This window comes from Camelus ferus, chromosome 23 (genome assembly GCF_009834535.1).
Source record: "Camelus ferus isolate YT-003-E chromosome 23, BCGSAC_Cfer_1.0, whole genome shotgun sequence".
In the NCBI taxonomy this organism is placed as follows: Eukaryota; Metazoa; Chordata; class Mammalia; order Artiodactyla; family Camelidae; genus Camelus; species Camelus ferus.
In genome coordinates, this window is record NC_045718.1 from 13,279,560 (window position 1) to 13,528,714 (window position 249,155).

At 49.2% G+C, this 249,155-nt stretch overlaps 7 protein-coding genes and 2 long non-coding RNA genes across 17 annotated transcripts; 3 read left to right on the forward strand and 6 right to left on the reverse strand.

Moving 5' to 3' along the window:
- Positions 1-71,904: 71,904 nt before the first annotated feature.
- Positions 71,905-140,582, reverse strand: KDM5B (lysine demethylase 5B). The gene is made up of 27 exons (XM_032466666.1): positions 140,297-140,582; positions 118,758-118,835; positions 117,286-117,408; positions 116,364-116,534; positions 110,888-111,022; positions 108,867-108,963; positions 107,216-107,325; positions 105,366-105,524; positions 104,790-104,909; positions 103,061-103,219; positions 100,007-100,188; positions 98,525-98,687; positions 96,187-96,306; positions 94,703-94,897; positions 91,919-92,100; positions 91,508-91,632; positions 90,459-90,609; positions 90,213-90,327; positions 89,441-89,796; positions 88,354-88,492; positions 82,572-82,751; positions 81,789-81,947; positions 77,810-78,295; positions 76,358-76,469; positions 75,473-75,627; positions 74,072-74,392; positions 71,905-73,621 (listed from the first exon to the last, which is right to left on the reverse strand). The coding sequence occupies exons 1-27, from the start codon at positions 140,483-140,485 to the stop codon at positions 73,484-73,486; spliced, it is 4,620 nt and encodes a 1,539-aa protein (XP_032322557.1). The 5' UTR covers positions 140,486-140,582; the 3' UTR covers positions 71,905-73,483.
- LOC116659300 lies at positions 110,413-123,336 on the forward strand. Its single transcript, XR_004314622.1, has 3 exons — positions 110,413-110,493; positions 119,467-119,471; positions 123,326-123,336. It is a non-coding gene; the product is annotated as an uncharacterized LOC116659300 (long non-coding RNA).
- Positions 140,583-140,892: 310 nt separating the features above from the next.
- Positions 140,893-146,472, forward strand: LOC116659289. Of its 3 annotated transcripts, none has more exons than XR_004314602.1 (4): positions 141,000-141,120; positions 143,979-144,151; positions 144,654-145,849; positions 146,153-146,472. It is a non-coding gene; the product is annotated as an uncharacterized LOC116659289 (long non-coding RNA). The 3 variants fall into 3 exon arrangements; XR_004314601.1 differs by having other exon boundaries at positions 144,654-145,517; positions 145,727-146,472; XR_004314600.1 differs by lacking the exon at positions 146,153-146,472 and having other exon boundaries at positions 140,893-141,029; positions 144,654-144,878.
- A 5,136-nt stretch (positions 146,473-151,608) lies between these two features.
- LOC102506417 (alpha-1,3-mannosyl-glycoprotein 4-beta-N-acetylglucosaminyltransferase-like protein MGAT4E) lies at positions 151,609-152,526 on the forward strand. The gene is given in 4 exon segments (XM_032466458.1): positions 151,609-151,663; positions 151,666-152,127; positions 152,130-152,168; positions 152,171-152,526. Coding segments are annotated over 4 exon segments (912 nt in total).
- Positions 152,527-166,724: 14,198 nt separating this feature from the next.
- RABIF (RAB interacting factor) lies at positions 166,725-173,613 on the reverse strand. Its single transcript, XM_032466735.1, has 2 exons — positions 173,447-173,613; positions 166,725-169,161 (listed from the first exon to the last, which is right to left on the reverse strand). Exons 1-2 carry the CDS (start codon positions 173,570-173,572, stop codon positions 168,916-168,918), a joined length of 372 nt encoding a protein of 123 aa, XP_032322626.1. The 5' UTR covers positions 173,573-173,613; the 3' UTR covers positions 166,725-168,915.
- A 2,233-nt stretch (positions 173,614-175,846) lies between these two features.
- Positions 175,847-201,461, reverse strand: KLHL12 (kelch like family member 12). Of its 4 annotated transcripts, none has more exons than XM_006173448.3 (12): positions 201,393-201,461; positions 199,128-199,367; positions 194,182-194,335; positions 192,942-193,159; positions 188,924-189,073; positions 187,418-187,532; positions 180,331-180,437; positions 179,329-179,524; positions 178,744-178,902; positions 178,337-178,435; positions 177,468-177,654; positions 175,847-177,286 (listed from the first exon to the last, which is right to left on the reverse strand). In XM_006173448.3, the coding sequence occupies exons 1-12, from the start codon at positions 201,459-201,461 to the stop codon at positions 177,160-177,162; spliced, it is 1,821 nt and encodes a 606-aa protein (XP_006173510.3). In that variant the 3' UTR covers positions 175,847-177,159. The 4 variants fall into 4 exon arrangements, with proteins under 4 accessions (XP_006173510.3, XP_032322580.1, XP_032322579.1 ...); XM_032466689.1 differs by lacking the exon at positions 201,393-201,461 and adding an exon at positions 201,025-201,166; XM_032466688.1 differs by lacking the exon at positions 201,393-201,461 and adding an exon at positions 201,025-201,166 and having other exon boundaries at positions 178,744-178,905.
- Positions 201,462-205,694: 4,233 nt separating this feature from the next.
- On the reverse strand, positions 205,695-223,057 carry ADIPOR1 (adiponectin receptor 1). 3 transcript variants are annotated; one of them, XM_032466722.1, is made up of 8 exons: positions 222,416-222,871; positions 213,351-213,585; positions 212,040-212,156; positions 211,033-211,204; positions 210,412-210,598; positions 209,253-209,440; positions 206,906-207,099; positions 205,695-206,550 (listed from the first exon to the last, which is right to left on the reverse strand). In XM_032466722.1, the coding sequence occupies exons 2-8, from the start codon at positions 213,489-213,491 to the stop codon at positions 206,422-206,424; spliced, it is 1,128 nt and encodes a 375-aa protein (XP_032322613.1). In that variant the 5' UTR covers positions 213,492-213,585; positions 222,416-222,871; the 3' UTR covers positions 205,695-206,421. The 3 variants fall into 3 exon arrangements, with proteins under 3 accessions (XP_032322613.1, XP_032322611.1, XP_032322614.1); XM_032466720.1 differs by lacking the exon at positions 222,416-222,871 and adding an exon at positions 222,902-223,057 and having other exon boundaries at positions 205,700-206,550; XM_032466723.1 differs by lacking the exon at positions 222,416-222,871 and adding an exon at positions 222,902-223,057 and having other exon boundaries at positions 206,516-206,647.
- Positions 223,058-225,601: 2,544 nt separating this feature from the next.
- LOC102504116 (NADH-cytochrome b5 reductase 1) lies at positions 225,602-230,737 on the reverse strand. Of its 2 annotated transcripts, none has more exons than XM_032466727.1 (9): positions 230,577-230,737; positions 230,128-230,277; positions 229,917-229,989; positions 229,290-229,396; positions 228,953-229,082; positions 228,186-228,269; positions 227,281-227,366; positions 226,725-226,824; positions 225,602-226,418 (listed from the first exon to the last, which is right to left on the reverse strand). In XM_032466727.1, exons 1-9 carry the CDS (start codon positions 230,589-230,591, stop codon positions 226,246-226,248), a joined length of 918 nt encoding a protein of 305 aa, XP_032322618.1. In that variant the 5' UTR covers positions 230,592-230,737; the 3' UTR covers positions 225,602-226,245. The 2 variants fall into 2 exon arrangements, with proteins under 2 accessions (XP_032322618.1, XP_032322617.1); XM_032466726.1 differs by having other exon boundaries at positions 227,281-227,381.
- Positions 230,738-240,913: 10,176 nt separating this feature from the next.
- On the reverse strand, positions 240,914-244,196 carry LOC116659228 (alpha-1,6-mannosyl-glycoprotein 4-beta-N-acetylglucosaminyltransferase-like). Its single transcript, XM_032466459.1, is given in 6 exon segments — positions 240,914-240,941; positions 241,200-241,568; positions 241,570-241,665; positions 241,667-242,342; positions 242,991-243,147; positions 244,089-244,196. Coding segments are annotated over 6 exon segments (1,434 nt in total).
- Positions 244,197-249,155: the final 4,959 nt, after the last annotated feature.

The window sequence follows — 249,155 nt, forward strand, 5'->3', positions numbered from 1 at the left end:
CTGGGACTGAGGCGATGCCCGTCCCAACCACCGGGGCGAGCTCCCCATCTGCGAGGCTGACTCTCCCTCCAACGTGGCTCAACCCCCGTCACCCAGCCTGTGTCTCTTCTGGAGCTGAAGTTAAGACCGTGAGAAGAGAGGTGCAGCCCAAGGCCTCTCTGCCTCCAGGCACCTCCAAGGCCAGCCCTCCGTGGGGCTAAATGGTCAGACCTTGCCCAGTGGTGGCTGCCGTGAGCTCACAGAACCTTCCTACAGCACATGTGCCCTGGCAAAAAGCCAAACCTCAGAGTCCCTCTCTGGAGAGGCCACCTCTCCCACTAGAAGCTAAGGAAACAGATGCCAAAGATGCAACACCAGGTCTCAAGACTCCTGCAGGAAGAGGGGGCCCAGAGAGGTGGAGCAACCTGTCCATGGCCGCACAGCACATGCTGCCTCCTGTCTCCAGGGTTCCTTCCCACACCAGGGGCGGAGTTCCTGCGTCTGAGCAGAGACAGAGGCCAGAACGGCCAGAGGAGAAGCCCAGTCCTCAAGGGCTGAGAGCTGCCCAGCCTCCCCGGGGGCGCAGGTTGCAGTCTGGGGCAGCTGCCGACTGGCAGGGCCAAGGATGAGGAAGAAACCAGGGCTCCCAGGGCAGTGTTCTCCTCACTATGGTCACAGTCATCCAAGCAGGAAATTGTGGACGGCACCGGGAGGCAGCGGGGTTGCAGGCAGGGGTGAGGGAGGGCCTGGGGAGCAAATACAAGGTGGGGCCAAGAGCTGAGGGGGTGCTTGTTAAGACAACAGCACGGCTGCCTGTCCACCCTCAAAGCCCGCCAGAGTCTGGGAAGGGGACCTGCCCATCCTGGTGCAGGTGGTCAGGGCCGCACTTTGCAACACGAGGCTCCAAGAAAGACTGGCCAGAGGAAGGAGAGTCCAAGGCCAGTTGCTGGAAATAAAATGAGCCTCGAGGCCCCACGGGCCTGGACTACGCCCTCCACCTCGCCCTCACCAAGGGCCGCAGGAGGGGACGGCCAGCCCGCAGGTCTAACCATGGAACCTGTCCTCACCGAGTCCTGCTGGATGGAGGTCCGGCACTGCCCCTGCGGAGAGGAGGCCGGTTTCCCTCAGACAGTGACAAGCCAGTCTCCACAGCTCAGCAGGAAGACTCAGCCTATGTCTGCAGGGTCTCAGCCTCCAGCCCCCGCCCCCTGCCCCCCGCCAGAAGCCAGGTGCCCACACAGCCCTCCACGCGCCCACCGACTGCCCCCCAACCAGGGAGCCACGGTCTGGGTACTGGGGGCCTCTGCAGATCGCCCCGCCCGGCCTTGGCTACACAGACAATGGAGCCCTAACTGGATGCTGGATCTTCACCGAAATTACGAGAAGCAAACAGGGTAGCCAGCACGATGCCTCCCGCAGGAGCAGGTGGCTAACAGAGATCAACCCGTAAAGATAAATTGTGTCTTTATTTTTTGGGTGCCCAGTCCAGCATCTGGTCCTGGAAGGCAGAGGGTAAAGTTTAATGAATTAATTTCCTAGCTCGTTTTGAAAATAAATGGCTCATTTCTGTAAGTTCCTTGTGGGCACCTGTCCCAGGAGTGAGGCCATCTCCCCACACCACGTAGCAGCAAAGGGACTAGCCCTGGAGGCCACCCGCCCCTGACCCCTGGGAAGTCCATCCCAGTGTCTCACTTTGGTCTCTCCTGCTGCAATGACATGTGTGCACCTTCCCTGCATCCAGAGTAAGGTCCCCAAACCCCAGGCCTCCGTCCTGCAGCCCCTCTATCCCCCAACCGCCATGTGACTAAGGCCAGTGTGGTGGCCTCCTCAAGCCCCCGCCCCCATATCCCGTCCTGTCCACCAGAGCAAGGAGGGTCAGAGGACAGCGCTCCAGGCGAGGCTGGGGCCTCTGCAGCCCCAAGCACCTGTTCTCCTCGGACCCAGACCCTGGGCATGGGATTCTTAAATCACAGTCAGATAAAACCCTGGGGACAAGAGTTGAGGGAACCCACAGACAACGTGGTCCAAAGCTCTTGTTTGGAAAGTGAAAAGCGACACACCAGTAACTGAGCTGCCCCTCTGACCCCTCCATCCCTAGCAAGCCTGCCGCATCACAGCAGGGCCAGCCCTGACCCAGGACGGCGGAGCCCACCCCCTTCTCCCAGTTCACCTCGAACACCTGCCCGGCACCCCACAACATCTCCCAGTCCACAGGCACCCCCGGGACCCAGGATCGGGGAGCAGGGTGGGCAGGTAGAGACCCAAATGGATGGCCAAGGGGGTGAGGGACGCTGGGGACCACAGCCGCAGGCTACCTAGAGCAGGTTATGGGAGGAACGGGCTGTACAGCTGGGCCTGGGGCTCAGTCCCTGATGTGCCGGGGGGGCCCAGGGCCTGAGTTTGTGCTGTGAGTGTTGGCGCAACTGGTCTGCCAGGTCCGCTCGAGACCTGCTCCACGGCCGGGAGGCTCTGCTGGGACGGGACCTGAGGCGGAGCAGTGACTCCCAGTGCGGACTCTGCTCTGAACGTGAGAGACCACCAGCCCTGCCACCCTTCCCCCCAGACGCACAGCTGCATTTTTGGGCAAAACCATTAGAAACTGAGGCATCTTTTTCCTGACTAAGCATTACAGCTGTGAACACATGAGCTCTGCTGAGCATAACCCCAGAGAGGGAGTGGCCAGGGGCAGGGGTCTGGGCAGAGAGCAAAGGCTTTTAATGTGAACGTGAGAGCGTGTGTGGTGTGTATGGTGTGTGTGCGGTGCGTCTATGTGGAGGCAGGAGGGGGCTTCAGGGTGACAGGTATCCTGGGGTCTCTGAGCAGACGGCTGGAGGCACAGATCCCTGGTTCCAGCCCCAGGGCCCCGAATGGAGACTAGTGGCAGCAGGGGGCCCCTCTGTGTCAGGACCCCCTTACACACTCCACACACAGCAGGACCTCAGCCCAGCTGGTGGCCCTGCGGGGTCAGCGCTCACAGGGACAAGAGGGACAGGAGGTGGCCACACAGAGGTGGAGGCCCAGGGAGGCCCATCAGTACAGGGCCTGGGGGTCAGCGGCAGGAGGGAAGGGCCAGCCCCGCATCTCAGGCCCAGCTGCGCCAGGCAAGGGCCACCCTGAGGAACCCAGGGAGGGGCACCAGAAAGGCAAGTGTGTGACACCACCCCTGAGTGTGCAACACATCTGCGGTGCCTGCCACACGTGGGAATGTGAGATGCCCTGGGGACGGAGTCTGGGACCTCACCTCTTGTCCTGGGGGATCCGGGGGTCACCTCACAATCACAATGCCTGGAGCTGGGCCAGCCTTGGGCCGCCAGCTGCCCCGGGCATCACTGTTACCTCTGGTCAGTCCCTTGGACAAGGGGGACTCTGCCACCCCAGGCGGCCTGAGACTGGACCCTTTCCCGACCCTCCACAAAGCAGCTCTGCCCCTTGGCTCCAAAACCGTGACCCCTGTGAGCAGCCTGGGTTGTAGGGGGCAGTGATGGAAATGCCCGAATCTGACCTGTCCCGAGTCAGCCTCTGAGCACCAGCAGGGCAAGTGCCTGTCCCCCAGGGCAGGCTGGGGACCAGCCACACGTGCATGGGCTGTAGAGGACCCCAGTGCAAGCACATCTCCTGTCCTTGGTTCTCCTGAGTCACACAGACTGCATGCAGTCAGACCTCATGACCCAGAGCCAGGCCGGCAGATGCCGACCACGGCTCAGCCCAGCCCATCCAGGCCCCGGCTCCCCACCCAACTCTGCCCACTCCTCTCAGAGACCAGTCACCTCTGCCTGGGTCACAGCTGCCGGTGAGCGGCTCAGCTCAGTGGCCCCGAAGCCCCCCAGGAGCAGTCCAGCTGCTGGTCTGGGCAGCAGGTCACTAAGAAGGTGGGGTCCACTGGGCACTGCCCCCTCCCCTCTGGCAACCATGATCCTGCCCACCAAGCGCCCCTTCAGGGGGCAGGAGGGAGACCCCAAAGCAGGAGGCACACCCATCGAGGCCATGTTCATGCACCCCAGCGCCCGAGCAGTCATGGTCTGGACGGGAGGCCTGGGGTCCGGGGCAACTCAGACCGCCTGAGGTCAGGAAGGGCGTGCAGACCACCTCCCTGATTACTGAGGGCAGCAGGCGTCCGCCCATCCAACCTCGAGAGTAACCCCTGGACATCTGACTGTTTAAAACCCCCTCACCTGTTCCTCACCCTCACTTCCCTCCAGGTCCTGTGCAAGCCCCCTGCTGTGGCAGGGCCACAGATGAAGGACACTCAGCCCAGCTTCCAGCAGCTCCCAGCGGACGAACAGACTCAGGCCCTGGTGGATGCACAGTACACGGATTCTTCCAGTGCACAGAGGAGGAGCCATGGCCGCCCTGTGAGCTCGGACCCTGACCTCTGGCCCCCAGCCCGGGCTTCCCCAGCCAGCGGGTTTATTGTGGGGGACATCCTGGGGACCCTGGGCTGAGGAAGGGCGTGGGTACAGGGGAGGGTCCCACGAAGGCGTCTCCCTCCACACTCAGCCCCATGAGGAAGGTGCTGTTGTGCCCACTTTACAGACGAGGAAACTGAGGCTGAGCAGGTGTGGAAGTCACTCGCTCACATCGCATGCAGCTCCCCTTCCCCGTGGGATGGACAGAGCGGCAACTTCCAGGGGCAAAGTGTCACTGGGGCCGAGTCCAGAGCTGGGACCAGTCCGCCCTCAGTGAGGGGGGTGGTCAGCGAGGAGGAAGCAGTCTGTGCCTCTGTTTCCACGCGCCCTCCTTCCTCCCAGTGCCAGGCGGGCCCTGGGGAGAAGACGTGCCGCTCGCCCTTCAGAGATGCCCACTACCGCCAACACCTCTGGCAGCGCGTGGTCTTTGGAAACTGAAGTGGGTCGTGTGAGTCCTGGGGACACAAGCATCTTCCCTGAAGAAGCCGGCTTTCTCCTGCCTGACCTGAGGACCAGAGCAGACGTGGGCAGTCAGACCAGGAGGGGCAGACGCGTCCTCAGAGCGCCAACGGGCTGGAGGAGGGGAGGGTGCGGGGAAATTCCAAGTTGGAAAGTCCCTACTTGGAGCCCCGTGTGGCTCCAAGCCCAGGAGGCAGCACCACTGAGCTCGGGAGCCAGGTGCCGTGGGGAGCGCCCCCTGTCCCCGGCTCAGGTGGTCCAGCCGAGCAGGAGAGGCTCTCCTGCTAAGGGACCATGGGGCACAGGCACAAAGACCTCACCGGGAGCACCACCTGGGGGCAGCTTCCTGGAGGAGGCAACTAGCCGGTGTTGGGGGAGACCTTGGAAGGGGCGAATCAGCTCCAGGCAGGAGACAGACCCGGCAGGGCAGCCCGGTGACAAGCAGAGAACAAGCCTGGACCGCTCACAGCCCACACCGTGGGAGGCGCAGCGGGCACAGCAGGACGCCGCCCCTGGCTCCAGATGCCCCACCTGCTGGGGTGCGCAGGGAGAAGAGGCTGCCAGGTTAGGCACGCGGAGCTGAGGCATGGCTGCACAGCCACCACTGCCCAGCACAAGAAGGGCCCTGGCCTGGCGGGGAGTAGAGACCATGGGGCTACAGCCTCTCTGCCCAGCCAGAGGAGGGGGCAGGGGGTGGGCAGAGGACCATCCCCTCCGTGTTACTGCTGGTGACTCTGACCACAGAGCACAGCCAGGGGTGGGGCACCCACCCCACACGGCTGTCCCCCTGCAGAGCTTAGCCCCCAGGTCACCTGCAAGCGTCCACACACAGCACACCGGCAGTAGCCGGGGACACGAGGGCCCTGAGAGGTCACAGAGTAGGGGAGTGGGGCCAGCTCCCTGTCCAGGGCTCTTCCAAGCCAGCAGGACCCCAGGATGGGGCCACCAGGGTGGGCTGAACCACACTGTCACCAGATTCCTGGGGAGGCGCCCGTCAGACCTCTCCCTGGAACTGGTAACTGGGAAGCGGCGTTTACCATGGCCACGCGCGGAGCATGGCTGCTTCCATATCTCCAACTTTCTGTCACGCGCACTCCGGGCACCTAACTTGGTCTCTCCTAACAGCACCTCCCTCTGCTCTTCGAGTCAAGTCACAGGGAAGGAGGGTCCCACCACACTCCCCAGACCCTGGACTGGTCCCAGCTCTGGACTCGACCCAGACACAGGTGCGGCTCCTCACGGGGCAGCCTGGCCACCTCTGCTTCTCCCCAGCAGAGCAGCGAGGGCTGGAGACAGATGCCTGATCTCACAGACTCAGGGCAAAGATCCTGGCAGGATGGCGGTTTTGTGCAGTAACAAGTGCCCCGTCGTCGGGGTTACTCGAGCCGAGGCCAGACCACCACTGGCAGGGGTGTCGCAGACAGGACTTGGAGAGGGACACACGCTGGCCTAGGTGAACTTCAGGCCCCCGTACGGCCCTGCAAGTCTCTGAATCCCCGGTATCTCCATCCAGCCCCCAGGGCAGCCTGTCCACCGGACCCGTTTGTGGGGGCACAACAATTTTCTTTGTAACATCACTATTCCTGCAGGAACGGCCTGGGGGTGTTCAAATTAAATACAAAATAGAGACCGGACTTGAGAATTCCCCGAGCAGACAAAACCGTTTAAGCCACATAAATATTAAATCTAGCTCATTTCACGAACAAAAGCAAAACTTAGGTTACTTTTTGTAAATGCTTCTGAGGATCACAAAGGGAGCTTAAGTCATCTTCGCAGACGCAGCAGGAGACAGGCAGAGCTCGCCCTACCGCGCTTCGCAGGCGCCGTGTGTTCTACAGACGCAAGGTTGGCGGCAACCGTGTCGAGCGAGTCTCTCGGCGACCTTTTTCCAGCAGCATCTCCTCGCTTCGAGTCTCTGGGCCACGTTTTGGTAATTCTCACAGTATTTCAGCTTTCATCATCGCATTGTGTTACACATGCACTGCACACACATGCAGTGCATAATGCGCACGTACACACGCGTGACACACTGCATTACATGCTTCGCTGTATTTGCTGTGGCGATCTGTGATCAGCGATCTCTGATGTTACTGCAACTGTTGCGGCATTTTTGAGCAAATAGTATTTTTAAATTAAGGTATGTTTCTTCAGAGATAAAGCACTGCACACTGAACAGGCTGCAGCCTGGTGTCAGCATAATTTACTCACACCAGGGAACCAAAAACTTCACATGACCCTCATGGCGACAATCAGCCCTCACGAAGGGTGAACCGCTCCCCTCGGCTCTCGATAACCCATCCTGGGGCGGCGCCCTGCGAGCTCCCAGTTCACAGACTGCCCTCAGCCGCCCAATAAACTCTTACGAAACACTATTTATTGATTTGGTGCTTTAAACTTTCTTACGTCTGGATTTCTGGCACAGGTCAGGGTAGGATGAGGTGATGTGAGGAGGGGGCAGTCCCTGAGGGCTGGAGTCCAGAGGGGCCCACGTCCAGTGAGTGGGGGCGCGCTGCTGGCTGGGGGTCAGTGAGCTGAGTCTGGGTCCAGGTGGGACCCCAAGAGGCCCAGCAGAGGGACAGCGGGCGGTGCTGGCAGGTGGGAAGGAGGCCACCAGAGACAAGGCGGGCGCTGGGGACGTGGCAGGGCAGTGGGCAGCTCGTTGAGCCCAGAGCTTAAAAACAGTGTGATGCGCAGGAGAAGGGGCAGCTGGGGACTGAAACTCCAGCTCTTCATACACGGGCGGGAACGGGGCGACTGAACCCCCAGGGGAGGAAGGCTGCACGGCCGTCACATCGCCCGTCTTGCTGGGGAAGCGTGGAGCTGTTTTCTGACGACCAGACTGAGGGTGGCTACAGGCAGGGGACGGGGAGGTGAGACAGAGGGACACGACCCCACCTGGAAGAACAGCCAGTGACACTCCCTGAGTTCCCCTGGGCCCTCCAGAATCCCCTCCTATCCATCCAGGGCAGGTGTCCCTACCCTGGACTTCCTCCTCTGGAAAGTGCATGAGCCACTGGCCCACCCACGAGCGAGGCGCTCTGTCCTGTGGGTGACATGCTTAGTGCAGCAAGCGTGCAGGGGTAGCACTGACTGGCGGATCCCAGGAAGGAGGACCTGGGAGAGGCACAGGACGCAGACATGCTGCCTGCAGACGAAGGTGCACAGTGGCTGCAGCGGCCACGCTCCGCATCGCCAGACAGGCCTGCAGGGCACCGACTGCGTGCTCCCCGCTTTCCCACCAGCACATGGGGCCACGTGTCAGAAGCCAGCAGGTGGCTGGCTGAGGGAGCAGGACTGCAGGGAGCAGGGCTAGGAGCAGGGAGACCAAGGAAGGGTGCAGAGCAGAGCGACCTGGCTCTTTCCTGGCTTCTACGAAGGAAGTCTCAGCCCACGGCCAGGGCTCTGAGTTGGGGGGGGGGGTCTGTGTGGTGCTTCCGCCTCCCACCCCACCCCACTCAGCCCCCTCCCTCGTTGGTCGGCACAGCGAGCAGGGGCAGCACTGCTGGGGCCCTGGGTGTCCCCTCCAAACTCAGGCTGCTGGGGAGACGGCACAGAACCTCCAGGGAGTACGAGCCAGAAGGAGGTCCCTCCTGAGCAACGGGAAGCCAGGCCCAGAGAAGGGCTGGGATCCCTGGGGCTCCCCATGTCCTGACTGGGTCGAGGGTCCTCTCTGCCTCTCAAGCGCCACACGGGAGGCCTTCAATTCTGGGGGACACAGAGGCTCCTAAAATCACACATGGGGACACAAAATGCAGGGGTCTCTCACGTCCTCAGGAGGCAACAGACGTTTCCCGAGGACCTATGGTGGGCTGGGAACACCCCACTCGGCACTGCACTCAGGCCAGCACGTTGGGGTTCAAGTCCTGGCTCTCCAGGCCAGCTCCTGGGCAAGTGATTTGATGCCTCTGAGCCTCAGCTTACTTGTTCTATAAAATGGGAATAACAGTACCTACCTCACAGGCACTGTGGTTATCAACAGCAAACCCACCTAAAGTACTCAGAACAGGTCGAGTAAAAGCCAGCTTAAAAATGGTACAGTTGTCCATAGTGTCCGTGGAGCCCTGGTTCCAGGACCCCTCAGATACCAAAACCTGAGGACGCTCACGTCCCTTCCAGAAACTGTGCAGTGTCTGCATATGACCACGGCCATCCTCCCGTAAACTCGAAGTCAGTCTAGATCACACAACAGATCACTATGTAAATAGCTGCAAACGCAAGGTGAGCGCTAGGTAATAGTTGCCAGCATGTGGCAAATTCAAGTTTCGCTTTGCAGAACTTTCTGGAATTTTTTCAGACATTTTCAGTCTACAGGCAGTTGAATCCTCAGATGCAGGGGAGAGCCCGTGGACACAGAGGACCACCTGAGCCAGCAATCCCACTCCTAGGTATGTAGCCAAGAGAAACAAACACACAGGTCCTCTCAAAAGCGCACACGTGAATGCTCACAGCACCGCATTCACAAGTCGACCGGTTAACCGCCGGATGGATCAGCGAGCTGTGGACTGTCACTCAGCCCCGGAAAGGAATGAAGTGCAGACACACGACCCACAGAGGGTGGACCTTGAAAATACTACGTAAGTGGAAGAAGCCAATCACAGAAGACCACATACTGTCTGGGTCTACTTACAGGAAATGCCTAGAAGAGACAGACTGACGGCTCGGAAGGCAGGTTATCAGCTGGTTAGAGCTTGCGGAAAGGAAGGACAGGGAGCGACCGCCGCTTCATTTTTCTTTTTGGGGGTCAAAAAAATGCTCTCATCGAGAGAAGGCAGTGGCTGTACTCTGAGCACACTAAGACCCCTGATCCTCTTGACGCGCCTGAACTGCACGGCATGTAGATTATCGCTCAGGAAAGCTGCTTAAGTAACAGATCTATATACCATACACCCCTGTAAAGCAAGGAGCTTCGGCCACAGTCTTGAGAGCAGGGCGATGGTCCCAAGACCCAGCCGCGGCCCTCAGGTCGGCCAGGAGGCTGCGGGGTCTAACTCTGGACTCTGTGCCATTAACTCCAAGTCCGAGGCTATTTCCTGAAGCTTCTCCAGAGACTGGATCCAGCCAAATTCCCAAATATCTTGGGAGAAGCCTGTTTCATCTCCCACTGAGCCACTCAGGAAGTTCTCCCAGTGTCTCACCTCAGTCCTCCAACCTCCTGAGGGATCTGAGGTCAGGGCCAAGGTCACAGGAGACAGGCACCAGGCCGAGAACCCCAGCACTGTCCTCAGGAAACTGGCGGGGGGTGGGCAGATGAAACGCAGCAGACTCGGCATGAGCTCACCTCGGAGTGACCTTGGGGTCGACCTTGACAAAGCAGCTCATCTCCGAGGCTCTTGGTAAAATGATATTTGGGAAGGGACTTTGAGGAAGGCTCAGAGGCCCTGAGTAACTGAAGTAAAGCGGCCTCCCCCTCCAGATCTGCCACTCACCCCACACGACCGACCAGAGGGCCCCGGGGCAGCAGGCACCCCTCGTCGGGTGGCTGGGGCATCTGCAGGCTGGTCGCTCCCGTCCCCCAACAGGGGCCCTCGACCTAATCATCAGACCCATGCCACCAGCAGGCCCGGCGGGTGCCGCCTCCCGCCAGGAAGGCGGAGGCGAGGGAGGGGACATGAGTTCGTCAGTCAGGTCTGGTCTCCCCCCCCCCTCGCCCCCGCAAGGAAAGGTGGTGTGTGTGTGAGCGGCGCCCCCTCCCGCCTCAGGGCCCTGCAGACAGCCCAGCTGCGGGGTAGGAGGAAGGGCGCCTGTCCCATCCCAGGGCCACCAGCCGGGTGTCTCAGATTTAAGGAGATGGGCCCCACCCTCCCACTGTCTGCCTGTGTGACCATGGGCCACGTCCGGACACACTCCTGCCCCCTGTAGGGCGTGCTCGGAGACACAGGACTGCCTGCCATCTCACCTCCAGTTTCCAGGTCAAGTGAGAAAGAGGAGACACTGGGGGAGGGCAGACTCAGCCCAGAGCCACCCGGAACCCAGCTGTGCTTGTTAGGGGAGCGGCCCACTGGGTTTGGTGCTGTTTGCAGAAAGCTCAACAGGCCAGAGCCTCGGCCCAGAAGCCTCCGCACCAGAGCCGAGGCGGGAGGAGGCCGGCATTGCAGACCGTCAGGCAGGTGAGACGCCTCCATCCAGACACAGTTTGCGGGGACAGCTGGGCGGGGGAGCATGGGCTTTACACTGAAATCACTGGGTTCCAGTTGTTCTGATCAAACCCAGTCACACCCTTGCCATCCCCCCTCCCGGCTCCTGTGCTGTTTCTTTACCTACGAAGCGTCTCTTTCAGGGTTATGAAACTCCCTACCAACAGCTCAATCTTTACAGCACTTTGTATTTTTAAAGCTTCCTAAAAATATCACTACAGTAAACCCTCGTATCAACCCCATGGCATACAAACTATTTTACTTCCATTTTAAAGGTGAGGAAACCGAGGTGCCAAGTGTTTCTTATCCAAAACCCTGCAGGCACCTGGCCCTGGCGTTGCGCTCCTAACCCCTGGGCTGCAGTGCTGAGCTCTGATGAGGTGCAAGGAGCACACACCCAGGTCCCACCAGGGATGGGCCAGGGCCAGGTGCGTCCAGTTCAGGGAGTCCACTCACGACGGGGCAGGGAGCTGGGCTGTGCTCTCCCCCAGGGGCATGTGTGGGGGCCATGGGGCACAGGCTTCAGGCTGCCCTCAAGTCCCAGCCTGGCCAAGCAGTGGGAAGCAGGCTGAAAGGAGGCCCAGAGCCGGCAGCCCCAACCACCCCTGAGAGCAGCAGCTCTGAGACACCCTCCTGCCAGGTGGCTGATCATTGCCACAGGGCTGGCTGGGCGGGGCCCAGGCCAGGACCCCCCCCTCAGTCAATGGCCCAGCTGCCCCAGGTCCACGGTGGCTGTCCACCGTGGCTGTCTGGTCTCCATGAAGGGCCAGCCCTGTGAGTAGTTGGGGGCCAGGGGACCAGGGTTTGTCTGTGGCAGCGGCCCTGACCTCCAAGAATTACACTGGGGCCTCTCTAGGGCAGGTAACATTGAACGTGCTCCCTGGAGGCCGGGCTTGGTGGACCCACCCACAGTCTCCCACCTGGCGGACTCACCCAGAGGTGTGATGCCCGCGCCAAGAAATCCTTCCTCTGCCTCCCGCCAGCCCTGCCACCCCAATGCCGAAGAGGCCCCTGCTTCCAAAGCTCCCTTTGTCAAATCGTGAGGACACTGCTACCACAGAAGCCATTAAAGCAGCCAGCAGCTGCCTCAGGTTCGAGCTGCATTTCAGCTGAGAGGCTGTGGGCTCTCACCACGCCCACCCCCCAAGTCCAGGATGCAGAGAAGGAAAATGGAAAGATAACAGAAAAAAGGCAGGAAAAAATCATTCACAGCCTCTCTTGACCTGGCAAGGACTTTTCCACGTCCTCCCCGGGCTCGGGGTAGATAAGGAGGTGAGTCTGCTCCGAGGTCTCCCCACAGAAGTCCCCCTTCTCCAGTGAGCTGGGAGCTGGGGCGATGCCAGCCCCAGACAGTGGGGAAATGTACCAGGGGTTAGGCTGGGGGGCCGGGGGAGTTCTCCCATACACAATGGGGTGCCCTCCCTCCTCAGAATCACTCCCCTCATTCTCATCCCAAATCAGACTATTTCCCTTCCTTTGCCACTGGGCAAGTATCAGCTTTCTTCCACTCAGCGTCCCTGTCACCGATGGGACTGAGGCCAGAGGGCTGGCTATGGTCTCCTCTCTCGCTGAGCGAGGCAGGCTGACACAGAACAGCTCCAGGCATGGGCCAGCAGAGACAGGCCAAATGACAGAGCCAGAGAGAAAATCTGGGTCTTGGAAGCAACGCCTCTGCCCTTCTGTCCGTTCTCCCATCGGGTCCGCATACCTGCATTTTGGCAGTGCTGCTGCTGTGTGGCTGGTCCGGCCCGAGAAGCAGGGCGGCAGCCGGAACCTCAGGCACAGCCCTGGCCTGGCGTGCAAGGCTCTGGCTCTGGGCAACCTTATGCCAACCCTTCCATCCTCTTGGGCCTCAGTGTCCTCATCTGCAACCTCAGCATGTCAGATCTGATGACCTCACGTCCTCTCGCTGCAATCAAGGCCCTTCACTTTGTGCTCTGATTTTAGGAGAGATGAAAAATAACCACTTGGTGCTACTGGGGAGAGTGGGGAGGGCGCTGGGCTGAGGGTCCACAGGGCAGATGCAGCCTCATCTCTGATGCCCACATGCTGTGTGACACTGGGCAAGGCACTCTCCCTCTCTGAGCCCAACTTCCCCATCACCAGAATCAGAGACAGGATGAGATGATGCCAAAGGCCCCTTCTGGTGCCCCATGCGGTAGTTCCACTCACTCAACAAACCTGTGGGCAGTGATGCCTTTTCTCCAAGACCTTATTTTCCAGCCCTTTTCTCAAGACTAACCTTGAATGCAGGCTGTCAGGCTCCACCTTGTACCCTCGTCACTAGGGGCCTGCTGTCAGCTCCATGATTCTCTCTGCAGACTCACCCCCAAGGCCTGTGACAAGGCCCAGTGCGTCCAGCTCCAGAGGCCACAGGCAGCAGAGCACAATGAGAAGAGGACGAGGCAGGCAGGGCTTTCTCAGAAGCCTGTGGTGGTGACACTGCAGGACGGTGGGCTCTGTGCCTGCACTTCCTCTATGCTGAGCCCCTGTTCACACAGAACCTCAGAAAGCCCGTTTCTCATGCAGCACTCAGTTCAAACAAAGAATTCCCCACATCCCAGGGTTTTATATAAATCGTTCCCACGTAATCTTCAGAAGAACCCTAAGAAGTAGGTAACATTGTTCCCATTTTACAGGTGACATAACTGAGGCTCAGAGAGGTTAAGTAATTCGCCCAAATTCACACAGCTAATAAGGAAAGACTCAAGATGGGACTCTGGATGTGTCTTTCCACAAAGCCTTTGCTCTTAACCATCAGCACTCTGAGGAGATGTACTCCCCTCTCCCCAGGATGTCACAGGACTGTGACCAAGGGGCGGCGACTGTGTGACTCTCAGAACCTCCCACCCACTGCACACCCTCCCAGCCTCAGCAAAAGCAGAGCTAGCAGGGCCATTTCTTTGCCACTCCGGCACGAAGGGTCAGGAGGCCCTGAGAATCATCCAAACCAACCTTTTCCTTTGCAGTTGGGAAAACAGGGGCCCAGGGGGTGTGACTTGCCTAAGGTTGCACAGCAAGTCTAGGGTAAGCCAATCCTGGCCCCACCACCCCACAACCCAGCCCCCCAGGGCACCTGTATGGCCCACACTGGCGTCCTGGGGTCCTGGGTGCAGAGGTGCTCTACCTGTTCCCTCCCGGGGTCCAGCCTCACCCGCTCTTGGCTGCAGTTGGCTTATTCCTGGAAGGCTCGGGGAGTGGATGGAATGCAGCCCCACCCTGTAACCACAGAAGGGACCAGACGTATGGCAGAAAGTGGGACAAGGGAACCAGAGGAAAACAGATGCGAGATGAGAGGAAAGTCCAGCAGTTTCTTCCCCATGAAGTTTCTGCTGCAGAATGACTCTGATGGTCCAAGAGAGAATGAGACAGAGACAGAGACAGACAGAGAGGCAGCGAGGGGGCGGGGGTTGCAGTGCTGCCGTGCCCTTCTGCAGGAGCCCTGGAAACTGCAGGGAGAGCACCTTGAAGTGTCCCCCCCTCCCCAGCCCACTCCTGCCCCCCTGCTGGCAGAGAGGCAAAGGCCTCCCTTCTCCTTGTCAGCAGTAGCTGCCTCATGCTAGCTAGGGGCTGGGAGGCTCCACCCTGTACTAAGCATGCTTCTCATTCACTTCTCACAGCCATCCTAAAACACCACAGCTATTATCATTTTGTTCTGACAACTAACTGAAGCTCAAAGACGTAAAGTGACTTGCTCAAGGTCACACAGCCAATAACTAGTAACACCAGGGGCTCCTGCGGATGCACCACCCACTCACAGAGTCCTGTCTCAGGTCATCCCCACTCTGGGGAATTCCCGAGGCCCCCTGCCCCACTGGGCCCACGTCTCACTATCAGACACCAGCCCAGAACTGCAGCCGCAGGACTTCAGGCTGGGGGGCTCCTGGGCAGTCACCTAGTTCAATCCCTCCCACGTACAGGCGAGGAAGCAAGAAAGGGGCTTGCCCAAGGTCACACGAATGGGAGGTAAGGCCTAAAATTAAACCTGGGGCTCCTATCCTAAACCAGGACTTTGCCACAGCACCCTGAGGCCCAATGAGATGGTACCGTTCATCTCTGCTGGAATGGAGCCAGGGTCACCCCAATAAGGAGTCAAGTTAATTCTCCTATGGGAAGGGCCCCCCCCCAGTGCCCAGCGGGGTGCCAGGGGCCACAATGTGCAGACCTTCAGAGCGTCCTCATCAGTCCAGAGACAAGCATGACCTTGGGGGGGGGGGGGCTTGACATCTTCCTTTTACCACAGGCCTCCTGTCCAGCACTGGGAACCTTTCTCCAGGGAAGGCTCTGTCCCTGCACAGGTGTGTGGTGTGGAGATTCTGAGAGTGGAAAGAGTGCCTCTGTGGGGGGAGGGAGCCAGCTCCCCCAGATGCTGGGTCACAGATGGGATGGACTGATGGAGCTGCACCCCCTTCCCTCCAGGGCACTTCACCTGCAGGTGGGGGGGGGTGGCAGCAGATACCCCCGTTTTCCAGGTGAAAATACTGAGGCCCAGAGGGATAAGTGAGTTGTCCAAGGTCATAGGTGGGGTCAGAATGGAAGCTTCCTGACTTCTGGCACGCTGGGAAACCAGCTCCACGCTGCCACCCGCCTCCCCAGGAAGTGAGCCCCCAGCTCCCGCAGAGAGGCGGGCAAACTAGGGCGGCGCATCCTCAGTGCCCAGGCCCGGGCAGGTGCTCACCCACCACCCTGCCCCAGCTGGGGCACTACGCACCCTATCACCCTGAGGTTCAGAGATGTGCAGCAGCTCGTACAAGGTCACACAGCAAAACGAGCGGAGCATGCGCACCCACTGCCCTGCTGCCCCTTCCCCACCCCAACCCCGGTCTTTCCAAGCTCCATCCCTCGCCAGGATTCTTGGGACCTTGTGTCCACGAACCGAGACGCGGCGCTTGCTGAGTATGAAAAAGTTTCGGGGAGAGGAAGGGGCGGAAGATGCCGCCGCCCGTCCCAGACCCGGACGGCGCGGCAGGGCCGGGGGCGCGGAAAGGAACTGGGCTCCGCGCACTGCCCGGTCCCCGGCGCGCCCGGCTCTGCGCCAGGGGTCTCCCGAGCCTGCCCGCGTCCTCACTGCGGCGGGCGCGGCTGGGGTCCCGCGCCCGCAGCCACTCTTCACTGCACACCCGCCCCATCCACCTTCCGCGGCGCCCCTTCCCACGGCTCTCAGCGAGGACGAGGGGATCATTCGGGACACCGCCCCCGGGACCCTCAGGGACTTCCGGAGCCCAGTTCCCCGCCGCGGGCTCCGTCCTACACTTGGTTTACCGCGGTGAGCGCCGAGCCGAGTCCGAGCGTCCCAGGTGGGCGCCCGCATCCGCCCGCGCCCCCGACCCTCGGCCGCGCTCTCAGGTGCCCCGCCGGGCTCCTCTTACCCGGGGACGCTCCGGGAGCGGTGGGCCTGAGCTCGTGGCGATGGCGGCGCGCGGGGCGGCCGCGGTCCGGGAGTCCAGGCCCCTCTCCGCCCTTCCCCGCCACCCGGCCGCTGCGGCTCTGCTCCGCCCGCCGGCTCCCTCTCGCGCTGCAGTAGTAACACCTGCCCCGCTCCCCCGCCCGCCAATTGAGATGCTCCTCACATCCGCCTGCACGCGGCGCGGGCCGGCCCTCGGAGGGCGACCCCCGCCGGCCCGACGCAAGCCCCCGCCCCCGCGAGCCAGCCGCCGGAGGCCGCCCGTGCACCGCCCCCTCTGCGGCCGCGGCCGCGACCGGGCGGGGAGGCGGGTGCCAGAGACGTGGGCAGGGAAGGGGTCCGACCCGCGCGCCCCCGGATAAGTTTGGGGTGGGCGGGGCCGGCCGCCCGCCCCCGGAGGCTGCGGAGGCGCCCCCGCCCGCTGTGCGCCCCCCTGCGACACTCCCACCGCACACGCCGCCCACGGGCTTTCCGATCCTCTCGGGCGCCGGGATTGGCTGGGAAGGACGGCGGGGCGGGGGCCTCCCCGAGGTCGGGAACCCGCTCGCGGGTGGGAGGGAGCCGATTCGCTTCAGGGGATAGGGATGAAGGTTTCCCTGAGTCGAGGAGGAAAAGAAAAGGGAGGGCGAAGAAGAGGACCGAGACAAAATGGGTGGGGGAGGCGGGGGGCGTCGGCCCGAGAGCCCCGACTGCAGCCGCCCTGCACCCGTCGGGGGCTGGTGCCCCGGGCCCTCCTCCCGCGTCTCGGGCAAGAGACAAAGCCGGCAGAGGGCCCTGCGGGGGAGGAGCAAGTGTCTAGGGCACCGGACCGGACCCATCTGGGAGCCCGCCGCGGGGCTTCTGCCGTGGGGCTTCTGCCGTGGGGACCGCTCCGCCTCTCCCTCTCGGGGAGGGCCAGGCCTGGGCCGCCGCCCGCCCTCCACCCCCCACCCCCCAGCCCCGGCGCAGGTACTCCCTACACTCTCCGGGCGGGAGGGGCGGGGAGGACTTGAACCCCATTCTCGATCCTCGGCACCCACCGCCCAGACCTCAGGACCCCAGTTCAGCCCCGTGGAACTTCTGCTGGTGTCAGGCCGGCCCCCTATCCTGACCTTGCCCCTCGCATGCCTGGCCTCACCCGCTCGCCTCCCCGCCTCCCCCGGCAGCTGCTCCCTGCTTTCCCCTGCTCTGCAAACTCAGAATCATGAATCAGGTTGGGGGTTCGACCCGAGAAATGCCACTCCTCAAATTCTGTGTGCTGAGCTCACTCAGGCTTCCCAGGGCTCCTCATCTCCTGGAGTCGAGGAACCCCGGGGATTCCGGGTACCTGCAAACCCCTCTCCTCTGCCTCCTCCCTGTGACCCCAGCCGCCACTGCGTGTCTCCAGAGCTGGGTCCCCGCAGCGCTGCGGCACCGCCGCCCCCGCGGGGCCGGCCGGAGCCTGTCTGGAGAAGGCAGCCATCAGGACCCGGCGCAGGAAAGGCTGATGCGGGCATTTCCAGTCTGCCACCCGCGGGTCTGGCAGGGCTGCACACGGGTAGGAGAGGGTCGGGGGGACAGGACTGACGCCCAAGACCCTCTGGTCAGTCCTGCTGATGCTCAGCATTCCTCAGACGGAAAGGGGCACTGGAGGGTCAAGGGCGCAAGGTCAGCTGTTCAGCAGAGGTTCCCTCCCACACCTCCACAGTGGCACCCTCAGTGAGGGGGCCCTGTCACCTGGCTGTCCCTCTTCTGTTTCTCCCTGGAGAAGGGAATCCCACAAAAGCGTCCCTTGCCAGGAGGAAGAAGGAAGGGGCTGAAAGTTCAGCAGGCTGGACTCAGGTCAGACTTTGAATTTCCTGATGCTCAAGGTCCCGGGACACCATCCTGCATGCCGGAGAGGCTAGTGGCTGAATGGTTGGAATACGAGGTGGCTTCGAGGCAGAGGGGTGGTCGAAATGGCCCTCCTGACTGCTGTTAAGACGATCAAAGCTCCCCACGCCTTACTCAGAGCTGCCTCCAGTACAGCGGTCTAATTACAGAAAACAAAGCCCTTGTGCAGGGCTGTCTGCTCCTTCTGAGAATCCCTGTGTGTGAGGTTTCTGCTCCCCCCAGCGTGCCCCTCCCCTCCTGAGGGGTGGGATTCTGAAGGGTCAGCTCACCTGGGCCCTGGCAGGGCCTGGGTCAAGATGGGGAGGTGGGAGCCTTGTGGTGCCTTGAGAAGAGGCAGCTGAGAGCCGCTCAGGCACCAGAGGACACCCTGGGGTGGGGGGCAAGTAACAACAGCTTACAGCCTTGATTTCACTTGAGCCTTTTAAAAGTCCCAAGAGGCAGGAAGTCAAGGAAGGGACAGTTTTTCACTCCATGTGGCACCGAAAGCCCCCAAAGCTTCCCAGGTTCTCCTGTTGATGCCAGTTAGGCGTGGCACTGGGTCTCGTGACCCCAGAGGCTGACCCTCCCCTCGCCCACATGCACGGGTGCGTAACTGTAGCTGCGCCTTCCTTCCCAGGGGCTGCTTGCCGCCCACCCCTACCCCGTTGCCCTCCCACCCTGCCTCCCTGCAGGTTCCTCTGTCACCAGATGTGGCCCCCACCCAGCCTCCAGCTTCACCTGGCTCTGCCTCACTCACCTCCTGTGCTCTAACTGCACTGATCGCCTCGCAGGTGCTGAAAGGGCTGTGCTGGTTCCTGCACAAAACGTCTGCACACGCTGTCCCCTCACTGGAGGACTCTGTCCTCTCGCCCACACCACCACCCCGCCAGCCCCTCATCCTGCCAGTCTTGTCCCCCGATACCTCCTGCCTGTGCACCGTGCTTCTCCTCTGCAGCACTGTCACCTCTGTCATTTCTTGCTCTCAACTCCCCCCTCCCCGGACCATGTGCTCCAGGTGGGATGGACCCTCTGCCCTCTGGCCACCGACACCAAGCAGGCTCGCAGTAAATCTTGGTGGTTCTGAGACTCAGAGTCCTCGTGTCCTGGCACTGCCACCTGCACGCTGTGTGACCTCTGTAAGCCCAGGTTTCTCACCCACAGCACAGGGATTTTAATTTTAAGGCAGAGTTCCTGTGAGGCTGATGGAGGTGCAGAGACTGGTGAGGTGCCTCTCCTGGAGCTCGGTGTCAGCTCCTTTCGGTAAGGAAGGAACAAACAGATGGACACATCCCTCTACTCGGCCTTCTCTCGGGTACGAAGTACATCTCCTCTCCTTGCCCTCAGCCCCACCGCACTTAGCAAACCCCAACTTCCCTCTCCGCCTCTGGGATGAATGGACTCCCCCCTCCTTCCCTCCCCCTGCCCCAGGCCTGGCCTCTGGTGCCAGCCCAGCACAGGTTCTCTGCTTTGTCCCTCTTTGCCGCTGGGTGCCAGCACCAGCATCTCCCCAAAAGTCGCCTCCAGTTAAGTTCATGTCCACTCCTCTCCCTCCAATGAAAGCGACTCTTGGACTCTCGGGTGTCTCCTCCACAGAGACCCCCTGCTGCCCCAGACCTCTGGTTCAAAGCCCACCCTGCAGGTCAGGTGGGAGGCCCTGTTGGGAGGGGAACTTCTCGGTCCCTCTAGGTTGGCTTCCGCTGTGTTCGATGTCTTCCCTTCTGACTGATCTGGGCCTTCATGAAGGCCGCCACCTCCTCCCCAGCCCAGGGCCTGACACCCCCATGGCTGGCCCCCTGGATAAGTGGCCCAGGCAGCCTTGTCAGAGACCCTGCCCCAGTCCAGCCTCAGCCAAGTGAGGGGAGAGGGAGGAGTCACCTTTCTGTGACTCCCCTGTAAAATGGGAACAAAAATGGTTTCCACCTCCTACGATCATTGTGGAGACTGCATGAGTGAAAAAAACGCGTGAAAAGCTGGGAGCAGCGTCCGGGTCCTGCGTGTCGGTTTTTTGGGGTTGGCATCTTTATCTCTGTTTTGCAGAGGAGACACAAAGCAGCTGTTGTTCACTGAGTGCCCTGCTCCGTGCTGGGCAGTTTGTGTGCAGTGGGGCATGGAGTGCAGGGCGGCGTACACAAGACTGAAGGGCCTGCTGACCCCTCAGAAGAGGGGTTAACGTGGGGGCTGAAGAGTGGTCCTGCAGGAAACCTGAACTGCATCTACACCTGCGCTCCAGACGCATCTGGCCATCTTTAAACGGGGGTTTTGGATAAAGAAATTGTCAAAAGGAAAGAATGCAGCAGACAAGTGAGCCAGACCCGCAACAGGGCTTGAGGGGCAGAGGGAGGGGCCCTCAGGTTGGGGAATATGCTGGCTCCCTCCTCTTCTGGCTCCCCCAGAAGAGACAGGGCTGCCAGCAAGCCCCAGGGGCCGCCTCCACTGAGCCACCAAGTGGAGCTGGCAGGACCACCCGCGTGGTGGGGAGGTCTGCTCCAGCTGAGCATCTCACCCAAGGGGCCGTCTCAGTTTCTCCTGGAAAGAGTCAGGGCACCAAGACAGCTCTGCTACGAGGCCCCTGGCTGGTCAGCTGGCCCAGGTCCTCGGACACACGCTGGGTGAGGCCAGTGCTTGGAGCTCAGGAGGTTCTGGTACCGAGATGTGGGTGACAGTGGTGACGATGACAACAGGAGACACACACTGAGTGCTTTCCCCATGCCAGGCACTACTCTAAGTGTTTGTGTGAATTCAGTTACTTACAAAACCCCAGGGAGAGGATCAGCCTTATTCCCATTTCACAGACAAGAAATCTGAGGCAGAGAGAGGTAAAGTAATCTGCCCAGGGTCACACAGCTCGGGGGTAGAAGACACGGGATTTGAGTTCTGAGGCTGCACCCTACACCCCTCTGCCATAGCCTTGCTGGTCAACACTGGGTCCCTCGTTCCCAACCATAAGCTGGACAGGGTGTGGCCCCTGGGTCCTACCTCATCCTTACAGCTACCTTACGAAATGCATGGTTGTGTCATCTCACAGCTGAGAAAACTGAGGCTCAAACCTGCAAATGATTTACCCAAGCTCACCCAGCAGACTAGTGCCGGAGCCAGGATTCAGGTCCCGGCCTGTAGGACACTAAGTCGTGTGAGCAGGGACCAGCCTGAGTCCAACAGTCTGGGACCAGAGTCAGTCACTGCCTCCCACGCCCCTCCCTCAACCTCAGGTCTGCGAAGCTGTGAAATGCCTGAACCATCTCTGTGCTCTTCCTCAAAGGCTTCAGGTGTCAGTTTCTAGTCACATATTCTACCCATTTTACAGAAGTGGAAAATCAGGGTGAAGTGGTGCCCATCACAGCCGATGCGTTAGCAGGGAGACTGGTTCCCTCAGCTGAGTAGGGGCAGCGGATGTCAGAGGGGGTGCGTCTGGGGAGATGGCTCCTGCCCCTCGCCCTGCAGCCCTGCAGTGGGGGCGCCCCTGCAGCAGGGGCGCCTCAGCTCATGGTTCAGAAGCCAGGCTTGCTGGGGAGAAGGGCCTGTGTCTTGGTGTGGTGGTGGCTCAGGAGGAACCCTGGGGCCGTGCACTCATGGGGGCCCACCCTCCACCTGCACTGCTCTCCCGGGACCCCTACACAGCCACCCATAGCCCCCCTCCCTCTTCTCCTTCAGTGGCTGCTGTCTGGTTTCAGCGGGACACTGTCCCAGATGAACCGCCTCCCCGCTTTCTGTGACCTTGATGACAGTGGACTGAGTGCAAGGTGACAGGAGCCCACCTGCGATGGGACAGCAGGAACCCGGGGAAACCAGGAGGCAGCTGGCTGCAGCCGTGGGGCAGGGGGTCCTCAGGCTCTCTGTCTGTCAGCCTGGTGGGGGTCAGCACCCGCCATTCTTTGCGTTGCCCAGGGTGAGAACCACCCCTTCCGTGGCAAAACTACGGCTCCAGAGTGAGACCTGGAATCTCGGTGCTGGGTTAATGGTGTGCCGTGGACTAACTAAATGCTTGACTTCCCAGTTCTTCCTCTGAAGGAACATTCATAGCTGGTTCCCTTCAGAAACCCAAGGACACATGGTGCCTACAACCCCGGCTGCCTGGTGATGCGCACCCCGCCACCTCCCAGTACCCGCCCCAGCCTTTGGAGTTCCTCCTAAGCCAGCCCTGCAGGTAAGTCCCCGGCTCAGCCCATGGACGATGGGCACCTCCCCGATGGCGTGGGTCTCCCTGTCTCTTTGCAGGCACTGCCTGACGTCTCCGTGTCGTCACCGTGAGACCTTGGGTGTCACCCTACCCAGCTGCACTCAAACAAAATGCCACCCTCTGGCCATCAAGGCCCTTCCCAGACTGGCCCCGTCTGCTCCCCACCACAGCTTCCCTGCCCCTTCCCCAGCGCCAGCTGTCCTGAACTGTCCAGCCATCCACGCCCCCAGCCCACTGCGCACTCCCACTGTCACTGTCCTGGTCCCCTCGCAGCCCGACGCCCCCTCTGCCCCTGTGGACACGAGTTCAGCACTGCACCAGCCCACTCCCTTCAGCATAAGCTCCACAAGGTGGGGTCTGCACCGTGGTGTCTAGCCCAGTTCTGGGCTCTCGGTGGTGCCTCACCTCACATGGGGTCACAAAGAGACCAGGACCTGTGCAGAGACGCCAAGCCCACCAAACACTGGCCTTAGCTTCCGGATGGGGAGCAGAGATGGCACTGGAGGCCGGGCGGGGGCGGAGCTGCTCCAGGTGCACAACGTCACGTGACCCGGTCGCCACTCCCCCAGGGCCTTTCCAGGCCTCCTCTGTGGGCCCCTTCCTCTGGTCCTGGCCTGGAAGGCCTGGCAGCTGGGTTATAGGTGCCCTCGTGGGGTGTGCAGTCCACTCAAGGACCCGACGCTGATCATACAACCCAAACACACACACATCAGGTCTGCTGCAATCAGAACTGTGAAGGAGGGCTGGTTGGCGTGGATGAGCACCAGCCGGGCTTCTCAGCAAGATGAAGGATGGCTTTCTGGAGGAAGGGGCACCTGAACTGAGACTTGAAGGCTGCACAGAAATTAACCAGGCCGAGTGAATGGCTTCTGCACAATCCGGGAGAGAGGTGACAACAGCTGGACCAGGGAACTGGGGATGTGAGGGGTGACAGCTCGTATCAGATGGGACATGGAGGGAGCGGGGGAGGGGGCGCCAACAGTCACTTGTGAGCTGCTGGCCAGGTGGGACCTCACTTCCCGGGACAGAAAACCCTGGAGTCTGTCCTGGGGTGGGTCACCTCTGAGCATTGGAGTGGAGCTGCTGGATGTGCAGGTGGGTAAAAGCGGGCCTCAGAGGAGGCGTCCGGGTTGAAGACACACGTGTGAGCCAGCCAATGAGAGGAGGGGGTTGAGGCCGAGGGGCCTGGTTGTCCGGGCGAGGACAGCCCGAGACAAGCCTGGAGGAGAGCCCCTGGACAGTGGCCCTGCTAGACGAGACGCACCCCGTTTCACAAGGCGTCTGTTCTGTTTTCCATCGTGGGATCATTCCTTTCATCTGCCGCTAAACCTACAGCTGATCAAGTGCCCAGGAGCCATCAGTGACGCGGGAGCCCTGCTGCAGGTCCACACTGTCTTCCCGTGTCCCTCTCAGCCCTCGTGACAGAGGACAGTCCTGCCCTTGTTCCCAGAGCAGGACCTGGGGCTCCAAGAAGCGAAGCCGCGGTCCTGGGATGGGTGCTAGACTTGCTCTCGCGTCTGGCACCGTCTCTCCAGAAGAAAGGGGCACGTGCTCAGAGGGCAAGGACCAGAAGATGGGTCTCTGGTTTCCTCCTACTGGTCTGGCTGCAGGTGTGCTGGAAGGACAACACAGGGAAGGATGGTGCCGGCGGGGTGACCCTGGGGCCTCCGTCGGACCAGACCAGGAGAGGATAGGGCACATTTTCCCAATCCGAGCAGCAGGGGTGACTAAGGGCCAGGAAGGGACGAGGGAGTGTGGCTTGTTGTGTGCTGGTGAGGAGGGGGCTCTGGGTGACAGGGCGGGAGGTGACTACGAGGGGCGGGGGAGTACTGAGGAAAGGGCTGCTTGGACCGTTCTGAGGCCCTGAGGGCAGCTCCCACCGTGTCCTGCCCACCCTGGCTCCCCACCGTGGCCTGCTGGGGCTTGGCTGGCAGTTTGAGCCTGGGGTAGGGTCCAGTCTTCCTAGGACTATAGACGGCCTGGGAGAGGGCTTGGCAGAAGAGAGGCTGGGGAGCCCTCTCCCTGCACCCCAAAAGTGCTCCCTGCAAGTGGGCCTGGGCACTCAGCCTGAGTCATCCACAACACTGAAATGAGGGGCTGGGAGCACCGATGGGAGAGGCGGGCCCGGGGAATGCACATGTGCATGCACAAATACCCCAGTCGGAATGGGCAGCCATGACGCTAGCTCGGCCAGGGGTAACTGAGACCGAGGCTGGGCTGACCACTGCTGTACGACTCCAGGCAAATGAAACCCTCCCTGTCCTCCAGACCTTCAGGTCCCAAGGGCTCCTGTCCCCCCCGCTCCACCGTCTTGCTCTTTATTCTAGACCCGGAGCAGGAGCTGTGCAGTCCTGTCCGGTCACTTGGCCCTGCAACCTGCCCCAGGACCCTGAGAGCCTGAGGCTTACAGTCCAGAGTGGGTGAGAAGACCAAGGCAGCTGGAGCCAGACAGGCCTGGCTTCAGGTCCTGCTGCGGCTTTAAGTGTTCAGTCCTGGGGAAAGGCCTTCAACCTCCCTGAGGCTCCTGTGCCATCTATAAAAGCAGGAAATAAAGACTCCTTCAGCAAGGTTGGGGTGAAGCTTTAACAAGCACGCAGCACATTAAATCTCAGACACACCTTGTAGAGGGCCCAACACAGCGCCACAGCCATCAGCGTGAGTTCCCTTTGCTTTTCTGCGCGGCTGCCCCAGCCCAGCCGCCTCGCCCACTCGACAGTCCCGACTCGCATCCCGTGGGCCAGCCTCTGCTCACACACCACAGTCGTCACAGTCCGCTTTTCACCGTCTGCACCTCCTTAAGAGTTAGAGTGGGCTTCCTTATCTTGAACTAAAATCTGTCTCCTGCGGCTTCCTCCTCTGGTGACAGGCCAGCTGCCGGGGCCTCCCTGCAGCCTGGGTCTGGTCCATCCACTCCTGTTCCAGAGTGTTCCACTGCCTCTCACACCGTGGCTGAGTCCGGGACAAGGCCCAGTCTGTCTGTGTCCGTCTTCAAATGTCCGGAGAGGTACAACACACCCTAAACAGAGCCAGTCAGTGCCAACTCCAAGGTCAGACGGACGCAGGACCAGGCTCCTTACGGTCAGCGGCACATCAGGCCCAGCCTGGCACAGAGCCAGCCCTGACGCAGCCACAAGGAGGCAGGGTCTGGAGCAACCACGCGAGGAGGTCCAGGAGCGGGGCCTCTCTCTGCACCCAGGGTTCTCCCCTCAGGCAGGCCTGGAGCCCATGTCCTGGGCTGCGCCTCCCTCTGGGTGGCACTTGGAGGGGAGACAGGCGGTTCCTGCAGGTCCCGGGGAGACATCGGGGCTGGAGCCCTGCTGGCCATGACCCTCCCTCCCCCCACCAGGCACACCAGTGTCCTGTGCTGGCTCCTGGGTTGGGTCTGGCAGGCCTCCCTCTTCCCTGGTGCTACACAAGGTCTAGAAGTGGGGCTGGGCCAGCAGCTGGGGGAGGGCTTCACTTCTGGAGGGTGGGGGCCAAGGGATCTGGGGCCGGCCCACAGAGGAAGCTGGGACGGAGGTCTCGCTGCTTACCCCTGACTGCCTCCATCTGGCCAAGTTTTGACTTTGTTAATCAACCGATGGGAAGCCACAGACCCGCCAGGATCACTGGGCTGGTCCCAGCCCGTCCTGTACCGGCTCAGGGCCTCTGCTCAGGACCCGTTCCACCCAGCTCGCTGACCCACCCCAGGTGGGTCAGGTCCCCTGGGTTCCTAGTGATCAAATAAGAGGGTGGGCCTGAATGACCTCTGGACCCCACAGCTCTGAGGTTTCTATGGGGTCAGTGGGCGGTGGAGGGAGTGGGTGAATGGCTGAGGTTGCCCAGCCCCTTTTGGGGAAGAAGGAGGAGGAATGAGGATGGTGATTTAGCTAAATGCACAGGTTTTAGCTAAACGTGCCCTCGATGACGGGGACACTGATGGAGGTGGCAGAGGCCAGCGTCCAGAGAGCTGACCCCCAGACCCCTGCTCTCCCCTGCCTGGGTCCTGGAGCCAGGGTGAGGGGTGGTGGGCCAGGTGCAGGCTGGCAGGGGACACATGGAGCCTGTGCGCCTCAGACAACAGCCTGGCAGCCTGCACCCGTCTCAGGGGCGCTGCAATGCAGTGCTCAGATTTCTTCTGTCAGCTTTTTTTCCTGAAAGTCCTCATTTCCCAGGGAAGTGGGTAGCCAGACGCTTCCAGAGAGGGGTGGCCAGGTGGCCTGAGGATGTGTCAGGCCTCCTGATTCAGAGGCCTGGCAGCCACCTCTCACCCCGCCAGTGGGCAGCCCTGCCCCTGCTCCTGGGGGAAGGAGCGGGAAGAGGCCGGTCCTCCCGCCCCGAGGCCTGGGACACAGCCAAGGTCTGGCACCCTTCTCTGCTTCTGACCCCAGGCCTCTGACTTGGGCTCCATTGCAGAGGCAGAGATGAGGATCAACCTCCTTCCTGTCCCCTCCCACCCCACCTCTCTCTCTCTGTCTCTCTCTGAATGAGCTTTTTGGGGTGGAGAGGGGCTGGGGGGAGGGAGGCCCATGCCCCTCTTTGTCGTGTCAAATTCTAAATCTCTGCAGGATTCTCAGAAACGCCATGAACTTGGCCTGGGAAAGGACCTCCTTGCCCATTGCGTGACACACTAATTTTGCACACACTCTGTCTCTGTCTTCTGCTCTTGGGTTTCACTTCAAGGGAACTTTTCAAGCCAGCTCTGCTTTCTCAATTAAAAAGGTGGTAAGTTCAATCAGCTAAGAAAATAAACCCGGACGTAAGCCCTTGGAGTGGGGCACCCTCTCCCTGCCAGTGCCCACCCCTCTTCTCCAACTGCCACCGGGACACGCGGGTGGGGGCCCCTTTGCTGAGAGAACGAGACAGCCGAGGTGAAGAACAGCGTGTGCCTGTGGCCAGGTGAGCGGCACCCCAACCCTGGGGCAGATGGAGATGGCCCTGCCGCCGGGAGGGGCTGGGAGGTCCGTCCGCCCTCCCACTCCGATGGCCGGGCTCTCCTGGGCACAGATGGCTCCAGCTCAGGGGCGGCCAGGACGCAGCTGAGCCAATCTGGGTAGAGCCCAGGGACAGGCGCTGCCAGTATGCCATCTGCCACACAGGTGACAGCCACGGACGTGGAGGTCAGGGGTGAGGGACGCGAGCTCAGGGCCAGGAGGTCGGAGCCTCTCCGGCTGCCACTAGACTCCTGGGCCCCAGCAGGAGGTACTCCCGGGGGCCCAGGGGCAGTAGGCCTTTAAATGAAAACAGGCCAGCCCTTTGCCTGGGAGACACTGCCCTCTGCCATCCTACTTCCGCCAGGGCACAGGCTGTGTGTGCAAGTGACAGCTCTCTGCTCCACAGAGCTGGGCTCCAAGGACAGAAGGGGTGGGGTCAGCCATCGGGGGACAGCCCATCAGGAGGAGGGGGCCCCAGGGGCACAGTAATGCTGACAAGACCAGACGTGTCAAACTCCACGACTTTCTGGCTGTGTGTCCCAGGGCAAGTGTGCTAACCTCTCTGAGCCTCGGTGTTCTCACCTGTCACCGGGATAGAAACAGCAGCACAGGGTGTTTGGAGGGTTACGTGACACAGTGCACGTCTGCCCTCAGGGCGACGTCTCCTGCTTGTTTTGCTACAGCTCCTCCAGGACAGTGGGTGAGAAAGGCGTCGCCACCCAGAAGCCTCGGCCAAGTGGCTGCCAGAATCCCCTGTGCAGTGAAACCTCCTGGAAGCGTCCACAAAGTGCAGATCCCGGGCCCGACCCCAGATTCTGATCCAGTAGGCTCAGTTCAGGCACCCGTGTGACCGTGACAGCTTGAGAAGCGGAGGACTGGAGACGGTCCCAGTCCCACGGTTCTAGGAGCCTGTGGGTGCGGACGCAGGTGCCCGTGTTGCACAAGCCCCACCCTGCCCCGCCCTGACCGTGCCAGCAGCTTTCCTCTGGGCTCCTGGCTGCCCCAGGGCCTGCTCTTCCCCACGGCTCATCCCTTCACACCCACGTCCCTCAGGTCAGCTACTCGATTCCAGACACTTTCTAGGTGCTGGCCGTCCAGCAACGAGCCAAACAGAAACCCTGGCCCTTGTGGACCATGTGATTCTTTACTCATCGACTCATAGACTCTGTCTCTCGTTCCTTCATTCTCTCACTCACTCACTCACGCAATACTTCTGCGCACCTCCTCTCTGCCAGGCAGGGCACTTGGTGCCAAGGTTGACACCTGCAAAGCCCTCCTTGTCAGAAAAAGGCCAAGGAAGCGATGGCCCTTAGGGACCACGTGCCCGTGGGACCCTCAGTGCCAAACCTCAAAGGCAGGCTCAGGCTGCCTCCCCCTCCCCACACCAGGCGGGAGGTAGCAGGAAGGGGCCACCTGCGGCTCTGCTGACTCACCAGGAGGAGAGATGGATGGCGTGGCGTGGCGTGGCGTGGCTGTCCTCCCCAGCTCACTCATCATCACTGCCAGGTACAAAGCGTTTCCTTTTCCTCTGGTCCAGCCCTGTCCCTTCACATGATCCTGTGCCTCATAATTACTTGTGAGGAGAGGGCACTTCCCCTAAACACAGTGTCAGGCCATCGATGATGCTCCTGGAGCTGCCTGGCCGGGGAGCTGGCCTCCATCACTGGGCTGAGCTCTGGTCTCGGCTGCAAGGGGCAGGTGTGCAGAGAACACGCTGAGGCGCAGGCCCACTCCGGCCAACCCCGCTGCCAAGCGGATACAGCACCAAGGCCCCTGGAATTCTTGGGACCTGACCCCTTGTTTTGCATTTGGCAGATGGGGTCACAGGCTCAGAGAGGGGCCGATGTGCTCAGGGACCTCCTGAAGCAGTACATGTCCTTCAGCCAGTCACCCACCCCTTCACTCGTTCAATTGTCAAACACCTTGAGAGTCTGTGAGCCCCCGAGGCCATGCTAACTACCGGCAGGGCCGGTACAACGGCCACAGGGCCGTGCAGTGAGGACACCGAGAACAGAGAGGGCCTCGGGTCTGGGCCAAGTTTTAGGGCAAACTGGAGGCGCCCAAGCCCATGGTGTGGGGGGCACCGCCTGTAGATGGTGCAGCAGAGCTGGGACCCAGCCCGGATCTTCAGACCCCGGCATTTCCCTCCTGCCCCTGCAGCCTCGCTGCCTCCTCAGGATGCAGGGTTTACACCTCCTGGGCCCCATATGGGGCCAGGCTGGCCTGGGGAGAGCTGTGCCCTGGCCCCAGGGTTGCCCCAGAGGTGAGGTGGCTGTAGGTCAGGAGGGGGGCTGAGCTCTGTCCCTTGGTCCCATGAAGGGCCCTCCCAGGAAGGGCTAGGACTTGGGCCCCACCCTCACCCCACACCCCACAGTCTCAGGCTAGTGGAGTGGAGGGAAACTTCAGGACCCAGGACCGTGGTGATGCCGAGGGCGGAGCGGGGGGCCTCGTTCTGCAGGAGGAAGAGGGGAGCTTCACTGCACTCGCCACACCAGGCGCCCCACCTGCTGGGTATGGTGGGATTTAATCTTCACCGTAGCCCTGGGAAGGGTTGCCATTTCCATTACAGCAAAGCCAGAAACAACAGCAGACTGAAGCCGAGAGAGGATTCAGTAACGAGCTCGCGTTCACACAGCAGCTCCCAAGGGCAGGCTCCCCAAGGCCTCCGCGTCTCCCGCTGCCTCTCTGCCCTGGGAAGGAAGGAGCGCGGTCCCCTCAGCCCCGCGTCCGGCTCCTGGTTACCTGCGACAGCTGGGCCCGCCCGGCGCCTGTGCTGACCACCTGCGACACACGTTCCGTCCTCAGCAGCGTCACTAAGAGGATGCTGCGGCCCTTGTCCACAGGTGGTGGCCTGAGGCGCAGCAGGGTCACTCCTGCCCGAGTAACTCTCCTCAAACCTGTCCCCTCACGGAGGGCCTGGCTGGAGGAGGGCGTGGAGCGAAGACCCTCGTGCAGGAGGAGGAGGGGTCCCAGGCTGCGCTTCCTAACGTGAGTCCAAGGGGCCCCACACCCTGGCCCAGGCTCAGCCGAGAGGAAGGCGGCTGAGCTCTGGGCGACTTGGGGCCCGGAGTGCACACAACAGCACCAGGACCCCCATTTCCCAAACTGCCCCATCTTTGTTTCCTAATTCACTTATATTGAGGCACAAATACAGTTGATGAATTCTTTTGCATGTGCACCTACCTCACCGCCACCCAAATGGTGGTGCAGCGCAGTCCCACCTCCCCAGTCTCCCCGCCTGCCCCACCGGCCCGGCCCCAGGGACCTGCTCGTTTGCTTTCCCACCGTGGATCAGCATCACGTCTTTGAAAAGCTCATCCAGGCGGAAAGACACAGCCCACGCCCTTCGGGGCTGGCTTCTTTTGCTCAGCATGATTGTTCTGAGACTCTTCCACGTGGGTGCCAGTAACAGCTCTTCACTCTTTTCGTTGCTGAACGTAGTACAGCCTTATGGAGTGCCTGCGTAACACTTTAATTTCAATTTAGAACAACCTACAGGTTGTTTATGTCCTCTGTACCTGTCCTCCCCCAAGTCTCCTCCTCAGAGGATAATGACTTTGTCCCTGGGATGAATGTGGTAAAGTAAGAAGGGAAACTGCAAGAAGGAGAAGACAGGAGCCCCCTTGTCGCCGCCTCTCCCACGTGACACGGTTAGGCTGTGCCTTGTCCGAGGATGTCCTCAACCCGGGCTGAGGACGGGTGACAGCGTCCTGACCGCAGGCTCCTGTCAGGGAAGCTGGCAGGGGAGCACGTGATGACTTGTGTTTCTATGCTGGACTGAGGCTCCCAAGAGGACGGCGTGTTTGGAGATCCACCCACAGCTGGAAAGTTAAACTAGGCTGACAGTCTAGACGGGGTGTCCTGAAAGGTCACAGGAGGGCCTGACCTTGTGAACGACACATCTCTGCATTTCTTTCCCAGTCTGCGCTTAGCGCCGCTGAGCTCGTCTCTCCCGTTTGCTCTGTCCCCCGACACATTCGCCATCAGCCCGTCCCTCTGTTTTCCACGTTAATTGGTCCTCAGTCCAAAATTTACATTTTTATTACTTGTTGTGCTTATTCAATAGACTTTCGTGACCACAATTCCTAAGTTAGGAAGCAGATAAATGGGACACACACTTACTTCCTTGAAGAGCTAACTAAAATAAGTTAGTTTTGTCAGGTGCTCTTGGTAGGAGGAAGGAACTACCTGGCCCCTCGTCCTCAGGGTGCCAGACGACTAATTTAACTTAAATTTCCCCAGTGATCTGACAGCTTGACTGGCTGTCTCAGCAGAATCTAGATCCAATCTGCTTGTGGAAATGGTAACACTCTTCACGCAGAGAAAGTTCCTGTCCAGGAAACTGGGGCAGACTGGCGCCCGCGGAGCACCCTGGGTGGCTTAGGACCCTGGGCGTCGACCTCCGTCTCAAACGTGCTATGAAGAGAAGGCAGCACACGCAGGGCGGAGGCCAAACAGGAGCATCTCCGCCCGGAGGAGGCGCCAGCAGGAAGCCCCGAACTCTGCAGCTGGTGGAGGGCGTCATGAGGACCCCGAGTGCGGGCCACCCGTCAGACCTGAGCCACAGAGGACACACATGGGCGCCAGAGAGGCCTCGCAAGGCAGAGGGAGAGGTGCCTCCTCCTGCCCTCTGATACGCCAGTCTCAGCCTGCAGCCTCACTGGTGCCCGCCTTTGGGCCAAGCCTGCCCAGATCCCAGCTGGCAAGGGAGCTGGGGAGCTGTAGTTCCCTGACTTCGGAGCTGAGTGGAGGGCAGGTGGGGAGTGGGTCTGAGGGTAGGCAGGTGATCAGCACGGTGTCTGTGTGCACGTGTGTGCATGTCTGGGCCTGGTCAGAAAGAAGCACGGACACTCTAGTTCATGCTGGTTTCTCAGGAAGCCCCCAGGGTAGTTAACTGAGCCCGCGGCAGGCTCCCCAGGTGTCCCGGGCACACGCGGACAGAGGTGGACCACCTGGCACAAACAGAACAGCTGCGGGGCTCTGGGGTCCACGTGTAAACAAACCCCTGCTCACGCGCCTCCTGACTCGCTCGTGCACTGCACACTCAGGCAGGCACACGAGCCATGGCTGAGACTCAGAACATGGCCTTTAAATCTTTCCTTCAGTGTGGTCTAAGACTCTCAGGTGTGGTGTGGAGGTGAAGTGGAAGGTGTTTATAGAGTTCGTTGCTCACATAAGTGCAAAAAGCTGGTAACTGCATCTCCACCTCGTCTGTACTCAGCGGCTAGAGATGCTCCCTGCAGAGTGACTGTCAGGTTCCCGAGGTTTATAGGGAAGGCCACAAGGCCACAAGGACAGCACCCCTGCCACGTACACCCGCCTGCAGGGCCAGGTGCCCCAGGTTCCCCAGGTGCGGGACGCTGCCCCCCACCCCCGGGGCCTCTGGGAGAGTCCCAAGCGGCAACTCTCCCATTTTCCAGAGGGAATGGGGTTAAAGGACTCGCGGAGGAGCTGAGGGCAGCGCGGGGCCAGGCGTGGTCTGGGTTCCGCGCGCAGGGAGGAGGAGGGCACCTCGAGGGCACCTGTGCCCATGTCTCCTGGAACAAGAAGAGGCAGGTGGGAAGGGATGGGGCATAGCTGTGCCTGCCTCGCTTTGTCAAGGCCACAGGAATCTGGAACCTGTCGCTGTTTCTCGAGGTCTGTTCATAAACTGAGCGCACTGATTCCTCACAAGCCACGAAAACACCAGCTAACATGAGACCAGATATTGTGAGTCACACAGCTAGCCAAGACTCTTATCTCTGTAGGTGTTCCCTAAAAGACCAATAAGAAACACCAGATAATGTTCCATTCGTACCCTGAACAGACTTAAGGCCAAGGCTGAGTAGAAAGACAGGAACGTGGTCCCTGGCCGGAACCCTGGCCTTCAGACCAGGCAAAGCGAGGCCCTGCACCTTGGGTGACAGCTTGTCCCAGGTGCTGTGTCAGAAGGTCTGGTGGACATGCAGCTTGCAGGCTCCGCCCCACACACTGAGTGAGGGCCCCAAAGTGCCTGGGTGGGAGGCCCAGAAACCGCCTGGCGCTGTGAGCCGGGCGCAGAGAGGTGCTTTCAGGGCTGAGACTGCGGCCCCGCAGCTTGTGAGGTCCCACGAGCGACCCCACCATACAGGAGCTCTGGGGCAGGCAGAGAGGGACTGAGATGCATGGTGCCCTGGACAGAGAGCGGGTGGGGAGCAGGGGACAGAGAGCAGGAGAACCAGGTGCCCACATGGCCAGATTCCTGACACCAGGAGCTTCTGGCTGAAACTAGGGTGGGGCTCCTGAGGCCCCCATTACCCAGCTGGCCACCGCCAGCAATGGCAGCCTTCCTGAGTCACCTCGTGTGCAGAGAAGGAGGGAAGGGGGGGCACGACACTGGCCACTAAATTAAGATGAATGAAGTTCCTGCCAGGATTAATGACTGCATGCCCAGGAGCTGGTGGCTGTTCTGACTCCAAATGGCCACGTCTGGTTGGAACAGCATGAGTGGGACGTGCTGGGTGCCTCGGCCCCTCACGTCTCCTGTCTGGAGGTGGCTGTCAAGGAGGTGAGTGAAGGGAAGGCAACGCTGATGGCCCCAGGTCGCTGCGCTGTATTAAAATTCATCCTTTGTTTGTCCCAGTTCTGAGCAAGTCACACAGCCACAGCCATAAGACAAAAGACATGCGGGCAGAGGGGAGGCCCAGGGGCAGGGAGGCTGTCCAAACAAGCTCTGATCCAAGCCCACCCCACTGAGGCCTCCCCACCATCACCCACACGGGTAGTGCTGATCTGATCTGGGCGAGTCAAAGACTGAGTGACCGGTCATGACCACGGGGCACCACTGGTATGGAGGAGCCGTCGGACAGAACAACACGAGGGCCCCACTCACTCCCCACAGCCTCCCCATGGCCGTCCTGGTCCTCGGCCAGTGAGGTTGCATGGTCGTCCTCTGACTCTTGAAAAAAATCTGAAGGAGGTTTAGGGAAGAATAAGGACCAGAACCTCGGAGTTGGACCTGGGCAGACGTGTCCCTGCTCTGGAAGACGGTCCTGGCGGTGCCCCGAGTGTGCACCAACCACAACAGAGAGACCTCCCCTTGGCGAAGAGAAGCCAGGCAGGTAAGATGAACCCGCCTCTGCAGACAGCCAGCAAAGGCTTGAGAGAACGCAACGATCATCACCAAAGACCCAGCAAGATAATGAGGAGAACCTGGGCTGAGGCTGCAAGATAAGGGAACCCTGGAGACAGAGCCACGTCTGTCCTGAGGGCATCTGTCCAGCAGGACGACCTGCTGAGGGACAGCAGAGCAGCCGCCCTGGGTGCCCCCTGCACCCCACCCACCATGGGGACGTCGTTTGAAACCCTGGTCTCATCATCCTCAGCATCTCAGGATGAGACCCGATGGACCTCTGGGCTCGTTGTTCTTTCTGGTTATGGAAGCCAAAGCATTGACCTTGGATCAGGAAAACCGCCAGCACCCGCAGAAGCAAACAGAAGTCCTCTCTGGGATAGACAACAACCATCTGCCAGGCTCAGCACATACCTGGAGATCAGGTACAAGCAGGTGTGACGCCTCGGGCACGAGCTGTCAGGGAGGAGAGGCGATGGGAGACCACGGGGCACCAGGCCAGACTACAAACACGGTAACTGAGGAAGAATCCAGCCAACAGACCTCACTGCAGGTTTGACGCAGCTGAGGAGGAAATGGGTGAACTGGAAGACAGACCAGAAGTCAGGGCACAAGGGCGAAGAGAAGGCGTGAAAGACTGAGGAAAACCTAGACCCAGGGGACTTACAGACGGAGAGGAGCGGCGCAGGCAGAGAGACCGGAGAGGACGCTCGCGGCCGATGAAAGATACCAACCCACAGGTCCGAGGGCCCCAGCAGACCCCAAGCAGAAGAAAACAGGAAGAAACATGGTCCAGACGCATCAGAGAAAAACTGCAGGAAGCCCAGAAGGAAGTCTTAAACACAGAGACTGAGCCAGCCCAGCGGTGGAGAGGCAGGGGCCTCCCAGCGCTCGGTGTTGCTGGGACGGAGACGCTCCCTCCGGCCTGGGCACTGGGCCTGCGGGCGAGGTGGGCAGAGGTGACGAAGCCTGGGCGCCAGAGACAAAGGGAGAGGCAAGCGAGGGTCCTCGCGGCGCAGGCCGTGGGCTGGGGCCTCTCGGGAGGGAGAGGTGCTGAGCCGTGGCTGTGGCTAAGTGGTGCCGACACGGGACCGCAGGCCACGTGGAGCAGACAGCGGGACGGCCTCACAGCACGGCCTGTGTGTCACGCCAGCTTCAGGGCTGGAAACTGTGAGCTAAGAAGCAGGTGAAGGTGGCCCGAACGATATTGCCAAACCACGGGCCTAAAACCCCAGCTACATTCCAGGAAAGAACAAGCAACCCGTGTGTCAGTGAGGCCCAAACAGACCAAAGGCAGATGGTGGTGTCTACACACTCCAAAACAGTCTGGAGTGAGTTCTGCCTTGACCAGTATCAGCCGAGACGCTTCGGTGTCATGGAGACCTACCCTCACCCCTGGGGCACGTCAGCTCCAGGGAAGGCACCGTGCCACACTGCGGGGACCCCAGGGAGCAGCCTTGCCAACACCCACCCCAACTCTTGGGCCCGTTGCTGGCCCACCCCTCGCGGGAGGTGTGCTGCTCCGTTCCCACGCCTGCTCCCATGCGTCTGCCGCTGCCTCTGGTTCCTCAGCCTTTAATGCATCTCCTACATCTGCACAAAGCTCACTCGTGGCAGGGAGACTCACTGGGCGCGTTCGTGCTCAACGGAGAGGACAGCTCCTCACAGAGTTCTGAGCTCATTTGCCCTCAGACGCCTGGACGAGGGGGCTGCGTTTACAGACATGATGCTGGTGTGGGGTCCTGGGAGGGTGGGTGGGCAGGTGGGGGCACAGGTGTCCGCACACCTGCTGAGCACGTGCACATCCACGTGGCCGGATGCAGAGCCTGTGTGGGACGTCACCCATGCCCCATGTACACATGGGCCCTGAGCTTTCACGGTGCACGTACCACGGTCATGCACCTCTGCTCGCCTACCTCATCTGTGCCACCGTGGGCGGACAGTCACGGTCAGCCAGAGATTTCTTTCCAGACAGTGAACCACATCACCCCACCTCGGTTCAAATTCCCCAGGCTCCCGTATAAACCCCGACTCCAACTCCCGACCTCCGAGGCCCCAAGTGCCTGCCTGGTCCACCCACTGCCCCCAGCCCCTCCGCTGGCTCCCCGCCACACGCTGCTCTGGGCGCATGGGCTCTTGGTGTCTCCCTATAAAGGTGCTGATCCCACCGCAAGGGCCCCCGCCCTCACGACCTCATCACCGCTTCCTGTCACGGGGCAGGGAGGGTTGCAGCACAAGGATCTGGGGGCCCAGACATTCCTCCCAGCACCCGGGTCCCACCCAGGCTCCTTCCCTTCAGAGCACTTCCTGCCGCGTTAGGCTGCTCCCGCCTCCTGCGGGAGAGCCAGCCGCACAGAGAGGCCCTGCCTGTTCACATTGCCCTCTGGACAGCGTGTGCCCCCGAGACTGTGCACCCACGTGACAGGTGCTGAGGAAAAGGCAGATGCCGTGAACGCCGGGGACGTAGGCGCATGCGTCAGCGTGGGCCCGTGCTGCCACACAGTTAAGTCCAGGCGCTCACCCAACCAGCCCTCCCGAGTGCCTGCCGGACCCCGAACGCCGAGGGGCCCGCAGGCGGCCCAGCTCCTGCTGAGCTCACCGACGCCTAAATTACAACCAAACGTAAAAGTAAGCCATGACTGTAGCCGTGGGACCAGGGACGTGGCTGCCGTGGCCACTGGGTGCTGAAGGACGTGGCAAAGCCCGCGCCTGGCACTTCCTACCCTCACATGTGCCGTCCACTCCCTGTCCCTGGAGTCTGAGCACCGAGCAGGAAGCACGGGTTCCGGACAAAACACACCCTCACACCCAGGACTCCTCTCGGGCCTCCTGGCCGGGCCCCCTCCAGCTTCCCCATTCAGCCAGCCAGGCTGGCACACTGACTGGCACCTGCAGGGCCAGGTGAGAGCGCCTGGCTGAGGTTCAGGCCGCCTGTCACCTGGCCTGGCTACAGCAGGACTCAAGCTCACCCCTGTGCTCCTCCGCGCACTAGGGGCGCGGCTCTGTCTGGATGCTCTGGCCATGGGGCTGGGTCGGACAGTGCAAGCCGGGCTCTTTTACAGATGGGAAACCGGAGACATCTTGCCTGTCACCCCACTAGTGACTGGCAGAACCAGGTTCCCCCAGCTGGACTCACTCCAAAGGCCAGCCCTCAGGGTCCACTGCTCCTCCCATCCTTGCAGACAGACAGCAACGCACGCTGTCCTAGCCAAGGCCCAGCTGTGGCAAGCCCCCTCCCCTGCCCCTGCCCCTGCAGCTGCAAATCAAGTCCCATTTGCTGCATTACACACACACACACACACACACACACACACACGGATGGACCCGGCAGCCCATGGAGGCGTGGGAAACAGCAGACTGGACGAGAACCCCAGGGCCCAAGGGACCCAGAACACCTGTCCCAGAGCCCGGCTGGCCCCACCGCTCTGACTGCCACTCAGCCCCCTCACTTGCACTGTCCCATGGAGCTTCTGTGTCCCCTCGAGCACCGGGAGTACTGGTTCCTCCAGGGCGGGAACCCTGCCTGGTATTTCCCTGCCCACCTTCCAGCCCTGCACACAGACCCGCTCTCAGTTTCTCCCGCTGATTACACTTCTGTTGGCTTTTCTCGCTGAGACTGGTGCTTCAAGCAGGTGGCGGGAACCCTGGGTTTCGTACCAGCCAACCAGGCCCGGCTCTTTAGAAACAACAGCTCTCACCAAACAGAAGCTTTCCACCTGGCTAGCGTTTGGACTTGACAGTAAAAAGGGCTGAGCTGAAGTCAAAGCCATGATGCTGCCAATCGCTCTTCCTTGCTGCCTGAACCTGAACCAGCCACGACCCGCGTGAAGAGTGAGCGCGGCTCCAAAGCCACCTCGTGGTCCTGAGCGGGGGACGCAAGGAAAGAGGAGCACAAGCTATGAACCGCAGTCTGGTGAGTTTCAAGCGTGCGCCTGGCAGACCACCTCCCACCCGCGTCTCACGTCGTGTCCTCCCCTCGAGTCCCAGTGGGTTTTGTGGCCAAGAGACTACAGAAGTGATGCTACGTGGCTGAGGTGAGGCACGAGGATGCGACGCGTGTCCATCTGGCCCCCGGGACACCTGTCCGTGGACCCCGCCAGCATCCCTCACAGAGGAACAGATCAGCCCCCAGCCAGCCAGCACAGCTCCAGCTGACCCTCCGGGCTGCCCTGCTCTGGGTTCAGTCTGAGCAAGGTAGTGACTGTCGTCATCTGAGCCACTGAACTGGCTGGCCTGTCACCGGCGTCTTATCAAGTATCACCAGGCACTGTGTTGTGACTGATCAAAGCACCAAGCTCCAGGCTGCTCACTGGGGAAGGAATGGAAGGGACACTCCGGGGACTGTGGCCTTACCTGCGGTGTTTCCATCCACACGCGTATTTGTATAAAGGAGAGGCTGTGCGGATGTGACTTGTGCTGTTTTAAAATTTAGAATAAAAACTGACAAAACATAACAAACTGTTAATGCTGTGAAAATGGATGTTTGTTATATTTTTCTGCTGTTTTAATTTTATAAAAAAATCTTTTTAACATGGGGGCCTGTCTCTATGAGCATGCCAGTCCGGACTTAGAGTTAGGGGTGTTGGGTTAGAGTGCTGGCGGGCCGGCGGCGGGGGAAGGGGAGGCTGAGGGCAGGTGGCGGGCAACAGCAGCGCCTGTGTGCGTGCGTGCATGCGAGCGTGCGTGCGTGTGAATTCACAGGTGAGACACTTGTGCCCACCTCAGAGGGAGGAGGCAGGGCGGGCAGGGGACGGACTGGGGACTGGGACAGGTGGGGAGCAGGATGGGGGTGTGGGGTGGGGCCAGGGGCGGCCGGCCTCACGCCGGAGCAGGACAGGCCCCCCTCGCACAGCCAGGCTGGGGCAGGGAGGGTGCCTGGAGGAAGAGGGAGGCTTCAGTGACGAGGCAGGGGTGGGCACTAGCCTCAAAGTGGAGAGAAGAGGAGAGCTGGAGGCAGTTTGGGAGGAACAGTCTCAGGCCCCAAACCCCAGACGCTGGATCTACCTCCCAGCCACCTTCCTTGTCCCCCACATCACTCCCCTTCCAGCCAGGAACCACATCTCTGCCAGAGAGGACTTCCCAACGTCCCCAGTGGATAGAACGCCAGCCCCAGACCCCTCACGTCGCTCGCCCCATTGGCCAGGTGCTGCTCACGCCTCCTGCTTCTGTCTGCCTGGTCCTCTGCCCATGACGCCCCTGCTCCTCAGGGGGCCTTTGCTCCTCCTTCAAAACGCTTATTAAGTACCAGCTCCGGATGGGGTCCTCAGCACAACCAGTGTCTCCACCTCCTAAACTTGTCTCCTGGTGCTGAAGTGATGCTGGGCCAGGACAGGGCTCCCTGAGGGCAGGGCCATGGCCCTCAGCTTGAGTCTCGGCGCCCAGCACAAATGGCTCAACAGAAATCTTCTGAGATCAAACACGGAAAGTCAGAGGATTCTGACTGACATGGGCCATTGCGCGGCTGTTGCTGAAGCCGGAGAGCAGACATGCCGGCCTCCGCCCCCTGGAGACACAGCCCTGGGACCTGCCCATGTAAGCGATGCACCCTCGGACACACAGGGCCAGTGGGGGTGAAATGTCACGCGGTAACTGAGGGGGCGAGAGGCGGGGGACGTGCCCGAGGGGTATTTACCCAAACCCCGAACCTCCGTCTCAGCTGGGCCCACATCAGACACGTGGTGTCGTCCACCCAGTGACATCCTGGAAACATACAGCCAAGGGGGCAGGTGGACAGAGGTGGCGCAGAGAGGGGCATCGTCCACAGCTCTGTGCCCGCTGGGGGCCCAGGTATGCAGGGTGGTCTGAGGAGCGAGAGGAGGTCTCTTCCCAAACGTGGCCGTCTCGCGGTGCTCCTGGGCCCAAAGTCCACAGCCATGCCTCCTACACAGAGCTCTGCCAAGTCCTCACTGGGTGCCAGTGGCACCAGCACAGCCATGCCGTCAAGACAGTGCCTCGGCCACGAGTGTCCCACTGACTCCCAGCCCCACTCACACACATGCACACACAGGCACACAAGTGCACACACAGGGCCACCGGTACACACACGCACACACAGGGCCCCCAGCCACGGCCAAGCATCGGGGCCCACCTTCCCTTGCCGCCCCTGACTCTCTGAGCCTCCCCAAGGCCCACCTGCCACCAGCCTGACTCCAAGGCCAGGGACTCCCCTCAGGCCCAGTGGCCCTAGGGGTGAGAAGGGGTTCAGAGGGAAGGGCCCTGTGTGTGCGTGTGGGATGGGAGCCAGACACTCGCCTGCCTCCCTGCTGGTGGCCCCGTGTTTAGCAGGAGGAATCCCAGAGCAGGGTCCACTTAGGACATTAGGTAGACTCTCCAGAGGCCCCACTGAACGTCCTTCAGCCGCCAGGGCTGCAGACCAGAGGGCAGAGCCGGGGTGCGATGGGCCATCCTGGGAGTTCTGCAGGCAGTGATGCTGACCTGACCCCCAATGTGCCCTGGTGGCCGTCCCAGCAGGAAAGCGTGAGGCACTGAGCTGCCCACGCCCCAGCATCGCCTCCCTGTGAGGTGGGAAGTGGGGTCCGTGGTGTAGAGCTTTCCCGAGAGCAGCTGTGAGCCTTGGGCAGGGTCACATCTGAGATGCAACCTCGTCAACCACCTGTCAACGAGCCAACTGTGGAGCCTGCGGTCACAGCACCTCCTGATGAGGCTGGGCTGCAGCCCCAGTCAGGTCTCCCCAGCCCACCCTCCCTCCAGCACCACCTCCTGGCTCCTTGGGCCCCATTCGCGTCCCCACTGAGCCCAGCCTCTTGCAGGGCCAAAGCCTCTCACTGTGGCACCCCTCCAGCCAGCACAGAGCCGGCCCGCAGTGGGCACACAGGAGGGCATCTGGCTGACTGAGGGTGGACAGAGGGGGCTGCCCTGTGACCCGACCTCTGGCTGCCCCCCCATTCCTGGCTCAAGCAGGTGCCCACAGTGTGCCAGGTGCGGGGGGACACAGAGGCCCCACCACCTCAGGGAGACTGGGCACCAGCACAGAAAGTCAAACAGCAAGACACACAGCAGTGGTGTTACAACAGAACAGAATTAATCGCGCAAGGAAGTAGACAGACAAGAAGGGCCACGGGTCCCAGAGGTGAGACGCTGGATCTCGTCTGGAGCCAGAGCGGGTAGATCTGAAAACCCCAAAGGCTCCTGAGAGTGGAGTTCCGGGAGTCGGGGAGCCGTGGGGGGAGGGGGGGCTGGCTGTGGGCGCGTCCCCCTCCACTTGTCCCCTCAGTTACTACGTGACATTTCAACCCAGGGTCAGACCAGCCTACACTCCGGACGAGTAGGGACCTGATACAACCAGGGAGGGTGGGAACCAGGAAAAAGTCAATTAACCAGCAGATCCCGGGCCCAAGCCTTCCCGGCCTCCTGTTTTAGGAGGAAAACCACATGTGCAGCAGCACAGGCCCAGCCTTCAAAGGACGTGGGGGTGGTGCCCACAGATCGACAAGGAGAAGACAGGTGTAACCCGTGGGAAGTGAGCAGGAGCCGAAAACAGTAACTCCCAGAAGGGCCAACAAGTACATGGAAAGGGGCTCAACGTCTCAGTCATCAGGGAAATGCATGTTGAAACCAAAGGAGAGATGCACTCACTCACCAGAATGGCTAAAACAAAAGGACAGAAAATACTAAGTGTTGGCAAGAACACGGAGCACAGGGACGCAATGTCACTGCCAGCGGGAGCAGGAACCGGCAAGAGCATTCTGGAAAGCACGCAATGTAACCTTGACGACAAAACACCACACACACACCCCGTCCCAGCAGGAACAGGACTAACAACAGCCCCAGACCAGAGCCTGCCCAGAGCTCAGCGACAGGAGAAACGGACCAGTAAGCGGAGGGTCGTCGTCTCAGCAGAGTGTGACACGGCGACGCAAAGAAATAAACGGAGCCACGCACAGCGACACGGCGAGCATCGCAAACACGGCTCTGGGTGAACGAAGGCTGTCACAGAGGAGGGCCCTGGGGCCGCACTAGTCCAGCTCAGAATGGGAGAGGCTGACGGCTGGTGCGAGAAGGGTGGCTGGGGGGGTGGAGGCATCCCGGCTGCCCCAGTCGCCCCTCCCTCGGGGCTGGGGATCTCTGCCTCGGTCTGGCCACAGGCTACGTGGGCGAGCTCCGTCTGTGAATATTCACCCGACTGTACTCTTGTGATCTGTGCACTTCTCTGTGTTGACATGGCATGTCAGCCAAACATCATTAAGAAGAGCTGGGCATGTGCTCAAGCTTGTCCGCAGGGAATGGTCCCCGGTGTGCCACTGCACCTGGCCGCTTGTCCCGGGACAGCCCCGGGCTCAGGCGAGGGCAGTGACCTCCGCTGGCCCCTCCTGAACCTCGCACGTTTCTCAGGCCTCCAGCCTACTCCCGGGCTCGCGGCATCTCAACTGAACCCCTCCCTCCGGCCCGGCCCCCAGACACCCTCCAGGAAACAGCATTTGGGTGGGTGGAGGTGGGGACCTGCTCAGAAGGTGGGCAGCAGGGGGCTGCGTCAGGGGAGTGGCTAGGAGCCCAGCCTGGACCAGGAGGGACGAGGGCAGCAGCGTGAAGAGAAGGCACCAGGGGTGGGGGGCGCTCCTGGGCCCCCCCACAACTTGCGAGAGAGGCAGAGCTCCCTCTGGGCTCTGGGAACTCGGGCCCTCTCCACCGAGGAAGCAACTGTTGGGACAAACAGCACTTTTTCCTCCTAAGAAGCAAAGTGAACTAGAACATTTCCCACCCACCTGGCAGGTGAGACTCGCTCTCTGGTCATGAGAAGCAAAGGGGGTGTGAAGTGAGGTACACTGATCCCACCCACCGAGACCCCCATCCTAGGCCCCGCTGCTCACACGCTCACCCACAGGAGCTCAGGTGCAGCAGAGAACCACTGGAGGTCCAGGCATTAATCGTCCACACGCTTTCTTCCACATCCCTACGTCACCACCATCCTGGCATTGCAGGGCTCAGGTCTCCGCTGCCTCTGCCTGAAGCGTACTTTGGAGCCAGCCTTTCTCCTCCACCCATAGCCCTTCCCACGTGCTTCACCCAACACCTCGTCATCCCCCCCACCCACAGGAAGGAATGTGCTGTGGGAGAGAGGAAAGTTCAGGAAACATGCCTTAAAAGCCGGTGTGTCTGGGTGAGGTGCCTGCACCTCTCCTTTCAAATGCTCTGTTGCAAAATACACCCAGTGTTTTGTTTCAATCCACACCGAAGCATTTTCCGGGGCAAATTTCCTCCCGCCTGTCACAGCTCAGGGGAAAAATGAACACACAATTCCCCAGGTCCATTACCCACGGAAACAGGCTCACAGTGTGGGAAGTGTGTCCCTGCCAGTGAGGCGAGGGGACAAGGGCATCAGCAAGCAGTCTCTGAGGGTCCGAGTCGTCGGGGTCTCACCCGCTGCCGTGCTCCCCGGGGGAATGAGGGCACCCCCGGGACCCGGCCAGGCACAGCCATGCAGAGAGGGCCAGCCCAGGGGGATGTGGCCCTGGGCCCCATTACACTGTGGCCCCCAGTCCTCCCTGTCACCTTCCCGCCTTATCACCTCTACCTCCTGTCCTGTCCCTGGACAGATGGAGTCTCAAGGAAAACAGATGATTTCTCTCCCTTCTCGAAGGTGGAGTCCTTGGGCTGTGTCTCCAAAGGCCCAAGAAAGAGGGGCCATGGTCTAAGCTCCCCACTCCCAGATGCCTCAAGGGGCCAGGCGACAAGTCATCTGGAAAGCCACCCCTCCACTCTGCGGGGCGTGGACAGGCAGAGGCCCAGCCCACCCATCACCTCCAGGGCCACCGGCCATGACCGCCTGACCCCAGCTCTCTGCCGGGGTGAGGATCCCCGCACGAAATGCCCCCCTCACCCCCGTCCACCTGCACGCACGTGCACACGCGTGCACACACACGCACACGCATGGCCTTCCTGGCGAGGCCCCGCCTGCCCCTCTCCAGCCACTTCTCATGGCCCCATCCTACCCCCACTCTCCTCTGAAGCCCTTCAACCCCCAAGTCTTCGCTCTGTGACTCCCTCTGCCCGGTTGTGCCCCATGAATCTGTCTCAACACACCCTTCTGCTGAGGTGCTCGGGCCCGCGGGCCCGTTGAGGCAGCGGCTGTGCCGGAAGCATCTCCTGCCCCAGCACCTGCTGAGTAAGGCTCGTAAGGCCCCGGCCAACTGTGTGCTCCAGCAGGTTCCCCGGCTTCCTCAGCTCCTCAGACTCCCACCACCGGGGAGCTGAGACCCGCTGTGTGCCAGATTTGAGTGGTGGCCCCGTCACCTCCTCCATCTCCACGGGGCTCCCGCCTGGGGCAGAGAGGAGACCGACGCCTGGCCCGCTGGGTGTGGTGTGGGCCTTCAGCTGGGCTGGCAGCTGAGGAACTGCCAGAGACAGAGAAGAGCCCCTGAGAGGGGGTCTCCCCGGCCAGACGCTGGAGAGACAGCGCCCGTGGGAGGTGACAGCCAGGTGTGCGTGTGACAAGGAGGGAACAGCCTCGTCTGTTTTCTTTTTGGAGAACAGAGCCTCCTCCCGACTATTCCCTTTTCCCTTTGGGAACCTGAGACAAAGGCTAACCCACCCCCACGACTTCCTATCTGCTGAGTCCTTTGCACTGAACACTGAACTAAAGCTGAAATAAGGAGAAAGATTGTCTTTCCAGCCAATGTGACCCCGAGGGCACGTTCACGAAAGGGGCAGGACAGCCCCTGTCAGCCAGCGCCCCTCCTGCAGCAGAGCTGGGAGGACAGAGGCACCACTGTGGGCGAGAGCTCAGGACCAGAGCACCATCACTCCCTAGACCCAGGCCTGGACTTGCGGGCGGGACACTAACGTGCGTCCACAGTCCCACCGGCCAAGTGAACTCTGCCCATGGTGCTGTCCGTCTTGGTCCCTCGTCTGTAAGGTGGCGCATTCACTGCCCGCGCCCTTCTCTGCCACCCCTGGCATCAGAGGGTGAAGTGCACGAGGGCTTTTGCTCACTCCCAGCATTGCCACACTCTGCCCAGACCTGGGAGGACAGTCGCAGGCCTGCAGGAGCAGGGGCCATCCTGCCAGACGTCCTCTGTGGCCTCCTGGCCAGGGCCCAAGTAGCGAGCGCAGATGTGTCACACTGGAGATGAGATACAGCCACAGAGGGATTCAGCTCTGTGCCCAAATCCCGAATTGTGTTTTCCTCTGTTAAGCCAGCATTACTCACTGTCTCCCCTGCCCGCGATGTTACATGAGACCTTGGAGGGGAGACATGCAGACCCAGTGCCTGCAGCTCGGGGAGAACTTCATCACTATGGAAGGAGCTTAGGGACATGGAAATGGCCAGTCAGAGGCACCGGCCCATCTCTCGGGCCTTTCGGAACTGATGCCTGTGGGGTGAGTTCAGCTGCTCATGCCCGAAGCAGCGTCCTCTGGTGGTGATGGGAGATGGGGGTCAGTGCGGCAGAGGGAAAGTCACAGGGGGTCAGGACAGGCGGACTCTGGCTGTGGCCTGGAACTCTGTGCACGGTTAAATGTTCACAGAGCAGCTCCAAGGGGGCCAAGCCCACACTGACAGAGTGAGCGGGGCTCCGTGAGGGAACCCCTCCAGCCCCACCATGGAGCCAGGGCCCCGATGTGAAACCCGGCCTCTCCTCCTCCCTAAACATGGGCCCCAACTCCCTCCACCCTGCAGAGCTGGTCAGGAGGGGCAGGGACAGTCAGTGAAGGGAGCGGGATTCGTGCAGGCCCCTATCCTCTCATCCTTTCAGGAACCAGCCAGGCTTCTCAGCACATGGCTGCCTGTGGCAGTAATTCTACCCTGGGGTCCCAGTGACATCATCTACAACCCACCGGCTGTATGACCTCAGGCAAATCATTTAACCCCTCTGAGTGTCCTTCCTCATCTGCAAAATAAGGCCATTCTACAGGGCTGTTTTGAGTGCCCAGGGGGCATTGTAGGGTGTGCCCCCATCCTCTGTCCACCACCAGCATCCCACCAGTCCCTCACAGACACCCCCCGGGCTGCCTCCTGCCAGCCCTGCAGGTGTTTCACCAGCAGCGCAATGCTGGGCAGTACAGACACCCTGCAAAGCAGACAAGTCCAGTCCCCAGAATTGAGGACTATGGGCCCTGCCCTCTCCCCATAAAGTTCACTCTAAGAAGGCTGCCCCACCAGCCCCCTTGCACAAAGCACGCTCTCTCTGAGGAAGTGCCCGCCACTCCCACGGTTCTGAGAGTTAGGGAAACCCAGGAGTCCCACACATATCACCAGGGCAGCATGAAACATTTGATTACACAAACCTGCACGGTCCTTGCTGAATACTTCATACGAGAGCAACAATCCATTAGTCACCATCAATTATTCATCTGCGTCAGGGCCAGAGCCAGGGACGCAGCACAGGAACAGCTGAAGCTGGAACCCACACCCCCTCTACCTCCACTCCCCACGAGGCAACCAACCAATCATCCCTCCTACCCCGGGTCCCGCGAGCACCCCCTTCTGGAAGGTGTCTGCGATAGTCAGATGGGTATCACCCCACTGAACAGATGGTCAGCGAGGCCCAGGCCAGGCTGAGGCCAGGGCGCATTAAGGGTTTCCAGGAGCCAAGAAACAGACCCATTGCCTTTGTCAAGGTCGACAGGCACACTTGGCGGCAGAGGTGGCTGGGTGAAAGGTATCAGGTTCTGTGTCCCCGAGAAAGATGCCCGCTGCCAGTCCAGCCCCATCCTGAAGGTCCCCTCAAGAGAGGTCACAGAATCATGGATTCTCAGAGCCAGAGGGGAAAGGCCCTCAGGACCCCACCAGCAGGGCTGCAGGAGTCCCTCTAGCAACACAACCGCGACATCCACCCACGGACGAGGCCCACTGCGTGTGTGCACCGTCCCCTCCGTCAGCATTTGCCCAGTAAACATCTACTGAGTATCTTCCAGGGGCTGGTTCCCAATGGGACACTGGTTCACACCCAACACAGCCCAAGTCCTTGTTGACCGCCTTCCTTAGAGTGGGTCACAATTAGTCCTCATGGATCCATGTTCACTGGGCCCAGTAGGAAATGAGGCGGAGGGTCAGTTCTTTTTAGGACCAGAGTCTGGAGCTCACTGCAGTGAGACTGGGGCCCAGCTTGTTCCCCTAAACTGGCCTTGTGCCCCAGAACCACCCCCGTTTGGCAGTGGTTTTCAGGACTGGATCTGGGCAATGGGTACTCCCAGGGCTGGAGGTTTAAGCCCCCAGGTCTCCTCCCCCGCCCACAAGAACCCTGTACCCACACGTGCACAGTAGTCCTCTGCCAAGGGTCTGCCTCACCTCTCCCCACCCGGATGCTACTCCCAGGACCTGGCTCTGCCTACTGGTGAGGAAGGCAGCGAACCTCCTGGTGTTATGAACGGTGCGGAGAAGCACTGTCCAAAATACGTTCCCCCGCAGCCCGGGCGGATGCTGGGGGAAGGAGGGGAAGGGAGCAGACCTGGGGGAGGGGGACCCTGGGCAGCAGGGACATCAAGGAGGCACGTGGCACCCCCAGGCGGAGCCTGAGGGGAGAAACCCCCAAGAGAAGGCAGCAGGTAACCTGAATGTTACTTGGGTTTCCCCTTTAGTGTCAAGTCCTGGAGGGTCCTAGTGATCCCATGAGGAGGTGGCAGCTGGGATGACTCAGGGATGACACTTACACCTTCTGCCCGGCCAAGTGCCCTGAAGGTCATGGATTATCAGTTTTTGAAGATACATGGTGGTCAAGGAGGAGCTGTAACTGGGGGAAGGATGGGAAGAGAAGGAAAGGAGACACGAAAGGAGATTTCTAGGGTGTCCTGAGCTCTAGAAGGAGAGTAGTGACGCTGTTCAGATGAATCAAGAGGCCAAAAAGGCAGTGCCACCGTACTACAGGGCACACAGAGCTCTGGAGAGCGGCCAGTCTCTGCCACTTTCCCAGCGTCTGGTCACACCCCAACCTACCCTGCCATGCCACTGCTCCCACTGCTGATGAGTGAGGGGCTCAGCTCTAACACATGCTCCAACCTACAACCTTGAATCTCCATGCACCCCCCTCCCCTCCAGGGAAGCCTACTCCAGCCTCACTTAATGCTGACAACACCCCACCCACCGCAAAAGCCCACCCCTCCCCAGACGCAGGCTAGCCTCTGCTTGAGTGGAGAGGGCAATGAGGTACAGGAATAATGACGTTCAAAGAGCTGGTGAGAGGTACGGTCACTGACTTTGGGAGACCAGAGCCATATTCCAGGCCCCAAGGTCACGCAATCCTATCACTTACAAGCTAACTGCCCCCCAACCGAGGCCATGCATGTCAAACTGCTTTTAACAACCTGGCCTGACACTCCAGCTCACCGTAGAGGCGCTTGGAGTCCATTCCTACGTTTTATTGTAAAAAGTGGGACCCAGGGAGAGAAGACGGCTTGAACAAGGTCTTACAGCCCGTACAGGGAAGAAACCACGGTCGCAACGCGGGTTTTCCCCTCACCCCTGCCTGCCGCTCTGGAACGGGCCATCAGGACTCGGCCCGGACGCGCGGTCCGCGGAGGAGCGCGGGGCTCTGTCCGTGGTGCTGAATACCCGCCCCACCGCAGGGTTTGCATTTCTCAGCACTGCGGGGCCTCAGCACTTTCACACGGAGACGGACAAACAGCAGACATCCAAGAGCATCATCCGACTCCGTCACCGCTGCTCAACACCTTAGCTGGGTGTGGCCACCTGATCTAAGATGCTGAGAGACCGTCCTTTCAGAAAGCTGGAAGTGAGAACACAACAGGACTCAGATGGTCATCCCCACGGTTTCCAAGGGGGAACTTTCCAAGAAGGAAGTCACTAGGATGGAACGCCACGGGACATCTGGAGGCTCTGTGGACAACAGGAGAACCTTTAGAAGATGCAGGGGGATTTTGAAGGGTCCTGCCAAGAGGCTAGGGGGTGGGTATCCGGGTCTTTCAAGGTCACACCTCCAAGGTCCAGAGTCATGACTTGTAACCTTTCTGTGGGTCCTTAGAGTCTAGAGCTGGTGGTGGGGAGGGGTTCAAAACATTAACGCGTTGTCCATCCCTCCTCTGTCGGTGGCAAAGCAACCTCAGATTAGGTTTATGCATTTCGAGCATAAATCCTGAGATTCCCTGAGAACACTTGGAATAACATCAGGGTTGTGTTTAAAAGAAAGAGCTGAGTGTATCCGGAGCCCCAGGCTATAGTCCCAGCTGAAAAAACTAAGAAGCCATACTCTTCAGGGACCTGGCTCTTTCCTGCCCCTTCAATATTGAGGCTGACTGATGGTTGCTCATTGCAGGGCAAACATTCAGCATGTGTGAATGGATCACAGACAAAAGAGCTGTTTTAGCAGGAGATGTACAGTATCCTGGAAATAAATGGGCAGTCCAGGTGGTGGGGGTACCTGCATGTCCTCCTGCAGGTTTGACTCTCATAACTGAAGTCTCCTGGGGCTGAGTCCACACACACACACCCCATCACAGCACTGATGGGGGGTGCTTTCACCCTGCTCTGCCCCTCACACCCACAGCATTCTCCCCTGCCCCTCCTCTCCTCTCCCTACACTGTGATGCACTCAGTGAACACAGTGAAGCATGACACCTGCACGCAGCTCTCCCCGCATGTCTATACCCACACAGACCCTAGGACAGAGGCAGTCATGGTGGTCAGCCTGCCCTCTCCTAAACCTAGCCTGGCCCCAACTCTCCTTGTCTTGGAAGGAGGTCTCACCACCTGCTTGGTCGTCTGTCACAATGTCTAACCACATGTACTGTTTGGAAACTCCTCTTGCATCTGCCTGAAATCTTTCGTGTTTTAGGTTAAGACTATTGCCTTTCTGACACTGTGAATCATTTTTAAAGATGTGGCGTGTCTCTTGTAGTGGAAGTGGGCTGTGGGGTTTCAGCAGACACCCCACACATACACACACACACACACAGAGAACCCGTCGCCAAGGTAACAACAAAAAAGTCCAAGGACATGAAGGCCCCTCAAGAGGGCATCTGATCCCCACTCATTTCCAGAGACAGCACTGCCCCAGGGTCCCCTGAGGAAAAGCCCGTCTCCTGCCCTTGTTTCTGGGTCTGAAACATGAAACACTCTGGCCTCCCTTAGCCGCCAAGCCCAGCCTCCCCAGCAATCACATCACCAGCAACTAATACACTTCTCAGAGGCCGTACTTCTATTACAGCAGGACAAGAGAGCAAAGGGGTAATTGGGCTCGATTTGACTGAGTGTGACAGCGGCACAGTTAGCCACACGTGTCATCAAGAGATGTGAACTGGGGATAGTTTATGCTCAGAAACTCATTTCCAAGAGGACCTAACAGCTCCCTCTCACAGACGTCCAGACGGCGCTGACATCAGTGGCACGGCAAGGAGGAGAGATGCATGGACTTGTCTGAGGGGGGACCTTGGAAGGTCACCACCACCCCTGCCTCCACACAAACACTCCCTCTGAAAAGCTCTTTCTCTGCTTTTCTGGAACGAACATGACACCCTCTCTTCACCCCGCTGATCACCTGCCAGATGTCTCGGTGCCACAAGCAAGAAAGTGCTGCCTAATGTCTACCCTAAGCCCTGCGTGCTTCTGTTCTAACCGTTGCTCTGCTCCCGCCCTTGGGGTGAGGCCAGCTGCCATCTCCTCTCACATCTCCATCCCTGATGCCTGCCTTGCTGGGGCACATCTGCATACCCACTCCCCAGCATGAGACACCCTTGGCTCTGGGCCTGTTCTCCAGGCACCTGCTCACTGGACTCAGGGCCCAGGAGCCTTCTTAGCCTTGGTCCTGACTTTCTGTCTCAGCCTCCAGAAGATCTACAGTTTGGCCTTTGAAAAACTCCAATGCTATTCTGGGACCCTGAGAAGGGATGGCAGGATTTTCTAGTTCAATCTCCTCGTTTTACAGGGGAAGGAGCAGCTACAAAGAGGGGAATGACCAGCTCAAGGCCACATGGGGAACTGGAGGCAGAGAAAACACTGCACTGCCTCTAAGCCCAGAACCCACCCCCAACTCAGAGCCCTTCCTGGAGCCCCGCCCCCAGGGTTGGGCTACACAGATGCACCCACACCCCAGAAGTGCCGGGAGCAACCCCACCGTCCCCACCCGCTGGAGGCCCGCATCATAAGCCCTTGGCACTGGGTGCTTTTTACTACAAACCAACTGTCGTAATTGTAATTAAATGATCCTCTTTTGTTGACTGTTTTGCTTCCTCAGCCTTTAAGTGCCCTGAGGGCAGGGACTGGTCAGCTCTGTCCTAGCAGAATGCCCATTCATGTATGCTTCTGCAGGAGTGAATGAGTAAGTGAGTGAGTGAGTGAGTGGGGAGGAGGGTGTGGCCCGGGCCTGGCCAGCGACACACAGCTGAGAGACTGTGAGGCCAGAGGTCCCTGCTTCTCCATCATCTCCACTACTGAGGACAGAGAAGAGGCAACGGCATGACTTTTGTCCCTGGAGAGCTCGGGACACAGACAGGGCTCCAGACTCTGTAGGTCATGTCTGACGAGGCCCCTGCTTTGGACGAGCCCCTCGAGTTGCTGAGGATTTCATGAGCCTAGAGGCTATACTCCCCACCCCCAGCCCTCCCCAACACGTGTCTCCCGCACAGTCCTGGTGCCCCAGGTCCTGACCAGACACCTTGTCTCATCCATGTCCCACCAAGCCCCTGCTTCTGAGCACCAACCCCCACACCCCAGCAACCCCCTCCTAGAAGAGCTACGACCTGCAGACAAGGCCTCAGGTTCCATTTTGTTCTCAATTTCCAAGGAACATGAGAGGAACCAGTGCCCGTGGGCAGGCCGCCAGCAGTGTGTGGGTGGCGGTGGGCCTCTCGTGTTTATGTGAAATTGTGACTTTTCCCTACTCTGATCCTGTGCCTGGAGGTGCTGCAAACCGCAAACTAGAAAGAAATGGTCTCTGGAAGTAGGGCGACAGCAGGTGGGCCCTGGGACGGGCCCCTGTGGGACCTGTCTAGTTTATTAAGGGCCAGAGCCCTGTGCCCCAGAACTGAGAGGCCTGGGGGTTCCAGCCTGCCCTAGGCAGGCTACCCACATCCTCTGAGCAGCTCCCAATCAATGTTGAGTTCACCCCCACCCACTGGTGCCCAGCCCAGGGTCTACCTTCAATCATCTCCTGGGTACAAAAAGGAAGAGCCAGACGCTCAGGGACACTAGGAGAGCAGAGATCAGGGGCCTGACTCCTGCTGTAGCTGGGAGACCCCACAGGACAGTGCCCAGGGCCTCAATGTCCACCCCCAGGAAAGGACGGACTGCTCCAGCGACCCCTCATCCAGGTGGCCCCGTCTTCTCCTGTCTCGGTCCCTCACATTCCTGGTGAGCAGTGGGCAGCCCAGATGGCTGAGCCAGGAATCAGCCATGTGCCAGGACGGTCACTTACCCCGTGTGGCCGTGAAGAGTGGGCTGTGGGCTCCCTGTGGGGCCAGGCGTGCATGTGCAGACATCCGCCTTCATCTGAAGGTGGCTCTTGCACAGTCCTCCAGACCGCCCCGCCCTGCCCTCCCTGAGCACCCCCAGGATGAACCGACCACAGTCTCTCAGAGCCAGAGCCACGGAAGCCACGGGAGAGACAGCAAGACCTCTGTTCTTCCTGGGGGAGGAAGTTACCTCCTAGCTGGGGGGTCAGGGTGCTAAATCTCCATCACGTGGGTGGCTGTCCAGGCACACAGGGTCCAGCACCGCCTCCGGCTCTCAGCTCCTCTGCAGCTGCTGGACTGTGTGCACGGACCCGCCAGTCCCCAACTCGCAGGCTGGACCAGGGATGGCACAGAGTGAGAGTAAATGGCCCAGCACAGCAGGAGGGACTGTGTGGACTCCTCACTGTCGGGGGTCAAGGGCTGACTCTACTTCTCAGGCCCTTGAGAGGCCTGCTTAGCAGGGGCCCCAGGTCCCATTGGTGACAGGCAGACAGAAGCAGCAGGCCCCCTTGGCAAGGTTTCACTCCCGAGGGGCTGGCGCCTGGGTTCCCTGCACCCCAGGGCTGCGTGGGCAGGGCCGGTGCACTCACGCCAGCAGCACGGCCGCGTAGACAGAGCCCTGAGGATCCGGCCTGTGCCGGGCCTTGTCCGCAGTCCCCGGACAGCGGTCCCCTCCCCAACAAGCCACACGGGGTGCTGATTCTGCTGCCCACCTGCGACATGGCCCTGGGGGACACTGACTCCACCTGTAAACGGGGGTGAAACATCAAATGCTCTCAGACCGAAGTGCTGTATGTGAACTTCCTGTTTTATCACAGAGAATATTAGCAAGGTGTGCACTCAAGTGTCAAGGTTTAATAAAATATCTAATTAAAGAAATATTTAAAGAAACTAGCATTAATTTATTCATCAGGCATGTGGTGGGGACAGCACAGGGGCTGGAATGGTCTGATGTCCTGCCCTGACGCCTGCGATGGTGTGCAGTGGTCTTGGCCACCATGGCTGCCATACCGTCACTGCGCATAGCAGAAACAGCAAGGAGCCTGGGCTCTTTGAGGCCAGTTCGACCTTGCGGACCTCCTGGAAGACTCTGGGGGCCATGGGCCCGTACACCACTCTAAGGACTGCCGTCCCAGGACCTCACGTGCTCTCCACCAGGACCGTGTCCTTATCTTCAGATGAGTCTCTGGGCTTAGCGTGAGGAACTCCCACAGGGAAATGGGAGCAGTGCAGGCCTGGTCTGCACGTGCATTCTCGGAGGTGCCCCGGAGAGCATGCAGCTGTGGGTCCTGGACACCTTCTCGTCGTCCCGTCACCTCCTCTCCCCATGCTCACTGTCTACACCCCAGGGAAGCCTCTGCTGTGGTGAGGACCTGGCGTCTGTCACTTTCTGTGATCCCTGGAGACCCATCAGGAGACCTGCCTAGCTGGGGACGGGGTCCGGGTCCCCGGGAAGACTCAGACCTCTGGGGCCGGCCCCTCCTGCACAGCCCAGCAGCAGCAAGGTTCCCAGCATCAAAGAGCTAATCCAATTTCTCGGCTGTGCCTCCCCCTTTGCCTTCTGCGAAGCCAGCATTGATTTGGAACCAGGGCAGCCTTATTAAAGTGATGCCTTTCCTCCTCATGGGAGAATCAAACTGAGAGAGGGAGCCCTGTCCCCTCGCGTCAGTTAACTCTGTGCTTCCTTGGCCCCAAGAGAGGGAGGCTGGATTTCAGCCCTAGGTCTTCATCCCAGGACCCTGATCCCTCAGCCACCAGGTCTGTTTACCCTCCCTGCACTCCTCAGCCCTCCGAGGCGAACTGGGAATCCAGGGGTCTGCACCTGATGTGTGACCCCGTCACCGGCCTGCAACTTTGGCCCCATCAGTTGGCTCAGTCAGGGATCATGATGGACAGTGAAGTGGGCAGCCAGGTGGCCCCACGGAGGACAGAGACAGAGGACTGTGTGTTCGCTTTTCTCCAAACACACGAGAGAGGTGAGGCCCTCAGAGGCCCCTTTGCCCTGCCGGGTCCCCCTGGGCTCCTGCGAGGTCCTGTCCACACGGGAAGGGGTCGGGGACACAAGGTCGAGGTGCAGCAGGGGAAGAAGGTGAGATCAGACATCACAAAGGGCCTCCTGTCCGCAAACAGGAGAAAAGCTGCTCTCTCAGTGTCCTTCCAAAGCAAGAAGGACGGCCCCAAATGCAGGGCGGTGAGTCCAGACCAGAGTCAACGCCAGGGGGAGAGGCGTTCTCAGGAAGGGTCCCTGGAGCCCAGAGCACAGGTGGGCCTTGGGGAAGTCACTTCTGCTGTGGAAGGAGACGGACAGTGGCCCTAGGCCACAGTGGGCCCCAGGCCAAGCACGCTGCCCACCCTGTCAGCGCTAACACAGGGCCTGCCTCATGTGCGACAGAGGACACTGACCCCAGGAGTGGGCGTGAGGAAGGGGGTGAAGAGAGAAAGGAAGGGAAGAAAGGGGGTCAAAGACAGGCCCCAGGCAGCTCCCTAACCCTAACCCTAACCCTAACCCTTCGGTCAGTTATAACCCCGTCCTCTCCAGAGCAGAGCAGGAGGCTGGGAGAAGAGCCCCCCACCCCCGGCCTCTGTCCTCACTCCCCCAGCCCCTGCCAAGCACCCGGCTCTAATCCCCCCTGAGTTGAGAAACAGAGGCCTGGGTGGGACCCGGCCTCCCACCAGCTCACTCCCTCTGCCTACTTGGGGGTGGGAAGGGTTAGTTCCTCCTGGCCCACCCCTCCTCAGGCTCAGAGCCCACCTCTCATTCCTCCGTTCATTTCTGCTTTCCCACCTCCCTAGTGCCAGGCCCACAGTCTACACTACACCTGCTATTAGATGCCTGGAATGGGTGAATAATTGGAATATTCCTTAACTGCTGAACTCCAGGGCCACTGCATCAGCCCAACTACAGGGAGTCCTGCTAGGGCTCTTGGCGGCCTGAGGACTCCCCGTCCCACGAAGAGGCACCTGGTCCCCACAAATGCCTCAGGGGAGCTCCCTGACCCCACCCCCTGCTGGGCCACCATCCCACCCTGGCCCCAGACTGCCGGCGAGGGGGCCTCAGGCTTCCCGGCTTGTTTGCAGAGGGCCCCGGGGCCCAGCCTGAGAAGAACCAGCTCCTGGTTCTGGCGGGATGCTGTCCTAGGCTGGGGAGCACCTGGGGGCCCAGCCCCACCGAGCCCAGGCACAGGGGAGCCCTCGCTGCAGAGACCTAAGCCGGGGCTAGGGGCCCACAGAAGGGCCTGCCCTGTGGGTGCTCCTAGGCTGATGGGAGGAGGCGCCGCTATTCTGAGCTTCCCTTTCATCTCTGGGGCCTTTTGGAAGGTCTCAGTTCATCTGCACTGGGAGGGGCGGGGAGGGCCCAGCTGGGTGCAGGGCCGTGAGTCCCACGCGAATCCCAGCTTCTCAAGCCTGGACACAAAGCAGAAGCAGTTAGACACCACCCGGTTTCTACATTTCCGGGAGCCCTTCTCTATTGGGTCCCACGGCCCCACACGTGTATACACATATGTACACACGCATGTACACACACATACACAGGCCCATGTCCTGCTGCTGCGGGCATCAGAGGAAGCCTGGAATCACTAAACGAGGACACTGCAGAGGCTCCTGTGGTGATGACATCAGCGTCTGCTCAGACAAGGCTGCTGAGGCCAGGGCCCCTCACCTGGTCTGGTGCACACACCATGCTGCCCTGCTTCTGAGCAGGTGCCTCTGAGGCTGCCAAAGCCCTGTGGCAAGTCCACGGAAACCCAGCACTACGGAGGGAGGCGAACTCAACTTCGCCAGGGGATCACTGCCTGATCTGTCACCAGTGTCCTGTTTATACTCAAGGAATGAATGGCCTTGTCCCTGAGCACCGGTGACCATGTTCATTTGCCGTCCACAGGCAGAGCTAGTGAGAAAGGGCAAGGGAGGGGAGGCTGGCTGGGAAGGAAAGTTCTGACCTGTCAGCCACGGTGGCCTGCAAAGCCCCCAGCGTGCCTGCCCTCGGTGGGGTGAGATTTTGAACAAGTCACATAACTACTCTGGGCCTTTGCCTCTTCACTATAAAATGGGACGGTGATGGCTGTACTGAGGATGGCAGCGATGAGCGATGTAAAAGCTTCATGGGGCGGTGTGGGGGTTGGGGGTGAGGGAGGGGAGGAGTTGGCGCCTGCTCCACAGTCCCCCTGCCGCACTGGGCCTGCCTTTCCTCACGCCCACTGGTGAGTGCTTCCTGCAGTAAGAGCTGGGGTCCTGAGGTCCCAGACAAAGCAGCAAAGAAGAGTCTCTGCTGAGTTCACAGCAGCAGGGTGACTCCCCTTCATCTCTTGCTTGACCCCCAACTTGGGGGCTGCTTGGTGGCACCAAACCCTCTGGGGCTCAGTGGCCACGATCATGGTCCCAGACATCTGTCCCACTTTCCTGAGCAGCAAGGTCTGGAAGGGGACTAGCTTCCCACCTCCCGACCCTGGCGTTCAGTCAGATGGCCAGACAGGTTAGGGGAACTCTGGTGGAAATGATCCAGAGGAAGCTTTCAGGACATCGCTGCAGCCCATGCATTTGGGGAGTCTTTCTTGGTGCGTAACTTTGGGCCCCTTGCTGAAGTTCAGATGTCTTTGGGGGAGGGGCTGGTAGCCAGGTGCTTCCCAAAGTCCAGACTCATGATCCAAACTTACTCATCATTCTGGCTACTACTCTGAACTACCAGTTCCAAGGATAAAAATGAAGGATTGCTGGGACAAATCCTTCCCAGAAGTTAAACTTGGGCAAGATATGGCTTGGCAGGCACAAAGAGCTACCTGACAGTCAGAGGCATGAAGCACTGGAACAGCCCTGGAGGCGGTTAAGGCAGCTTCTTCCCCTGAGTTTTTAAGAACAGGGAGGAGACGTGGTCTCTCCAGCTGAGAACCCAGGAGAGAATCCAGTCTGTGCTTATACAGCACTCACCATGCTCTGTGTGCCCATCCAAATAGGTTTCAGGAATTAATTCATTCAATCCTCACCGAAAACCTAGATGTGAATCTTATCTTCATCCTACAGATGAGGAGACTGAGAAACACAGTTTGACTAAATTGCCCACAGTCAGAGTGAGTGGCAGAGCCCCACGGAACCCAGGCGACCTGGCCAAAGGCACCACCTTGCCCCTGAGACAGACTTCTGTGACCTGACATTCCTCCAAGGAAATCACATCGGTCACCATGTGGGGCTGGGGGCTTCCTGGACCCCAGCTCCTCTGATCGAGTGTTGGAGGAATGTCATCTTGTTGTCTGTGTGATGATGGCTCACGTGGAAAATTTAGAATTGTATCTGTCCAGCAGGCCACAGCAGCAGTTCCCATTTATTGAGTGCTTACTACCCTATGGGTAAGTATTATCACCTCTGTTTTATAGACAAAACTCACCAGACCTAGTCAGGTCACCTCATCACATGCTTTCAAAAAGCATCCTGCACGCTTTCCTAAACCTTGTCACGATTGTGATTAACTAGTCGTGTGATTATTTGCTCAGTCGTGTTACTTACAAGATCATACGTGCCATGAAGGCAGGAACCAGGGCTGTTCTGTTCCCACTGAGTCTCTGCTGCCAAGCACAGCTCCTGGCACACAGCGGACTCTCAAAAAGTAGTGGCTGAACAACGTAGAAACTGATGCTCAGGGCGCCCAAGTGACCTGCCTCAGCCCCCTGGGATGCAAAATTCAGAATGGCCGGGATCTTGTCTGCTGTGTTCACCGTGGCACCCACAGTGACTAGAACACGGCCTGCACCAAGCAGGTGCTCACCATAAGCACTTGCTGAATTAATAAAGTCACACACTCTGTAATTAGTGGCCCAGAGATTTGAACCCAGGCCTGTGGGGCTCCCAGCCTCCACGGCTTGCTGCTTCCTGCTTAACCCACAGCCCCAACAGAGTCAGCACCCACCGTCACTCCCCTGGCGGCCGGTCCAGCTCTGGAAGAGCGTCCCCGTCACCCGGGACCTTCCGCGTCGTCTGGCTCAAGAAAAGCAAACCCAGCTTCAGCCAGAACCTAGGTCAGGAAAGGCCAACTACCCATTCCAGTGTCACAGCCTCTGACTGCCCACGAGGGGACAGGGAGGGGACAACGGGCCACTCTCCCAGCCCAGTGAGCCCCGGCCTCCTCCCCTGCATCCTCACTGTCCCCACACCCAGCTCCTAGCCCACCTGCTGCCCCTCTGCTCTCTGAGGGGAGGACAGGAGACCCAGGAGACAGGAGACAGGACAAAGTCCAGGAAGTGACTGAGGGGCCACTAGGGCCACTGGGTCTGGGTGATACTGGCCTGGAGAGGGCAGCCAAGAGGCCCCTGCAGTCACCTCCAAAGGCCACCCCTCCCCAGGTCTCTGCAGCGTGTGTATGTGGGGGCCCTTTGGCATTTGCCTGGAAGCTGCCTGAGGGTGAAAGGTCAGGAGAGCCTGGACTCAGCTCCTGAAAGGGTTTCCCTGCCCCTGCCAGGTCTGAACTAGCACATGCTCTGCCCAGGGACAAAACCAACAGTGGTCCTGAGACGGAGCCAGTTGCAAGCTCTTCTATGGGGAAAGGGCAACGTTCACAAATGCCAACACTTTTCTCCTCCCCTGGTCCTGCTCTGTAGCTATCAGGCCCCAAAGCTGAAAATATGAAAACTGTATTTGAATAATCCACCCCGCCCCCCCGCAAAATGTTGCCTGTCCAAGAGCTAGGCATCTGTCCCCCAGGAGCATCCGTCCAAGAGGTGGGCAGGGCAGAGGAAGGTCCCCTGCGAAGAGCAGCCCGGAGTGAGGCTCCAGCTAGCACTTGTCATTCCCCAGGGGCATGGACAGGAGAAGGGCTGGGCTCTCTGGGCCAGGCCACAGTGTGCCCAGCCAGGACCCCTGGCGCTGACTCAGCCCCAGAGCCCTGACACAGGCCACTGCTCACCAGGACGCCAGGCACGTCCCAATGCATCAGAGCTGCTTTGCCCCTCCCGCCAGCCCCTCTGGCAGGGCTTTAGGGGCATTGGGCTTGGCTCTTCTCTTTGGCTTCTCTGGTGGCCACAGAGATGCTTCCAGCAGCCTGGAGCCTGGACTTGGACCTAAGCAGGGGGAGATGACCTAGAGGGATTAAGGGCTGCCTTGCTCCCCACGGTCACACCCTCTGATGAGGTGCCCTGGTTACCAGGAGCTGAATGGATGGGTTGAGGACAATCTATCACACCAGGGAGCCTCCCCTCCAGGCAGCAGCAGGACGGGGGCAGGGGAGGGAGAGCTCCAGCTCTCCAGGTCTAGCCCACCCCCACTCCCATCCAGGCAGCCCTCTCTCCCCACTGCAGTGCCCCACTCCTGGGCCACCACCTCCTCTGTCCTTGCACTCCTTTATCTCGGCCGCTACAGGAGAAAGCAGTGGCACGTGCTTACTTCTCTAGCCAACAGCGAATGGGGGAGGACACTGCAGAGGGGAGGGGGGCTTTGTAAGCCCCACACACTCCATGGGCTAGGGGTGTCCTGGAGGCACCTGTGGAATGTGGGAATGAAAAGGGGGAAGGAGAAAGGATAAACCATCTATCTTTTTAGTTAAGAAATAAAAACCCTGTGCCCTGAGATGGGGAGGAAATAGAGGAAGGGGAAGGGGGACCCCAAATGGGAGAGGTAAATGAGAGTCCAGAGAGCGGGTGGGGCTGTCTTCACTTTCTGGGTCTGGGGCCCAGAGCTGGGGGAGGGCTGCCGCAGGAACGGGACGTCCTAGGTGTGCTGAGTCATGAGATTTGGAGAGAGGCGAGGGTGCCTTCAACTCCCTGGCGTCTCTGTCCCAGGTCCTCCCGACCCTCACTTTCAGATAACCCCGGTAGTTCGTCTCCTCTCCGGCTTCCTGATCCAGGGTCTCTGCCTCCTGGAGCTCCAGGACCCTTCCTCCCCCGACGACGGCGGGGCGGGGGCCCCCAAAGCTTGAGGCAGGGGCAAAAGAACCTCGGCTGGAGACCCCTCGGGGGGGCAGGGGTGGGCAAGACGCGAGTGGGGGGCGTCCAGGAGACGCGGGAAGAGGGGTAGGGGCGCAGAGCCTGAGGGCTCAGGGGACGTCGGCCCGCCCCTCTGCTCTGCAGCTCGTCCCAGGGGACCCAGGGCGGAAATCGGCTCCCTCCCCCCGCCCCAAACCGACAGAGCAGCCGGCTCCTCGACGCTTTGATCCAACTCCCCAAAACAAAGCTTCACCTGGACGCGTCCAAACTCCCCCCAAAGGACGATGAGGGCGCCCGGTCCCCTTGGCCTCAAAGTTCTCCGATCCCACCCACCCCCGGGAGCCAGACCCCACCGCGAGGCCCGAGGTTAAGCAGCAGAAACTTTGGAGGAGGAGGTTGGTGCCCCCCACGGCGGGGACAGACTTACCGGGGCAGCCAGCCAGGAGAGACCCAGGCCCCCGAAGTGAGGGGCGGCGGGCTGCAGGCGACGGCCGAGGGGCGGACCGTGCTCCCAGCCCGGAGTCCTCTGCGTCCCGACCGCAACTCGGCGCGAGTGTCTTTGCCGCAAGACTTGCTGAGCTTGCAGCCTGCGTCGCGGAGAGGGAGGCGCGCGACCCGGGGCGCGCGCTGCAGTGCGGGGAGGAGGCTGGGGGCGGGACTGGAGGAAGGCGGTGACCGACAGGAGGGGCAGGGGACCGGGAGAAGGGGGTGGAAACAGGGAGGAGGGAGAGGGGATCGGGAGGAGGAGGAGGAGATGGGGTGGGGGGTGGAGACCCGGGAGGAGGGGAGGGGACCGGGAAGAAGGGGAGGGGACCAGGGAGAAGGGGGTGGGCTGCAAGAGGTGCAGGGGGCGGGCCTACCCTGCGGAGACCCTGGTCCTGTTCGCATGGCCCCTCTGGGCTCTCTGCGCCCCCATCTCCTGCTCAAGGTCACGGCTGCTGCTCAGGATCAGGAAGAGCCGGACCGGGAACCGGGCCTCGTGGTCCCCGCGTGAGGTGGACTGTCTCTCTTGGGCCAGGTCCTTCTCCCCAACCTCCCAAATCTACTGCAGCTAAGGCTACATTATTGACCTCAGGTGCCCCCGTAGCCATTTGGGATTTCTAAACCCACCCAAGAGAGGTAAGGCCATCTCTACTGTAGTTGTCATCCGGAGGGAGGGGTTTCTGATTCTAAAGGGTTAGGTGAGGAAGGGGAGAATCATTGGGAGAAGTTAAAGGCCGGTGAGAGAACAGGGCGGATAGGGGGAGAGGAAGGACTAGGAGACGGCAGGGAAGGAGGAGGAGGAACTGGAGGGAGTGGAGAGAACCATTTATTACAGGATAAGGGTTTTCACACACACTAGTTTCTTAATGCTTAGGACAGCCCTTTAAGGTGGGTACTAGGGCTGTTTGCAGGGAGACAACAGCCCCTGAATGGCACTTTAGCCAAGGAGCCGCAGACAGTGGTGGCATCAAAGGGTCCTAGGTGGAGCTCCTCCGTCCTAACCTGCCAAGGCAGCCAGAGGAGGGGCACTACACCAGGAATTCATGGCAGCACAATCTGAATATTCACGAGTCCTTTTGGAGTCAACTTTGTAAGAGGCTGCGGCACCTGCCCCTCTCCCATGGGTGCTGGGAAGGTTCCCAGCAGGATGCATCTGACGTTAGTCCTCAACACATACGCACTCACTGAAGAGGGAGTGAGGTAGAATAATGCAAAATGAGAGGAAGCAAAGAGAAAGTGAGACCCGGTAGCTGGGGGGGGGGGGGGGGAGAAGCAGTGCTTTTTCAGACCACTTTGCCGAGACACCAGGTAGAACATGGAGACCATCCCAGCCAGCTTGTCTCAAAGTGATAGAAGGCCAGGGGGTCCTATTGGGACTGAAGCTGTGCCTGCCCAAGGCCTGAGGTCATCCCGACTCACTGACTGAGCAGCCTGGGCAAGGGGCAGAGGACCAAGAGAGGCGCTGAGTCTGAATCTGTGATGGGGGGAACCCTACCGCTCTGCGAAGCTCAGCCCCACCTCCGCCAGAGCATCCCAGGACCTGCTGCTTCACCAGGGGCTCAGTCTGCTCCTTCCTGCTCCCCGCACTGACGATGAATCTGCAGGACATGGGCCAGAGAAAGGGCTGCAGTCTCCTGGCACAGAACCCAGCCAGGCTAACTGGGCCGCCTTGCCACCCACCACTCCAATCAAACCTGTGTCGCCAGCTGGCCCCACTTCTAAGTGAGCCCGGGAACCCAGGGGCAGAGAACGGCAGCCTGCCTCCCAGGCTAGTTAGAGTCAAGGCTGCAGTCAATCGTTAAACGAAAATGGTGGGTGTCCCTGGCTACAGCCCCGTGTTCCTTTAATTCTCCAGGACCAGTGGTGTGGGCTACACACCGGGCTACACACCTGATCAGGAGCTCAGCAGACCTACACCCGCTCCTCCAGGCTCAGGAGCTGGGAAAGGAGAGGCTGGAGGGAGGGATGCCCACCCCCCCCCCACCTGCCAGCTACCAGGTACTTCAATTTTCAACTGTTTGTCCTTTGAAAGATGAGCCCGCAATTTCTTAGACCACCGCGTCTGAACCGCTGGTTGGCCAGGCCACCCAGGCAATCCCTCTGCCTCCATGTGGTGTCATTCGAACCCAGGAAGGTGTCAGAGGGCTGCCTAACTCAGAGCTCTCCAGGGAGAAAGAGCCTGTAACCCCTTGTAATGCAGCTTTGCCACTTTCTACTGAGAGTGCTTCCCGCTGTTTCACAGCTGGTTGTTCCCAGAACAGGCGGCAGGGAGAATGGAGGGGCGTCTTCCCCAACCCAGCTCTCCTGGGGACCCCAGCTCCAGCGCCCTTGCCCGCCCTGACCAGCTTAACCCCATTTTGGCCATCTTCTCTCACAGGTCCACTGGCATTTGTACCTCCTCACACTTGGAGTGTCTCCCCTCTGCTCTGGGGACAACTTTGTCCCCACAAAGCTTCCAAAGCCCTGAAGAGTGGTCACAGAGCAAATACAGCAGGGCCAGAGAAGCCAGCGGCCGTCACACTAGCTCCCGGGTCCTGCTGTCCCTCCCCCTCCCAGCACACACACGGTTCCTGATGCTTCGGTACCCCCCAACACACACACCCCATCACTCTCCGGAGTGGTCTGCCTCAATGCGGAGAAAGGAGGTGAAGCTCTCCACTGAGGCACACCTGCTTTACTGCGTGTGAGTGAAGGGTTTTAAAACTCCCCCCCACTTAGGTCTTGGTGACCTTCTAATCTGATTTCGTACATACCAAGCTTACATGTATTTTGAATTTACTTACGTTCATATATTTCATACTAAAGTCCACTTAACTTTTAAATACCATAAAAATGCTTTTAATACAGAAGATATTAACTCATTAGATGGGGCCAAAAAAATGAAGCACGGATAAAGTTAAATATCACGCAACTCATATAGTATCTTAGGTTTTAATTAAAAATTAAAAAAAAAAAACAACCCTGGTCTCCCAACAGCCAGTGAAGGCCAACTCCTCCAGGAAGCTGATTAAGTGAACTATAATTATTTATTCCCAGACAATGAAGAAAACAATAGCAACGATGTTAAAACCTGAGTCCAGTAAAACTACATACAGAACAGGGAGGGTGGGGAGGACTCCTTACCTGCAATTTCACGTTGCTGGAGAGGAGGCATCTACGGTTTTTGGGACCATACCTGGCATGTAGAAGAAATTAAGGCACAAGGATGATAACCTCAGACTTTTTTTAAATGGAGGTACTGGGAATTGAAACCAGGACCTTGTGCCTGCCCAGCGTGCCCGAGCTATGCCCACCCCCAACAACCTCAGACTTCTTTCAGACCCCAGGATCTAGTGAGTATCGCGGACCTTCCTCTTTTCACTTTCTTCTATCCCCTACCTTGCCTGAGAGTGAAAATGATTTTTCTCTGTTCTCAGAGTCAAAGGGAAGAATTTTAAACACCGGATTTTATAATCTTCTTCCTCCTTCCTCAACAAAGCACCAGTCACACAGGCTTGTGTCCCAGGAAATCCCTCTGGGCCTGGGATCTCAGTTCTCCTGGATTATCCTGCCCCTTCCCCAGACACTCCACTGACCCTCTGGTGAATCTAAAAATGAGCAGGAGATGCTGTGTGCAGGGTGTGATGGGCAGCCCTCAGAGCTGCAAGTCGCATTGCAGACACCCTTCCTTTCCAGCCATCTCCCATCGAGGTGGTGAAAAACGAGTCAGTCGAGACACTTTCTGCATAGGTAACCTCCATACATCGAGGTCGTGTCTCAGAGCTGCCCTGGCTGTGCCCTGTGAGGTGAGCACCAGAAGCCAGAGCGGAGGACACCTAAGGAAGAGGCCTTGACTGATACGTTGCTGGTTTGTGTGTCCCAGGGCCAGCTGCCATCCTCCTCTGGGCCTGGGGCGCAAATCCAGAGCAAAATCTCCTAGACTTTAGACTCATTCACGTACCTGCATCTTATCCAGTCGGAACTTTCCCACCGCCAAGGATGCTGTCTGTCTGGCTCCCTGCTAGAGGCTGGCAGTGTGGAGGCCAATACTACACACCCCAAGGGGATCGTGGCCTCCTTAGAGAGTCACATGGAAACTGCGTACTTCAACTGGAACCTGGCAGGGACCCCTGACTCAACCGGGTCACCCCTGACAAATGGACTTCCAGTGCCTCCAAGGAAGACAGTAGCAGCAGGTCACGGTGGACAGGCTCACTGAGGGTCCGGAGGGAGGGAGGGAGACTTCAGCACCCGCCTGGGGGCGCTGTTGTGAAGGCTGAGTAAGTTCATAAGCCCCGAGCAGAGTCTCAGCAAAAGGCAGCTACTATTCTTAAGCTTTAGGGAAAGGAAAACAGCCCTGCAGGCCACATGTGGTGGGCTGGGGGGCAGTGCAGGGTCAGAGGCCAGGACAAGGCCAAGGACAAGGCCATGGCAGATGGGCTCAGCCAACCAGGCTGTTTGGATATTCTTCAGAAGCAAATGAGGACCACTGAGGGTATCTACACAGAGGAGCTGGTCAGGTTTATTTTTAGAAAAATCACCCGCATCCGGTGGGTTGGAGGCCCAGAATGGTCACTTCCCTGCTGGCTTCTCAAAGGGGCCCCTTGAGTGGGGTGCTGGCTAGTTTGGGTTCTGGAGCCCAGCTGCCTGGGTTCAAACCTGTTTACCTCCCCCAGCCCTGGACACCTAACAAGTGAGTTCACTTCATGGGAAAGCGGGGAGGCCCAGGTACCCCACCCGTTTGGACACCCAGGAAGTTACATTGGCATTGTTTCTGGCTCCGGGAGGCCAGCAAGTCTGATGATGGTTGTCTTGTCTGCCCCAGAGAGGTGGAGTGACGTCCCCAAGACTCCCCACGTGCAGCCTAGTCCTGACCAGAGTGGGTAAGGTTCAGAAAGGACTGAATTCCCCAAGCCTGACCCTGGCCCCTCGGGGACTGCCTTGCATGTGGCCTCCTGCCTGGACAGAAGACAGCGGTATGTGCAGCGAAGCCCACAAGTGACACGGCTTGTTGGGCCTTTTGTCTGGGTGGTGGGTGTTGGGGGGTCTTCTGCTACCAGAGCCCTGACTTCAGAGGCCTGCCGGTGCTGTGGCCCTGCTACCGTCAGGCCAGTCACCTGGACACACCGCCACTCCCATCACTATAGTTCTGTTGCAGGAACTCAGTGACTGTGCCCAGCCTCAGTCCCAAGTGATGTGGCTTTGCCAGTGGTAGGTGGAGGTGTGGGGTGAGCTGCCACTCACCCCAGGGAGCCCCCCAAGAGCAGGGTCCCTGCACACGGGCCTATACCCTGAGGCAGTAGATACCTGGACCTTTAAAAATCAGGCAGCTAAAATGCATTTCCAACTTGACTGAATTAACCAAACCAGCTTAGGAAAAGAACACATTCACTCAGTTCTCTAAATATAAGGTGTCTGTAAGCCACACCCTACTGGTGGTGGGAGGGAGAAAACCCACAGCCTTCAAGGGCATCAGAAACTTTGTTGGGAAGTTTTTACTAATTTTTTATTGCTTTAGGGAGCCACGTATCACAAAGACGAGGCTTAAGGGTACTCGGAGGCCTTCCACCTTGCTTTTATGGGTCCAGACTCTGGAACCAGGCTGGGTGTCTCCTCTGTACCAGCTGGATGGCCTTTGGTCTTAACCCTCTGGAACTCAGGTGCTCCTCTGCAAAGTGGTGTGACAGCACTGCCCTCACTGGGAGGTTGTGCAGATCAGGTAAGTTAACGTACACCGAGCTCTCGGAGCGCCGGCACAGACTAAGGGCTTTTACTGTTTCTCATCGTTATCCACCTACCCGTCCGTCTTGTTCTGGCCACAACGGGGGTCCTTCAAGGTGTCTTCTCCACTTACGTGAGCAGAGTTTGTACCCAAAGGTCCCACTCAGAGGAGCCCCTTCCCCTGCAGACAGTCGGCCAATGGTCTCTGATTTGCCTTAGGTGGGAATCTGGGTGGTGGCTGGAGGGAGAGACAAGCGGGCCAGGCCTTTGTGATCAGCAGGCCACACGGCTGGTCTGTGGTGACACGATCCAAGGGGCAGCTCCTCTCTGGCCTCATCACAGCTGTGATACCCAGAAGAGCAAGAAACTGGAAAGGTCTTTTTCCATAGGTCCCATCCCCAATGAACTTGGAGCTCCTCAGGGCCAGCGGCCGTGTTCTGTTCACCTGGAACCTATAAAACCGCATGCAGAGCACAGAACTGGGAGCCAGCAGCTGAGGAGTTCGCTCTGCTGTCAAACTTAAGTCCATGACCAATCTCCCCTAATTAGAACAGAACTTCGTAAGGGGCTCCAAGCTGCCGGCACCTGACCCCTGGGGGCAGGCTGGAGAGAGACACAGGCATGGAGTGAGTGCAGACCCAGCTCTGGGAACCGGCAGGGGAACAGCCAGATGCCGGCTGCTGCTGCTACCCAGGAGACACCGCTGCTGGCCTGTCTCGCGTGTCAGTGTATTTGGGAACTAGCATCAGAAACCAGAAGAACTGTAGTTGCCAAGCTCAGACTACAAAAGAGGCCACCATCTGCAGGGACAAAAGAAGCTAGGCCTGAGTCACAGCCTCCTCCTAAGGGAACTTGGAGGGCCCTCCCTCAAGTGTCTGGCAGAGGTGGAGCGAGATAAACACCCACCTGCTCCTTAGTTCACATTCTAAAGTTAAGGATTAAGGGCACAATTTTGCCTCGAAACTCCAGCCACTGCCCCCCCCGCCCCGCCCCTGGGAAACGTTAGCCTCTGAGGGCCAGGATGACACCTGGCATTTTGGAGAACTTGGTGCTGTGCAGAGGTCAGCACCATGGGAAAGTGCAACTGTTTATAGGACACTGGTTCTGGGTCTGGCCTCAGGAATCTCCCCAACAGCCCCGTTCCAGCCACAACCCCACGCTGCTTCCCTGCGGCTCAGTCTAGAAGCATCTGGAGAAGCAAAGGAGCAGCTCCTGTGTCTCTCCACCACCACCCCAGGCCGGGGTGGGCAGCACCCCAGACCTCCGCCAGGGGAGCCTTCCTCTGGGGTCATCCCTTAAACCACAATCCCTGCACCGAGGGCCTCTGTCCCCAGTCTCTCCCTTCCCGTTTTCCAAAGACTGATGTCGGGGAAAGGGGTGTGCAGGGAGGGCTGGAGCCTCAGTGACCCCTAGAAATGCTTAAGACTGTCCAACCCACTATCTGTCTCCTCCTGCCCAAGGCACCCAGGGCGAGCCTCCGCCAGCACTGGGGGGCAGGCTGACCGAGAGCCGGGACCCAGGTGCACAGCCTCAACCTCCTCAGTGGCCTCTGCCTTGCTTTCTGGGCACTGCTCGCCCTTACAAAGCCCCCTCTGGTTGCTCACTCTTGCTCCTTGAAGAGTTTCTGGGAGCGTGGGGGATGGAAACGAAAAGGGCAGGAAGCATGCCAGGGACCCACGTCCTCACGACCTCAGCGAGACCCTAGGCTTGTGGGGGGCACGCAGAGACATGCAGTGAGGCCGGCTGTCAGACACTTGTCACTGACCACTGCTCTAGAAACCCATGGGGAAAAGGGAACTTAGTGAGGAACTTGGGGGTGGCCACTTCAAGGCTAAGATGGCTGCTCAATTTCAAGGCATGTCCTAGAGAGAACATAAATGCCCCTCACAACCAGGGCTGCAAATGCACAAATGGCTCAGATCATCACACTCTTCCCTACTGTCTGGGAACAAGAGGAAGTGGGGGGCAGAGACAGAGGGATGAAGCGGGCTCACTGACCCCAGGTAACACGCTCAGTGCTTTGAGAACCTCGGAGCCCTAGGCCAGGAATCAGCAAAGCGACCCAGAAACTGGCTCTCCCTCTGAACAAGGTGAAGGCCCAGACCAGGCGCATCCGACTCCCAAGTCCACTCTCCACGGACTGGCCACCTCCTGGGCTCTCACAGCCGTGAAACAAGGATGCCTGCTCCCTGCACTGAAGAACAGAAGTCCAGGTGGGCCACAGCCAGCCGCTGGGTCAGGACAGCTCTGAGCAGAGGGCACAGAGCCACTTCCTGGGAGCTTACAAAGTCCCGTAAGAGCTGGGCCAGCTGGCTTCAAACACAGCAGATACCACATTAGCCACGGTAGGGTCACCTGAGCCCTGTCTGTCTTGGCCTGCTGAGCGCATGTAGTCAGCCCTCTTCTGGTCTCAACTGCCCGGTGGCCTTCATCTCTAATTGTATGAATCAGTCTGCTGCAATGACTGTGTTTTGATTATCACATAACCCACGAGTGTGAAAAGTTGATTTTACAAAAGCTAGACTGCACTGCCTATAAAAGTTGCCGTTAAGTTAGGTATAGGCGAAACTCTGGGTTTTTCTCAATTTCAGTTTCTTAAGTGAATGTACATACAATTCAGGTGACAGGAAACATGTCTGTTTCATCTGTCAGCTGACTGTTTGAGAAGCTGTCACACCACTGGTCCCCACCACACGCAGAAGGGCTTCCCTCTGTGCTTGTCCCCGCCACGGTCATGGCAGACGGGAGTCAGTGCTTGAAACCAACTCCCCTCAACTCCTAGCGAGGTGAGCTTGCCAGGAGCCACCTTTCCTTGTGGGGAGAGGGTGTCTTGGGCATTTATTTTCAACCCAGGAAACAACTTTGTTCCCTGAGAAAGGCCATTTTTAATTTCTCTATGTCCCCAATTCAAGGGAAACCCAGACCAGTCCTTTGGCCTCCACTCACCTGCACCGGCTCCAACAACCTCGTGATCCCGTCCCTCCATCACCACGCATCAGCTCACCCTGAAAATACTGCCACATTGCCCCCTTCTTCCTTGTACAATCAGCCCCGAACAGGACCGGGAGCTGGGTCACCAACTATGTTCCATCCTAACTGATGAGGGAAGATGCACCCTACGTAAGCGATCCTGAAATATGAAAATGTTCACATCAATTTGGAAGAAGTGAAATGAGTACTTTACATGCTGATTCAGTACACTCTGAAAATGGATTTACACCGGCACTACTTTATACAAGCTCTTGTATGTCAAGTTACACGTGCAACCTCTCAGAGAAGTTGAGGGGCTTAAAGGAGCCACACGCAAGGGACTGGAGAGAGGGCAGACAGTGGAGGCCGTCGCCCTAGCACTCGAATTAAGGCACCGACTGGGCTCTTTATCCTTCTCCTCAGCTCTTCCTCCCAACAGGCAGCGTCCAGCAGAAGGGAATTGTGTTCTCTGCATCTTCACGCCGAGGAAAGGCCATTCTGGCACAGGCCGACTGATGTCCAGCACGGACTAGCACAGTTAGTACCGCATGACAATGCGCAATGACTTAAATTACCTGCCATCCAATTCCGTCTCTTGTTTCAGGTGCACAGCACCTATAAGCCACACCAGTCTGTGTTACGCAGCAGGAAGCCCAGGCAGGACCGAGCCCAGAAAACAGCCAGGAGCACTAAACACCAACCAGGCCTGATCCAAACCAGAAGTGGGTCTTAGTGGAATATCCACCGAAAGCATAGTGAGACCGAGGAGAGGCAGAAGCCTGTGGCAAAAGAACCTTCCAAGTTCAACCAGAGGTAGAGAAGCCAGGTTTCACCCTCTGCAGGGAGGCACCCTCTCTGTTCACAGGCTTATCCCTGCCCAGTTCCCCAAAGGTCGTGTTCCTTTCTATGGTGGGTGTGATGACAAAGTAAGTGCATTGCACATACTTCTGCCGAAAGAAACCCCACATTTCATCAACACTTCTACTTCTTTTTGCTAAAACCCTGCACGGCAGAACGAAGCAGCTTCCGCTGACCGCCACCACCCCAGGGGGCATCTCTGGCATGAAGCCTCTGAGAGGAGGAGGAGTCCCTGCTCCATGCTGCTGAAATGAAGTAGTGACAAAGCCAACCTACCCTATAGCTTGTCCAGACCCCACACTTCCTCCAAGACAGAGATTACAAGCAGGCAAGCCCCTCACACTAGACGGGAAAGCCCCCAGCCTTATTTGGGAGGAAAAACAAAACCTTGGGCGCTGAGGTGAGGCGGGGCACTCGATGCCTCCAACCCTGACCCTTCTGGCTCAGGTACTGACCTAACACAGACTTTCTTCCCTCCACCTCACTCAAGGAGCTGAAGGACCCCCGAGATGGAGAAGTCTGTTTGCGTGCTTTACCTTCTTTCCCCAACTTTTGCAGTCTCTCTAGGATACAGGCCAGCTTCACAGCCAGCACACGGTAAGCATGGTTTCTGGGTAGTACTCCCACTCTGCAGTCATTCGGGGTCCGTAACAGAAGGCGTCACCCGGGCAGCGTGTGTGCTCATGTCGTGTTGGCGGGCAGGCAGGAGCGAGGCTACTGGAGATCTGGAGGCGCCACGCAGGCTTTGTCACTGACTATTAGGACAGCTGTTGGCAACTGACACTCTTAACTCCAGTATCATGGTGTGTGAAAAGATCAGTGGTTCTCACCTGGGGAGGGCGTGGTTTAAATGCACACACTCCTGCCTCCCCCTCCCCCAGACAGGGAGAGAATCTATGGCACCAGCGACGCTACTGGCAGGGACTGTACCACCTACAGGTGAGGAGGAGAAGCTGGTGGGGTCGGGGGTGCGCCCAGATGGGCGGGAGCTCTCTACAGGCAAAGGCTTTCATCCAGAAGCAGTGTCTCCTGTAAGCGCATCTTCTCCGTGGAATTGGGACAGTCAGCATCCTGCCCCAGGTACGGGCACTAAGACTCCAGACACTTAGAAAAGGCTGAACAGCTGTTACTCCAGAGCACGTTCTGGACAGTCTTCTTCTCTGCCGGCCCCAGAAGCCCCTCAGACAAGGAGAAACAGCACAACAACTGTGGGAAAACTGCAGACAATTTGGAGTTGTTCTTAAAGAGGTTTAATTATTTGAATTGCATAAAAGGGGCTAGTACATTTAAATCTCCGCCACATCACAAACTGCTGTTTTTGCTGTTTTATTAAAGACCCACTTTCTACCGTCATCTTCGGGTTTATGGCTATAGAATGTAGGGAAAACAGGTGTTAGCAACAGGATAGGAGCAGGCAAGCAAGAGTCTGTTCTCCAGAACGTCTTCTCCACTGCAGAACAGAGGCTCGTAAAGGAAAAGGAGGGAGAGGCCAAGGGCTGCATGCCCAGTCACAGCAGCAACGGTCAGGGAGGCAGGACCTGGGGGTTCACAAGTGCTCCCTCAACCACACTCTCCCAGCCCTCTCTCCTCTGCGAGGGTGTGTTTCCCTTGCATTTCCTTCTGACGTCTTAACCCTAAACCAGGCTTCCCTGTCAATTCAAATATAATAAAGACATCACTTCCACATGGAGAACTGATCTGAGGATTGGAATGATTTGCCAACATTCTGAGAAAGCTTATTTAAATACAGCATGGCTTTAAAGACAGGTTCTACTCCTTGAAGACAGGAGGAAAGGGGGCCTTTGTTAGTGGGGACTGGAGGCTTATGGCCCGCCGAACAGAGCAGGATACAAAAGAACCCCCTAATGTCTGCAGGCTACCATCCGGTGCTACTGTAGCCTGGTGGGGCAGAGGCAGAAGCAAGCAACCCCCTCCAGCTCTGCAAAGCCCACAAGGGGGAGAGGCAGAAGCAGCTGTAGGTAATGGCTCTAAGTAACCAGCATTTAGTGTTCTCTTAGGACCAAGGATTTATTCCACAATATAAATTGCAACATCTGATACAAGCTACCAAAAAAATAGTAGAGGAGAGGAGGGGCAGGGAGAAAGCAAAACACAGCTGTGGCAGGTACTTACAGAGCAGTCTCTTTTCTACATCACCAGTTCACCAGTGACACTAGAAACCAGACGTTTGCATTCTGCACATCGGCCAAATGCTAAAGCACCAACACACTGTTCGGAAGTTTGTTTTGTTTTGTTTTAATTCCAGCCACTGAAACCAACATGGAAGTTATTGCTTAGATAAATAAACCTAGTCTACCAGGAAAAAGAAAGGTGGCTAAAGAAACAAACAAAAACCCCAAAAGTGAAAAACTTAAGCTCCCCAATATGGTAACAGAGTAAACAAGAGAGAAACTCCTCAAATGAGGATTTACTGGAATTTCTGGTGCCCTTCTGGGCACTGAAACTGAGTTGGACTCTTAAGCCGGTAAATCCCAGAAAGAGGTAAGATTTTAATGCTGTACATGAAAAGGTGCAAGCTCCAATCCTTCCAAATGGGTGGAAACCCCTGCAAAAAACAGTCAGCGTTTCAAACCTCAATAACCACAAACAGCTCTTAAGGAAAAAAATACAAAAAGTGTCAAAAATTTTTTTAGTCGTTTTTTTCTTTTTTTCAAAGAGTTCTGGAAAAATGATCCCGTAAGGAATAGAAATAGCACCGTGTGCAGGCTGGTTAGAAGGCCAGTCCTGCAGCTCTGCTGAGAGGCTGGAGATCCTCTGGCTGGAGTCCTGAATTACACTAAGTGGTTTGTGTTTTATCTCCGGCCTGGTGCGTCCGTCGCAGCACAGCGCGCGCACACGTAGTCCTCCTTCTCGGCCGTCTCGGGAGAGACACCAACACAGACCTGATGGAACCACCGATTGCAGCTGCCATCACACTGGACCCAGTCCACCTGGTTACAGAGAGCAGGGAGACGGGGTTTTCAGGGGAAGAACAGGCCCAACACTGGGCAGGCCACTGCCCCACCGCAGGGACCTCTGGCACAGCAGCCAGAACAAGTGAGTCAAAGCCGTTCTTCAAGCGGCGACTGCTCTGGGCTAAGGCCGCGCCGCCCTGTGACCAGTAAGCAAAGGGTGCGACAGCAGCGTCCCTCCCACCTTCTTAGCGCCGGGCGGTGAAAGCTGGAGGAGCAGGAAAAGGAGAAAGGGAAGAGTGAGAGTTTCTTCAAGAAAAGGGAGGAGACCAGGAGCGACGTGAGAGCAGAGACACCAGTAGGGGAGGGGAGCAATCCACTCAGATCGGCTCGAGGCGTAAGCAGGAGAGACCCGGCCGGGCGAGCTGTAGCTTACAGGGTTTCTGAGTTAAGGGAACGCACGTCCTCTATGGCCCAAACCTCACTGACCTCATCTCCTTCCGGCTGCAGGCAGCTCACGGCCGGGCAGAGGGCGTCTTCATCCTCAGAGTCCTCCTGCTCGGAGCAGGACGTGTCCGAGGGCAGGGAGTGAGTGTCGCCGGAAGGGACTAACTCACAGCTACGCTCTCTTTCTAACTTGAAATTGTTCGTGTCCTTGGGGTGGCTCAGTTTGACTTTCTTCTTTTTGGGGGCCCTCATTTTGGTGACTCGCTCCCACCGCTCACTGGAGAGGCCTTCTCTTTCCAGGCGTCTCTTCAGTTTTCTCTCGAGACCGCTGACTCCGTCTCGCTTCCCGCGGCAGCTGTCACTCTGGGTGGAAGACAGCAAAGTGCATTTAGCCTAATCCGCCTCCTGCTGCAACCAGTGAAGCTAAGAACCAGCTGCATGAGAAGCCAGGTGCTCCCACACCGACTCTGACACGTGCCACACCCCAATCACACCTCCCTCCGCGTCCCACAGGACAGCATGTATCAGAGTAACGCTGAGCAACAGAAACGTCCCTGAAGTGCTGAGTTTCAAATCAGCCAAGCAGCCCCGGGAGACGGTGAGATGCCTGTAGTCGTCTTCTCGCTAAACCCCGAGTAAGTGATCTCTGCGCTCAGTCTAGGTGTTCACATCTGTCCTTTGACCCGAAGGCTGCTAAGGAACCAGGCCAACACTTCCTTCCCTAAGGAATTGCCTGCCCCCTAGAGGAAGGAGCACTAACTGAACACAACTGATAATGGCGCTACACTCCTTGGGGTCACAGCAAACAGTGAATCCTCAAGGGCAGGGCCTGCCCTTACGCTCCGCAGTGGGGCTCTCCCTACCTGGCTGACCATCCTCTCAGGGGCCTGAAATGCCACAGGCCAGTTAGTTCACTAAGGGGAAGACCCTTACACTGCTGAAAAAAAAAAAAAAAAAACAACTGGACATTATAGAGGCACCCCTTCAAGTCCGTCAGCACTCAACACAGGCACCCTTGGCCTAGACACCTGTCCTCACAGCCACTGTCTTGTCAGGAGAGTAAAGTGCTTGTTAAGCACTGACTCCAGTGATGAAGGCTTTACCCCAAAGGCCTTCCAGCTGTAATTACATTTTCATCTCTACCATATGTTCTTATAGAAGAAAAATAATCCTGCATCTAGCTGTTAGCACACGGAAACGATCAGAAGCACCTGCTACAAAGAAAAACATTTTTTTCACACAATGACTTAAAAAAAGGGGACCAAAATCCAGGCTATGAGCCCAAAGTGCTTGCTTGCAGCGTGGGAACAGGGTTGTGAGGTGGAAGGACTTTACCTTTTCCTGGATCAAAGACATCATTTCGTTCCCGAGCTATGTCAATGGAAGCACAATTAGAAGCACCCCCACCCGGACCCCGCCCCCAGCAGCAGCTCCAACGCCCACCTTCTCACTGCCAGGTCCAACTGGAGAGCTTCGGTCAGCTCGCTGAGCAGGGCTCGGCTTTGCAAGTAATGTCTGGTAAAGTTCCTGAATTTCAGGAAGGGATACCTGGAGCAACTGGGCTTCCATCAACAGTTCATTCACCTCTGGACCAACACCTGTTGAGGACCAGACCAAACACAGTGACAAGGACAAACAGTGTTCCACTCGGATGCCTACCTGTGACATGAGCAGGGGGACTGCCTCTCCGTTTAAACTGTATTCAGTTCAAGTTAGGGTCACTCCACACGCCCAAAGCCACAGCTTAACAGAGCCCAGATGAGATTTTCTGTCTCTGATGACCAGGGAAGGACTACTTCTCACTTCCTTATTCTAACCTCTGCCATGACAGCTGTAATACGAGCACAGAAAAGCCAAGGGCCTGGGCACTCTGCGTGGACCACATGGCTCCAACCCCATTACTACATACCCTACGATGGTGCGACTAAGGACCAGAACTGCAGACAGAACTTGTGGGGCAGTCATCTACAGGTAAGCAGGAGAAAGGGGGCAGGTCTTTGAAGACCCTCCTCAAGTCTTCTAAGTAATGAAGTAACAAAGGAACCCATGACTTAGCATCTGACCAAAATGCTTGGTGTTTAATTATCGGTTGGCATGGGATTAACCTTCTCATCCCTGAAAGTAACGGATATAAAGCCTTCCTTTGTATTTCTGTTGCATTTATAAGCCTTTGAATATACCCCTCTCCTACCCTGCAGATACACAGACAGTAACCCACATCCTACATTATGGTACCTGGTTATCTACAACAGAAGCCTACTGCAAGGTCACTTACGACTGTTCAGCCCTCCAACTAACAACAATGATCAGGATGATGATAGTACAGACCATGGAGGGGGATGCAGCTCCGTCCAGTAGAGAAGGGAGAGTGTAAATAGGAGGTTCTGTTGTCCCAGTCACCGGGTAAGGAGAAGGACGTGGCGCCAGGAGGCTGAGACACCTAGCGGAAGGAAACATTCTACGTAAGGCATCTTCAGGACTGAAAATACTCCCACCAGCCCCGTGAAAGCAGCTGGGGTTCTCATCGGGCAGCAGCTAGCAAAAAGGCTTGATTTCCCCAAACTGAAAGAAGTCTGTCTCCTGGCCTCTCAGATCTGCCCAAATCCACTCATATCCACCAAGCCTTTCGTGTTCCTGGTTTCACCTGGACTGACTTCAGGGGTGAAGAGCACACTGGGAAGTAAGGCATCTCTGCACGAAAACAGATCATACGGACTTTTAATCCCTACGTGACTCCTTACGAAGATTACAGTCCGATCAACAACATGTATCATGTTGGGTAAATGCTGGGTAAGCCAACTGAGGACCTGCCAGATGGTGTTCCCATCCACGCCCCCAGCTTCCTCCGAGTTTATCAGAGGAGCCAGGAAACATACTCCGCTGACCACAGACAGCAGTAACTAGCAGCTGTGCCCTCCCTTCACGACACAGGGCAAGTCCTAGCACCCGGAGTGTGAGCAGCACAAGCGTCTCCGGTGTGGGCCGCCCAGACAATCACAGCCCGACTGAGTGACGCCGCGGGCCCAGCATTCGCTGAGCACTGGGCTCTGTGCTCCAGACGCTGGAAAGAAACAAAACAAGGAAAAAATATGACGGGGACCAATTTTTTGTCTTTATTTCTAACCTGCTGAAGGTTCAACTCCTACAATTCACATGTCTGTGCTGGTGCAGCACCAGGGAGGTGTAGCAATCTCTGCTAGAGGCCCTCTCGGACCTGGAGGTTGTCAGGTTACCCTGCAGAAAAGACTGAGCATTGCCTGCCTGGTTGCACCTCTCCTGCCTGCCTTCACATGCCTTTCCTGCAGCCTCCCAGTGATGCTAAGAGCATTATGACTTTTGGCAGAAAAATCACAAAAGGTATGAAACTGACTGCCTCTCCTCTGAAGCAGCATATACTCAAGACACTTCCAAACCTTTTCTTTGTCAAAAGGCAACAGGAGACAGAAGGAGGCACTATCCCTCTCCACTCAGTGATGTACATGAGATGAAGCAGGAAAAAAATAGCCAAGAAAAAAAAAATCAAAATACATATAGATGTCTTTAGATTCATAAACATAAATGGTAAAACCTTACGCATATATGAAAAGGTGAAATGTGCGCTACAGAAAGAATGCCTGACTAGAGGGAGCAGAGGAAACTGAAGCAGCACTGCAGATACACCCGGACCTTGAAGGTGGAGTGGGTACCAGTGATGGCACTGCCAGCAGGGCCGCAGGCTCAGGGGGAGGCATGCAGCCAAGCGGAGTCCCGAGACAGTGATGGAGGGGAGCTCAGACTCACCTTGCCTGTCTCTGGCACCTGCCCCGCAGTGGACTGCCACCTGCCACACAGCAGTCCTGAGCCTGCACCGTCCTGCACAGATTTGAGGTTCCCTGACGAGAGCAGTTGGCGGGCTCTGTGCTGCCAGCTCACGGTTCTTTCAATCATGTACCGAAGTGCATCTCCCTCTGGAAGGCGAACTCGGATGCGCTGGAGGGAGGCCAGTAGGGGCAGGATTTTCTCTAACGGAGGTTTCTCTGACCTCCGACAATGGGGACAAAGCCAGATGCGGGGGCCCTGTGAAATACTGGGTACGGCCACACAGCTGGTGTGAAAAGCATCCCTGCAGAGTTCACACTGGATCATGGGGGCAGCTGGGGCCTTCTGACACAGGCAGACCTTCAGCTCCACGTCCTGCACAGGTGACAGCAACTTCCCTTCATTGACGAATCTCAGAGACTGCAGGGCTTCCATTTCTCGTATGCGAGCTTCTCCGAGCGCTGCCATCTAGAAAGGTGACAATAGAGGACAATGTCACAGAGAACTCAGCCTTCTCCTAAAACTCGAGGGTCCTGGTGGCTGAGAACATGCAGACTCTCTGCATCCAGTTCCCAGCTCTGCCTCCCAAGGCTGTGTGGGTGACCTTGGGCAAGGCACTCCACTGTGGCTGAATTTGTGAGCACACGTGTGAAACAGAGTCAGTACCCACCTCACAGGGCTGCACTGACAGCTACAGCAGACACGTGACAAAACTTGGACTGGCACACCGCAAACACCTAATGTGAGCAACCTGACACACTCCACTTCTTCAAAGTCCAATGTCCTTGCACACGTTATCTCCTAGAAAACCCACCTCTCCTGAGAGGTGCAGGCTCTTCCCATTCTACAAGTACTCACGTCTGAGGTTTTCTATCTGTTCTCAGTCCACTAGCTTTTGTGTTCTTCTAGAAAGGTACTTTATTTAGATGAGACAGTCGCAAGCAGCCACAGGAATCTATTTCTCTTCCCGCCTTTAACATTAAGGCCTGTGCAGGACACAGGCATTGTAGAGGATGAAACTGGATCCATTGTGAAAAAATTAAGTAGCAACCACTTCACCTGGCTTCTCTTACACACACACACACGTGCATGCACGCATACACACATGCTGTAAGACTAGGGCAGAGACAAACGTAAGTTGCTCTTCTGCAGAAAGCGGCAAGTATACTCATTGTAAAGTCTTTCCTCTCTATTAAAACTAGAACCCTGTCCCAGGAAAGGTCTGAGTTCAGTTAATCTGTATAAATGACTTGAAAATACACATAAACAAATCAACTTCACAGTAAAAAGCTGAAGTGATGCTGAACATATTTCTGAACAATATTTACAAGCTGTCCGTAAGTGGGACTTCTACCTGAACAGATCAAGTGCTCGCTGCATAAAACAGTCTAGGCATTACAGATTTATTCATTTCATATCATGGAGTAAACGCAGAGTCTAAGGGTGACAAATTCTAATCACTAGCTAGGCAAAGTGAGCGGCTACTCCTCGAACAATCCATCTTCCCCAACAAAAGGCTGGACCACCAGAGTCCCAGTACTTCACTGAGGGAGAAATACAGAGAAATAGGGGGAAAGCACACGTTTTAAAAACTGAGCATTCTCCTCTAGAAACAAAAGCTACATGGAACAGCAACTATTCCTTTGCCAAGGAATATTCTATTTCCTTAAAACGTTAATGTGTCAGTTACACCACTCTGCACGGTCACATCCACCCGCCATCAGGACTCAACAGATGAGGAACCTGAGTCATAGTGCCAGGTCAATGTTCCACTGTCTCTCTGGGCTGGAGAAGAACATGTATGAATGAGGGATCGAGGAAGAAACAAAAAGATCTGTAAGTAAAACAGCTAACAAACCTTTGGTACATTTTAAAAATCCACTTATTTTTATAGACAAAACAACACAACACATAGGCAGTATTTATGGGCTATGTGACAACAAAGTGCCTCCCTGCAGCTTAGAAACGGGCAGCACGCGACCGTCCCTTTAGAGTTCCACTAGGAAACCGACAGGCTGTGTAAAGGAGTTCTTAAACCAGGGATTCACAGGCGAGACATGCAAAGCTCAAGACAATGCCTTTACAAAAATGAACCACGTAACAGTGGAAAGGAGCACCTTGAAAACACCAGAACGATGCTCATAAGCCGCCCTTGATTAGAACCTGAAGGGATGGACAAATATGCCCAAAGAAAACCTATGTCAAAACAAACACACAAACAAACCACAGCAACCCCACATCAATCACAAAAGAGATCAGGCAGCTATGAAGGGACAGACTGGGAAAGAGGGTGCCTGGACCAAGGATGAATGCCTTTAGTTCGGTCCAAGGAGCAAGCATATCCCTGCTCTGGAACAGACAAAGCTTTATGTCATTAGAAGCATCCCAATGGGATTTTATCAAAATAAAAAGCTTCTGCACAGGGAGCAACCATCAACAAAATAAAAAGACAATCTGTGGAATGGGAGATAATATTGGCACAATCATGATTTGACAGGGGGTTAAGACACCACATAGATGAAAAACTCATACAACTAAACAGCAAAAACAAAAATACAATTAAAAATGGGCAGAGGATCTAGACAAACATCTTCCCAAAGAAGACATACAGACAAACAGCAGGTACACAAAAAGGTGCCCAACATCACTCATCATCAGGGAAATGCAAATCAAAACCACAGTGAGATGTCACCTCATACCGGTTAAAATGACTGTCATCAAAAAGACAAGAAATGACAAGTGCTGGTGAGGACGTGGAGAAAAGGGCACCCCTGAATTGTGGGGACATCAACTGGTGCAGCCACTGTGGAAAACAGTATGGAGGTTCCCCCCAAAACTAAAGACAGAACTACCACAGGTTCTAGCAGTTCCACTTCTGCATATTTATTCCGAAGGAAATGAAAACACTGACTTGAAAAGATATCTGTGCCCCCATATTCAGTGCAGCATTATGCACAACAGCCAACATATGGAAACAACCTAAGTGCCCACCGACGGATGATATGTGGTGTGAATATGCAACTGAGTATTATTAGAAAAGAAGAAAATTCCTACCATCTGCAAGATCGTGGATGGACTCTGGACTCCGCTGAGTGAAATAAGTCAGACAGAGAAAGAAAAATACTGTATGATCTCACTTACATGTGGAATCCAAAAGACAAAACAGAAGACCAACCCCAAAGGTACAGAGAACAGATTGGTAGTTGCCTGGTGAGATGGGTGAAGGGAGTCAAAAGGTACAACTTCCAGTTATAAAATTAAGTCTGTCCTGGGGAAGTGACACACAGCACGGTGACGCCAGTCATTAATAGTATATTGTACGCTGGAAGTTCTACTAAGAAAGTGGATGTTAAAAGTTCTCATCACAAGAAAAAAATTAAAACCATGTGTGATGATGGATGTTAACCAGACTCGTGGTGATCATTCTGCGGTGTATGCTATATAAAGTCATGTGTTATACAGCTGAAACTAGTATTATAGGTCAATTATAATCCACTTTAACAAAAAGATTTTAAAAAAAAATCCAGATCATATAGCAATCTTCGTTTGTGTGGATACTGTGCTCATAAAACATCCTGAAGACAGGATCTTTGAATCAACAGTGCTTACACTAAATGCAGGTCAGACTCAAAACTATCCAGGACACTTTTAGGTTTATCTTACCGTAAACTAGTAAGTTGGCATTGCAGTTCACTCATCTGTTAGCCTTGATATCCTGGATCAACCCACAGGCGTGGAGACTGTTTCTGAGTCTTGGAGGCCTTCCCTGAATCTTCCACACCTCTACGCACCACCCATTCAAAACGTTTACAAATGACAATTTTCCCAAAGTCACCTTAGTAAAACTGAGTGCTTTTATTCCTCTACTTCTACTGGCCGTGCCAATATCCCCAGTTAACACGAAAGGGTTAGAAACTGTCCTTCCCATCAGAGAAAAGAGGAAGAAAGGGCCTGCACGCACCGCTGACGCAGTCTCTCTGCTCTCGGTCAGGGCTCTCTCCAGGTCGCTCAGGCTCTCCACTCTGGGGCTTCTCTTCTTCCCACTCGGCAAGGGCTCCTTTAACTTGCGCTGCTTTTTCCTCAATCCCAAGAGGCCAACATCACATCGAGGACACAGAACCTAACGTGGAACAAAGCATAACCACTGGTGAAACAGATTTCAGAGGAAGCATTAGGAAGTCCCAAAATAAAAGCCTAAGCAGTGGGAAAGATGTGAGTTTCTTAGCATTTTCTGTGCAACACCCTGCCCTGAAGCCAGAAACTCCCCTCCACACAGGAAAGAAAGGAGGGAGGGAGAAAAGGAGGAAATCTCACAAAAGACAGACTTTGATTCCCGACTCAAACAGGGACTAAAACAGTGGCAGAGAACGACTCCAGTCATAATGTGTGACCAGCGTCAGCTTACAGAGAGTGCAACCACAGCACTTAGAGGGGTGGACAGAATCATTTATCAAGCCTGCTAACAGCAAGTACTGAAGAGTGGCCACGGTTAAACGTCCAATTGCAACACGGACTAAGGAACCTCAATGAGGAAAATAGCTTCCTTAGACAGTGAATGCTATCCCTAAACACACCCAGAAAACACCTAAAGGTTATTTCACTAGAAACTCAGAAGAATCTCCCTGCTCTTCTGGAAAAAGTAACTAGCATGTAGCTCAGCTGGCAACGCCACGTGTTCGTGAGGGACTTCGTGTCTCACTGAGCGAGGGGCTGAAGACCACGTCAGGACTGACTGTAGACTTACCTCCAGGAGAGAAAACTTCGAGTCTTCAGTTAGGAAGGTGCTGGCAGCACATTCTTTCCAAACGTGGACCTCAGCCACAAGGGACTCCAGTCTCGGTAAGGAACTCAGATGCACCGGGATGGAGCGGCCTCGGGTTACAAGCTCCACCAGCGTGTCTAACACAGGCACCCGTCCTCCAACCTGACAGATTGGGGGAAAGGAGCACTTCTGTCTAAGTGGGAAAAGCACCATGTGGACTGGGCCTGCCCCAGGTTAAACGTATTAAATTCACAGACAGATGCTGACAAAACCCACTGGCCAACAAGTGGTTGTAGAGGTGGGGTGATGCGCTATTCCATGTAACAAGTAAGAACCTCGTTTGTGCTGGGCCTCAAAGGTTCAACCTCGGACCTGACATACACTGTGGTCCCTTCATTCTGATTATGTATGTCCTTCTCAGTTAACTTATCATTTTGCTCTCTACGGAAAAAACTCAACAGAAATGTAAATTTATAGTAACTCAAAGGACTTCCATACTGATAAATAAAAGTGCCAAAACAGTATCTGACTCCAATTCACTCACCAATGAATTGTGGGAATTCAGTATAAATTATTCAGGAAACTAAAATGAGCTGAGAAAGCCCAGAGGTTCTTGAACTTCATTATTCATTAAGAATCACCTGGGAAGCTTGTTTAAACAACTTCCTGGGCCCCACCCCCAGACTTCCAGCTCAGTTCACCACAGAAGGGTCCATGAATGTGCTCTTCTAACAAGTGTCCAGGTAATGCCGAGGCTGCTGGTGTTGGGACCACACGCTGAGAGCGAGACCTGAACTGGGAGAATGAAAGCACGGCAGGGGCGGGGGTGTTATGTGGAGAAGCACTGGTGCTGCTCTAACACAGCAGTAATGTCAGCACCACTGAGCAGGCCGCCCAGACGTGTCTCCTCACGTGAAGCATACAAAGTCTCACCCGGGACCCGATACTCTGATGTATTCCAACTCAGAAACGTTTAACCTAAATCCACCAAGGCTTCGAAATTAACGTCCAGTTTACAGGACATGAGGAAGACAGAAAACACCCCACAGAAATCACCAGGCAGAAGGCAGAACCAACCACAGGACGACAGTTCTCAACAGAGATGTGACAACAGCAGAGCAGGAAGAGAGGTGACGCCACATGGCCACTCAGACGAACGTGTGGTCCTGGAATGGACAACCAACCCTCAGGGACATTTCTGGGGACACGGGAAAACTCAACATAGGTAGATTGATGTTTCACTGCTTCTATTTACTTTAAGGGCACAGGTGTTCCGCTGGATGCCTAGAAAGGTGACTCAGATTACAGGCCATGTCTGTGATACTTCCACCTAGAGACATGCAGAGTACTCGATACGTGAAAGGCAGAATACTGGACGACAGTTAGAAGAAACAATCCACTGAACATGATGAGGTTCCCTCTTGTTGGTCTCATCTCTCAATTAGCCCTTGAACACATGATGCAAGGAGAGGCCCCACTATCCCGTCAAGGAAGGGAGCAGACTCTGCCTTTCGTGCTCTGGACACTGTTGCCAACACAGCACTAAGTAGCACACACAGGCTCAACACGTGAAGGGAGCAATGTGTCCTCGCTTCCAACCTCACACACTCACCTCTCCTGACTGCAGAGCACCTCGCCTGGCTGCCACCAAGCATGACTGAAGGCAGGAGACCACGACTACAGCCACTACAGTTCCAACAACCACTGCCAAGAGTCTGCATGGAAAACCCACTGCACAAGTTTACGTACACAGGAGACACTTTCCTCAGTTTTTTCTCTGGCTGGCTGGGGTCACCCCTTAATTACGCAATACTTATAAAACAATGTATCTTCTCTTCCCTATTAACTAGAATAGATATACAGATGTTTTGTTGCAAAAATCTGGCTAAAACTGTCCTGTTTGGCATTTCTCATTAGCAACTGGTCAAACAGCACCACTTAAAATTACACAGATACTCAGAAAACCAGGTGGTATTTTACTCCTGGAATCCAATGGCCTCAACAGAACAGAACTTGAGACTCCAGAACAATATAAATTAAAATTTTAAAAACTTTGCCCAGAAAAAACACACCGGTGAAGCTGGCAGAGTAATAGGACCACAAGCTCACCTCTTCTCACAACTACAACAAAACCACAACTGAATGCTAGCTAAACAACCACCGAAAAGATAGGAACCTAGCAAAAAAAAGATCTTCTGCAACTGGAAACATAAAGAGGGAATCACAGTGGGACGGTAGGAGGGGTGTGCCTGGGATATAATCGGGCCCCATATCCCCGGGGTGGGCAACCACAAGCCGAAGAATAATTAAGCCACAAAGGCCCTCCCACAGGAGTAAGACTTCTGAGGCTCATGTCAGGCTCCCCAGCCCAGGGTTCTGGCGTCGGGAGGAGGAGAAGAGCCCAAGGACATCTGGCTTTGAAGGCCAGTGCGGCTTAGCTCCCCAGGAGCCCCACGGGACTGGGGAAACAGAGACTTCATTCTCTTGGGAAGCAGACACAGAACCTCCTGTGCATCAGGTCCAAATGCAGAGGCAGTGATTTCATAGCAACCTGGGCCAGATCTGCCTGCTGGTTTTGGAGGGTCTCCTGGGGAGGTAGGGGACAGCTGCGGCTCACCCAGGGGACATAAAAGCTGGTGGCAGACACTTCGGGAGTGTTCATCTACATGAGCTCTTCTGGAGGCTGGTATCTTGAATCATTAACACCAAGATACAGCCCCACCCATAAGCAGACCTCCTGAGCCACAAATGCCTCTGGATACAGCCCTACCCACTAGAGCTCCAGGACCAAGCTTCACCCAGCAGTGGGCAGGCACTCCTCATGCCAGGAAGCCTGCATAAGCCTCTAGTCCAGCTTTATCCACCAGGGGCACATACCAGAAATAAGAAAACAACAATCAACAACAACAACAAAAAAACAATCCACAAACACAGGCCAGACTCTACACTGGGATCAGCTAGACCCTGGCCCTTGGGTGACGAGAGAGGAGTGTACTGCTGGGACACATAGGATGTCTCCCACAGAGAGCCACCTCTCCAAGGTTGAGAGACTTAACTAACCTACCTAAAATACAAAAAGAAAGATAGACAATATAAGGCAGCAGAGGAGTATCTCCCAGGACAAGGCACAAGATAAAATCCTAGAAGAGGAAATAAGTGATGAGGAGATAGGCAATTTATCTGAGAAAGGGTTTAAAGCAATGGTGGTGAAGATGTTCAGAGAACTCAAGAGGAGAACAGATGCACAGAGCGAAGTTTTTAGCAAAGAGTTGGAAAATATAAAGAATACAAACAGTTGAGCAATAAAATCACTGAAATGAGTAACACACTAGAAGGAACCAAGAATAGACTAAATGAGGCAGAAGAATGGATCAATGAGCTAGAAGACAAATTAGTGGAAATCACTACTGTAGAACAGAAAAAAGAAAAAAGAATGAAAAGAAATGAGGATAATTTAAGAGAACTCTGGGACAACATGAAGAACACTAAGATTCGCATCGTAGGGGTCCCAGAAAGAGAAGAGAGAAAAAGGACCGAGAAAATTTTTGAAAAGATGGTAACTGAAAACTTCCCCAACTTGGGAGAGGAAACAGTCACCGAAGTCCAGGAAGCGCAGGGAGTACCACACAGGATCAACACAAAGAGGAACACACTGAGGCACATAGTCATCAAATTGACAACAACTAAGGGTAAGGAGAAAATATTAAAAGCAACAGGGGAAAAACAACAAATAACATATAAAGGAACTCCCATAAGGTTATCAGATGATTTTTCAGCAGAAACTCTACAGGCCAGAAGGGAGTGGCACAACATATTTAAAGTGATGCAAGGGGAAAACTTACAACCAAGAACAGTCAATCCAGCAAAGCTCTCGTTCAGATTGGAGGGAGAAATCAAAAGCTTCACAGATAAACAAAAGCTAAAAGATTTCAGCACCACTAAACCAGCTTTACAACAAATGTTAAAGGACCTTCTTTAGTCATCAAACCATAAGAAAAGAGAACAAAAAGAAGAAAGGGGGAAAAAAAGACCTGCAAAAGACTGTTTTGACAACCCAGGGTCTTTTATGGTTCCATATAAATTTTAGAATTACTTGTTTGAGTTCTGTGAAAAAAGTCACGAGTACTTTGACAGAGGTTACAATGGATCTGAAGATTGCTTTGGGTAGTACGGCCATTCTAATAATGTTGATTCTTCCAATCCAAGAACACAAGATCTTTCCATTTCTTTGTATCATCTTCAATTTCCTTCATCAATGGTTTACAGTTTTCAGGGTAAAGGTAACCTCGTTTAAGTTTATTTCTAGGTATTTTGTTGTCTCTGATGCAATGGAAATGTTTATGCCAGTAATAAAACTCCGGTTTTTGAAGTGAAAAAAAAAAAAAAGTGAATGAAGGGCCGCAAATGGCAAAATATCCTTTTTTATAGGTGAGTTGTACTCCATTGCACATGTATGCTGCATCTTTTTTACCCATTCATCTATTGATGTGCACTCAGGATGCTCCCACGTCTTGGCGATTGTAAATAGTGCTGCTATTAATAGCACAGTGGATGTATCTTTTTGAATTAATGCTTTTGTTTTTCTTTGATATATGCCCAGGAGTGGAACTGCTGGGTCACATGGTGCTTCTATTTTTAGGCTTTTGAGAAACCTCCATATTGTTTTCCATGGTGGCTGCACCAATTTGCATTCCCACCCAAGGGTTCCCTTTTCTCCACATCCTTGCCAACATTTGTTATTTGTGTTCTTTTTGATGCTGGCCATTCTGACAGGTGTGAGACAGTGTCTCATTATGATTTTGATTTGCATTTTCCTGGTATTAGTGATGTTGAGCAACTTTTCATGTTCCTGTTGGCCATCTGCATTCCCTCTTTTGGAAAAATATCTGTTCAGTTCTTTTGCCCGTATTTTAAATGGGTTGTTTGTTTGCTTTTTAATTGAAGTACAGTTGATTAAAAAAATAGTAATACCTACTTTTGGGAGTTGCTGTGAGGAGTAAATGAGATAATATATAAACAAACAACCACAAAAACCTAGCCCATTAAAAAATTCAAAGATCTTTTTTCTCAATAGGCCCTTAAGACCTGTTGGTTTATGATGATTAGAGAGAAAAAGGAAGACACCTCCATTAACCACTTTTCAAATGAAGTTATCCAACTAAAAATTGGGGAAAACACAGAATATATTCTGCCTGTATCTTAATAATGCTACAAGTGAATTTAATTTTCTACTTTAACTTATAGTAAGTCAGTAAGCAGAATATCTGACACAGGGCCACAGATACTTACTGCTGATTACTTTGGATAATTACTTTAGAACTTCCTGAGTTTCCCTTCTTTTGTAGAACGGGGAAGCACTTTTAAGTCCCCACTTAGTAACATCCCAGGCCTTGGGGCTAAGTTTGGCCCTGTAATTATACATTGAGACTCAATGGATCTGAGACTCTCCAAACTCCAAGCAGTTGACAAGCCAACAAGAGACAGCCCTCTTATCAAAGAGTAGAAACTACGTTTCTCCCACAACTTCATTTTTAATTCTTTTTCTTCAATCCTCAAGTTTGTGATGGGAGGCTCCCAAGCTCCCAGAAAAAGCTGGCTGAATTATCTAAGCTTTAAATATTTGAGCTGACAGGTCAGGACAACAGGTGGTGTGGGTAAGGGCAGCTACATAAGCCTGAAGAGAATGAGTCGTCCAGCTAACCCTCAGCCTGCTCCCCTCACCAGGGTTTACATGGCTGCTCTGAGCCACACTCTGTGAACCGACCTGCAGGGCCTCTACCTCCTGAAGCCAGTCTCTGGCTCTCTGCACCGAGTCTCTCAGAGCCACGCCGCTGGGCAGGTATGCCGGGATCTCCTCAATCTCCTTAACCACTGCAGCAAGGCTGCTCAATGAATGCCGAGGCCTGTAGCAACAAAACAGTATGTTCAGCATTTTACATGATGGTTCTTTTTTCTTACAGTTTACCAGAGAAACTAGAAAAATCACTTCAAAGGAAAGTCAAAAGAGTAAATAAATTTTTCCAAATGGCAAATAACTACTAGGTATCAAATTATCTAGTTCAAATGGCCGCGTAAGACTTAAGCAAATGACTCAGTGAAGCATTTAAGTTCTACTTATTCCTGATTTGACACTGGAATAACCATAAACTTCCATTTGCAGAAAGTAACTAAAGTAAGAGATAAACTATTACACTGTCAAGATTCGTACAGTTTCACTTAGAAAATTAAAAATCTCTAGAATATCAGTATACCTAAGCACAAACCCAAAAAATGTACTCTCTGCTCAATGACCACTTTTTCAGGATCACAAAATAATGTCTACAACCTAGATATTTCTCATACTTTATCTTGTCAATTGAACCAATAAAGATCTGCCAGACAGAAAGCAGAATTAGGAAGGAATCCTCCTCTCCCCTCAGAGGTCAGCCCAAGGCCAACATATCTCTCAAAACCAGACAGTCACCAACACACACCGATGCTGGGAATGATCGACACCGTATCTGTTCTATAGCATAGTGCATGCTGGCTCACAGATGTTCTCTTGAAGACTCCCTGGGATCTTATTTACTAGGTTTGGGTTTAAACTGTGGACAGTATTTCTCAAAAATACTATCAGTGAAATCTAGGGAAATTTCATTAAACCAACTCTATAAAAGCCATGTCCAACCGTTCACTTCATTGTCAGTAAAGCAAGAAAAAAATTAGTATTCTTTTGCCCAAGTTCCAAAACAGCTACAAATATCTCAGCTATTTTGACATGCACAACTCAGCTTCCACATGTGTCAGAGGCCAATCCCCACGCTCTGTGCCCAGTCATCCCCCAGGGGAGAGGCACAGCTGTGCTTGTTTACCTGGCCTTCAGGAGACTCCTGGCCTTATCATCCCAGTGCTCTGACACCGTAAGCAGTTCCTGAAGCCGTGCCATAGCCTTCTCCACGGCTGAGTATGGGGCCAGACCCACCCCCAGGTCTATGAGACGTCTCATATCATCCAAGGTGAGGGAGCTGGGGTCGAGGCAAGCTCGCTGCACCTCCTCTAGCCAATGGGCCTGCTCCAGCCGGACACGCATCTCCGCCAGCTGTGGGAGCTCAACATCAAACTCAAAGCTGACGTCCAGCAAGTCCTGCAACTCAGCAGCACTGGGCATCTCCTCAGAGAGCAGTTTCTGGCTATGCTGCTGGAAATCTTCTACACGATTCAGGAGATCCTAAAAAAAACACAGCTTGCTGCATCAAAACAGTAATTTCAGTAATTGGCTTCTTGCATACTTAGAATCTTCAGTGCATATTCAATGTGACCCTCTTCCATCTCACTTGATTTTATCAACAATGTAGGTAAACGAGGTATGTAATACATAAGCCAAATGACACTAAAACAAGTGACATTTAACTGAGACCTTGTATTAACTGAGAAGTAGCTGGTGGTGGTCACTTACACGGTAAAAGTGTCCAACCTTTTCTCTCCTTTGCAGGCTTGTTATAATCTCTTTATACACACAGATCACTCAACGTGTTAGTAAAACATTTGCAAATAAATGTACAAATTAACCACCCAAGACGACGATTTCATCATGTCAACTGACTTTATTCACAAAATACAGGATGACCAGAGCACCCCAGTCACCTTCAGCAGTGGCGTCTGACTGAGAACACACGGGAGGGCGTACAGCTGTGACACGAACTGTCGGAGCTCATTCACTGTCAACTGATTGTGGGACTTGCCTCCACCAGATCGGTATCTACAGAGACAAAGACCCAAAGAGGCCACGTAAGCACACACACACCCACCATTCCCAGACTCCATCGTCATGGAAAAACCAGCTGCAACAGGCCTCCAAAGAGTCCAAACCCCAAGTATGCGAATGCCCACCTCGTCTGCCTTTTGCCATTAAGCAGCTGCTGTGCGACGGAGGCACACTTCTCTGCGTCTTGCGTGACTAATCGGAGGTGACGCAAAAGATCATTGTCCGGGAATTTCTTCATCTCAGATTCTTCAATCAAAGCCTTAAAGCTGACAAGGCCTAGGAAACAGAAAAAGTCATCTTTCTGTGATCATTATATATTAAATCTGTGTATTAGATACAGAGGGGCAGTTCACTTTTATCAGTTCTTATCTGTAGATATTTGCAATGTTTCACCTCTTTAATAGATTTGTTCCTTTGATTTGGGGGGGGGGGGGAGCCTGAGAGTGGAGTGATTTAAAAAGTGCCTAGAGTTGCCCTTAGACATGGGACTGTTTAAGAGACAAAGAATACTCAACTTGTCAAAACAGACCAAATGCAGATCTTGCTGTGGCTGGAACCACTTCTTCCTCCTGTACTGTGCTCTACAGTTGGCAGGGAGCTAGTGGGCTTGGGGACGGTGACACTGCACCCTCCCCTAAACAAGAGAGGGGAGTCACCTATTGGGCTATAGAAAGGAAAGCAAATGAAAGCATTCTGAAAGAGGTGGGAAGGGAAGAAGTGACTTTCTAACTATGGTTAGAACTAAAAAGTAAAAAAGCAGCATTTCATACTCTTAATTAAATGACATGCTGCCTTTGTCATGAGATATAATTCAAAAAACCCACACAAACAAAAGACCAAAACCAAAACAAAAACTCTTCTAAAGTTCCATACAAAATGTGAAATACTTTCGTTTCTGAGACAGAGGTGTAAAGCTGCCTCTGTCTTGTCACAGCGTGATCTCTGGCAGCACTCAAACATCAAGACTTCACGTTGATGTGAGGGCGTCTTCCTCACCCACTCTTGGCTTTACAGCCTCTGCTAACGTTCTAAGCCTGGCTGGACAGATGCGCTAACACCTAGGACAAAGTCAGGTTGTTTCAAGTAATACACTTGCTGATAACTTTAAGTTGGCTGCATTACAATTAGTCCCAAAGTGCCAATCACCAAGTCACACTTTCTATATACCACATACTTTTCTTCTTATTGATCTTTGCCTCCAAAGCTTCATTCACATTCAAGGCCCATTCATTGTAAGATTCTGCTCGAAGCTTCAATGCATTCATCATAGGGTAAAGGTCATCCAGCGTGTATCTGTACCTGGAAACAGAACAGCAAACTTAGCTTTGAGGTATGTGGGTTTGGAGGAAATTAAGATGTTTTGTTCTGGGGAGGAGGGAATCAATTAGGTTTATTTATTTATTTTTAACAGAGGTACCGGGGAGGTACCAGGGATTGAACCCAAGACCTCATGCATGCTAAGCATGCGCTCTACCACTGAGCTATACCCTCCCCTTGAGGAAATCAGATGTTTTATCAATGTTGCTGAGCTTACGTGAAAGGATTTAGTGTTTACCATAGGAAAAAAATCATTCTTCCTACTCACCGCAATTTATATTTATAAGGAGGACAGGAACATAATTCTTTTACATGATGCAGGCAAACAAGCAGGCCAGGTTTACAAGAACAGGAGATGGCAGACATGAAGCACGTGGTTTTGCATTTCACACACTGACGCTCATCATCTGGCAACAGCTCAAAATCCATTCTTTCTGAATCAATTACTCCCTAGAACAAAGTGTACTTCAGAGGTCTCCAAAGGATAACATAATCCACCAACCCCCAAGACGACACAATAGTTGAGTTTAATTTTAAAAAAGCCTTACCAAAACAGAGAGTGAGTGATTAACAACGTGTGGACCTGGCAAATGTAGCCAAGTTAATCTACTCACTTGTCTAGGGAGAACCCCTTCTGGACAAGGCAGGTGTTTATGTTTGGCCATTTTGGTCTGAGTATGAAAACAGTTATTAATAGGCCTATAAAAAACTACTGAGATTAGCTGTTTATTCTACTCCAAAATTGGCCCTGTCCATATTCTGGGTATAGAAAAAAAGCAAGGAAAACGCATATACTTTCTACTTGAGAGGAAATACTATGTGGGGCTTCAGAGTAATGTTGTTGGAGAAGTCATAAAAAGAACAAAAATAAATAAAAAGAACAAAAATAAATAAAAAGAAGGTTGGGCAAGTGGAAAAGACTATCCTGCAAGAACTGCTGCGGGTGAGGGATGCTGAGTAGTCTGCTAGCCTCGTACATGGAAAGTTACCTAAAGGGATACTGTTACCTGAAAGGGTGAGACAATCTGTGCAACAGAGACTGAAATTCTAATAAGGCATTTCTTAACTGAAAGGGTGTCAAGAGAAATGAGGTCTTGAACCAGCAGATTCCAACCGAAGTTTGTACCACCTGACATCTGGCCCTTCTAGGATACACCTTTGTTACAGAAAGATCAAACTTGTACCACCTTCTCTCCTCATCTGGAACTGGATCCAAATCTAATCTTGAGAATGCCAGAACCTGATTAAGTCAGTTTATAGACCATCGAGCTCCTTTGTTTTACTCTTTTATTCTGCATATCAACATTTTGACCATTTCACTTCCTGCTAATTATAATGGACCAGCAAACACACAGGCAAGTAAGGAATGCTAATGAATAAATTTTGGCTTTAATCTGGAACTGATTATTAAAAAGGACTTCATGATGGAGATGGCTAAAATTTTGTTTAAAATAAAATTATGGATCAACTCCATGGATTTTAGTTGAGAATGAATCATATATTTAATCCAATTTTAATTTGTAAATTTCTACAGCTGGAAAAAAAAAAACTATGAGTTCTCAAAATTCCAAAACAAAGCTACTATTATTGATGGAAGACTTTGGTAAGACACTCAAATCCTCTGGGCATTGTTTCCCCAATTGTAAAATGTCAGGGGAGGTGAGTACACTGTTGCTGGGCCACAGTGGGCTCAGGAGCCCACATTCTAAAGCAGCACATCAAAAAAAAGTGACTCTATTCGTGGATATGACTGTCCCAAAAGAATCTACAAAAAAAGCTACTAGAACTACTGAGTTTAGCAAGGTTGCAGGATACAAAGTCAGTAACTGAAAATCAATTGTTTTTAAATACTAGCAATAAACAAATGGAAATTGAAAAAAATTTAAATTACCATTTATAATAGTACCAAAAATATACGAAATACATCATCATAAATATGTATAAAATAAATATGTATAAAATCTATATGCTGCAATCTACAAAATACTGAATGAAAGAAATCAAGAAGACCTAAATGAATCAGGGGATATACTACATCCATGGATTGGAATACTCAGTATCATTAAGATATCAATCCTCCCCTAAACTATCCATAGGTTTAAAGCAGTTCCAATCAAAATCCCAACAGGTTTTTTAGTAGAAATCATTAAGCTCAACTGTATATGGGAAAGCAAAGGAATTAAAATAGGCAAAACAATTTTTAAAAGGAACAAAGTTGGAGAACTCACATTACTTCAAGACTTATTAGAAAGTTACAGTAATCAAGATCATATGGTATTAGCAAGAGGATAAATGCACAGACTAACAGACTAGGACAGAGTCCAGAAACAGCTCCACATGTGTGATTAATTTTCAACAAAGGTGCCAGGGCAATTCAATGGAAAAAGGAGAGTCTTTTCAAGAAATGGTGCTAGAACAATTAGCCCTATGCAAAAACAGTCATCTCAACCCACACCTTACCATTAAAAAAAAAAAATTACTTGAAAGCATTAAAGACTTAAATGTAAAACCTAAAACTAGAAATTCTAGATGACTACACACGAGAAAACCTTTGTGATCTTGGTTAGGCAAAGATTTCTTAAGAAAGACACACCAAAAAGATTCATGAAAGAAAAAACTGATAAACTGAACTTCATCAAAATGAGAAACTTCTGCTATTTAAAAGACATTGCTAAGAGAATGAAAAGACAAGCCACCAAATGGAAGAAAATATCTGCAGAACACTTATCTGATAAAGGACCGGTGTCTAGAATAAACAGAAATCTCACAACAATCCAATAAAAGAAGGGCAGGGCAAAACATCTGAACAGACACTTCACCAAAGAGAAACATACACAGGTAGCAAATAAATACATGATAAGAAGATCAATACATCATTAGCCATTATAGAGAAATGGAAATTAAAAGCACAATGAGACATCAATATACATCCATCAGAATGATCTTAAAGGAAATCAGACGAAGAAAAGCCTCCTTAAAATGGTATCAAGGTGTGTAAGAACTTTGCTAAGTAATACCCAATGACACACAGCTGGGGTTCCGAAAACCTTACCAATTTACGGACAGTTTCTCTTAAAGCCTTCTCATCCTCAATCATAATTGCCATGTCCTTCTGAACAGTTGAAGCCACCACGACATCCAGCACGTCCGCCTTGGAAGCCATCTTGCAGATCATCTCGTCGTGGGAGAACACACAGTAGCGGTGCAGCAGGCGGTAGTGCTCCACGCACTGTCGGCCCAAGGGCAGCTGCACCAGAGGATGGGAGGACACATGACATTCACCTCTCCCCTTCCTGCTTCCAGACATTCTGACCTTTATTACCAGCTCACCAAGTAGCACATAGACCAATCTTAAAACTAGACCCTAAAAGACCTCAGACCTTTTAAAATCTTTACATCTCAAAGATCTGGTGTATCAGGTGTCTAAATTAAGAAATGGTTTAACAACCCAATACATTAACAATGTATTAATGTCTACAACAATGTGGAATCTAATTAGAAATACAAATTTACCTATTTCCTCAAACAACTGTATTGAACTGGTGTTGTACCTACTTCAGGGAACAATGATGCTCTAAAAACTATACAACTGAAAATAACTATACAGGAAGTGCTATTAAGAACAGCACTTAGCTCACAGCAAAAAAAAAATGTGACAATGAATATATGTATGTTCATGTATAACTGAAAAATTGTGCTCTACACTGGAATTTGACACAACATTGTAAAATGACTATAACTCAATAAAAAAAAGTTAAAATAAAAAAGAACCAGCCCAACAAATGACTCTATCACAAATTGTTATTTTTCAAAAATAATTAAGCATAATCGGTCACATTGCTCTCATTTGAATATTATAATTCGTTTTGTAAGGGCAAAAATATTTTTATATTTCTAATAATTAAAAAACAGTATTTAAAATATTTTATCCCATATTTTTGGATTTCTGTTTTTGTAAATACTTTATAATGTGTATAATGTATTGGTACAGTGAAATATCTATATACTTTATAAATAAATAAACACACACTTTAAATTATTATATTTAAAAAAAAGCACTGAAACAAGATTATCATTTTATCATTCATTAGGTTTAACATCACACCCACTTAAAACTACATAGTTCTTTTTTGGTAAATGAATATTATTAATACTAATTAAAAAACTCCACTTTACAACTACCTGAAATCAAATATTATTAAAAATTATTGTGTTGTATCAAAAAGAAAACTGCTGTGTTGTGGATAATTTAAGCAAGTGCTGCATAAAGTATATATAGTCTTAAGACTGAAACTGTTTATCAGTCTGCAATGAGATACAAAATATAAATCAACAGCCTCTTCTCCGTGGGTCCTGGTTCACGATGTGGGGGTCAGTGCCTTCTCTTGTTGTAGAAGGCACACAACTGGCAGACCTGCCATTTGAGCAGCAATTGGTTTAAACAACTAGACACATGACAGTTTATAAAGCATTATATACCATTTCTGCAGGAAAAACAATAAACGTGAAAAGGCTCACTAAGTCATAATTACGTACCCAGTCAACAGTGCAGAAGTTAACGGCCTCAGCAAAATTAAAACCTTGATTGAAACCGCTGTGGTAGGCTCTTGGAAACGTAATCACAAACTCCCCAGCACACTGATTAGTTCGGTAAACCTGAGACAGAAATTGGCGATTTTTAGTGAGATTCTCACAAAGGACAATCTGGACATAGACTATCAGATGATTCTCCAGAAAAAAGGGAGCTTTCTGCCAATTCAGTGTGAGCCAGGAAAAAAAAGTATGGCTGAATACCACCCAGAGATACTCCCTTCTGCCACAAGGTGGAGTGGTGCCCCCTACTTCCAAGGTTAATCAGCATCTCGGCAGAAAACACAGCTTATGCTACAGAAATCTGGCTTACACCCAGGATTTCTAAATACAGTTACAACCAAGAATATACTAATATTATTACATCACAACAGGATCACTTACCACCAGTTAAAGAAATTCCAGTCTATTCCAAGGATCTCATTTCATACATAACTCTTCTTGATTTGGACCTCAAACTTACCTCCCACTTTTTTTTTTTACTCCCCTTTACCCACTCCCCTCACACCCGAAACACATCAATGCTGCTCCATGGACAAAATCCTCAGACTGAACTAATTACTACATAATAGTAATATTAGACATCTTTTCAACATGTATCTCTCCATCAGTGGTTCTCCAAAATGCAGTTCCCAGACCAACAGGAACAATAACAACCTGGAACTCACTGGAAATGCAAATTCTCAAGCACCATCCAGGCCAAAAGGACGTGAAACTCCACGGTGAGTTTCTGTCATGCCCTTCCAGGTGAGCAGACCACTAGCCACGTGAGCATAGTCCCTCCTATCAGGATGGCCTGCTCCTTCCCCAGCTCTTGGCCACACGTGCTCTGTCAGAGCTCCAAGTCCTGGTCCAAATGCCATTATGAGCCCTTTCTGATTCTCTGCAGTTAATGGGTCAGCCTGTAAGTTGACACCACCCTTCCATTATCTGTGTAAGTGTTGTCTTCCCCCTTAAACTTGAGTCCCTGAATGCATGGGCTCACCCATCTACCTCTACAGGTCCAGCATCTAGCCCCACGTGGTTTCCTCAATTACTGAAGAACAGGGCAGAGTCTCATGTAAAGCCAGCTACTCCTAACAAGTCAGAAAGGCTCCTCAGCGTGAGAGGGGACATCAATACGGTGAACACCAAGGAGGTGGTGGTGGTACTTGGTGTTTTGGTTACTGGTCCTTATTTTCTAAACTTTGGTCTGTGAAAAATTTATGATCCCTCAAAGAAAGTCCTCTCCATCTGCCCCTGATTTATTATCCTGTGAACCCAAAAGCATAAAATGCAGGTCACAAGATCAAGAATTTCCTTTAACACTGTGAATGTATCCTCTACATTTGGTTTAGCTAACATGGACTCTTCAACTTCATACATCTCCAACTGGCCTCCCAAAATGTCTTCAGATTATCCTCCAAAAAGAAGTCAGTATGCAAAAATGTCACTTTGTAGAGAAACCTCAGAGGAAAAAGTTCTAGTCTGGGAACCCTGAAATCCAAGCTCAAGACCTTGAAATAAATTTTCTTTTTTAGGGGGTGGAGTATGTATGTATGTATGTATGTATGTATGTATGTATGTATGTATGTTTGTGTATGTATGCAGAGGTACTGGGAATTGAACCCAGGACCTTGTGCATACTAAGCACACACTCTATCACTGAGCTATACCCTCCCCACAAACTTCCTCTTAAAATAAGCTTAATTAGAGATGGGGGAAAGGGTGATGTGACTAAGATCCACCAAACATGTCATGTCAGCTCACCATTCAAAAATCAAGATAAAGTAGATTCAATAAATTATTTCTAAAGTAGGGACAGAATACAAAGGATTCTGACACTTAAGAGTTTAATTAAAACAGAACCTACCCATTTTCACGGTAAACAAATTTATACTAACACTTATTTTTTAAAGTTTTTGTTTTGTTGCACGGAAGGAATGACATTATAAATAAAAACTATAGTTTAGAAATAGTTATTAACAGTGATGACTGCACAACCTGTGACAAACTCACAATAACTGAACCGGACACCAGGGGGGGAAAGAAGAGAAAGCACTGCTCTCACTATTGCGAAGCACGGCTGCTCGGGAATCCAGTCGTTAGCTGCAACAAATCAGCTTTTACGGCATCTGAGGATCCGGTCCCCCGGCTCAATGTAGTATTGTACCAAATGGCACCAAACAGCCATTTCTACGCATAACCACACATCAGCTTCATAAAAGAGTGAGCAACAGAGAAGAAGGGAAGTGGGGAGCTAAGCTAAGCTAAGCCTGGGTGGCAGGATTGACCCAAAACATACTGGCACTTGATGAGTCATCAGGGTATTGGGGTTCATGATCGTGACGAGCTGGTGGAGGAGGTCGGGCTGGGAGATGAAGAGCTCCGGGGCCAGCCTCTTCATCACTGTCTCCAGCTGCTCGGCGGCATACCCTGGGACTCCATACCAGGTCTTCGGCTCACCCCTAAGATAGATGGTAAAAGTACGTCAACCTCAAAAAGCACGTAAGCATGAAACTTCAGTAGCCTCTTCAACTCATACACAAAATCAATCAGCAAATAGTAAAGTAAACAAGATAGCTGACCAGTTCCTGTTTTTCAGACCCTGCTTTGTAAGACAACATTCAAACTGAGTAAGTATCACCAGAAATGTGACCTGAACATATGCAACACATTTTCCCTCTTCAAGTACAAAGTTTACATGAGACTCCCCATCTATCCTCCCTCCCACTATAGTGAACCTTCAGGAAATGCAGATGGTTACAATTTCTGAGAATGTAAGGGTTTCCTATAGCAACTGACAAGGGGTGGCAGCTCTCCTCTTCCCTTCCCAGGTCCACTCCCAAAGACGAGATTAAATCAGACTCTGGTAAGGCCATTAGCATCTGTACAGAGCTCTTATTCTTCAAAGTACTTTAAACTGTTAACCAATTAATCTGTGACACATCCCTATGAGGTGTGGTAAACACAACCTTCACTTCACAGCTGGGAGCAACTAACTGCCTAGGGAAGTAGAACCAACGCTCTACATAGACACTACAACGCCAACTCCCTCTTTCCTGTGGTACCTCGTCAGAATCCTTGTGTGGGGACTTAAACGAGTTACAGATCTTCAAATACTTCTGTACTTAGAAAAGCGGGGTGGGGGTGGGGATAGGTGTGTGCGCGCGTGTGTGTGCAGGAAACAGACGTGAAAGAAGAAATGGCTTTGGTTGAAGAGTTTAAAAAGTAAAAAGTCCAAATATGTCTCCCTCCCTCCCCCGCCACACACATACGGGCGAGGCCCACTCTACTACGCACGGTGATGCCAGCATCAGTCACAATGTTAGGAGCCGCAGGCCCAAGGACCAGGAGGAACTGCAGGGCCCACGCTCCATCCTCACCCAAAGGGCTATCGGAGCTGCCACTGCCATCAAACAGGAACGGGGTTTCCACAGTGGAAGCAACGCTCTTAATATTCCTGTGATTAAATAAAGACTCGACACCTGGAGAAAAGCTGTCTTCTCCCCAGCAGCATGCATGTTACACTTGAAAAATTGTGAGCAACTTTAGGGTTTCATGGGTTTCCTAAGGATTTTTAAGAATCTTTGTCTTAACTTGTTAGGAGGCTTATTCTAACAGTAGTAAAAAGAGAAAACAACAACAACAACAACAAAAAAAAACCTAAGAAAAAAAATAGCTCCTTACTCTTCACACACAGTTAAGAGTTAAGACACATCTGAGATGGAAAGGTAAGTTTTCCGACCCAGCTTGCAGTGTTTGCAGGTTGTGTGGAAGTTCTCACCAGTGCAGGTAGTTGATGGAATAGCTCCAGTGGTCTTCAATGTGCCAGCAGAAGGAAGAAAAGCACATTCCCACGTACAGCCAAGGGAGTTTCATGCCGCATATGTCAGCAGTAATGTGAGCAAGGACAGACTGCTCCATCACTGGCATGTTGTTCAAATTCCAGCCACTATCAAGATATTCCTGAAAATACAGAGATAAAGTATAAACGTTTATTAGCTCTATTATGCTAACATTTTGGAATTCAGATTGTTTCAAAAAGCTGACTGAAAACAGTCTCCTTCAAAATTTAAAAAAAAAAAAAAAATGGGGAGGGAGGAGAAGCCACTACACGTACTTCTTGGATGTCCACAAATTACTTCTGTCCAGCTTTGAGCTTTATATAAATGGACTCAGGCATTGTCTGCCTCTTTGGTGGGGGGCTGGGGGGGGTGCTACAGAAGAGTACACACAGCATGACTCCATTTCTCAAGTTCAAAAATAGGCAAACTGAACAATGAAATATCAGAAAGGGACAGTTAAAAAAAAATCCCTTCTAAAATCACACCCCCAAAAAATAAAATTTAGGAATAAACCTGACCAAACAGGTGAAAGACTTATATGCTGAGAACTATACAACAGTGATAAAGAAAACATCAGACAAATGGAAAGCTATCCCATGATCCTGGACTGAAAGAATTTAATATTGTTAAAGTGGACTTTTACTTCCATTTCCATACTTCCTAAAGCAATCTACAGATTTAATGCAATCCCCATCAAATTACGCATGACATTTTTCAAAGACCTGGAACAAATAATACTAAAATCTACATGGAATCACAAAAGACCCAGAATTGCCAAAGCAATCCTGAGGAAAAAGAATAAAGCTTGAGTCATAACCCTCCCAGATTTCAGACAATACTACAGAACTACAGTACTCAAAACAGCATGGTATTGGTACAAAAACAGACATATGGATCAATGGAACAGAATAGAGAGCCCAGAAATAAACCTACACACCTACAGTCAATTAATCTTTGTCAAAGGAGGCAAGAATATACAATGCCAAAAAAACCACAAAACCCTACAGTCTCTTTGGCAAGCGGTACTGGGAAAGCTGTACAGCTGCATGTAAATCAGTGAAGCTGAAACACTCCTTCACACCACACACAGACGCAACATGGTTTAAAGACTTTAATATAAAACTCTTATAAGAAAAACATTCTCTGACATAAATCACAGCAATGATTCTTAGGTCTCCCAAGACAAAAGAAATAAAAGCAAAAATAAACAAATGGAACCTAATCAAACTTGTAAGCTTTTCACAGCAAAGGAAATGATAAACAAAACAAGACAGCCTATGGACTGGGAGAAAATAGTTGTAAACAATATGAGTGACAAGGGCTTAATTTCCAAAATATACGGACAGCTTATATAGCTAAATAACAAAAACAGCAACAACAACAACAAAAAAACCCAATCAAAAAATGGGCAGAAGATCTAAATAACCATTTCTCCAATGAAGACATAAGAATGGCCAATAAGCACATGAAAAGATGCGCAATATCGCTACGTATCAGAGAAATGCAAACCAAAAACTATGATGAGGTTATCACCTCACGCCAGTCAGAATGGCCATCATTAAAAAGTCCATAAACAATAAATGCTGGAGAAGGTGTGAAGAAAAGAGAACCTTCCTACTCTATGGGTGGGAACATAAATTTGTGCAGCCTCTATGGAAAACAGTCTAGAGATTCCTTAAAAAAAAAAAAAACCTAAAAAAGAGTTGCCATGTGATCCAGCAATCCCACTCCTGGGCATATATCTGGAGAAAACAATTTGGAAAGACACAAGAACCACAGTGTTCACAGCAGCACTATATACAACATAGCCAAGACATGGAAGCAGCCTAAATGTCCATCAACAGATGACTGGATAAAGAAGCTGTGGTATATACGTATGATGGAGTACTACTCAGCCATAAAGAAGAATGAAATAATGCCATTTACAGCGACATGGATGGACCTAGAGATTGTCATACTAAGCTAAGTCAGACAGAGAAAGACAAGTATCACATGATATCACCTATACATGGAATCTAAAAAATGTTACAAATGAACCTACTTACAAAACAGAAACAGACTCAGAGACACAGAAAACAAACTCATGGTTAGGAGTGGGGGAGGAATAAATTAGGAGTTTGGGATTAGCAGATATAAGCCTTCATGGAAAATAATACGAAAAAGAATATACAGATATATATGTATAATGAATCACTATGTTGTACACCAGATACTAATACAACATTGTATATCAATTGTATTTCAATTAAAAAAAAAGAATTAAAAAAATAGGCTAACAGGGCAATGGAGTTCCAAGTCAGGACAGCTGGTCATCCTGAGACAGGGGGACAGCGGCTGCCCTGAGACAGGAATGAAGGAGACAGGACAAAAGGGGGGCCCTTCTGGGGTCCTGGTCACACCCTCATCCTATTTCTTGTTCTAGGACTGGTTACATGGTTGTTTTCATTTTGTGGAAATTCATCAAGCTGCATACATATGATTGTGTACTGACTATGTACTCCTCTGTGTGTATGCTAGATTTCAAAAAAGTTTACCCAAAAAATCCCACTTCCTACCAGGATAGGAATAGAAACCTCCCTGGGAGTTTGCTAGTATGAAAAATAACAGACTCATAAACACTGAAGTTCAAAGATAAATACGTATGGCCCCAATCTCTAAGACTTTCTTCAGAAGGAGAAACCAAAATTACAGAATCTGAAGGCAAAGGGACGTTAAGTAATTCTCCCATGTCATATAGCTGGGACTAGAATTCTTCTGTGGGTTCTTTCTACTTTTCTTGAAATCATCAAAAATCTCGTAATTAAGGATTTGCTGAAAGTCATAAATTTACTTCAAGTCAACCAAACAGAATTTCACTTAATAGTCAAGTCCCAAGCTGCATGTATTTTTTTGTAGTAAGGCTGCTATTAATGCAGTATTTATGCCCTCTGGGTCAACAGTAGGCTGAACCATCAGCTTTAAAAGCCTCTCTCCCTCTAAGTGTAAGTGCCTACCTCTTCCTCAGGTGAAAGCTTGACTTTCCCATCTCGGACGGGGAAGCCACTGCCGAACTCCTTTGAAGCGATATCAGCTCCATATTCCACTGTGACATCCTCCTCAATGGTGCTCACCAGTCGCCAAAATTCTTTCTCAACCAGTTCTGTGGGAACCATCTGGAAACAAAACAATGAGGAAGAGAAAAAAATGAATTTTCTCAGACACAAGCTGCTAAGTGACAGGAATCACAGGATAGAAGCCTGAGGAAAACTGTGTCCACGATGTCCCACAATTGGCCCCCAGTGGCTCAGACATGAACGTTACCTTCTAAAAGGAATTCTACAAAAGATTAAGAACTGACGAAGAATTCACGTTCCTCTGTCAACAACCTGGCCACTACTGTAAACTCAAAGAAAGTGAAATGCTGGGATTTAAGAACTGCAGTGGGGGAGGATATAGCTTAAGTGGTACAGAGCACATGCCTAGCATGCACGAGGCCCTGTGTTCAATCCCCAGTACCTCCATTAAAAAAAAAATAATTAAGAAACAAAACAAAACTGCAGATGTTTTTCTGTTTGGAGAAATCTAATACACAACTTGTTGACTGCTGCATAGTAACAATAGCTAGCTGTGCCTGAATGATGCTTTATCCTCTGAGGTGCACTCGAACACATCACCTGAGTCTATCCTTTCACTCTCTGCACCAGACCTGGCTGAGGGTGCTGTGGGGCAGGCACCCATGATGGAAAGCTGGGGTACGGTGACTCTGCAGGGGCAGCTCTAGAGTAAAGATACCAGGCTGAGTGCTGGGGACCTGGTATTAACCTGATGTGAGGCCAGAGGCCTGTCCCTCCAAGTCCTCATCCTTTAAGTAAAATAAAAAAACCAACCACAGACAGAAGAGGCACCAGGACTGGTTAAGTGAACATATGGGGAAATAAGATGTTAACACATGAGGGGTCAAAAGAACTGAAAATTCAAATGGAATGTAACTTGAATTTATAAGACTGCTAAATAATAACTTAATAGTTAATGTTAGCGATGTTAGGGGAAAGCAGGTTCACTCATACACTGCTGGACTCCCATAAATGATACAGCTATCAGATGAGGAAAAAAATGGATGAATACTCTCATCTGACCTCAGTAGTCATCCCAAGAAAATAATACAATTAAAGAGATGCCGACAACATTTCCTGTAGCACTTTGTTAGTAGTGAGAAAAAACACAGCTTAAGTATCCAGAACTATGGAAGGAAGTATTTAATTTTGGTATATTCAATTGATGGACTATTAAATACTGAATAAAGCATGCTTATGCTTCTAAGTGAAAAAAAAATTTTAAATGGACTCATCCTGAAGTTTACAGGGCTAATTTTTGATAACATAACAATACATAAATGTGACCCCAATGCACAGCACATTAATTGGCACGTAGGAGTCATTCAATAAATTTCGTGACATATTCATTACATTTGTTGAGCTGAAAGGATTGCTGGTGATTTCCTTTACTGGTATTCTGTTACTGTTGCTGTATGATTTGTGTCAGAAAGCCTTTCTTTAGAGAAGTAAACAAAAAATTGGAATTCATTTTAAAGTATTGTGGAATTTTAATACTATGAAACAAATTAAATGTTTCATTGTGCATGATAATGACTACCGGAGATAGGCACCAACTCAAATATCTTCAGATATACCTTTCCCTCAAAGTTACTAAAATCCTAAATCAAAGCTGTATGTGTGTACATACATGGACTGGCATGTTGAAGTAATCAGATTTGAACGCATCTGCCATTTCCCCAAATGTACGGAGGGTATAGTCCCTGGCTGCCTGCTCAAAGCCGAATGCCTCTTGTGGCTTACTGCACTCCTGTCAAAAAACAAAGAAAGAAAGAAAAAAATATTTACATCTATATACACACACACTTATTTACATTTCATATACATATATATGAAAAAAGCAGATTACTAAAATTACTAATGCACTGTGTTTCCATTTGCACCAATATATATCAAAATATTACGGGCAGTTATCTATGGATTGTGAAATTGTATCTCTACAAATTGTTCAGTTATTACTTTGCAAAGAGCATGCAATGTTTTTTTAAATGAAATTTTAAAAATTGTAGTTATTAAAAATGCTTTTTGCCTCTTAGCTCACCACACAGCCGTGCAGCTCACTTCCAAGACTGCTTCCTATTCAGGCCCAGTCCGGTCTTTGTCAAGAGCCTCATTATCATCAATTGCTAAATCTATATAACCCAAAGGCAGAGAAAAAAATACTCTGAAGGAAATTTCCTAATGCACCTCTGCTATTACTTCTTACCTGAGCCAGACATTTAGGACACCTCCAGTCTCCCTTGGGAACATCGTGGAGAGGCGGGACCAGGCAGAAGGTGTGGTAACTGTCATCGCACCCATCACACAAGAGGAGCCGGTCCTCATCGCTGCCACTGCCACACAAGAGGCAGACGTACAGGTCCACCTGGAGCACGAAAACCAGCACAGACCAAAAGGACATCAGCTACCGTCTGATTTTGTGAAATTCTAAAAAGGAAATGGATCTGAGACATAATTTACTGTCTCCAACCTGCTTCAAATGCAAATACATTATCCTCTATAAGGGACATTTTAAATACAAATGCTTCACTGTCTAAGAGATTTCGTAAGAGAGCTATCTCATGTATTCCCAACTCTAAAGAGTAATCTTCAAGAGTAGAGAGGATTTCTCAATTGCGTGTTTTAATTAAAGTGTGTTACTTCAATATCCCACTTTAGTGGCTTTTAGAAAATACTCTTCTAGAAGAATATCATGTTAGGCAATAAATTATCTGCCTACCCAAAAAACAGAACTTATAAAGGAGAAATTCAACTTTGCTATGTTAAAAAGGAAAGGAAACTGTTTAAGTTAACTAACCACACTGAATTACCACTTTAGGGGGAGGGAAATAGCTCAGTGGTACAGCACATGCTTAGCATGCAAGAGGTCTTGGATTCAATCTCCAGTACTCCACTAATTTAAAATAAAAACTACCACTTTACATTCTAAATAAAGAGTCATAGTTAAGATCCCCAAATACAGTGATAAAAAATACTGTCATTATCTGTCATGGGTTGAACTATATTTCCCTCAAATTCATATGTTGAAGTCCTAACCCCCAGTACCATGGAATGTGACTATATTTGGAGACAGGGTCTTAAGAAAGAGATAGCTAAGGTAAAAAGAAGTCATATGGGTGGGCCCAATATGACTGGTGTTCTTACAAGAGGAGACCAGGACATACACACACACAGGAAAACCATATGGAGACCCCAGAAGATGACAACCATCTACAAGCCAAGGACAGAGGCCTCAGGGAAAAGCAACACCTTGATCTTATTTGTTGCATCTCATTGCAACATTTTGACCTCAAACTTGTATCTTTCAGAACTGTGGAAAAATTAATTTCTGTTGTTTGAGCCACTCAGTCTGTGGCACCTCATCCTGGCACCCTGAGCAGACTAACCCATTATCCAGTGACAGAAAGGATGAATGCAACTGAATAGGGAATCCCACTTTTTCAGCCTTTTTCTTGCAGCAAATGAAAACCTGGGCCCTGCTAGTTTTCTGGCTGCTTTGTTTGTCTGTGTGTTTTTTTTTGCGGGGGTCGGGGGGGCAGGCAGAGATATTTAGGAAGAGAACATTTAAATTCCAAGTTCAAAAGCACTGTTGTCAAACCACTGCCAGGTGCTCAGAAGGGGGACTGAGAAAGAGAACCCCACTTTAAGTTTCCATCTGCATTAACAGTCCCTCCCAGGCCTCCAACTCTGCTAAATCCTCACCTCCTATCCCCCACTCCTTTCCTTTTCCTTCCTGGCTGGAAAGTTGGAAAACATCAACTTGATTTCCAATCTACTTTCAGCTCACTTGGAAGGGAGCTAGTGTTGTATGAACAATTCTACCCGGGATCAAGTTCACCAGTATTTGGTGCTGAACTGAATGTCCTCCAGAAAAATGGCTGTCAACGCCCCCAGTTGCTACTGCCATCTTCATGATGCATCATGTGTTTCCCAGTATGTATCAGTACTACAAACAAACCACCCTGAAAGGTCTTTCCAGGGTCTCTCAATCAGCAGCCCTAAGTAAGGCACAAAGTATCAACTGGGCAGTAAAAGTGTTTAAGGAAGTCAGCTCACAGCATTGGTGGTTTTCTTAGCTCGACTCTTGGGTTTTTCCTTCTCACTTTCTATAACATACTCTTTCTTCTCAATGGGTTCTTGCTTGACGCTGCTTTTCATGTCTTTCTCTGTAAGAGGCAGTCCAGATTAGTGTCTTCTCTACTATGCTTTCTTCAGCTTCACCCCCCCACCTCCCTCCCAACACACACTGGACACAATTTCCTGCTGTTTCTCATTGCAGCAGCAGCAGCACCCAGCACTACTACCTTCAAGGGCTCAGTGCTGATTACTTTGTGAAAAAGTGCAAACTATCACAGCATTCAAATCTGAAGATGCGAGCAGTTCTGGAGATGTTGCTCAGATCTGTATGCTTTTAAAATAGGAGCTGAAGATACGGTCTTAAGACCTAACTATTAAACAATAAGGTCCTACTGTATAGCACAGGGAACTATATTCGATACCTTGTAATGGCCTATAATGAATATACATAAGTGAATCACTACGCTGTACACCAGAAATCAATACAACATTGTAAATCGACTACACTTCAATTTAAAAAAAAAAAAAAAAGGACAGGGTTGAAGGTACAGCTCGGTAGCAGAGCACGTGCTTAGCATGCATGAGGTCCTGGGTTCAATTCCCAGTACTTCCATTAAAAAAAAAGTAAGTAAATAAATAAATAAGCCTAATTACCTCCCCTCTTCAAAACATAAATAAAAATTTAAAAAATAAAGTGAATAAATCTTTAGAAAAAAAAAAAAAAGAATACAACCTATATTGATGAGAACAAATCCTTCCTGGCCCTGACCATGAGACTGACAGTTCTCCAACAGCGCCTCCTCCACAGTATGGGCCGTGCGCCTCCATGATCTAAGATTACCAACCTCTCTAACTTCCTGGTTCCAAAGGCTGAGAATCTGGGCTACAACACTAGCTATCAACTGACAAGCTATCCTGTGGTAGGTAGGTACTGTGCTAAATGCTTTCCATCAATTATTTTTTAATCCTCTGCAACAAATCTGCTGCAAAGACAAGAAAATTGACATTAAAAGAAGTCAAGAAATACCTCTAAGGTCACACAACTAGTTAGTGGTTGAGCCAGGGTTCAGATCTGCATTTTTAAAAATCCATCTATCTACTTTCCACTATATTGTACTGCCTTTCCACTAACTCACCAATCACTAAGAAAAGCCAATTTTAGTAACTTCTTCATTACTATGTGCCTGCTTATACAGAATTTCTCTCAAGAGTGTGCCAAACCTACCTCTCAGTGACTGACATCAAGCAGTGTCCAGACAAGTATCTTGTCAACTAAAACTCAGATGTGGAAAGCATGTCTGCCCTCCAAGCCTGAAACAAACCTATCCGATTGTACAAAGGCACCTCACAAATCACTTCTTTACAATTAATGCTATGGAACAAAATTTCTAAATAGTAACTGAGAAATTCAATCGTATATCCAAAATGCATATATTCATCTGTTTCTCTCTCCTACCAGTCACTTACTTATGAGAACAGGATATTAATATATTAAGATTTTATTTCTCAAGGCCCAATCCAGTAACTAGTATGTAAGAGTTGCTCCAATGTTTTCTTAATTACCAGATACATGACTGTTTTTATTCATTTACTCTTTACTGCCTTCCTATTCGTAGATGAACTTTCTTACCATTTTCACACTTTGGAGCCGGACACCCCATTCGACGTCTCAGGTTATGAGTTCTGGCTTCTGTTGTCTCTTCTGGTTCTATTTTAATATTCATGGCCTTAAAAAAATTGTCATATACATGATTATTTCCTTTAAAAAGAAAGAAATCTTCTAAAATCCAACTGGAACCTCAGGGTGACTATAATCTTACAAAAAATCTCTGATCAATAGGACATTGAAAAAACATACTTCCCTTTCCCCTTAGAGGAGGGATCCCACCCTTAATATTACTACTTAAGGAAGGGACGAAGAATCTTAGCAGTTACGAGTATTTTCCACTTCAACAGGTCAAAAAATAGGGAACCGTCAAAGGACAAGGAATGACTCAGGGGAAGTGTCACCACCTGGATTAGGAACAGCCCTTACTTCCTCCCAGCAGCAGCTCCTCAGTTTCTCATCAACTCACCCCTTACACTTTATTCAGGCATCATCGAACCAAATCCTAAACAGTTCTAGAAATATTATAATTTAATCAGCCTGTAAGAGTTTGCTGGCTTATTCCAAAGTTTGACAGTATTCAAAGGAAACTCTGCTTAATTATCTTAGCAAACTGTTACTGCAAACTACTCTTCTGACATTGCTGGGTTAAGGCTCCCTTCCCGCTGAGGGTGCACGACCAGTCTCACGTCCCGCTCTCCACTGAAGTGCTGACACTGACTGGCAAAGCAAAGCCCTGTCTGCTCTGTGACCTGGAGGTGAAGCTATGGAACAGCACTCATCCCTCTGCCCAAGCTCATCCTCACACATTCAGGACACCCACTGCTGGCACAGCTTCTTCCAGGCCAACACTGTCACCATGATGTGCCATCAAGGCAGACCGAGGTATCCACAGCACTACACATGTCTTACACTTTAAATTTAAAGTTCAAGATGTGCTCAAATAAGAACTGATTTTTAAAACTACGAAACGAACATATATATGTATATGCATGACTGGGATATCATTGTGCTGTACACTAGAAATTGACACACTGTAACTGATGGTACTTTCAATTTAAAAAAAAAAGAACTGATTTTTAGACGAATAAACTTTAAGCCTGCTTGTGGGCTTTAAATAATCATATTTTCCTATTCTGAGGCAGTCTCAATTCAGAAAAATGGAGTCACTAAATTTTTCACATCTCCAACTTATCTAAGTGAAAAACAATTCCCTTGTTAACCCATTTCCCCAGAAACCAAAACCGCCGATTTTTTTCATCCTCACCAATAATTACTAAATAACCAAAGATTGTTTAGATGCCAAACTAATGCCACAAGGCTTCCCAGCTCTAAATGGTTCCTAATACATTAATCACCGACTGACTGCTATCAAGCCAGGCAGGAACCCCAAACCTTCACACCTCTGTGTGGGAACAAAGTAACTGGGAAAATACTCTCCTCCCTTAGCAGGAGAAACCTCTTAGTGCAGAAAGATCTTAAAGCAAGTTGTCTTTCTTACTAGTCTCTCACTCCTCCTATCTCACACATTTTCTGTATATTAAATCCCCTGCCCCCTTGCTGCCTAATTATTTTCTGTCTTAACATAAATGTTTGCCATAGATGCCACACTCCTCTTCAGGAAGTCTAAGAAAAACAGCTTCACTAGCTTGTTTCTAACCTCTCTGTTAAAAAAATATATATATATATTTCTTTTCAGCAAAAATCTCCCAACATCACACCTCCCAGCCATACTCCCCAGTGAACACTGCCCAGCTTCGTGAGGCCAACCAAATACTATCCCAATGAACATCTAGTCTTCCGAAGGCCTGACCATTAAATCAGCAGCTGACTGTCCAGGAAGCATAAACCTGGCAAAGTTTGATTCCTCGCCCCTCTGACAGTACAGTCCCCCCAAGTGTAAAAGCCAGAATACACACAGCACCCCTCTGTGGGGTTACTAAAGTTCATGCTATAAAGAGCACGTGCATGAGAGAAATCCAGTGTCAGACAGACATTAGCTCTGGGGCTCGAGAACTCTCTGATCCACCTCCCGAGGCTCTCACCTCCGCTCTCATGCGTTTTGCTCGTCGGGCTGGGGGACACATTTCCGAGGGCTGCACAGACTGCCTCTGGGGAATATCATGGGGTTTGTACTCCTTGTCCTTGGTGTCTGTGGTCAGATTTGGCTTCTGCAGACACTGGAAATAAAACACAATTGTACTGATGAATTTCCCTCCTTTCTGACCTTAAGAGAACTGTACCAGATTTTTTCGGAGTGTATTTTATAATTATTTATGGAAATACTTAAAAGGCCTGCAATCTTTAAAATCTAAATAAACACAAAGAAAGTCCATAGCTACCAATCACTCACACACACACACACACACACACACACACACACAGGTGCAATGGCTTGAATTTTTCTCAGCAGGTGAACAGTGCTGCTTTGACTCATTTAACTGTCAATGTCACCAGGTCACAACAGACCACAGCAGGCTTGGGCACTCCCTAGGAGCCAGCTGCAATTATCCCTGCTTGTAAATGTCAATTAATTGAAGGCCCAAATTGTTAGAAAGGCCCCCTTATATGTTCCCAAAACAGCTTTCCATAATCCTGTAGGTTTGAGCATAACAAGCAACCATCTGTTATTAAAAAGGTATCATTTGAATTGAGAAAACAGGTCATTTAACTATTCTCTCTAATTAGGGCTTTCCTTCACTTTAATATATTCCTAAGAAGTCTAACTCACAAAGCACAGGTTAATGGGCCCACAGCAGTAACTTGGCAGTTCTGATCATACAAGAGTCTCTTTTTTTCTTTGATTTCTCTTTAGTTTGATTCTAAGCTCACTGAAAAAGGATATTTAATGCCATTACAACAAAATAATACCAGTGAATCAAATATGAATTTCAAGTAAATACTACTCCTTTATAAAAAGACCTACAAACATCACAAGAAGCATTTTTGAAAGCAAGTTTCAAATCATAACCACACAGTCTCTTTTATCATCTACACTTGGATGAGACACACTGGAATAATAACCTTCTAGAACCCTCAGCTCTGTGTTACCATTACTACCACACAGTCTCACCAACAAGACTGGCTCCTTCCTCTGCAGAAAGAATCCAGAGAATGGGGGAAAGGACAAAAGAAAACACAGAGAAACCACCTAATGAAATCTATTACTAACATTTAAGAAATACTACGTACTATTAAAAATACTATTACAGGGGAGGGTACAGCTCAAGTGGTAGAGCACATGCTTAGCATGCATGAGGTCCTGGGTTCAATCCCCAGTACCTCCATCAAAAAAAACTAACTAAATAAATAAACCTAATTACCTCCCCTCGCAAAAAAAAAATTGGAAAAAAAAAATACCATTACAGATTGCTTGATACGCTATACAAGAAATGAATCTACTACTGGGAGCACAACCTGTAAATATTAAATATTCTGCTCACTCTGATTAAACCTATACATTAATTTGATCTGGAAATGTTAACTAAATTAGTATGGAATATCACCCTGCATTCAGTAACAAGTCCTCAATTGAACATTTAGAGTATGTTTAATGAAAGCATGCAGATGGGAATAAAACCTGTCCATCATCTAAATTAAACTCTTTTATGTATCATAAACTTTCCATTGAGACCTAAAATTATGTGTGATTGTGGAGATATGAACTGAGTTCAATCACAGGCATTTTATTAAGCAGATGGTCAGAAATTCAGATATTCTATATGTGGTTCCATAATCCATGGCCTGCTTGGTTCTATAAGGACTTTGGACAACTAAGGTGAAATCAAGCTCAGAAGCTTTTTAGAATGTATCTGAAGAGACTGCTTCAAATCACAATTCAAAACACACACCTGATGTGTATGTTTTATATTTAATGCTGTCACATGCCAACTCTTAAACCTTTATTTGAGAAATTGGGATTTAGAGGTGATTAACATCCTTGTGCCATACAAATATCATCCTACAGAGGCAGAGCAATCCCTTAAGACATTTTAAAAACATGGGAAGCAAGACTGAGGCCTCTCTCCTATTACACCAGCACACTGCCACTCAACTTTTCTCAAGTTTCCCAAAACTTACTTTGGGCTAACCCTTTTGCAATAGTTCCTTCATTGTGCACCTTTTCCCTTCCTTTACTGAGAATTTATTTTACAAGAGCAGTTTTATATTGACAGCATAGTTGAAAGGAAGGTACCTAGATTTCACATATACACCCCACCCCACACACGCATAGCCTCTCCCATTACCAAGAGCCCCACCAGAGTAGAAGAACATTTGTTACAGCTGACGAACCTCCACTGACACAAAACCCAGAGTGCACAGTTTACATGAGGGTTCCTGCTTGGTGCTGTACACTCTGTGGGTTTGGACAAGTGCAGGGCATCCACCCAGAGTACTACTGCCATAACGATCCTCTGTGCTCTGCCTACTCATCCTGCACTCCTGCCCCAACCACTCATCTTTTACTGTCTCCACAGCTGTGCGCCTCTTCCAGAATGTCATATACTTGGAATTATACAGTATATACAGTGTTTTCAGATTGGCTTCTTTCACTTAAAAATAAGCATTTAAGGTTCATCCGTGTCTTTTCATGCCTTGACAGCTCATTGTTTTTCAGTGCTGAATAACACTCCATCATCTGGATGTACCAGTTTGTTCATCCATTCACCTACTAAAGGACATTTTGGCTCCTTCCAAAAGTTTTGGCAATTATGAATAATAAAGCTGCTATAAATATCCATGTGCAGGTTTTTGTGTAGATATAAGTTTTCAACTCCTCTGGGTAAATACCAAGGAATGTGATGGCTGGAGTGTATGATAAAAGCATGTTTAGTTTTCTCAGAAGTTTGCCAAACTGTCTTCCAAAGTGGCAGTTCCATTTTGTATTTCCACCAACAGGAAAAGAGTTCCTGTTGCTCCACATCCTCACCGGCATTTGGTGGTGTCAGTGTTCTAGATTCTGGTCACTCTAACAGGTGTGAATTAAAAAATACATTCCAATTCTCCTTTCCTTCAAGAATTATTTAAAAAAATCAGAAATGGGCATGAAAATTTATGCACAAAGAATTCAACAACAGGAGAAATCAAATCAATGTCCGGCTATAAAAATCGAATGCCAGAGTCATTAAAAACTATTATCTTCAAAAACATACAATGACATATTTTCTCCACATTCTTGCCAACATTTGTTATTTATGTTCTTTTTGATGCTGGTCATTCTGACAGATGTCTCATTGTGGTTTTGATTTGCATTTCCCTGATATTAGTAATGTTGAGCAACTTTTCCTGTTCCTCTTGAACCAATCTGCATTCCCTCTTTTGGAAAAACGTCTGTTCAGTTCTCCTGCCCATGTTTTAAATGGGTTGGTTGGTCATTTGCTTTTTAATTGAAATACAGTTGATTTAAAATGTTGTATTAGTTTCTAGCGTACAGCATGGATGGACTTGGAGGGCATTATGCTGAGTGAAATAAGTCAGACAGGAAAAGACAAACACTGTGAGGTATCACTAACATGTGGGATCTAAAATAATACAAGAAACTAGTGAATATAGCAGAAAAGAAAGACTCACAGATGTAGAGAAGAACTAGTGGTTACCAGTGGGGAGAGGGAAGGAAGAGGGTCAAGATGGAGGTGGAGGATTAAGAGGTACAAACTATCAGGTATAAAATAAGCCATAAGGATGTATTGTACCACTTGAGGAAGATGGCCAATATTTTATAATAACTATAACTGGAGTATATCCTTTAAAAATTAGAACCACTATATTGTGTATCTATACTATATAACATTAGGCGGTAGAATGTAGACTATAGCTCAAGTGGTAGAGCACATGCTTAGCATTCACAAAGTTCTGGGTTCAATCCCCAGTACTCCCTCTAAAAACAAATAAATAAATAAATAAACCTAATTACCTCCCCCCACCCAAAAAAAAGAAAAGAAAAAATATTGCACATCAACTATACTTTAATTTTTAAAATGATACTGTAAAATAAATAAATAAAAATTGAAAAGAAACAAAAAAAATACAATGACATGTTAAGCAGGAGAAAAGTAGGATGCAACACTGTGTATAAGGAATACAGTCCCAATTTGTATGCATGTGTGCCCAAAAATAGCCTTGAAAGAAGAAACAGGTGAGAGGATTAGGAGTGATTTTATTTTCATCATAATTTTGTTTTCAGACTTCCTATGATGCACATGTGTCAGTACCTAGAACACACCTGTACACAGCAGACCCCTCACCAGGCGTCTGTGTTGTAGGCGCAATGTTTGTCAAGAGTATCTTTAAATACCTAACCCTTTCAGACTATGACATGTAAAAATGCTCAGATGCTTTTCAACTATGAAATCACAGGCCTCTCTAAGTACATGGGTGAGATGTTCCTAAAATGCTGCAACCCGTAAAGCAGACAGACTCCTTCCCTCATTCGTCTGAGACAGGAAAGTTAAAAGGAGAAAATCTATTGTGGGCGACTGTATCTACATCTGACTACAAAACAGAGGCCTAGAGGTTCCACATGCAACGTTCTAAACAATTTCATCCATGGGTTCAGTAAATATTCACACAATGTACTTTTTTTTAAAAACCTAACAACCTTCTGAATATTAGATTGGTCACATTCTTCTAGGCTGAAAAGAAAGTCCACCTGGAATCAAGAAGGGAGAAAGGAAAAAAAAAACATACAATGCTATGAAAATCTATAGGACTTAAGTGCTACAGATGACATTTGTACATCAAGACAGAGGTGTATTTAGCAGTTTACACTCTAAAACTATGTTACTATCGTCCTACCTTTCTACAGCACAGCAACAATTCTTAAAATTATAGGGCTCATTGCTCTAGTGCAGAGTAACTCAAAGGGTGTAAACAATTATGACATTCTTTTTTCTACCAGGGCCTAGAATAAGTAGAAAGTTTTTATAATACTGTTTTGCATTTAATTAAAACAAAAGTTTTATCTGAATAATTTTGCAAATACCATCTCTGTAAGGAAACAAACATGGTTACACCGGAACTATTACAAGAGGGATCCGTTTAGCTATCCAGCATTACCAAGGCCCCTCCTCTCTACCAATACCAACATTCTCTCTGAAAATCAAGTTGGAGATCTCAGCTGGCAAAAGAGCGGGCAGGCAAGTTGTTTCACTTGTTGTACTTTCATGTGACAACCAGGAATATATTTTAAATAGTAAGTGAATTCAAAAGTAGATAATGACTAATAACAAGTAGATAATGACTAACTGCTCGTTGTGAGAAAGGACCATCTGTACTGAAGCAGATTTTAGCTTCTGACAACAAGAGTATTTCCTCTACAACCTTATTCATTCCAAAGACAAGCTTCTTGGTATGGGTGCTCTCAAAACAGAACAGAAATGTTGGAGGAAAAAATCCACAAAACAAAAGTCTTCTAAACAATGTTTTCCATACATACATAATCAAGGCCTTTTCACTCCCCCAAGAGACCATGAACTCATAAACAGGAAAATAAAGCAGGTTAAGGCCAGCCCCGACACTCACCCTCAGACTGTCTCCAGACAAGAATAAGTTGTAGGGGTTGAGAATTCGCTCATAGTGCCCTCTGATGTGTGAGCCCACAGCTTTGCCCGGAGCAAACCCCATCTTGGTAGCAATTTTGGTCCATTTTCTATCCTTGCAAACAACTGCAAATCCACCTTCCTCTGCAACTAACTGTTAAATAAAACAGCAAAAGAAATTAGAAACACCTACATGGAAGTCACTTCTAATACCCTATGCCTAGGTATGACTCCAAGAACAAAATGTTCTTGGCTGTGGTCATCTTTTAAAAATACACTTTCCAAATCAAAAGAAAATACAGATGCACAATTAATTTTAAACTATAAATTTAAAACATTGATTTTGACAGCATAGTCCATGAACATTTCATACCGCTCCAAAAGCTACATCTCAGTTCCCTAAAGGAAAGTTCCCCTCAGTAAAGATTTTCCATGAGAACGAACTAAACTAACAATGAAATCTCTAATAAAGAAAGGGTCCGAACACTTGGTTCAACACAATGACCTTTAAAAATCTCCACAAACTAAGAAGTAGGAAGAATGGCAGCATGTCTAGTAGAAAGAACACAGGCTTTAAATGAACTTTCAAGTATAGAATTAAGCTCAGTCTTTTCAGCTTGGTCAATTTGGACACTGGAAGCCTCTGTTGTCTTATCTGTAATAAAATAGAAAGGCATAATCTAATAGGACTGTTAACCAAGTTTTCAAATGACCAAAAAAACCGGTGGCAGCAAAGTATTTCACAAGACAAGGCTATCAGACCTCACAAGCAGCCACCAATTATGCACTAAACTGAAAGAAGAATTTCATTTTACATATTTCAAACAGCAAGTTTCTTTTTAAAGCAAAGATGAAATTCATGCCGTCAGAAAATTACTGAGAACACTGGTCATTGGGCTTTTTACCTTATTAAGCTGGAACAAGTCCAAGATCTTCCTCTCCACATGTGGAATTTTCAGGGTACTTCCCTGTAATTCCCAGTACTTTGCAATCTGGTCCAAGAAATTTAATTTTACACGAGTTTGAGCCTAAATGACAAAGAATTGAGTTTTAATCTCACCTAGCTTATTATAAAGCTCCCATCTATAACCTGTGAATGCAGTATTTTCATTCTTAGAATATTTAACTGCAATACCATTTATGAATTCAAACAGAGAAACTGCCCCCAAAATATACAGATTTGTTAAATAATTATATGTTAACCCAAGAGAAATTTAATTCAGCCCTTACCATGTACCAGGCAAGTAGTAGTTAAACCCTCAGTTAGCCCCCCTCCCCGGACTCCGTAAGCAGGCAGTCTGAAAGGTGCATCATCTAAAGAGTATTATATGTAAGAGCCCCTGTGGTCTTTTTACAATTTGGGTATTTTAAAGGCCTGTTCTCTCCAAGTACAAATTTTCTTATTTGCTCAAACACAAATCTAAAAACAGATTTATAACAGTAATTCTGCATCAATTTTAATAAGTCCTGATAACCTAAAGATAACAGAAAACCAGAAACTTTCTCAAATGTTATTCCTTTAACAGATTACTGTCACCTACAAGTTATTTTTTTTTAATTTTGTCTTTTTTCTTTCCCTTCCTTGTAAAATGTAAGTCAGTTTTAAGAGTTTCACGTTGCACAAGACCAAAATTGAGATAAATATTCAGATATTCCCAACCACATCAAAGTTAATACCCATCTCCCTATCTTTCAAGCTCTTTCAAGCTCAAAACACAGTGAAATACTTGAAAACACATGTACTAGGATGCTACTAGTGCCAACTTCCACAGAATTCTAGTGGCTATATGTTCCATTTAAGTTAAGAATGTTTGCTTTAGCACAGAAAAACAAAACACGGCTCAATACAAAAACGAGATGAGCAAAACACTCATGTAAACACTGTACCTTCATACCACCAACATCCAAGCCTTACTCACCCTGCATGCAGTTTAGGACTTAAGTCACCCAGGGACTAAAGAAGAAACACTACCTCTTCCCTAGGGAATCCCCTGTACTCCTCATTCCTCCTTGGGAAAGTAAAGTGTATTATTAAATCCAACTGAAAACATGCATTTTGGAAATACAAGAGCTGGGGAGTTTTTTCCACTAAATGGTTCTGAAAGTACGTGCTTTTCAAAACTTAAATTCAATTGGTTGTCACCTAGGTTTAGAAGGATTTAAATGCATTTATTAATTAATAGGCTGACAATTATTGACAAAAATCGGTGTTTTTATTGAAATTGGTTTTGCTGCAAAGGCTTACTGCCATTTGTTTCACTGTGATGATCAGTTACCAGCCACATTTCAGCTTCACTAAAACCACTAGATCTGTGACAGTCACTTCAAAGAAGGCCCTCTGGAATACAGGCAACCATAACAGTAGTTAACACATTACCTCCAATTCATTCAGCCTCTGGATACGTGGGGTAAAATGAAGTTTGTCAACATCACATGCAAATGGTGGCTGCCAATCCTAGTGGAGAAGCAAAGGCTTTTATTAGAAAAATATATAATTCTGACACTTAAAAAATGGTTTTACAGTGAAAACCCTAGTTAAGTAAAGCACATGTTATCTCTAACCAGTCAGAATAGAACATAAGGTAGTAGTTTCTTAACCTTTTTCCCACCAGAACAGCAGAACATGTATGATTAACTTTCTCCAAATAAATGGCACATCCTGCACACACCCCTCCTCGCATCCTTTCAACCAGCGATGTCACTGAGCCTCAACCTCCACTGAAAAATAACCAATTTATGCAAGAGACTTTGAATCCTCAATTCCATGAGTACCTCTCATTTTACAAAACAGCTATATTAATCTCAAATTATCTACGAACTGTATTTTAACATATGTAACCTAGTAACATTAAACTTTATTATAAAGTTGAGGATAAGTTCTTTGGCGGGGGGGGGGGATGACATCCAAAATCAATTTTAAGAATCATCCTTAACATATCTACTGATATAGGATCTTGGAAGAACTGCTAATATAAAGAAACAGACAAGAAGGAGTATGTGTATGAACTGTTGTAAGTAGGGGAAACTGGAAACAAATGTCCACAATAAAAGTAGTTGAAGGTATAAAAATTATGCTGTGTTAACAGGTAGAGTTTCAGTTTGGAATAATGAAAAGGTTCCAGAGACAGACAGTGATGATGTTTGTACAACATTATAAATGTTACTTAATGTACCCTTAATGTTACTCAGTTGCACCCTTAAATTGGTTACAATGGTATACTTTGTATTATGTATTAGTTTAATATTTCAACACAATGTTTAAAACGACAAAAAAAAAGTATGCTGTTGTATAGCTCTATTTATTGACACTGCAAATTTTCCTCATATATGTTATAGAGGACAGAAAATCAGGCTATGCGATAAAAAAAGAAAACTTTGGAAGAAAAAAAAACATTGGAAGGAGACAGCAAAAAAGATTAACAGTGGTTTGTCTTTGGGAGGATTATAGGTAACTTTTCTTTTGCTTCCTTATCCATTTTAAATACAATCTGAAATATATTAAATATACTAAATAATGCCTATTAAATAATAAATTATTTTAGACTAAGAGAACAAGTTAATACAAATGTTGGTACATCTGTAAATAGTAACCACATACTCAGCAGCTAGAATAAAGAATATCTAGATGCTCTAAATATGGAAACACAGCCAATACTGGATGAGTAAGAAACTAAAATATGTAAATTTGTGTTAACAGTATTTAACAAAATATGTAGCTTAACAAAAAGATTTTGGTTTTGTGACAGTCTTGAGTGAAAATGCCCACCCTCCAGCAATGCCTGATTAAATATATGCTAAAGAGTTGATTAAATTTTACCACAATTTTTTTTAAAAATGGAAAAAATGACATTACAAATCAGTACAAAGCTATTTACTACCATCCCCCAAAGAGGAAGAAAAAAAAAAAGGAAAAAGAAAAAATGGCAGTACTGTTTTAAGAAGTCAATTACAGATAAGCCTTCAAGTGTTCAATGCTGTTACACCATCTCTTCAACAAAGACTATGGCTCATGTTTAAATGTCAGTTAGAGATCTACTATATTGCCAATAAACTTAAAAAACACTACCTACTTCATCCTGGGTCAGAAAGATTAAAGTGATTTTTGTTTACCTTGATAACTAAAGATAAAGAAATCAATGTGTTTAATTATACAGAATCCAACTCAGCAGAAGGAAATCATACTGCTTAGTATCCTACAGCAGGCTAATAGGAAGACTATTGCTCAGAGTTTTGCTGTCTAACACTTTATAAATGCTGCAGGCTTTCTGAAATGAAGTGATCTGGGTTGAAGGTTAGACCAAAAATACATCAAAGATAACGTGTCAGAATATACAAGTAAATGATTAACATACTGTCCAAGTAATCTGAAATTTTTATAGATTAAGATTTATAGGTAATGTAAAATATCCTCCAATGAATCAAAATATGCCTTCTAGCCCCAAAACACAATGATACAGAAGTGGACTCTGAAGACTGTATATTAAAGTTTTACAAACTAAGGTGAGTTGTGCCTTTGTATGTATGTATGTATGTATGCATGTGTCTGTCTATGTGCGTTGTATAATTTACACTTGTTTTAGCCTGAAGCTTTTTTCAAATAAAATGAATCCTAAAGGAAAACAGTACACATCTGTCACTAAGAAAGTTCACAGATTAGGTATAATACGTCTAAAACTAAAACTATTTCAGAAGATCATTCCTTCCTGAAACAGATCACTGCAAACTTTGTTTCCCCTTCTGGTTACAAAGAATGAGAGAAAATGGGATAAATGTCATTCAGTTTGAGACTTTCATTGTCAGCTACAAAGCTCTACTTTAATAAAAGAATTACATATTACTGGCAATGCTCACTGTCATATTACAACAAAGATGTCCTTGGCAAAGTCTGGCCTCATTGGGCCATGACTTTTACATGTGGAAAAAGCCATCAGAGAAGGAAAGAGCCTCTAAGAAGTGAAAATTTCCAAACAAGAGTAGAATTCTCAAATTAAGGAGTCAAACAATGAAAATCTCCATTTGGAAACATGGTTGTAATTTCTAGTTTGACACTTAAGTCTCTAAAAGGAGTATCGTGTAATCTAACCAAAATTTTTAGCCTCTACTGACACAATGGCTCATAAAATCATTTTTTTCTAACATAAAAACAGCATTTCCAAACCACCTGGGTATGGACTGCAGAAGTTCCATATAATCTCCCTCCTGAAATTCATTTTAATTTCCTTTAAAAACTTTAAAATGGTTTTATTTCAACCCTTTCAAAATAAAAGTACAGCTGTTATTATTTAAAAGCACAATTATTTTCCTGAGCATTAAAAATATATTCCTTGGGAAGGCAGTTAAGGAGGACATCAAAGTTTCAAAATCCTCAGAGGCCTGAAAAACACCAAGTAAACATTTTCCTTAGTCCCAACGCTAACCTAGCAACAATAACTTTTAGCACTTTTAACTGAGGAAAAATGTCTAAAATGGTAAAATTGGCCAGTACAAGAATAACTTTCACAGGGTACTAAAGATCTTTCAAAACACCATGAAAATTTGCCTGTAAATGATCCACTATTAGAACCCACATACTTAATGTATTAGAATACCCGTTTTAATCCTTCTAGAGAATGACATCACTTTGAGATCTAATAATCAGCAAAATAAGAAAGTATACTCTCTACAGGGGCTAGCTACTACGGAAGTTGGTTCTCTGACTCCCTGCAGACAAAACCAATTAAAAAAATCAGTGTCAAAAGCACATTCCAGTTAGTTTACAAAGAATAACATTAATTAAGGACCAAAGCATTTTTCTAATTGCATACGTTCTACCAAACCCAGTCATCACTGAATAAATGCACTCACAGGATTTTAATCCAATGCCACCAGACTTAAACTCAGTGTTCTCAATGCAGATTCTTAAAGTTTATATGTTATCAAAATTAACACAAAACTGTAGTGCAAATTTTAAGAATCCAAAGAATTTATCTTAGTATTTTAAGGCAACTTAGAAAAGCTTTCTGTTGAGTATATAATTTGTCAACCTTAATAAAGATTTCAGTAACACATATATGAAACACTAAAAGACTACTGTCTCATCAATTTAATGACTATGTCAGTACGGCGTCTTTAATGCACCAGCACAAATGCAAGAGGTGGTTCGAGGCACCACGTAACCATTGTAAGTCCCCATTTTAAAACTGTAAAACAGAGTTACTATTTATGAACCCCTCGTGGGGTCCAATGCCACTCACAATGACACTAATAGGTGTCTATCAGGAAAGCCCTCTGTAACACAAAGGGCTTCATTCAGTCTTCCCAACACAAATAAAATGTGTTAGATAGTGCTGTGGCTTCTCCCTTGCTTCTTACTTCCCTCAGGGCAGGCCTGGTACCAAGCAGCTTAATTAGCCACCCATTTGTTCAAAGTTTAAAGATCTCCAGTCCTTAGTGACTCACTGGTAAAAAAAAAAAAACACTTTGAAGGTTTTCTTTTTTTAGACTAAACCACACTTTTATACCTTAAATCTGAGGCTCAAACTATAAATAGAATTGAATGTATATGGATTTTTCTGGGAAGGTTCACAGTTTTCACCAGGGTCTCAAAGGGGTCTATAACCAAAAAAAGGTACTGGCTTTCATTAAAAAAAAATTGTGCCTTGGCAGGGGGGGAGGGTATAGCTCAGTGGTACAGAGCGTGTGCTTAGCACGCATGAAGTCCTGGGTTCAATCCGCAGTTACTTCCATTAAAAAAAAAAACAAAAAAAACAAAAAAAAAAACCTAATTACCCCTCCCAAAAAACCCAAAATTTTGTGCCTTCAAGTTCTTATCTCAGTACCCCAACCCACATTCTTTCAATCCCTTCTCCTTTTATTTAATCAAGCACAATAATAACAAATAAGACACTTGTTCCTCAGAATGTCAACAGGCAACTAGGACAGAAAAAAAGAGCAACGCACTGAAAGTCGGAAGACCAGAGTTTGCATTTTGGTTCTTTACCCCTTGAGGAATCCCAACTTTTCCATCGGAAAAGTACAAACAATAGCTACCTTTAGGACTAGGGTGAGAACAGAAATTACAAATACAAAGGTTTTTAAAAATTATAAACCAAAAATAATAAGTATTACATTACATTAAGTTCTGACCACTGAAATACAATTTTTTTCTAGCAAGAAGTCAAAGCAACCTCAACTTTCAAGGAGCATCTGGCCTCTGATCTCTACCTTTAAGGAACCTACCCTTCCAGACTGACTCCAGTTCATATTTAACTGCCAACTAGCACTTTTCATCATAGTAATTTCTACATAGGTGAAAGGGCACCCCTAAATATAGCAAATACTTTAGAATAACTATAAACAAATAAAACCTTTAAAAAAGAAAGCAACATTAAAAAAGAAATAACAGTATATTGAGAACAGAAAAGAACTTTTTATTATAACTTGCATCCTGGCTTTTTAAAGATAGTTATATATGTTATGCATTAAATCCTTCTGTATATTCACTATTTTATACATTCAACTCAATAAAGAAAGTCATAGCAATCAATGTATATCAAGTAAAAAAAAAAAGGGGAGGGGCTCCTCTATATCATCCTCATCTGTCATTTCTTCAGTGCTCAGTTTTAAACCACAGTGATGCCACTGCCTTCTCCTGTACAGTGAAACAGACGTTAAAGAGGGGAGGCTCTGAGTCACATTGTCTGGGTTCAAATCCTAACTCTACTGTGTGGCTCTGACCTACGTTAATTTCCCTGCACCTTAGATACAAGTAAACAGAGGAAACCATGAGGCTTAAATGAAGTAATACCCTCAAAGCCTTTAGACAGGTGCCTGGCATTTAGAAAGTAAATGGTCAAAAAGTGTTACTGATTAGGAAATTTTCATGTTGCAAACCTTTATAGCTTCCAGTAAGCCTAAGGCAATCTTGTTTTTGTTTTTGATTGGTTATGTTTAACACATGGTTTTTTCCTTCTTTTTTTTAAACACAATGGTTTTTGATTCTCTAATCTTCGTTATAAATTTGTATGAAATGGAATTCGTAAATTAGTATATACTATTCAAGCCCCATTAATCGATTGTTTGTTGTATTCTTTTTCCAGCACTGATACATGCACCTTGCTTTTTAACGTCAGAGAATATACTGTCAGATTTCCATGCTTAAAGAGCTTTTAAAATTTTTTCATTTATTCATTCATTCATCTATTTATTTTGGGGGGGGTGGTAATTAGGTTTACTCATTGTAATGGAGGTACTGGGAATGCTAAGCCTACACTTTACCACTGAGCTACACCTCCCCTCAAAGAGCTTCTTATAAGATCGTTTTAGGTATATTAATTCAGGGGTAGAGGCAGTTAACAATGGATCTGTTGAGAGGAGCTGCTGGAATGGCAATGGAATTCAACTTCTATAACATTAAAAAACAACACTGTAGTGGGCAAGCCTACATATGGTTAAATAATATCAGTATTTTATACTAATCAAGCCATTTCTTGTATGTCCACTGTGCAAAATTTCCTGACTGCACATTCTGTTATGGAGACAAAGGCTAAGCAATAGGATAGGTTTAAAATACTTTTTTTCCTAATACAAAAGTAACACTTATTACTTAAATTTCAGGAAAAATATATAAAGAAAAAATCAGCCATAATCTCAGAGAAAAACCTGCTACATTTTGGTACACATCCTTCACTATTTTTCTAAAATGCTTCATAATTTCAAACCAAAAGAAAATTATATAGCCTTTTACTTATTACTATACTGTGAATATCTAATATTTCATTGTATTGATACTTTAAATTTTTCCTATTATTGGACATTAGGTTTTTTCCTTTACATTCCAATGTTATTCATTACAAACAAAACATCCATACCTTCTAGGAAGCCTGGTTCAGCTTCATTCAAGGGTCATATTTTACATACAGCAGTTACAGGAAAAAGAAATCAACATGACCAAGAGCCTGAGACTGTATTTTAAGAATGATTGGGGGCAGGGGGTGATGGTGTGTCCTGGCTCTATAGCCAAATGTAAAAATGATTATTAAGGAAGAATTTTAAATGAAAACTATCTTCACAGAACAGTACTACAATGTTCAACAAGGGTTAGTGAACAAGTAAAAATTCTAATTAGGAAAATTAATTCTAAATGTCTCTATAAAGCTTAAGATTAAAAAGTATAAAATCAAAACAGCTCTGACTACTAAAAATTTGCCAATGAAGAAAACTTGGTGACAAGAATTTGGTAACACCAAGACATGGAGGCAGTCTAAATGTCCACTGACGGTTGACTGGATAAAGAAGTTCACATTCATACAACGGAATACTACTCAGCCATAAAAAAGAATAAAATAATGCCATTTGCAGCAACATGGATGTACCTGGAGACTGTCAGTCTAAGTGAAGTAAGCCAGAAAGAGAAAGAAAAATACCATATACTATCACTCACATGTGGAATCTAAAAAACAAAACAAAGTAACAACAACAACAACAAAAAAGGACACTATGAACTCATCTACAAAACAGAAACAGACTTGCAGACATAGCAAACAATCTTATGGTTACCAGGGGAAATAGAGTGGGAAGAGACAAATTTGGGAGTTTGAGATTTGCAAATGTTAGCAACTATATATAAAAACAGACTTAAAAAAAATTTCTGTATAGCACAGGGAACTGTATTTAATATCTTACAATAACCTTTAATGAAAAAGAATATGAAAACAAATATACGTGTGTATATGCATGACTGGGACATTACGTTGTACACCAAGAATTGATACACTGTAACTGACTATACTTCAATATAAACAAACAATTTGGAAACAAAGGGAACAATATTTTAGTAAAAACACATCATGTTCCTTATTTAGGTATGGGCAATTGTTATCAAGTGAGGTTCATACTATAGCACAAGGTTTACTTAGTTAAGGTGATACAAAAACTCTCACAGCTTTAGTGTTTAAATCTCTCCACAGCCAACAGGTAAGACTGCAAGAATAGATGTCCCCTTTAAAAAAAAGAAAAGAAAAGAAAAAAAGCAATTGCCCATACACCCAGTCAGCCCTCCTCAAAACTGTCAAGGTCATCAAAAACAAGAAATCTGAGAAACTGCCACAGCTAAGAGCCTGAAGCGACAGGACAATCAAATGTAATGTGGTGCCCAGATGAGATCCTGGAACAGAATAGGGACATTAGGTAAAAGCCAAGTTCATCTATGTAAGTTCTGGACTTGTGTTAAAGTCCTACCACCAAAAAGATCCTGAAAATACCAATGCAGTCAATTGCAAACATATACGGACTTCCAATAGCTGTATTAAGATAATAAATACCAAGGGATAAGAACTTTTGTTAAAATTATAATTCCTATAGGTAGGGCCTGGTAGAAGCCAATTGTTGGTTTTACACAACTTTTTGTTTAAAAGAATCTTTTAATTTCTGAATATTAAATATTCAGGAAGGCAAAGCACTATTTCTATGAACCATCTACTGGTAAATGAAAATATACCAGAAAAAAGAGACATGCCAAGGTATTTACTTAAGCATTAGTCCCAGTAAGTTCCTTTTTCACCACTTTTAATAAAACTTTGACATTATCTGTATTTACAGGGCTTCTAAATGATTTAAATATATTATTGTTAAAGCCATATGAAAATGTAAAATGGTCCTAGCATTGATACTGCTCCACAAACCTCAAAGAAACAGTTCCCTTCTAGGCCCTGCCACAGGAACAAGCTAAGTACCACCTGGTTTGTACACAGTAAGAGTAAGGGAATAACTGGATCAAATGCAGGCCTTCCTACTCCTCCAAAATGTCCTGAACAGATATCAGACAAAGTTCCCTGGAGGGATTCATGCAGACTTTTGGCATATCCCAGAAGTTGTATCAGGTCTATAATGAAAGTATCCTCTTCAAATTCACCAATGAGGAATCTTAAGAAAGTTAAGCCCCTAGAACAAATCATCTTCCACTTAAATGGGCTGACAATATGATGGTCAATCATAAACAGTTAACAGGAAAGCATATTTATTTCAGGTCATTCATAGACATCATACGGTCACTGAATAGTCCAGGAAAAATTTCTCCCTCTATAGCAACTGTAAGTGGTGCAAATACTACTTCAATAAGCCTGCACTAAGCCATATTATGATCAAGTAGCTATACTGCCAGTTTTTCTCCCAGGAAATTATTTAAGAAGTAGTTTTGACTGTTTGCTTTCATATCTAGGATCCTAGTGAGAAAATGACAATTTCTGGCAGAAAACTGAGACTGCAAAAGTGAAGAGATGCTTACACACTTCAGAAAGGTTCCAAAAATGATTTTTCAGGGAAAGAGGTTTTAAGAATGAGGTTGGACTCTGTCCCCTCAACCTTCACACAGCAACACCCAAACCTACCTGGGCACCAAGGGCAGAGAAAGTTAAACATCCCACACCCTAAGTTTAAGGCCTCATTAGATCTGTAAACACATGCTCTACCTTTAGTACTTCACAAACTGGTCCCTCCTGGAGGTTCAAAATCAAGGTCAGGAAAGGGACAGTAAGTAGTGACACTAAAAATCACCCTGAGCCTCAGAGAAGATACAAAAGAAGATTAAGAAATCTTTTGTTTTGCTTGATGTTCCATCTGAAGACATATCTGCAATTGTACTAAAAAAAAAAAAAGTGTAAATAGTAAGCCATATATTCTACTAAACACAAATATTTAACAGCTATTCAGTCCTGCTGCAATTAAGACATATTAACTATGAGTCTAACAATAAAAGTAGAAATAATTTTAGAACATGTATGATCCCTAATGGCCATATGTGAAGTAAAAGACTGAAGCTTGAACCTGAACTGGAATTGCTAGCAAGCTGCTCTGTTTATCCCTAATCATCTAATCATCTGATACTGACACAACCTGCTTGTCTGTTCAATAAATATACTATAATCCTGACCCATGCTTCAAGGCTAGATCTCCTGTTTGAAAGAGAAAAGGATATACGAATACATAAGTAAGCTCAATTTAGGATGGTAAATAGGTCTTAAGTCCAAATATCTTAAAATAAATCTACCTTCTATCTCAGCGTTGTTGTAGAGACAGCACTGTCTTACTTCTTTAACATTTACTGCCACATTTAATAATCAATTTGAATTAAAAGATAACCCACTTTAACCTAAAATATGACGAAGTTCCAGCCTGAAAACTGGTTCTGATTTGAATGGCTGCCTGGTATCAGTGGGTCACACACTATAAAACTCTTCTATTATCTACTTTTCCAGATTTTAAATAGAGGATTTTTACAGCTGTGTCTAGAGTTGAGACCTAAGAACACCATCACCAAGAAGTCACCTAAGTCTGAAATATAGACTCTCAACAAAGCTGCTTTTTTCTTTCTTTGGCTTCCCAGCACATTTCCTGCAGCCTCCAGCTAGACGCCCTTCATTCCTTAAACGCTGGTGTTTCTGGGGGTTGTCATGTCATTCTGTACTATTTTCCCCCTACCCCAAAGCCTTCCTCGACACCCCAGGCAGCCCCTTCCCCATACTCCACCCACCTCCACGTCCCCCCAACCCTAACATCTTCAACCATTCTATATACAATTTCCATTACTTGCACACCTCATACTACGTAATCTGGTTGCAGATCTTTCTCATCAGTAAACTATAAGTTCCCTTAAGTTAAAGCTGTTAACTGTAGAACCTTAACACAATTCCTGGCACTTACTGACATATCAATAAATGTACTGAACTGAACCCATAACCAATCTCAAGGACCCAACTCATTTCTTCATTCACCAGAGCTAACAAAAAGGATTCCCCGGGGGGGAGGGTATAGCTTAGTGGCAGAGCACACGCTTAGCATGCACGAGGTCATGGGTTCAATCCCCAGTACCTCTGTCAAATTAAAAATTAAATAAATAACCCTCATTCCCCACCCCCAAGAAAAAAGGATTTCCTAGTTTCCTGCAGTAGAACTGAGAATTTATATTAATTCAAAGTCAATAGGTAAGAAAATTCCTTATATTAACAGCTGCCTAACCTCATCAAGGAAATACCAAACCGGTAGTTCTCAAACCTAGCAGAGTTTTCAAAGAAGCATGATGAGGAGCTTCTTACTTACATACTCTTCTAATTAACTGAAGCTGAGTGGTCACTGAAATTGAAGAGCCAGGGGTTTCCACACAAATGAGCCAACCAACAGTAGATGAAAAGACTAAGCCCATACATACTGATAAACTAAAAAAATTTTATTTAAAATTTTGCAAATTTTATAGACAACTATAATAGACAAAATGAAATGGTACTGTAAAAAGTTTGGTATCATATATACGCAGCTTTCAATTTTTGACTTCCCTATACTATATTAGGATAGCCAAAAGAAAGCAAAGTAAGATCATACTCTCCTTCCCAAAAAGGCGCAGCTAATTTCTAGGATCTTTCTGAAAGAAGCCACAGGCCACCATGTATTAGAAGGAACACTGAACTTAGAAGCAAAAGTTTGGAATTCCCCAATCTGTCCTTTAAAACCTGTGCACCTTAGACAAGTCACTTAACTTCTCTCAGCACAGCTTATCTATAAAATTGTCCTACCTTAGCAGCAAGAACTAAGTTAACAAAAATGTTTTTTTGCTAAACTTATCAGAAAAAAAGGCAGCCTACCAGAATAGAAAGTGTAAGCAAAAAGAAAAAGATTGAGGGTGTGGAGAAAAGGGAACCCTCCTACACTGTTGGTGGGAGTGTAAATTGGTGCAGCCACTATGGAAAATAGAACGGAGGTTCCTTAAAAAAACTAAAAATAGAGCTACCATGATTCAGTAATCCCACTGCTAGGCATATATCTGGAAAAGACGAAAACTCTAATTCAAAAAGATACACGCACCCCAATGTTCACAGTAGCACCACATACAACACAGCCAAGACATGGAAGCAACCTAAGTGTCCACTGACATATGACTGGATAAAGATGTGGTGTATATATTTATACATATATACAGTGGAATACTACTCAGCCGTAAAAAGTATGAAATGCCATCTGCAGCAACATGGATGGACCTAGAGATTATCGTACTAAATGAAGTAAATCAGACAGAGAAAGACAAATATTATATGATACCACTAAGCCATGCAGAAGCTAAAAAATTAGACAAATGAATTTATATACAAAACAGAAAGACTCACAGACACAGAAAACAAACTTAGGGTTACCAAGGGGAAAGGGGGAAGTACAGGATTAACAGATACAAACTACATAAATAAAATAGGTAAGCAACAAGGATTTATTGTATTAACATGAGAAACAAAATCCAATATCTTGTAATAACCTATAATGGAAAAGCAGCTGGAAAAAAATATGTATATACATAACTGAATCACTTTGCTGTGTACCTGAAACTAACACAATATTGTAAATCAACTATACTTCAATTAAAAAAAGTAAGATTCATAACTTTCCACCAACCATCTCATGTAACCCTGTTGCATGTGGATATGTAAGAGGCAGCATAAAGAGTGGCCAAGAGCACTAACTCTGTACTGTGTCAGCTTAAGCCAGGCTCTACCACTTCGTGGTCAGGTGACCTTGAGCACATTCAGGCCTTATCATATAAAGGAGAGCCAGAATTATCCTCATTTCATAAGGCAGGCTAATGGAATAAAACTCTGAAAACAAGTCATGACCTCCAAGGCTGGAAGCTCAAGGATAACATGTAAGTAATGGAACATACATCAAAAGCCAAATGTTTGGATTCCAGCTCCACAATCCTTCCACAAAATCTCTATTCTGTGCAAGTTCTCACTTCCTAGCTAGTTAATACCAACCTCCAAAATCAAATTATCTTAGATCTTAAATCAAATTTTAAACCTTGTTGCCCTCAAAAAATCTTGATGAGCAATTAACTATCACATAACTCAAAGATCTATTTTATACATTAAAGATGGGAAAAGCTGCAAGGCTAGCAGTGGGGGGAAAAAAAACGTGGTTATAGAGAGGAACCCAGAGGAGGTTGCCATCAAGTACAATTTTTAAAAAACCCAAATCCACACCCTACACAAATCCTTGAGGCCAGCCTTTCACTTGAAAATTTGGTGGCTATTCTCAATTTGTCCAAAATGCGTCCTAATATTGGATAACAGCCTCTCTGGGAGAAGAAAAAGCTTGGAATACCTGGAGTTTCACAAAATGGAGGTCATACTCCCAAAATTTGCTTCATAGACCTCACTCATTTCCATGCCCTCAACCCCCATCTCTCAAATAAAAAGATACCAAAGTACTAATCCTAAAAGATCCTCACTCTCCCATCCAAGTTAAAGCCTGGCGAAGATGAGCCATTCCCATCTGGTTTAAATGTCACCAAATGACGAGTTGGTACAACCGCACAGAAAATTGGGAGGATTTTGCCTTAAAGACCTTGTAATTATGCGGTTTTGATAGGGATTTGTTCTTTGTCTCTGGAGTTAGAGGGGTGGAGCAGATGTTCAGGTATCTGTATGCCTCATAGGAGCACATGCTGAATAAAAGTCCCACTAAGTGCTGAAAATACAGGTTTAAACTGAGTTCTCTAACACTACAAATTATTCAAGTTGTGAGGTGGCAAGAATTAACACAGGAATACAGAAAAATCTGCCTAGGGCCACATGAGAAACATAGCTGTAAAGAGAAGGCTCAGCCTAGCTACAAGCTCACAACTAAAAAACTCAGCATTCTTAAAGATTTTAGAACTTGATATATACCATTATTAGACAGTGTTTTAACACATCTAGAAAGCAGAAGTGAGTGAACTGCTTGACTGAAGAAAAAAACAAAAAAGCCACACCAGGAGAAATACAACATATATGGGTCCACCTAAGAAACAAAGTCCCGTAACAGAAGATACATAGTTGAACAAAAAAATTGGAGGATTCAGAGGGGAAGGATATAGCTCAAGTGGTAGAGTGCATGCTTAGCATGTATGGGGTTCTGGGTTCAATCCCTGGTACCTCCTCTAAGAACAAATAAGTAAATAAACCTGATTACCTCCTCCCACCAAAAAAAATAAAATAAAAAAGGAGAATTCAGATTTGTATGATTATATAGGCGTTCTAATCAGCTTTGTTTTTAAAAAGTTTGCCTACTTGTTATTAAAAGAACAAAAACAGGCTCTGCCCTGAGCATCAAAGGTAAAGCTTTTCTTGCCACCTGTGGTACTTTTCTCCCCACTTTACAAGTAATTTAAAGGTTCAATCTACTAACCCTCTTGTCAGGCAGGACTGGGATAGTTAAACTGTTAGATAAAACATAATGCACTCCATCTGCAGGGCTTCCACAGCATCACAGCCATCCCTAGGGGAAATTAAAGTAATCTTAAACACTTTTTAACAAATAAAGCTCGGTGAATACAAACTTTTGCCCATATACACACGCTATGCATAACACACATGTACTACACATTTTCTGAAATAGCTTGCAACAGCTCTACCTGAAAGTTTTATTTCAATTAATTTTTTTAAAAACCCAAGTACAGAAAAGCTTTATCTAAATCAATGGAAGAATTACATTCTGTATATTCTAGTTATGACACTAGGCTTTTGGCTTTTCAAGTTTCACTTTTAAAAATTCTTTTGCTATAGGGAAAACGAGGGTTATGTATTTGGCCCTAACCTCTGTCTCTAAATCTGTCCCCAGACCCTTCTTAGCTGTGAGCAAATAAAGCTTTTGGGATTTAAGCTCCTTGCAATCCATCAATTAATTAATCTGGACAGCAGCCCTAGGTCAGTGTCAGATCTCCTTATAGCAGATGAGAAGGCATACACTGGAAAAAGAAATGACTTTGTCCAAGGTCATGATGGATTCAAGTTAGATTCAAGATTCTACCCACTTATTTCTAAAAATCTAGAAATACTGACTCCTTTTACATAATAGGAAAAAAAATCCACACACACTTTCCTTGTTAAAGCTTATTTTTATCCCTGCAAAATACTTCTTAAATTTTACATTTATTGTTATCAATATGAAAATGAGAAAGCAGAAAGAGAAGCCATTGTGAGACAGCTTCAACAAGAACTGGCTCACACCCTAAAGAAGCAGTCCATGTTGGAGGCTTCACTGGAGGTCATATCAAGTTATTATACTAATTTAGAAGATGAGGCACAGGATTTAAAGAAACTATGTCAAATCACAAGTCAATTGCAAGAAGCACAGGATCGACACACAGAGACCATGAGATGTGCTGAGAAGGCACAGGATCACATGCAAAAGCTTGAAAAGCTTGAAACTGAAAATTCCAAGTTAAAAGTTACAATCAAAAAGCAAGCAGGCAAAATTGAACAGCTTCAGAAAAACCTGTTAAGTACAAGTTTGAGGATGAAAAGGAACAATTAAAGAAATTAACTGAGTTAAAGCAATCTCTGGAATATAGTCTGGATAAAGAAATAAAGAAAAATGATGAATTAGAAAAAGAGATTACTAGATATAAGGAACTCTTAAAAATGACAAGAAGGAAGTTAAATGAATATGAAACTGGAGAGATTAGTTTCCATGGAAATTTAAAAACCAATCAAATTGAAATAGATATTCATACTAATATGCTCAAACATAAGATTGATGATCTTACAACAAAACTGGAAACTACATCTTTAAAATGTCTACATCTGGATGCAAAAAATCAAATTCTTCAACAGGAGTTATTATCTCTGAAAGTAAAGCAAAAGAAATGTGAAAACTAGAGAATAAAGAGAAATTGGAACAAGAAGTAGTAAACCTTAAAGTCATATAGAAATGAATATGGCAGAACAGTCAAGTAGAGCAGTATCAACGGGAGAGTGAAGAACGAGCAAGACAGGATATAGCAGAAAAATTAGAAGATGTCAACCTATGTTTACAGACACAAGCCGCATCTCAAGAAAACTTAGAGCAGTTAAGAGAGAATAATAATTCTTCAAAAAGAAGTCAAATGGAACTCAGAATTAAAGATCTGGAATCTGAACTCTCCAAAATGAAAAGTTTTCAAGAAGATTCTAATAAAAACACAATTGGAAAAATACAAGCAACTCTACCAAAAAGAACAAAAAGTAAGAAAGTCATTGGCAAATTGCAAATGATGTGACCGACAAGGGACTAATTTCCAAAATATACAAACAGCTCATACATACACCTTAATATCAAAAAAACAAGAAACCCAATCCAAAAATGGGCAGAAGACCTTAACAAGCAATTCTCCAGTGAAGACATACAAATGGCCAATAGGCAGATGAAAAAAAAGCTCAGAATGCATTGCTAACTGTCAGAGAAACGCAAATCAAAACTACAGTGAAATATCACCTCACACCAGCCATCATTAAAAGTCTACAAACAATAAATGCTGGAGAGGGTGTGGAGAAAAGGGAACCCTCTTACACTGTTGGTGGGAGTGTAGATTGGTGCAGCCACTATGGAGGACAGTATGCAGGTTCCTTAAAAAACTAAAAATAGACTTACCATGTGATCCAGCAATCCCACTCTTGGGCATATACTTAGAGAAAAATATAATTCAAAAAGACACATGCACATCAATGTTCAAAGCAGCACTATTCACAAAAGCCAAGACACGGAAACAACCCAATGTCCATCAACTGATGACTGGATAAAGATACAGTATAAATATACAATGGAATACTACTCAGCCATACCAAAGAATAAAATAATGCCATTTGCAGCAACATGGATGGACCTAGAGATCCATCCATATTGCCTTCTGCTCTTACACCTAGAAAAACAGGTAAAGAGACTATATTCTCTATGGTTTTGGGTATACTTAAATAATTTTCATAATAAAAAAATTCCATGTACACCCTGCAAATGAAGGCTCTTGCAGAACAAGTAACTAGTCCTTAGTCTAGAAAGCAAGCTTAACTGATTAAAAAACAAACTCCCCAGACGAACAGACTGGATGACTCTAGGCCATGTCTAAAGGTGTATGGCAATGATGCTTCAAGAGGAATGGTCCAGAATTAAAGATCTGATGTTTAAAAAAAAAAAGTCTCAGTCAAATTCCACATCTTTGTTCCAAAAATCTTACAATTATGGAACAAAAATGTCTTACTGCCCTAGAGGCAGCTTCTTCTCATTAGTCTTCATAAACTTGGGAACTGAAAAACCAAAATCACCACAGAACTCATCTAATAGTTAATGACAGAAAAGGGAGCATTTTTGGAAGAATTTTTTGAGGTGTACAAAGGTAGTCTCTCATTCTTCTCTTTAATCCCATGCTAGGATACACCAGTTAATAAAATACTTAGGAAATCCTTGTGAAGCTGCATACAATTTTCGTGTATAAAACAAATTTCTCACAACTCAGAGTTTAAAATACAGATACCAGTTTCTCAAACTTAATCTAAAGTAAATGAGAATGACCCAGTGACATGGCTTTCCCAGAGTATCACTCCACGGACCCACTCATTTCAAAGGGGCTCATCAGTGTGCCTCTGGTGATTCCTTCTCAAAGGACTCAAACTTAGAAATTTCAAAAAGGAAAGTATAGCCACCTCTTCAGTTCTCAACATTAATCCCACCTAATTTAATTTTTTCTTGAGTCTGCAATGATTTTCTGCACTTAAAAACAGGTATACTAGCATAATCTCCAGAGCATATCTAACTCTCTTGGAAAGGAAACATCAAACCACCAGCTCAATGCAAGGATTGTACAACGAGGAAAGCAAGGTCTTTCTAGGTTACTGGTTTTAAAATCCATAGATGGGCTTTGCAAGGAGGTACCCAAGTAGGCATCCTGTAACCTAAATCCAAGACCCTAATTAATTAGCACTTTCATATTGGGGCATGAGCTCTCCCTTTATCCTTTTCTATAACCAAACTTTAGTGTGGTCCAATTAAAACAATGAGAGGTTGCAAAAGCCTACAAGAAGATCCCATTTACAGCACATAAACCGCCCCCTCCCCTTTTTAATCAAACAGTTTGCAATAATGTTTTTATCTTTCTAAAAGAAAATTCTCTCACTGGCAGATTTCTATCTGCCTATATTATGTAAATAAGTAAGCAAGTTTCCTATTGGCTCTATCAATCAGAAATAAAGAAAATTAAGCACCTTAGAGACAAAGAAGGAAATTGAGGGTTAATTTTCTCTAGTTTTTGTTATCAGTGTCTCAGTAATGAACTCAACCCCAAGTCTTAATTCAAAACATTAACACTTTTCAAAGGCAATTCTCTATTCATTTTGCTCTTTAAAAAGGTTTATACTGCATGTTTAAACAAAATTTTTTTATAACCGCAGGAAGGGAAACTTTTCCAATAGGGGGTGGGGAATGTGAATCTTTAGCCCCCTCATATATTTGTAGTATCACTCACATTACATTCTAAGAAACTATTAATTTATTGATTAGTTCACTAAGAGGTACAGCTAGATGGATGTTTGTGGCTCCTCGTGTGACCAATTTACCACTGGCAAAGTCAAATTTAGCTAAACACCCATTCAAAGACTACAACAAATGAAGTTTGTTCTTAATTTCGTTTAAGGAAGACACATTCTAACTAAAACTGTAGGACTTACTCCAGCCTCCTACCAAATGAGAAAGAAAAGTTTTTCTTTTGAGCAGTAGAATCCTAAATTCATCTTAAAAAGTAGTTACAATTGGGTACAGGCTTTCTCTTGGGGATGATGATGTTCTAACACTGATTGTGGTGATGTTATGTAAAACTGTGAAAACACTAAAAACTATTGAATCTCACACTTTAAATTGATGAACTGTATGGTATACGAATCACAGCTAAATAAAGCTGTTATTTTTTTTTAAATAATTTTAAATTCTTCCTTCACTCAAGTATGTTTCTATTGATAAGCCTTTCCCTCAAATGTTAAAGATTTAAGGTGGCAAGGAATCACAACTAGAGAAAAATTTCATGACGCCAAAGAAATTGGGAAAACAACAGGATTAAGCCAAAGTCAAGAAAACCTAAAATTAGAGAGAATGATAGGTTGGAATAGAGAAAAAGAGCTTGGTATCATTAACACCTCCACCATACAAAGAAATGTGTGTTTAAGTTCCACCTTGTTCCCAAAGGTGGAACCAAAAGGCTGACTCAAAGCTGCTGACTGTATCGAAACACTTGCAAGTTTTACACTTTGGCTATACAGATGAAGGGATCAAACTAACAACCACAGGAAGTTAAAGTTGAAAAATGTATCTACTGTGCCATCTGGGGTCTGACTTAAATAAATCCCTGACTTCTGAACACCAGAGAAAAAAACTGTGTAACCTGCCCATCTATGGCCAAGTGTTACATGTTTGAGGGCAACAAAGAAGGTTATTAAAGCCATCAAATACATTCTAATCAAACTCAGGAGACTTAGAAAAGTATTTACTGAGCAGCCAACTATTTTCTGCCTAATAGTTACACCCTAAAAGTAATCATCTCCAAATACTACAAAGCGGCATGGAAAATATAATTTGTCCTTAAAAAGAAATCTAAGTACATCAAGAAAGAAATAAACATTTGCATTCTAAAGGTAACAAAACCAGAAGTCAGACCGTTAACAAAATAAAATAAAATTTTAAAGAGCAGCCCAAGAAACAAGCCTAGTAATCCTACATACTTGATGTAACTTGAAAAAAGGTTTGTTTACATTCCTCTTTAAACTTATAACTCAGGATTTGAGTACCAACTTCTTGATTTATTACATTTTGTCACATTTATCTTCCTGTATTTTCATACATTTGTGAACCCCAAGGTTTTAGCAATTTAGGACCATCACTGAGAAGAAACTATAAACTGAAGCTCCATAAGTACCATTAATTAAAAATGCAAAGATAAAGACAAAAGGAAACAGAAATGCTTTATAATTCTTCCCCTTACCTCAGAGAAATAAAATACCAATAGACCAAATCCCCACTTTAATACAGCCACTTGTATTCCAAAAACTCAGTGGCCATAAATTATCTAGAAACACAGGCATTTTACAGCTATTGCCATGGAAAATATTTCCTACCTCTTGGTTTTTTTGGGTTGCTTTATTTCAATTATATGAAACCACTTGTTCACAGTTTTCTAAAACAAAACGGTTTCTAAAACAAAGACGGTTTACATCCTCATCTCTTAAGAATCCTTTGTTCCAACAAGACGTTTCTTCAAGAGCTACAACTTATGAAAATATTTCCCTTTTCTCTAGTTGTATCAACAACGAATACTCCCCAACTCTTTCCATTTGGCACAGGAGTTTGTTAAACAAAGGAGGAAGCAAGCCTCCTCTACACAAAAGAAGTCTTCAAAACAGAGCATTGGTTTTGTTTGTGGATTATTTATTTGTGCCTCTTTAACACCTTCCTCGGACTGTAGTACGTACCACTCTCAATACAAAATGGTGGCCATCATGTCTGTCTGACATTCAGAATGGGGAAATGGAGCAAGATCACACATTTTGCAAAGCTTACCGTTAATATCCTAGCCAGGACAAGGACATGAGGAGCCAGACCTAACCAGAGTAACACTATCTTTTTGGGAAAAGAGCCCTACAAAGGGCACAGGATAAGAAAGTAGATGAAAGGTTTACCCCAGCCCTAGTACACCACAATACCAACATGGAGGACAACTCACTCCCAGGAGTGACTGCACACATTTGGGCCACCGAGAACTTACTCAAGTTACCTAGTTTCTGAACAAAATCCCATTGATGCAAACGTAGAATATTCATATTCACCGTTCCTAACGTACAGCTCAACTGCTACCTGTACATGACCTATTCTTCCAGAACTAAAACCTTGGCTCCAAACACCCGGCACAACTTCAGCAGGCCTCTTTGCGCTCTAACCGGAACGCACTTCCCTTAAGCAACAATCAACCCTGCCCACTTCTTGATAGAAATGCATCTATTTTCAAACATTTCCCCCATACTAGCTGGCCAGTTATTTTCGAACCATGTATTTCATCTCCATGTTCAAACTGGCCCAAGAAAAACTAAAGTATGCTGTCCCCGGTTCAATTTGGGGGGGAGGGGAAGGGAGCTGGGGTAAGGAAGACTTATTGCGGGGTCTCCCTCAAAACAGCTCTCCAGAGCAGAACGGTTACGCACAGAACCCCCGCAACTCAAACGTCACTACAAAGAGCAAGCCGAAGACAGACAGGGGCGGGAGGAGGGTCTCCCTCCGTGCGGGCGGGGGCGAAGTGGGGACAAGATTCTCAAACTGTAGAAAAGCAGTTGAATCTCCTTCCAACGGTCCCGGGCCGTCCAACCGCCGTTAGGCCGCCTCGGCGTCGGCCGGCCCGAGAGGGGGGCACAGCCCGGGGGTCGGGAGCGTCCGGGTCGTGGCTGGGGGTGGGGAGGGGGGGAAGGGGTGCCCGCCGGGCTTCCCCGCGGACGTTACAGCCGTTGGGGACCGTTTCAGGAACACCCACCCTCAAGCCCACCCGGGCCGGGGGCTGCGCGGGGGCCTCAGCTCCAGGTCGCGACACGGGGCGGCATCCGTCTCCGGGGTGACACCTCCCGCTGCAGGCGGCCCTCGGGACAGGGGCCCGGCCGGCCCCCAGGCTCACGCCCCCTCAGCAAGTCCGCTCGGCCCGGCCCGGGGCTCCTCCCGCCCGGCGCGGCCGCCCTGCCTCGCCTCCGGCCCCAGGGGGCCCGACGAGGGTCCGGGCCGGGGCGGGGGGCCGGGCCCGGAGGGTGGGGCGCCAGGTGAAGCCGCCCGGGCCGCCGCCGCCTCCACACAAAGGACCAGGGGCTCCGCCGCCATATTGAAAACTTTCCTCCTCGCGACAACTCGCGGGGCGCGCACCCCGCACCCGCCCGGCGCCCCGCACCCGCGCCCGCGCCCGCCCCCGAGGTTGCCTCCGCGCCCGCCTCCCTGCCCGCCTCCGCCCCGCGGGCTCCGGGCGGCCGCGACCCCGGGGCCGGTGCCGCTGCCGCCGCGTCCGGATCCGAACCCCTGCCCGGCCCGGCCGCTCCCCGCCCCCGCGCCGAGGCCCCAACGCCCTCCGGGCAACGAGCCCTGCTCGAGACTCACCGGCGGCGGCCGCACCTTGCAGATCCCGGTCTGCTCGGCTATGGGCCGGATCTTGTGGATGAAGGCAAAGGGGTCGGCGAACTCCTCCCAGCTGGGCTCAAAGACCGGGCACTCGGGCGGCGGCAGGAACTCGCCCAGCGGGCCGGGGCCGCCGAGGGCCGGCGCGGGGCGCGGGCAGGGGGCCTCCATCCTCGCGGCCGCCGCGGACGCGGCTGAGCGACGACTACTCGCCTTCTTCCTCTGCCTTCCTCCTCCTCCTCCGCCCGGTCCTCCTCAGACTCGGATCCGGCTCCTCAGACTCAGACTCCGACCCGGACCGACGCCGCCGTGCCGTACCGCGCCGCGCCAGCCACGCCGTGCGCCTCCGCCGCCACGGTGAGGAAAAGGAGTCCCGCCCCACCCCCACCCGCCCGGCGCCGAGCGCCCGCCCCCGGGTCGGGCGGGGCGGCCTCCGGGGACCGAGCTCGTCCTCGCGATCCAGCCCAGCCCGCATCCACAGACCACTGACTACGTGCCAGAGTCCCTTCCCTCCCTCAGAAAGTTACCAGTCTGGGGGAAAGGCCGGGCCCACGAGTGCACCCTCTGTCCGGTCCAGTCCCGTCCCGCGCCGTGGGAGGCGCCTGGGGGAAGTGCCCGAACACTGGGTCAGACCCCGGAGGGGCGCGGAGTCTCGGGCGTGGAGGAGACTTCTCCAGGTAGAGGCAGCAGCTGGAACGTGAGAGCAGCCTTGTAGGTGAGAAAACAGCAGTTAGGAGGAGGATAATACACTCTGAGCACGCCTCTCCTCGGCCCTGAGCCACGTGCTTTCATGATTAATCTTTAAGGTGCGCAACAACCCTGCGAGGCAGCTGCTTGTTTCCATTTTACAAATAAGGACAGCGAGGCACAAGTTGATCAAGCAATTTGTCCAAGTTATATGGCTAAGAAGTGATGGAGACTCCACTTATTGGAAGGTGGGGCGTTGCAGGGAAAAGAGGACGACGAGTCTGGATACAAGGAGGAGACCTGAACCGGTCCAGAGGAGAAATGCTGGGGCCTAAATTAAGGCAGCCTCCTCCTTAGGAGGACGGGGTGCAGATGTAGGACACGAAGGTGACAATCTGGGCGGCACGATTCAAGTGTGCCTGCCAGAGTGGTGCGGGCCGTTGGCATCGCTGCGGGACGAGAGGGCAGTCTGGGGAGGCGGGGTGGGGCCGTCATGTGTTCCCTTCTGGGCGTGATGAGTATTAGGTGTCTGGTACAGGTGGAGATACCTAGCAGGCTGAAGGGACAATCCGAAGGGGAGCGGTCAGAACTGGAGATGTTAAACCTGGGGATGATTAGCAGGAGCGACAGCTGTTGTTTACCTGATGCTTACTGTGTGTGAGGCATTGCTGCAAATGGTCCTTAGCTCCTTAAATACGCGCTACCAGCCCGCGGGGCAGGTACCGGAATCCCATTTTGCAGAGCAGTGAAAGGACTTTTGACACACTTTCTTCTTGTTGGGGGGTATGTCCTGCGCCCGAAAAGGGGAGAGAGGGAGCTTAAAAAGGAGGACTCCAACAGTAAAAAGACCTCTCTTATCCAGAAAGCAGCCAAACCCATGGAAGGACTGTTTGCTGGGGCCTCCCTGGTAGATAGGTGTCAACAGAGTACTAGCCCTGCTTTCAGATTCATCTGGAGAAAAAAAAAATTATCTTATTCTTCAGGATTCTTCGACTAAAAGGCGGGAAGGGAAGAAGCCTCCTCTTCAGTAAACTCTTAAGGATGCCCAGAAGTACTTGGCCCTCAAAAGAGTTGAGAGGTCCTTGTAGAAGGTAGTCCTTTTCTTTGCCGCCTAGGGCTTCGGAACCTAGTTAAGCCGCTGCGGTGGAGACTTTAGCCGAGGAGCTGCTGGCATCCTACTGGAGAAAAAGTCATCAGTGTAAGATAAATATGAGATGTAACAAGTTATAACGTGTTAATGGTAGAATCTAGGTCGTGGGTATAGAGGAATCTGCTGCAAAAAATTCTTTTAACTTTGCTGAATATTCGAAATTTCTTCATAATAAAAGGCCGGGGAGAAAATTCCTCGTTGTCGCTGTTTGCCGTAGGCGGTCTGGGCTGTCCAGGGTCGCGCTAGAGTTGATTTCCTGTCATGTGCTCTTTCCTGGGAGTGCCGTTAAGACTATCTCACACTTAACACTATCATCCTCCAAGCCAGGTAGATATAACTTAGAGGAAAACCGCAGACATGATCGGGTTATGACCGAGATGCAGGGGGGCGAGCCCTCGGAAAACTCCGGTCCCCAGCTGAGCACCAGCTCGCCCGCAGCTCCCGCCCCAGGCCTCCCCGCTCCGCGCCCCCCACTTCCGGTAGCGACCCCAGCCACGGAATTCCGCGGCTCCCAGACCGGGCAGCGGCTGCCCGCTCTTCGTTGACGCGCCGTGACACTGAGGAGCGCCGGCTCCCGGGCGGCTAGGGGCCCGGCCCGGGAGGATCAGGGAGGGGCCCCGGTAGGGGCCACTCCGCCCGCGGGGACGCGGAGGCACTCCCGGCCCTTTATGATGCGTGTTTACATGTGCGGAGGGATCCCTCCAGCTGACAGCCGCGTCGCGCCGGCTCTTCTTTTTTTAAAGAGCCCGGCCGCGGGCGCTGATTGGCCGGCAGGCCGCGGGCGCTGATTGGCCAGCCGGTGCGACGCTCGGGGGCGGGGCGCGCGCTGCATTGTCTGCTCCACAGCCGCGGGGCGCCTCAGAACCCGGGATGTGCTTGGAGCTGGAGGTGCGGGGCTCCGGGCAGCGGGCAGCGGAGCTAGGGCGGGCCGGGGTCGCGGCCGGGGCCGGGGCAGGCGGGTTGCAGCCCCGGCAGCCGGAGCGGAACCGACCCCCGTCCGGTGCCACGTCTCCAGGAACCCCTCCTTACCCGGGACGACACCCCGCCCCGCCCGGCTCCGTCGCCAGCCGCAGCATTTGTGTGGCCCCAGAGCCTCGCACAAGTCCGTGGGATTTCTATGCTCCTCCGCCAAGCCTGTCCAACCCCACCCCGGCCGCTGCCCCCGGTCTGCAGCCTGCGCCCCGGACCTGCCGCCCAAAGATGGGGCGCCCCTGCGTTCCTTCCGGGCGCCGCGCTGCAGACTTCGCAAACCAGGGAGCGACCCGGCCCCGCGCATTGTCCCCGGGACTGGACTGGGGGACCCGGGAGGCCGGCTCCCCAGCGGCCGCGGACAGGGCGGCCCGCACGGCACGTAGCGCACGTGGAGGGCGGCTCCCTGCCCTGCGCCCGCCGCGGCCTCCGGCCGCTTTCCGGGACGCACGGGGTGGGTGTTGTGCCTCCCCTCCATCCGGCCGACCCCGCGTCTCTGCGCCGGCCTCGCGCGTCCTGCCTACCTACACCACTCGTCACCTCCCAGCCCTGTTGGACCTCCTCTCTCCTCTCCATTCCCCCAGGTTTCCCAAAGACCTCTTAACAGTCCACCTCAGCTCCTCCCTGCAGCTCATTGCTGTTATCTCGCTACCGCTTTGGGGGCCCTGGAATGGTTGGTGTCAGATGTACCCTGTGGAAACGCACAGACCCTGAAATTGCAGGATGAGCTGCCTCCTTGGTGGCACCCCTCTTTTACTTTATTTTATTTACTTTGTGCACTCCCGAGACGTCTCTATTACTGCACCTTTAACTCGGTATTTGTCTTTTCACATTGTCCCTGCCCTCTTCCCTGAGCAGGCCTCTCCACCGGATTGTAAGACGCTGGAGGGAAGGAGGCAGAGTCTCCAGCTCGGGGACTAGGTAGAAGCTTCACGCATTTGTTGGACAGGAAATTGCCTTTGGTGTCTGTGGCTCCGTCTGGCCGAGGATGGAGTTTTGGACCAGGCAAAGAGAAGAATCTGGCTGCCCAGGTGAATCAGGAAGAAATCTCACAACAGACCGGTCTGCCGGGGGTGGGGGGACACGGGGCGGGGGGAGTCCCCTTTGTGAGATGAGCCCCTGTCATTCCCCATACGTTTGCCCTGCTCGGTTCCCTGGAACCAGCAACTCCTCCAGCTCTGCTGGATGATCTCTGGTGGGACTTTTGTGCTCCCTGTTCTGCCCTACTCCCAGCTCCGGGGCTGCCCTGCGGATCAGTTCACACCGTGACCGAGGTCTTCTCTCAGGACTTCTGTCCCTGGGAAGCTGGGTCTGGGTCCTGGGGAGACATTTGGTAACTGAATACCTCTCCTTGCTGCCCATCTCACCCTCTCCAGTCCTGGGACCCCTTCTCTGCTGACTCAGCCCAAAGGGACCCAGGGTTCAGGACTTGGGTTTACCTGGGTGTGTGGGGCCCCTCCTCAGGGAGCCTCCTTTCCAGCACAGCCAGCCCTGCCCATATACAAACACTTTGGGTGTTTTCCTCCCATTCAGGTTGGGCCACTTTGGAGGCTCTGGACTCTGCTGAGGGATGCCGAGAGGCAGAGAAGAGAACTCAGGTGCCCTGTTCACCCTGCAGCAGCCACCGTCACCCCTAAGGTCTCTGCAGTAAGGAGCCCCTCTCTGCAGCTCTAGGGCCTCGGATGGTTGGAATGTTTGGAATTCTCTGTGTCAATGGTGCAAGTCTTCCAAGAGGAATAAAACGTCTATGTAATTATATCAGAATTTCACAGAGCACTCCCAGATCCACCATGGTCAGCAAGTCCTGTTGAGTGTACAGCACAGGGTCTGACAAGAACCCTAATGCCAGCTCCCTTCTTCTCTCCCCTGGCAGGCGGGGATGATGTGTGAGCACCTGGAAATACTGCATTGTGGGAAAAAGATGGGGCCAGAGGCTGGGAGACATTCAGTCTGTTGGTTGTATCAACGCTGTGAAGTAGATGAGTAATATTGTCACCACTTTTCAGTTGGAGAAGCTGAGACTCAGAAAAGTTTATCAACAAAAGTTACACAGATAATAAATCTTAGTGCTTTTGACCTTCCCTGAACAGCAAGCTTTAGAAAAGGGAAGCTTTTCTAAAGCTGAGGGAAGAGGACATGGGAGCCCCATCCCAAATCTGCCCACCAGCTGGCCCTTCTCTCCCTGCTGAGCCACACTGCTCTCACACTTTGGGGAGAGTATAGTACTTTTGCTCACATACTAACACTATCACAAAACAATACTTGCCCTTATACAGTGATGCACTACATGCTGCTGAGACCCATGAAGTTGGTTTTGTAACCCATTGTGGATTGTGACCCTCAACTGGAAAAGTGCTGCTTGGAGCGTTCCTGGTGTTTGGCAGCTTTCAACAAGAGGTAGATCAAGTAGTGAGTTCTGTCAGATCCACCTAACCCTGAATCTCAGCCACTGCTCCTTCCCCTCCATGTTTTCTCTAAGTCCTCCAGAGCACTGTCCATGCCATATACAAATCAACCGTATTTCTTATCTCTTCAGTTTTTTTTTTCCACTGTTTATTATTCACTTGTCTGAAATCTAGTCATTTCCCTCCTACCCCTGTCCACAGCCATCCAACTCCAGGGATTGCTTTTGCCCCGTCTTTTCAGCACCTTGTCACACATGAGTGCCCAACGTAAGACCAGGACCTAGCAGAGTCTTCAAGTCTCCAAAGAGCTGACTTGGAGCACAGGTCAAGACCCAAATGCCTACAGGGACAGGAAAAAATGAGAGAAGCCAGTCAGATGGACCCACAGGGAGGGCACACGTTCAGTTCCTGGGGCCATTGCTGTATGCCAGGGTGACAGCAAGTTGCCATTTTTCAAGAGAAGCCAAAAGTCTAAGTTTTTATACAAGCCCTCTGAATTTTTAAATGTTCAATTGAATTTTTGAAAAACAGTGGGTGGGCCAACCAAACGTGCTGGTGGTCAGACAGTTCTGGGTGGGGCCGCCTCCCTTGCGAAGCTAGTGGGATGATGAGTTTGCTGACTTGCAGAAAGAACACTGGTTACCCAAGAAGCTCTAGCTGAAGCACCCACAGCAAGTGCTGGAGGGATGGAGGTGAGCACCTGCCCGTCTTCCCCCACCCCCAAGGGTCGAGTTCGGGCTTCTGGAAGAACTCTCTCGTCAGCGAAGTTTGGAGCCCACATCCAGGACATGCCGTGGCAGGAGCACAGTGTCACAGGTGGCTTACCCCAAATGCACCATTGATGAGGAACCTGAGGTGTCATGGTTTTTTTAATATTTATTTTCATTTTAAATCAACTATACTTAAATTAAAAAAATAAGTTTTCCCCTTTTCCTCTATTGCTTGCCACTAAAGCCCTCAGAGAAGTGGGAATCAGATGCCAAGACAGGGATGAGTTCTCAAAGTGCTGTGCATCTGTGTAAGAACCTAAAAGTAGCAGGGAGGAATAGCTCAAGTGGTAGAGCACGGTGCTACCCACGGTGCTACCTGGGTTCAATCCCCAGTACCTCTTCTCAGAATAATAAATAAATCTAATTACCGTCCCCCCACCAAAAAAAAAAAAAAAAGAACCAAAAAGTAAAAATTTGGGTGGGGGTTTATGAATAGGGGGAGATGGACCTCTCAACTATGAGGGAAAAGAAGGCAGGGCGGGTTTCCATGGTTGAAAAACACTCGTCACTCCTGATAGCGAAAGTGCTAATGCCCACCAAGTACTCCAGTGCTCGCTGTGTGCTGGGCATGTTTGTGCGGGTGAGCTCTTAATCCTCAGGACGCTGGATGTCATGCACCTTCATCCTCATTTTCTAGATGAGGAACTGGGGTTCAGAGACTGAGTCATCTGGCCAAGGTCTGGTGGCCAGTAAGTTTAGCAGAACCAGATTCTGGCCCAAGTCTGAGTCCAGAACCTGAGCTCTGGATCATCACCCACGTGGTGCCTTCTCTGTGTGCTGCCCAGTCCTCCTGGCACTGCTGTGCCCTGGCGTCTGGCATCGTGTTTGTTGAAGAAATAGTGACCACTCACCATATCACATAATCCTGATAACTAGTGAGTCAGGACACACTTGCCAAGCTGTTCTCTGGGCAGGAGCTGTGCAAGGTGCTATGGCATCAAGTGAAACAGAGGCCTTGCCTTCAGGGGCAACTTTGGCCATGGTGACCTGAGGCTGGAGAAGGAACATCTGAGCTCCGACGTGAGTGATGGAAGGAGGCGGCTTGTGGAAAGTCTACAGAGGAGAATTCTAAGAAAAGGAGAGCACATGCAAAGACCTGAGATAAGGAACAGCTTGGTTTGTCCGAGGGATGCTCTCTCCCAGAAAAAGCAGGGCAGGGTTGGGGGGTGGGGGGCAGGAGATGAAGTCAAAGAGGCAAGCAGATGACCGGGTCAGGCGGGATCCCGTGGGCCGTGGTCTGGGGTTTGGGAAGGGGTATATTTGATCCACCATGTTAGAGACCTCTCTGCCGTGTGGAGGACAAGGGTGGAGGTGAGGGACCAATTAGGTGGTTGCAGTGCTTCAGGCAGAAGGTGATGGTGGCGTGGACTCGGGATGAAGCAGCAGGGATGGTGAGGAAGGCTCCTATTCCCCATACATTTTGGAGGAAAAGGTCACAGGACTTAATCGATTGAACGGGGAGTGTTAAGAGGATGGTGGTGCTTTTTACTGAGGTGGAGAAAACTTGGGGAGGTAGCAAGATTCTGTAGTTCTCTTTTGACTCTTTTAAGATTAAGATACCTCTTATTCACCCAAGTGGAGGTGTTGAATAGTCAGGTAGTCTGGAGTCGGGTAGTCTGGAGCTTGGGATAGAGGTCAGGGCTGGAGATAAGATCAGCCCTAGGGTTATCTGTGTGTGTGTGTGTGTACACTGTGCATGAAACTGTGTCGAAAGATACACACACGCATTAGAGTATTACACTTACGCGTATGTCTGTATGTGTGCACACACATACACTCCTATGTAACGCATATAGCACTTAAAGCCATGAGGCTGGGTCAGAGTCCTGGGACCCTCGACATTCACTGTTTGGGAAGAGGGTGACCAAGGAAAGAACCTGAGAAGGAATGGCTGGGGATGGGGGGAAGAGCCGTGTTGGGGAGAGGGTCTGGAGGAGGAGGCAGCAGTCAGCCTTGTCAAAAGCTGCAGAGAAGTTGGTCAGGTGGGGAGAGGAAATGTGAAATTAATAACGAGTTTGCTGTGTGGGGCTGAGGGGATGGGACAGAATTTGGCGTGGACGTGAATTTGAGGGGGGAGGCGTGCTTTTTGCTCTTTTACCCACTGGAAGTTAGTGGAGGTCCTTTTTCCAGTGACAGGAATGTCCAGGAGGGTGAGAGGAGTGGGTGCATCACAGAAGAGAAAAAGGGTGATGGCAGGGGTGATGGGGCTGAAGAGGTGAGAGGTTTGCAGGTTAGGAGCCAGCCCCCCCCCCACCAACCGCCATAGCTCAGAGGAGTGGTGAAGGGTGGGTCCTTGCTTTTCAGGTGAGCACCACCCACAGGGACGTCCTGAGCAGGTGTACCTCTGATGATGGTGTAGGTGGTGAGGACACAGAGCAACATCACAGAGGGAGCTTAGCTCAAGGCTGGAGAACTGGGGCGGGGTGGGGGCAGGGCTCAGATTGCCTTGCCAGGCTCACCACCCCCGCTGCACAGAGAGACTGGTCCTCAGAGGCCCAGTTCCTCTTTCTCTCCCTCCTCCTCTTACAGGAGCCTGTGGAACTCAGAGGGCTAGTGAGGGCAGTGCTCCTGATGAGACAGACAGGGAAGCCATGAGGGAGGAGCAGAGGGGACAGGGCTGTTCCTTGAGGGTGAGTTCCTCTAGCCCCGATTGTAAAGCCTTTTATTCAGTGTGCATATCCACGCGTTTATGTTCCAGAGAAGAGAAGCCTACTTCTGTTGCATGTAGTGGTTTGTGTCTGAATCACCTACCTAATTAAAAGTCCTGGCTTAAGGAAAGCAGGTAAGAAAAGTTTAAGCCTTACTACAATCTATAAGTGTAAGTCCCATCAAAAAGCTAAATGGTAAAGGGAGAGAAGCTTGCTAACCTCTACCAAAATACTGGAGTGGCTGGGAACCAGGAAGATGGGGAGACTAAAGAATACGGCAGCCTTAGGAGCATAGAAATCACTGGCCACGATTTCTTTTCTTTCGGGCACTGACTATGCAGAGAGAGAGTTGAGAGTGGAAGCAAAGGTACCTTACAGTCTGTCCTCTGCTCATTTAGAAACAGTCAGAAAAATGCCTTCTCACTGGAGAAAAGACATTAACAGGAAAGAGCAGCACACAGGTGCTTCTGAGGCTGAGCCCGCCTGAGTTCCAGCAGCCTAACACTCACAAACAGGTGTTTTTTTTTTTTTTAAACTCTAAATTAACAGAATCCTGTTCCACTCAAGGTCTGTGAATAAGACTAAGGATTGGAATAAATCAAGGATATCTTTTACAAAAAGTAGGAAAGTCACCAAATTGCTTAGCACTTAGCAACACTTCAAGTTCAGCTATTTTAGTAAATAGTTTGACTTGTTTAGAAAAGCAGGGGGGTGGTGACCATCTGTTTTCTCAGATAAAGGAGCCTCATCACTGAAGCCCTGGGCAGACCCTTATCACTTTGAGAAGGAAAACTTTGGGGAAGTTCACTCTCCAGACAAACCTATAAAGAGAAGGCAGCAAAGGTCGCAGGGCAGGTGGCCCTCCCTCTTCAGGCAGGGAATCAGGCTCCATCCAGCTCAGACAGAAAGGCAGGTTAGGAAGTCAATTCACAGCAGTGAGAGGAAGGGTGGATATGGGGTGTGAGGGGTTGGCTCCCAGGAGGCTGGATGGGAGGAAGCGCCCCCCCGCTGTCACCTTGCCCTTTTGCTGTAAGAGCCAGATCTCTCTGGACGCCACGCAGTTTTACATCAGGCGCTGCTGCTTAACCTCACTGGGCGCTGGGTTCCTGTGGGTCGTCTTCGTTCTGAAAATCCCCTGGGAAACTGAAGACAACCAAGGTGTGATGGCTATCCGAGGCCACGCAGCAGCCTTGCTCTCTCTCTGGAATTCAGCATGTGGAGGGGGTGGGTGTGGACAGGTGTACTCTCAAAACACCTGTACCTTTCAGCAGAGAGTTGGAGGCTCCAAAGAGGAGTTGTGGTATGGCCCTGGCTGGACCCACTGGTCCCCAAGGAAGCTACATTTCCCCCCATGTTTGTTTAAGTAAGAAAGCAAACAGACACTGAGCCCTGGATACTCTGGCCGGTGGTCAGATTCCTGAGGATGTGCCGGGCTCGCCCTGGGACTGTGAACGAGCCACTCCAGCTCTCCCTGAAAAAGCTGACGGGAAACCACTGGGGCCTAAACCCTGCACTTTTGATGAGAGGACCATGTTTTGCCTCTGTCAGTACCCCAGGAGGACAGTTACAGGAGAGGGAAAGACCTGGAATCAGCACAGGACGCAGAATCTCACCTTCAAATATTTGGAAAAGATCCAGCAGAGAAGAAAGAGTGAGGTCCAAGAAGGGGAGCGGGGTTCCCCAGGGAAATGGGCATCAGGAGGTGACCTGACCGGGGGGGAGGGGAGGGCAGGAGAGAGGGCCGTCTGTGCCTGGAGTCTGAATCCGGTGGGCGGTAAGCGTCCCACCACGGCACCTGTGGATCAGGAACAGGGGAGGTGGAAAGAGAAAGCAGTCGCTGCAGGAAGACGAGACCACCGGGTCAGAGAACCATCTGCAGCAGAAGGGCCTCCGAGGCCTGTAACCCCGCGCTCCACTGTGCGCTGGGGAAGTCAGCTCACACTGGCAGCAGCAGAGCTAAGATAAGAGCCTTGGGGAGACGAACCGAGTAAAAACAAAAAGAATTCTAAGACTGTAAAGATAGCTAATATTTATTGAGCATTTAAACCCCATGCCACAAAGTTCTGGCTCAGAGAAGACTTGAAGGTCCATGGGGACGCAGCATCACCCGACCTAGCTCTTGTCAAACTTTAATGTGCACACGAGGCACCTGCTAATGTTGTTAAAATGCAGATTCTTTTTCACTAGATTCTGCATTTCTAATAAGCTTCCAGGTGAGACTAATGTTGCTGGACTGAGGACCACCGTTTGAGTAGCACAGATCTGAGCATCCCCTCTGTGGAGGGGAAGGGAGGGAGGCCGTCCCCTGCTCATCGCTCGCTCACCACGCCGTTCCCTCTCCCTAGCGTGGCTAACGGTGGGGATCTCCGCGGGGCCCCAGCCAGACCGGAGCAGCCTCCTCTACACACTGCTCTCCCTGTTCCATGCTACCTCTAAGGTGGAGCAGAAACACCTCACGGTGCTGGTCCACCTGGCGGATTCTGACCTCACCTGGCTCCGAGAGACCGTCCTCCACATGTCGAGCCTCTTCAGCCCTCAGATCCTGGCGGGGCAGCTGCTGCTGCACCATGCTCCAACCGACGCCTACCCCAGCGAGGGTGGTGTCAGTGACAAGGCTGATCGCAAGGGGCTGAACTCGAAGCAGAATGTAGACCACGCCTTCCTCATGAGTTTTGCCTCAAAGCTCTCCGAGTACTTCCTGCTGCTGGAGGACAATGTCCTGTGTACCCCAGCTTCATTACTCACATCCACTGGAAGGTGCACACCCTGAAGTCTGACCCCTGGGTGCTCCTGGAGTTCTCCAACATGGGCTTCCTTGGGAAACTCTTCCACAACAGGGACCTCCCAGTCCTGGCCCACTTCCTCCTCCTCTTCCACAAGGAAAAGCCCCTGGACCGGCTCATCCCACATTTCCGTGCCCTCTTGGCCCAGAAGAACCCAATCCTCTGCAGACCTTTCCTCTTCTACCACAGGATGCCCTATCACACCTCTAACGACAGCCAGAAGGCCATGAGAGCCCAGAGAAGGGGCCCCTACGGTCCCAATAATCCACCAGGAACCGTTTTCACGGATATGAAGGTCTTCTGTGTTCATTTCCCCCGGGAGGCCTACACTCTGGACGGGTCGTTGTTTTGGACCTGCAGTGTTAGTGCAGGGAACCACCTGACAGTCATCCTCAACCACCCGGCAACTTGACAAGTGTACAGGTGCTGACGGGCACTGTCCTGGATGGGAACCATGCCCTGGACAAGGGGCAGGTGGAGCTGGGCTACAGCCTGGAGGGGACAGCACAGCACTGCACCGGCTTTGCCCTGCTGGGCCACCTCTTGGAAGGGCAGCTGAACCAGGAGATACTTCTGAAGAGCACGGGGTCCGAGGTGAGCTGTGCGAAGCTAATGGTGAACGTTGCTCAGCTTGGCGGTCTCATCGTCAGGAACACTTACCTCCGGGAGGAAAAGGTCAGAGACATGGAAGCAGCTCTGGACAAGAGATCCGTCAACACGATGAGAAATTAGATTCTTGGAGCCATTTCGTTCCCGCCTATCTGAGTGCCACAGGGGAGATGCAGGGAGCAAAGGGCTGAGAGAAAGCTCTGGCATTCTTCTGGTCCTCCAAGATGGCAGACTTGTTCTTTCCTTTTTACACCCAAACAAGTGGCTCTTACAGGACATCTTTTCCTGGGCTAGATACAGCTTAGCCCCATTTGGGGAAAGCCCTTGGTCACTCTCAGAATTTTTCTATTCTTGCAGCTGAGATCAGCACAAATACAGGGTGTGTGTGTGTGTGTGTGTACAAATACACATAGTTAGAGGTGAGGTGTAACAGGAGGGTGAATTGGGAGGCCCTGGAACTGACACCGTAAGAACCAAGAAAGAGATTCTCTTTAGAAGTCAAACTGTCAAGTTCTGGAATGCCGCAGGTGGATGGACGGCAATAAAATTAACCCCTTAACTCTACCCCTCTAAGCTGTTCCACGTGCCAATCCTCACAAACAAACTTGGGCATAAATAGTTCACTTTCTCATCAATAGTTCACTCCTTAACCCCCACACTGGCCTCTGCATCCACAGTAATGCTGAAACTGTAAGGACAAGATAGTCAAAACCTGGTGGCATTTTTCCAGACCTCATTCTCCTTAACTCTCTGCAGCAATACACTATAAACTAGGCTTACTTCTTGACATAGTCTTCTTCCCTGACTTCTGGGGTTCATCCATGCCTCAGAATTATTGAATCCCTACTATGTGTTGAGGACAAAAAACTCCTTTTGGGTTGAGAAACACAGGGTCTTTGGGGAGCACACATCTCTGCCAAAACTTTATTGGGCGCTTAGGAAAGGCATTCTGGAAAGACGTGACAACTAAGCCTAGACCTGCCAGGTAGTGGGAGAAGATAGCCAGGAGAGGAAGGAAGCTTGGGGAGCTTTACCAGTGAAAGCAGTGGCATGCAGAGAAGTGGGCCTGAGCTGAGAAGGGGCACCGCTCATTTGGGAAAGCGCACCATTTAGTGGGACTGAGGTGGGGGGCCAGCTGGAGCAGGGGTGGGGTAGAAGGTGAAGCCGCAGGACTAAGAAAGGACCAGTTTGTCAAAGGCCATCGACAGTTCTGTGGGTAAAATAATAGTCTTTCCAACAAGTGGCGTTGGAACAGCTGAATGTGCTGTGAATGCTAAAGAATAAAGAGTATGTTCCATTCCTTTCCTGCAGCAGTCTCTGCCTTGAGCACCCTGCCACCCCCAGTGTCTGCCTCCCAGACGCCTTCCTGTGGCTGGGCTGGGCTGCCTGCGTCATCTGGGCACACTGTGCACACTTTTCATCCCAATTCAAAGGAGCTTGAAGGAAGAGAGAAGGAAGACAGGAGGAGTGCCAGGCAGGTTCCTTGCCAGAGGCGGAGGGACCGTGCACAGTGCTGGTCACATCACAGATCCCCAAATGGCTGAGGGACGGAAGGCCTGGAGAGTTATGGAGGTGGGGAGTCAGGGAAGACCTGGGGGTCAGGAGACGGAAGAATCTTCGCAAAGAAACAGTTAGACCCAGGATCCGGTCCTTCACCTTATACATGAAGAAACCTGTTAACGCATCCAACAGGTGCATCCAAATTTACCCCTGGAGAGGTCAGCTCTAAAGCACCCCCCCCCCCCCAGCTACCTCAGACACAGCTCAGGTGAGGAACCAGCTTGAAACCAGGCACCACTGAGAGAGAGTCAGTCGTGTCTCCGGTCCCATCCGAGTGCATTTTGGCTTAGCCTGTATTATAGGCCATGTGCTCTAGGCTCATTCCCTCTAGTCTTCTGCCTGGATCACCAGCAGGATAACCACCTACTCTCCATGGAGCCAACTTCCCACAGGGCTCCTGGGTGCTGAGTCAGGTGCAGAGGGAAGGCCATGGTGCCTGCAGGTGGTCATCTGGGCTCAGACCTTGCTGTGGCCAGGACCACAGTCCAGCAGTCGCCATCTCCACTAACAGCGTCTTTGAGAAAAGCCCAGCCCAGCAACAGTAATGCTCACGCTGTGCTCGTGTGTTAAGCAGAGCCTTGTTAAGATTCCAAGTGTCTGGTTTCAGACCACAACTCCCAAGGCAGTACTTTCTCCATCCTCACCCCACCAAGGGCTCCGTAATTTGAAAGGAACTGGAGCAGGCTGGACGTTCCCACCAGACACAGACCCAGAGCCTTGACAGGGCACCAGGCAGGTTTTTCTAAACTCCTCCCTTCCTCCTATACCTTAACTCCCCCCAGCCCGGGCTCCAGGATCCTAGAGGAATCAGGAGGTTAGGATCTAAAATAGAAAGCACGGGGGGAGGGTATAGCCCAGTGGTAGAGTGCATGCTTAGCATGCACAAGGTCCTGGGTTCAATCCCCAGTACCTCCATTAAAAAATATAAAAATACATTAAAAAAAAAAAAAAAGAAAGAAAGCTAACAGCTATAGCAAGGGAGACTCTGTTCCCTAGAATGGAAGGAAGCGGGTACAGGTCAGGAAGACTCAGGTAGGGTCAGAGCTGGGCTTTGTAAAATGAAGACAATCCAATAAGGGAGGCTGAGGGCCTTGCTGGGTGGGAGACCGTCAGACCTCCGCCCTGAGGAACCAGAGACCCACCGCCTGGGACTGCCGGCCCCCGCCTGCAGCAGTCACAGGCAGCGTGCCTGGGCACCACCCTCTTAGCAAACCCCTCCCAGGGGTCAGTCAAGCAGGACTCACTGATGTTGGGGGCAGTACCTAGATTAGTGCTAGTAACTCCTCCCCTGAACCCAAGGCAAGGCCACTGGTGACACTTCCAGGCAGTGCTGTCTCGCTGGTGCAGATGCACACCCTGACTTACATGCTAGAAATGAGTGTCCGAAAGTCAGAGCAGTAAACCCAGGCCCAGATCACAGGCCACCCTTCTGGGGACTCTGGGCTGGGCTCTGCTCTAGGGTCTTCCCTTTGGAGAGCATGGGGCCACTCCTGCCTCCCTGGGGGGGCCCTCTCAGGCCACCTGGACCTGGGCTGTGCTCGAGGGGCATCCAGGTTAGCATGGAACTCCTGCCAGGCCCTTTACTGACAGGGCCTTGACCTCCCAGACTGTGTGGCTGGGCCCTAGAACAGTAGTTCCTTTCTCTTTGGGGCCCCTTTGAGTGTAAAAGATATGGACATCCTCACCTACAAGGCTCATGGGCACTTTATAAGTTACTTCATATTTGTAGCTAAAGACCCAGTCTTTTGGTTCCTGGATCCTGTGCCTTAATAACGCATCAGGTAGAGTCCTTGTGCCCACTGGCCTGCGAGACGCTGTGGATTCTCTACTGCCCTCTGCTGCCGTGAGAGGGGAGGACAGGTGCTGATCCTTTCCCACTGAGGGACTGAGACAGTCTTTCCAGTGTCCGGTGTCCGGCTCCAGGGCCGACATACTCCCAGAAGCTTCGGCCAGAACCCCTAGTCAGCTCACCTTTCCTTGAGGCAGTTTCTGAGCCCTGAATGCCTGCTGGGAGGGTCGGCTCACCCAGGACCGTGGGTCCAGGCCTCCACCTGACACCCCTGGAGGCAGAGGCCACCTGCCTTAACTTGGAAGGGGAGCAAGGGTGCTGGGAATGATGGGCAGGGTCATCACAGTTCCACACCATGTGCAGAATAGACTGCATCTGCAGGGTGTAGGGAACAGTGGGAGGAGATGCAATGTTGGGGGGAGAGGGTGTCGGCACCCCTGGTCCTCACCCCCATCCTTGCCATCTCTGGACCCTGTGCCCCCTCTTCATGGGCAGTCACCTGGTGTCAGCACTACCAGCCGGGGAGAAACGTGGGAACAGAGCTGCGTGCTCGCCACCACCAGGAAACAGAGTGCGGGATTTTCAAGACCACAAGACTGATCCCTTCGAGTCACAGTCAAGAAAAAGGGTGACTGATTTACATTATAAGATTTAAGACACAAATAAATACAACGCCTGCTCCTTGATTATACCCTAACTTTGAAAAACTGACTAAAAATGTTGTGGCCACTAGGAAGGTTGGACTACTGACTAGGTGTTGCTTTAGGGAAGCGTTATTAGTCTTGTCAGTGACAAAAACAAATGTGTGTTATGAAGTAGCTATAAGTGAGTTTAACTGGGTCAGCAGAGCAAAATAAACACAGTACACTTAGATGTTGAATCCGGGTTGTAGGGACATGGGCATTAATTGTACCAGTCTCATCACTTTCCTGGAATTTAGAAAATTAATAGTTTAAAAAATATAAAACCTTGTGACAATCTCCTCTGGAACAAAACCATGCCATGTGGCCCAGCCCCTCGGGCAGTGCGTACCAGTTACTCGAAGAGACCATATTCACAGACCTTCTGCCCTGCTCTGCCCACTGTCTAAATGGCAGGCCTTTCTGCACCCCCGACCCCTTTGGAGCAGGAGCCACAGTCAGTGGGTGTGTCCCCAGCAGGTGGATGGTGCGGGCCCTGCCCCAGCCTGACTGGCATGCCCAGGACGCCTGTCTGCCAGGCGGACGCACATGACACATACTTTTCCTTTCGTCAGCGCAAACTTCCAGTAGAACCAGCCTTGGCACACAGGCCAAAGTCTGGGTTCAAGACAGGCCGAGATCTGTTAAGTGGAAGACAGCCTTCGGAGCTGCTCTTGCCCAGTTCTCCCCTCGGCACTTGTTTCCATGCTGACAGCTCTGCGGGACCCTCCCCTCCCGGTGGGCACACAGGCTGCTTGCTGACCCCTCCCTGCATCCCCACTTGCCCTGGGAGTCATGGGCACCAGCCCCAGCCAGATGAGTGCCTGGTCTCCACCACAGCCACAGAGGCACTCACACCCTTCGGCACCATACCCACCGTGGGTATGCCACGGCGAAGGCCACATTTGACCTCTGCCTGGAGGGTTCACAGCAGGCAGTGGTGACCTGGACACTGAGAGCTCCTCCTGGCTATCCTTCGTAGCCAAGACAACAGGCATGTTGGTGACTAGGGGTACCAGGTGGGTCTGGGGCTTGTGAGGTCCACATCCAGAACACCCTCGAAGCAGGGTGGTGGTGATGAGCCAGTTGAGGTAGGTGTGGGTGGGACGCTCGATGTCTAGGTATCATGGATAGCCTCACGTCCACCATCATGGCAGAGTCTGGGTGCCCCCGGTGGTCAGGTTGGAGCTGTAAGGATCCTACATCTTCTGTGGACACTTGGGGGCTGGGGAAAGAGCAAACTCATGGCTTCCTGCCATGTCAGCAGGGAGCGGGTCCTAAGCCAGTGCCCCTAAAGTGGATGTCAGGAGACCTGGAACCAGAAGCCGGTGCCCTGGTCCATCCAGGGTGACACTGAGGATGTGGATGGTACGTCACCTGCCCCAGCTCTCCTCTCTCGACAGAGCCCTTCTCTGTCTGGAAAGCCACTGTGAGCTCTACAACTGTATCCACTTCTGTAGTTTAAAAAACAAGACTCTGAGGCATATGTTACGCTTAACTGCATACATTTTATTGTTTGTACAGTGAGTGATTGACAAGGTTATACACCTGGAGAGAAGCCAGGCCAAATACAGGAATTCCCACCCCTTCTTTTCACTCTTCAGAAGTGACAAGACAATGCCCACAGGGGGCATGGAGTTCTGGGGAGACACAGTACCTGGAAGGCTGTGCTGTTGTTCAGGGGATGCAGGGAGTGTGGTCAGAGCTTTGCTACCTCGCTGCAGGGGAGTGAGGGTGGAGTATCTCATAGAACATGCAGATTCTCAGGCCCCACCTCAGACTGCAACCCAGGAACCTGAAGCTGTAACAGGTGCCCTTGGTGTTCCTCGGACTAGAAAAGCATCCACCTGTACCAGACACATGCTAGTGACAATATAAAAATTTTCCATTTGTTCACAATGTATACACGCTATCAAGTTATGTTGTATACCCAAAACTAACATAATGTTACCTGTCAATTTTATATCAATAAAAATAAACTTTAAAAAAAGCAAAAAAAAAAAAGAAAAGAAAAGTAGATTTATGCAAAGTGATGACTGAAAAAAAGAAAATTCTCCTTTTAAGAAAAGTCTAAGCCTAGGGGCGCTTTATGTCCTCAGGTCACTTGAGTCCTCAGTCTGAGCAAAAGGGAGCACCTGGACAACCCTCTAGAGGTCCAGCACCAACTGCTGGCTCCCTGCTGGCCTCACCCCTGGCTCTTGCGCCTGGGGCAGGGGACGGGGTGAACTGGGGAAGGGCTTGGAGGTAAGCAGGAGCCTCTCCCCACTGGCAAGCCCTGCTCAGGAGTCTAAGGACAAGCAGAGCATCAGGGCAGCTTCCCCTGACCTGCTGGGCTAGATGCGGATCAGAACCAAAGGCAGCTGGGGTCAGAAATCAGGCCAGCAAAGCGAGGAGCCAGCTGGGCAGAGCCTGAATCCACAGACCCAGGGCAGGGCCGGCTGTTCAGGCTTCTAACCCTGGATCCACAAGCAGACACACAGCTGTCCCAGGGGAAACCAAGTGGACAGAGGCCAGAGGAGCCACGTGGACACTGCTGGCACTGGCCACAGCCCACACCTGTGGTTCCCTTTCTCCTGCACGTGTCCAGCCTCCTGGGCCAGGGAAGGGGCTGCGGACACACTGATCTCCTGCAGGGGCCAGGGGCACATGGTCTGCTCCCCAGTGTCTGATACCTCCAGCACCTGGTGGAGGAGCTCCCTTCCCACGAGCAGAGGCCTTGGGTCTTCCTTGCCCAATGGCAGCTGCTCAGGGTGGGTGCCTGGAAGTGCTGGTTCTTACCTACCTTGAGGACATGAGCACAAGGACACAGGGAGGCTGAGCCCCCAGGGGACCCACAACAGGGCATGAGGGCGCCTGAGGCCCATTTCCAAACCAGTCCTGCCTGGCCAGTGAGGGGAGTCTGGGGTCCCTTCCAGGCCCCTCCTTTGATCACAGACACTGCATCCTGCTTGTTGAGGAATCAGGGGTGTTTAGGGGAATCTCATGGACTTCTGATTGGGTTAAGAACACAGACTAGTGTAGAAAACCCAGCCCATAGTTTACTGTCTACAACAGGTCGTCAGAAAGATGGGGGAGGGGTTTTCAGGAACAGGAAACAGAGGAGATCTAGATGCAGAAAGGAGGCAGCAGGGGACCCCCAGGAGCCAACAGCAGCTGAGTTCATGGGGGCCCACATCCCATCGGGGTGTCCCAGTTCAGGCTGAGTGGGGACGTGGGAGTGTCCTCAGCCCTGGTTCTGCTGTCCTCAAGAGTCCGAGGGAAGGAAAGGAAGTTTACAGTTTCCACTTTCATATCTGCTCTTTATTTTGGTCTCCGTTCTGGGTCTGACCCCAACTCAAATAGTTGGCAGTTTCTGGGCAGAGCTGTTTGCCAGGGAGCAGGGCCCCTTCCTGAAGACAGCCTCACAGGAGCTCAGCCTCACTGCTGCACTCCAAGAGCTCCCTCCCTGTGTGGAGCTCCCCTGACTTTGGGTGAGGAGGGGGCCCCAGGTGCCCACTCACCCAGGACAGAAGGCCCCAGGTCCACAATGTCAGCTTTGTGCTGTGCTCATCAGCTCAGGTCTTACTGAAGACAGTGTGTTGGAGGGGTCCTCATGGGTCCCTAGGCCATGTCCCTGGGTGTGCTGCCCTCGGGCTGGCGCTGCCCACTGGCCCACAGGTGGGGGCAAGGGGCTGGGGAAGCAGAGCAAAGCTCCAAGGGGAGGGAGGGGCCCTGAAATCCTCCCTGAAAGCTGCAGCCTAGCAGACTGGGCTCCCTTTCCAGGCCCCCCACATATAAGGCCCTCATTTTTCATTTACTCAGGGCTTGAGGTCTTCAGGGGCAGGAACTAAAGAAAACCAAGACCAAGCAGCCAAACACCTGGCCAGTGCCGTGTCCGCTGGCCAGGGTGGCTAGGGAAGGCTCAGAGGCTTGCAGGCCAAGACAGTCCCGGAAGCCTCTAACTCTGGACCCGGTGGAGAAGGGGTCTCCACGCCAGGGCCCTGTGTGCGCCACACCCTGCGGGCAGAAGGCTAAGTGCAGGTCTGTGGGTTCACAGAGGCAGAGGCTCTGGAGTCAGGGTCGGTTGGAAAGCGCACTCACACTGTCCCCTTTTAGGGGGTGTTCTACTCTGGACACTTGTCTGGGCCTCTGCAGTGCAGCCGAGTTAATCCAGATGAGGGCTGCTCAGGGGTCACCACAGAGGCAGAAGATTCACCTCACCAGTCAGCACTCCTCATTCAGGCGAGTACCGGCGATGGGCAGACTCCTGAGTCAGGTCCGCCCGCTGCCGTTGCCGCCAGAGCGGATCGGTTAGAAAGGCTTCCTCCTCCCAGCGCAGGGGGTTCTCCCGGACCCGCAGCAGTTTAACAGTTTCGTTAGGAGCTACCCTAAGGACAGCCTCAGAGCCTTTGCAGGGGCTCCGGACAGGGGTCGCGGCCAGAGTTTCCCGAGAGGCGGCGGGGCTTGTGTACACACGTGGGTTCTTCGTCCAACGGAGGGACTTCGCGTCCGTGTACGGGGAGCCGACCGCGGAGAGGAGCGCAGAGGCCTCCCTCCCTGGCACCAGGAGCACCTCTGGTCAGCTAGGGCCGAAGCTCGGGGCCCTCTGACCTCTAGCAGGAGTCAGAACTGGACAGACTTGAGGGAGCCCCGGGCACTCGGCTGCGGGACCGTGCTGGGGGCGGGGAGGATCCCGGTGTCCAGGCCACGGCGCCCGGGACTCCTCCAGCGCATGCGCCCCTCGCGGGAAGGGGCTCCTGCCGTCTCCACGAGCTCCCCAGGGCCCTGCGGCCTGCGCACCGCAGACTCCCTGAGCGCCCCCAGACCCCCTACCACGGCTGTTCCAATAGGTGAAGTGTGCGAAGGGCCCTCGAAGCAGACGGGCTACCTGCAGCTGTGCCCCCACTCCCCCCTACCCGGCGGCCATGGAGACCCCCGTGCTGCTCCTCCAGTCCCGGCACCGGCAGGCTAGAGGGGCGTATATCTCCCCAGCTGCCACCTTGCAGCCCAGCGCGGCTCCAATTGGGCCGGGGCCACCCTCACCCCGCGTGCTCGCCTGCTGCCAGGCGCCCAGTGAGGTCCCTCTCCCCTCCGCTATTGGGCTGCCGCTTTTGAACTATCCCCGCCCTGACCTGTCATGGGGGTTTGTAAAGCCCAAGGGAGGGGATGCCTCGGGGGTCCGAGTCCTCCCACCAGCTCGACCCTCTCTACTCTAGTGGAGTGTGTGCCGGATCTGAGAGGTTAAAGCTTTGGGAGAGCCTCCATCCCGTTGTTGTCTTAGGTCATTACATGGGGAACACCGCGGACCTGTTGGAAAAGTGCGTAACTGGAGGGTGGCGCACACCTGAGGTTCGCAGCCACCACAGAGGGAAAGGTGCTGATGCAACCGGGTGCGGGGGGTGGGGTTGGGAGCTGGGGGTTCTAAGGCAGGACACGGTGCGGCTGGGGGGAAGGGCGGCAGACAGGTGTGGGGAGAGCACTGCTGGTGAAGGTAATTGAAACTTACCTCCCCTTTGACTGGGGCAGCTGCTCCAGGTCAGGTGACTCCAAGCCCCAGACTGCCTGAATCAGCTTGAAGAAGACTTGTAAGTAAGTAAAGATGGAAGGCGGGCTAGGGCCTTGGATGCTGGCCTGAAGAGTTTGCTTGTAATCGCACTGGCTCTGGGGTGCCACTGAGCGTCTTTGATCAGAGGAGTGATGTGATTAGAGCAGCATTTTAGGCAGCACACACATATACTTTCCCCCCTCCCCCCAGTAGTGGTTTCATGTTTTTTCTACGATACAGGGCACACACACACACATTGTCCCTCTCCCCAAACTGTCTGCTGTCAGAGGTGAGGTTTTGCTTCTAAATACCTAAGTGTAACACACTGGGCCTTCTCCCAGTTTGAGAGGGCAAGCTGGTGTTTAGTTGTATAAGATGATGGGGACCGCACAGTGATGCCCTCCCTACTTACTGCACAGCACCTTCCATGGGAACTCAAGCACCTGTCATCTCCAGTTCTCACTTCCCAGTGGATAGGTGACTGCACCCAGTGTGGGCTGGCTGGCCTTGGAGGCTTGAATTCTTGCCTTAGAAAATCTGTAGCAGTAATGACTTCCTGCTGGTAGAGCTCAGGAAGACAAAGTTACTGTGTCCCTCGCCAGTGACCCCTGGATTCCTGCCCCTGTTTACCCACTAGACTCCAGCCATGTCATTTGAAAGCATCCTGAAATATTTTTAAACTAAATGCCCAGGTGGCTCAAGTCCAGGGTGCCATGGTGAACTTGGAACTCTGAAAAGTATTCTTCGGTCTCAGCAGTGGGGTTTGCTGAGCTGCCAGTGCTAGAGTGGATGCCTTTGGTCAGGGACTAACGTCAGGGACGAAGGTGTGTGGGTGAATATTCGAGTGAGTGCTTTGAAACCTCACATTGACAAGGCTCAGACGTGGGCCCTGTTGCCTGTCACTGCCCTAAACAAAACAAGTCACATGGTGTGTCCTACTGAAGGGGGCACATCAGTGATTAGAGTGGAGCTGCCATCTCTTCCTCTCTTCCTTCCTCTTTGGCATTCATTCCACCTGCTGTTAGGTCAGCCATTATTTAAAACGTCCTTCCATCCCTCTACTGAATAGTCACCCTAACCCAGGGATGGTAAATACACTTGAAACAGTGACATCCTCAGTGATACTTGTGGAAATTACAGACCCCCTGCTCTTGACAATATGCTTATTTACATCACACCAATCAAAATTAGCCCCCTTGCAAGGTATTTGGATTTATTTCTATTACCTAGACTCTTCCCAAGTTTAGATTTTTATTTCTGATTTTCCTCCTCCTTTTCTTTATATCATTTGTAAGCCTCAAAAATAAAAGACCCAGTTATTTTACCAGCAAAATGGGCTTATTTGGGACTGCCAGAAAACTGCGACTTGGGACAGGCAAGGGCTTGCTTTTACCAGGTTCAGGAGGGATGCGGGCAGGTGTATTCTGAGCAAAAGTTCACTGGAGAACAGGAGTCCGAGGTTGTGACAGTTTCTCACTGGCTGCCAATGATGGTCAGAGTGTCCTTGCTGGGAAGGGAGGGATCTTCTTCTTCTTTTTTTCTTGCTTTCCTGCCTTCCTTCTTTCCTCCCTCCCTCCCTTCCTTCTGCAGGAGATAAAATTCCTATGTGGAAAATGTCCTCCCTAGTACCAGAGGAAAAGCTACATCTTACTTCCCTCTTCCTGCTGGTGCTCCTCCTTCCAGCCGTCCCACTCTATGTAAGATGAGGTTCCTTGATTTATTCTCACACCCCACTCATCTCAGCTTCAGGAATTTACTTATTTGGGGAAAGGTAATCAGGTTTATTTATTTATTTATTTATTTTTGATGGCGGTGCTGGGGATTAAACCCAGGACCTTGTGCACGCGCTCTACCACTGAGCTATTTCCCTACCCCCGAGGAATTTGAAATATTCCCAAGATCAGAGGGAAAGGCCCATGGTCAGCTCTAGTTTTCAGGCCATCTGAGAAATCCTGATAAGCTTGCATCCTTCTCCTATGTGCACTCTCTTCTCATGCTCCCCCACTGCACAGCAGTTAAATGACATGGAACTGAAATGATAACCAGTCAGTCTGGGCAAGGGAGGAGTAGAAGAAGATGAAGACACTTTGTGAGAACAAGAATGTCCTGTTCAAGAGGTGAAGAATCAAGGTAAACAGGGAGACACCAGGGCCATGTCTAGGCTATTTGTTCTTGAGCCAGTGCTAAGGCTGAACAGGTGGTACCTGCTGTCAAATGACTGAATGACTTACAATGGAGGTCACCTTAATAGAGGTGCCCAAGTTGGGGGCCTTTGGGCTCACTTTCTTCCCTGTTGTCTTACCTTGAAATTGGCTGGGGCAACAGCTCCCTAGGATGGAGACCCATTTCCACACAATTCTACATCTGATACCAGAGCCCGTTCAGGACAGAAGAGGGAAGGGATAATGTGTAACCCTGTGGGAATTAGTCACTCTCCTCTCACCTGCTTAGGGTCAAAAGTGTCCCCAGCCCACATTCCATCTCCTTACCAGCTCTCAGGTCACAGTTCATCCTGGCCCCCAATCTAAAATAGACTGTCTGGGGTCACCAGGTCTGGATTTTAGAGGCACCCTGCTCTCAATGAGTGGAGGACTTATTCCTGGCACCCCAAATTAGAATCATTTGTTATATTATGCTCTGGGTACACAGTTTTGTGTCACAGGCTACCAACTACTCATCACGGATGACACTGTTTCTGTATGAGGGAAAATGCATTCTAAATTTCTATAGACTTGGGGGGAGGGTATGGTCAAGTGGTACAGCACATGCCTAGCATGCGCAAGGTCCTGGGTTCAATCCCCAGCACCTCCTCCAAAAAATAAATAAGTAAACCTATTACCTACACCCCCCCCCCCAAAGTAAACAAACAGTAAATTTCTATAGACTTGAAATGAATTTGGTGGATACTTCTACGATTTAATTTGTTACACAGCCACTAAGCAGATGAAAAAAAAAAACCAAAATGCAGAACATTATCAGCATTGCAGAAGCCCTCCAGGTCTGACCCCACCTTTGTCATCAATCAAGCATCCACACGCACGGGTCTGCTTCTGAGCGATTTTGTTCTACTCGTCTTCTGTCTATCCTGTGACAAACCACGATGCTTTTCCAATAGAGAAACTCTCCCATCTTGGTTTTCTCCATAGCTGTCTTGGCTATTCTTAGTCCTCTGCACTTATGTAACTTTTAGAATCAGTTTGAATTTCACACATACAAGAAAACCTTTTTTTTAAAAACATTTTTAATTTTTTGGTTGAGGGGAAGAGGTAATTGGATTTTTATTTATTTATTTTAATGGAGGTACTGGGGATTGAACCTAGGACCTCATGCATGCTAGACACGCACTCTACCACTGAGCTATACCCACTCGCCTCCTGTTCGATTTATGTTTGGGATTTTATTAAATTTATATACATAAGTTTGGGGAAAAGTTGACATATTTACAATTAGCAAGGAGTTGGCAAACTTTTTTCTTTAAGGGCCAGGCAAATATTTCAGGCTTTGTAGTCTAAGAGGCAAAATTGAGAATATTATGCAGATACTTACATAACCTTTTAAAAAGGTAAAAAACATCCTTAACCCCCAGGCTCCTGAATCCCAGTAAATGAGATGCCGGCTTGAATGATCTGGCCTGTGGGCTGCGGGTTTCCGGCCCCATGAATTTGCTTGTTTTCCTCTAACTTCTCTCAGTGATGCTGTGGAAGGTTTTGTGTTGCAGGCTTGCAAATCTACTGTCTAGCTTCCAGTTCCCTACTTATCTCCCCAGCTGTGTCTAATCCTCTCTTAAAACCTTCCAGTGAATTCTTACTTTTGCTTTTGGATTTATTTACATCCTAGAATTCATTTGTTTTTTCACATCCGGTCTCTTCTTTATAGAGTCAGCAGTTATCTTATGGTCTGTCTGGAAGCTGCATGTCCCCAGCCACAATGGGCCTTTTCCCCTGGCCTTTTGTCTCACTGGCTTGGTCATCTTGTCCCATATGCTTGGATACATTTTACTCAGGATATTGTGTTAGCAAAACTGTCGTAGAGACAATTTGAAGTTCAGGGGGATGGTACTTTAGAGTTTTTGTTTACTATTATGCCAGAGGCTTTGGAAACCAGCACTTTGGGATCATCTTAATCCAATATCCAGGACTGAGACTTTGGAGTGGGGTGGCAGACACGAGAGCCTTCACCTACTCCTGAGTGCAAAGAACCAGGGGACTCAACGCAAAGGGAGGGATGGTTGCCAGGGCCACACCCTTTGACAGGCCCTGTCCCCACCTTCTGCAAGGCCGTCAGAACTACCTGTTGGCCTCTGAACTACCTCCTCCAAGTCAGGAAACGTGCCCCCAGAGGCCCAGGAGCTCCATCTCCAGCGGCCCTGGTCCAGTAATTATTCAAACTCAGTTAGCTCTCTGAGGCCTTTGAACTTTTAAAATATTTTGTCCAGCCTTTCTAACTGCCCTCAGTGGGACGGTCAGCTCACCACTACCAGAAGCACAAGTCCTCACGTCACACAGCAGTTACTTGAGGAGCCTCTTACGGGGGTGACAGCAGGCAAAGTGTCAGTCCACCCCCATCCATCTCCGATTCTGTGTCAAAACAAGAAGGCCTTGGGAAAGTGGATACTCACAGCCACCAGCGTGGGTTCCCTCCATCTGCCCGTGGCCAATACCATGACCCAGCTCACAAGAGCCCCTACGTGCAGGGGCTGCGGAGAAGACCCATTTCACAGCAGACACTGAGTGACCATCAGCTGATGGACCCCATGGTAAACCCTAAGGTGCAGGTTTCAGCCCTCCTCTGCTGTTTCAAATTATATATTCTTCCCAAGGGCATGCAAGAATCTAATTCCCACTGTTTAAATGCCTTTATTTCTTTCAAACAAGCGGAAAAGGCAGAATAACCAACCACTCGATATTTTTGGCTACTGGAGCAACAATCTTTGGCAATTCTCAAAAAAGAAATACAAATGACAAGTGTATAAAAATTTCATTAGAAACAAAATAAATGCAAATTAAAACAAGATACTATTTTTCCTCCCATTAAAGTGGCAACATATTCATTTAATGATAGTAACTAACCAGTGTCAGCAGCTGGGAGGAGGCAGACCAGCACAGCTGTTCGCCAGCTCGCTGGGTACCACAAAGCCTTGAAGACCCACAAACCCTGCAATCCCACTGCTAATGAGGAGATAATGAGGGTGCGTGGACAGATCTAATTACAAGGTTGCAAGTTGTACTGCATGGTTTATGAGGAACTGGAGACAACCTAACAGTGGACTGTTTACATAAATGACAGAACAGAAGCACAAGGCGCACTGAAAGCAGTGATGCAGAGACGGTCTCTACCGACATGGGAAGTGTGCTTTGTCAAGTGGAAAAATACAGTATGATCTCGTTTGTTTAAAAACCCCTCCATGTTTATGTATACAGCACATATAAAAAACACTGAGAACCACAGAGACCACATTATCATCAGCAGCAATCTCTGGGTAGTGGAAATACGAATAATTAAAAACATTTTTATACCCATTTTTGTATTTATCTGCAGTGAATGTGTGTTGCTTCTGTGATTAAAAAAGGGGGAAAAAAAGTAGGTCTAGAATGCTGTGCCAAGGTTTGGCTTGTGAAAAGAGGGGCCATGTGTCCAAGGGTCATCTACTTGGTTTTGTCCCTCCTGACCTGAGTGGATGTTCTCACAAATGCCACAATCATGGACATCTGACTGACTGTCTGGAAAAGCATTCTCTGATTTTCTGCCAGAGCTCAGAAGGTATGGCCAGGGAAGGAAGCCACCTTTCTGGAGAGGAGGCTGGTTGCAAAACTGTGCCCAAGACCCACAATTAGTCGGGAAGCCCTCAGAATAAGCTCTGAGGAGGAGGAGGAGGAAGCAACCAGGACACAGCTGCGAAGGAATGTTGGCAAGGTCTCCATTTAGTCCCCATTCAGTTCTGGGGTCCTGAGGCTCAGAGGCAGGGGTGGCAGGAGGGGACCTGACACCTGGCTACACTGTGTCCCTCTGAGATGGTGAGTCTTCTCAGGAGAGAAATGCAGAGCTGAAAGTCACACCGAACACCAAGCTGTTGGAGCACTGCCGGCTACACACAGAGGCATCTGATGGACAGCCTGCATCTGGGCTGGTCCAGAGCCTGACTAAGCCAGCACTCAGTGAGGACCACACACAGGAGGGTCTGTACGGCACCACCCACTAATGGAAGTCCTTCCTAGGAGCAAAGGAAGAGTTCTGTATCCAGATAAGACAAACCTATAAGCTCACATATGACCCAGCCCTGCTGCAGCCCACTCTGATTCCCAGAGACCCTGTGAAACAGCAGTGCTGAGTTTTCCTTGGGGTGCCTGACAGATGGGGTTGAAAATCTGAATTTCAGCTTAGAGGCTACAGCAGTGAGGAGCTCATATGAAGAGAAACTACATCAAGATCTGCAGGAAGAAGGGTCACATCGACCTTCATAACAAAAAGTCACTGTCCGCCTAGAGCAGAGGCCCTCACACATGATATCAGAGGTGTGCCCAAAGTAATGTTTCCAGTTAGTGGTTTAAATGCTGCAGTTTGTAAATGCTTTACTTTTAGAAAGAATAAATTACTGCACATAAAGTCAGCCACACAGCAAAGTCCCTCTGAGATGCTCATGCGCTTTCTTGAATGAGAGAGAAAAAGGTGAATTTCAACCATCAGCACAAGGGCACCAGATGTCACGTGTCATCGTGGCTAAAAGGCTGAACACTGCTCTCTGAGGGCAAGAAACAAGGGAGCCCCCAGATGCAGGAGAGCAGAAGGCTGGGGGCGGAGTGGGGTGGGCGTAGATCTGGGGAAGTATCCCTGTGTCCCAAACTGGGGGAAAAGGGAGACTGGGAAATGCCATGACGCGAAGCGAGCTCGCGGCTGTAAGGTGAGTGTGATGAGGCGCAGATACGCACGATTACGTGAGCACAGAGAAGGCGGCAGAGAAAGTTGTCCCAGAGACGCCAGTCCTCGTGGGGAGTGGCTTTTATAGTGGGGCCGGGGCTGAGCCCCTCCGTTACTCATGGGAAACCCGCTCCAAGGCCACATAGAAACTCTTCTTGTCGTCCAGGCAATGCCAACCGATGGGTCCGATTTCACAGTCTGCGCAGACAAGGAACTTCACGTTGCCCACGTCCTTGGTGAAGCCCACGTTCTCAAAGATGAACATGTCGTCAACCAGCCAGTGCTCCTGGAGGAGGTCACCCTCGGGGCTGCTGCCATCAGCCAGCGCCGGCTTCTTCCTCATGGAGGGAAGGAAAAGCTGTGGACATAAGGGGACACAAAGCTGAGCCCCTACCCCGCCCGCCCGCCGCACTGGACCCCCTAAGACCCCCAGCACTTTCCTGGTGAGAACAAATCAAGCCTGTCTGTAAGTTACAGACTAGGATGCGCAGCAGTGCCCGGCTGCCCCTGGTCCAGGCCTGGTTCCCAGGAGACAGGGAGGAGCTGACTGGTTGCCGTGGTAACTCAGCCCTCACCAGGCCCACAGGCCCACCTGTCCCATCTCCCCTCCTCGTGCTCCAGCCTTGCCAGCTCCTCGCCTTCTCCCAACAGGTGGGTCTGCTCTGCCCACAGATCCTGCAAGGCCAGCTCCTTCCTGACATTCAGCTCGCAGGTAGCCTCCCAGGCTTTTCCTGGGCTAACTTCCCACACTCTCCACTGTACTTTTATTCTGTGAAATGGCTCTACTGAGGTATAACTGACACACCACACGTTTTTAGAGTGGACAGTCTGACAAACTGTGGCACTTGTGTCCGGCACACCTGAACCTTTGCCACAATCAAGGTAACAAGCATACTCATCACCCTAAAAGTTTTGGGATGCCACTCCCCCTTTGTTTTCTACTCATCGTTCTCTGAAATTATCTCATTAGTTTACTGGCTTGGTTATTTACCATGCATCTCCCTCCACTACCTTTCTTGTTCACTGCTGCATCCTCAGTGCCTGGAACAGCAACTGGTACAGAGCAGAACTTGAACAGCTGTTACAAGAATAAATACCGGATATCTGGCTTTGCTCTGTTCCATCACTGTTACGAATATGCTGGATTTGTCTTATAAAAGGAGCACTAAGAAGGAAAATCTAGTTCCAGAATGTGGAATATTATCTTGAGGATGCTCGTACCCCACATCAACATGCCTTCCCACCCACTGGGAGACAGCCCCTGACACACGCAAACATGCACACGCACATGCTCCCTCTGCTCTTGTCCTCACGCTTACTTTCACACCGCAGCTGCCCCAGACAACTGCAAAAACAGTGCTGGGCAGCTCGTTCCCTGCTCCTTGCCGGGCTCTGCCGACACACTGAGCACATTCCACCCCATGGCACACGGCTGATGTGTCCCCACACTCTAACAAAACAGAACAGCTTTATTGTGCTAGCCTGGCATCAGCAACTGGAATAAAAGCAATTTAAAACTACTTAAAAAAATTAGACTCACATCAGTCTGAAGCAGGTAAACACTCTGTGAGGATGAGTAGGCCCCTTCCAGAATGTTAGTGAGAGGTCCACAGAGCTGCCCGTGGCTTTGACAGACCCTGGAGCTTGGACTCTGGGCCACTGATGCCGGTAGGCTATCCCTGACAGGGAGGAGGAGGCTCTGACCTGGAACTTCCCCCTCCCTGATTAGTGACTAAAGGACAATACCATTGTCAATGTTCATTCGAGGGGTCCACAGGGTCCTGCTCCCTCTATTCCTCAACTTCCCATTTCTACTGGGATCCTGTACGTCAGACCCGTATCTGTGCACATGATCTCAGCAAAGCAGAGCACAGCTGCCATGGTCAGGTTACAGATGTAACACATGGATACAATGAGGCTTTCTGGACAGACCACTGGGATGGAAATCAAGAAACAAGTACCTACGCTGAAGCAGCTAATCCGGCTGGTTGGGGGCCAAAGTACCAGACCCCTGACCTGGTAGGTTAACTTTGCAGTCAGGAGCCTAGCCAGCACCCCCGCTCCTGAGACATGCAGACCACCACACAACTCAGGAGGGTCTGTTGTCTCTGAGACACCTCTTTTGCTCTTTTCAAGAAGTGTTAAGGGTACCCTTTTAAAAATAAAAAATTTTCTTTCTCTTTGTGAAAGTACATTCTCATAGAAAACTTGGCAAACATGCTACACTCCAGATGAGAATAAAGCCTGTTACAATAATTTTTCTGATTTTCCCCCTTCTTGTGGTGATTTTAAAACACGTCCACAAATTCTTTGACAATCTTTCCACCAAGATGTGGAGACCATGCCTCTCCCCTTGTGCCTGGGCAGGCCGAGCTGGAAGTGACAGCCTAGGTTAGAAAAGGCCAGGTCACTTCTGCTGATTTCTCTTGAATCACTTGCTCTTGTAGCCTTGGTGACTATGCAAGAACCATGTGGGGAGACCGTGAGGAGTGACCTATCAAAGCCTGTCCCAGTGCTCAGGTGCCTGGGTCTTCCCACAGGTAGACACATGAGTGAAAAGTTTTTGCGATGATCCCCCTGATGGCTGTCACAGGGAATACCTTGGATAAGAACTGCCTAGCTATGACCGGGCCCAGCCAACCCCAAATTCGTAAGCAAAAAAAATGTTTAAAGTCACTGTTTTGGGGTGATTTTGTGACACAGCCATAGATAACCAGAACAATAGTGCCTAACACATCTGAGATGCGTGTTCCACTTTGATTCCTTTTTTTTTTTGTATTGTGATAAACTATACATAATGCAAAATTTACCATTTAAATCACTTTTAAGTGTATAATTCAGTGGCATTAAGTAGATTCACATTATTGTGCAACCATCATAACCACACTCATGAACACCCAAGCCCCCAATTCCTAACCCCTGGCAATCACCTATCTGTTCTCTATTTCTAAAATTCAAAGATGTCATATAAATGGAATGACACAGTGTGTAATCTTTTGGAACCAGCTTTCTTCATTCAGCATAATTCCCTGGGTACCCATGGTGAGGCTGTACTACAGTTGGTTAATCGTTCACCTGTAGAAGGACACTTGGGCTATTTCGAATAAAGGTGCAGTGAACACATATACTCAGGTCCTCGTGTGAACACATTTTCATCCCCCTGATAAAGGCCCAGAGTACACCTGCTGGCTCCCACGCTCCCGTCCAAAAACTACTCCACCCTCCCTCCCGTGAGCCCACCTTCCACTGCCCACTCCTGCCACGACTCCCCTCTCCCCAAAAGGTGAAAAAGCAACAATTCCCTTCTTTAGTCATCTCTCTTTCCCCAGTTCTCAAACTCTTCAGTGAGTGTTTCCTTTTCCTGTGTTCATGGACAGACGACTCCTGCTGAGGACACGGGCACCGGCCCCTCAGGACACGCCACGCACTGGGTATCTGGAGACCAGAACCACTGTCCTCGCTCCCAAGTTAGTACTCCCACCTCCTCCCAGCACATCTGCTCCTTTCAGGTTTCTGCTGTGTGGTGACTCCACAGGTCACCTGAGGCGGTCTGGTTACGGCTGACTGGACCTGGCTTAGTCTCCCTTTGATCCCACATCCCACCTGGTTCCTGGGCTCCCAGCCTGCGGTGAGGTAGCCTAGAGCCCACTCCCGCCCTCCTCTGTTCCAATGACCTTACTCCACCTGGTCTCTAGTCTGGCCACGCTGAACTTCTCAGCTCTGGAAAACACACTTCTCTCCACAACTATGAAGTCCTGCTGCTGTCCACCCTCCTCTGCTCAGCCTGATTCCAAGTTCCTCTGCCCTAGACTGCAGGTGGTTTCAGGAAGAACCGAGTTCGGGGTCTGAACATTTTATACCAGAAACGGTTCACGGGACTTAAAAGGAACGCGGTCCCTGAGGTGACTGAGGGCACCAGCTACACACGGTCAGATTGGTGGGCACTAACCCTTAGTTAACATGGACTGAGAGCTTCACTCCTTTACTTAAATCCCAATGTCTGTAGTTGTCCCTTATGCCACAGTTCCGGTGTAGGAGACCCAGACGAGGGACAAAGGACGCGGGACCTGTGCAGCAGTGTGAACGACTCCACAAGGTGGGATGGGATCACCGATAGGGAGCGAGCGCACTTGGGGTTCAGGCCACATCTCCTACTCTTTGAGGGTCGCCCCCAGGACGTCCCCTGCGTTCCCTCTCTTCCCAGGTCCCCCCGCCCACTCCCCCTGCCCCGGATCCCTGAGCCCACTCCCCATCCCAGGTCCCTGAGCCCACTCCCTAACCCGGGTCCCCATGCCCACCCCCCTTCTGGGTCCCTGAGCCCACTCCCCCCGCGCCCACTCTCCGGGAGGAGGCTCGGAGAGGTGACAGCGGGACGACGGGAACCGGCACCGGACCCCGAGGAAGTAACGCTCAGGCGCCTTCGGAAGTCAGTCTGCAGGGCCCGGCGTCGGGACCCCGCGGTCTGCAGGCGCGGCTCCGGGGCTCGGGCGTCCGGCCGGGTGTCCCCGTGTGTCCGCCCCGGGGCCGCCGTCCGGACCCAGGCAGGAGCTCACGGCTAAGGGCCGGAGGGTTCGTGGCGAGAGCGTCCGGCTGGGGGTCCTGGCTTCGCCGGCCCTCCCTCGTCCCTTGCCGCGCCGCCTCACCTGCCGGCGGGAGAAGAGCGCGGTGCCGGGCTGCAGCACGCGGGAGCCGCAGCGCTGGCACAGCACCGCCTTCCGGTTCCGGCCCTCGGCCGACACCAGCTCGCTCCGCGGCGCCACAGGATCCATGCCGCCACCTAGACCTCGTCCCGGCGATGCGCAGGCGCGGTCTCAGCGCGACCTCTCCTCACTGCGCAGGCGCAGTCTCGGCGGCGGCGCGGGAGCCGGCGGCGCTCTCTCTGCGCAGGCGCCGCTTCCCCGCCCTGGACGCCACTGCACAGCCGCCGCCCTTCGCCGGACGGGAGGCTGGGTGTTCACATGGCTTTGTGACAGACGCCTCGTGGATGTGACACAGCCTCTGCCCACGCTCACCTGGGCGCCGGGCTTCCCTTACACTGAGTGAAAACTGGTCCAGTGCGGTGTGCGTTTAGTCTCGTGAACGACGGGGACGACCGGGGGTCAGACCCTCATCACCAGGTCTCAGCCGCAGCGGCTCCCACGGGACACGACTTGCAGGGACACATACCTCTGGGGCGGAAAAGGGTGCTTGAAGTTTTAGTTGCTGCTCTGTTCTCATCACACTGACCATTTGCTACGTGGCAAGACGTGGTGTTGAAGCGCTTTAGAAACTAAACTCTCGAGGCACCACGGTTTCCTTACGGGGTTGTAGTGCGGCGAGGAAGGCTACCTTCCCGAGTCCACCGATCCAGGCATGGCCGGAAGCCACTGCTCGGCGTTGTTTCACTACTCTGATTAGTCTTTAGATCTCTGGCTTATTAGTTGTAGTGCTGCCCGCGTGGTCTGCCTTCCTGAAGGACAGGGGAGCCGAGCCAAACCCCTGAATTAGTATCTCATCTACCACCACCCCGTCTGCACTTTTCTCTTCTTCCACTTTGTCCTTCACAAACTCAACATTTCCTAGCAGTTACAGAATAGGCTATACACCCTGAGGATCGGTAGGCACTTTGTACTTGAGAACATAGTCTCACCAGGAAGATGGGGCCAAACTATGCGAAAGGGACAATCAAGGGAACAAAGTAGATGGAAGCAGAGGTTAGGAGGAATTCCGTCTGGGGAGACAGGAAAGGCTTTACCCAGGTGATGCTTGAGTTGGACATTAAAAGATGACTAGGATTTTGTCAGGAGAGCAAGGTTACTTTAGATAGAAGGAACAGTGTGTGAGAACAAATTAAGGAATGGCCAGCAGACCACTGTGGTTGGAGCACATTATACTGGGGAAAAAGGGTGAAGGAGTAAGATCAGAAAGGCGGAGTGTGCCCAGATCACCGTGGGTCTTAATGTCAGGTTAAGGAATCCAAACTTTATAATATGGGCAATGGGAATCTATGGAATGTTAGGTCAGCAACAACTTTAATATTTACTGAAAATGTGCTATATGTTAGGTACTGTAATACCCTATCTGTGGTTTAGAAAGATAACTGATGACAAAATGGAGGGGCCAGATTGGCAGGCAGAAGAGCAGAAGTAAAGCCATCAGGAGACTATAACCTTGAGTCTGGGCAAGAGATAAAGTCTGAACTATGTGGTAGCAGAGGGAATAAAAATACAGGAAAGGGTTTGGAACAATTAAAGTCAAGCCATCTACAACCTGGAAATTAACTGGATATCTGTACTGTGGTGGTCACACACACAGGTGACAGAGGTTGGATAACTAAGTGGCTGGTGCCAGTTCATGGAGCTGGAAAAACAGGAGGGACCAGCAAGTAAGGGGCAGCTTCGTGCAGGTACGCAAGCAGCGCAGTACCGAAGACTAGGGCAGGCACAGAGAGGGCACGACAGGGCATCAGCCACGGCTGCCACGTGAGGACGACTGGGAATCTGGTCTGAAACTCAGAAAAGCAAGCAGAGAAGCTGGCCTAGGAGCCCTTCTCTGCCTCGGAGAGGCTGAGTCCCATGTGTCACAGCTTGGTTTAATCAGCAGGCACAATCAATGTGCTCAAGAGGGGCGGGCTGCTTTTGTGAAAGGCTCTGGCTCCCCCTTCCCTTTGCTCTCAGAATATCAGCATCTTTGCAGTGTTGCAGGCCTTCTGCATAACTGTATCACGTGGCACAAACCGAAGCAAATGGAAAAACGACTGGGGCAACTAAAACTCTAAAACAAGTAGGTACAACTTGAAGCCCAAACCGCCTCTCCTTTATTTCCTGTGGCTTTCAAGTAAACCCCAATTGTGAGAGGAGCCCATGAACATGCGTACATTTTACTGATGAGAATCTCCAGAGACCTCTCCCTTGTCTAACAGACACAGCAGAGCTGACTGGCAAACACACGGGTGAACAGGTTGAAGAGACAGGACCTACAGCTAATCTCTATGCCTGGTCCCCAAAATGTCTGCAAGGCGGTGCTGGTTTGCCACAAACTTGCTTACAGACATTTGAGACCCGTTTTTTTTTTTTTTTTTTTTTTTTTTTTTAATATTTTCTTAAAAAAAATACAAAGGAAATGAACTTTAGGTCAACACAACTCAGGGAAAAAAGGAAAAAGTGGAATTTCCGAGCAAAAGGAAAGTGCATCCTTGTTTAGGTTATCGCGTCCCCACGCTCCCAACACCCATGAAGCAGGAATGTCACTCCATAGCACAGGAGAGCCTTGGATGGCAGCTCAGACACAGGGACAGCACGTACTGAAACTAACAAAAGGATTTTGGTTGCTGGTAATTATTCTCTCCTGGGATGAATAAAATCCAGTCTAAAGACAGGGAAGGGATATTATAGTAGGAAAAGGACTAAATGTAAAAAAACACAGCAGTAAAAACAACTTCTTAGCAGAAGTATGCCCTTAAAAGAACTGGGGAGTAATCAGGGAGCTGAACTTCTAGGTGGCTGCCACCCCACCCCTCCCCTCCCCCTATAAATAGTATGGATGTGTAATAGTGTAGTAGTATTTGATTCAATAAAGAAAGACGGCCTTTCACCCACTCAAGGCAGATGAGCTGTGGCAGGGAATCTAGCCTGTCCCGGCATACTGAATGCCCCTTCCTCCATCTCCGCTCACCCCTCCACCTCTTTGTTACTCTCTCACAGTCTCCAGAGCCAAGGGCACAACATTCTAGCTCAGAAACACCATGGGGCAATGGGAAGACTCTCCAAATAACACTCCCTCTCACTCCTCCAGGTGTTGCAGGCGCACTCACATCCCACCAAATTCAGTTCACTTCACGCTGAACCCAGTTCTGACAGCAACCTTGCTCCCCTCGAGTGTCAGGAAGACCCCTCCCCAGGCCCCCAAAGTTTTGACACAGCTCTTCTCTCTGTTTCCCTCCAGAACAGGACAGTGTTGCCCCTTGCTACCTGTAGACTAGGAAAGATATTTATTCCTGGAAAACAAGAGGTGGTATCTTTCCAGTCATCTAGGCTGGATCCTGCCTACACCCCGCAGGTCATACTCACCGTATTCTCTATAACACACGGGGCACAACTTAACACGTACACTCTCCCAAGCACACGCTAAGTTAAAATGACAAGAAAGTGCTCCCTCGGCAAGAAGTGGTCTGGCCTCTCACACCCACTCAGCACGCGTTCTCTTCCCTTGAGTGTCTGTTACCCACCCTCCTCGGAGACAAGGACCAGTGAGAGAGGGGGTATTAAATAAGTACAATCATCATGGCACTGGTGCTTGTAATCATCCCATGCACACAGTGAGAAACAGACATTCTGGAAAGGATCCTTGGCTCTCTGCAGACTGCCCCTTGGACTGGTCACTTCTCTCGGAGAACACACACGCCAGCGTCACAGCGCTGGGTTCCCATGGAGGTCACGACCTCCCAGCTGTCGATGACAGGGTCATAGCACTCGATGCTGCTCAGCAGGGAGTTCCCGTCGTAACTGATGGGGGAGAGGCAAGGAGATGAGCTCCCCATCCCTCCCCGCACGGTCCTCCCCACAAAAGTCCTACAGCAAGGGTGCCGTGGAGACATCACCCCTGAACCAAACCCTGAACCCCAAAGTGCAGATTGGATCACACTGCCCTGGAGGCACAAGGACTCTGGCCTGTTGAAACCCTCACCCTGCAATTGCATAAAGTCTCCCCCGAAGCACTGTGGCCCCGACGTAGCATCGCGGGGTGGTCATGCTAGTGACCGTCGTCCAGGAATCGGTGCGAATGTTGTATGCTTCAACAGAAGACAGGTGGGCTGTGCCATCAAATCCCCCCACCACATAAATATGGTCATTCAGCAGGGCTACTCCTGCACCTGGGGAGAAAGGTACACAGAGTGAATAGTACTAAGCTTAGGGCCTGAATCCTGGAAAGACGTGGTCAGTGGTGGCGAGCTGAAACATGGGGTGGCTGAGGGATGTGGACTTGGGCCAGGCAGGCCTAGAAGAATCCAGGCCAGCACAGGCTATCCCACCTGTAAACCCTCCGGGCAGGACTTGAAATGAGAAAAGAGAAAATGAACTGGTTGTTAACCTCGCTTTCATCAGGTCAGAGCCCAGCCCTCTTCATCAGGAGAAGAGGAAGGGAGAAAAGAAGGCTGTGAGGAAAGGCTGTGACTCTGGGTCTGCAGCACTGTGCCCAGCGGCAGGGCTCTCCCCTTCCTTGTGTCCCCGCCCAGGGCACTCAGGAGCCCCTCTACTGCACGTGTGTGAGACCACTCTGCACCCACTATGTACACAGAATTGGACCAGATACTCAGAATGCAGGGAGGGAACCAAGACATTAAAAATGAGTAAGACAAGAAGGCGTTGCCCTCAAACTGTAGTCTGGCTGGAAGCTGAGGTTGTGGGGAGAATGGGTCTGACTCCTGTTTTACTCCATCTCCAGTGCAGAAGGGACTCTAGCTCGGGCTCAATGCCTGACCTGTGGCTGCAGCCCTACACGTGTGAAGATCTGACAGCACTGTCCGCTGCCCCCTCCCCTATGACGGGTCTTACCAGAGCGCTTGGTGGCCATTGGCGTGATATTAGTCCAGTGTCCTGTGTGGGGGTCATATTTCTCAACTGAATTTAAGATATTCAAGCCATCATAGCCTCCTGAAAGACAAAGCAGAGACCATTCCAGAAAGAACGGTAAATCCTTATGCCCATCCCAGGCTGCCTTTCTCCAGGGTTTCAACTAATTCTTTTATTCTGGTTCTCCCTCAAGGGTTCCAATAATCCAAAGAGAAATCTGACAGGACCCTGTTTCTTGCTTCCAGGAAAAAAGAACCCCAGTTAATATAAGACAATGGGACAGACTCAGGTTTCAGTTCAAGAAAGTCTACAAACTTAATTCTACTAACAGGGATCCCCACCCAGAGGACGCCACCCATCAAGTTCTCTCCTGCGCCCAGATGGAACACCTAGACAGTAGATCACTCCGCTGGCCACGACAAGGCCGGCGCCTTCCCGGGCTGTCTGCATGTCTCCCAGCATGCTCCACTGGTCAATGTTTGGGTCATATCGCTCCATGCTAGTGTGACGCCTGCTTCCATCAAAGCCCCCAGAGACATAGATCATATCTGCTTGGAAAGAACAAACCACAGATTATTAGAGAATGAGAGGTTTCTAATAACTCTTTTCTCCACAACTCTTTCAAATGTTTGGGGGTAAAGACAAGTGTTTTTTATGGGATAAATCAATTAAGTCTTCTTCTTTTTTCAAAGAGAATAGTACAGTCAAGACACAGAAAAAGAATGGGGTAAGACAGAATCTTCAAAAACATTCCAAGACTAGATGTGAGTTTGCAAAAATACTAGTGCCAGTTCCCCACTCAGCACACTGGAACTTGATTTACCACCTTTGTTGTCAGTGTTGAGTCATCCATGAGTATTTCCAAAAGCAGAAAGGCACCTCTGACCTTACCAGTGGCCCCTACATTTTGTGGAGTGGTATGAACCCCAATCCAGCCACCCCAAATGGAAACACCGCCCTGTGCACCAGCCTACCTCCGAGGGTGGTGGCTCCAGCCAGGCCTCGCCGGACATTCATAGGGGCCACAGAATACCAGACCCCGTCCTCATCTGCTGTGTAGTCGAGACACTCCACTGAACTGAGGCGGGAACGGCCGTCATAGCCACCAATCACATAGATCCGGTCATGCAGGGACACTGAGGCCACGTACCGTCTCTTTCGAGTGATGCTCTGTGGGTTCAGGAGTGAAGGGGCACCTCTGTCATTTCAGTCACACAAGTCTTAGGCCTCACCTTCTGCTGCCCTTTCTGTTTTTATCTACACACCTCTGCTTCTTCACCTGCCACCAAGAAGCCTTCTGAGCAGAGGTTCATCCTCTGCTGTCTGCCTACTGGATGAAAACCTCCTGCTTGCTGTGATGCTCTCAGACAGGCAGGCCTTCTGTATGTCTGCCTCTTTCCAAGGATTCCAGAGGAACTAAAGTCTTCCCTTTCTCCAGTATCTGACTCCTTTCTACTCCATAAGGCACTGGGCTGAAGACTGACCTCCTTCCCTAAAGTGGAAAAGCATTAGCACGCTGCTGTCTAAGGGCCAGGGTTCAAAGGCCTGAAAAGTTAGGAGAAATGATAAAAAGATTTCCATGTTTTCTTAGAATTATTATTGTTCATTCAGCACTGAAACAGAGACATATGAAGGGAGAAAGATGCAAACTTCTGAGTTCCACCAAACACCAGTTTAACACAATTTAACAGTGAGTTCAGGGCGTGACTGGTAGAGCACCCTGGGAATTACACCCACAGCTCAGGAAGGTGCTCAAACAGTGGCGGCCAGCTGGGTTTAGTGTGACACAGTGCTATTCATACTTCTGAAGTTGAATCAGTCTGTAACCACTGAGTGCCCATGGTGTGAACACTGTGGTAAGGAACACTATGCTGTTACTAGGCGCCTCGACTACTAGGGTGGGATTAGTTATGATCTAGAGTGACGGGTGCAGACATTCAAGCTCCTTCCCCATGCCCGGCCCCACCCGTACTCACTGGCAGAAAGCTCCACTCCTGAGTCTTGGGGTCATATTTCTCTACCACGTCGATGGGAGACTGCTGGCTTCCAAAGCCCCCGACGACCAGAAGCACTTCATTGGCTCCTGAAGATGAGGGAGGAGAGATGTTACCATTGCTGGCTGGGTGACTACACACAGGAGGAGACGTGGAACAGTTTTATGAAGCCCAGAGAAGCAATCTGAAATAGGAGAGATTCATCACAAAGCTGCCTAATAGGAAATTATTTCTTCTTGAGGACATGACTCTCTGAAATTTAAATTTCTGTATGACATTGCAACATACTCCACACCATTTCAACCCATCCAGAAGACTGGCTGATTTCGTAACAGGCTCTAAGTGTAGGCTGGAGGCCGGGGGTGCTCCCTGCCCTTCTCCGCCCGTAAAACTCAAAATGGGAGTTTTCTTGTTTTGGTAAAGAATAGGCTCCTATCATTGTCTCCCAAAAGTTGAGAGTTGTGGCTTAGGAACCAAATGATGGATTTAAAAAATCTTTTCCAAGAATTTTTATTTTTCCAAGTTAGCCAACTATTTGACCATGTTCCCTGCCAATTCAGCACAACTGCCCAGTAATCACAAGACTACACTTCTAAAGGGAATCATTTTCCTCTATTATTTTTCCCAAACAAGATATTTTGATAGCTTTTATATCTTCCCCTTTCCCCTAAGGACTTATTTGGATAATGTTGTTCTGACAGTATTTCTGCCGAGGAAATCCCCCTGTGTACCTGCTCTACTAGAACTCGTGGAAAGAATGGTTAGCTGGGGCTGTCTGGACAATTCAATCACCAAGAGCACATTTAGTTGGCCTGGACTTGAAAAAGCAAATGCGGTACCTCTAAATTGACAAGAAATACAGGTAAACCTCTAATGCAATGGCTCTGACAATTATCAGTGGCTGCTCTGATCACTGGGGGAAGCTAACCCACTGCTTTACGACGCTCAAGCAGAAGCACTCTGCCATCACCTGTGGAGTGTTCTTGTTGGAAAACCGAAGCTGAATCTTGAACCTTACCAAGCGTCTAGTCTAACCACCAGTTTATAGAAAACACAGGGGACAGAAGAGCACGTTAAATGAGACTACTTGGATGCAATCAGCAAAATCTACACAGTGGGAAATTCTACAGGTTTCTTCAACAAATAAATTGCAAGGAAAAAACAAAAGCAGGATGGAAAAACCTATGAGTTAGAAGAGACTAAAGAGAGATATAAACTCAGTGCAATGCGTGGGCATCATCTGGATCCTGATTGGAGCAAACGAAGTGCTAAGAACAGAGGAAAATAAATTATAGGAAAATTGAGGAATCGGAAATGTGTACTTGGAATCTGATGATGATAAAGAATTGGTTGTGTGCTTCAAAGAGTGATGATGGCAATTTGGATCTGGTAAAAAAAAAAGACTCCTGATGTTCCAGAGATACACATGAAAGCATAACATACATGAATGGAGTTTTACCCTGTCTGCGATTTTGCTTCAAAACAGATAGGCCCTGAGTTGATAATTGTTGAAACTGGGTGATGTGGAGGGGGAATCCTTATATACTTTGTTTTTATACATGTTTGAAATTTTTCTTAATAACCCACACATAAACCATGGAGTTTAACCTCCTCTTCTGAGAGGGCTCCTGTTTGTGTAGTTGCCCAATAAAGCGGACCCTTCTCCAAGGTGAGCAGTCATCTCCTTTTAGGAAACAAAGCATTTGAACAATGGGCCCTTTCTTATGATGCTAATTTTATTTGTGCATAAAATTCCTTCAAGCTGGGAGAGGGCAGGCCCTTCGTTGGCAGGGCTTCCTACTATTTGCCCCCCTCTCTCCCATCTCTTCTCTCCGTGGAACTTGAATAGAGGAGGTGAGACAATCCTACCCAAACACAACTCCCTTTAGGTAAATGCAATGCTAGTGGTTGAGACCTGAAGGGTAATAGACTGAAAACACTGTATAACAACCAAGGGTACTTTCTATGCTTCACACAGTAAAAAAATTCCATTGATTTTAAACTGCAATTTCAAAACCCAGAGAACCGACAGCATTCCCGTTGGCCAAAAGTTTCTCTCATCATCCTGGTAGTTCTGTGTTCACAGCGGAACAGCACAGGGATTTGTGGCTCTGAACGCTGGGGGTCCGAGACCACTGGCTCCCAAACCTCTTTGCCAGGAAGGCTCCTTTCATTATCTTCCCTGACAGACCCTGTGTTCTGAAAGACCGCCTGCCAAGCAGAGCAGAGTAACTGACTCCCCGACTAGGGCCCGGGCGGCGTACGCCCCCCCAGAGCTTCCGATGAAGATGGGAGCACCAGTGTTCTAACACCAAATATACGCAATTTTAGTCAATTCTGATGTCTTTGTTTGGCTTTCTAGTACAAAAATGATCTTCTTTTAGAAAGGTTAAAAAATAACTCAAGGACTAGTATGACTGCTGTCCTTACTTGCATATTACCCACCGTTTGGTTAAAAATTTTTTCAATGTTGATTTCTCATGATTATAAAACATGTAATATATATAAAACAGATTTTGCTGCAAAAATACTTTATATAGACAAATATTATGAAAAAACATTTAGCCATAAATCCACAATACAAAGACACACCAAAATGTAACAGATTATTTCCCTCCAGTTTTGTTTCTAAATATTTATAAAACATAAATGGGACCATATGGTATTGCATCCTGTTTTTATTTCACTTTCCCAAGATATTAACAAAATCTTTTAAAATATGATTGTAGTATTTTTAGGTATTTCAGGGGTTTGTAATTTGGGGTTATAAAGAATCACATAAAATCCTGTAATAAATATTCTTGAATATGAAACTTTTCCCAGTCATTTTCTTAGCATAAAAATGGGAGGACTACTGGAATGAAGAACATGAACTTCAAGAAGATATTTTGTATGTATCACAAGATGCTTTCTGAGGTTGAACAAATTTATATTCCTACCAACACTCTAGAGGTGTCAGTTCATTCTACTCTATGTAGCACTGCGTACTGTTTTCCACTCTGATACTGTGGTAGGCAAAAAATTTTATCTGTTGTAATTCTCATTACTAATAAGACTCTGTAACTAATCAGTTTGAATCTCGCCCCTTCTGTTTACTAGGACTCCCCTTCTGTGAACTGTGCACTCACGTCTCTAGTGTTTCTTCCTCTCATGTATTTTTTGAGCTCTTTACATACAATTGATTTTAACCCTGTGCTGTGGCTGTAGCAAATCTGTTTTCCTAATCTGTCTTAGAATGTTGTACATGATTTTATTCAGATACACTGACCTTTTCTTTTGTCATTTTTTCTACTACTTTGCGCCTAGAAAGTCTTCCTCCCTCAGAAGAACTTCTAGGGGTCTTCGTGTCTTTGGACCCTGAGCAGGGGGCCCCCACTCTAACCGTCTGCCTCATGTGATAAAAGCTGATGAAAGGGCCGACCAGAATGAAGCATGTCTGTTCTCCGACAACAAACATGGCACTTGTTGAGTTAGATTTTTATCTTTATGAGGAGGAAAGGGTGTCTAAAACATCTTTGAGAACAACATGAAAAGGCACATTACTAACACTGAGGCCCGACAGTGCCGCCCGTGGTTATTTTTCGCAGGTTGGGGAGGGGAGGCATGTGCGCTGGGGTGTGTAGTCGAAGAAATAGAGAGCAGACTGCAGGACTGCAGAATGACAGGTTCAGAGACCTACATTTCCACACACCCAGAAAAAGAGGCAGAGGAACTGCAATTCCTATGACGTCTTTTGTGAGAGAGTAACGGGTAAGATTAATAATTAAAACCCAATGCCCACACGTTATTTGGCATGCTGTTTTTACTTAGCTGCATATTTAATTTCCTCATGCTGTATGCAGAAGTCATCATCATCTTGGAAACTGGTTTAGCAGTACCACAGTTACCAAGTACCACAGTTACCCCTATAAATAGAGCTGAGCAGAGGACATGGTGGTTGGAACAATTTATTTCTGAGGCACTAACAAGGAGATGCTAAATTAAGAACCAAACTGGGGTGGAGGGGAGGGTGTAGCTCAGTGGTAGAGCACATGCTTAGCACGCACGGAGTCCTGGGTTTCAATCCCCGGCACCTCTGCTTAAAAAAAAAAAAGGAATTGGCAAAAATTAAAAAAAAATTTGGTTGGGAATAGCTTCATTATTTTCCTCTCTAAAATTTTTGAAAAGATAACCTCAAAACTATGAGGGCGTGTAGAATCAGTTTCTAATCCCTCAAGGTCAGGACAATAAGCAAGTTCTCGGAGCAGGTAGGAGCCTTCTGCTTCCTATAAAGGAATGCACGAAATGTACTCCAGAGAACGTTCCAGATTTGCCAGTTCACACAAATTTTCATTGGCTTTCGTTCAATTAACAAGCAATTAATGAAGCCATCATGTACTCTCTGGGACCCCTTTGGCTCTACAAAAAAGAAACATATCTTCTGTATTGGAAAGAATCTTAGTGACTGAATTTAACTCCTTTGACATACAGAAGAGGAAACGGTAATCCAGAGAAGCTAAAGGACTTGTCCAAGTTCAGAAAGCAAGTTACTAGAGTAAGCGACAGAGCTGGGAGTAGAAATCCAAGTGAGCAAAGTGTCTGACCTCCTAGCACCAGATTCTTCCCACTGCATTACTGGTATTTAAAGAATATATATGTTTGTTATCATTTTTTAAGTAACAGATGTAACCACAAGCTTATGGTAATAAAGAGAGGTATACAAACAAAATATCAGTAGTTAATATTCTCCTGCAATCCCATTTTGTTAAAGGTTTAGTGTTCATCCTGCATACACAGCCTTTGTTTATGCTCAGGAAACACAAATATATAGGAGTTTTTGCCTTTCTTTTTTTTTTTTTTTCCAATAAAAACGGTTTCTTTTCCCTCACTAATTGTATACACAATTAGTCTCATGTACATTATGACTCAATGCTTTTAACAGTTTCACAACATTCCATGGTACAGCTGGGCTACAATTCAGTCAACAATCATTCCCCTCCATTTGCAAGTCAGGTTATATCCCTTCTTTTCTGGATTATTAGCAATTATCTGTACTTACACATGTTATTCCTATACTGATACACTCTCTCTATAGCACTGGTGCCCAGAGGTGGGGCACACAGGGTAGCATTTTAAACTCTGCGATTCCAGACCTGCCAGTGGAGCAAACTCTTCAGTGTGTGCTGCTCCAGTGCTCGTGCTCCTCTGTGTGCTGCCCGACATCTCTCACACCCGTCTTCCACGGGGTTCATGCTCTTCTTCTTGTGGATACTTACGGGTTCTTTTTATACTAGAAATATTAACCTTTTGTCATACATATTGCGTATATTTTCTCCCAGCCCTTGTCTTTTAACTTTATGTCTTTTCCCATCAATTAGAAAAAAACAAAAGACAAAAACTGCTGCAGTCAAGTAACCTTGAAGGCTTCTAGTTTTTTCTGTACTAATTAAAATGGTTCCTACCCAGGGGAGTAGAGGGAATGGAGGTTGTTGCCTAACAGATACAGAATTTCAGTTTTAAAAGATGAAGAGTTCTAGAGATTGTACAACAATGTGAATATAGAATGGTTAAGATGATAAATTTTATGCTATATATATTTTACCACAATTAAAAATAGAAAAAAAAAGTTCCAGAAGTTATACAAGTATTTTCCTATAATTTCCCCACTATTTTCATGATTTTTCAGTTAGTCCTTCACTCTGTCTTGTGTCAATTCTATCTCTGCGTGTGACACGAGATACAGATCGCACTTGGTCACCCTAAGGAACTAACAGAACAGCAGCCCTTTGACAACAACTATAACAAAAAGCAGCATCTCTGGGTGGTGGGATTATGGATGATTACTTTTTGCTTCTCTGAATTTCTAAAATTTCTACATTGACATATAGTAACTATGCCACTAAAAACATAAGGGATTAAATCATCATTCTACTTAAATTGATCAATGAAAAACTTAATTATCAATTAACACCTCAGCACGCATGAGTCCACAGTCAGAGAAGAGCAAAAATAGGAAACAATGAAAACAAAATACTGGCCCACATATACAGAGTTAATTTATAACCCACAACACGCTTTTACACACAGTACCTAGGCTCCGGGGACAGTAAAACTGTGAGGATGGGAAATGGAAGTGCATTAAGTGACATCTGAGTACTGACTGTGGTCAGAGAGATGTCAGTGCCTCACGGCAAGGGCCCTTGCTTCAGAGGCAGGAGCATCGGCTCCCTCACACCATCCCTGGCTGGCTGGGATGTGAACCCAGCTGTCTGCTGAAATGACAGCCAATGTACATAGCACTTATGATGTGCCCACAACTGTTCTAAGCCTTTCACGTAACTTTTTCATCTGCTCTTCACAACAACCTCAAGGCAGGAGCTATGGTGACCCCCAGTTTACAGATGAGTCAACTGAAACACAGGGCGGTTAAACTTCCTGCCGAAGCTAACATGCCCAGTACAGCAGCGGGGATCTGCCCCACAGCCTGGCTCCGGAGTCCCGCCACCACCCAAATTCTGTGCTTCCATTCTTTGGAACTCCTCTGCCCCGCACAGCACTGCCACTTGCCCTGCCTCTCCTCTCTCAGTGTGCAGATGGGAGGTGGCGGGGAAGCACACCCCTTACTGCATGGATCTGAGATGATTCCCAGCTCAGACTCCAAATGTACTGAAACAGAATTATAGCCTATGCTGCATAATGCTTGACAACTGATGAAGTGCTGTCACACACTTTATCTCATTTACTCCTCCAAATCATCATGTGAGGGAAGATATTCCTGGTTTACAGGAAAGAAAGCTCAGGGTGGTAAAGACATTTGTTCAAGATGTCACAATTAATAAAAGATTAAAAACAGGTCTGAACCCCCACATCTTGTGACCTTTTTCTTGTCTTTTGTAACAGCCTACACTCTATGCAGTATGTATTTCTCTAAATAAACCTACCTTTACTCAAAAAAAAAAAAAAAAAAAAAAAAAAAAAGAAAGGTCTGAAATGAGGTCTGATTCTTACAGAACGTTCTTTTCAGGTACATCATGCTGCCTGCCAGGGATAGTTGAAAAGCACCCCTCATTCCGCCATGACACCAGCTCACCTAGACGGGCCCTTGTCCTGGGACCCTGCATCTGACTGCGCAGTTCAGGCCTCAGATGGAACTTCTTTGCTTCATCCACAAGGTCCCTGCACTGTAAACTGCAGCGGATGAAAGGCTGAAACACATCAGAGAGGAGAGTGAGCCACGGGGGCCACCTCTAACAAGAGCATCGATGGCACCTAAAAAGAAATGAACTCTTGATACAGAAAACCAGTTTCCGAAGCCCTGCATTTCCAGGAGCGCTGCTGGTAATAATTATGCTGTGAGTTTCCAGAAATGATTAAAAAAAATTTTTTAATGGACATTATGTGGTTCAAAAATTAAATGATATAAAAAGATATACCTAGATGCATGTCTCATCCACCTTCACACTTAAAGGTAACTACTTTTATCAGTTTGTTTGTACATACTTCCAGTGATGAGGCAAACACAAGGACATCATTAAGCAGTACAACTTGTAAGGGAAAACCAAAAGGCTTTGGGCATTTTTGGGATGAAAGGAAGAAGTTGGTCTTGTCTGAAACGACATCCCCAAGGTCCGCAGCACTGTCACAGGGCCCGTCTCCCAGCTGCCACCCCAGGGTCACCTGGCACTGTCTCCACCCTGCTCCATGGCTCAGAAGACAGACCTAAAGGACCTGCAATGGGGGCGTCCACATTGACTCCTGGTTGGGCTCAACCACTGAGGAGCCCCAGCAGGAGCCCCCCAGAGAGGAGAGTGAGGTCAGGGTCCCTCACTGCAAGGAAAGTGCTGAATCTGGTCCACAGTCTGGGCTTCTATCCATCATGTAAAGAAACAGACATGAGGGGCATATAGATGGACTGAAGGAAGAAATTACAAAGAGGAGAAAGAGTCAGAGATGTGACACCAACCAGCCTACAACTTTTAAAATGTGAATAACTGAAAAACTGTGTTTGTAATTAACTTCCAAAGAGATCTGGGGCTGGGCCAGAAGCGGGAACACATTTGCTGCCCTGGGCCTTATCTGCATGTTATAAATCAGTGTCCTTCCCCCAGGGTACCGTCCAAGTTATGCACACTGTGAGTCAGGAAAACGTACCACTGAGAACTTAGGTTGGAGAAACACCTGTAAATAAACACATGCCCCAAGTTGATATTAAAATGCATCAAACCACTTTCATGTTGGTCTGATCAGAGGTCAAAAATAAAGAGACTGAATAAGCAAAGCATCTTTTTCAGGATAATTTGGAACAATCTGTGTTTAATGGAGAAGGGGACACAATCTCTCATCTGACATTGCTTATGCAAAACACTGAGGGGCACATAAAACAAAAAGACAACAAAAACACAAAATTAAATTAAACCATAGACTTTCATTTCTGCCAGGAGGCTGACTTGCCAACCAAGCCACTGCTGCCAGACTCCCTGGCACACCTGGAGAGGCTCGCTGGGCACGCGGGGCCTGTGTTAGGAGAGCTGATTCTGGGTACACAGCACGAAGAGATGTCCGGGGGTTTGGGACCAGTGCATCTTGGGAGGCTCACCTCGGCATCTATGACGTCGGTGATGTACCTGGGGGTCAGGAGGGGCATGCGGACATACTGCAGCAGGTCTGGCAACGACTCCTCGCGCTCCTTCTTGGCGTGCTTCACCCAGTTGATGACAGCCTCGAAGACTGGCTCTTCAGAATCCACCTGTGGGCATGTAACTACATCATGGGTCTCAGTTCGTCCAACTGTCTCTCAGTCTCAAAAAGTAACCATGCTTACTTTCTCCTTCCTGCCCTAGCCCCTGCCTTTATTTCCCCATCTTCCAGAAATAGCTAGGTTCTTGAGAAAACAATCTTTTCAGACACAATTTGCTAAGATCATGAAGACAGTTACAGTCAAACTAGGTAAAAAACATCTAAGAGAGTACCTAATAGACCATCAGTCACAAATCCGCTTTTAATTCAGAATTTTCCCCATTCCCGAGTTGTTTTCTGGTCATTCCTGAAACTTTGGCAGGGGCAGGGAGAGTCTCTTGCCCTATTCAAAACTGGCTCCTAAAATAATTGTACTCAAAGGCGTTGTCTCACGACCTCCAGGCTGGCTCCTCGGTGAAGCAGGAGCTTCTCTTACGTCACTATGTGGAGCGTGACAGTCCTCAAAGCTTGTCAATTAGCAGTTGGGGGCCTACTCTGTATGAGGTGCCGTGCTCTTTGAGATGATATGTGCAATTAATCACCCGGGGAACTTAGGTCTAAGCTATGTATGACAGACTAGATACGTGAAGACACACCCTAAAAACCTACATCTCACCCTGGAAGAGCACCAGGTACAGTAACACCCAGGGCCTCCCCGAGACTGACACCTTAAGAATAGGCCTGTGTGCCTTCCACCAGTCCACAGGGTGCATCTGTCCAGAGTGCCCAGATAAAGAAACCATTCTGTGGACTTCTCCCAAGAACTGAAAATACAGAAAACATTTCGGAATGTTCATCCATTTGATCGATTTACCAAACACCTACTAAGTGCCAGGAATTGTGGTGGAGGCTAATTATACAATGGTGTACAAATCAGACACAAAACTTCCTCTTAAGGGTGGAGATAACTGTTAAATCAGAAAAACCAACAATCTCGTTTTGTCATCATATACTACACAAGAAAAGTAGAGGGGCTATGGGACAGAGTAACACGACATTTCTTTACTTAGACTGATGGGCCAGGGAAGGCCTCCCTGCAGAAGTGATAGATTTAAATCTGATGTATGCACAGCGATGAGCCACGGAGGAGGACAGAGTACTCCAGGGCAGACAGAAAGCACACGCGAAAGCCCTACAAGTGGGCTGTCCAACACAACAGCCACTAGCCATGTGTGGCTGCTTACATTACTTAAAATTAAGTTAAATTAAAAACTCAGCTTCTTAGTCACACTGGCCAAATTTCAAGTGCTGAAACGGCAACATGCGGCTACTGGCTAGTGAACTGGACAGCATAGATCCAGAACTTTCCCATCTTCACAGAACGTCCTAGTGGACAGCTTAGGGACTGACTTGGTGTGGTAGAATGAATGAGGGGATGAAAAAGCTCAAGCCAGAGAAGCACACGGAGCATTAGGAGACTGGAGTTCACTCTAAGAGGAGGTGGAAACCATAATAAGGTTTCAAGTAGGCCTGACATGATCACATCGATGTTGTGTGAAGATGGCTCTGATAACCACAGTAGAATAGCTCAGAAGGGCTGAGAGATGGGAGCCCACGTAGAGGCAAAAGGTGATGCAGCTTAGACGATGGCAGTGGTGCAGAAACTTGTGTACCAAATTCACGGGAGGTCAGACTAACCCAGCCCACAGCGGGCTGAGATGCAGGAGAGGGTGCAGAAAGGTGTCTGTGATTTTTTAAATGAACTTTTGTTAAAGACAAGGACAATAGGCTAATAGTTTTAAGCAGCTGCATGCTAGACCTTGACACATTCTAGGTTTAAATTAGATACATCCATTTAAAATGGGGTTTTTGATCATGAGCAGAGATACTCGACCTTACTGAAGACATTGTTTTATATAATTCAGAAAAAGTGTTAGTTAGCAATGGGAGCCAGACATCTGGTTCCTCCTTCCGGCTGGTATATGAAATAGAAAAAAAATGTCATTTGCTGAAAAACAAACAAAGGCCTGTCTTGCCAGACACTTACGGAAGACTATACAAGAGTTCAGCTCAGCTTCCAAATAGGTTATTTGCCCTCCCTGTTCCAGACAGTTTTATCCCCAAACCTACACAGCTCTAAAAGAAATGGCTGCTATGATTGCTTCCTGATTTGGTCAAACAGAATCAAGCTAGCGAGGTGGCCATCTCAGTTTTGCGGTTAAAAGACAGACTCTAGATGTGAGTCCTGGCTCCACCACCTCCTACTGTGGTGTGATAACCAACCTTGTAGCATCCGTTTCCTCCTGTGAAAAATGAAGAGGGTTCTGAGAATTAAATAAGGTAAAAAATGCCAGGAATGGTACCATGAGGATGGAAACTGCAGGATACAGGGATTGTTGTCTGTTTTATCCAAAACTGCATCCCCAGCACCTGGAACTGTTCTGAGCACAGAGTAAGTACTCAATAAATATTTGATAAATAAACCAATAGTTAGTTATTTTATGACCCTGTGTGATGAACTTCACGTCTGCAGAGCTCACTCTACCCCCTGTATCTGGCATTCTGTGCAAGAACACAGCCCTCGCTCCGTGAGGGTGAGAACAGAGCTTCAGCAAATACTTGACTCCGTAGACTTGCAAGAGCAGTGTCTCTGGGCTGACGTGAAACCACACGTCAGACTGCCAATCATCCCTCTCGTCGGAAACAAGGGCACCAACACGCCCCCAGTCAACTTCCCTCAGAAAACTCACTAAGGAAAGGCGTCAAGAAGTTGGCTAAACATTGGTAAGAAATACATTTAAGACTTGTTATTACATGGAAATCCTAGATATAGCAAAATAAATCAGGGAGTAATCATTTGTTTACAAAAGTGTATTACAGAATTTCTTTAAGTACCAAATTCATTCTGTGGCACTTAGAACATTAATCAAACTTTGATTCCTTCCAACATATCTTTTGTTTAAACTAAGATGCCACTAACTTCTGGGAATCCACTAATTTAAAGTCATTTTCATTATTATCTGAGGAGAGTGAGAGGAGAAAAAATGAACTCCTAGTCTTCCTAGAGAACTGGGTGCCTCCTCCCTGGGGAAACGAAGCCCAGCAGGTGGGCTCTCACCCCAGCACCTGGCTCTGCTGGCACAGTAACTAGCGCGCTGGACTCTGGCTGCAGACACCTCGACCCTGAGGAACTCGCTCCCGTTCTTAGCCTCATGACAGACCTAGATGCAACTGCAACTCTGCCGACCTGCTGACACTAAGATTCCCCTTGCTGGGAGAGGTCACTGAGCGACTGCCTGGGCACAGGCAGGTGGGACATGACTGCTTTAACATCCAGCCTGCAAGGCCCTTGACTCCCAGGAGGCACTGACCGTCTGTCTCCTGCTTACTGTCTCCAACTTTCTGTCCCATCCTCTTTGATCCACTTCCTTCTCGATCTCACTTAAACCCAGAGGTTTACTTTTCTCTCTCACTCTGAACGGGCTCATTATTCTCATGACACTATTATAATTTTTGTCTTTTTGTCTGTACCACTGCACTGTGAATTCTCTGAAAACAAGACTATCTTTCTCATGCCTGGGTCCCCAGCACCTGGCATAGTGACTGCTAACTACTGGATTTTCTCAGTAAATGTTTAAAAATGAGTGAATGAGTAGTAGAGAAGTGTTTTACTTCCAATTTCTGCTTATTCCAAACTGTTTAACAGTGATTCTTAACCACTGGGATCACAGGTTTTATTGGTGAAGGTGGCAAACTCCCTCCCACAAATATGCAAACACATCTGGCATATAATTTCAGGGGCATTTAATGAACCCTCAGAGCCACGTGACTTAGGACACGTGACTGAAAAGCCGTGCTACAGAAGCACAGTAACTCCACCCTGCTTTTTGGTTCTATGGTCCAGCCTTGAAGGAAGCATAATTCCAGCCAGTCTGTACCTGAATTTCATCACACTTGATCAGCTTCTCCACCTCCCCTTGACTTAGAAGAATGAACTCTTCATGCTGCACCACTTCAGGAAAATGCTTCTGGCTAAACACCTCAGCTGCTTGCATCAGGTCAACACAGTTGTGAGTTTCAGCAAAGTCCCTGATACCCAGGCAGTTGGAAGGGTCCAGCTGGCTTTCCAAGAATTCACAGCAGGCTTGCTTCACACCTAGGGCAGACAGACAGTAAGTCCCTGAGGTTCTCGGCCAGGGGGATGGGTCTGTATTTGTGGATCACAGCATGTCCACACAGTATCAGAGGAGCCCTGGCTCCACACCTAGGAATCATGTTAGAAGATTTATGCTTAGAGAATTCAAACCTTACTTCTGTCTCATGTGCTGTGTGGCCTTCAGCACTGCCTTCACAGATGCCCGCTGCAGCATTAAAACAAGTACAGCAGGATGAAACGCTTCCAAGGACACCTCCAAAGTTAAACAAAAAATGCCTATAAAACTCTTGAGAATCAAGCTATAAAACCAACTGTAATTCAGCACAGTGTAATTTCCAGTCCACACAGAAACTTACTAAAAGACTCCAGTGAAGGAAAAATACAAAGTACTAATGACAACCTCATATTTCTCTAACTGAAATGCTCAGAGTGTAAACTTAATTTTACAGCTGTGCACTAATGCAAAAGTGTCTCACTGTTTCAATCGTACATTAAAAACTGAAAATGACAGAAACAGAACAGGAGGTTAAGAAAGACAGACTGCGAACTGGAAGGGGGACCATCTCGAATCCTGTGAAAACGTTACACTTTCATTATTGTGTCACTAAACTTTTCACAGACAATTTATATGGCTCCAAAGATTAAAGGCACAGAGGGCTTTACGTGAATAGTTTGCCTCCCCTCCCTATATACGTGGCCATTTAGTTCCCTTCCATGGAGGCAATGAACCGTCTCAGTTTCCTGTGTCCTCGCAGGACTCTTGCGTACATATATGTAAGACAGTACATCATCCCCTTTTCCATTTTTTAAAAAACAGACAGTACATGCTCTCTTCTAAAGAGCCAAACACATTTGGAGAGGCTGCTCTATACTGCAACTGAAATCTGATCTTCTGTGCCATGAACAGTGACCCTCAGGCCCATAGTCTGTCTCCTTAATGTCGATGATTAAGTTTACATCTTGAATTTTAAACATCTCCAGGGCTACCTTGGCATGAACAAGAGCACCTTTAGCGTCTGTACCTTTCAGCTGCAGCAGGCAGGCTGCAGGGAGCAGTTCTTGGACGTTCTCTACTGTCACGTGCACGGTTTCTGTGTACACAAAGTCCAACAGGATTTCCATGGTAGAGGCAGTTAAACCCTGGATATCAACGTACGGTTTCCCCTTCTCTGAAAGCTGAAAGTTCAAAGGGTATGAAATCACTCCGGTGGTTATCATCCCACAAGACAGAGGCAGAATCTCATATCCAAGAGCTTGAATGGATGTCAACAATATTAACTGAATACAGATCTTAAAAAAAATTACTGTCTATTTTGTTTGATTTGTACAAAGGAAGCACGGCATATATTTCCAGCTTTTCCAGTGGAGGGGCTACATGTGACCCAAGAGCATACAGAGGTGACACCTTCCTGGAACATCAATTTTACCTGTGAATAATTTAAAATGCTATTTTCATATTAAAACAAATACACATGTAACACGGAATAGAACCAAAAGTTCCATGAGCATGCCACTAGTGTCTGTGAGCTTGTAAGATGAAATACAAAATTCACTGAGATTTCATGCTTATAGAGGGCCCCGCGGGGCACTGTCCTTCTGTCCTTAGACTACACACAAACTGTCTATCTGTCCTTACTTCAGAGAAACATTTTACCAAAATTTAAAACAGTGTAAGTATTCACAAACAGAAATACATAAGCACATTTATTTCAGGAGTTTTGTACTGAATAAACTATACTCCCATTAGACAAATAGCTTAAATATGGAAATGAGTTCGCTATCTAATAACCTAGAGCAATTGTAGTATTTCACTCACATTTATATTTGCTTTACAATTTTCAGAGTGCCTCTCACTTACTATTATTTTACCTATCTGATTCTCACAGCAAGCTGGTAAGGCAGTTAGGTCTGACATTACTGCCATTTAATACATAAAAGACCTAAGGTTCAAAGAAGTTGAGAGACTTAACCAAGGTCTCAACTAGAAGAGACAGACAGAACCTAGGCCCTCCCGCCTCAGCCTAAGCTCTTTTAGCTGCAACCACCTGAGGAGCAGCTCAGGGCTGGAAGAGAAAGACGAGACCACTGAGTTCAACCACTCTGTTCTGCAGGCAACCCAGTGTAGGTAGATGGTCGCCAGGGTTCACAGAGAGTTGCTAAGGGACCGAACCTAAAAATCCAGGTCTCTAGACCCTCTCCTTTAAACCCAATAATCTTAAAAATAAACTCAAGGGTATGGAGAACAGTATGGAGGTTCCTTAAAAAACTAACAATAGTGTTACCATATGATCCAGCAATCCCACTCCTGGCCATATACCCAGCAAAAACTCTAATTCGGAAAGACACAAGCACCCCAATGTTCACAGCAGCACTATTTACAACAGCCAAGAGATGGAAACAACCTAAATGTTCACGGACAGATGACTGGATAAGGAAGTTGTGGTATATATACACAATGGAATACTACTCAGCCATAAAAAAGAATGAAATAATGCCATTTGCAGCAACATGGAGGGACCTAGAGATCATCATACTAAGTGAAGTAAATCAGAAAGAGAAAGAAAAATACCATATGATATCACTTATAAGTGGAATGTAAAACAAGGATATAAATGAACTCATTTACAAAACAAGACAGACTCACAGACATAGAAAACAAACTTATGGTTACCAAAGGGGAAAGGGCGAGGAGGGATAAATTAGGAGTTGGGGATTAACAGATATAAACTACTATACACAAAACAGATAAACAAGGTCCAACTGTATAGCACAAGGAACTATATTCAATATCTTGTAAAAACCTATAATGGGAAAGAATCTGAACAAGAATGTATATATAGATATAAAACTGAGTCACCTTGCTGTGTAACTGAAACTAATACAACATTGTAAATCAGCTATACTTCAATTAAAAACAAAAACCCTAAGGATCTGTTTTGAGCCCCAGGAGGTGGTGGCAGATTTGTGCTGCTGGGGTCTTTCTGAACCTGTGCCTGAGACAACCTAGCAGACTTCTGGCGTGGGGCGGGTCTGCTGTTAGTAGCAGCCAGAGTTTGGGGACTTGGGGCTGGGGTCTGGGCTGACCCTGTGGTTCGTGGTGGATCTGGGTGCCTGACTGCATGCGCACTATGGCGGGTCCTAGCACCTAAAGCTGGCGGATCTGCATTGGTGGCTCTGTGGGCACAGAATCTGGGGGACACAAGAGGGGGCTGTTAATATTCCCATGGCTGAAGCAGGGACAAGGGTAGTGTCAACAAAGTGTACCTTGTGAGCTCACGTAACAAGTGACAGACAACACCACAGAGGGCGCTTCCCGGTGGACATCTCCTGTGGAGGAATACTCAGCAGCTCCTCTTCCAGCAGAAGAGCTCCAATCCCACCTACCACACACTGCAGCTCAGAAATGGGTTTGGGGGCCTCTGCTCCAACCATAGGGGAGTAGATCTGGCTCCTGGCAGGGCTGTGACAACCACAGAGCAAAGATGAGGCCCCGCACAACAACGAGGGCAGGCTCTGGTCACCACGACACCAGTCACACCCTATCAAGGGGAGGAAAGCCAGCACGCACGGAAGAAAGAGGAGGTACCATCCACAATACAAACAGCCCTTGCAACAAAATATCAGACACACACACAGTCTACACGGGTACACGCTCACATAAAAACCAACCCAGCCCTGCGAGACCACAGTAATAACTGTGACTCCTAAATGCATAGTCAGAGATACAAGGAAAATGAAGAAAACCAAAGAACACCCCAAGATTCAAGGGGGTGGATGAATGAAACAGAGGAGGGAGCTTAATAGGTACAAACTTCCCATTACAAAATAAATGAGTCACAACACCCTGTACACCTGAACACAACACTGCAAATCAACTAGACTTCAATTAAGAAAAAATAAATAATATTGTAGTAACTCTGAATAGTGGCAGGTGGTAACTAGGTTTATTGTGGTGACCATTTTATACTGTATAGAATTACTATGTTGTGCTCCTCCAAACTAACACAGTGTGAAGGTCAATTATAACCCCCCCCAAAAAATGCAAAACCATCTGGCATTTTCTTGCCTGATGTCAGTTTTTTTAAAAAAGACTATAAAATAGTCACTGATGAGAAAAAAAATGAAAGTGAATTCTTTCACAGAAGCCCACGCTAATTCCTGCATGTGCAGAGGAAGAGTGAAGACAGGTGCACAGTGTGTAATCAGAGTCAGCAGTGGAGTGCTCAGTGCCTCCTGCTGGCAGCTGTGTGACACTGTCCTCGCCCAGTTAAACACCAGCGCTTCAGATGCTCTGGGCCGGCCTCGCGGGAGCCAGGACAGCACAGCACAGGGCCTGAAACGCTGCTCTGCACAGGGTCACTGTAAAATTAGCCTCAATCCGCTGGGAGGACCTGCCAAGCTTCCACGTTACTCCTCGCAGCCACGTGACTGAGCACTCACTCACGACTCTGGCTTTACCAATTGAACGTAAAAATCAGAATGAAACTAACTTAAACTGAAGTATAAGAGTCCATATTTCAGAGGCAGAGGAGGCACAGCAGTTAAAAGCCGTCCAGGCTTCAGGGTCAGAAAACTTAGGGTTGAATCCCCTCCACCATTTACAAGCAGTTAGGCATTAGCATCTGAGAGCTTCTGTCTCCGTTTGTAAGATGAGACTGTAACATCTGCCGTGGGGTGACCGGGACTCGACAATCACCTAACACAGCATCTGGCCCACAAAAGGCAGCCACTGTCACTACCATGATACTCTCTCTCCCACTCAGATCACCTGCAACGTCTGCACTGAGAAAACGCCAGTGGGTAAAGGATTTTTTTTTTTTTTTTGTAGTGGGGAGGTAGTTAGGTTTACTTACTTTATTTATTTTTAGAGGAGGTACTGGGGATTGAACCCAGGACCTTGTGCATGCTAAGCATGCACTCTACCACTTAAACTATACCCTCCCACCCCAGGTAAAGTTTTTTAAAAAGTTTTATCATGATGAACTATTTCGGGTTTATGTCTAAGTAGAGATAAATGATATAAACACTGGTGTACTCACCATTCAAGCTTAAAAAGAAATCAAGATAATTTATTTAAAATTTAAAAATCAAACTTGAGACCTTGGAAAATGAGAGTTGCAGTGCTCTCCTCTGCTCAGCTCTCTAAGAGTCTCTCACAAGTCACTCAACAGCCTCTTCCACATCTTAGGTGTCTTGCCAGGCAATCACTAAGGCAGTCTTTCTTTTTTTTTTTTTTTTGGGGGGGGGGGGCGGGGGAAGGGGGGAGGTAATTAGGTTTATTAATTTAATTTGTTAATTGCTACTTTTTCTTAATGGAGGTATTGGTGATTGAACCCAGGACCTCACGCATGCTAGGCATGTGCTCTACCACTGAGCTATACACCGCACCCCTAGGCAGTCTTTCTTAATATTTTGTCAGCACTACATTTTTCTTGCCAAGCCAACCTGCTTCTAAGTCCCTTTAAGGGCTTGTGCTCCAGAGTCAGTATGTTTTCCCAAGTTATAGTTCATGTACCTGATTTGCAATTACTCTAAAATCTACATTGGTAGAATGAATACTGATTTTCTTCACATATTGTTGGAAAGAATGGGATGAAGACTGACTCTTACTCCTCTTTCCTTCCCTCCTCCCTATTTCCTGATATTCACTTTAAAACATTAAACTTTAGAAGAAAAATAGGAAAGCAAATTTAAAAAACAATACATAAAATCCAATAGCTGATATTTGTGTTTTATTATATGCTAGACACTTTTCTAAGCACGTCTAGTGTAATCTTCTCAAGTAATCGTCACAGTAAGTGTAGAATCTCTAATTTGGAGATGAGGAAATGAAAGCTCAGTCAAGTGGCAGATCTTATCCAGAGTCTGCCTATCTAACCACCATAATACAGAAATTCACCATCATATCAAACTTCTACCATCTCATTCAGTGTGAGTTCTACTTGCGAGAAGGTAAGTCACCACTCACCTCACTAGTGAACATGGCGCAGAAGTAATCGCTACAGGCAGCCAGCACGATCCGATGGGCAGGGAAGTCTTTCTGCTCTACTCTCAGCGTCACATCACACAGGGTGTTGCTCTTCCTGAGGGAGTTCATTGAATTGAGGATGGATTTAGCATGAGTATTTGTCATTATGTCTTTGGGGGCCATAATGCCTCCCATCAAGCAGTATGGAGAAAGGATGAAAGGGGTCCTTGGATTCTGCAACTACAAGAGGGAAAAAAACAATGCGTGTATGAAGGACTGGGGAAACTACGTTCAGTTAGCTTCACAAGTTAAGGAGGCTCCATCAGATCCACACGTCCAAAAGTAGGGAGCATTACTATTCCTGGCATCACCGACACAATCTAGCCACTCACCAGCCCAAGTGAAAACAATCTCTTCTTCCTCTGAATTCCATTGTAATCCCGTGACTCAACCACTTGACATTTATTATAATCAATGCTCAATGGCATTATAAGCAGAAAGAAACATTTCCTGCATATCTTCACAAGGCTGTTGTCTCACATGATAAAATGGAAAGATAAAATTTCTTAGAGGTGTGACATCACTATTTTTAATATCCTTAAGTAGGTTAAGTAGGTAAATATTTAGATGGTGGGGGCCCTGTTTTATATATTTTTCTCTCCTAGCAAGTACACAATAAATGTTTAGTAATACAATGCAAGAAAAGAAAAATTGTGTATTCAACCTAGAGCAATATAAAAGCTAGTATGAGTGAAAATAAACTGTTTTCTAAAGAAGCATGCAAATAATTATTTATGATGATTTCCAAACACATCTGGATTTCTCCTTAAAATAAAACTTCAAAATAGGGTCCAATACCTATACTGTATAATGGAAACCATGCAAGCTTATCTATGGACTTTCACTTAAACTATTGAGGCTGTCCTATAGAAGGCTCTTTCTACTCTACATTATTAGTAAATGTCCATCAACATTAACAAATCAATATTTGTAGTAATTTTTCTACACTGAAAGAGACTAACTAGGATAGAAACCTAACAAAACTCCACTACTAATTTTACTGCCATAGCCTGTCACGTGTATGCATTAAAGGAACTCAGTAATGGGTTACATATAAAAAAGAAATTAATGTTACAAGTACTTTTTTCATTGTTTGCAGGTTTTTAGTCACACTATTTTTTTGTTTGTTTGCTTCAAGAGCAATTTCTGGGGAATGAAACGAGGTGGTTATTAAAAGTCTATCTTACGTGGAATCCAAAACCTTCTGAACTGATCCAAGGGGGGGGGGAAACTATGGTATCAACAGTCCACTACTCACAATCATAATTTCATATGAATAGTAAAAACGAGATCCTAAATTCTCATCTACTCCTGTTTATAATTAGCATATTACATAAGCACTCTAGATAATTCCCTCCCATAACTCTGCAAGATCCATTTTACAGAAAAGGACGTGATTCATCCAAGCATAAGATGATTTTCAAAAAGATTTTTCTTAAGTCAACTTAGTTTCAACTCTGGAGATACGGGAAAGGTCTGAACAGACGCCCCCCAATTACCGCGAAGACTTTCGGGGGGGGTGGGTTTCGACAGGGCTGGGCCTGTCTCACTGTCACAACCCATCTCCTGGGGGCCCCGGCCTTCGCCCTCCGCCCTCCGCTCACGAGGTGACCTATCTGGGGCTCCCGCGAGCCAGCGAGCACCCGAGTAGAGGGGCTGCGCCGCGGAAGCCGCGGGCAGGGCTCGGCTTCTGGAAGGGCCGCCTACTCGGCGGGAGAAGAGCCTCCAGGTGGAGGGCGGGGGCGCTCGACGCCAGCAGACCCCTCCCCGCTCGGAGGGGACCACGGTAGGGGAGGCGGGAGGGAAGGGCGCCGGCCGCCTCCTCCTGGCCACTCACCTGCGCACCGGCCCGTGGGGTGGGCGCGGGGCTAGCGGCCGGCTCGGTAGGAGCCCAAGCGCCGCCGCCGCCCCGACCCGTAGGCTCCCGCGGCGTCCCGGCGGCCGCGCGCTGTGATGACGTCACGCCCGCCCAGCCGCGCCAGCTGAGCCGGCCGCGCACGTGACCCGCGGATGCGCGGAGCCGGCCTGCGAGAACTTGGAGGAAGCCGGGATGAGGGGACGCGCAGGGCGTCCGGCGCGAGTGCCGTCCTGCAGCCCGCAGCCCTGACTGGCCGAGAGGATGCTTCCCGGGGTGGCGAGGCGCGGCGGACTGAGAAAATTCCAGAGATTTGTAAGCTAAGGAGCTGACGGCAGCGAGTGTTTTACCTGACAGGTATCCAGGAACCCTCTCACGTCAAGAAAACCTACGGAGGCTTCCAATTTCTTCACGTCCATTGTCCACAGTGGCCTCTTCGGGCCGACCATCGCTGTGGTGAGACCCCTCTGAGCCGCGCGACCACGTACCTCAGCATTCTCTGCATCACAATCGGGCCTGTCATCACTGTTGGGTGGTTCTCCTCTGCTTCTTGCACTCCGAGACAGTTGAGTGGAAGGAATTTTCGGTCCCCAGAAGCTGGACGCTGTGAGGGAGATTCCGTCTCCAGAGTCCTCACCTACTCTGTTCCTCTTCTGTTGACTTTCACAGCTCTTGATGCTGAGCGTTCAACTCAGAATTTTGCTAACTGATTTTGGCGCCCTTATCTCAGAGGCTCTGAAGTTAATGAGGTTCCTTGATTCATTTCTTGCGAATGTCCAAACCAATTGTGTTTGTACTATTTTACTCTGTGGGGCCTTTGATTGTTCAGGGATAATAAAACTTATAGCCAAGTGGGTAGAAATTTAATTTTACACAGCGTTAACATTTTTTATGTCATATCTCTGATCTAAAGTTATCTGATTTACATATTTTGAGTGTAGGATTGGTACAAGTTTTAATGGAGGCATTTTGGTTAAGTTCACCAAAATGATGACTTCAGATATCCTTTAACGGCGATTTTGATAACTGTGGTTTGTGTATAATGTAAAATGATGTGTGTGTAAGGTTGTTTGTAGGTTGGATTGAAAACAAGTTTAATGCCCATCAGGAGGGCATTACAAATCCAGTGGCATACAATCCAGTACCATGAAGTTGTGAACAGTGTGTATACTTTGCCATTAGTTGTGTGAAAGGTTGGGAAAAGGTAGTCACATTTGCTTGGATATGTATAAGATGCATTTGTAAAGATACAAAAGAAAGTAGTAACATTAGTTTATTTGGAGAGAGTATCTGGTTGGTTGGGAGACAGGGTGGGAGATTTTTCCCTCTACATATTTTTATGCCTTTTAAAATTTGCATCATGTGAATGAAAAGTATGTATACTTTAAATAAAAATAATCCCTTGTTTTCTGGTTGCAGAATAGCATCCAGATGCTTTAATTATATTGCCTAATTCCTGGCTGCTAAACTGAAGAGTTTTTCCAAATATGAGAGGAGACTTAATAAAGGAAGCTTTGTTTAGAATATGCCCACTTCTTTTGCAGAGAGTAAAAGATGGAGAAACTGCTAGCAGAAAAACCAACACACCAAGGGAACTCGTTCAGATTTCTCTTATTTCCCCAATGGTACAACCCTGGCATGTTTTGCATCTCTAAGTCATGGGGACACTATCCTCATGTAAGAATATTTCCAGTCCTTTGGATATCTGACCTAGTACCCTACAGCCCAAACTGATTCTGAGTTTCTTATGTCCATTCTTGGAGGGCTGTGTCTGGATAAGTTGAGTTAGTCAGTCAGGTTCCACATATTGCCCTGCCTTTTTTGTTTGGACACCTGGGGTGATTCGGGTGTTTATAGCTACCCAAGGGTTCAGTCAGGGAACTGACTGAATGGGGAATTTGCTGTGCAACTCTAGATCAAGTACACAGAATATAGGTCAAATCTCTAAACCAACTAGGCACAATACATTGCACTTTTGTGCTACCAGAGTATGACAGACATGAGAATGCACCTCTTAATTCCTGAATGTAATCAAAGCAGGGCCCCAGCTGCCGCTTTGAACTTCATCGTGAATCTGCACTCAGGCCTAGCTCATGCCTCCCAACAACCGGTTCCTGCCCCTGACTGGCTATGAGACAGATACTAAAGAAGGCACTTTTAGGGGTGAGATGGGACTCCTTTGTCAGTAGATTTTCGATCAAGAACTCCCAAACATAGGGCTTTGCTGAACCTGTCTTAGATTGCAAGAGGCAATGGATGTTCTATACCTAAGAGGTTAGTCTCTTCCCTAATTTTTAACTTATTGGTAGGAAGATGGTAGAGTCAGATTCTTAGCCTTTATTCTTGGCCTTTCTTTAGTCACAACTCATTAGCATTTCTGTCCTCAGTTTCTTTTCTCCCGTAGTGCCTAGCTCACAGCAGGTCTTCAACAAGTACTTAGGAAGTGAGTGAACCAGAGCAGGCAGTTAGAGAAAGATGGTAACATTCACCTGCTGCTAGTTAGCAGTTTTGGTAAAGGCAAGGGAGGACAGTGAAATCAGAATTTTTAAGTGATCTGAGGGTTTAGAACATGGGGTTTAAGTCAGAATGATCTGGACTCAGATACTCCAATCCTGTCTGCCATCTTGTGAAAACATCTTGGTCTTTTGGGACCTTAATTCTTTCATCTGTGGGATGGGATAATATTACCTACTCAACAGGGTTAAAGATAAAAAGACATAAAATGACACATGAAAAGTACGGAGGAGATGCTTGGTGGATGTCCTTGCCCAGACCCTTCCCCTGGTCCTATCTACTGGAAAATGAGGAAGTGTACACGCCGGCTCTCACCAGCTGCCATCCACCTCGCTCATTTCCTCACATACAATGTGGACAGAGCTGGGGCAGATGTGGCCCATCCCCTTCCAGTTCTTTCTATACTAGTGGTTGCAAACTCAGGTGCCTCCCAGGGCCAGGCAGGTGACTACAATGCTGGGTAGGTAGGGCCAAGGATGAACCTTAGAGCACAGCCCTCCATAAAGTTACAGCTGCTATTGGGCTGCTTGCCTGTTCCCACTGTGCAGGCCAAACAGATCATGGTTGTGAATGTTTGCTGCTTGCACGTAGCAGTGTGACACTTCTGCTATCAGCTCCTTAAGTTTTTTTTTTTTAAACTTAAGAATATTTTGTATTAAGTAGATATTACATATGTAAGAAAAGATAATCATGGGATAAAGAACACCTAGGCTTGCTCTCTCTTGCCTTTGGAGACAGCCTGCTCTGTCCATGGAGCGTGTATCTCTCTAAATAAACTTGCTTTCACTTAAAAAAAAAAAAAAAAAAAAAGGAAGACGTGGGTACTCACCACCTATTTAAAGAATAAAAGCTTTACTTTTGAAATATCCCATGCGCCCCTCATCCTGTCCTTTCCTCTTCAGAGGTAGCCGTTTTTCTGAATTAACATTTCCTTTTTAAAATATTTACCATGTTTATATCCTGAAGCTGTTATTAGTTCCTGAACTTTACATAGATACAGTCATACCAGGTACATCTAAGTATATCCACTTCTCCCTAATCTTTAAGATTATGTTGCTTGTCTCTCTTGCTTGTCACTGTTAATTAATTTTCACTGCTAAATAGCATTTCATTTTAAGAATAAACCAAGATTTATTCTTCCACTCAACATTTTTGGACATTTGGCTTCTTTGCAGTATTTTGCTACTACATATAGCTGCAATGAATCTTTCGGTACAAGCTAAGCTTCTCAAGGGTAATGTTTTTCAAAATGTGAATTGTGACCCATTAATAAGTTATGAAACAACTTTGGTCAGAACAAGCATTTTTTAAATGAAGAAATCTGGAACAGGTATCAGATGCATCTCACATTGTAAAGTGCTGTTTCACATAATGTTTGAGTGCTGTTATGTGTACATACTTCCACACATGTCCAAAGTGGTTCTACTAATACGTGGTTCCACCAGCAGCATCTGGTCTGCTCCACATCAGTACCAACACTCTATGTTAGGACTTTTCATTTGTGTCAATCTTACTAGGAGTGAAATGGCTTCTCGGTTTGGTTGTAATTTACATTTCCACGATTCTCACTGGAGGTTGAGATATGTTGACCTAGTTGGATTCTTTTTTAAAAGGATCATTTGTTCTCCTAGTTGTACAAACTTGACCCTTGAAGTGACCCCAACTCTGGAACTCAAGAAGATTCTCATCTGAAGCCTACACTAGCTCAGAAATGACTCCTGGGGGCCTTTTGCCATCCAATGAACAGAATTCATGTCTGGCTGAAGACAATTTGCAAAGGCACAGAAAGGCATGGAATAACCTCTGTATGACACAACCTCCATCAAGGCAGTTTTAGAAGAATTAAAGTCTAAAGTAATAAGTAGTAGAACACTGATATTCACAAGGCAGGTGTCTTACAATTATTGAACACTACTATAGCATACTGACTTCCCTAGTAAATGTCTGTGCACTAAGCAGAGAAAAATAAAGTGGTATAGAGGAGCAGATGCCAGGAATTCAATTAGGCTCATTCACTGGCCTGCACGTGCCAGGTCTGTTAATACCTGTGATTCAATTTCGTGCCTCAGCAGAATCTGCAATTATTTTACTGGTTTTAATCCTCTGGAGCTGTGTGCAAACAGCTGAGACCACACATGTTAAACCTCTGAGTGCCAAGTGTCTTCTGTTCTCTTTTATTATCATCATAGTCTTTGCATCAAGTAACATAGCAATGATAGCAAGTTTCCTTTTAAAGCTTAGTATTAAATATTAAATATCTTTCCCCATTTTAATTTTACATTACTCTGCCAAGAAAAAAAAAAAAATTAAAACTCAAGTTATTCGAAGCCTGGACACACTTCCATGATTAGCCGGGCTGTGTAAAGGTCGGTGGCTTTGTTCTTCCTGCTGGGTGAGCAGGTCCAGGCCCGAGAAAGATGGGACCAGGTTATAATTGTTTTTGAAAAGTGTGCTACAAAAACGGATGGCCTGTTATAAGCCAGGTTACAAAGTAAGGGTGGGGGTAAAGGAGGGACATTTTCTTCTAGAAACAGAATTTCTGAAGAGTCCCAGTCCATCATTTTTCCCCAAAATGGTTGGAGGAGGGGTAAAAATCTCAACGTGAGCTTCAAAGTCCTACCTCTGTGAGGGGATAGTAGTTGCCTTACCAAGGGGCGATGGCTGAGTCTGGCCATCCCCACTCTTCTCAGCTACGGAATGGAGAGTTTATTGCCCAGTGAGCGTGAAGTGGGCTGAAGCTTGGTTGGTACTGAATTCTCTAGGAGGTTTCTTCTAGAAACAGACAACTGACTCTTCCTCTCACTTCAGCAAAGAAGTCATTTTAAAAGCACTTGGGAAGTTTCTCCTGGGCCCTGTGGGGGCAGCTCAGAGGAGGGAGTCATCGGTGCAGCCGCCTTCCAGGCCATAACGGAACTCCTGGAGGTTGGAGACCCCGTAGAAGTGGACAAAGGCTGCTGCCACCACCAGGACGTGGAAGATCTGATGAGACTGGAACTGCAGGAACAACAAGAGAAGAGCCTATAGGGCGACGGCAAGGAGGGCTGGGAGCAAGTGGGAGAAGGCGCTCGCCTCTTCAGTTCCTCCTCAAAATCTTTTTACATCATGAAAGTGATAAATTTGTTGTAGAAAAAAATTTTAAAGTTCTGTCAGAGATACGCCAAGATGTTAATATTAATCACCCCTCCCCGCAACAACCCCCCACCTACCTACACAGACAGGTACGTATACACAGGTACATGCATACACCCCCAAACACCACCTGACCCCGGGTCTCTTGCTGCCTCTGACTCCAACCTTTGCCTTTGGGCCAGTCTCACCACCACAGGCCCTGCAGAGAGTCATTTCTTACCCAGATGTCAAATTTTCCAGGGAAGAAGCGCTCTGGAATCCGTGCGGCGTAAAGGCCAGCTCCAGTGATGTACATCACGGCCATGAGGAAGAACCAGCCCATCTGGCCCACCGTGGTGGCCTTGACGAAGCCCTCCGCGATTGTAAAGTGCATGGTGGGCACAACACCGCTCAAGCCAAGCCCCAGGAACACCCCTGAACAAAGCAGACATAGGCTGTCAGGCACGGAGCAGCACTGCTTGGAAGGCACTGCAGTCCTGCTGTCTTGCTCTGCAATGAGCTACTTTCTGGTGTATGGTACATGTTCAGGAAATTTAGTCAGCAGATATTTCTTCCATGCCCAGAATGGGGAGAAGGCTGTGTAAATGCTGACAGGGCTATCACCTTCTAAGGAACACCGAGAACAAATACTTCACACTCTTTTATTATCTGTTAAGAAGCCTCAGCAAAAATGACACGCCAGGCCTCTCTGATGGCTGCTCTGGGTGCAGAACCGTGATGGCACGGCCGCAGGTGGCTTCCTAGCCAGAGAGGAGCAGGGCAGGTTTCCCGTTAAGATTAGAGAAGACTTAACACTTAAGGACTCTGACCTCCTAAATAGGTAGATGTACGCAGATTCAAAGCTGTCTGTGGTTGCTGGACAGGAGTAAGAGGAAGGCACGAATGGGGGCCTCTTGAAACCACACACAAGCCTCCATTTCCGTGGACACCCCTGTGAAAGCACAACGTCTGCAACACGGTTGGTGCTTGATCAACACTTAATTCTTTTAAATGAACGTTAAAATAGCAGATACTAAGTCTAAAGGGACTGAAGACTAGTGGTAATTGATGTGTTGCTACAAGTAGTAAGAGTCTGGACAACACACGTTTGTGCAGCTATTACAGTTAACAGCGCTTATGCGCAACGTATTCTGTTTACCAAACCAAGCCTTCCATCCCCTTAGTAAAATAACCCCAGGTGTTTTAATTTTAACCCCTTGGTTTGAGTGTTCAGGACTCAGGTCACCAAAATGACTGTGCCTTGTACATTTTTTAACTTTCTCGAACCAAATGTAAGAACAGTCATTTCTATACTTGTCATTTCTATACTTGTAGCTAGTTGGCCAGCTTGGTAATTATCTGTCCTATTAACATTTTATTGAAATAGTATGAAACTTGGGGGAGAATTGAGCTTTGAAAATTCATGCTGTTTTGAAAGTTACAAAGACAAATCAGGAGTGGCAGAGCACCTCACAAAGTTTTCTGATTAGTTTTTACTGCTATTTTATTATGAAATCTGTGTTTTACAAATTTTTCAAAGTCAATTAGATTCAGAAGGTCCCTTGTAACGTGATCTCAAGCAATACCCCACTCAGTGCAGGCATCGCCTCAGTCCACAAGACCTGAGTATTTACCCCGCTGCTGGAGGGAAGAGAAATAGTAGAAGGAGAGACAAGAATGATCATAAATGGTTATGAAACACTGTACCTCACAGGGTATAACTAATACTAAATGAGTTTATAGTATTCTTTATTCATCTAAATGGCAGTTCCTTTGAGAAAACTGGCATTGAATTTAGTGCTAACAATAGTTTTACGCTCCTAAGTTCTTTTTCCTTTGCCTTTCTGCTAGTCAGTGTCCTTAACAGGATGCCATCCTGCACCCTATTCTCCTCGGATTCTTCTTTACAAGCTATCCATATTTATTGATTCAGCCTGACTCTTCATTGAAAATTCTTAAATCTCTATCTGCAGTTCAGAACTCTCTCAAACACCAGAAGTCATAGATCCAACTGATTTCTGAATTATCTTCACCTGCCATTAAACAGAACTAACTTCAAAAACTGTCTAAAACTGAGGTCATCAGATTTATCTCCAAACCTCTTTCTCCCCTTGACAATTAGTCAAATAAAAACAAGAAAACACTAATGTTTACTTACAGTTTTTTTAAACATATGTCAGTTCTTGAGTCAGAACAGAGATCTAAACCATAATTAAAGGGAATATGAATTCTCAAAAAGTATCTGCCTCTAGCAACCACCAGGAATCCAATTAATTCACAGCAACATTTTTCTTAAATAAACTTTTTGAAATATAAAAGAAAGAAAGAAGAAGAGGAAGGAGAGGAAGAAAGAAAAGGAAGGAAAGGAAGGAAAGGAAGGGAAGGAAGGAAGGAAAGAAGGAAAGAGAAAGAAAGAAAGAAAGAAAGAAAGAAAGGAAGAAGGAAAGAAAGAAAGAAAGAAAAAGGAAGAAGGAAAGAAAGGCAGACAGACAAATTAGGGTTTGGGTGGGGTCCCTAAAATGCAAGCTGTAGGACCCAGGGTTGAGCCCACTAGGCTTCAGGCCCACACACTTTGTCTTCCTACATACCTGCTCTTGTCTGCCGGTGCTTAGGAGTCGCAAACCGGTCCCACTGAGCCACAATGATGGCAGAGATGCCCAGGACACAGACGATGGAGAGGTAGATGAGCCGTGGCTGTGGGGAGCAGTAGAAGGAGTAATAGAGCCAGGGGACAAAGCTCCCCATAATCAGTAGGGCAATCCCTGAATAGTCCAGTCTAAAAAAAGCCACAAAATGAAATGGATCAGGGGGAGAAGTGAAGTATTCCGGTGGGTTGTTCAACTGCTTCTTTCTGTTCTCCAGCTGCTCTCAGATTTGACCATCTCTAGCCCTCACTCCCCTACACTCTGTCCAATATCCTGAACCCAAACCCTACAAGGTCACACACTTCTGTTTCACACTGGACAATTCTGAACTGTATCCCTTTCCCCTAGTTGTGACAGCTATACCCCGTCATGGATACCAGCACAATCCAGCTGGTCCCCAGCTTATACTCAGAGAGGGCTCTGAATATTCCCCAGTTCTGACAGGTTGAGTTCTAAAAACAAAACCCTTAAGTTGAGAGTATTATTAAGGCATACTGTTCTGTTTTAGTTTACTTATTAATGATAAAAATGTATTCCTGTTACTGGTATTATTGAGAAAAACAAAATAACTCAACATCACCACTGAACCCAACCATAACAACAAAAACAAGCAAATAAACAGACAGAACCCCAGCGCAGGGTTGGGGAACACAGAAAGCACTACATTATGGACACCTGGCGCCTCCAGCAACACATGGGCAGCAAAGATAAGCTTTGCCTGACTGGTGGGTCGCAGCTCTAGCAGCCTGAAGCATAGAAACTCAGCCACGCCCCAAATGGCTCAGGCCAACAGGAAGGTAGGACAGGACGGGTAGTGAGTCTTGGAGAGCAGCCCATTGGCACCCCAAGTTTCACAAAGGATAGTACCGCACAGCAGGAAGTACATTCCACAACTGGGTTCCACCTGTTGAGGCTGCAGTGAAATTTTTCATGAAAATTCAAGAGAAAGATTCATCACCCTATTATACCACATAACTGAAAGTCTTTCCTCCCAACAGGGAATCTTCAGGCACTCCTGGTGCTTGCAGGACCCGTTGGCACCTGGATCACAAGATGTGACAAGAGTGCCTGGTCCTTCCCTATTGACATTCTTTTGACTCACTTGGAAAAAGTCCGGGAGACTTTCTCTGAATGACAATAGACGGTGTGGAAGAGCCAGGAGAAGCTGAGGCAGAGCACTGCACCCAAGAAGAACATCCCAAAAACCACCTTCTCCTGCAGAGGGGCCATGAAGTACATGTTTGGTCTGAGCATGGTCAAGATTCCCAAAAAGAGAAACAGCACAAAACCTACAGGAGGGAGGAAAAGAGAAAAAAAGCCTGAGGAAAATGGGAATGTGCTGGTTTAAACCAGTACTAAAACCACAGGGTTTAGCTTGGGAACAGCAGCCTGCAGTTTCAGGAGAGAACTACACCATTCACACACACCCAGAGGAAAGACAATGTCTGAAATGCCGGCATCCTGTTCTGATGATGGGGACTCAAGAAGCAGAAGGAACTGCCTTCAGGGAGGGCAGTTCTGATAAAAACATATGGTTGCAGTTTCTCCCGTTTGTAGGCCTTCTTCCGCAAGGCTAGAGACCAGCCAGAAAGGGTCTATCAAGCTCACCAGCAGTTTAAAGGCATGACTCCAGCTATCAAACAACTAGAACAACTTGGTTTATCCTTATGCCTTGGCATTTAAGGAGACAAAAAATTTGATTTTCCCCACCCAAACCACTCACCAAGCAGATGGGTCCAGATGTTGCCAGTTTCTGTGTGGATTCGGAAGATGCTCTTGAAGCAGGCGCGGAAGGAGGGCATGGGAGGCCTATGGCCATGCAGCAGGTAGTCGTTGTCTTTCAGCCAGTCAGGGAGCACGTCATACGGGATGACCCTCCAGCGTCCCTCCCAGACCTACAATGCATTCGCTCCCTAAGTGCAGCCCCAGAGAGTGGGGGCCCCCCGAGGACAAGGGGCAAAGGTAGCGCCCAGCAGGCTCTGGGTGGTCCCAGGTAGCAGTGAGGAGCCAGCCTGGGCCTGGATACACGGAGACACAGCATGGGCGAGGCCGTCCCAGCACCAACTGCTTTTCTCAGTGCCTTTGTTCTTATGTCACGACAATTCACCTGGACATGCTGGGGTAAGCACATCCTCTCAGCATTTAACGAAAATATGGCAGGACCTCCTTTAAGCTACTTGAAATTTTAAAATTAAGTAAATGTAGTTTATAAAAACAAAGAAACAGAAATTATGTATGGTTTTAAATTTAACAATTCTCTCAATTACAAGTGTGAGCAAGAAACCACAGGAGTATTAGGACTTGTGACTCTGTCACCAATAGAAATTACAGGAATTTTCATACATTTGTTTTGTAAATATCAAAATATTGTTTCTATTCATCACTACTTAGAAATTATAAATTCTAATAAAATACATTACAGCCTGTCATTAATGCATATTTAATGTAGTAATAAAGGTGCCCATGTTGCTATAACACATTCTAATATTTTGATGACTGCCAAAGGGATCAACAGCAAAAATAGTTAAGAACTCCTGTTTTAGAACACATTTTGAGTAACACAGTAGGCAGTAAAAATTTAGCCAAATTTTCCCTTGATTTACTTTGCCTTAAAGAAAAACAAACTTACGCCCAGGAATAAAAAGCTCCCCCCAACCTGCCCCCTAGCTGGCTTGCCAGGAGGGAAGGGCCCGGCTGAGCCCGCCCCACTAGCCCCGTCCCCGACAGAACCTTGTACACAAACTCCTCCATCTTCTCCATGGCATGGTGGGCTTGCAGGGGAAGGGTCAGCACCCGCACCTCCTCCTCCTCCTCCTGTGGCCCGGGGCATGCTTGCTCCTCTTCAGCCTGCAGGAAGCAGAGACACAGGAGCTCCCGTGTGAGCTGTGTTAGTCCAGAGCAGTGCCGTCCGGAGAAACCCAAACTCACTGCTTTCTGCCCAGCCCCTCTCCCACACACAGGCCCTTCTCCCAACTCCACGGTGGTTAATGAGTTTACCACCCTGTAAACGCAGGAGTGAGAGCCCGGTGGAGCACATGGGAGCCAGATGGCCGGACATTAGAGGCATGTAGACCAGCACACCAGGCCTTCGTGATCTTTAGTCTGAGCAGCCCACCCTTGTCTGTGAGACAGTGGTTCTTAACTTTGCCCAATTTCCCAAATATTTCTCTCTTTCAGACCACTGAATTCTCAAAAGAATGAAAGATAAGAGTCTCAGAGATTCTCCTAACAACACTTCGGCTCTAGGTTCCCCACCTCTGGGGATGCTACCACGACTGATGCTCTGTATCCACAGCAGCTCCGGGAGAAGCAGGGCCTCAGAACTGGTTCCACAGGAAGTAGCAGCAGGGACTCCTGGACCCAAAGGAGGCCTGACACACAGTGTGCATGTGAGACAGCAGCTGCCTCCCAAGGAGAGAGGTCAAGAGCTGGCAGCTCAGCTCCTTCTCAGGGCTACTTTCTCCTGTTGATGGTTCCTCTCAGATTTTGTGATAAAGAGCCCCCCAACATCCATTCTTGGCAATGGAGTCCCTGGTTTTGTTCAGGGTGGCAATGTTACCACAGGCAAACTGAAAAGACCACATCCATGTACGTGAAGTACTGCCAGGTGCTTCCAGAAAGGGCAGGCCCTTCTCCCCGCCGCCCTGCCCCCGCTACCCGCCATGGTGACACATTAAGAATGATGGAAGAGCAAGACAGGTGCCTGCCAGCAGTGGAGACCCCACGCCAGCCTGGACTGGTTACTTCCAGAACTCTTCCACGTCAGAGACACCTACCTTGTCACAGCTACAGGGATTTTTCTTTGTTACATGAAGCCAAACCCGATTCTGACTGCTTCCCCCCCTTAATCACAGACATGCGCTGACTACTTGTTGAATTTCAGGTCTTGTGCTAAGCACTGGGGTATAAGCAAATGCTCACAGTGGGAAAAACACAAATAAAGAGTTATAACACAGCATGATGTTGACTCGGATAGAGGCAGTCCAGGACGCTATGGTTCCTCCTTTGGGGAGAGTCAAGATCTTAAGAAATGAGACTTACTTTGGTTGGGCTGGTGACAACCCGCTTGCCCTTCTCCTCTAGCAGGGGTCCCAGTTCAGCCAGCTCCACTGTGTCAGCCTCCCTGTTACCAGCAGGAGTCCCACTGCCCTGGGCCACCACGGGTCCTTTGTGAGAAGACATCTGGCTGGTACCCCAACGCCCTGCAGCTTCAACTTCGGGAAAGGGTAGGGGCTCTCAGCCCCAGGGGGCAGAGAGCTCCCTGTGATGGAAGTCACTAAAAGCAAACACAAACATGAAGGGTGTGATAATTTAGTCCTCTTAGGTTTCATGTCTACAAGTAAACACTGATTAAGTCACAGCCCATCAAGGACACCCGCTTCAGTCCCAGAGGCCAGCGATCTGCTGAAATGAAATCTATCCCCTAACTCATCTTACTGTCACCCTTTACTCAGAACCTCATTAATCTTAAAGATAAGGCTGAAAACATTACATGTGGTTGCTTGCCTTCAAAAGATTTGTGCTTTTTGCACCAAACTGTCACCACAGAAAAACAGCTCCCCACCCCCAGGTCCCTCCCACAGTAATGCAGCCTATTTAGTGAGCAGTCTGTCTGGTCCGCCATTCCCAAAGCTACTGTGTCCAAGGAATGCCTGGCTCTGAGACTGAGGAGCAAAACTAGGAAGCCGACACCTGGCTGTAGTTACATCAAGACCACCCAGGCTTAGAAATGAATTCTCTGCCAACTGAACTCAATGGGCTTTATCTATGATGCTCTGACAAGTGTGTGAAAGGAACTTGGCTGTGGGCTAGATGCCCAGTGGGTAATTTCTCTGCAAGGTGTACTATTTCTATTTTAGGATCACAGCCTGGGTTCAACACCTGAACAGCAAGCATTCATCAAAACCTCTCCTTACAGCAGCAGTAACTTACCTGGACGCAGGAAGCTGAAGACAGGAGGCAGCCCAGCCTTGCCCTCTGCCACACAACAAATCGGCTCAGCAAGGTTCTGGCCCAGCGACCATGGCTCATAACATGCACCCCCCTCAAATAAGCTTTTCAGAAACTAGAGATAGGTACACTGATCCTTAGGAAATAGTCTTTAATCAGGCCCCAGGGAGATGAAAATATTGAAAGGTGGGGAAAAGTGCCCCAAGGTTTCCTAGCCTCTTTACCCTGAAACAAAGGAATTTACTACTCATTGCAATAGTAGCCAGAATATTAACATTTTCTTGCACTGGTTACCTGAGCCCTGATAACCACAGGGTAGTGCAAAGAGGGCCAGGTGACAGCTGCATTACAGGAGAAGAAACTTAAGCTTAGGGAACCTACATCTCTCATAATGGGTAGTAAGCTCAGCTTTGCTCCCGAGGGAGGCACTGTATCCATCTCCCATGGCTGCTCACTGTCCGTACATCTCTGACATCTTGTACCAGCTCTTTGTTTACCCACAAGTAATCTCAACTCCTTCTCAGGGATTATGACTGGATACATGTAGTCAGGTTAGGGCAATCCTCAAGTTTCAAGAGTCATGCTATGCTCAACTCACAAACACAGCTGAAAGCTACAGGCAGGTCTAACTCAAGAGAGCAAACGACACTAACCCAGCACAGGGCAGACCTTTCTATGGTGTCAACACACAGGCAGTTCCTCTTCCTCCAAATGTGCAAGACTCTACAAGATGCCAGCCCACAGTCATAGCCAGCAATTGGGCCTAAGGAGAACAGGAAACTGGAGGCCTCTGACATCCTCAGGAGATAGGCAACCCACGTGAGCAAAAACATTGGGAAATCTTTTTCAGCAGGCTGACCACAAAACACATTTCCTCAAAGTGAAGTACTGAGGAATAAACAGCTTTACTAAGAAATAATTTATACTGGAGCCGAAAATATAAATAGCTTTGGGCATCTTGGAGAATTTTGAAAAGGGGAATTCACATAGCTAGAATACCGCTGCGAATACGTCAAAGTAGGCCACTGGGGCAAAATATACTTCAGGTTTTGGGATACAATACTACATAGATCACAAGTTGAGACATATCCCTGATTGTGGTCAGAACAGGTATTTCATAATGAATGAATGAATGAATGAATGAATGAATGAACAAATGAATGGGGCAGCATTCCAGCCAGCAAGCACAGGACCTGTCACTAGCTAAGGGTTTATGCACTGGTGCTTGCAGGGCTCTCTCCCATCCCTCTCCCCAGAGTAAGCCAACATATTCACTAAATACTTCCCAAATGTATTTAGTACTAGTACCCTAAGGCACTCTGAGGTACTGTGCAGGATACAAAGTTGAGTAAGTCAAGTTATTGTCTTCAAAGAGCCCATAATCAGATGGCATAAGTTAATTTGTGGTATGCACAAAACCACTGACAATTTCCCTGCTCCAGGGGGACAGTGGAGGGAGAACCCCTAAATTAGGATGGCCACACACTAAGTTCAGTTGCTCTGAGTGCTGTGTAACTATTTCATTAGAGGGAATGTGATTAACATAGACAAACCTGAGGTGGGCAATTAGGGTGAGAGATCAGATGCAGAAGCCAGACTGGTATTTTTACTAATATCCTCATTTGATCTGAAAAGTCTTTTTTCTTTTTTAATTAATAGACTTTATTTTTTTAGAGCAGTTTCAGGTTCACAGCTAAGTTGAGCAGAAAATACAGAGTGCACATAGCCCTCCCCACCCACACATATATACTCCCCTAACCTCAACATCCCTCATTAGTGCGGTACATATTTGGTACAATTGAGGAACCAACATGGCCACACTGATGTCAACCGAAGTCCATAGTTTACATTAGGGTTCATCTTAATATTGTACATTCTGTGGGTTTTGACAACTGCATAATGACATGCAGCCACCACTACAGTATCATACAGAATAGTTTCATTGCTGTAAAAATCCCTTGTGCTCCATCTATTCATTCCTCCCTCCCTCCCTCTCCTCAAACCCCTGGAAACCACAATCTTTTTATTGTTTCTGTAGCTCTGCCTTTTCCAGAATGTCATTTGTTTGGAATCATACAGTTTGTAAACTTTTCAGACTGGCTTCTTTCATTTGGTAGTATGTCTTTTAAGTTCCTTCCATGTCTTTCATGGCGTGATAGCTCATTTTCTTTTTTAATGTACATATATTTTAAAATTTATATATATGTACTGTTCACTGTTTCTAAGAATGTTTAGAGCTTTAGCTTTGTAAACTTACATAGTTATCAAAGGAATCAAGCCAACCACAAAATAAGAATTGATTCAAAAAGATACATACACCCTACTATTAACAGCAACATTATTTACAATTGCCAAGACATGGAAGCATCCTAAGTGCACATTAATAGTTGAACAGACAATGAAGATGCACTATACATATATACATACGTATATGTATGTATGCATGTGTGTGTGTGTATGTGTGTGTATATAAAAATATATATATAATGGAATACAACACCCCCGTAAGAAGGATATTTTGCCATTTGCAACCCCTTCATTCACTTTTTTTTTCACTTCAAAAACCAGAATTTTATAACTGACATAAACATTTCCATTTCATTAAAAACAACAAAATACCTAGAAATAAACTTAACCAAGGAGGTTACATATACTCCGAAAACTGAAATGACACAAAGAAATGGAAAGGTTTCTTGTGCTCTGGGGTTGGAAGAATCAAAACTGTCAAAATAGCCACACTACCCAAAGCAATCCACAGATGCAATGCAACCTCCATCAAAATACTCACGACATTCCTCACAGAACTAGAACAAACAATTCCAAAATTTGTACGGAACCACGTAAGACCTGAACAGTCAAAGCAATCTTTTCTAGGTATTTTTTTTTCTCTTTCTTTTTTTTGTTCTCTTTTCTTATGGTTTGATGATGAGAGAAGGTCCTTTAACATTTGTTGTAAAGCTGGTTTGGTGGTGCTGAAATCTTTTAGCTTTTGTTTATCTGTGAAGCTTTTGATTTCTCCCTCAAGTCTGAAAGAGAGCCTTGCTGGGTAGAGTATTCTTGGTTCTAAGTTTCCCCCTTGCATCACTTTAAATATATTGTGCCACTCCCTTCTGGCCTGCAGAGTTTCTGCTGAAAAATCAGCTGATAACCTTATGGGAGTTTCCTTGTATGTTATTTGTTGCTCTTCTCTTGCTGATTTTAATATTTTGTCCTTATCCTTAATTTTTGTCAGTTTGATGACTATGTGCCTCGGTGTGTTCCTCTTTGGGTTGATCCTGTGTGGTACTCTCTGTGCTTCCTGGACTTGGGTGACTGTTTCCTTTCCCAAGATGGGGACGTTTTCAGTGATTATCTCTCCAAAATTTTTCTCAGGTCCTTTCTCTCTCTCTCCTCTTTCTGGGACCCCTATAATGCGAATCTTAGTGTTCTTCGTGTTGTCCTAGAATTCTCTTAAATTATCCTCATTTCTTTTCATTCTTTTTTCTGTTCAACAGTAGTGATTTCTACTAATCTGTCTTCTAGCTCACTGATCCGGTCTTCTGCCTCATTTAGTCTATTCTTGGTTCCTTCTAGTGTGTTATTCATTTCAGTGATTTTATTCTTCAACTCTTTTGGTATTCTTTGTATTTTCCAGCTCTTTGCTAAAAACTTTGCTCTGTGCATCTGTTCTCCTCTTGAGTTCTCTGAACATCTTGGCCATCATTATTTTAAACTCTTTCTCAGATAAACGGCCTATCTCCTCATCACTTAGTTCTTCGTGTGGGATTTTACCTTGTGCCTTGGCCTGGGAGATAATCCTTTGCTGCCTCATATCATCTTTTTTTTTTTTTTTAAGGTAAGTTAGTTATGTTTCTTGACCTTGGAGAGGTGGCCCTCTGGGGAGACATCCTATGTGTCCCAGCAGTACACTCCTCTCTTGTCACCCAAGGGTCAGGGTCCAGCCGGTCCCAGGGCAGAGTCTGGCCTGTTTTTGTGGATTCCTTTCACAGGCTTTGCGATGTTGTTTTCTTATTTCTGGTATCTGCCCCTGGTGGATGAGGCTGGACTAGACGCTTATGCAAGGTTCCTGGCAGGAGGAGCCAGTGCCTGCCCACTGCTGGGTGAAGCTTGGTCCTGGACCTCTGGTGGGTAGGGTCCTGTCTAGAGGCCTTTGTGGCTCAGGAGGTCTGCTGATGGGTGAAGCTGTGCTCCCACCCTCTATGTTGTTTGGCCTGAGGCTTCCCTACAGGCTGTTGGGTAGTGCTAGGTCTTGGTGCTAATGAGCAAACCAAGATGTCAGCCTCCAGGAAAGCTCATGTAGATGAACACTCCCGGAATGTCTGCCACCAGCTTTTATGTCCCCTGGGTGAGCCACAGCTGTCCCCTGTGTCCCCTGGAGATCCTCCAAAACCAGCACGCAGGCCTGGACCATATTCCTATGAAATCAATTCCTCTGCCCTTGGACCTGGTGCACGTGAGTTTCCACGTACGTTTCCCAAGTGAATGAAGTCTCTGTTTCCCTGAGTCCCGTGAGGCTCCCAGAGCCAAGCTTCGCTGGCTTTCAAAGCCAGATGTCCTGGGGTCTCTTTCTCCTACGAATGCTGGAACCTGGGCTGGGGAGCCTGACATGGGGCTTAGAACTCTCACTCCTGTGGGAGGGCCTCTGTGACTTAACTACTCTTCAGCTTACGGGTCATCCACCTGGGGGGTATGGGGCCCAATTATATCACGAGCACACCCCCCTACTGTCCTGCTGTGGCTCCCTCTTTATGTTTCCAGTTGCATTAGATCTTTTTTGCTAGGTCCCAGCCTTTTTTCCTGATGGTTGTTTAGCCGTCAGCTGTGGTTTCGTTGTCGCGAGGTGAGCTCATTGTCCTGCCACTGGGCCAGCCTGACCAGAAATCCCTTGACCAGAAATCCTGATCTGAAAAGATTTTATGCCCTCTAGTGTTCTAGTGTTCTCTGAGGATGACCTCAGTCTCATGGCTATCATCAGAGACTCTTTCCTTTCAGTCCAGACCATCTTCTGTTACTTCTGGTTCCCTCCATCTCCTCTACTGCCATCTCCCAGGACTCCCCTCTGCATTATCTATGGACCCTGAGTCACTAACCCTAACAGGCACCCAGTTAACTCACAAACCAGCCACAAGCTACAACTCATCACACAAGATATGTCGTCATGCTAATATTAAAGTACATACAATGAAAGTCAATGGAGGTCATGTCATAGTGTGCAAAGTCCACTGTCCAGCTGGGTCTTCTAAACTGTAGCAACACAGAGACAGGAAAGGGGGAGAGAGAGATCGGCGGTCTGGCAAGAAAGAAAAGCAAATAATGCTAGGACATGAACACAGAACTTGACAGGAGGACCATGCTCAAACAACTGGGAATCATCACAAGCAAGTGCTTCAGTTTCTATTACATAAAACAGCATAAACCCCTAAAGTGATCGATTCTGGGGGCACTCAGGAGAGACAAATATACTTCAGCTTCCTACTATCTTTCTATAACCTGATGTATATTAGAGGAAACACATTTTCCCTCAAACTCACCACACCCAATTTAGCAATCATAATCGGGTCAATCCACTGACTGCATTTTTGATGGGATTTCAATTGAAGCTAATAAATCGTTATCACTAAGCTTTTCAACTGGATAAACCTATGACTTTAGAGAACAGAGCTGTGGAGGGAGGGAGCTGCTTGTACTCCTGTAAATAAGCTTATCCTGGAACAAACTTGGGAATGGACGGATTCCTAATAGCCAGCCAGTTTCTGCTGAGTTTATTTCCCTCATACTTTTTTGAGACATGTATTTTGTGAACCCGTTTCCAAGTTTTCCAGGCCACAACACGCTCCTTCCGTGGAGTCAAAGGCATAAAACTTCTTCTAGAAGTTTTTAATCTGGGGTCCCTGGACCCTCTGAGGTTCCATGGGTAAGCCCCATCTAAGCCTACCTGACCCTCACTGTTCTAAAGCAAGACCAGTCTAGCAGTAAAGACACGAACACAGCCACCTTCTCCTCTATGTACTCTTTGTTAGGGAAGGGGGTTTCATATCACTGCTGCAGAAAAATTAGTCAACGCAAAGGCTTATGTCTGAAAACTACCGAATTGCAGTGATGGGGCCTCAGCTTTCCAACTTGATCACAAGCGTCACTGACTTAGAGTCTGCAGTGAAAAATTACCGTTTAACTTTCTTTGTAGCTTTTCTCCAGGTAAAGGTATCCCAAGGGGTCTTTTTTTGATCTCAGAGACAGGTAAGCTTTTCAAATGTCATGCTACACACACACACAAAGTATACAGGCACAAGAAGGTGTTTCATACCAGTTCTTTTTAATACCTGGCTTTTAAGTACATTACAGATACATGGCCAATATAGTTACACATTATAGTGATAACTTTATACTGTGAAAGCCCCAATGAAACAAAAGCAAACTAGGTCTAGCATGTCTAAAAGCCAATCACTTGGAACAGGTTTGCCTAGAAGGTACTTTCAAGGATCTTTTCAATGCAAGAAAGCTAGAAACTTTATAAACATTAATCATTCCCTCAACATTTCTGAGTAGGAAATCACCTTTGAGCTTAGTGAGAGGAACAAAGTCCAGTGGGCGACATCAAGGACAAATCGACATTAAGGACAAAATGTCATGACTCTGATGAGCACCAACACCAGAAGAAACTCCTCCAGTGGTAATAAAGCTTCTGGATTTAAAGATGACTGTTTAGTTCACCAGTACGATCACTAGGAGATGGGACAGGACAGTGCAGCAAGACTATGAAAGAGCTGCAGTCTGGCTTTATATTAAAGGAGCCAAGGGAATTTCTCAGGGAAACAGAGAACAGACTTACTGGACTAGAAAGAAGCACAAATTTCTTTATCCACCTGAGAATACCTATTGATCACGTACAACACGCGTGGCATCGTGAGAAAAGGCAAAGAGAGGAGTCAGAGGTGTCACATGGTTGCTGGCCTCTATTTTAAGAGAAGTGAACAACTTCTGTTTTCTACTAACATCACTACAAGGCTAAAGTGCTGGAGGGATTCAGAAGAAAGCTCAGTTTTAGTTGGAATTATCAGGAAAGGTTTTGAGGAAGATTTTAAGAAAGGATTTTGATAGGTACAGATGAGATCAAGGCATTCCAGAAGGGTAGTGCTATGAAGCCAGGCAGGCTTGAAAGAACAAAGCCCCCAGGGCAGTGAATAATCCACTTTCCATAAGGAAATCTTGGAAAGGAGAAATGAGGCCAGACTTAAGAAGCTGAAGATAGCCTAAAAGCCTACCTAAGGTGGTGCACTTTATCCATTAGCAGTGGGGAGCCTGGTGGGTTACTGTTGCTCCCTAATACTTGTCTGAAGTTCCTTCCTACCCGCAGGCAAAGTGGTTGCACGCAATTTTTTCTTTTAAGCCCTTGGGGATCATGTAATTTCTTGACCCCTGAGAATAGAATGCTTTCAGATTCTACTCAGCAATTAGGTATAGTTTTGTGGAGGTCTACCCTAAGATGGTCACTCACAAGTAACACACCAATTTTTAAGACTGATTCCCCAAATACCAACCACTATATGGTAACACAGAAGTTACTCCTGAGATAAAGAAATTTGGTGGCTGCAAGCTGGTAACTACCCTGACACTGCAATCTGTTTAGCAGATTTACTAGTACTGTATAGACAGTATAAAAACATAAGGAATAGCAGCTGCACCATAACCCGTGATGCAACCCCTATTAAGAGAGAAAAGCAGTAAACAGATCTCACTATCACTTCATTTTGGAAAAGAACCAGCCATTACAGTGCTCACTGGATTTAATCTGGTAGCCTATGTATTTCATGCTTTGTTTTCTAGCCTGTCTTCTGCATACTTGGGGGGAAATACTGTGGTTACTCTAGTAAAGTACTTTGTAGGCCTCCTATTGCTCCTGGCCCCTGAACCCGTGTAAACGAAATTCGCCTTGTCAGTTTCCCATTTGCCTACATAGCACCAGAAATCGAGGGACAACATGTATCTACGTTGTTTTCTTGAAAATCGAAAGCTTGACCAAAACTCTCAAACACAAGGTGGCATCAAAGTGAGATTTTTTCAGGGAATCAAATTTCGTTTGTCCCCAAAGTACTTAAGGTTTTGCTTACATTTCAGCTTTTAGGACTATCTTAAATAAATGTAAATTGTCCACCAACCTCTCCTCCTCCTCCATCAAGGTGGGGGCACTGTCACGGGTCTCAGAACCTTGGGGCTTCTCAGCCTATCTAAGGCGGCTGTTCCCCGCCGAGAGACGGTTCCGCGACCCGGGCCCTCAGCCCCTCTGCGCCTCTGCGCCTGCTCCCGTGGCCTTGGGATCAGGCTCAGCTCCCGCCTGGCCGACCCGAGCCGGAGCCCGAATCCGGACGTCTCGCCCCGGCGGACTAGGAGGTTGGCAGTGGGGAAGCGAGGCCCTTGAACTGCTTCGGAGGCGGCGCGCATGGAGAGGCCGGAAATGTTGACTCGACGCGAAGAGGCCAGAGGCGCTGCCGGCTCCGGGCGGAGGTCTCGGGGCCTTCGGGACGCCTGGGCGGTTGAGTCCCACAGCTGCCGCCTCAGCACCGCGCCAAGGCTCCCGGGGGTCCCCGAGCTCCGGCTGACCCCTGCCTTCCCACTCGCTCGCCGCGAAGCCCCGGGGAACTTACCGCGGGCGGCGGGCTCTGCTGGGGGCCGCGGACCCCGCGCTACATCCCGCGGCGCTGGATACGGCCTGCGGCCGAGCGGCCCAGATCTTCTGCGCCCACCCCGCGCCGGAAGGGGCGCGCAACCCACGGCGTCACCTCTCGCGTCATGTCCTGCGGAGCGCTCCGCCCCTCCGACGCCCAATCACAGACCGAACCCCCAGGCCTCGCCCCACCCTAGACCCGCCCTCTCCAGCCCAGCAATCCGTCCGCAATTTCAATCACAGACTAGCTCCATCAGCCCCGCCTCCCCCTTGCGAGCCCCCGCCCATCACCACGGCCCCGCCCCCTCCGCTGCTGGGAGGCGGGGACCCGCCTCAAGTCCCAATCACATGTCTGCTTCCCTCGGCCCCACCTCCCTCGCGCGGGCCCCGCCCCCTCGCTCAGCTCCAATCGTAAACCCCGCCTCTCAAGGCCTTGCGAGGATCCTGCCCCCAAGGTGCTAATTGGAGCGCGTGATGGGGAAGGAATTTCAGGGAATTAGACCGAACCCTGGGAAGGAATGCCGAATTTCCTACCATGCACCTTGTTCTCTAGGCTGGGCACTGTAATCCCTCTTCTTCAACTTCATGGTCACTCCATCCCTTCCACAAATATTTACCGAGGGCCCGTCGTATGGGAGGCACGGGCCAGGCTTCTGGTCAGGAACAGCAGGGCCGTGCTGTCTTCCTTGGGGACGCCCTGCTCCAGCCCGGGCTCCCGCTGCGGCCAGAGGGGGACCGCAGGGTGCTGCAGCCCTTGTCTAGGGGGCTGACCAATTTTCACTTCTCCCAAAGACGGTACGTGACCAGTCTATGCTAGATACAGAGAGAAGGTAGTTTACTAGAATCCGATTTAGGGATGCTTCAGGGCAGTGGGATTAATTCTCTTGGTGCTGGTTAAAAAGGTAGGCTCTGGAGTCACAGAGACCCAGGTTTCGTTCCTGGCCAGCCTCTGACCTTGAACTCGTTACAGAACCCTCCGTTTAAGTACCTTGTGTGAAAAATAGGAATAAAATAGTGGTATTTGATGGGGTCTTCGTCAGGACCGAGATAATATATGCAGGGTCTTAGTCTGATGCCCAGCAAATCGTAAATGCTTCACAAACCTTAGCTGTTCTGTGTTGCCTGCTGCATAAAACCCTCAGGAATATGTGCTGTCCACAGGAATGTTTGTTTCTCAGCATGGTGTTACAAGGTTCTCACCTGCTCTCAGACCACACCTTCCTCCACTTTCCCACTGGCATTTGGACCCCAATGAACTTGCCTTGTTCTCCAAATATGAACTTCTCTTCAGTTCCTCAGGCTTTCCCATGTGCTGGTCCTTTTCTTGGATTGCCCCCTTCCCCTTCTCTCCAAAAGATCCAAACAACTTACAATGCCCCGTTCTAGCTCTGGCTTTGGACCAAGACAATCCTAGATTCACATTTAGGTTCTGCCAGCCACTGACCAGCTGTATGACCTTTTGCAAGTCCTTAATCTTAGACTCACAGGATTATTGTAAGGATTCATTTATACGATGAGTACTTACCACAGTACCTGACACATGGCTGTTAACTGAAAAACACTGATTTTCTTCTCTTCCTCCTTCTTAGAGTCTTTCCCAACCCCTTCCCATCTGCACCTTGTGTCTCTTCTATAGTATTTATCACACTGTGTTTATTTACCACTGTCTTACTCTAGACCTTGAGTTGTTGGGGTCTAAGACCAGTCTTGGTCACCACTGAATTTTCAGGGCCTAGCACAGTGCTTGGCCTGTGGCAGGTCCTTAATAAAGTTTGTATACCGAGTGGCTGAGGCAGGAAGCTGTACAAGACAAGGAATGAGTTCCTGTGTGGGAAATTCTCTTTGCTGGGCTGCTTCACTAACTGAGCCCCACAATCCTAAGTAAGACTTTCCTATTTGGAGGTGAGGTGGCCGAGTGTGTCTCACAGAGCACAGTAGCTGATCAAGACATGTTTGATGGAATGCCAGAAACAGAGTTCAGTGATGGCTCTACCCTGGGAAGGGTCCACCAGTCTTTCTCTCAGGGTCCCCCGGGGAAGCAATACATAGTTCCACACAGAAAAACAGTGCTGATCTTCCTCCTGACTTGATGCCGTGTTCTGTTCCAAGGTGACTAACAGAAGATCTGAGGAGGTGCCCCTGAGTGACACTGGGAGGGGGAGCAGACTGGGTCATGCTGTTGTAGCAGGGGAGAAGGGCGGTCAGGACAGATGGGACTGGGGGAGGCCAACAAGGCACCAACCAGTCTGGCCAGGGCTGGAGATGTCAGGTTACTTTTTAAAGGACAAGGCTTCTCTTCCAAATAGAAAGACAATACTCTGACTTATTTGCCAGGTACCCTGAAGGATAAATTTGGTGAAGAAAGGGCCAAGAAAAGAAAGGAGGGAAAGTGTGGCCAAGCCAAGGACCACTGTGAGGGGTACCTGGCCTCCAAAAGCTTCCCTCTATCTTGTGTTCTCCTTCCCCCACCTGGCAACCCTCCAGGGAGAAGTTGAGCTTCTGGCTCTGCTGAGACAGCTGCTAGGATGACTGTGGAGCCTGATGCTGGCTCACATTTCAGCATAGGGTACAACTGCTCAAATGTTCTTTGGAAGACCTGGAAAAAATTCTGTGCCGGGAAACCCTCCTGAGATTCTCAGGCATGAAAAGCCTTAGAAACAAGGACCCAGACACAACCATCTCTGAGGTATAACACAAGGGCCTTAACCCCATTTATTTGCGTTAAGCCAGAGGTTTCTGGCGCAGCAGCAGGCTTAGACAGGGGTAGCCCTTTCCCTTCAGCCTCGGCAGGGGCAGAGGGAGACAGAGACACACAAACACATAGTTCAGATTCTTTTCTCTGAGGTCTGAAGGAACCACTTCCCCCTCTCCTGTTGTCCTGTAAGATGATCAGCTCTGTATGTCTGCTCGCCTTGCACTCACACACAGAGTCTGCTATGGGTTAAGCACCAAATATTAAGTAGAACCCATTCCACAGCTTGTTCTTCCATCACAGGCACAAAGAAGACTGTGATGCTATCAAAGAACCAGCCAATCTTGGAACAGATGTATACGCTTCCTTCTTTCTGAGCTACAGAAGAGTCGGCTTCATGGGCCTGACCTGGACCTTGCATCACAGGGAGACTGGGGGGGGTCTTCTGGGAACAACCGAGCCTTGGCCCTCTTCCACAGCTAGACGGATGTTGTTCCTGCAAGTCCCATCCAGACTTCAGCTCCAGAGTAAGGCAGAAAGGCTGATACTGTGGGAAGGGCATCTAGGGCTCACAGCATTGAGTGCTGACTGGGTGCACATGCCGGAAACGGGACCAGGGAAGTGAAGGGTGCTCAGTAGGTGAATCGCATCTTTTGTGAGTAGCCCAGCTTGTCCAGGTTGGGGTGGCAGGCCAGCTGCACCATTGGGGGTGGCCCACACAGCAGCAGCAGTACATCATCCCCTGGGGCGGGCAGGTGCTCCTGGATCATGTCAGCAGACACAAAGCCCTTGCTGTAGGCCCAATCTGTGTAGGGGGAGGACAGAACAACACTCCAGACTCGTGCTGGCATGGCGTGTAGTGCCGGGCCCAGAAAGCCTACTGAGATGGTATTGAGTTGTAGCAGCAGTTGGATGAGTAAACTCAGCCTGCTTTGGCAGCACAGCTGTCCCCGCCACCCACCGACTAAACAGGAACTGCAGGAGAGGGTCTGGGAGACCACTGTCTGTGCACCTGGAGTTTGCAACGTCAGGGAGGGTTGGTTCCACTGAAACCAGAAGCCACAGAGGGGCAAGGCCTTGATTTGGGGATGTCCAGAAATGGGGAGGATACCTTCTGGGGGATGATCCAGAGTGAACCAGAGCTTAAAGTGATTGGGATATTGGGCCTGCAGCTCCTCCAAGTCCTCCCGTAAGATTATGTCCTTTTCAGTCTGAAATGAAGAGGGAAAGCAAAGTATTTAGGAACCTTCTCAGGCCCACATGAAAAATCTCTACTGTGACAACTTTCCAACCAGGAGAGGAAAAGAATGTTGAAGTTCTAGGGAATGAGCAAGACATTTAGGGAGTTAGGATGAGAGGAAGGAGAGGGGAACAGCCTTTATTTATACAACATGAAGGAAGAAAGATGGAATATTTAACAAAGGAAACTCAAGGAGCAACTTTCGACACTCGGGACTAGATTCCTTAAATGTTTTTTTTTCTTTCCTTGGTGGCCAGGGAAGGAATTTGGCTCAGTGCTGTGTCCTCCTTATTGTGTCCACTACCTTGCAGGGGGCCCTTGGGCAGAGGCTAGAACAGGCACTGGGTCAGTTCTGTCCATTGGGACCACACCTCAGCCCACCCACACAGTAACTTTGAAGTCCTAGGACCAAGAAAAGCAAACCAACCTGGTTAGCAAAAAGCAGAAAGCACTGGGTTGTGTCTTCTGGGTCTTTTAGGATGGCCCGGATCAGCTGCAGCATAGGGGTGATTCCTGCACAGAGATACCCTACAGTGACACGTGGTGGCCACCTGCCCCACCCAGCTCCTTAGCTGACCGACACTTTCATCTTAGTTCTACTTACTCACCCCTCCACTCCATTTTCCTTTAGTGTCCTGATTCTCCACGCTCCTCTTGTGTATTCACAGGCACCTACACTTCTGGACAAATGTGCCATTTACCCAAACTCACTAAAATTCCTGTCTGGTAGGTGAACTGTGGTCATGCTCACTGTCACATAAGTTCATATGGTTGCAATCCTTCTAAGGAACCAATCTAAGCCTCTCTGAAAGCCCCCTGGAGGCTAAGGCTCAAATATCACAGGGATTCAATGGAGAGAGTTCTAGACACTGTACGTGCAGGTTAAGTGCATGTACTTTGAAACTGGGCAGAGGTGCACACTAACCCTGCCTCTGGCCACATGGAAATCATTTAACCTCTCTGAGCCTCCATTTTCTCAACTGTAAAAAGGGAAGGGTAGTACCTACTTCATAGATACATATATAAAGTGACTAGCATAGTGTCTTTCTTCTTGACTATCCTATTCCTAGCTGCTTCTCTGTTCTCATCTAAAAATTATTAGATTCATTCAATTTCAGGTCTTGGGAGATCCCACATGATTTATTTCTCTCATTCTGTCAGTTAAATTTGGGGGGGGGGTTCTACCTGATTATGATTTTGTTTTGCAGAAGCTGAGGAACTCGAGGCATTTCTGGGAACCCCTGGCTGTGATTACCAAACCTTCTGAGGATCACCTGGAAGTTTCCCCAGCAACAGTCACCATGGGAGGGAGCAGCCCTCAGGGACATGCACCTGTACCGCCGGCAATCATCCCCAGTTTCTGGGCCACTCGGGGTTCTGGTGGAGATTTTTTGTTGGGCTGAATGCTGAACTTCCCTGAGAAGTCAGGCGAAGAGAGGGGTGAAAGAATACAGTCAACACAGGGAACTAGGAAAACAAATGCAGAACTGAAAATACACCCTGGGCCAGTTTAGCAGCTGCCACGCAATCTGATCCTGGAGCTCAGGTGGAGGTTTGCATCGAGCCAACCCTGACAATGATACACTTGAAGGACAATGGGGCCAGGACTGTCTGTCTCATATTATTAACTACAAGTCAGTTTAAGGCCACACAGCGAGTCATTAGCTGCCTCTAGCAGAGGGTCACTCCCTGGTGAGGGCGACAGGCACGGGGCCAGGTGTGAATCTACTTTCCCAAGTGGCACAGATCACCTCCAGAGACTTGCTAATGCACCCGGCTATTCCTGTGGGAAGAGCTGAAAGCTGTCCCTGGCTCTCTGAACAGCTCAGCCTGAGGGGTGAATCTTTGAGGGAGAGAAAGAGACACATTTGCATTTGTTTGTGTTAGCAATCTCCACAGCTGTCTCGGCTGGTGAATTCAAGTGGTTGGGGACTGATCTCTGTGGCATACGGGGCTGAGGAACATGCCTTTCTATAATTTTGGTGCTGTGTTTACAGGAGAGGCAGCTGGCCCTTGCCCAAGTGCACATATACACGAACACACTGAGCCACACTATGTGCAGAGGACCATGGGCACTGAAGTGGGAGACAGGTCATTACCTTTCCCAGTGTAAGTGAGCAACCCACTTGGCCCTCGAAACTCCACCACATCCCCAATCTTCAGGCTATTCAGGTACTGAGACATCTTCCCTCCCTCAGGAAATTTGGGGTGCACACCCTTCAGGTAGACCTGATAAGACAGAATGGAGAGTACTTTATTTGGACTGAACCTGCCTGAAGCTGGGGCAGGGATGACACATGCTCTTTTCCCAGTCCCCATACTTTCTTTGTGTCCACAAAGGATGCATCTCTTGCTATCAAACACATCTTGGAAGTTTCTAAAAATACCACAGTGAGGAGGCTAAGGGGCTTCTGGTGCTCCTTCCTACCCTCTTACCTTGATGACAAGATCCACGTAGCCTTGGTCCTCATCGCTGGTGATGGGAGTGTAGGGTCTGATGACCAGGCTACCATCAATTCGGGCAGAGAGGTGGACATGTTTGCCTGGGGACCATGTTTAGAGCCACATAAGCGCTGCTGTGGACACACTGCATTCCTGTTACCTTTCAACATTCTCTGGGAGGTTTGAGAGGACAAAAGCATCTTGCTTCCTGCTGGGGTAGCTTCCAGTGAGCTACCAGGCAAGGATTCACCCTTGAGCCCCCAGCTGGATCCATCATTAGCCCCCCATTGCAGAAACTCTTTATCAATAACTGCCAGGAACTTAGTGGTGAGTGGAGGGTCTGGGCCATGGGGAAAAGATTAGTGTTTGCTCAGGGGGGATATGAGCAAGTCCTGCAGGAAGGATGGAGGACTGTTGAGTGTTAAAGATGTCTGGGGGCACAGAAGCTGCACCCTAGAGTGGCCCAGGGCACCTCACAGCCTGGAGGATCCACAGCCAGGTAGGGAAAGGGGAATGGAGTGGGGAAGTGATAGACTGAAGCAGTGTGTTTCGGGAGACCCCGGAAGGAGAATCACCCTGTTAAGATACCAGGGAAAGGACCCCCCTCCACACTTTCCTTACCCACAGGCAGCCCCAGAACGTGGTGGGCGGTGGGCAGGGCAAAGCGAAACCTCTTGGTGTTGTGGTTCACGGTCTGAAGGATGGATGACATAAGCGTTTCACCAAGCAGGTCTGGTGCTGCCAAGTCCCTGGGGCACCCCAACCACAGCGGAGCTGTCCCCTTCATACCAGAAGCGGAATTCCGGTCGCCTCCCCTAACTACACCACTCACCGTCTTATCTAGCAGTCGCAGCAGGTACTTCTCATTGGGGTCCAGGAGCGTAACCTGCGGCCGGCGGGACCTCCGAACCAGGTAGGAGCCCAAGGCCAGGCCGAGCAGAGTCAGCAGCCCCACCCCGAGGGAGGCCAGCAGGACTGGGCTCTGTGGATGGAGGAGGCAGCGTGACCGCCGCGCTGTGGAAGAGCCCAGGGCGTGGGGGGTGATCGGCCCCTACGACCAGCGTCCCGGAAGGGCGATCCCGAGCTCCCGAGCGGGAGCAAGCGGAGGCCAGAGGGGCAGCCTGGGCGGGGTCCCCAGCCCGAGTGTGCGGTACCGAGACCCCGGCACCCAGGGCGGGTGTAGAGCTGGGGTCGGCGGTGAGAGCCCTAGGTCCTGAGCTGAGTGGCAGGAACCAGAGGGGGCGGAGCCCCCTGGTGAGGGATACGGAGCGAGGGTCTTACCGGCTGGAACCCCATGACCACCAACCGCGTCCTCCACGGAGCCAGCGGCGCTCAGATCCCACAATGCGCCGCGGGGTGGGCAGCGGAGGCGGCCAGGCTGGAGGCGGGGCCCGGAGGAAGGCGGGGTCTGGCAGGAGGCGGGGCTCTAGCGGGAGGCGGGGCTCTAGCGGGAGGCGGGGCCCTTCAGGGGGATGGGAAGGGGCGGAGTCTCTCCGCGCTCGCTTCTTCTTCCCAACTCGGTGGCCGGCCGACGGGCCGGACGCTCCGGGACTCTTGCAAGACCGTTTAGGAGTGCAGCTCCAGACTCTCCACCCCAGCGTCCAGTCCCTGCCACCTTGCCGCTTAGCCCCGAGTAGGGTGGGAGTCCTGTAAAATGTAGAACCACGCCAAGCTGGGAACTAGAAGTCCCCAAGTCTGCGAATGCTAAGCCGGAAGGTGTGTGGCGTTGAGCAGGAGGGCCTGAAATTACTCATTGTGTAGTCACTTTAGTTCTTCAGCGGCTGAATTGTGGCTCCTCAGGAATGACAGGGCACCTTCATTTCCTGCTTCCGTGACTGTGTAGTAGAGAATAACCTTTGTTTTGTTGGAGGTTTACAGGGACACCATGACCTAGCCCACGCGGATGGCTGCAAGAACGAAGAATGCCTGCAGCAAGAAGATGATAGCAATCAACCACACCCTCTCCCTTATTTTTCCTCCCCCTCCCTTACTTTTTGTATAAAAGGAGCCTGTATTCTGACTAGAGTAGGATGGTTCTCCAAGACATTAGTCTGCCATTCCTCTTGGTCTGCCGGCTTTCAGAATAAAGTCGCTTTTCCTTGCCCCAGCGCCTTGTCTCCTGATTTATTTGCCTGCAACGACCAGTTTTGCTCACTGGGCCAGGCCCTCAGGCCATCCAGCTCACTGTGGAGTGTGCTTTGGATCCAAGTCAAGCTTCTTGTCTGGAACTGGGTTCTCTTGACCCCAGAGTCAAAGACCTGGCTTTGGAGGCTGACTGGTCTGAATCAGAATCGCCTCCAGCACTGACTGGCTCTGTGACCTTGGACGACTTACTTAGCTTCTCTCTGATTCCTGTCTATAGACGGAAATCCATCCAGTTCATAAGCCGATGTGAGACATGTAATTGCTTAGTGTACTGCCGTCAGAGAGCAAAACACAACAGCTGTCAGCTGCTGTAATGCCTGGGAAGACGTCCTGATGTTCAGTTAGGGGTTTAGAGCTGAGCTCTGTTGGCAGCAGCAGCATGGGACAGGAGGAGCCAGAAATAGACACTGAGAGCTGGAGTGACACGTTTGTCAGGACAGCCACTCTCTCTTATACAGTTTCCCAGTAGATTGACATTTGCTTCTGATTTCTCCTGAGGTCTCTCTCCTTGGCTTGTAGATGCTCATCTTCTCACTGTGTCTTCACGTAGTCTTCCCTCTGTGTGTCCCATTTCCTCTTCTTATAAGGACACCAGCCATATTGGATTAGGGCCCGCCCATATGACCTCATTTTACCTCTTTAAAGACTGTCTCCAAATACAGCACATTCTAAAGTACTAGAGGCTAGGACTTCAACATACGAATTTTAAAGGACACAATTCAGGCCGTAACAGGGGGTGCTATTTTAAATGCTATTCTTTAAAAAATTTTTTTGATTTCCAGTTGTTCATTACTAGTCTATAGAAACACGATTTATGTTTGTGTGTTGATCTTGTATCCTGTGACTTTGCTAAACTCAGTCATTAGTTCTAAGATTTCTTGGAATCTTCTATATAGACAATCATGTCACCTGTGAATAGGGACAGTTGTGTTTCTTCCTTTCCAGTGCATATGCCTTTTATTTTTCTTGCCTTATTGCACAGACTAGGACCTCCAGTACGATGTTGAGTGGGAGTGGTAAGAGTGGGTATCTTGCCTTTTTCCTGATCTTGGGGAGAAAGCATTCAGGCTTTCACCATTAAGTATGATGTTAGCTGTACATGTTTGTTTGTTTTGTATCTCCCCCTTATCGGATTGAGGAAGTTCCCTTCTACTCCTAGTTTTCTGAGACTTTTTATCTTGCAGGGATGCTGACCTTTGTAAAATGTTTTATTTTACATCAATTGGTATGATCATCTCCACACTATAATATGGTGGAATTTTTTTTTTTTTTTTAATGTTGAGCCAGTGTTGCTTTCCTGGGATAAACCCCACTTGGCTGTGGTATATTATTCTTTTTGCATATTGCTGTATTTGATTAATAATTACAGTGTCTATTTTGTTTCTCTTATTCATGAGAGATACTGCTCTGTAGTTTTCCACTTTTTGTACTGTCTTTGTCTGGTTTGCATATTTTAAATGTGTTGTTTGAATAAGGATACAAATGAGGTCCACATGCTGAGATTTATTGATGTCTCTTAGGTATTTTTAAAGGTATAGGTTCTCCCTCCATCTCTCTCACCTTTTTGTTCCCCTTGCAAATTTATTTACTGACAAACACAGAAGGCTGTACTGGTTACCACTAGAATATGTTGCCTGTAGACAGGTATTCAAGACCCAGTGTCCAAAGGGCACTGCAATCAGCATCACAAGTCTCCAGCTAGTCCTGGGTAAAGCATGGTAATTCCCAGGGGTTGCACTTGCAGGTGCGAAGTTGGGCAGAATCACTCCTGGTTGAGAGGGTCAGGGAACCATGGGACAGGGAGACTGGGTGAAGGTACGCATCCATGGTGGGCAGAGTGGAACTGGGGGCAAGACCAGCTCTTCTTTGTTACCTCATTTTGTTCTCACCTTGTTCCTGGTCTTTGTTACTGCTTGTTATCTGAAGCCTGTGCTGCAGCAGCTGCTCTGTCTCTGGGATGGCACAGGTCTGGGTGAGAAGCCAGTGTCTGGAGAGGATTAATGCCTTCCGTGGGCACAGAAAGGACTCTGGAAATTACTGAGATCAATGGTTTCTTCCTTTTTTATTTTCTCAGCTGTTCCTGTAATCTTTGTTTTCCTGCCCACTGCCCCTCGTGAGTGGTGCTCTACCTAGGTCAATCATTGCTGAGGACGATGGCTTGAATCCAGCCCAAGTTCTTCACACCCTTTTGAACATTGTAACTTGTCAGAGTAAAGGGAGAAATGGTGTTCCCAGGAGTAAGCAGAGTGCAGGATGGCTGGTGGAGGGAGAGGTGCCAAATGAGCTGGCAGATGTAGGTAGTGCTTAAATTGTATCTTTGCAAAAAAAATTATGAGTTTTCTTTAACTAGTAATATTAAAATCATTTAAATGATAATGATAATAGTAGCTAAAATAAATAAGCCCTTAGTACAGGTTTGTTACTGTTTAAAGTGTCTTTCATGAGTTAATTTATTTAATTCTCACAACCCCATAAGTACAAACTATTTTTATTCCCACCTAGAAATGAGAAAATTAAGGCCCATAAGCGGTCAAAAATAACTTGCCCAAGAGGCAGAGCTGTGTTTTGAATCCACATACTCTGCTTTCAAAACCTCATTCTTAAATCCAGTGATATTCACAGACAACATGGTCACTCTAGAAAATGCCAGGAACATTGAGAAAGGCTCCTTGTGAAACTTTGGGATTGCTTTGCCTGATTTTGTTTTGTTTTTCTTTTTGTAATATTGGTAGTTCTATATTTGCTGGATTGTTTGCAGCAAGGAGATTTCCCCTGGCACTTTGATAAATTGCTGAAAAGCATGAGAGGTAATCCAGCCCCTGGTGTCTTTGATAAGGTATCACCAACACCATGCCCTGACTGGGCACCAGCCAGCTTTCAGCTTTTATTCCTCACTCCGCTGGTGTCCTTTCTGCCAAGCTTTCGCAGTTAACCTCAACGGCCCATCTCACAGCCACTGCCTCGTGCATACTTGGAACCTCTCTGCCACTCTCGATTCACTCTATAGCTCGGCAAATCCACAACCAATGGCCTGTTTGCATCCAGTGGTCAGTTTTCTCTGTTCTGAGCCTGAGCCTATTCAGCCGACCACAGCTGGGAGACACACAGCCACGCCGACCATCATCACTTCCATTCCATGACCACGAGCCCTGGGTAGCCCATGGAGCTGCCTGTAGTGCCTCCCTAGCCCCTTTTCTCTTTTTACTCTCAGAGAACATTTCCCACCTTCTCTGTCCTCTAAACCTCCTCGACCTCATCTTCCGCCCTCAGGTGATGAATGTGCTTCTTTCCTCATTGAGAAATTGAAACCATCAGAAGAGAGCTTCCAAAGATTCCCTCCACTGCATCTACCCACCGGCAGCCTCTGCACCTGAATGCTCTGCTCACCACCTGCTGCCACTGGCGGGTTAGCCCAGAGTCCCACCTCTGCTCAGGCACTGGGTCCCAGCCCCCACATCTAGCTGAAGGCGCGGCCGCAGCAAGCCCCTTCTGTCTTCTACAGCAGCAGCTTCCCCTCCTTACTGCATCCTTTCCCACCACATTCTTAAAACAGAAAGGCAACTTCTCATCTCCCCCATTTCCTCTGCTAGCTACCGCCTCACTTTATTTTTGTCTTCCTTCACAGCAAAACTCCTCCAAAGAGTTGGTGCCAGTTTTTCTGCTTCAGTTTCCCCCCACCTGAGTCTTCTTAAACTCTGTCTAATCAGATTTTTACCCCTTTGCACAACCAGACAGACTTTTCACCATGTGAACACACCCATTCAGATAAGGAGGTAGGGCGTCCGTCGCCAGATTGTCAGAAGCCTCTGTGCTCACACCCACTCCCCGCCTCTCAGACGTAACCACTGTCCAGACTTCCAAGCACAAATTGGTTTTGCCTTTTAGGAATTTATGTAAATGGGATTATACAGTATGTATTCTTTTGTGTCTAGCTTCTTTGGCATTATGCTTTTCAGATTCATCCATATTGTTGTGACAACAGCTTGTTCATTGTCATTACTGGTTAGTATTCCATTGTATGAGTAGACAAGGGATTTCCCCGTTCTACTATGGATGTGCATTTGGGTTGTTTCCAGTTTGTGGCTGTTATGAATAACGTTCCTGTGCACGTTATCGCCACATCCTGTGGGCACAAGTGTCTGGATTTCTGCTGAGTGTTTACCTAGGGAAGGAGCCATCGTTAGGTACACAGTGTTTAACTGTAGCAGGGACAGCAAACAGTTTTCTACAGTGATTGTGCTGGTTTTCACTGCCACCAGCAGTGATGAGAATTCTTGCTTCTCTACATTAGAGGTTGATAAATGTTTTCTGTAAAGGACCAAACAGTAAATATTCTAGATTTTGTGAACTCTGCAGCCTCTGTCTCCACTGCTCAACTCAGTCCTGCAGCACAAAAGTAGCCCTGGGCGGCCACAAAGCTGGTGGCAAGCAGACACCGCTTCCCAACCCTTGTTCTACCTCCTTTCTGACACGTGGCACTTCAGTCTTTTTAATTTGAGCCATTTTTTAAAAAATATATAAACTTTTTTTTATTGAGTTATAGTCATTTTACAATATTGTGTCAAATTCCAGTGTAGAGCACATTTTTTCAGTTATCCATGAACATACATACATTCATTGTCACATTCTCTTTCGCTGTGAGCCACCACAAGATCCTGTATATATTTCCCTGTGCTACACAGTACAATCTTGTTTATCTATTCTTAATCTGAGCCATTTTAACCTGTAGTCACAGTTCCCTAAGGAGAAGTGAGATAACCTCTTTTTGAAACGTTTCTTCTCTTGCAGATGTCTTCGTGGAGGTCCTTCTTGCCCAGGGGGTAGCTTGTCTTCCTCACTGATCTGTACCAGTTCTTTGTGCGTTTCCCTGCAGACCTTCTTTGTCCGAATCCCCTGTTGCGACCCTCCTCCCACTGGGTAGCTTCCTTTTCATTCTCTATGATGTTTCTGGCTCTGTCATTAAATTTGGCCTGTACTGAGTATTTCCTTTCCTATGTTTCCATTGTTTTTTTGTTCCTTCTATTTTACTAAATTCTTATGATAGATGCTTACTTTAAAAAGTTTTAGTCTCGTTTATTTTCTAGTTTATTAGTTTTACTTATTTTCACTTAAGGCTATAATTTTCCTTCAAGAACAGGGTTAACTGCATGACCCAAGTTCCAATTAGTAATTCCATTAGGGTTCATCAGTTCTAAATATTTTCTAACTTCCATTATGATTTTTCTTTAACTTATGAACTGTTTAGAAATTGTTGACTGAAATAAAATCACACAGGGTGAGAGTTGTGGGTTAACTTTTATTCAGGGCAAAATGAAGACAATAGTCCAGGAGACAGCACCTCAGAGAGCTCTGAGAAACCATTCCAAAGAGGAGGAGGAAAACTCAGTATTATATATGATTTCAGTGAAGGGGGGACGTGCAGTCAAGCACACGTTTAGGCAGAGGCTGCTGCTAGTCATGAAGAGCATATGTCACCGTTAATGATTTTAGTGCTTTTCTAGATACGAGGAGACACAACAATTCAGGTTTATAATTTGGGTTGTCCTGAAAACATTTAACCATCTGAAGGCCTGTTCAGCCAGTTTTCCCAGAGCACAGAGCGCCTCATTCCTGATCTCCACCTTGAACTCCTTTTGGGGAGTGTTGAAGGTCAGCGACTGCAGTGGCTTGTCATTTAATCCAAGCAGAGTTAGATGGCAAGTGCTAATGTGATCCAATCCTTGTAGAGGCAGATGGTAAGTGCCAATTTTTAGTTAGCAAAATATATGCATTTATTTAAAAAATACAGGTTTAAAAATCTTTCTTTTTGTCATTAATTTATAAATCAGAGAGATAAGAACCTAACTGTATTGTGTCAGTGAACTTCGTGTGTCTCTTCAATTCTTTGAAATTTGTTGAGATGCTACACAGTCAGCTTTCATAAATGTTTCACGTATGCCTTTAACAAAAAGTATAAAGGATGCAATGTTCTGAATATGCTCACTGGATCAAGCTTGTCGGCTGTATTCAAACCTGACTAATTTTGGGGGCGTGTATTCCAGATCTATCAGTTACTGAGATATGTTAAAATTTCCCATGATTGAGCAACTTCTCTCTGGGTGCTTTGTCAATACTAACAAAGTCCCTTGGAGGTCAAGTCCTGAGTAATATGCAGTGTTCCAGCTCCCTGGTAAGGTACGTCTTTCATCAAGCAAGCCCTAAGATACGTCTTGATCTCCTGTATCTCAGGTGATGCTTCTTTTTTTTTCTTAAAGTCTATTTTGTCCAATATAAGCTATTTCAGTTGTATTAGCCAGGTGTATCTTTATTCATGCTGCTTCTTCAAATTTGTCTTTATTATTAGGTTTCAGGTGAATAAATAGGAAAAGCTGTAATTTAAAAAAATTGAGTAAGAGAATCTTTTTTAGCTCATGCGTTTGGTTCATTTTTATTTATCAGGTAATATTTATGTTTATAAATTTATTTGTACTATTCCATCAGGTAACTCTTATTTTTCTTTTTTCTCTCTCTCTGGTTTTGGCATTAAACACTATTTCTAGCCTTTGGAGTTATCCTTGAAATTTAAAATGAATATTTTAACTTAATATTTGAGTTACTGTAATTACTCTTCCATTGAATGAGGATCTTAGAATACTTTAAGTCTGATTATCAGCCCCCTCTACATAAATGTGTGTACACACACACAACTCTATGCAATAGATGCATAAAATAAAATTCATTCTCTGACTTCTCTGTTTTGAACACAGGAATTACTTTTGTCCTTCACAGTCTTCTAAACCTTTTAAATACTCTCTCATATTTTTTCCACCTCCTTATCCCGGGCTGCATTAGGATAATGTCTTCAGTTGTTTTAGTTCACTAATTTTCTATCTGATTGTGTCCAATCAGATATTTAACCTCTCCATTGGGTTATAAATTTCAATCATTATTTTTTTTCTCTTTAGAAGTTCTGTTTTTTAAATATCTTGGGTCCTTTTACTAGTCATTTATTCTTTACTCATATTTTCAATCTGGAGTTTTATTTTTTAAAACATTAAAAGTGATTTTTAATCCTGTGTCTCATCTTTCCAATATTTGAGGTCTTTTCAGCTCTGATGCTGTTGCTTTCTTCTTCTGGTTCTCAGTATGGTGCCTTATTTCTTTGTGTGTTTTGTGGGTTTTTTTTCTTTCTTTCTTTCTTTTCTTTCTTTTCTTTTTTTTTTTTTTTTTACTGTGAATTTATGTTCTTCAGAATTTTGTGAGAATTCTTTGAGTCCTGAATTCTTCAAAAGATTTGCATTTCCCTTTTCCAGGTATCTTGGAGGAAATTACCAACATGAGTGGTGACCAATTTAAAATAATCTTGGCTGGAGATTTCTGGGATCTCCTAGTAGTGTTGATTTGGGTGGCTGCAAATCTGCACACGGGACAGCTTGTGTTTAGGACCACAAGGGGAGATACTCCCACTCGCAGTGCTAAGGATTGAGACAGGCAGGCTTTGTTTGTCCTGCTTCGCATGTGAGTATCTCTCTAGTTCTCTGTGTTGAAGTGTAGCCCAGGGTGTTGTGGCTCCACATGGTGGCTTCCCACATCCCAGAACCCCCTGTAGTCCCGACCCTTCTGACCTCCCTGCAACGGCTCAGCCCAGTGTCACTGGCCTTTGACTAATTCCCTCAGGGCAAAACCCGGCTTAGTCCTTATTTACCTATCTGGATTCCTATTTTAGTTTAATTTTTCAGTCTCTAAGAATTTCCTGTATTCTTTTCATTTCACTGATACACTTAACTTCTAAGTGCCATGTGTAGTCTATGTAGTTGTTTTAATCAGGAGAGTTTTTAAGGGTTCAGTCAGACAAACTGCCAGTAACAATCTTCTGTAGTTCCTTTTTTTTTTTTTGTAATTACACTGAATAGAAACGTATAGAAAATGTTTGCATAAATTAGTAATTTTGTACTGAAGTCTAAGTTTTTTTATTTAATGATTGTGTCTTGAAGATCTTTTCAGTTCATACATAAAATTTTTTTAATAATAGCAATCTAGGTAATTTGAAGCTTCTTACTGAAGACAACAAGAAAACTGAACAAAATATATATGTAGCATCTGGTTGACAGCACTACCAAAAGAACAAGGTACCAAAGAGTTATCAGGCCAAAGCAAAGCATTCCTGTCAGCTGAAAAAGCCCTTGTTGGAATTTTCAAATAGAAACCTCATCCAAAGACTTTGCTTTCATCTTATTGGTCAACACAAATTTCAAGGAACATGGGAATTTTTATCTTTTTTTGATGTGCACGTGATCTGCCACGATGTGATTCTGTTTCTAATGCAATGGGAGAATAAATATCCTAGTACAAGGCAACTTGTTACATTCATTTTTTCCCCCATATGTTTAACTTTAGGAAAAATTTCAAAAATAAAAAAGCTACAAAACCCTTTCATTTATGTTTTTATTGGGGTTCATCCATTTCACTCATCCAGTTAGACCTGGCACATACGTCACATTTAATTTTAATTGCTGATATTCGTGTTAAGCCTCTTTTTCATGTCATTTATGTTTGGTTTGTCTTATCATTCACACTGTCTTTAACAGCACTTAGCCTTAAGTCTGCAGCCAAACATTTGTTGAATAGATACATGAAAGAATGTGTATACTTAACCTCTTATTTTTCAGTGGAAATAGATTTCTGTTCTAAGTTATATGTCCTTCTTCCCACAGGAAGTTTACAGCTGCTGGTTTAGCTATTCTTAACTTTTTGGGGCAGATATGGAACATTTCTATGCTCTGATAAAAGTAAAGTATCCTTAGAAAAATGCACATATGAATTTATACCAAATTTTGCACACGGTTCTAAGGTGTTCATAAATGCTTGAAACGTCAGTTTCTGAATCCCAGCTAAGTGATCTTTGCTCCAGTGAGGTCTTAACCTTGACATGTTGGAGGTTTGGGTCTTGCTATGGTCTAAATGTGTCTCCCCAGAATTCATCCTTTGAAATGCTAACCCCCAAGGTGACAGTATATGGAAGCTGGGCCTTTTGGAGGGGATAGGGCCTATAGGGAAGATCATATGTGAATGGGATCAGTGGTCCCATAAAGGAAGCCAGAGAGCTCCCTCACCCCTTGTGAGGTACACGTGTGAGGACCCAGCAGAAAGACGGCCACGTACAAACCAGCAGGCAGGCTTCCCAGACCCTGAACCTGCCAGCACCTTGATCTTGGACTTCCTGCCTCCGGAACTGTGACAACAAAGCTCTGTTGTTTATAAATCACCCAGTCTGTGGCATTCTGTTGTAGCAGCCTGGACAGACTAAGACAGGTGTATAGTCAGCTCCACTCCACAGCCATGGTGCTGTCGAGACTGCTGCAGTTCTTCTAGACAGGGCAGCAGCTCCTTTCTGGAGAGCTCTCAGGGCAGAGCATATGTTGCAGATAGGAGTCAGGGCAGCTCATGGTGACTCCTTCCTGCACTGTGGCCCTTGGAGCCAGAGGTGCCCCTCATCAGATGGTGTCCTTGCACTTAAGCAACCTAAACAAAATCAGAATTAGGGTGACCGTACATCTCAGCTTGCCTGGGACAATCCTGATTTACATCTGTGGTCTAGCGTAGGTTTTAATAGTGTTTCCATTCACTCTCAAAAGTGTCCCCCAGTTAGGACAACAAAGTATGTGGTCACCCAACTCAGAGTGAGCAGGCCTTGATCAATTTCTAGCTTTATTTCTTGCCAATCGTGTAGATTCCGTTCCCCAACCCTGTGCTTCCCAGAGTCTGGTTGTGCTGTCTAACTGTTCCTCCTCCTCCTCCTCCTCACGCTTGGTCCAGAATTTGATCTGCCTGATCAGGAGCCAAGACTCTTGAGGTGCTCGCACCAGCAGCTGTATGCAACTCAACTCCTCCACAGAGTCTTTTTCATAAAACACCCTCCGGTCCAAACTCCCTTCTATCAGAGGACGCAGCAGGGCATAGCGAGCACAGCCTCTGAAATCCTCCAAGGGACCATGGCCCAGTTCTACTTGCCTGTGTGCCAGCCGGTACTGCTTTTGTCTGTCAGAACCTGTCAGGACTTCTATCCGGGTGGCTTTCTGTGGCCCCTCCAGGATCACTGTCAGGTGGTTGCCTTTTAAAGGGTTGAGGGTGGCGTAGCAGTCCTTACTCAGTGTAAGTGTATCGTGGGATGTTGCTCACTGCTGACATCATGTCAGTGTGGACACTGGCAGTGGGGTTGTCCGGTTCACTGAAGGTCTCTTCCTTCTACAGGAAAGCACACGTCCTCCAGCACAGAGTAGTTGCTCACGTGGTGGAAGACTGAGTTGCTGAAACGAATTGGGATGTTTTGGGCCAAGAGAAGACGGAATTCAGAAAGAAGCAAATGAGTAGGAGTGTCTCCGTGGAAAAGGAGGAGGAGAAATGTCAGGCGGGAGAGGTCACTTGTGTGGAAAACTTTCCCCGAGAGGCTCAGGATGGAGAACTCCAGGATCACCCAAGGTCGCTCTTTCCAGGCTAACAGTGTCAAATAGATGGTAGAAATAAATTTGGGGGTGCAGTGAACATTATCTTCCAGCATCAGGGAGTGTCTGGAGACACTGATAGCGAAGTTCATGAGGAGGGCATAATCCGCTTTCTGCCTGGAATACGGTGTCTTGCAGGGTGGAGAGTGGTTACTGTTGTTCAGGCCTCCCAGGAGAGGGGAGCCGCTGATGTGGCCTTGGACCACGAGTAGCCTCCGGGCCTCAACATGTGCTTTGAAGCCGTCTGAAATATTGGTGACCGTCTGGTTGAGCCACTCAGGGTCGGAGTCTGACAGGCAGACCAGCACCACAATGCAATTCAGTTCAGCTTCTGAGGAAGCTTGGAACAGGGACTGCAGGGTGTCCAAGAGGTAGCTCCCATGAGGGTGACGTGCTGAGGAGATGCCCGCCACCAGCAGCTCTGGGGGGAGGAGGGGGGCCCTGAGCACTTTAAGATGGTGAAGAGTTCCCGGTCCCTCCTCCCACGCCTGCCCCTTAATGCGCGTCACCTGTGACAAACTCACATTTCCTCTCCCTGGGAGGGCAGACCTCTGGTCAGAAATAGTAATGGTTTTATTTGATCACCATTTCAGAAGGACAAGGCTCCCTCTGATGGGAAAGACTGCCGGGTACCCAGGGTAAGCTTGCCGGCCTTGTCCTCAGTGTTATCTTAGGGACCATGGGTCAACCAGACCTGGGGACCTAGGCGGACCCAAGGGTTCTGGCAATCTGGTGCCTGTAGGACTACACCCCTGCCGTCTCGTGCCTCCTTGCAGACTTCTCCCATGCCCCTCCAGGTCCTCTCCCAGCTGGGACTGATTGTCTCTAAATGAGGGCTCCTTAACGGCCACTGTTGGCATCTCAGCTTGTTGGTCATTCAAGGGGGCGGAGAGTGGAAGAAAATGTGCATGGGGTTATAACCCACACTGCGATCTGTAACAGGCTCTGCCTCCGAGCCCCTTCCTTTCCTCGCCAGCCCATCCCCCCTTTACCCACCTTCCTTTCTCTTATTGTAGTAAATGCCTATCTGACTGTCTCCCAGTCTGACCACTGGGTTGCCCATACTCACTCTTTTGCTGGGGAGGAACTCCAGCTAGGAATTTGTACTTGGCTTGCTGGAGTAGAGAGGAGGTTTTCTGCATGTCCTTGAAGGTTTCCAGATGGTTCTTGACTTCAGAACTGATTTGCTCCTGGTCTAGCTGCCACAGTATTTTCTTTTCCTCCTGCTTATAGTAAGATAAGCATCAGCCCTGAGGGTTTCCCTTAGACCCTTGGAGTCAATTGAGGGTTGGATCCCCCTTTAGGGCAGGCCAGGCAAGCCCCAGGATGTAGTCAGCCACTCTCCCACCCCCATCCTGGGGACACACGAGACTTTCTAGAAGAGTTGGTGGTCCCTGGAGTCAGCGGAGTGGACCCTCAGTTTTATGTGGAATGTCTATGGGAAGGTCCCAGGAGTATGTAAAGTAAGAACTTGCCGGCCCCACATCTAAGTCCCCTGCAGTTATCAGGCAGCAGACATCGTTAATTTGGCTTAGACTCTGTGGGGTTCTGCAACAGATGCTGAGGGCCGATGCCTGGTCCTGTCCTCAAAGAAGTTACACATGGTGCCTCAATCCAAAAGTCCTCTCTTTTGCTCAATTCTGACCACACACACATCACTAAACCATGTCCCCACACCCGCCTTATGCTATGCTCTAGCTGCTCTGAGGCATTTCAGAAAAACGTGGACGCTAGGACCTGAGCACAGCCTGGGCTGGATGTGGTCTTCTCCACTTGCAGGTATCGTACATCAGGGAGGAGCTATTTCAGAGCTCTGAGTGTCTATCCCTGCAAATGAGGAGTGGAAGGAGTAATGTCTCTGGCTCTGGAAGGGACGTGGCCCTGCTGGCTGGCATCGCGGCGGGCTGGTCTTGCTGGTCAGCACAGTCTTGAAGAAGTGGTTTGGCGGCTCTCTGCCCACGTAAAATGCCTTCCCTTCCTCCTTGTCTTTACTCAAATCTTGTATGTATTTCAAGTTCAATATTTATCTTTTCTCTGAACCTCTTCTGATTCTTCAAGAGCTTTCTTCTTAGAACTTCCATGGTGATTTCAGAGTGTCTGCATAACTGGAAAACTTCCCCCTCTTGAAGGACTTGCAAGTAGTCCAGCCTCAACCTCTGGGACTTACCAACGATAAGCTGTACTTAAGATGCTCTTCATTCTCCTCTTGGAGGAAGAAGCCCAGGAGGGTCAGGGATACAGCAACCAGAAGAAATTTCCACAGGCAGTGATACATGGGAGCTGGGCAGGCTTAGGTCTGCAGAGAGGTGGGCAGGTCATGAGCCCACGTCCGCCCGCCCAGACGCTCAGGGCCCCCACTTCCTGCCCTCCCTGCCCCACCTTTCCCCCAACTCTGGCCTCCCCTGTGGGCAGCCACCCAAGGAGAAGAAGGTGGAGAAGTGTGACGCTGCTTGGCCGCCACCTCGCTCCCCTCCAGTCTGGGCTTCCAGGTGAGGCTGGGGCCTCTTCTGTCCTTTAAACACTCATGGAGAAAAGACCCAAGCAGAAGGGTGAGTTGCCAAGAAGAAACAAGGGTTAGGGACTCACCAATCCTTCCCCATACCTCTGACTCAAGCCAGGGTCTCCCTTTGGGAGTTACGGCCAACGATGGGATCTCATTTGTTCGCTCCTCACTTACTTTCGTGTCTGACCGTCCTCAGGACAGTGGTTGGTAGATTATGAGGGTTTGAATCCAGTCAGAGGGACCGAGGGAAAGTTGCTGGTACAAATCTCACTCCCTTCCTGGGCTAGTAAGAAGGGTGGAAATTTAAAAGTGACTGGAAACTTCTAATCCTGTGAAAGTCTTCACCGTGTTTGGAGTATTCTAGCCACTGGGCTCTTTGTGTGACAGAAAATGTGGCTTGAAGGTTTATCGGAGCACAGGGATTTCTCGGAAACCAAGGAGAACTGGCTTTAGTGTTGATGAGGGCCCAGAGGCTCTTCTGAGGTAGCTGAACCCGGGCGTCTCTCCCAGGAGACCCTGCTTGATAACCGTTGTTCCCCTGAATGGGGCTGCTCACCCCCCAGCCTCACAGCAGACACCCGTTTTTGGACAAGACTGAGAGCCAGCTTTCCAGCCTTTGATCTCAAATTAACTGTCAGTCTGCATCAAATGGATAGGGGTGGGACTCCAGTGATCCCTTCCCCTGTTAGAGGGTCCAGTCCTGCCCCTCCGGCCCTGCTGCCATCACACTGGGCTGCCTGCTGGGTCTCTGAGTCCTCAAACCTCTAGCTCTTCCTAGGCCCAGAACCGCCCAGAGGGCCTCTGAAGTTCCCTTTTCCTCTCTGTATGTGTTCTTTTTCATCATTAAGAATGCATTTCAGTTCTTCCTCCCTCTTCCCACCAGCCTGTCTGGGCATCAGGCAAAATGTAGATTTGGTCTTTTACAAGAAAAGAAGATAACCAGATGACATCATCTCTTGAGGTATTTAGTTTTGTCAATTCAGCTTTTTAGAGGCGAAAAATAGAACCTGAATTTAGGACAAGGCTTTACTAGTAATTGGCCTTTTTTCCTTTCTGTTTTATTGAGATAAAATTGATACGCAGTTTAAGGTGTACAGCATAATTACTTCACATATACTGCAAAATGATTGCCATCATGTTTAGTTAACATTCATCACCTTATATAGACACACAAAAAAGGGAAAAAATGTTCTTTGTGATGAGAACTTTTAAGATTCAGTCTTAGCAACTTTCTAATGCACACTGCAGCAGAGCCAACTACAGTTGGCACGCGGTGCGTCACATCTCCAGGACTTACAGCTGGAGCTGTGTCCCTTTGACTGCTTCCCTCCGGTTCTCCCTTCCACCCCGCCCTGCCCCTGCCTCTGGTGACCACAAATCTGACTGCTTTCCTGTGAGTGTTATGTGTTTATTTACTTAGCAGTTTCACAGACAAATGAGGTCATACAGAATTTGTCTTTCACTGTCTGACATTTCATTTAAAACAGTGCCCTCAAGGTCCATCCTTGTTGGCACAAATGGCAGGATTTCCTTCTTTTTGTGGCCAAGTAGTATTCCATGGTGTGCGTGCACACGTGCGTGCATGTGTATCACATTTTCTTCATCCATAATAATGTTGTTTTGATGAGGCCGTCTATTCAAAGCCATAGCCTTCTATTTGGGCATAACTTTTTAAACTAAACACTTTTCTCCTCTCCCCTCCTCCCCTCTTTGAATCTTCTCCCAATTTTTGCTCTTTTTTTCCCTCCCTCTTTCTCCTCTGGGAACTAAAAAAACAAATAAGCAAACAAATAAAAACTATTAAAAGGTTTATATTGAAGTTAGGATAGTTAGAGAAGGTCTAGAATTTTTTTGCATTACAAAGTTATGTATAACTTTTATGAGGTATCACCTCATGCTGGTCAGAATGGCCATCATTAAAAAGTCCACAAATGATAAATGCTGGTGAGGATGTGGAGATATGAGAACCCTCCTACACTGCTGGTGGGAATGTAAACTGGTGCAGCCACTATGGAAAACAGTATGAAGTTTCCTTAAAACACTAAAAATAGAGTTACCATATGATCCAGCAATCCCACTCCTGGGTACATATCCAGAGAAAACTCTAATTCAAAAAGAAACATGCACCCCAGTGTTCATAGCAGCATTACTTACAATAGGCAAGACATGGAAACAACCTAAATGTCTATTGACAGATCACTGGATAAAGAAGCTGTGGTATATTTATACAATGGAATACTACTCAGCCATTAAAGAGAATGAAACAATGCCATTTGCAGCAATGCGGATGGACCTGGAGGTTGTCATTCTAAGTGAAGTAAGCCAGAAAGAGAAAGACAAATATCATATGATATCACTTATATGTGGAATCTAAAAAAAAAAAAAGGGGACACAAATGAACTTATTTACAAAATAGACAGACTCACAGACATAGAAAACAAACTTATGGTTACAGATGGGGAAAGGGAGTGAGGAGGGATAAATTGGGAGTTCCAGATTTCCAGATACTAACTACAGTGTATAAAATAGATAAACAACAAGGTCCTACTGTATAGAGCACAGGGAACTATATTCAATACATTGTAATGGCCTATAATGAAAAAGAATATATATGTATAACTGAATCATTATGCTGTACACCAGAAATTAACACATTATACATCGACTATACCTCAGTAAAAGATTTATGTATAACTTTGAGGTTCTATTTATTATTTTAAAATTTTATGGTCAGTGATTTTTTAAAATCTTGCTGAAGAAATACTGTATACTGCAGGGTTGCAAAGATAATCTCTTATGTTTCTTTGTAGAAGCTTTGTAATTTTGGGTTCCCCCCAACCTTTATTGAAGTATAACTGACAAGTAAAAATTATATATATTTAAGGTGCATAGTGTGATGTTTTGATATATATTCACATTGTGAAATGATCACCAAAATCAAGCTAAATAACAGACCCATCACCTCACATGGTTACCATTTTCTCCCTTCCTTCTTTCCTCCTTCCCTCCCCCTCCCCCCTTCTCTTTCTTTTTTTTCTTTCATGGTGAAGACTCTTAAGATCTACCCTGTTAGCAAATTTCAAATATATAATACAGCATTGTTAACTATAGTCACGTGCAGTACATTAGCTCCCCAAAGCTTAATAATCTTGCATAATGGAAGCTTTGCATCCAGGAACTCCCCATTCCTCCTCCTTCCCCAGCTCTTGGAAACCACCATTCTACTCTTTGCTTCTACGAGTTTCCCTATTTTAGATTCCACATATAGATGAGATCATGCAGCATTTGTCTTTCTGCGTCTGGATTATTTCACTTGGCATAATGCTCTCCAAGTTCACCCATGTTGTCACAAATGGCAGGACTTCCACATTTTTAAAGGCTGTGTAATACTTCATTGTATGCGTTTATGCACCACATCTTCTTCATCTGTTCATCTGCTGATGCACACTTAGATTGATCCTCAACCTGGCTATGGTGAACAATGCTGCAGTGAACTAGGGAGTGCAGATATCCCTTTGAGGTCCTGATTTCAACTCCTTTGGATATGTACCCAGAAGTGGGATTGTTGGATCATAAGTTAGCTCTATTTTTAATTTTTTGAGGAACTTCCATAGTGACTATACCAATTTACCTGCCCACCAACGGTGTTCAAGTGTTCACTTTTCTCCACATCCTGGCCAAAACGTACCTTTTAAAGAACAGTAATAGCTATTCTAACAGAAGTGAGATGATATCTCACTGTGGTTTTGGTTTGAATTTCCCTGATGATTAGCGATGTTAAGCATCTTTTCATGTATCTGTTGGCCATTTGTATATCTTCTTTTGAGAAATGTCTTTAAGGTCTTTTGTCCACTTTAAAAGGGGTTATTTAGAACTTTTTTTTTTTTGCTATTGAGTTATAGGAATTCCTTATATATTTTTAATATTAACCCCTTATCAGATACATGGTTTCAAATATCTTCCTCCATTCAGTAGGCTGCGTTTTACTTTTGTTGATGGTTTCCTTTGCTGTGCAGAATATAGTGTTAGTTTTTAACTTTAGGACTGTGTTCATCTCAGAATCATATTTGCATGTGGAATGAGGTAGGGATTGAGGTTCATTTTTTTTTTTGTACTGATTTCCAGTTGTTCTAGCACCATTTGTAGAAAACACTTCCCTTTACCTTCTGAATTATCTTAGCAGCTTGCCAAAATCTGTTAACTGTGTAAGCACAAGGCTACTCCTACCCCATGTAGTCACACCAATTTATCTGACTGTTTTATCTGTGTTGTGAATGTTATCACACTGTCTACGCCCACACCACTCTGAGGTCATGACGATGGTTCCTGCATATTCTTCTTGAAGTTACATAGGATGGGTCATTAGGTAGGAGTGTGTGTATGGGTTCCAATAACTCCAGATTACGCACATGAATGACCAAAAGTCCTGACAATATATACGAAAGTGAGTATTCATTTCTCACTCATTTTAATTGCCATCTCTATTATAAATGATGTTAGGGTTAGGGTTAGGGTTAGGGTTAGGGTTAGGGTTAGGGTTAGGGTTAGGGTTAGGGTTAGGGTTGAGGGTTTGGGTTGGTTAGGTTAGGTTGGGTTAGGGTTAGGGTTGGGTAGGGTGTAGGGTTAGGGGTTAGGGTTAGGGTTTAGGGTTAGGGTTAGGGTTTGGGTAGGGTTAGGGTTAGGGTTAGGGTGTAGGGTTAGGGTTAGGGTTAGGGTTTGGGTTAGGGTTAG

What these genes read in the sequence shown, in the direction of transcription:
- KDM5B (XM_032466666.1), bottom strand. Translation starts at nt 140,485, where the DNA reads ATGGAGGCCCCCTGCCCGCGCCCCGCGCCGGCCCTCGGCGGCCCCGGC. An exon ending in CAAAACGCATGAGAGCGGAG is followed by an intron (nt 108,964 to 110,887) that starts GTGAGAGCCTCG and finishes AATTTTTTTAAG; the next exon opens with GCCATGAATATTAAAATAGA. An exon ending in AGGAGTCTCCTGAAGGCCAG is followed by an intron (nt 88,493 to 89,440) that starts GTAAACAAGCAC and finishes TTGTTGCTACAG; the next exon opens with GCCTCGGCATTCATTGAGCA.
- RABIF (XM_032466735.1), bottom strand. Translation starts at nt 173,572, where the DNA reads ATGGATCCTGTGGCGCCGCGGAGCGAGCTGGTGTCGGCCGAGGGCCGG. An exon ending in CGCTCTTCTCCCGCCGGCAG is followed by an intron (nt 169,162 to 173,446) that starts GTGAGGCGGCGC and finishes TTATGTCCACAG; the next exon opens with CTTTTCCTTCCCTCCATGAG.
- KLHL12 (XM_006173448.3), bottom strand. Translation starts at nt 201,461, where the DNA reads ATGGACGTGAAGAAATTGGAAGCCTCCGTAGGTTTTCTTGACGTGAGA. An exon ending in GGTTCCTGGATACCTGTCAG is followed by an intron (nt 199,368 to 201,392) that starts GTAAAACACTCG and finishes TCCCTCTTGTAG; the next exon opens with TTGCAGAATCCAAGGACCCC. An exon ending in CCGACGTCATAGATGCCGAG is followed by an intron (nt 187,533 to 188,923) that starts GTGAGCCTCCCA and finishes GATGTGTTTCAG; the next exon opens with CCTTTCATCCGCTGCAGTTT.
- ADIPOR1 (XM_032466722.1), bottom strand. Translation starts at nt 213,491, where the DNA reads ATGTCTTCTCACAAAGGACCCGTGGTGGCCCAGGGCAGTGGGACTCCT. An exon ending in GTCTCCCGGACTTTTTCCAA is followed by an intron (nt 209,441 to 210,411) that starts GTGAGTCAAAAG and finishes GGCTTTTTTTAG; the next exon opens with ACTGGACTATTCAGGGATTG. An exon ending in GCACCGGCAGACAAGAGCAG is followed by an intron (nt 207,100 to 209,252) that starts GTATGTAGGAAG and finishes TGCTTTGTTCAG; the next exon opens with GGGTGTTCCTGGGGCTTGGC.
- LOC102504116 (XM_032466726.1), bottom strand. An exon ending in TGCGACTGCTAGATAAGACG is followed by an intron (nt 229,990 to 230,127) that starts GTGAGTGGTGTA and finishes TCCATCCTTCAG; the next exon opens with ACCGTGAACCACAACACCAA. An exon ending in TTCTGCTTTTTGCTAACCAG is followed by an intron (nt 226,825 to 227,280) that starts GTTGGTTTGCTT and finishes TCTTCATTTCAG; the next exon opens with ACTGAAAAGGACATAATCTT.